This window comes from Dipodomys spectabilis, unplaced genomic scaffold, assembly GCF_019054845.1.
Source record: "Dipodomys spectabilis isolate Male_0828 unplaced genomic scaffold, ASM1905484v1 ptg000112l, whole genome shotgun sequence".
Taxonomy (NCBI): domain Eukaryota; kingdom Metazoa; phylum Chordata; class Mammalia; order Rodentia; family Heteromyidae; genus Dipodomys; species Dipodomys spectabilis.
The window spans coordinates 1,444,318-1,732,675 of NW_024870789.1; the positions used below are offsets into that span (position 1 = coordinate 1,444,318).

Below are 288,358 nucleotides of genomic sequence, written 5' to 3' on the forward strand. Positions count from 1 at the left end.
TTTGGCTGCACAAAAGGAGATTCTGATTGCTTTTATATATTTTCATTCTCTTTAGGTAATTGTACCAAGGAGTTACCATTCAGCAGAGCAGTTTATGAATACAGTGCCTCTTGATCAATGTCACTCCTTATAACATTCTCACCAACCACTTCAACCCCATCCCTTCCCTCACTTTTCTTACTTTTAAGGAATCCCTTTTTCTCTGCAGTCCTTTTAGCTGATTGTCTATATAGAAGTTGTAGTCTTTTAGCTGATTGCTCATTATGTGACTGTAGTCCAATTAAATGTCTATTCAATCACAATCACAAAACAATTTTCTTGCTTGTCTACATTTGTGGAGAGGTAAGTAATCAAGCTGGAAAGGGGATTTTTAACTATTTTGTAAGACTGGATGTAGCAAATCACCCCTTAACCCCACATTCAATGTGTCTCAGAAGAAAAAGACACCCATCAACTATCAGAGGAATTTTTGAGATCCTCTGAGAAAGTGTTTGGCACCCTGTCAAACATTGTTCATTAAAAACTCTCTGCATGGGGCTGGGAAGGCGGCTCAGTCGTAGAGTGCTTGCCTTGCATGCCTGAGGCCCTGGGTTTGATTCCTCAGCACCACATAAGCAAAAATAAAAAAGCCGGAAGTGGCCTTGTGGCTCACGTGGTAGAACGTGGTAGAACGCTAGCCTTGAGCTGAAGAGCTGAGGGACAGCCTCCAGGCCCAGAGTTCAGACCCCACGACCAGACCAAAAAAAAAAAAACAAAAAAACCCAAAACAAGAAAACTCTCTGCATAACCAAGAGAAAATTCAGGGGGAAAAAAAAACAGTCACAGTGACTCAGTTATAGAGAGTAATAGACAATAGACTTAATATTGTCTGGCTAATATATTCAAGAAAGAGAAAAACAAGAGGATGAAAGAGGATTTGTGTTTGTCTCTCTGTGTGTTGATTCTGAGGCTTGAAATGAGGGCCTGTGCTCTCTCCTTGAGCTTTTTTGTTCAAGGCTAGCATTCTACCTCTTGAGCCACAGCTTCAGTTGTACCTTTCTTCAGTGGTTAACTGTAGATAAGAGTTTCATGGAAGTTATTGCCCAACCACACTCAGCCTCCTAAGAAGTTATGATTACAGGCATAGCCACCAAAACCTGCTAAAAAAAGAGGATTTTTTCCTTTTATGATTCCTTATTATTATTATTATCTTTTATTGTTATTATAAAGATGATTATAGAGGTGTTATCTTTTCATAAGTTCAGTAACGAGTCCTTTTCCTTTCACAATATCTGCTCTTCCATCACTCAAATACAGGATTTTTATGAGAGAACTGGCATAAAATTCAGACAGATACCAGTGGCTCAATTGCAAACCTAGCTACTCAGAAGGATGAGATGGGAGGATTAATTCTTCAAAATGCAGAATCATACTTAGGTACTATATACACATGTACACATACACCATTGAATACTAGCATATAAACCTCAACTGTTGAACATACTTCCAAATGACCACAAATCCACTACACAATAGTGTACTAAAAATCTTACCATCCTTCCTAAAAGCTGTTAGACTCAAACTTGAGACCCCTGAGCAATTCCCAGAGACCACGTCCAATGAGAACAGCAAAAAAGTCGTTTCTTTGCAAGCTGGAGCCTGAACTTATAATCGACACCGACACAGTGGGTCAGTGTTGTGAGCCCCAACCACATGATCAGCACGTTTTTTTTTTTTTTAATTGTGAAAATGCTGTACAGAGGGGTTACTATAACATGGCCAAGATGAGTACATTTCTTTGTTTCCTCTTCCCATCCCTTCCCATCCTCACTCTCCCCACCACTAAATCCTCATTCTCCACTCTACCCCCCTCACCAAAGTTGTAAAGTTCATTTTTAGACCTAACGACTTGTACATCTCATTGTTGCAATGAGTCCCCCTCTATCCCTATTTAAACCACTTGTTTTTTCCCTTCTCCTCCACAAACTATAACAACATCAAATACGGTGAAAGCAGGGACTATACCATGGGGGAGGGACATACAAAGCATCATAGAAATCATCTTATAAATATATTAGAAACAATCACCTGAAAGAAAAAAACATTTGAATACATATCTTAGGGTTCATTTCCCTAACATCAACTTATCTGACCTTTTCTGCTTGATTCAGACATATATTAGTTATTGCAAATAAGGGAAACCATGGGACCTATGTTTCTTTGGGCCTGGATTACTTCACTTAATATAATTTTTTCCAAGTCTTTCCATTTTCTAACAAATGTGGCAATGTCATTCTTTCTGATGGAGGCATGGAATTTCTTGATCCATTCATCTACTGAGGCATCTGGATTGGTTCCATATCTTAGCTATGGTAAATAATGCTGCAATAAACATAGGATTTTTATAGGGTTTCTAGCAAGAGGAGGGGCTTCCATTCTAACAGTTACATGATTGGTTTAAGTTTCGCAGGTTTCTACATAATTGGATAGTATTTCACGGGCAAGTTTCAGGGTAGGCTCACTGGTTATGGGCATAATCATTTTCAGTAAGGGTAGGGGCTTTCCAACTTAGAGAATACAGGATTGGTTAAATCATACATAGCAAGAAGATCATTGGTTGGAATACATAAGGCTAACCATAGAAATGCAGGCCACTATATATTTTTTAACTGTTTATGATCTGACAGCTGCTTTTTCCAGGAACTTGACAAACCCGTCCATTTTTCAGTAACTGGGGTCGTGTTTCCTTTTGTCTAACTGGCAGTTACTAGGGGTATAATTGTACTTTCGATTGTGGGTTTTCTGAGAACTTTTCCAAAAATCTTTTTCTTATCAGAAATATTTATCTTATCAGATAAATATAAATCATAATCACAATGAGATACCAGTTCATAAGTATTAGGATAACCATTGAATGGAAAGAAAGAGAAAGAGGAGAAAAAGTGTGGGAGGAAGGAAAAGAGGAAATAAGAGAAAGGAGAGAGAGGGAATGAGAATAGGAAGGAAGGGAGGGAAGAAGGAAAAAATACTGAAGAGGTGATTAGAACTGGAAACCTGTACAATGCTGGTGTTAATGAAAATGGTACATCTACTGTGGAAATTGCAGAATAAATCAAGCATATAATTATATCTAGCAGTTCCAGTCCCAAATGAATCAAAAGTAGAAATATGAGTAGAGATTTGTACATTTAATATGCTAAGAATTTTATTAATAGTATAAAAATGTGCAAACAATCCAACACTCAAATAAACAAGGAATGGTTCTATGTATAATAAAAATATTACTCACCCTTGAAAGAAAGAATATTCTGGCAGATGCTACAACATGGATGAATCTAGTTATTATTATGCTAAATGAATTATAGCGAGAGACAAAAGACAAATACTATGTTGGTCTACTCATGTAGAACTTAGACTATTCTATTTAGCTCTAGCAGAATACAGCAGATTGTGTATGTGATTCTGTGTATGGGTATGAGAAGTATATTGCTTTGCAGATATGGAGACTGAGAAATTCAATATCAAGATGCCAGCATCTGGGAAGGGCCTTCCTTTGGGCTTCTACCATGAGAGAGGGTATCATATTGCAGAAGGGCTGAGGATGAATATGACAGACAAAGTGGAGCTGATCATGTCAGAGGGCTGAACAGGGCTGACTGTGGGTCTAGTCACAGTTCAAAAGGTAGAGAAGACCTCAGGCCACTTAGTAGACCTGAGAATTTAAAGCCTGATTTAGGTATCAGGAACAGGAGCTTTCAGGACCGTGGCCTTCAGAGAGGTACATGGCAGAGTGAACCTGCATAGCTTCAATCTCAGGTTGAGCATCCCAAACCCTCAGAGGCTTGGTGGGAAGATGTGATAGAATAGGGATCCTTTCAAGAAAAAGATCACAAGTAGACACAACCTGCAGGAACAAGAACTTCTGCCCTAATACTAACACTGGGGATGTCAGAGAAGGACGGCAGGTTGTGGAGGAATGAAACCCAGGGTGGCTATAAGATCCTCAGAAGATCTCCTGTTGTGCAGTTCACTCAGGCTCAGGGTCTGGCCTAGTTGGATAGGACAGGTGGATCCCTGAAAACTATATTGTGATGTTCATTCCTTCTTGTCTATTACAACCAAGTAACATCCCCCAATTCCCAAAAAAATGTGCAGAGGGTGAAACAGATGCCATATCCTTGGACAGGCACTACCCAGATTTCCACATGAACTGACCCAAATCTGAGCCCGGAGCTCCACAAGCTGCCTGCTCCTGACCAGGTGCTTGTACTGGGGTTCAGACGTACATTTGTTTGAGTACATGACCATGTATTCATGAATGGGACAGTAGTTTGTGACATTGGAGGCTGTTGTGGGAAGCTGTGGCAATGTGGGGTGCTGTCTTCCCAGTTTGTCTGGGAGGGCTATTCCAGAAGGTTTCACTCAAGAAGGAGAGATGCTAAGGCACAACTTATCTATTGCCTGATATGTATTGGTCAAGAAATTGTCAGGTGGTCTCTGAACTTTTGGGAATCTCATTGTCCATAGTGAGATCAGACATCTCATTTAGTGAGGTTTTTGCCTGAATGACACAGCTTGAGCCAAACATTACCCTTGCAGACTTTGCTTCAACACTTAGAGTTCTGGGCAGGACATCCTTCATGTTGATAGCTTGACCACATTCCTCCAGTTCTCTCTTTAAGTCAAGCCACATCCTTAAACCTTTACAATTCTTTGGATAAAGATTTGAAAAAATAGTTTGAATATTTCAATCATCAAGATGATCCTAATTTTCCAGACTAGACAAAGAAGGCTGCTAAAAGCATGTGTCCCATGAGATCCCAGCTTCCCTTCTCTTCTAGACTTTACAAAATGGATCCTTCTCTGTGGCTGGTCATCCTTTGCTAGGGATTGGCCTCAGCTTTTCCATTGCTTGCTCGTCCTTTGCATGGATAATGGATGGAGTGGGAGACAAAGCAGAGGAAAAGCTACAGCACAGTGGGGGTAACATCTATGTGTTCAGAGGGACCCAAAGACATAATTCTTGCTGATGGAACTGCATAGCCAAAGAGTAGCTTCTAGAAGCCAGATCTTATAAAGGCAGTAACCTAATGCTAATCATAGAGCACAATATGGGGCGACATCCTGCTCTTTTCTGACTGTAAAGAATAGCTTCCAAAAGTGCACCACATCCTGGCCAGAGTCTCTCTCCAGCTTTTTCAGCAGGACAATTTGGTGAACAGTGCTGGGTTTAAATAGAAAAAGCAATTATCACTTGTAGTCTTTCCTAAGATGAAGAGGACAGCACTATGGAGGAGAACATGAAAATGAATGAATTGCACAATGCAGAATACACCCAAGGGAAACTTGGCTTTACCTTGTCGATGAATGCCTTGGGAGTCATGGTAAATGTCGTGTGCATTGCTTGCTCTCTTCATTTCTACACAAAATGGTCTTACTTTTCAATATTTCCTTTTCTCCTCTTGGAGGACCACCAAAGAACTAAAACAGGTAAAGTAAGTCTTTCAGCACAATTGGAACAATGAGGGACAGATGTATCTGGAACTTCTATTTGGTGAGATGCTGGTATCTGTGGACTGGAGAGAGAAAGGCTTAGTGACAAGGTAATTTCTTTGTGGCTTTGTATGTCCCTCCACCACAGTATAAGCCCTGTTTTCACTGTATTTGATGTTGGTATAATTTGGGGAGGGGAAGGAACAAACCAATTGTTTAAGTAGGGATACAGGTGGACCCAATGTATCAATGATATGTACAAGACGTTATGTCGAAAAATGAACTTTACAACTTTGGCGCTGATGGGGGGGGGGCGAAGGGTTGGGGGGAGACAGGAACGTATGGTAAAGGGAAACAAATGAGGAGGCAATAAAGCTTGATAAGAAATGTACTCGTTACCTTGTTCATGTAATTGTAATCCCTCTGTATGGTATTTTCACAATAAAAATGTTAGCAACTATTAATCTATAGGAATTCCCTATTTGATGAATAGCAGTATGCTTCTTCTGCTAGCCCTTCAATGTTTATTTTCAATTATCTTTAGCAAAAGGTAACACAGAGGAGAGCATTGTTACCTTTTCGTCTTTTGCAGTGAATCTTAATGATGTGCTAAGCATCATTTGGATAACCAGGCAATGACCTCTTTGGAAAATAAAAACTTCTCTCTGGTTTGAAAAAGAAAAAAGAAACATGAGCAGATTTTCTGTTTCAGATCAAGTATTACCTTTGCATGGCTATAACACAGGGATCTCTACACACACACTTATTTCTATTGAGACACCCTTGTGTCTCATCTGTGTCCAGTTTATGTCTACATCACTTTGGCAGTTAAATACCTGTTCTGTTAAAAACCCTCCTGGGTTAATTCCTGCTTTTCCAAAAGGAAGATACAAGTTCAACATACTACAGCAAGAGGAACTAATTCAAACTGAATAAGAAAAGTGTGTTCAATGAATCAATATGGTCTATCTGTAGAATATTATAGGAAAAAATTCAGAGTCCAGAAGAGGGCAGAGCAGTTGTGTGCATGTGCACACATGTTTATCAGATAGTGTGTGGGTCATTTAAAAATCATGAGCAACGCCAGGATAGTACTTCTGTTAGCCTGCCCTCCCCCATTCTGTGTTGGTATCCTCCATTACAGTTCCACAGGCCCTGCCCAAAACCAGTTGATCAGGCCAGGCCTAAGCACAATTGGTTTCTCTGCCCTGGTTGTTCCTTTCACTTCACTTCCCAGAGTCACATGTTATCCCTATCCTGCAGCTGTCGCCATAAATTGTTGCCCCACCATAATGGCATGCCTTGCCTTCATGTACCTCACTACTCCACAACTCACACAAACCAGAACACAGACTATTCCCTGTCCACAGGCTCTGTTTCTATGAAGCGACCTTACACAAAGACAGGCTGCCATCCCTACCTGAGAGGGTCAGCTTGCCAGCTTGCTGACATTACACTTTGCTGTACATGATTTAGTATCCATGTGATCTTCCACGCTTAGGCACTCATTGGTGCCATTAGTCGGAACTAGGTTACCCTAGTGGTCCTTGCTCTTCCCCTCAGGAAATTTGAGCAGACGCAGGGTGGCCATCTCAGGCCCACCCACAGGACCACTGAGGTGATTGCGTCATGACTGAGTGCCTTTTCTACCTCTACAAGTCACCAATCTGACATTTTTTCTGGGTGAGTAAGCATTTAGTGTCAGGGTTGGGAGTTCACAAGGGTGAAAACCTGGTACCAAGTTCTGAGCCCTTCCAGTGAGTCTTAGGCCTCTAGCTGTTTTATATACCCTGGGGGATCCAACAATCCTGACCCTCCTGTTCCTTCCCTTTGTGTTTAGGACGAGCAATTGTGGGTGATGACTCCTCTTGCTGCCTGCTCCCTGTGATAGTTGACCAGACTCCCACTGGGGTTGCCCATGGATCTCTCCCATCAACTCTGCACACTCACTCTGGGAGGAGCCCAATCCCAAATTCCTCAGGATTCCCCTCTGGGCTGCCTTTACACAAACTAGAGGCCCTTAAGCTTTTGCCTGAGATTACACCTCATGAACTTAGACACATAATCGAATTGAGCCCCAATATTCACTGGGCAATGGGACAGTAGACACTTTATGGGACCTGTATAATTGATGTAAGCACTCAGAAATATGGAAAGAAATCATCCATGTACAAAGCTTTTCTTCTCTCTCTGCCACTGTGCTAGGGCCCTTGAGAGTTGCTACATGGGGAGGGTCACAAGGACACCAAATCTGGGTTCCCTCTCAATACTAGCCATCCTGCCTAAATGTTTTCTTAGCCAAAACGATTTCTCTCCATGCTCCCCCTCTTATGTTCTGGGCCTTTTTCCACTTTTTTTCCATTAACTTCATTTTCCCCCTTTGCATTCAGTAAACTGTTCTCTTTAAGCGTACTCCTCCTGTATCTACCTTCTTGTGTAGCTGGTCCAAGTTGGGGTGGTTGCAATCCTCAAAAGGTAAAGCAAGAGTGTCTTTAAATGTAGTCACTGCAACAAGCTAACCGCCCTGCTTGAACTCCATCACTGACAGTCCCTGGCCAGCAAACACATAGGGGCCAGGTTCTCCTTTTACTTCTCTCTCCTTTTCTCACCCAAAATCCATAAGGGGAGCAGTTATATGTCATACCTCAAATAAACCAGTCCTTTGTCTTTCCTGAATCTACTCACTTCAGAAGCTGGATGTCCAATACATCTCTTCAGACAAAACTCCTCTAAGAGTTTACTTTAGGCACTAGGAGGAACCCTCTCTCACCGCAGTTCTCTACAGACCCTGGAGATCCACACCCACCTAGGAAGAGACAAAGGCCCCATGGTGGGTTTTCACATGATCCCACTCTTCCACCAAGCTTATGCCTTCTTCATTCCTGTAGGTATTTAAAGGTCAGTTTATATGCTAATATGTCCTATTCCCAATTTTTTAAAAAAAGTTAGACTAGTATATAGATTTTGCTTGTTTTTTATACATTAACTATACGGTACTATCATGCAATTGGCAAAATGTATTTTGAAAACTGCAATTCCAGAAAACATAACCAATTCTCATTTTTCTAAAAAATTCAAGCATACTTTATTTTGTACCCAAATGTGTTTGTGTGTAAACATGTTCAAAGTAATCTTATAAAAATTGTCATTATGTTGTAAAATTGTTTTCTACTCACATTGCTTACATTTTCAACAGGTACTCCTTAAAATTTTATTTAAACTCTAAAATATCAATATGGCCTATGTTGAGGTGGGGGTCAAACAAGGGGATTGAACTCTGGGCTGTCCCTCAGCTCTGCAGCTCAAGGCTAGCACTCTACCACTTGAGCCACTATGCTACTTTCAGTTTTCTGAGTGGTTTATTGGAGATAACAATTTCACAGACTTTTCTGTCTGGGCTGGCTTTGAACCAGGATCCTAAGATCTCAGCTAGGATTACAGGTATGAGCCACTGGTACTCATCCAATATGACTTTTTAAAGATGTCCAACTGTCCCAATCACTCACTTTAGAAAGGTAAAACTAAAGTCTATGAGCTGTTCATGGTCAAGATTTGGAACTTAACTAGTACACTCACAAAGTTTTTTCAATTATTTGAGAAAACAAACTGAATTCAGAAACACATTTTCAAAAATGTATAAATTACATGAATTGATTATAAATGCATCTGCCTTCATTTTCAATGCAGCTGATCATAGACTATTCATAAGGAAGATTTTGCAATATACATTCCCTTCATGAAGGCAGAAGATGTTTGAAGCATTATTTTTTTTAATCGATAATGGTTCTTGAATTCTGGGCCTGCATGCTCTCCCTCAGCTCTTCAACTCAAGGCTAGCATGCTACCACTTGAGCTACCTCACCACTTCTGTTTTTCAGGTGTTGTATTGGATATAAGAACTTCATGGACTTTCCTGCCTGGTCTGGCTTTGAATCATGATCCTCAGATCTCAGCCTCCTGAGCAGCTAGGATTACAGGCATGAAGCACCAGCGCCAGGCTTGAAGCATTCTTCACAACACAACTGGTCTGGTCAGGAGGATCAGCTGTCAGGATGTGTCTCACTCATGGAATTGGCTGTTTCTCTTTCAGTATGTTTCTTTTTGGGCCAGGGATTCCATGGCCTGTAAATAATTTTGTGTCCTGGCAAATATCTAAGAGGAGGTACTGGACCAGAAGAGTTGAGAGGCGCAATTCTGGGTCATGAGCAGTGGGTAACCTGTTTTGAAAAGGCTATGCTGAAAACACAGATTACAAGGCTCTGAGAATGGGTGGGAACAGTCCTCAGGGGATTGTAGAAAACTTGACAAAAGTGAGCTTTCTGCATAGATTTGTCAAGTCTGTCTACAGCACAACTGTAATCTCTCAATAGATGGGGTCAGAGGCACAGGGATGCCCACGTAGAGGTGGCAAGTGGCAGGGCCTGCATGGGAAGGCATAAGGTAGCACAGCAAGCAGTACAGGGTGCCCAGGACGCACAGGGAGAGGTGATGGGCGCGGCAGTACCGGTGCGCAGCAGCAAGCAGAGAGGGGCGGCAGAGGGAAACAGGGGAGGGCAGCCGCTGGCAACTGGAAAAAACAAGGCAGGCGGCGCCATGCAGATAGCGGGGAAGGCAGGAGATGGCAGCCACCAGTGGTGCAGCCAGCTGCGGAGACGGTTGCTTGGCCGTTTGCTGACACTGGTGGCATGTGGTGGCCCGTGGCGGGTGGCGGGTGGTGACAGTTGAGTCCCGTGGCTGTGAGTCAGTCAGGGGAGGGAGAGGCAGGGTGAGCAGCAGGGGAGGTGGCTGGGCAGGAGGCAGAAGATGGAGGAGGACGGCAGTGGGCAGTCGCAGGGGCGGTGGAAATCAGCAGCCTGCATAACCGCAGCACGACAAGATGCTGGACACAGGCTCCGGAAGTGGGTGGCGAGCTGCGAGATCAGCGGCAACTGGTCACACCTATGGCACACAGCGGCAAGCCGCACGCGCTGGATAGAGAGCTGTGCGCGGTCTAAACGGCACGATCGTCGGTGGCAAGCTCTGCAGCAGGCGGCCTGTGAAGCGCTGCTTCACACAGCACGGCTGGCCACAAGCTACTGCAGGTGGCGGCCAGCTGTGGTAGGCGACAGCAAGTGGTCAGAGGCTGCAGGACGTGACAGGTGTCAGGTGGTGGCACACAGCAGCAATTGGAGTGCCGAGTTCAGCGGAGGTCAGTGACTGTGGGCATGAATGGGAGCAAGGACGCCCACTGCTGGTGGGGCCCTGCAATGGCTTGAGCTGCCAAATCAGGTCCCGGTTCTGGTGCCAACACACTCTTGTCTCTGCATGCTCAGAACTGTGAACCATCGAATCCTCTGGATCTGGGCACAACCTAGGCCCTGGCACTGGCCAATCCTCGACTTCTGGTCCTGCAGCTCTGGGAGACCTACCTAGCCAATCCTCAGCTACTCACCCAGAGCTTCCCTGAGACTTCAGCCAGCTCTTGGCTCCATGCTGCCCTGAGACACAGGTGGTTGCTCAACTACTCATCCTCTTGTGCCTGGAGACCTTTCTTGGCCCTCAGCTGCTCAGCCCAGCTATTCTAAGACCCATCCCCAGTTCTTTGCTCAGGTTTTCCCTGAGAGCCTTACTGACTATTATCCTTTCTTCCAGGGCTTCCTGGAGATTCCAGCAGGCACTTGTACCCTTGGTCTGGGCTTCCTTGTGACCAACTCAGCACTCAGTCCCTAGTCACAAGCTGCCTTGAGACCCTGATGTACTACTCTTAGCCCCTTGCCTCATGCTTCAACGAGAATCAAGCAGCCTACAACTTGAGTGACCTAAGACTTCCCTGGCCCCAGGCCATCTGAGACCTACCAGATCCTCAGTCCCTCACCTCGTGTTGCTGATGAGAGCATGCTGGGACCTTGTCCCCATACCCCAGGCTTCACCAAGACATGGGAAATCCCTAGGGACCTGGTCCTTGGCTTCTTTGAGACCCTGACTGATCCTTAGTTGCCCCAAGCTGCTCTGAGACCCTGCTGGCTAGTTCCTGGCCTGTCATGCCAGCTGCCCCCTCTCCTGCTAGGCTGGCCCATAGCCTCTTGACCTGTTATTTAGATGGAGTGAAATGCACTCCACCTGCCAGATGCCCCTCCATGACCTAGCGTCTGTGCTCACTGCACTCACAAAATATGCCTCCTTATCTACTTATCCATGCTCATGTCATCACCCAAATTCTACTAGCCCAAGGAAGAAAAACACAGGCAATAAAATCACTAAATGTGACTGGTGGCATTGCCTTCCCTACAGACCTTTAGCATCCAGTGGCTGAGACAGCTTCTGTGACAATCCTCAGAGAAGTATTAATGGCAGATGGAGGATAAAAATACTTTGTGCACATTGTGTAGCCAGTAAGTTATACAAAATTGCTCCAAAGAACAAGTTCTAACAGGTTAAAAAACATCTGAGTAAACTCTCTTGCCATGTTTTCTCACCGTGACAAATCATAAAGGCTTTCCGAAGTTCATATTGTAGTGACTGAATGGAGGCTCCTAAGGTGAGATGAGATGAGATATGTAGGCTGGGGTGAGTCTTCAGTGGCGTTAGCTCACGTGCCCCATCCTTCTCAAGAAAGAAGCTGCATTTTGGAAGCCCAAATCCTGACCATCCTTACTCTGAGTGGTGTCACAAAGAAAACACAAAATGTCTCATGAGGAAAAAGTTTGTATTAAAAAGCAAGACACAATTGAGGAGGGAGACTTCATCAGTAAGCTGAGAATGTTCTTATACACAAAGAGATTTGCTGTGCATGGACAGGAGTTTCTCCTGAGAAAATGCACTTTGCAAGGAACTATGTAAGAAGCATAGTATGTATGACTGCCCACTAATAGAATAAGAGGACAGTGTAATGGGAAGTGTGTATGCAGGCCTGAGACATGTTTCCCTATGCTGGCAGGCATGGCAGAGGAGATACACAGGCTTTTTGAAGGCAAATCTGTCCCAGGGTAGTTATTGTTTGAGACTCTCCTGTCATTATCAGAATGGCTATGTCCAGTGGGGCTGGTTGGCAAAAGGGACTCTGCTCTTCTTTACTTGGCTTCCTTCTAGGTAAAAGGTTCCATGGGGTAGTGAGAAAGGTGAGCCATATGATAGTGGGAATGTTGAGAGAGGGGAGGCTAAAATACTGCTTTCTGCAATGTTTTCTTGGAGACATAAGACTCATGTTGAAATCCCATTTTCTTCTGTATGATTCATCCAACAGTACTCGGGCATGTCTGTTCTTCAAGAACTCCACTGTCCTTGAACATTCTGCTTGTGGTTAAATTAAGTCTTGCTTCTGGGTACTGGCTGACTGGATCTTTGAATTTTCCAGTGACTTTACCTGATTTTAGTCTTTTGTAGGAAAAATTGACAAAAAATTATTTATCTGGTTCCTGAATGACTCTCTGGAGGATGCTGTCCTTTCTCCAGTACAGATAAGGAAGAGATCTTCCTTGTGGTATTTATCTTCCAGAACTGGACAGGAGGATTCAGTTCCTGGCCTTGTGAGGGCCTCATTCCTGTAAGCTTTTCCTTCTGGATTCTAGCTTTGGGTCTCTGATATCTCTCTTTTTCATCAGGTCCATTAACCATCTTGCTCTACCATGAGTCCTGGAAGCTGGATGTCTTGGCATCCTGTTGCTTCTTCATGCATCCTCTTCTTGGCTCTGCAGAGCTTAATTCATAGGAAGTGGGTGGAAGGCAGCATATATGCTGCAAGCAGCACCGTGGGGGCATACAGTCTCCACGGAATGTGTTAGCATCACATCCTGTATGATATGATAAAAAGCTGGACTCTCACTTTACTGCTTGACTATTCCTGTTCTTTTGGGCAGGATCCTTGGAAATAGAAATTATGGACGGGAATGGTGTTTGAGTGGTCTTCGGAAGTTCTAAGCTCCTAAGATACAAATTATTGGAGTTTCTGTGGACTGGCAAGATAATGGGCAGTATCTCTTCACCCTCTGCCATTTTCCTGAGATCTTTTGTCCTTTCAGATGTGGATTCAACAAAGATCATTCCTACTGACATACTGTGGCAGAGGCTATTTTTATGTCTCAGACATGCCCATTACTGGGTTTGTAGACGGTTCTAGACTACTTTCCTCTGAACATAGGACAATTTCATCATGTTGCTACTTTCTTCCTACAAGACTATTCAATGTGGACTAAGAAAACAGTCCACCTTCCCCTTTCCAGTTGGATAGAACTCTGAGGGAACACAGTTGTGAATATAGTGTTCATTCCTCTCAGGGTTTCATGTGATGAAGGTCGTTGAGAATGCAGTGTGCCATGACCTTCAGTTTTTCTGTCCCTTTATTTTATGGCATTTTGTGAAGAGTTTCTCCCTGGAACGGGACCCACATGACTGTGGGATTGGTCTTTAATTCACTACATGTCAGGTTCAGAGATGCTCCCTGTGACATTGGGGAACTTTTTACAGAGTAAGGTGATTTGAGACTCTAGGCACAAGCCCTATTAGTGCTTCAGCCAAAGGCTTTTAATATGAGCTTCCTGTAGCTGTCAAGGGGCAGCATCAAAGTGGGAAACTTCCGTGGAGGAGCTCTTGTAGATTTCTCTAGTCTCTAAGTGTGGATCTCTGACAGTTTCCAGGCTAGATTGGAGTGTTTTGCTGGGGCAGAGGGGGCCGGTCCCAAGGTCTGGTCTGTCATGTCTCTGAAATGGCTAATGTGCATAGGGACTTTGTCCCTACTGATCTGCTCCCATATTGTTATGAAACCTGATTGTATGTTATTTTTCTAAGCAGTTTTTGTTTTAATGATTCGGAGAAATGTATTCTGAACCCTTACTTGATGGTCCATTCAAATCACTTTCTAATTCTCTCTGTTTTGACATCTAGGAAATTCACCAAGGAGATTTCTGTCTCCTTATGCAGATCTCTCAATATCCTGCTCTTACAATTTAGCAGGTCTTTTTGGAGTTCTCTCATTCCTGAAATACTTCTGAGTACTGTGAAGTTGCATTCTGTATATTCTGGCAACTATCATCTGCAAATATGGAGTTCTATAAACTTCTATGCTTGTCGTCTGCCTAGTCTGTTAACGGGAATTTCCCATCAGGAGACAGCTGGATCTTGAATTGTGTTCTCTAGGTACTGCAGGAGCCTCACTTGGAGATGATTTTCTAATTTGTTCTTTAACTCAAAGCTGAGAAAATCACTGGGATTGTTGATAAATCCTCTCTTTTGCCAGGGGCCCTTATCATGAGTGAAAGCTTTGTGAAAATGTTAGAACATAGAGGGTAAAATCCTGTGACTTTTCCTGGTGCTTTGTTACAAGGTCATTTTCTATTTTCTACCTGTTCAACAGCAGGTAGACTAAGACATGTGTCCTTTCTCTGGACTGTAAGGCCACAAAATGTGCAGGTCCTCATTGGAGCTGAATAAAATGCTAGGAATGGTACACATGGGCAAGGGCCTCAGACTCAGCCAAAAAGGAGGAGGGGCTGGGGCAAAGTTGGCATGAAGTATTGAGATTGGACCGAGTGAGGCATCATGGCTGGGTGAAAGAACTGTACAGAAACTTTCATCTGAACGTGTATCCATGTATTTAGAGAATCTGTTGAACAAAATAGAGGATAAGTCTAATGGATGACCAGACATCTTGACAGGGACACATTGTTCAGAAAGGGAAGGACCCCAAGACTTTGGGGGAAAATACCTCCTAAGAATCAGGAAACTGCTGTGTTTCCCTTTGTGTTCCAGAAGGGCTGAGGGAAGGCAATGCCTTTTTCACTTCTCAATGACTGCATCCTGTTCCCCAGATCATCCAGAGGGATTTCTCTCTCTTGACCAGCTTTCAGCTTTGCTCTTTCACATCACTATTTCTGGCAGATCTAGGATATCTCAGTTGAGGCCTGGTATAGAGGAAGGCACCCCGGAGATGCTGGCAGGAGGGCTCAGTGGGGAGCTTTCTTGTGGGACTTCCCTGAAGTTCCATGGAAGTTTGAGTCAGGTTGAGTGCAGTGCAGGCCACAGGTTGAGGAGAATGAGAAGGGGGAGAAGAATGTGCAAGTGAGCACAATAAATGTGCTTTAGAGCAATCAAAGGTTCTAGAGGTTGAAACACATTCTGGGATGAGTGTGACCCAACAGAAACAGAGGAACACATCTACACTAGTGACAAGATAGAGGCCAGAGTCTGAGAAAACTCACGTGAAGGAGATGGAGGAGTCTTCAGGGACAAACTGCTAGACAAGATGTCCTCCTCAGAGTGCCTAGGTGACTCTTCGGCTGTAGCAGATTCTGAGTTGAGAACTTCATCCAGGGCATCTCCTTTTAAGAAGTGCTAAAAGCTGCTGGTGTCATTGAGCTTCTCTAGTGGGCTGTAGGAGACAGTAGATAAACTTCATTCCACACTTGGCAAGGTTGATTACCTGTTATCAATGACTCCCACTGAAGCACACCCTGGTTATTTATACAGCAAAGCACGACCTTTTATCCTTTGTTATTGGGCCCTCTAGATTCCCCCCTCCAAGTTCACCTGCTCAACCTGTCAGAGGCAGGTGGAAAAGACAGGAGCACACCCATTTTCTGTGCCTTCCTCCTTGAGCACCAATATTAGCTGTTCTTTGGAGATCACTATTTGAAGTCCATATTTTGCACAGTTTTTGAAAATGTAGACTTTGGAAACTGCTGTTTCACATAGCTTTGTCGTCTTAAGATGATCTCTATCTGCATCTCCCAACTTTCTCATGTTACTGTCAATTCACAGATAGTGATGACATTAGTATTTTAGGTAAAGGAAATAGAGTCTTACTAATTTTCAGGCTGGGTAGGATAGGACAGCTTTTATGGAAAGGCCCAGGAGCTTGGACTTCCTGATGGGTTTAAGTGTTGAGGCCTCATGTTTGGCCTAATAGTGGTCTTGGGCCTGCTCATTCTAAATGTGCTGACCATTAATCTCTGGAGATGTATTTGTTTTCCTGAATGTTCCTTCAGTACCTTGGAAAGCAAGATAAGTAGAGGAGTGTGGTAACTTTGCCTGGAGCTATACAAACCATCCTGAATATCTGCTCTTGGGGAATTGCAAGGGGTTGGATGGTGGGGGGACAACAGTGTGAGAAAGACAAGAAAAAGCTGGCTTGTAAAAACATATAACTGAAAGCATCCTGGTTCTTTCATGATCTAACACCTCATACGTGAATACATTTAGATATCGGTTCCCGTTACATTTGCTTACTCTCAAATTTACACACCAATTTCTTTGAAAAGGGGTATTATAGATGTCTTGCTGTTTCCTTTTGAAGTGAGTGATCCCTGGATATCTTAGTGTCTCACATCTGCAATCCTAGCTAAGCAGAAGACACAGGTAGAAGATTGAAATTCAAGCTGGCTTTCTGGAAAAAATTACAGAAAAATAACTAAAAAGCAAGAAAAAATGGAGCCCTAGGTCTGCCTAGTTCCAAATGACTGCCAAAAAAATTTTAAACAAAAGAAAAAGCATGGAATTAGGGTTTGATTTTTTTCTTCACATTTCCACCAACATCGATTTTCTGCTTTATTTTGTTTTGGGTATGCTTGTTGTGGGGCCTGAGCCGTGAGCCTAGGCATTGTCTCTGAGGTTTTTCTCAGGGCTAGCATTCTGCCACTTAAGCCATATAACAGTTATCCTAGTGAACATAAAGGAGTACTACCGTATGGTTTGTTTTATAACGACTGGTGATGTTTCATGAAGTTGTACAAATACACTGTAAAAATTCCAGTTGATGTGCTCTTCCATTTTCAAATTAGGTTTATTTTTTATTTTTTTAATGTATTTTGTTATTTTTATGCCTTTCCTGAAGCTTAAACTCTGTTTCTGAGCTTCTTTTTCTCAAGGCTAGTGTTTGAGCCACAGCTTCACTATGGATTGTGTGTGTGTGTATGTGTATATGTGTGTGTGTGTGTGTGAGAGAGAGAGAGAGAGAGAGAGACAGAGACAGAAAGAGAGAGACAGAAAGAGACAGAAAGAAAGAGAGAGATACTAATTGACATAAGCTCTCATGTGCTTTCCTGAACAGCTAGGTTCAATCTGTGATCCTCAGATCTTAGCCTTCTGAGTTGCTAAGATTACAGGCATGAGCCACCAGTTCCTAGCAGTTCATAAATTTCTGTTCATTTAGTGACTATTGCCCTCAAGTTTCCAAGCAGAAATAGGCAATATAAAACACTAACACTATTTTGTTCTAGGTCAGTATTTTCTTAAGCCACAATAGTTAATTCTGTCCTAACCTTTCACTTTCAACTAATTTCCTATTTACTAAAGTCAATGCTTGATATCATTGTGCTGTGCAAGACTAATGCACAGGCATCTCTCATCTCATAACTGACCTCCTTAGAGTGAAGTAGACTGAACTGTGGAGGAATTTATAGTGAGCGTCATTCTATGATCACAGCTATTTATAAGTTCTCCTTGCCAGTTTCCTAGCCTGGCAAGTGGTGAGGGATTTTGTGGTCTGGTATGCACATCTTCGTGGACACCACCAGGCCAATATCAGCACTGCAGCAGCCACCACCAAGAGCCACAGGCTCGCTTGACTCAGCATGTACAATGTAGTGTGCTGGCAAGTGGGGTGTGGTTATGGCTCGTCCTCTTTGGCGCATAACCTCTCCTAAACCACAGAAGAAAAGAGAGGAGCCAGGAGGCATTATTACCACGCAGAGGACTGAAGGACTGAAACCCAGTGAGAGGAGACCCCAACTATGGACATGGACCCTATGGCAGGAGCCTACCTAAGGATGCTTGTACTACTTTCTACGCAGCCCTGGAACCCCGGAGTGACTGAAACACTGGTGAGTGCAACATATCATTGCTTTCCTAATACTTTTGATGCACAGAATCTCTGGCTTGCTTCTGATAATGAAGCTAACAAGAGGTGGTTTATAGGAAATTTGCCTTGTCACTCTACCAGATAGAAAACATGTTTTGATTGTGGAAGTCCAAACCTAGGCTGCTGTTTTACAGTCACTGAGAAAACGGGTGTTTGGTTGTTGACAATGTTAAAAAAATAAAAGCAATTACTGGCCCTGGCCCAGGTGGCTTGGTCCTGCATTAGCATCATAGAAGTATAGAGTTGGCACACCACCCAGCAGGCAGACCAGAGAGGTGCAGGGCTGCACAGGCAAGCACAGCATCCTCAGGCACAGAGAACAGACAGGTTCAGGGAAGCACCTACTCCTGTCACCTTCTGAGGCTTGCTTAAAGGAGAAACAGCCCACCTGGATCCCAGCTCTTCTAACAGTGTCTAGGCTGTGTTTTCTGATTTGTTTGTACTGCTGATTCTGGAACTTTCTGTGTAGCAACGTATATTCCTCACTTCTACACTCCCAATACGAAATTTTCTTCAAGTGGAGTGGCAGGTATTAAACCCTTCAATTAAGAAAAAGTAAAAAAGTATCATTCAATCAGAATCTCCATCAGAGGATCTTTCTTTCCTGGAAGAACCCTTGTGACCTTTACTCTGCTAAAAAAAAAATTTTTAAGTAATTACAGGAAGGAGGGCAACCTGGTGTAAGAAAACACCTGATTATGAAAACAATGACTGCATTAACATTCTTTGAAGATCCTGTGATATAATGAATGACCCACACTTGTTGAGAGACAATGGAGTTGCATACTTCACATAGAGTCTCTGAGTGGAATACTCATTTCACAGCTGCATGGTCTGTAGTAACTCCAACCCACAGGAAATGTCTGCCTTTTGTAGTCAAATTTTTTTAAGTCTCTTAATATTGTTTAAGTCCCTTTAAATTGTTCTATGTCTCTTCTAGGAGAAAACATTTAGAAAACACATCCAAAGTACTTACTGCTAATAATCTTTGCCCATCTTCAAGTTAAGTCACAGTAATACCAATTGTGAGATTCACATACTCAAAGAAATTGTAAAGAAATACTAAATGGAATATCCTACAGATTCAGTAGAAAGGAAATAATCCTCTGAATTGAAAAAAAATGGAATTTTGGATATTTTGTGACCATTTAAACAACTTCACTTTGGACTCTGAGAATTTAGTAAGAGTCTCTGGAATAGGGAAACTTTTGGATTTAGGATAACATGACTTCTGGTTTTGAAATGGGGAGGTCACTGCCCTGATGTTGAGCAGGGCTGTGCGATACTGTCCCAGAACATCTAGCAGACAGGAGACTTCTTAAGAAAACTGCAGGTTTAGTCTGAGGACATCATTCAATGATCCGAGGCACCTCCTAGAATCCATCCACTGCACCCGTAGAGGCCAGTGCTTCTGATGTGGATCCATATATTCCCTCCTGCAGTTCATAAGCCTCTGCCTTGACTGCACATATACCCACCCTCTATATCCTCAACATTCTGGCTTGGTAGAGCCCATAGCAGATTACACTTTGCTCATGAGTGGAAGTATCTGTGTGTATGGAGAAGAGAATGTACACTTGTAAAATGCCCTGGATGTGTTGTACTGTTTTCGAAGTTACCTACATGGTCCTCTGATTAATGACAGGGTCTGACAGTACTGCCCAAGGGAGATGGGAGACCCAGACAAGTACAACCACAGGACTCAGTGCTTTGTGGCAGAGGTCTCTCAAAGTTTCCTTCAAGTCTTTGTATAAAGAAGGGTTCCTGGTAAGTATCTGAGAAACTGCTGCTCTAACTGTTTCTCTGTATTTTATTTCACAGAATAGTCTAATCTTGACAGACTATGCAGAAGTTATGGGTCATTTCAGAAAGTGGGGTGTGATCCGTTGTTGAATGTAGCTGGGACAGGAATGTCTCCTGATATGAATGCTGCGGGAGCCTGCCTGGCAGCAGAGGGAAGCCTTGTTCCTAGATGCTGATGCTATTGCCTAGCCTAATAGCCACCTGAACAGATGACTGAAAAGCCAATAATAGAAAAGGACAAGTAGAGTTGGTAGAAGTTAAAATTTTATGCCCCCTCTCAGTGGAAAAGTTTGAAATCAGAAGCCTTGCCTTATTTTTGACCAAACCCGTAACCAAGTAACGTAATTTTCTTTTCTTTATTTCAGGTCATTGGACCTGAACTCTGGGCCTGGGCACTCTCCCTCAGCTGTTCAGCTCAAGGCTAGTGCTCTACCACTTGACCCACAGCTCTACTTCCGGCTTTTCCTGCTTATGTGATACTGAAGAGTCAAACCCAGGGCCTCATGCATGCAAGGCAAGCACTCTAGTGAATTCCCAGGATTTTGAATAAAGGATATCCTGATTTAGAGACAGATTTTCCACCATAGTTTTATTAGTGCATGTTAATTGAACACTGAGAGAGGTTTACTGTTATTGCTTTGTGTGCATTTAGATGGATAGGCTTGGAGCATATTTGTCCCCGCTATTCCTTTTTCCCTGTTTCTCCACGTTATCTTTTGTATCTTGTTTACTTTAATTTATATTATCCTTAGTTTGTTATTCCAAGGTATTCCAACTTAACACGCCATTTGGGGAGTGCATCTTCACCACCCTCACCACTTTCTTCATTATTTTCCATCCCTCCCAACCCTGTTTTTCATGTTCTTGTAAATTTTAGAAGGGATTTCATCTAACCTCTCATACTGTGTACAATGTACTTCAGCCACATGCCCGAATTGCCTTTTGCTTTCCTTATTTGAAACAGTCTTTCTGGAAGTTCAAAACAGGATACTCCAAAGCAGGCCTTTTAGTGAAAAGTGCATGTTGAGATAAATGTTCTCTACCAGCTGGATTTTAGTAGTTGGAAGCTTTTATGTAGTTTAAATTTTTCTTAAAAATCTGTGAAATAAGTTACCAATGCTATTATCTATAAATGTACACATTACGAGTGTGATCTACAATATGAGACTTCAGCTTCCTTTAATTACAAAAGTATTTTATTGCTTTAAGTTTATTCCAAGGACATTTACCTGACTGGCAAGTAAAGGAGAAAACTTTTCACAAATACAACTGAATGACTATCTCGATGAAAAGTCTTATAAAACACTCCTAGTAAATTTGCTGAACTGCATATGTGAATGATGTTTTTTGCTTGTACTAGGATTTAAATTCAATGTATTACACTTGTTAGGATGGGGCCCCATCTCTTGAGGCATGTCATCCCAGGTTTTTGGGGGGTGTCCGGTCGTAGGGCCTGAACTCTACGCCTGAACGCTATCCCTCAGCTCTTCAGCTCAATGCTAGTGCTCTACCACTTGAGCCACAGCACCACTTCTGGCTTTTTTCTTTTTGCTTATGTGGTGCTGAGGAATCAAACCCAGGGCCTCAGGCATGTAAGGCAAGCGCTCTACCACTTCCTACCCCTCAGCCCAGCTTTTTGCAGGTTCTTTTTGAAGATAGGGGGGCTTGCAGACTTTTCTGATGGTGTTGGCTTCAAACAACAATCACCCACATCTTAGTCTCTAGCTAGACAGCTAGGATTACATACATGAGTCACAAGCCCACACACTACAGAAGACTCTCTTGAAATACAATTTGAGTCTTAGCTAATAGTATAAGTGTGCCCATGGGTTCTTCTTTTCCACATGCAAAATTTTAAGTGTTTTATTTGTTTGGAGGATGGAATCTTGCTATGTCACAGAGGCTGGCCTTTAAGTTGTAATCCTCCTGCTTTAGCCTCCTAGGTATGAAGACTACAGTCATGTACCACCACATCCTGCTAAGTGTTTTCTTCCCTTTCAGGCATGTACATGGAGAAGAAACTTTGAATGTTGCTGAGGAGGATTTTGTTCACAGTGCATGCACCATCCTCTGTACAATTAATTTTAAAATTTGCCTTCCATGCGAATCCAGGGAGTTAGAATAGGATAGCCATGGTTTTACTACTGCAGCACAAGGATGTATTCTCCCCAGTTTCCAATTCCAAAATCTCCTTCAGAAGCCATCTCAGAACCACCTGTAACACACTGCTGACAGAACTCCAGGGTTTTTCTAACCAGCTTCTCAAAATTCTTCCGCTCTGCCTATTATCCAGTTCCAAAGGTGCTTCTATAATTTTGGGTATAGATACAGCCATGAATGGAACCACCACTCTTGCTGTCAATTTACTTTAATGCTTCATTTGTTAATGCTATATTGAAATACTTGACACTTAACATGTCACAGAGAAAAGTGGTCCATGTACCTCTTAGTTTTGGAAGTTACATGTCCCAGATGAAGTGGCTTTGTCTGTTTGCCCTCTGCCGAGGGCCCCCTTGTCTAAGTCTCATCATAGCAGGTGGCATCATGGTAGGAGTGCTATCCATAGGAGAGATGATCATGTGCTGAGAAAGGAAGCCAGAGACCAGTGAGGGGTCATCTTTCTTTTTCAAACCCATCTCACAGGAACCAACTGAATTCAAGGACACCAGATTGCCTCCTTCTGAGGATGTTGTCCTAGAAAACCTGACCACCTTCTCCCTACCATCTGTTAATACCACCTTGCTGTGCAGCAAGCCTTCAGTACATGAATCCTTCAAGGAAACCACAGCAAGTGCCTAGCAGGGACTAATAACTGAAAACCGCAAGGTGCTATTTGGCTATGATATAATATTTTTAAAGGAGTTGGTCTATGCCTTGCTTAGGGAAACCTTCAGAAAATGGTCATTGGAACCATCCTTAAAGATATCCTTTATACATGCAGTAAATCATTAGCATATTCAGTATTTAGTTCCTAACCTGAAGCTACTAAATATCGATATGCCTGTGAATCATCTGGAAGATGTTTGAAACAGATCAGGGCACTATAGGACCATAGTAACTTCCAATTAATTAGGTCCAATGGTTTCCCAGTGGTTCTGCTGCTGCTGCAACAGCAGTAACTGTTCTGGGGAACCCTAGTTTGAGAACCACTAGCTGTAGTGAGTAGAAGTGCATGTTTGTTTGCTCTCTTCAGTACTGAGTGTTCTGTGAGTGCCTCACAACAGGGATGCCCTGGCAGCACAGATACAATGGAAGCTTGTCTTTGAGTTTCACTCTCTCACCTGTTTATCTGCAAATTCATCTTTATGCAAGTCAGGATCCCAACATGCAAAGGGCCAATTTGCATTCTAGAATTTCCTATGCTATACTTCAGCTGCTTAGTTAAAGTGGTCGCTCTGTGCTAGAGGCTATAGAAATGCCTTTAGATATGACAGAACAACTCTTTTCTGGGGGAAGAAGGTACTGGGGTTTGACGTCAGAACCACCTGCTTGCTAGGCAGGCATTCTACCACCTGAGCCACACCCTCTTACCACTGTGCTTGGTTTATGCCAAGGCTAGTGTATACTTGGCTTTTGCTTGGGTTGGCCTTGAGCTGTGATCCTCCTGATCATAACCTCCTGAGTAAGAAGGCTTAGAGTCCTGTGTCATAGAGTAACTCTGACTACTTGGTCCTTGATTTTGAAAAACTAAGACAGAATATTAGAAGGAAAGAAACTTCTACTTCTGAAATGTAGGAGCTGTAAAGAAGCCTCAGAGGATGGGATGCAGATGGCACTGCCCCAGTGGGACATGGCAATATGCAGGTGAAGTTGTTACACATCCAGTGGGTAGACAGTCATTGGGATGCCCAAGTTTCTGTAGGAAGTCCACGTCAGAATCTTGCCTCAGACTCTGGGGAGATCCTCTGTGCCCACTGATGCATGTTGGAAAGCAATGCCTCTCCTTCCACACAATAGTTGTGTGCTGTTTAATCCTTCCCATCTACTGAAATCCCTTTCATCACAATTTTTCTACCTCTTGCACATCCTGAGCCATCTGTCAGTTACACATCTCATCGTGTACAGAGAAGCTTGCTCACTTTTTTCCTGTTCCTGGGATTTAACTCAGGGCTGCCAGCACTCTTGCTCTTGAACTACATTCTCACTCCTCTTCTAGATAGTTTTAAACATGCATTCCTACCCTAGTCCACAACTGTAATGCTTCAACCTTAACCTTCCCAAGGAGCTGGGATTCTAGACATGTGCACTGATACTCAGGTGACAGACTTCTGACCAGCTAGACAAGATCCCTGGATCACCTGTGAAGAGCAAACTTAATCACTGTGTAACCAAAATTAATGTTAAATTTCATAGCGATATAATGATATATGTATCATTTTATATCTCATTTTATTCTAAATCTTTATACCTATTTAAGTCCATGAAATCTTTTCTCATATATTGTCTCATTGAATCCCCTTGTGAATTTGTGGATTCTTCCTTGTCATGAGAAAGCTCTGTAGACAAATGTGGAATGTGCCTATTAAGCCACTATGTGTCTAAGACTGTGCTGTGTTGGTGTGCTACTGCTCATGCTCCTGTGGAATCAGATGGGATCGACTATGTTCTTTCCCTGGGAGGATGGCTCCATTCTGTATACAAAAATGATACATGTAGAGTATATGATTTCCACCTATACAGCTTAGATATGTACACACTACAGTTTTCAGGATGTGTACCTCTTCAGGATATTTTGAGATTGCCTTTGCTATTAATATAGTAAAGGTAATGCACTGAAAGTTTTTAGAAAGAGTTATAAGGAGATTCAGAGAGAAGCAGAGAAACAGATATGGCTATGGCTGGCATAGTGAGGTAAGTATTGCTTTGGGTCTATGCATCATTAGCGGTGTACTCTTGAATGTACACGTGTATCTATACACATGAATGATGTTGTTATGAGTGTGTATATGTTCTCCTGTACAGATGCATGCCATACGAATACTGATCATACACAGAACAGTGTTAAGAACAATTGTGTTTGAAGTCAGTAGTGTTGTTTCAGGATAGCAATCTCTATTTTCTTTTCCATAGGAATTTGTGGTTTCAGTGTCTTGGAGTTCTCTGGAAATTCCTTGTACTCCTGTTGCTATGACAGTTTTGCTAAAAATGATCTCAAATAATCCACGTTGTTTTTTTGGAGTCTATATGAGCCCTACAAGATCCAGCTGAACCACTTGACTTTCTGGTTCAGTTTGCTGAGGATTCTGGTTTCAGTAGAAGAACCCATAGGTAAGCTGAGCCCAGGGCCACTTTCTGCCCTATGAGTCCTGGCTTCACATCAAACTATGGTCATACCCCTCTGCATCTTGAATTCCAACTGTGGTTTTTCCTTCTTTTCTCGTTTCCACTGTGTGTTGTTCTCTCTTGGTTCCATGCTCCTTTCTCAAAGGCCTCATTCTGGACCATTCCTTGAGCCATTTCTCACTTCCTTCTGCACTTAGAGCATTGGTCATTCTTCTGGGTCAAAGTGGAATCCCCTTTGTCTAGCTCTCACTCCTGTCACACAGGGGTCCAGGACCTCAGCAGCATGAGCTGCCTCCATTCAGGGCCATCCCCACTGGATAAAAGACACCAGGGGTCTTCACATGGCTCTGGTCTTTCTAAAGGGAATCATGACATGTAGTGGACTTCTTTTGTTTTCTATAACAGAAGAATCTGCCTTCTCTGGGAAGTGCCTTGTTCTGCAGCCAATCTCTTGTTCCAAAAAGACAGAGCAATAAACTAGATTTTGCTTGAGTCCTCCTCCAGTGCTGCAATAACTTTCTGCAGCTTTCTCTGTTGTGGAGTCTTCTTTTGAGACAGTCCCATTAGCAAGAAGCCTGCTGTGTGAGTTGTATTCAGTTTCTCCCTGAGACTCTAAATGGCTGCCTTAACAGGCTTCCTCTGTTCCTGTATAGAGCACCCCTTGTCAGAGATCCAGTCTTCCCCCAACACTCCGGAGGAGCTATTTGGAGGAATCTCTGAGCACTGCCTTTTGTACTGAGTACATAGTGGAGGCTCCTTGAGGCTCAGGAATGGCCATGTTAACCTGTACCCTCACTCAGCCTTTGGCAGTAAGCTGAAGACCCCACTCCGAGTTGTCTGGTGGCCACACACATTGACATCATGAATGTGCCCCATCCAGTTGGAGGAGAGTTTGGGAGCAGATTGCATAGCCTATTGTTCACATGACATAGGTGTCTGCAAAATTGTGTCCTGGGAAACTCCCTACCCAAATGCACAAAGTCCAAAATTGTACATAATCAGGGGATTGGGAGAGAAACAAGAGTTTCTACTATCCATGTGCTTACTCAGGTGAAGAAAATGAGGACTTTGGGTCAGGAAGGAGCCTGGATCACCATTTTCCTCTTCTATGTAGATCATTTCTCTTACAGACCCTAATGGACATGGAAAGGCTATGTGACTGGTCAGAGTCTAAAACTCCCCTTCTCTTGATCACCTGCAGCTCACTAGCTTTCTCTAAATCTTGGTTTCCTGATCTCCGCAATGGAGGTCTGTGGAACACTGGGGCTGAACTCCCTAGATTGATGAAGTTCAAGGGAATGTGGCAGAATTCTGAGGAGTCCTTGGTACCAGTTTCCACTCAAAACAGCACCAAAGTTTGGGGGAGACCAAGAGTCCTCCCAGACCCCATTAGGCATGTGCATTCTATTGCACACATTGTAAACACAGAAACAATCACAGGGAGGCCAGGTCACTCACTGGGGGGCCCACATCAGTGGACCAGGAGCATAGTGAACTAGAATTGACACGCAGATTGTTGCAAGTTTGCCATACTTAGCTGGTGATCTCTACACCCAAATTCTAAACATTAATTGATGAAAAGACAGAGCCTTTGCTAATAACCTCCTCCATGCTGTCAGGGAACATCCCAATTTGCCACTGGGGTAGATGTTCATGGGAGGTCAAAGACAGCTGAAAAACTGGGCAGTGACCTATACACAGCTGGTTGAAACTCACCTATTCTACTAGGTCTTCACTCAGTGTTGGAGTAGATCCTACCACCAATTTCTTTCTCTCTAAGGTCTTCCCTTCCCTTCCTGTGCTGATGTGATAGTTCTGATACCCTTGTATTGTAACTCACTGATTATGTGAACATTCACTGTATAATCTGTTTTGTGGAAATGTCTTCTGTGGCAACGCTGGTTTGTCTATTTAGCTCATAATGATGACACATACTATGAGTGAGCAGCATAAAATACTGCTTAGATCTCAGAATGGTAACTAGATCTGTATTTTAAAAAGAAAAGTACAAGTTCAATTCACAAACCCACAATGAAAAAATCACAAGTGATGTTAGTGAAAGGGGCAACCATGAAAGAATGGGGATGAAAATATTCGAGGTGAGGAAAGCTGGCCTGCTGTGCATACAGGAAGGCTGACTGGCTGAGAGCAGACAAGTGAATAGACCCTCCGGGTCATGCCCAAGGTGATCTCGGGCTTTGCCAGCCCTCGGTCATTCCTCCATTAAAATAATTACACTCTCCTAAGCCAAATGGCAAGGATCCTTTGTTTTTAAGAATACACACTGCATTTCAAAGAATGTTTCAGCTGTGTGTGTGTGTGTGTGTGTGTGTGTGTGTGTGTGTGTGTGTGTTACACCATTTCATCTTCTGAAGGCATCTCAAACTCCAGTCTCAGAAGTAGTTCCTATATTTAGCAACCAAAAACAATGTTCCTTCCTCCCCCTGAATATTTACATCAGAATGTTTTCTTGACATATGCTTTCTGTCTAGCCCTGGTTGTGTGACATTCGTACATAACTACTTATTTATGGCAGCACAGCCTGGAGTTGCCACCTGGCTCGTTTGTGGCTGACCCTGCCGTGACTTTCACATGAAAGCCAGCTGACGATAAGCAGACACCAGTTGATTCTCCCCATTCCTTTCCTCTTCACAGCCTCCCTCTGCAGTTCACAGCCATCAGACTTTTATAGAAAACATCAGTTCAAGGATGCTTGAACTCATTATTTTTATAACAACTCTTCTCTCTGTCTCTTGTCCTGCATTTAGACTTGGAACCCCTAAGGAAAATGTCAAGTTTGTTTTTCTGTTTTTATTTTTAACATAGTGGCAGTTTACAGTTTTGACCCAAATCCTGTAGATTGTTTAGAGTTGGGGCTGAGAAGAAAGCAAAGTGATGCTGTCTTTTCATTGGCCCTCACAATAGTTTTGGTTATTAAACACCCACAGAAACAGCACAAATGTTTTGTCATTACTTAATTGGTTTCTTTTACTTACAATTTGAAATAGATGGGGTTGGGGGATTTGCCTCTAAGGCCTTGTCCCTCGCTCCCCTCCACCCTGCCCCCATCTCTCACCAGGGTACCCTGGGTTCCCCAGTCTGCTCTTCTTCTAGCACTTTCTTCCATGTGTCCACAGACTAAAAAGCCAAAGCACCAGTGACTCTCTGCTCAACATCAATCAGCCAAGGAATGTGTGGCCTGGAAAAACCGACAGCCGCTCTGATCCTGAGTGTCCTCAGTGGGACCCTCACCAGTGGAAAAGGAATGCTCTGAAAGGGAGAGAAAGACCCCCAAATGCAGTGGGAATTCACACCACGAAAATGTGCCAGAACCTACAGACTTGTGAGTTGGACCAGATCTGTCTGAAGGGTACAAATGATGAACCACTTTAAGTTAGTTAGAGTTTGGAAGTCATTGGAAGGTACTTAAATCAGTGTATTGACACAATGGACTAAAAGGATAAGAATAACCCCCGTCCCATGCCTAGAAAAATTCCTATTGGAGCAGAGAGTTCCAGGCAAAATGAAAAGGGAGGAAAGAATCGGTCAGTTTTCAGCCCCTAAGCCGAATGCATGTTTTTTGTTTTCCATACATTACTTTGTTTTGCTGCCAGTCCTAGGACTTTGAACTTCAGGGTCTGGGTGCTGTCCCTGGGCTTTTGTGCATAGGACTAGCACATTACCACTTGAGCCACATCTCTGCATTTGGTTCCACACGTCCCTGCCATGGTGGCTAATTGGAGCTAAGAGTCTCATCTGCCCAAGGTGGCTTTGAATCACAATCCTTAGATTTGAGCCACAGGAGTAGCTAGGATTACAGGTCTGGCACCAGTGCCTGGCACATATTTTATACTATAGCATGAATCTATTCGTGGAGTCTCTGTTAAAATTATTATATTGACTACGTTAAAAAAAAAAACCCTAAACTGGCATCTACTTACTGAATAAAGAAAAAGAAGTGTCTTAATATTTGAGCACCTATTGTGTATAAGTATTACCCTATTAAATTCTTTATCTCATTTAATCTTCACAATTACTCTGTGTAATAGATCTTACAGCCCCTACTTCATAGATTAAGAAACTAAGTCTCAAAGATAGGAAGGATTTGCTTGCAATATCTAAGAACTAATTTGCAAAACCATGATTTGAACTAAATTTAATCGGATTCTAAAGCCTAGTGGTCTCCCTATGGCAGTGTACAGCAAAAACAATTTGAACACTCTTTGGCTGAGTTGCTCTCAGCTATGTGTGTCTTTTCTGAAATAGCGAGCATCCTGCTTCAGCCACCAGGATGCCCATTGGAGGACCACTGACCTTCCATTTGGATGTGTAGCCAAAACAGACTTTTAAAAGATTGGCCACTTTGACTGAAGAATTTATGCTTTTCTCTTTACACTCTGAGATACCACCCTGTTCATTACTTTTATCATCTGTGTGACCAAAATAACTAAGGACAGTTTGGAAGGAAGATATGTTTTCACACATAGCTTCAGAAGACTCAGCGCATGGCCACTTGGCCCTGCTGTTCCTCGGCTCATGGTGAGGTGGAACCTCATGGTGGGAGAAGCAGTGTGGAAGGGAGCTGCTCACCTCATGCCCACAGGCTAGCACTCAGGACCCTGCTCTCCAAGGATCCATCCCAGCGGTCTCTGCCCTCCAGCCAGGCCTTAGCATTCAATGGTCCTGGATCACCTGCAGTCACTACAAGCTGGAGACCAAGAATTCATCACATGAACTCTTGGGGAACACATCATATTCCAACCATAACACCATCTTTGACAAACAAATCTCACTTCTCTATATTTGCCATCCTTGAGCAATAAGTCATTTTTATCTTGGTCCCCAAATCATACAATCTCCTAGGAATAAAAGATAAGAATAATTCAGTTGTGGAGGTCTACAACAAAATCCGATTTAATAGGGAAAAAAACATAATTATATTAAGTGAAGTAAGCTAGGCCCAAAGAAACATAGGTCCCATGGTTTCCCTTATTTACAATAGCTAGTATATGTCTGAGTCAAGAAGAAAAGGTCAGATAAGGTGATGTTAGGGAAATGAACCCTAAGATATGTATTCAAATGTTTTTTTTTCTTTCATGTGATTGTTTCTAACACATTTATAAGATTATTTCTTTGTTGCTCTGTATGTCCCTCCCCCACAGTATAACCTCTGCTTTCACTGTATTTGATGTCGGTATAATTTGTGGAGGGGAAGGGGAAAAACATATCATTTAAATAGGGATACAGGTGGACCCATTGCAACAATGAGATGTACAAGTCGTTATGTCGAAAATGAACTTCATAATCTTGGTGAGGGGGTTGGGGGGAGGATTGGGTGGGGAGGGCGGGTGCAGGGTGTGAAGGGATGGGAAGGGGAAACAAAGGAGGCGGCCACAATGCTTGATAAGAAATGTACTCATTATCTTGCACATGTAATTGTTACCACTCTGTACAGTATTTTGACAATAAAAAAGAATAATTCAGTTGTTGAGGTCTACAACTATTATCCGATTTAATGAGGAAAACAAAACATAGAAGTCTGGTTTTCACCATCAAGGTGGACCCACAGCACCAAGTAGGTTAGAGTAGTGCAAAACCCAAATGCTCATCCCATTATGCAAGTCAGTGGTAAGTGATTGTTCCCGAATATGACAAATGCCAGGGGTACTCAAGCCACTACAAGCCACTACAAACAGACATTGTCCACAGACCCCTATTTCAGAATACACCATCTCAAACCTTTGTTACTCAGTAGTACTAAAAGCTGACATTCTGTGGACACTCAGCAAAGGCATGAACCATGCTCGTCACTTTCCTTCATCTAGCCGCCCTTCATCCTCAACTCCAGCCCTATTGGTTAAGTTTACTCATTAAATCTGTTCTCCATGTAAGATAACCAAGGCATATGGAGGTGCCTTCAGCTTACTTCACCAATTATTTTCCAACATCCTAGAGAACAGAATTCTCTAATTCTCTTTGTGGTGGACCCAGTTTTCCCTCAGTTTGTTATGGACAAATTATAAAAATAGAAAATACTCAAAAAAGAAAAGACATAAAATTTGTCCTTGAGATTCTGTAGAATTATTGTGTCATATTAAGATAAGTGCTTAGCCTCAATTTCCCAATGTCTATACATGTCACAAATGTTTGAGGATCTTGCGGGTTTGAGGACCATATTTTGAGTAGTCCTATACCTTAAAAAGCTAATATTATAAGCTGGGTATATTCAAAGGCAGATGGCTAATGCCAAGGCCTATGACATCACTCTTTCGATGTACTCTTACATAGAAAAATTGTCTAACCAGTTCCTTGCAGATTTCTAAGTATCAGCCATCAATAGTATCACCATTATTCTATTCTATGTAGTTCTCAAGTAATGCGTCCATTATTAAGGTCAGCAGTGAAGATCCTTACAGACAATTTGTACTATATGAAATTAATACCATGTGTTTTTTATTGCATGAAACATAAGTTTCCTTTAGATGATAAATCCATTGATCAGAGCATATACTCCTCTTTTGAGCTATCTGATCAAGTCTGATAATAATAATAATGCTAATAATTGGCATTTACACATCACATTTGATAAGGATAAGGAATAAAAGTTGTATTTTCACAGGGACAATTTCTCCAGGGTGTTTATATGATACATCAGAGGAATGTTTGTTGAATAAATACTGCAACCTCTTAAATTTTCTCCTCATCAGAGACTTGTGGATAATCTGTAAGCAATTGGTATCCCCTTTGCCACAGGACTAAACTTCAGATTTAATTTCTGCAGTTGTCCATCACTTTTCCTGTCCAAAGACCATTCTACAAGAATCATGTTCTGATGGTTTTCTCAGGTGTTTAAATTCAAGAATTGAAAGCGATGCTGGAGGAAGAGAGGATTTCTGTTAAGAGTGGGAGAGAGGATGAAAGGCAGGGAATCAAGTCTGCCTATAATAAGCACTTCTTTCAGTATAAACTAGAATTGGAAGTGCATGTCAGGTGGAGATTAGTTCTAAGACTCTTCATTTTTAAAATTACCCTTTTTTGCTATCCCATTTGGTTATACTTACAGAAGAGCAGATGTCAGTAAAGATCTATAATTCTCCTTCCCCATGATTGATGGAAAGGTAATGAAAAAAGTTATTTCCAAGACAAGTGTATCAGTTAGAATATTCTTTTAAGAAAATGAAAGTATATTACATAGTTACCTAATGTATCCTCAGTGTAGACTTGTAACTGGCATTATTTTTTTCCCAGGGCTGAGGACCGAACCCAGGGCCTTGCATGTGCTGGGCTGGCACCCTTCTGATGCACTAAACCCCCAGCCCCGTAACTGGCATTATTGTATCTAAATTCACTTGTGACTTCAGGCAGTTTCTCAGTACCTTTTATTTTAGAGGTGAGTCCATATAAACACGCCTCTCCTTTTTCAGTTAAATTCTTTCTACTGCTCACTAATATGCATTTCTTATAGTCAATAATGAAAGCTCAGATACTCTAAGTCATCCACAGTCCCTCACTTGAAGGCCCCCATAGTAATTACATTGACATTCCTGCCATCCAACTTTTTATACAATTTTACTCACCTAAGGCCTGGATTGTATACCTAACTTGAGTCCGGTTTCCCTTATTTCTATTACACTATGAGCAAGATATCCCTGTCGATGCCTGCTCATTTTGACCCTGGTTTATAGGAAGAACAGAGTAATAGGTTTCTGAGGTTAGGAAATGGATCCTCACAAGCCAGCCCTTAAAGGAGATCCTTGGCATGCTTTACAGCAGCGCAGGCTCTCCTTGGGCTCCGTTAGCCAGCTGCGCTGCAGTGTGGGAAAGAGGTACCTGGCCCTCTGGAACAAGCTGGGGCTTTCCCTGGCTGTTGGACAGTCTGCCTGGGCATCCTGCTCATAGAGCCAGGACTGAAGTTGGGTCATGAGGCAAGACTCCCACCACAAGGACAGCCTGGCAGTCAGCATGTTGACAGACCAGCCAGGAGCCATCTTTTGTTGTTGTTGTTTTTTAACGTGTTGTCTGGTTATACCTAGACTTCCAAGATTCATGACAGCCCTGACAAGGGGGTAAATGTTTAGCGTTGGCCAGAGGAAAGTCTCAAGGAAGGCCAGTCCTCATGCCAGAGAATTTGGATCTCCATTTCAGATCCAGGCAAGCTGAAAGGCTTAAGTTGATGGAGGGATGAGAAGGTATTTATCATAACCGCACAGGGAAGGGAGCACCCGGAGGGACACTCCCAGTACACTTAAGGCCGGCACATGTTTGCACACAGGCACGGGAGCTCACAGATCTAGACTTACAAAACAACACTCAGATTATAGACAGGAATACTTAAAATGACCAAGACCAACGTCACTCATGCCTAGTGTGAACCCACCCTCATTCATGCTCTCACCACTTATGGGGGGAGCCCGTGAACGAGGTAGTGCTCTGGGCAGTGCTCAGGACCAGCCAAGCCCTTTTCCTCGAAGTGCACGTTCTTCAATACATCAGGTGTATTGTTTATAACGGCTACTTCTTGTTGTAGTTTAAAACAGGTTAGAGATATGCCAACAAGATGCATTATTTGGCCCTCTCCTGAGTCCTATTCTTCAGAAGGAAACGACAGGGTATTATTGGGCAAACTGACTAAACAGGAATTCAGATGACAGATTTGCTTATTTCATTGTTTCAAATATACATTAGGTAACATCATCTTCCTACCACTAGGAAATATACACTGAAGGATGGTGATAGATATGCAGCTTACCCTATTGGAAGAAAAAGGTTTAAAAAACAACGACAAAAAGCGTGGCATATCAACAAAGATTGATCTAGATATAGAACGTGTATTTCAGTACTCTTTTAACACTGTACTATTTTTATTTCATAACATTTTGTAAATTTGAAATTATTTCCCAATGAAAAAAAATCCATTTTATAAACTTCACTAAGTCATATCTGATTTATGAATGTTTCATTCACCTGCTAATTCAAGAGTGTAAGATATACCAGAGATGGTACACTAAGGTAAACCTTCCAGCACGTCTCCCTCCCCTGACATGAGCCAGATACACTTACGTTTCCTCTGTATCTACAGGAGATATATTGAAGTATAATTGTACCATTCGCTGTCCAATTTTAAATCACTTTCTCTATTAAGTACCCTGAGATCCCAGCTAGGTGATAAAAATGGAAAATGCCAGAAAATTACCCTTTTAAATACAACCCTCTCTTTCCTCTGTGTGTGTGTGTTTGTGTGTATGTGTGTGTGTGTGTGTGTGTGTGTGTGTGTGTGTGTGTGTGTGTGTGTGTGTATGACTGGTTTTAAGGCCTGAAGTCAGGGCTTTGGTCCTGTTCCTTAGCTCTTTTGCTCAAGGCTGGTGCTCAACCACTTGAGACACAGCTCCACTTCCATCCCTCTCTTAATGCTTCATTAGAGTCTGGTTCCTGTCTACAGGCTTGCTGGCCTCCTTTCCTATCTGCTTTTGTGACTTCCTTTCTGCCTGCTTTGCTGATTTCTTCCCCTCCTTCCTGACTTCGGTTTACCGAGATCAGATAGTTTTTCCCATCTCCTCACTGTCTACACCTCTCCTTCTAGTTTCCCAATAAGTCTCTGGCATGTCAAATCTTGTCTTGGTATCTGTCTTCAGAGGATCTAGACTAACAGCCTCCTATTTTTAAAGTCATCCATAGAGAACTAAGGTATTACACTTAGTCACCTTTCCTAGCCTTCATCAGTAGTACATTAAAAGGCTTCTCCAATGCAGACAAGACTTTGAAGAAGATTGGAGTGGAAGAGGTAGCTGGATAATTTTAATAGGTGATGGAATCAAATCTCCACCACAGTGCTAGCTCTACTGCATAGTATAGAAACAGGCCTTGTCCCGGACTTGCAAGGATCCCACACAAACATGCTTTACTTCTGACTACAGACAGCAACGCAATAGAATGGCAACTTCCTTGATAGCTTTAACTCCCTATTTGCTTCCCCAACCGGTTGTAAATGTCGACCTAGAGGACCTGAATTCCATGTTAGCTATTCTTCCTCTCTAGGCTTACGTTTTTCGTTGCCCACAGCCCACTTGGATTTCTACAAGTCATGAGCTCACTTCTGTTTTCTCTTGAACTGTAACTCATTAATTCCTTCTGTTGTCCTTACTAAGGTCCCAGGCCATGAGTCCTCTGCTGCACCACACACATCCATCTCAAAGTTAGCTCCTTTGAAAGCTCCTTTCAGTCTGCTTACTTTCTTTTTTTGTTTGTTTTTTTTTTTTTTGTCGGTCGTGGGGCTTGAACTCTGGGCCTGGGCACTGTCCCTCAGCTCTTCAGCTCAAGGCGAGCGCCCTACCACGTGAGCTACAGCGCCACTTCCGGTTTTCTGGTGGTTTATTGGAGATAGGAGTCTCACGGTCTCTCCTGCCTGGGTTGGCTTTGAACCGTGATCCTCAGATCTCAGCCTCCTGAGTAGCTAGGATTACAGGCGTGAGCCACCAGCGCCGGGCTTGCTTACTTTCTTAAAAAATGGTTTCCCCCACGCCCTGGTTGTTGCCTTGCCAGCCAGCAGCTGTTTCTTCTCTGTCCCTGCAAGAATCCTACTGCTGCTGACTGGGTTTTTCCTTCTTTATCCCATTAGTCACCTAATGATATCCCTGCCGCTCAGCCTCTAAAGTCCTCCACAATGAAGCCATGGTGATTTTTCTAACAACACGGCCGTAAGTTGTTTTGTGATGTCCTTGCATATTTTTCAAGCTCTTTTTTTCTGTATGTTGTGATAAAGCCTACAGACATTCAACAACCACCCTCACCCCCTGCTATGATGGATCTCATTCATTTTAAATAAGATTAGAGAAAAATAAGGCACCATTCAGTTCTGTAACACTGACATAGGAGAGGCCATTTTTTAATTTTGAGATCATATTTTAGAAATACAGAGATAATATACCTCATATAAAGGTACAGGATTTGCCTGGCACCAGTGGCTCATGCCTCTAATCCTAACTACTCAGGAGGCTAAGATCTGAAGATCATAGTTTGAACAAAGTCAGTTCAGGCAGGGAAGTCCTGAGACTTTTTATTTCCAATTAATCACAGAAAAAGCTGGAAGTAGCACTGTGGCTCAAGTGGTAGAGCACTAACCTTGAGCAAAAGAAATCTCAGTGATGGCTCTCAGGCCCTGAGTTCAAGCCCCAGGACTGGCAAAAAAAGTTTAGATTTTAAATAAGTACTGTGGCAAGTTTTGACAAATACATAATATACCCTAACACATTATAGAACTCTTTCATCAGACCCCCCCCCAATTATACTTTAATTAGGAAATGACTTAAAAATAAATTGCAGGAGAGAATGATTTAAAAATATAAAATCATACAGCACCATTGTTTTAACCCTTTACAATTAGTTCAGTGAATTTACCTTATTTTTTGTTGTTTTTCCTGGGGATATACATTTTCATTTGTTGAAACATCCTTCCTCCTGATAAAAGTGATATTTAGAAACAGAGTAGATTTTAACAGAATTCCATTACCTTACCCCTAAGACATGCCAAAGCCTACCATCTATTAATCTCGTAGTGATTGTCATTTCATGTTTTGTTTATTTGTCTAGTGTGTATGCACAAAACTCATTTGCAGATCTTCCTTGGCATGTAGTCTCTGGCCAGGTCCAGAGAGTTCCAGAGATATTTGTTGAATAAATACACAATGTTAATGGCCTAGGTTAGTGACTTGTAAGTCATATGTGAAGTTCAGACTTTATGCCAAGGCAAGATGTCCATTATGTTGTGTGTATGTGTGTGTGTGTGTGTGTGTGTGTGTTTCCACAAATGCCATGATTAGATCTGTGCTTTAGAAAGGCAACTCAAAGCAGTGTAAAGACTATAAACAAGTGACAAAAATAGTTACAAGGATTGAGTTGGGCATACATGGTATGTGTGTGTATGTGTGTCTGTGTGTGTGTCTGTGTGTGTGTGTGTGTGTGTGTGTGTGTGTGTGTGTGTGCCTCTGTGCATGTATGTACATACTGGTCTGTCCTGCGGCTTAGACTTGGGGCCTGAGTGTTGTCCCTCAGATTTTACACTCAGGGCTCGTGTTCTACTGCTTGACCCACAATTGCACTTGTGAGGGGTGGTTGATTGAAGAGTCTCACAGACTTTTTTGCCTGGGCTGGCATTGAATCAGGATCCTCAGATATCAGCCTCCTCAGTAGCTAGGATTATAGGAATGAGACACTAATGCCCAGCTCTATGAGGTGGTTTTTGTTGTTTTTGTCAGTCATGGGGCCTGAACTCTGGGCCTGGGCGCTGTTCTCAGCTCCTCAGCTCAAGGCTAGCGCTCTAACACTGAGCCACCGTTCCAGCCCAAATATAGGGTAAAAGGAGTGGAGTTCAAACAGAGTGAAAAATTCAAAATAACCTTTTTGAATTTAAATATTTTATTGGCTTCAATGCATATACACTTGAACAATTCACAAGTGAAGAATGGAGACACTTACTATTCTCATTGTAGATGTTCTATAATCGTGTATTATGTTATTCTGAAATACATTTCTGTACTTTTTGGCTGTATGTTTTCCACTACAGGACACCTCCATTTGTTCTATTAGGATTATTTTTCCAAACGAGTTGAATGACCTTTTCTTTTTCTTCACAGTTTGCACAGTTTCTCACCCCTCAGTATCCTATCATCATAGTAGATTAAAATACAAATGAGAAAATTCAGTGTTGCTGGTGCAGAGCATGATTTAAAAAAAAAAAAAACATGCATGAATGCACCAACATATCATGTTCAATAATGGGATGACTCATTTGAGGAAATACAAACTTTTCCTGAAAAAAGTCTAAAGCATCAAATATATCAAAAATAATGTGAGTATGCTAATACGGGATTCATAAAAATACCATCTCTACTACAATAAGCTAAAACAAAACCCGTGTCATCGCTTCCCATCCTCCTTTACAGGGCCCCTTCTCTGCTGACCAGTGGACTAGGAGATGTCTCTCGCTTTTGGCGCCTCCCTCATCCTAACAAGCCCTGAGAGAGTGGCACCCAGCGGCCATGTCCTCAAGTATGTGAAGGAGGGCAGGAGCCTGCTCTGGGCGTTCGCCCCCAGGTCTCTGGATGGCAACTACCTCAAACCGATCATTTGCGTCAGTCTATAGATGAAAGGGAAGGAGGCCTGGTTGTCCGGGCCTGCATGTTCTTGGTGCTGCTGGATGCCAGGCTGCAGCAACACCACCTGCTCTGTGGTGGGGCTGTCTTGGGGGCATGACACCCCGGCTTCTCCTGGGGCAGGCTCCGTGTTGTCTTCAAGTTGCGCCTTAGACCCGTGCTCCTGCTCCTCCCCAACTTCCCCTTGCAAGGGCCCCAGCAGGTCTGCTGGGGCCTCTGCAGCAGGGGGAAGGTCAGCGGCCCGCCTCGAGTCCCAGCCCTCTCTGCCCTGCCCTGTCAGGCACAGTAGCAGTTCCTGCAGCTCCTTCTTCTTCTCCATCTTCTCCTGCATCAGCCGGCGGACACACTCTTCTTTCTCACGCTGCAGCTCATCCAGGACGCCCATCTGCTCTTCACAGGACGCCATCTCCTCCTCAATGACACCGATGCATTCTGACAGCAGGCTGCAGCGACGGGGGAGGTCGTCCGCTGGACTCTGCTGGTCCACCTGGCCAGACAGGTCGTAGATGAAGCAGATCTTCAGCCGCTTTGTGGGACTCTGGCTGTCCTGCTCTCCCTCCCCAGGTGCGCTGTGGTGCCAGGTCTTGGGGTAGAGGGCCTGGCGCTCCAGCTCTGTCTGGCACTGTGCTGCCAGGTGGGCCAGGCCCTCACAGCGGGCCTGCTGATCCTGCAGCTCACGGCTGAGCTGCGCCTTCTTAGATTCAGCGATGGATAGTGCTGCACAGTAAAAATCCCACATGGTATGTGGGTTGTCCACGTCCTCTGGGACGGTCACAGCAGGGGGAGCCGCCTCCTCCCCCTTGTCATCCCCTCTGCTCACTTCTTCGCCTTCTCTAGGGAGAGTCAGGAGCCTCAGCTGGGACCGCAGCTGCGCATTCTCCTGCCTCATGGCTTCCAGGCACGTCAGTGTGTCCTGGAACTTTGGAGGCACCATCCGGTCCTCCAATGTGCTCTGCACCTGCTTCTGCTGCAGCTGCTCCAGCAGCTGGGCCTGAATCCTTAGGTGCTGCTGCAGGGCCTCCTTCTCCGTGCTCAGCTGCTGATGGGTGGCCAGGTGCTGCTCACAGGTGGCTCTGAGCTCCTGCAGCTGGGCCAGGGACTGGTCCTGCAGCTCTTGGGCCTCTTGGTGCTTGGATTCAGCCATCTCCTTCCATTCTTTGAACGTCTCCTCCCGCTGCTCCAGCTTCTCCTGAAGATGTTTCTTCTCCTGCTGCTCGGCGTGCAGGAGGCAGGCGAGCGAGTCCTTCTCATTGCTCAGCCTCTGCCAGGCGTCCTGCAGCTGGGCCAGCTGCTCTTTCAGCTCGCGGTTGCACACTAGCATGCGTCTCTTGCTCTCCTGCTCCTTCTCCATCGTCTCCAGGATCTTGCACCGGTCCGAGGCATGCTGTTCCCATTCCTCCACCTTCTCCAGTAGCCATAGCCGCTGCTGCTGCTCCAGGCTCTGGAGATGGAGGCTCTGGTTCTCCTCCACCTGGAGGTGAAGGTGCTCCTCCAGGGTCTCGAGCTCCTTCTGCAACTGCAGGGCCTGAGCCTGCAGCCACTGCTCAGCCTGAGATGGCCCCGCAGGGCGCTGCAGCTCTGCCAGCTGCACTCTCAGCTCCACCAGCTCCCCCTCCAGTTCCAACACCTGCCTGGCCCCTTGCTCTTTCTCCTCTCTCAGCCTGCCCACCTCCTCTAAGAGCTGCCAGGCCTTCTCCTTCCCTGTACACCTCTCCACCATCAGTTCTTCCTCCAGAGAGTCTCTCTCCAGCTTGAAGGTGGTGGCCAGCTCTCTCATGCTCTGGAGTTGTCTTTCCAACTCTGCGTGCTCCACCAGCACCTGCTGACACATGTGCATTTGTATATCCATGTTGCCCTTCTGCGTCAGGAGCGCGCCCAGCCTGTCCCGCAGCTCAATGTTCTCATATTCCAGTTCTTCACAGCTTCTGCTCTTCTGCTGGAGCTGCAGTGTCACGCGGTTCAGGGCTTTCATGAGCTCGAGGTTGTGGAGCTCGGTGTCAGTCTCTGTGGTGGAGATCGCAGACAGCTTCATCTCCAGCTCCCTCATGCGCTGCGCTACAGCCTGCAGGCGGCTGATGAGGTGGTCCTGCTCCAGGGCTCTTCCATCGGCCACCTGCCACATGTGGGCCAGGGCAGATTGTAAACTGGATTTTTCTGAAGCCACCATCTGCACTGATAGATTGTACTGCTCCTGCTCTGCTCCCAGTGCCTCCTGCATACAGGCGGTCTCCTCCTGCCGCTCCTGCAGCTCCTTATTCTCCTGCTTCAGTAGGTCGATCTCTCTGCAGAGCTTCTCCTTTTGTATTCTGCTGGCATCGAGGGCAAGCACCAGGTGTTGGTAGCACATTTCGAGGTCCTCGGTGGTGGAGGGACCTGGGTCACTCTTGACCCCGGCAGCTCTGACTGTGCCCAGAAGCGGGGGAGGCTCAAGGCCTGCGTGGTCTTTGGCCACACCCTCAGCTGAATGACCATCCCCGGCGGCATTTGTCTTGGGGTTACCTCCTTTTTTAGTCTTCTTCTTTCTCTTGGGTTCTGCAGATCCGGCAGGACCATTCCTCCGCTGGTATTCTTCCAAGAGTCTCTTTCCTGCGGCTAACTTTTTCAGTCGTGTTTGTTCAGACATCGCAGCTCTGGGACGGGGAAGATGTGGGGGCCACATTCCCAGGCTCTTGGATGTCACGTCCGTTCTCCACTCACCACCAACTATATCTACCTCGATGCACCAACTATGTCACCTCGATTCACCTCGATTTGCTCCCTCACCACTCCGTACCTCTACCTCCCTCCACGCCTGGTAGTGGTGTGAGTCAGTTGAGGGAATACCAGTGCTACTAGGCAGCATGGAAGGTGGGCGTGGCCTCTATTCTTGGATCCCATTGGTCAGAAAAACAGGGGAAAAATGGGGGGGGTGGCCAGAATCTTGTGACCCAGGCAGAATGGGGTAGTCAAAATGACAGCTGCTCCTGTGGCCCCATCCCCACACATCCTGTCCAGTTTGGTTGGCGGCAGAGTGGGACCTCCCCTGGGAAGTGGTGCATGGTTTTACAAGTCACCCTTCCTGGTTCCCAGCACACAACTGTGGTCACCAGGGTTTCCACCAGACTTCCCACTGCCCTTCAGGTCTGCAGGTGTCAGACGTCTTCAGGTCTCCATGCCATGCAGTTAGTGTTGTTCGGATCATATCTGCTGACTCTGGCATTCTCATCAGGGAGGCGCAGGGGTTTGCAGTGGCTTTGGTACACCCTGCTCCTGCAGGCTCTCTGGGACTGGGCAGCACAGGGACTTCCTAGGCCCAGGGCTCCTCTCCATGAGTACTGGCCATGCTGCCTTCAGCTCAGTGAGGCCATGCATAGCAAATACTTCCTAGCCTAAAGGGAGCTTGAGGCTGTGGCAATCATCTTCTTCCTACATTTCAGTGAAATCTTACTGAGCAAATGTTCCCCACACTTTGGCTGTGATCACAGAGGGTTCAGAAACACAATCACTTGAGAACTACTCCTCCAGAGTAAAGTCAGTCAGTTAGCCACGCAGCAGTCTGACTAGTCCCACCCAAATGCTGTCCTGTCTGTCAAGAACGCAGCTTCTGGGGTCACCCTCAACCACTCCGGAGCCCTGGGCCATTGACCGCAGCACTGGCGAGGTGGGGTGGGGGCTGAAGGGATTGATGAGTTCATTTTGTGCAGCTGGCTTTTCCTTCCCATGAAAAGCTGTGCTGGCTGTGGTGGTCCACACCTGTGATCCCAGCAGGAGAATAAATCATGGGTTCAAAACAAGCTGGAGCTACATAGCCAGTTCAAGACTGGCCTGGGCTACAGGCCCTCAGGCTGGGGCTGTGATGGCAAGGCCCAGTCATCTTTGCTGCATTGTCATTTGCTGGCTAGCCTCCCCCCCTCCACTCCAGGACCCCTCCCCCAGCACAGCACATGTGACTCATGACACACACACACACCACGGTACAAAATATACTTCTAATAAGTGATTAATAATGAAGTAGAATATAAGATTCTGTGGTTTGGGATTGAGAGGAGATTCAGAGTTGCGTTGCTGAGAAAAATTCTATCAGAGAAACATAGATCAGGCAAATTAATTTAGGACATGAACGTGTCCAATAGGTAAATAAGCGATGAAGTGAGAATACAGATGTTGCTTCTGTGCAAATGTTTCTCCATTTGCCCATCTCTATACACTTCTCACCTTTCTTGGGGACCCAGAACCCTTACCATTTAGGCAGCAATATAAAGAAATGCACATTTCTTTTTCTCCACACAACTGTTTACCTCTTTGGGCAAAAATCTTATTCTAGGTACAATTAGACCTAGGTGAAAACCTAATGGCATTAATTGAAATGACCTCCAAGATAGGGAAAAAAGAGTGTTTTTAAAAAAATATATGAAGTCAACTCCAAATGGATCAAAGACCTCGGAGTCAAAGCAGACACTCTGAAAACATTACAGGATGGAATAGGAGAAACTCTAGGTCTCCTTGGCACAGGCCGAAAATTTCTTAATAGAGACCCAGAAACACAACAAATCAAAGAAAATTTGGAGAAATGGGATTGCATGAAGTTGCAGAGCTTCTGCATGGCAAAGGACATAGCTAGCAAGATCAATAGAAAGCCCACGGGTTGGGAGAATATCTTCACTAGCCATACAATGGACAAGGGTCTCATATCTAAAATATACTTGGAACTCAAAAAATTAAATCCCCCAACAACAAATCCTCAAAGAAACAACTGCCCAATAAATAAGTGGGCTAAAGACTTAGAGAAACTTCTCTGAAGAAAGAAGGATGGCCAATAGATACATGAAGAAATGCTCAACCTCCCTAGCCATAAAAGAAATGCAAATCAAAACAACATTGAGATACCACCTCACCCCAGTTAGAATGGAAAAAATCAAGAACTCTAAAAACAACAGATGCTGGAGGGGATGTGGACAGAAGGGAACCTTACTTCATTGTTGGTGGGAGTGTAAACTTGTTCAACCACTTTAGAAAGCAGTATGGAGGTTCCTCAAAAGACTTCACATAGAGCTCCCCTATGACCCAGCAATCCCACTCTTGGGCATTTACCCAAATGTTTACAAACAAGACCAAACTAAAGCTACCAGCACAACTATGTTTATTGCAGCATTATTTATTATAGCTAAGATATGGAACCAACCCAGATGCCCCTCAGTAGATGAATGGATCAAGAAAATGTGGTATATATACACAATGGAATGCTATGCCTCCCTCAGAAAGAATGACATTGCCCCATTTGTTAGGAAATGGAAAGGCTTGGAAAAAATTATATTAAGTGAAGTAAGCCAAGCCCAAAGAAACATATATCCAAGGTTTTCCTTATTTGCAATATCTAGTTTATGTATGAGTCAAGCGGAAAAGGTCAGATAATGTGATGTTAGGAAAATGAATCCTTAGATATGTATTTAAATTTTTTCATGCATTTGTTTCTAACGCATTTATAAGATTATTTCTTTGTTGATTTGTATGTCCCTCCTCCATAGTATAACCCCTGCTTTCACTATATTTGATATCTGTATAATTTGTGGAGGAGAAGGGGAAATACAAGTTGTTTAAGGATACAGGTGGACCCGTTGCAACAATGAGAAGTACAAGTTGTCATGTCGAAAATGAACTTTACAACTTTGGTGGGGGGGAGGATTGGGGGGGGGCAGGGGGAGGCAGGGAAGGGATGTGAAGGGTAAACAAAGGAAGAGGCTGCAATGCTTGATAAGGAATGTACTCATTATCTTGCCTGCCTGGATCCCAGCTCTTCTAACAGTGTCTAGGCTGTGTTTTCTGATTTGTTTGTACTGCTGATTCTGGAATTTTCTGTGTAGCAATGCACATTTCTCACTTCTACACTGACAGCATGAAATTCTCTTTAAGTGGAGTGGCAAGAATTTGACCCTACAATTAGGAAAAAGTCCAAAAAATTTCATTCAATCAGAATCTCCATCAGAGGATCTTTCTTTCCTGAAGGATTCCTTGTGTCCTTCGCTCTGCTAAAACTTTTTTAAAAAGGATTTACAAGAAGGAGGGCAACCTGGTGTAATAAAACTCCTGCTTATGAAAACAATGACTGCAATAACATTCTTTGAAGATACTCTGACATAATTAATGATCCACACTTGTTCAGAGATAATGGAGTGGCATACTTACAAATAGAGTCTCTGTGTTAGGAATTCTCATTCCACAGTTGCATGCCAGCTGTGTATTTCTCTGTATTGTATTTCACAGAACGATCTGATCTTAACAGACTATACAGAAGTTATGGGTCGTTTCAGAAAGTGGGGTGTGGTGGGTTGTTGAATGTAGATGGGATGGGAATGTGTCCTGATGTCAATTCTCTGGGAGCCTGCCTGGCAGGAGATGGAAGCCTTGTTCTTAGTCTCTGCAGTCCTGATTCCTGCTGTCACTCCTCTATCTCCCATCTGTCCTGGCAATTGAGGACTGCATAGCTGTCCTCTTGGGATGAATTTAGCCCTTTAAATCTGAATATTTAAGCTCAATGTGCCAAGGATAATATCCCACATAGATAATCGATTTTAGATAGTTGGACAAGGGCTCCCAGAGAGGTGGTCAGTCTAATTATGGAAATACTCATCAAAAGACAGCTATGTGCCAACCAGTGTAATGAAAGCTGAGGAAATAAAGATTAAATCTGCTTCCTTATGAAAATGTCCTGTCTTATTTAAGGTGCGCTGGCGGTGATTTTGATATCACCTCACTTGTTTGCAATCTGTTTCTTTTGGTGTATGCAGGGGCTAGTGGCCAGTGGCTAGGTGAGAATGAGAAATAAACTGGTTAAAATTGGCCTTTCCAACAAGTTGAAAACCTCTACTCTGCGGACACATGAGCAGGAAACTCAGCGAGGACATATCCCTTTCTCTACTTCTCTAGTTCTCCATTCACCAGAGGTTCAGTAGAGTCAAAAATGTTTGCACTATGTTAAAACCATGAAGCAATAGACTTGATGCTATTGCCTAGCCTAATAGTCACCTGAACAGATGACTGAAAAACCAACAATTGAAAAGGACAGGTACAGTTGGTAGAAGTTAAAATTTTATGCCACCTCTCAGTGTAAAGGTTTAAAATCACAGTTGTTTTCCCTTTGTGGTGCTTAATATTTAATCCCAAGCCTTGTCCTATTTTTTATCAAAACCCCTAACCAAGTAATGTCATTTTTTGTTGCTCTTGGGGCCTGGACTCTGGGCCTGAGCACTGTCCCTCAGCTCTTCAGTTCAAGGCTAGTGCTCTACAACTTGAGCCACGGCGCCACTTCCTGCTTTTTCTGCTTATTTGGTGCTGGAGAATCAAGCCCAGGGCCTCATGCATGCAAGGCAAGCACTCTAGTGAATTCACAGGTTTTGCACCACATTTTTATTAGGGCATGGTAATTGTACATTGAGAAGGGTTTGCTGTTATTTCTTTGTGCGCATATGATAGATAGGCTTTAAGCATATTTGTCTTCCCATTCCTCTTTTTTATTCCCTGTAGCTCTACTTTATTCTTTGAATCTTGATTATTTTAATTTATATTATCATTAATTAGATATACCAAGGTAATCCAATTCAACATGCCATTTGGAGAGTGCATATTGACTAACATCACCCATTTCATCAATATCTTTCATCTCTCTCAATCCAACATTTCCATCTTCTTGTAAGTTTTAGCAGAAATTTCATCATAACCTTCTCATACATGTGTGCAATGTACTTCAGTCCCACTCCCTACTTGCCTTTTGCTTTCCTTATTTATCACAGTCTTACTGGAAGTTCCAAACAGGATACAACACAGGAAGCCTTTTAATGAAAAGCTGATGTTGACCTAGATGTTCTCCATGAGTTGGATTTTAGTAGTTGGAAGCTTTTCTATACTTTAAATTTTTCTTAAAAATATAATCAAGAACTCTAATAACAACAGATGCTGGGGGGATGTGGACAGAAGAGAATGTTACTGCATTGTTGGTGAAAGTGTGAATTTGTTCAACCACTTTGGAAAGTAGTATGGAGGTTCCTCAAAAGACTCCACATAGAGCTCCCCTATGACCCAGCAATCCCACTCTTGGGCATTTACCCAAATGATCACAAACAAGACCACACTAAAGCTACCAGCACAACTATGTTTACTGCACCACTATTGACCATAGCTAAGATATAGAACCAACCCAGATGCCCCTCAGTAGATGAATGGATAAAAGAAAATGTGGTATATAGACACAATGGAATTCTATGCCTCCGTCAAAAAGAATGACATTGCACCATTTGTTTGGAAATGGAAAGACTTGGAAAAAATTATATTAAGTGAAGTAAGTCAAGCCCAAAGAAACATAGGTCCCATGGTTTCCCTTATTTGCAATAAATGGTGTATGTCTGAGACAAGCAGAAACAGTCAGATAAGTTGATGTTAGGTGAAATGAACCCCAAGATAAGGATTCAAATGGTTTTTCTTTCTTGCTATTGTTTCTAACATATTTATAAGATGATTTCTTTGTTGCTTTGTATGTCCCTCCCCCATGGTATAACCCCTGTTTTCACTGTATTTGATGTTGGTATAATTTGGGGAGGGGAAGGGAAAATACAAATTGTTTAAATAGGGATACAGGTGGACCCATTGCAACAGTGAGATGTACAAGACATTATGTCAAAAAACAAATTTTACAACTTTTGTGTGAGGGTGGGGGGGGGTGCAAGAAGTGGCCAGGGTTGTGGTAGATGGGAAGGGATGTAAGGAGAAATAAAGAAGGAGGCAACAATGCTTGATAAGAAATGTACTCATTACCTTACCCATGTAATTGTAACCCCTCTGTTTGGTATTTTCACAATAAAAAAAAAAGAGTCTATCTGAAGGTCCTCTGCCAATTAATGAGAATTAACTTTGAAACCACTAGAATCTTCAACAACAGAGACCTGGGTGACATCTTAGGACACATCCACATAGGAATTTTTTCCCAATTGGCCAAATTAACATTCTCCTCCTATGCAAGTCTCATAGCTATGATACATCAACTGTGCAGCAATCAGCAGTTGAAAAATGTAATTTTTGCTGTCTACCATCAGCTCAGCATCAGAAACACCTTATAAAACAATGGGCCTGATGGGTGCGGTGGCTCATGTCTCTAATCCTAGCTATTCACGAGGATGAGATCTGAGGATCGTAGTTCAAAGCCAGCGTGGGCAGGATAGTCTATAAGACTCTTATCTCCAATGAACTATCAGAAAACCAGAAGTGGAACACTGGTTCAAGTGGTAGAGCGCTAGCCTTGAGCTGAAAAGCTTAGGGACTGTGCCCAGGCCCAAAATTCAGGACTCATGACTGACAAAAACAAAAACAAAAAAAATTAAAGGCTGAATTAAGGTCACACTCACCATCTTCTACTGAAACTCAGATGAGATATTATTTTTTTCTGTATAAGAAACCCCTATTAGTGACCTGGCTGTCTAAAGCCTTTTAAGTCTGTAGCCGAAAGCTTTAAATTCAGAAACAAGTGTTTATCAAGTTTTTAAACAAGCGTTTGTTTATCACTTTTTACTATTTAACAAATTAATTCTATCATTAATTGTCAATTAGTGACAATTCTCCAAGATTTGAAATAAACATGAAGGGAAAAGGCTAACAAAAATACTGTCTCAAGATATGAAAAGGAAAAAAAGGATTTGAAAGAAAATGTGAATTACATTCATAACTTTTTCCTGGAACACTGTCCTGGAACTTGAACACAGGGTCTGGGTACTGTCCCTGAGTGTTAGCCCAATGAGCTCCCTTCACATAGTTTAGTACACTCATTCTGCTCTCCACAGCTTTGTATACCCCCTTCCTAAGCAACACAAGGTCCATTTAGTAAAGGCAGTGAATAATCAGCCTCCAAACTTGGGATGGAACTTCTCTGAGGCAGCTACCACCACATAAGGCAACAAGAGCCCCTTAGAGTGACCTTCAGGTGTGGGCAGCTGTAGGACCCCTTATCTACTATTTGCACAGCAGCCATAAATCCTAGTCTGCCATGATGAAGCCCTTGGCCCACAGGTCTACACCAGGGTCTCTGCCTCCTTGCCCCTTCTAGCCCCTCCTAAACCTTCTAGGTTATATAGTTCATCTCAGACAATAGCTGGTGCTTCTTCTCACTTCTTCCTTGTGAGAAAGGGTCTTTCCAGCCCCTTTCCTGGCAATAAACCTTTCTTTGTTCTCTGCCTGGATGTCTGCATGATTTTCTGGCAAAGTCCAAATAATCTAACATTGTGTATAAGGCTAGCTAGCACTTTACCACTTGGACCATGGTGTGACTTCTGGCTTTTTCTAAGTAGTTTATTGGAGATAAGAAACTCAGACTTTTCTACTAGGCTGGCTTCAAATCAGGATTCTCAGATCTCCATCTCCTGGGTAGGTAAGATTACAGGCATGAGCCACCAATGCCCACCTTTCTAAATATGTCTTTATTCTATGTTTAAATAAACATTCAACAAAAGTAAGGTATTTCTAACAGTTGCTCTCCAATACTAGCAAACAGATCATTAGTTTCTTCCTTTTGCCTTCCAGTAATTTCCAAATGCTTTAAAACTTCTTTTTATAATTTCTAGAAACATCACTTCTAGAAACATCACTTCAAAAGTGTAAACTAACAAACAAAAAGGAATTCTGATAGGTGATAGGAAAGTACAATGGCAGTATAGGCCAGCACATGATATCTTTTATTTTTGCCAGTCCTCACTTGAACTCAGGGCCTAAGCACGGTCCCTCAAGGCTAGCACTTTAGCACTTGAACCACAGTGCCACTTCCAGCTTTTTCTGTTTATATGGTACTGAGGAATAGAACCCAGGGTTTAATGCATGCTAGGCAAGCACTCTATCACTAAGCCACATTCTCAGCTCTCTAATTTTTTAAAGAAAAAACTAAGAACTCATGGCTTCAGCTGAAGTTCCGCCAAATTAAGCTAGGAATGGGTGGAAGGGCTCGCCCAGTACCTTTTGCCTGGTTAGAGGACATCAGAAGCCAGCTATATATTCATCTCCTCAGAGTCCATGGTTTGGGAAGAAAGTCTCAGGCATGGAAAGAAAGTCCCAGAGATGGATAAATCTTAGCTGTCAATCAGAAGACACCCTTCTGATTCTTACTGATGTGTTGTGGATGGTGAGCTCACTTAGTCAGAGAGATTTCAGCCTCAGCTCCAGCTTTTTCAATATCTGCTTTGTTCTTGGGGTACAGCCATCTTTGTTGATAAATGTGTACAGCTATTGCAGTAAGGCAAACCAAGATAAATACCACGGCTGCTGTCCCACCTGGTGAGAGAAAAGAACAGGCGATAATTATCAGAGATCAACTAGGAACTTGGACCAAACCAGAGGGTCTACGTGCCATCAGAGAACATTATTTCTAAATCTTGACAAACTGCAGCAGCTTTGTGATTTCTACATATATACAGTTAGACTGAATTGCATTTCAGCTAATGCCCTCACAGTTAAATGCAAAAATATGACATAAATCTTTAGTCATGTTCCACTTCACATCAATAACCAGTAATTTCAATTAGAAGTGTGTATTTCTGTCAGAGTAATTTAAGGTTGTTAGAATGGCAAAAATCAAGAACTCTAATAACAACAGATGCTGGAGGGGATTTGGACAGAAGGGAACCTTACTGCATTGTTCATGGGAGTGCAAACTTGTTCAACCACTTTGGAAAGTAGTATGGAGGTTCCTCAAAAGACTCCACAGAGAGCTCCCCTATGACCCAGCAATCCCACTCTTGGGCACTTACCCAAATGATCATAAATAAGACCATACTAAAGCTACCAGCACAACTATGTTTATTGCACCATTATTGACCATAGCTAAGATATGGAACCAACCCAGATGCCCCTCAGTAGATGAATGGATCAAGAAAATGTGGTATATAGACACAATGGAATTCTATGCCTCCGTCAAAAAGAATGACATTGCACCATTTGTTTGGAAATGGAAAGACTTGGAAAAAATTATATTAAGTGAAGTAAGCCATGCCCAAAGAAACATAAGTCCCATGGTTTCCCTTATTTGCAATAACTAGTGTATGTCTGAGACAAGCAGAAACAGTCAGATAAGTTGATGTTAGGTGAAATGAACCCCAAGATAAGGATTCAAATGGTTTTTCTTTCTTGCTATTGTTTCTAACATATTTATAAGATGATTTCTTTGTTGCTTTGTATGTCCCTCACCCATGGTATAACCCCTGTCTTCACTGTATTTGATGTTGGTATAATTTGTGGAAGGGAAGGGCAAAAACAAACCGTTTAAATAGGGATACACGTGGACCCATTGCAACAATGAGATGTACAAGACGTTATGTCAAAAAACGAACTTTATAACTTTGGCTGTGGGTGGGAGGGTGGGAGGTTAGGAAGGGAGGAGCAGGGGAAGGGGGGTGGGAGGGGAGATGGGAAGGGAGGGGAAGGGGAAACAAAGGAGGAGGCAACAATGCTTGATAAGAAATGTACTCATTATCTTGCCCGTGTAATTGTAACCCCTCTGTACGGTATTTTCACAATTAAAAAAAAGGTTGTTGTATAAACACTTGAATAAAATATTACTTTGATGCTGCTATTCTATTGAATTACAATTATTTGATATAGATGGCATTCACCCCTATGTGGCCCAATGTCTTCCTCCTAGGGTTCATGCCTTATTTCACCCTTTTGTTTATAGGACAGAGGTTAGTAGTTGTACTTAATGATATGCATAATATGCCACTGTGTGACAAAGTTGGTGGCAAGTGTCTTGCTAGTCAAAGCCAGCAGCCAGTCTACAGATTCTAGGTACTATCATCGAGGTACTAACTCAACATGAGCTAACAAAACACCAGGAAATCTCTACCAATGACCAGCACCTAAGGAGAAGTGGACAACACGTCCCTGAAGTAAACAACACATCCATGCATCCTTGGCTGACTCTTGCCTTGCAGCCTATAAGAGCTCAAGCACAGTATAGTAACCTATAGAAACTGTAAGAGAATGTGACTGGTGTTAGTCTAAGTGGGTAGTAATTTACCATGAAGCAATAAGTAGCTAATATGCCAAACTATAAAGAACATTTCCTGCTGGAAATGTTTATTTTTGTTGTTATTGTTTTTTTTTCTTTTTATGGTATGAGTTTGAGCTCAGGCTATGTACTTATTAGCAAGCACTGTAGCACTGGCTACAGTCAGGCTTCCAACCCTTGTAACTAGGATTATAAGCAGGAGCCACCACCACTGGCTTGCTTCAGCTACTTTTATAGAGAGTTCTAAGGGCTTTGCATTGGAATTATTATATTTAAGTTCAAAGACTGGTAAATATGCTAACAATAATCAAGCTATTTGATGACAATTGCTTTCAACATTACAGGAGCGCAGCAGTACATCCCCACATTCATATATGTGACTGGATGCTTTTAATTCTGGCTCACTTTATTGTTTTGTTTATTGGCTTTATGTGGTTTAATGAAGTCCGAAAATATTAATCTTCACTCACCATGTACAAAGTCTGAGATTATTTGAATGTGACTGTGTTTCTGAAAGATTTTCACTCCTGTCTTTCAGTCTGTCTGAATGACCTCTCTACCCATCCACTGTGCTCCCTAAGAGCTTGGGTTTGCCAGGTTTTACTTTTTCTAGTGTAGCTACTCCTTTAGCTATCTTTCCTTTTGCAAGAAACAAATGTCATATAAAATACAGCATCCAGGGAAATCGTCAGTTGAGATAATTCTTTTTATAGATTGAATATTTTACATGTAGATAGATTTGGTGAGTTAAAGAAAGGGCTGAAAATTCTACATGAGCACCACCCTGGAAGTCAATATACTCTACCCAGCCATGCCCTGATCAAAGGCAGATACAAGAGAACTGGAGAGACTGGTACACTCAGCTGGTTATGTCCTGAGAGGTTCTGAATTCTACTTGTCTATTCTATCTATGAGGAACCAAGTAAGGATCCTCAGGGGACTCACTAATGTGACTCCTTTCCTTTGAAATCTGGCTAATACTATTCACCAAGAACTCAAAATTCAAAGACCAGATCTTTTGTGCCACGATCAGTTTGACTATGAACTCTGATGTCTTCAATAAGAAATTAGCAACTATGCAATTTTATTTTCCAGAAAAAGCAGTGCTTTATTGTGGGTAGGAATTTGTTATTATTATTATCTTTACGTAATTGTACAAAGGAGTTATTTAACAAAGAAGTTTATGAATATATTGCATCTTGATGAGTGCCACCCCTTTCAGCATTCTTATCTATGAGATTTCATAACTATGACTTGCATTTTATTTTGAAAATACTGACCTCATTTATATTAAATTAGTTTTGCATTATAATGAACACTTCTGCTAAAAAAATAAAATGATTTGAGATCACTACCTAAAATTTGATGATGATGATGATGATGATGATGATGATGATTAGTCACTTTTAGAATTTGAACCCAAGACTTGATGCTGCCCCTGCTCAAAGCTAGCATCCGAACACTTTTAGCCACAGCTCCATTTCCAGTTTTCTGACGGTTAATTAGAGATAAAAGTCTCACAGACTTTCCTGCCAGGCTAGCTTGAACTGTGATCCTCAGATCTCAGCTTCCTGAGTAGCTAGGAGTATGAGCTTAAGCCACCAGGGCCAGCATTCACTTATCTTTTAGCTAACTCATGTTATATTTATGAGGTCTTTGTTATTCTTGGAATTGCAAAACAGAGGTCTCATTAAATATGTCCTGCATACTTAACTCATTGCAAAATTAAAAGTAGTTGAGAGAAAAGGTGAAAATATTTAACGATTTGTGCTGACACTGTAAAATGTCTGAATTCTCCCCATTCTCTCTGACATCCACGTGGATTCACATAAAAGTAATATTTATAGTGTGTGGATGAGGTATATAGCCCTGCATCTGAATGCTGGGGTTTCAGGAGGTGCCACCCAACTCTGAATTATCATCTCATTTGAGAAAGCAAATGGCTCACAGTCACCACTGTCTGCAATAATTAAAGCAAGAGACTGTAAAATGTTAGCTCTCTTGGGGAAAATGGTCCCTTCCCTTTGTTTTCTCTCTTTATGAAACAGCACATAGAAGCCTTCCCCTTTGTTCTCTCTTGGCACCTGACTGCACGTGGCCCTCCTTAGAAGTTCTTGCCCAGCACCTGTAACCCAAGTAAGTGGTGCACCCACCCCTGCGTTCACTTCCACATTCACTGTGGTCACACTCCTTCTCATCTTCCCCTGTATAATCTCTCTCTGCCATTAGTTCCCATTCTGCACGCCTACATCTACATCTGGTGCCGGCTAGAGGCTTGGTTCTCCAGTAGTCTCTCTGCCTGATCCAAGGGATGGTCTCCTTTCAGCAACCCTTATATAAACACCTTTGAATGAGAAGGGAGAATGTCATGTCATATTTGCTTTCTGAGTCAACCTGGGTAAATTCTGACTCAGGCACCATATTGTATACACAATCAGGATAGTATTTGATGTTCATACACTTTCTTCAATTTGAAAAAGTCCCTTCACCCCAAAACATTTTAATATGGTGTTAAAGTAAAATATGCTGAGAGAAGCAGGTAGACTAAATGTGTGTGTGTGTGTGTGTGTGTGCCCTTGTCCTGGGGCTTGAACTCAGAGCCTGGGTTCTGTCCCTGAGCTTTTGTGCTTGAGGCTAGCTCTCTACCACTTGAGCCGCAGCTCCACTTTCAGCTTTTGTAGTTCTTAACTGGAAATAAGAGTCTCAAGGACATTCCTGGCTGGCTGGCTTTGAAACATAACCTTCAATTTTATTCCTCCTAAATAGCCAGGATTACAGGTGTGAGCCACTGACATCAGTTGACTACATGTGTTTTAAAACATAAAAATCTGAATCCTGTTTCAGGCTGTGGAAAACTACTTGCCAACTCAGTATTATGTACAAAGCACCACAAAAACACTTTTTTTTTGGGGGGGGGGGTGTTAGCATGGTTCCATTTGTCTCCAAAAGCAAAAATACATCCAGCCAAGAACTAAAAGATTTGTTTTCTCTCCAAACAGGAGAGCTACAGATTTTAAGCATATGTAAGATCTCTTAAGGAACCACAAGGGACATTTTAAATGAAAAGCTTGTCAATATTCTTTAGTTTGGCTACTATTCTTTTGAGAGTGTGTTGGGGTAACATATCACTTCCATTTACTCAATTGTTGCTTAAGGAGTGGGACTCCTTAAATTAAGTTAAACATCAAGGAATTTGCGATGATTGACTTTGACCTTACTAATCTGCAATGACTCTTTATAGATATCTTTCATTTTATGCTAACACCATCCTTTACCTCCGATGGCAGAAGAATCCCTCTATTTGCATTAACTAAGGGTTCTCCCTCATTGCTTGAGCCAGAACCTACAGTAGGAAAAGGGAGAAAGAGGAGTGTACTGAAGTAATTTCCAAGGATTGGAAGAACCCAGAATGCAGTGTGAATTGAGTGTGAAAAGAGAACAAAGGAAGAGAGAGAGGAAGGAAAAGAGGAAGGAAGAAAGGAAGGCAGGGAGGGAGGGAAGGAAGATAGAAGGAAGTAAGAAATAAAAAGAAAATAAAGAGAATAAAGGAAAGAGAAAGAATGGAAAGGAACAGAAAAGAGGGAGCAAGAAATGAGAAAGAAAGGAACAAAGGAAAGAAGGAAGGAAGGAAGGAAGGAAGGAAGGAAAGGAAAGGAAGGAAGGAAGGAAGGAAGGAAGAAAGAAAGAAAGAAAGAAAGAAAGAAAGAAAGAAAGAAAGAAAGAAAGAAAGAAAGAAAGAAAGAAAGAAAGAAAGAAAGAAAGAAAGAGAAGGAAGGAAGGAAGGAAGGAAGCAAAGAAGGAAGAGACCAGATAATAAGCAGGCAAGGGCCACGCACCTGCACCCTCTGTGAAGCTGGGCATAAGTTCCCACGCTGAGGAGCCAGGTCTTGATCCCTCCATGCAGCTGGTGGCAGCAATGACTGAGCCAAGGATGGTGACTTGGGCAGCTCCTCCTGGGTGCAGAGCTGCCTTCAGTGGAGTAGCACCACCAAAGCTCACAGCTGAGAGGCAGCCAGTGAAGCCACGTGTTGCTGCCAGCTGTGTGTCTGTGTCCACTCCTGGGAGCTCTGCTGGCAAAAGGTGGGGGGGACAGCAATCAGGATCATGGAGGTGCTGTGGAGCTGAATAGACCTGATATCAAGTCCAAGCACCCTGAGTTCCTTGTCTCCTCATCCTTAAGGAAAGGCCCAGAGCCAGGGAGGCCTCAGTGACAGATTGGAAAGTAACTTTGGCCAAGGTACCAAACCCTTCCCAGATGCATCCAGGAGATGAAAACAAGGGAGTTCCTAGGACACTTTGATTTTCAAGTGATCATCATTTCAATGCGTTGTTTCAGGGGGTTAAAGCCAGTGATCTTGGCAAAACAAAATGCCTCTTTGAGGGCAGTAGCCCTCTTGGAAATTTCCTTTGTTCAATTCTATAGGTTTTAACCAGATGCTGGTGGCTCACTCATGTAATCCTAGTTATCCAGAAGGCTGAGATCTGAGGATCAGAGATGGAAGCCAGCCTGGGCAGGAAAGCCTGTAACACTCTTATCTCCAAGTAACTACCAAAAAGCCATTTATACATCTGTGATTCAAGTAGGAGAGTGCTAGCCTTGAGAAAATAAAAAAAAATCCTCAGGGACAGCACCCTATCTAAATTAACTTTATTTAATTATCATACAATCTATTTTATTGAATTGACTTTAACTTTATTGAAATTAATTAACAAATATTTTGATTAATTTAAAAATTAGATTAATTAATTGGACTATAATAATTTTAATTAAATTAATTGGTTTTAAATGAATGTTCCTGCAGATACCAGGGCTTTAAATCAAAACTTTGCGCTTGTGCTGAGTTTTCTTGCTCAACTGGTGCTCTACCAGTTGAACCACACCTCCAGCTTTTGCTGATGAAGTCTCCCAGACCTTTAAGCTAGATTGGCCTTGAACCAGGGTTGTCTAGGTCTCACCCTCCTGAATAGCTCCAGTTACAAGCATGAACCACTAGGTGCCCCACTCAATTCTGTTGGTTTTGCCAATCTGGCCGGCTGTTCATAACTCAGAAGTACGACCCAAACATTGGATCATCCTTTCCTCTTTACCTGGTGGCCTCTGTTTCCTTTTCCACATACTCTGAATTGTCCTGTCCCCACCCTAGGATCCTACCTTTACCCCCAAACAACAAAGTTAGTTAATTACTACAAGACTCAAGAGAAGAGACACTAGAGACCTAACACAAGAGACAAAGCATCCCTTTATTATTGATTTCAGTGATGATGATATTTGCCTTTCCTTGTGCTCAATGGGTATAAAATCTAAACAGAGAGTTGGAGTTAAACCTCAAGTGTTTAAATATCAGGTAGGAAAGCATCTTCTGCCCAGCAGAGAAATCTGTTCCAGCATGCCAGGTATCCTAATACCTGGGCTTTGCTGACATTCTCCTTCCTCATTCACTGTGAAAAACAATCCTTTTGGTATTTTTTTCCTAACAATCAGCAAATAGCTACCAAGAATTCACCAAATGTGCTAACTTTGTAAGTGCTCTCATGTTAATGATTGTAGCATAAAGAAATGAGTACTTTTATTCTTATTTTATAGTAGCCTATAGTTCAGAATTTAGTTACAAGCCTATAGGTCGCTGAGGCTGCTTAGGTAGAAGAACTGGAATCTAGGTCCCTTCTTTCTCAACAAGGTATTCTCCTTTTTGTTCTGTTACATCTTTCAGATATGTTCATAATTGATGACATTGAGAGAAGATAGGTAATTGGCATCATTGGGTTTTTTTTAACTTACCTGTTCTAGGGCTTAACCTCAGGGACTGGGAAGTGTCCTTGAGCTTTTTTGCTCAAGGCTAGTGCTCTACCAGTTGAGTCACAGCTCTACTTCTGTTTTTTGGAAGCTAATTGGAGATAAGAGTCTCATAGACATTTCCTGCCAGGCTTGCTTGGAACTGTGACCTTAGAGCCTCCTGAGTAGCTAGAATTGGAGGTGAGAGCCTCCAATACCCCACAGGATCATGCACTATTCTTCCCACTATAATAAGTGTATGTGCCTTTCCACAGTCCATATGTGTATTTTGGTTAGTTAATAACATTTTTTAAGTTCCAGTCGATACTCTCAAGTTATATCCATTCTGTCTTCATGTTATAGCTAAATTCTCAGCAGTCTTGATTTATTTGAAGATTTCAGTAACACTGCTGTTTTGACTCCATTTTCTGACAACATAACATGAATGAAAAAAGTCATTTAATTTAGTTCTATATTATGTGCAATAAGCTTTGAAAAAATTTAAAATGAGTGAGGACTCAGAGGACTTAGATTTCATGAGTGACATGCTTTTTCTGCCATTCATAAGCAGCTGGAACTGGCTTTTGAACAGAGGCAGTGAAACTCAGAGGGCACTGCATTTGACTCCACTTCACACCAACTTTACCCAATGCAATTGTTATAGAGGTCACCCTCCTTGGATTGCCCCCTGTCCTCACATAACAGGTAGTTGGTGCCTGGTGGGCAGCCTGTTCTAATGCTGCTGCACACCAGCATCTACTTTAGTGTGTGTTATACTGGACACATGCAACAGATACATAAAATACACAATCCTATTGTTATACAACGCACGTTGCTGTGAAGAATTTAGTGCTGAAGTCATTGTGAAAGTGTGACACTCTCAAAGTATGGTCTGATGAGAATTTTATTCACCTGAGCCGGAACTGGGCACTGTCCATTTAGCTTTTTCATTGAAGGCTGGTATTCTGCCATTTCAGCCACAACTCCACTTTTTGGTGGTTAGTGGAGATAAGAGTCTCACCAGTTTCCCTGCCTGTGTCACTTGTGCCCAGCTGATGAGAATCTTATGTAACATTTATTTCATCAACTCAAGCTAAAAATAAACTTCCATAGCTGATTCATGCTACTAATTTTTACTGTGTATGGTTTACAGAATATCAAGGTTTCTAGAGACATCTCCCTCATTGCCAGTAAACAAAAAAGTGTGACAGATGACAGGTTCAAAATGGAGTGGCTGTGTCAACCCTGACCAAAAGGGAGCACAAGCAAATAAAGCCAGCAGATTATGAGGGGTTCTCAGGCATGATCATCTGGTAGTAACTATCACAAAAACACTGCACCAGAGTCACACACTTGCCCACCACAACCTTTCTAAGCAAGAAGTTCTGAAAGGACATCTGTCTGTTCAACCTCAGATCCATATTGCACCTGTTATCCACTGGAGCTGAGCATCAGTGGCTCATATCTATAAACCCAGGTATTCCAGAGGCTGATAGTTGAGGACTGCACTTTGAAGCCAACCCAGACAGAAAAGTCTTTAATTTTTTATTTTCTTCATTTTTATTTTTATTTTTTGGTCTGGAACTCGAACTGGGTACCTGATATATTCACTCATTGGCTCATTGTATGAACTGAGCCACATCTGCACTCTCTCTCCACCAAACTCTTTTTTTTGGGGGGGGGGGGGGTCCGGTAGTGGGCCTGAACTCTAGGCCTGGGTGCTGTCCCTCAGCTCTTCAGCTCAAAGCTAGTGCTCTACCATTTGAGCCACAGTGCCACTTCCGGCTTTTTTTTTTTTTTGCTTATGTGGTGCTAAGGAATCGAACCCAGGGCCTCATGCATGCAAGGCAAGCACTCTACCACTGAGCCACCTTCCCAGCACCTCCACCAAACTCTTTATCTCCATTTGAACACTAAAAAGCCATAACTGACACTGTGGCGCAAGTGAAGAGTGCTAGCCTTGAGCAAAAAGGCAGAAAGCTCAGGGACAGTGCCTAAGCCTGAGTTCCAGCTCCAGGATCAGCTCACATGCATGTGTGTGTGTAGGGGGGGTGTGTGCACACGCACACACACACACACACACACACACACACACATCTTCCATTTGCCTCAAGCACTTTGAATATCACCATAGTTTACTATGGTATATATACTATCTATTTCCATTGCAATGCCTAGCAAATGAATATCCTTATTCGTTGTAGAATTTATTTGGGTAGTGGAATACTTTATATTGTCATTAGGTTAAGCAACATATTCTGATGCTTATACTCTTTGGAAGCATTTCTTGAATTTAATTCCAAGTCATTCTTTATTCTACTCATTTTGACTCCATTGTTTCAGTCTGTCATCCTTGGAGGACAAATATTTTGCAGCCTTAATCCTTCTGGCTAGAAGAGAATAGTCTCTTCTGAGAGGAAAACAAGTGTGGTTAAAACTACTGAGTTTACACACTTATTGACTTTAATCCCTACAAAAGGGTATTTGCTATATAAAGTACCACTGAAAGCAACTACAAGTGTGCCATGATGCTTATGCTATTATAAAGATTAATATCATTCCAGGTTGATTACCTGAGACGTTAGAGAACTTTTTGCATTATATATTCCTGGTAGACTTTAAGTATACTGATGTAAAATGAGCTTAGGCCCCTACAAAGATTATTGTAAATTTAGAATATTCTTTAAGAATAACTTTATATTTTTGAGCTCAGAAAATATACACTTTCAAAGAAAGGTTTTTAAAAGTCTTTGCTTAACATATTTTAGAGAATTCAAGAAGAAATAAAATGGGAAAATACTGCAAGAACAAGAAAGTTCTTGTAAAGATGAATGACTGAAAAAAAAATACCACAACATAATTAAAAGCCCTAGCTATTGAACAAAATAGTACAAAATAAAATAAAATACTTTCTTTGTCAATGTCTGAAATAAGGTCCACGAAGGTATGGGAATAGAGTACATGTAAGGCAGACATTAGACTAATTCATAAATTAAGACTAATTTTGTGAAATTTTATTTTTAAAGATAAGTGAGCCTCACCTCTGCAGTTAGTTCTATTACCGGAGAAAGAAACATTAGTAGTTCATTACATTTGTCTCTATTGAAGATCTACTAAATATACATATATACTAAATATACATATACTAAAATACATATACTAAAATACATATATAATATTTGGATTTATGTATGAGTGGATTTATATCTGCCCATCATTTAGCCGTAATGATGAGCATTATATACACATATGTACTTATGTGCACAGATGTAAAGTACACATGTAAATTTGCCATTTCTTGTCTTCATATTTTTTCTCTTTTAGATCATGATTTTGCCTCTTTTCTTTTTGGCAGTACTAGGGATTGAACTCAGGGCATTGTGCTTGCAAAGTTGGCACTGTCGTACTCAAGCCATACCTCCAGCATCTATTAAAAGAAGTTACATTGGAGGTAGGGTTTTGCTTCATGCCCAGGCTGGGCTGGACTGCTAGCCTCCTACTGTGTTTCCCTTGTCACAGAGATCATAGGAACTGCCATGTTCCCAGCTACTGTGCTTCCCTTGCACTTAGGAGAATAGGTGCCACTGGCCCCAGCCACTGAATGAGATGACATCTCTCAAACTTTTATGCCTGGGCTTCTCTCAAACCATGATCCCCAAATCTGTGTCCCTGAAGTAGAAAGGATTACAGGCATTATCCAGCATGCCCGGTTGTGACTCAGTTTCAGTTGAAGTAATTACCTAGTATTTCCCTTAGATAGGATGCATGGTTAATATTCAATCCTCAAATAACCTTTAACCTTGTCAGAGGGATTATTGCCTTTACTTCTAATTCTCTTTCTGGCTTACCAATTATTCAAGTTAGAATTCCTAGATATGATTCCCAAATACCTCTTACTTGTTCTCCTAGTTTTTCCTTCTTGGTCGTACTCTGTGGTTTGAGATATTTATCTACTCTATTCCAAGCTACTGCTTAAAAATAATTAGTGATGATTCTTTTCTTTACATCACTACTCAGGGAACTTCTTATAAATTATATTTAACTTCACTTAGATCTCTTTGATTCCAAATTTCATCTTAGTTACTTTTGTCTTTGTCAATAATGTTTTAGGGATAGGGGGATGGCTCAAGTGGCAGAACACTTTCCTAGCATGAGGAAAGTCCTCAATACCTCCCCTTGAAATAAAAGTTCTTTTCAGTGTTGAAAATTGTATTTGTTGTTTGCTTTCCCTCTTTCTCATCCACATCCTCATGTTTGGCTAGAACCTTTTTGGCAGAGAATTATTTATCTCCTTATCTTTTGACCTGCTCACTATACCTCCATGGGAGAGGATTTTTAAGTGTCACATGGGTCCTGATCATGTGGAATGTATAGCTACTATGCCACAGTCATCAACAAAAGACCTTCAGGCAAGCAGTTCATCCTCACTCCATGAGGGACAGTAAGAATGGATGCAGTCATGCGGAGTGCTGTCCAACTTCTCTTCGTATTACTGTTCTCTGGAAGCCACACTTTGCTTAGGATCCACAGGCTTCATGCTCCCCCTCCTTATATGTCTCTTTACCATATTGCTGTGATTCCTCCAGCCCAAGGTCACAGCTCTCTCATTTCTATCCTTCTTCTGTAGGCCAGGCCCAAGCAACCCTTATCCAGGAGCACAAGTGAGTTGAACCTAGACTGGAGACAACAACCTGAACTGCCATTGTTCCAAACTAAGCATACACAGGAATCAGCATCACAGTGAATGGAACTCTGCTTACAAAGATAAAGAGAATAAATGGAAAATTTCACCAAGATTGAAAAATATAAGAAGGGTTTTAGGAGAATATTTAGTAGATAATTAGTAAGTGGCACTGCAATGGGCCATTGTCTCCTATCTTGAGAGCCCTGAAAGACCAATGAGAAGTCAGAGGAGAGGTACAGTGAGACCCCAGGCAAGAAGGGGATTCAAAGACTGAGTGGATCTTGCAGCAATGCAAAGATCACAAAGTATGGACTGAGGGTGAGCATAGCACCCACTGCAATTGTGAATAGCACTGACTTTCAATACAAACAAATTTCACCCTCTTTTCCCTTTGAAAAACTTCTCTTGAGAAAGGTTCCGGGAAGATGGCAGAGGAGAAGCTGGAGGCTAAAGAAGCTCTCGCATAGAAAGCAGTTTTAGAGCTCCAGTGAACAGTCCTAAGCCAGAGAATCACACCAAGTGTGCCATCACAGGACAGAGAGTTAGGCCAGAGAGGGAAAAATACAGGCAAGGACACAGATCTGACCACTTGCCAGCAGATGCCGCTGCGGTGGCAGCAGTGGGAGCGGCGGCCGTAGCTGCCATACCTGCAACACAGAGAGTCCGGGATGAAGGAACCAGACGCTGCGGGCGAGCAGATTCTAGTCAACACTAGCAAGAACCGACAAGGAGCAGACATCTTCATCCTGCATTTTGAAGACCAGAGACGACCCAGGAACCAAGACTCGGCTTGAGTAGAAGCCTGACACCTCACTCTTTCTCAGGGAGCAGAGGAGGGAAGGTCATCCCTCTCCCCCCCCCCCTCCAGTTTCGGAGATCTCCATCTTGGATACTGACAAAGCTCGGCGGAGCTGCTAGCTCCAACTCAGGCCTTGGGAGAAAACTACAGTCATTTAGCAGGTCACAAGAACCTAACCCAACCTGTCAGAATCAGCTCCACCCAGAGAAAAGTCACCAGCTCGGGCGCCAGCCCCAGGAGTGGCTTTCTTCACTGAGTAATCAGAGCCAGAGGCTGCCCCTGCCTTTAGCAGCCTTGACAATCAATTGAAATTCAGTAAACATAAACCCTGAGAGTGGCTCCAGGCTGGACTCTGTGACTTTCTAACAAACTAGCTCCTGGGAAAAGCTACTGTTTGCTGAAAGGCCTCAACTCTACCCAGAACCTAGCCTCATCACAGCATCTCCAAACTTGAGGAAAAAGCCATCTTCCTCTTTTGTGATACTCAAAGCAGATCTCCCTCACATTGAACTAACCTGGGAGGAGGATCACAAAATCCTGGGTAAAGCAGAGCATTTTTCTGCCTATTCAAACAAACTGACTTAAGAAACCAACCAAGCCACAGGAAAATCAAACACCACAAGTAGACCAGAGACTCCAACAAGAGGGTGGTTACGGACACAAGGGAGATACAGGATTTTCCCCACCCCTCCCAAAAAAATCAAAGAATTTTTTTCTTTTTTTTCTTTTTGTACTTTTTATAAAAAAAAAATTTCTATGCAAATCAAAACAACATTGAGATATCACCTCACTCCAGTTAGAACAGCAAAAATCAAGAACTCTAACAACAGATGCTGGAGGGGATGTGGACAGAAAGGAACCTTACTTCATTGTTGGTGGGAATGTAAACTTGTTCAACCACTTTGGAAAGCAGTATGGAGGTTCCTCAAAAGACTTCACATAGAACTCCCCTATGACCCAGCAATCCCACTTTTGGGCATTTACCCTAATGTTTACAAACAAGACCACACTAAAGCTACCAGCACAACTATGTTTATTGCAGCATTATTTACCATAGCTAAGATATGGAACCAACCCAGATGCCCCTCAGTAGATGAATGGATCAAGAAAATGTGGTATATATACACAATGGAATTCTATGCCTCCATCAGAAAGAATGACATTGCCCCATTTGTTAGGAAATGGAAAAACTTGGAAAAAATTATATTAAGTGAAGTAAGCCAGGCCCAAAGAAACATAGGTCCCATGGTTTCCCTAATTTGCAATATCTAATAGATGTATGAGTCAAGCGGAAAAGGTCAGATAATGTGATGTCAGGAAAATGAACCCTTAGATGTGTATTTTAATGTTTTTTTCTTTCATGCATGTGTTTCTAATGCATTTATAAGATTATCTCTTTGTTGCTTTGTATGTCCCTCCCCCACAGTATAACCCCTGCTTTCTCTATATTTGATGTCAGTATAACTTGTGGAGGAGATGGGGAAAAACCAGGTGTTTAAGGATACAGGTGGACCTGTTGCAACAATGAGAAGTACAAGTTGTCATGTCCAAAACGAGCTTTACAATGTCGGTGCGGGGGGGGGGGGGGGTGGGGGGGGAAGGGGGAGGAAGGAGAAGGATTGGGATTGGGGGGGAGGGGGGAGGCTGGGAAGGGATGTGTAGGGTAAACAAAGGAGGAGGCTGCAATGCTTGGTATGAAATGTACGCATTATCCTGCCCATGTAAGTGTAACCCCTCTGTACAGTATGTTCACAAATAAAATTAAATTGAATTAAAAAAAATTTCTAAAACTTTTGTTTTTAATTTTTCATTTTTACCTTTTTTGAAAAAAATTGTTTTCTAGTCACTTTTTTCCTCTTATAATTTATATTTTAGGGATGTGTGTGTGCACTTTTCTTTCTTTTTTCTTTAAAAAAAATTTTTTTGTTATTGAACTTCTGATCTTCTTTCTTTTTCTTTTCACCTTTTCTTCTCTTTCATTCTTCTTTATGTGACTTAATTGTTGTTCTGCACATCCTCAGATATACCCGTAGCTGATTATTAGATCTTATCCCCATTGTGTACACACTTAATCCACAAATTTATTACTCAATTCAAAACCTCTTAGACTTAAATTCCTTAATAGCAGTACTACATCTTTATACCTATATAATATTTTAAGTATTTTTATTTTTAAGTTTTTCACATGTCCTTTATATCCCTCCCCTTCTCTCATTATATCCACGTTCTTCTCTGAATATTTTGTTTTCCATTGTGCATAATATTTTTAATTTTTATTTTTCTATTTTTTCTGGTCTCTTTTTTTCCCTTTCTCTTTCTTCTTTATTTCTCTCTCTCTACTTTCATCCTAACCAACATATTTTCTGCTTTGAGATTAGGACTTAGTTAACTCTCCCTGTGCCTACCCACATCTTTCTATTCCTATTTTTTACCCACATCTCTCCCTAAACCTAATGATTTCTGGTTTGCCAAATTCTTTTTTGCGGTTCATAGCCCATTAATATATAGTTGTTTGTGATGAATAGATATACCTGTTGAACTAGATTGTATCTGCAGACTATTCACTGTGCAAATACAGACTTTGGTTGATGCTTCCCTTAGGATACTGTTCTAGCACAAAACTGGTGTTATTTTCATCCCAAATGGGCAGAGTAAGCCAGAAAAACACAAGAAAAATGGCAAGTCCGGGTATCTCAACTCCCCCTAATGATAATCAGGGAACAGATAATGAATAACCCAGAGGAGAGTTCCCAAATAGCTCGACAAACATTGCTGGCAAACATGATAAATGAAAAGATTGAAACCATACAAAGGACTCTCTATGAGCATGATAGGGAGAGAGAGGAGGCAAACAAAAGGTCAATGGAGGCAAACAAAAGGTCAATACAGGAAAAGATTGAAAACCTACAAAGGACTCTGGATGAGCATGATAGGGAGATAGAGGAGTCAAACCAAAGGTTTATACAGGAATATCATGAGCATGAGGAAGCTACTCAAAAACTGATACAGGATTTGCATGAGTAGCTTGATAATACTCAAAGAGAAAGGCAGGAATGGCATGAGCAGGCTGAGAACACTCAAAGAGAACTACAGGAATGGCATGAATGGGAGAAAGCTAAGCAAAGAGTAATACAGGAATTGAAAGAGCAGGATGAGAATACACAAAGATCACTAAAGGCATTCATGGAATCCATTAACAAAGAGCTGAGGGAACTCAGGGAGACCACAAAGGAAATGATGAATGGAAACCAACAGAAGGAATGGGAGTACAAGGAAACCATAACCAATCAACTAAGTGATTTGAGAATAAACACTGAACACCAAATTAAGGAAGTAAAGAAGTTCATACAAGATCTAAAACAAAGCTGCAGCAAAGAATTTGAAGCCATCAAAGTTGACCAATTAGAAGGAAAAGAAATAAAAAACAAAGTAGAAAGTCTTGACAGAAGGTTAGACCATGCAGAAGATCGAATCTCTGGGATTGAAGACAGCCTAGATATTATAGAGAAAGAACATACAACCATCCAAGACAAGTCCTAGAAATATGATAGATCTATCCAATACTTAGAAGACACCATCAGAAGGCCTAATCTGAGGATAATAGGTGTAGAGGAGCAACTAGAAACAGAAGTTAATGGTCAAGGAAATTTGTTTAACAGGATCCTAGCAGAGAAATTCCCAAACATGCAAAAAGATAGGCCTATTCAGATACATGAAGCTTTTAGAACTCCAAATAGACCAGACCAGAATAGGACATCCCACCATGACATTATAATCCACACAGGATCAATTCAGACCAAGGAAAAGATCCTTAAAGGTGTCAAGGAGAAAAGATTAATCAACTACAAAGGAAAACAATTAGAATCACCTCAGATTTCTCAGCAGAGACAATCAAAGCAAGAAGAGCCTGGAATGATTTATGCCATGCCCTAAAGACAAACAACTATCAACCAAGAATACTGTACTCAGCTAAACTCTCCTTCATAACTGAAGACCAAATAAAACACATCCATAGCAAAGAAAAATTGAAACAATACATCTCCACCAAACCAGCCCTACAAAAGATTCTTAAAGATGTCCTACACATAGAAAACCAACAAGAAAACAATAAAGGCAAAGAAACTGCACCCAAACTGAGAATCCAAGAACCATAAGAAAAAACCTGTTTTCGCAGCCCCCAAGAAGGTGGATAACATGCCAGGAACTCCCAAATACCTCTCAGTCTTATCTCTCAACATTAACAGAATTAATTCTCCAATTAAGCGACATAGACTTTCTAGTTGGATTAGAAAGCAAGATCCTTCTATCTGCTGCCTTCAAGAGTCACATCTTGCCCATAAAAACAAACACATTTTCAAAGTTAAAGGCTGGAACAAAATCTACCAAGCAAACGGCCCCCATATACAGGCGGGAGTTGCAATCCTAATATCAGATAAAATACACTTCAAAGTAAATTCGTGAGAAGAGATAAAGAAGGTCGCTACATACTAATTAAGGGATCTCTCCTTCAGGAGGATATTATAATTCTAAATATCTATTCACCAAACAACAGAACACCCAAATTTATCCAAGAAACACTACTTTCCCTCAAATCTCACATAGATCCAAAGACATGTTGGCGATTTAAACACACGACTCTCCCCACTAGATAGATCAACTCGGCAAAAATTCAACAGAGAAACTGCAGATCTAAAAAACTGCATAGATCAACTAGATTTAACAGATATCTACCGAATATTTCACCCAGCAGCATCAGAATACACGTTTTTTTCCCAGCAGCACCTGGAATTTTCTAAAATAGACCACATTTTAGGCCACAAAGCAAACTTGTCTAAATTCAGAAACCTTGCATTCTCTCTGACCACAAGTGAATAAAATTAGAACTCAACACAAAAAGGCACCAAAGAAAGTCTGGTAACACATGGAGGCTGAACAACACACTGCTGAATCACGAGTGGGTCATGGAAGTGATTAGAAAGGAAATGCAAATGTTCATGATATTCAACAAAAATGGGCACACAAATTACCAGCTCCTCTGGGACACAGCAAAGGCAGTACTAAGAGGATGTTTATAGCTCTGAGTTCCTACATCAACAAATTGGAGAGATCTGAAACCAACAATTAAATGAGACATCTGAACCTCCTTGAAAAAGAGAAGCAAGATAAACCCCAATCAAATAGACAGAAAGAAATAATAAAAATTAAATCAGAATTAAATGTATTAGACTCCAAAAAAACTATAGAAAGAATCAACAAAACAAAGAGTTGGTTCTTCGAAAAAATTAACAAAATTGACAGACCCTTAGCAATCTTATCAGAAAAAGAAGAGAACATACCCAAATTAATAAACTCAGAGATGAGAATGGAAACATCACCACAGAAACAACTAAGATTCAGAATATTATAAGGGAATACTTCTCAAAACTTTATGCTAATTAGTTTGAGGACTTGACAGAAATGGACCTTTTCCTAGCAAATATTGACATGCCAAAACTAAACCAAGATGCTTTAAACCATCTTAACAGGCCCATATCAAGCATTGAAATAGAAACAGCAATAAGAGACCTTCCATCTAAGAAAAGTCCTGGACCCAAAGGTTTTACAGCAGAATTCTACAAGGCTTTCAAAGCAGAGCTCACACCAATACTCCTCCAACTCTTCAATGAAATTGAAAGAGAAAGTTCACTAACGAACACATTCAACGAAGCCAACATAACGCTCATCCAAAAACCAGGCAGGGACTCATCAAAGAAAGAGAACTATAGACCCATTTCTTTGATGAACATTGATGCAAAACTTCTCAACAAAATTTTGGCCAATCGACTTCAACAATTCATCCAAAAAATCATACACCACGATCAAACAGGATTCATTTCAGGGATTCAAAGCTGGTTCAATATACGCAAATCAACTAATATTATTCATCACATCAACAGGAGCAAGGATAAGAACCACATGGTTATCTCAATTGATGTAGAAAAAGCATTCGACAAGATCCAACACTCCTTTATGATGAAGTTTTTGGAAAAATTAGGAATCCATGGAACATTCCTCAATACAATAAAGGCTGTATACGACAAACCTACAGCCAGCATTATACTCAATGGTGAAAAACTAAAGCCATTTCCTCTTAACTCAGGAACAAGACAAGGATGCCCACTCTCTCCACTTCTCTTCAATCTAGTATTAGAATGCCTAGCTACAGCAATAAGACAAGATGCAGACATAAAGGGGATCCAAATAGGGAAAGAAGAAATAAAACTCTCCCTCTTTGCAGATGACATGATCTTGTATTTAAAGAATCCCATAGACTCCACTCCCAAATTACTCAAGCTGATTCAAAACTTTGGCAAAGTAGCAGGTTATAAAATTAACCCCCAAAAATCAATGGCTTTTCTGTATGCCAACAATGAGAAAAGTGTGGCTGAAATTAGGAAAGCAACTCCATTTGTAATAGCCCCACAAAAAATTAAATACCTAGGAATTAACTTAACTAAAGAAGTGAAGGACCTATATGATGAAAACTTTAAAATCTTGAAAAAGGAAATCAACACAGAACTTAAAAAATGGCAAAGCCTCCCAGGCTCCTGGATTGGAAAGATTAACATCGTGAAAATGGCAATACTTCCCAAGGCTATCTACAAATTCAACGCAATACCTATCCAAATTCCAACCTCATTCTTCAAGGAAATAGAAGAGGCAATCCAAAAATTCATATGGAACAATAAAAGACCCCGAATAGCAAAAATGCTCCTGAATGGAAAGAACACTGCTGGAGGAATATCAATACCAAATTTCAAACTCTACTATAAAGCCATAGTAATCAAAACAGCTTGGTATTGGCATAAGAACAGACGTTAGGACCAATGGAATAGAATTGAAAACCCAGAAATGAACCTACAGACCTATAGCCATCTAATCTTCGATAAGGGAGCTAAAACAATAGAATGGAAGAAAGACAACCTCTTCAGTAAATGGTGCTGGCAAAATTGGTTAACAACATGTAGAAAACTTAAGCTAGATCCGTATATATCACCCTGCACCAGAATCAACTCCAAATGGATCAAAGACCTTGAACTCAAAGCAGACACTCTGAAAACATTACAGGATGGAATAGGAGAAACCCTAGGTCTCCTTGGCTCAGGCCGAAATTTTCTGAATAGAGACTCGGAAACACAACAAATCAAAGAAAGGTTGGACAAATGGGATTGCATAAGGTTGCAGAGCTTCTGCAGGGCAAATGACATAGCTAGCAAGATCAATAGAAAACCCACGGATTGGGAGAAGATCTTTACTAGCCATACAACGGACAAGGGTCTCATATCTAAAATATACTTGGAACTCAAAAAATTAAACCCCCCAACAACAAATCCTCAAAGAAACAACTGCCCAATAAATAAGTGGGCGAAAGACTTAAAGAGAAACTTCTCTGAAGAAGAAAGAAGGATGGCCAATAGACACATGAAGAAATGTTCAACATCCCTAGCCATAAAAGAAATGCAAATCAAAACAACATTGAGATATCACCTCACTCCAGTTAGAATGGCAAAAATCAAGAACTCTAACAACAACAGATGCTGGAGGGGATGTGGACAGAAAGGAACCTTACTTCATTGTTGGTGGGAATGTAAACTTGTTCAACCACTTTGGAAAGCAGTATAGAGGTTCCTCAAAAGACTTCACATAGAGCTCCCCTATGACCCAGCAATCCCACTTTTGGGCATTTACCCTAATGTTTACAAACAAGACCACACTAAAGCTACCAGCACAACTATGTTTATTGCAGCATTATTTACCATAGCTAAGATATGGAACCAACCCAGATGCCCCTCAGTAGATGAATGGATCAAGAAAATGTGGTATATATACACAATGGAATTCTATGCCTCCATCAGAAAGAATGACATTGCCCCATTTGTTAGGAAATGGAAAAACTTGGAAAAAATTATATTAAGTGAAGTAAGCCAGGCCCAAAGAAACGTAGGTCCCATGGTTTCCCTTATTTGTAATATCTAGTATATGTATGAGTCAAGCGGAAAAGGTCAGATAATGTGATGTCAGGAAAATGAACCCTTAGATGTGTATTTTAATGTTTTTTTCTTTCATGCATGTGTTTCTAACACATTTATAAGATTATCTCTTTGTTGCTTTGTATGTCCCTCCCCCACAGTATAACCCCTGCTTTCACTATATTTGATGTCAGTATAACTTGTGGAGGAGATGGGGAAAAACCAGTTGTTTAAGCATACAGGTGGACCTGTTGCAACAATGAGAAGTACAAGTTGTCATGTCCAAAAGGAGCTTTACAACGTTGGTGTGGTGCGGGGGGGGGGGGGGGGGGGGGGAGGAGAAGGATTGGGATTAGGGGGGGAGGGGGGAGGCTGGGAAGGGATGTGAAGGGTAAACAAAGGAGGAGGCTGCAATGCTTGGTAAGAAATGTACGCTTATCCTGCCCATGTAACTGTAACTCCTCTGTACAGTATGTTCACAAATTAAATTAAATTAAATTAAAAAAAAATTTAATCCCCCATAACAAATCCTCAAAGAAACAACTGCCCAATAAATAAGTGGGCTAAAGGCTTAAAGAGAAACTTCTCTGAAGAAGAAAGAAGGATGGCCAATAGACACATGAAGAAATGCTCAACCTCCCTAGCCATAAAAGAAATGCAAATCAAAACAACATTGAGATACCACCTCACCCCAGTTAGAATTGCAAAAATCAAGAACTCTAACAACAACAGATGTTGGAGGGGTTGTGGACAGAAGCAAACCTTACTTCTTTGTTGGTGGGAGTGTAAACTTGTTCAACCACCTCAAAGGACTCCACATAGAGCTCCCCTATGACCCAAAAATCCCACTTTTGGGCATTTACCCAAATGTTTACAAACAAGACCACACTAAAACTACCAGCACAACTATGTTTATTGCAGCATTATTTGCTATAGCTAAGATATGGAACCAACCTACATGCCCCTCAGTAGATGAATGGATCAAGAAAATGTGGTATATATACACAATGGAATTCTATGCCTCCATCAGAAAGAATGACATTGCCCCATTTGTTAGGAAATGGAAAGACTTGGAAAAATTATATTAAGTGAAGTAAGCCAAGCCCAAAGAAACGTAGGTCCCATGGTTTTCCTTATGTGCAATATCTAGTATATGTCTGAGTCAAGCAGAAAAGGTCAGATAAGGTGATGTTAAGGAAATGTACCCTAAGATATGTATTCAAATATTTTTTTTCTTTCATGCGATTGTTTCTGACACATTTATAAGATTATTTCTTTGTTGCTTTGCATGTCCCTAACCCCACAATATAACCCCTGCTTTCACTGTATTTGATGTTGGTATAATTTGTGGAGGGGAAGGGGAAAAACAAGTTGTTTAAATAAGGATACTGTTAGACCCGTTGCAACAATGAGAAGTACAAATTGTTATGTCGAAAATGAACTTTACAACTTTGGTGGGGGGGGGGGAGGTTAGGGAGGGGTCAGGGAGAGGATTAGAAGGGATGGGAAGGGGAAACAAAGGAGGAGGCTACAATACTTGATAAGAAATGTACTCATTATCTTGCCCATGTAATTGTAACCCCTCTGTACAGTATTTTCACAATAAAAAATAAATAAAAATTTAAAAAAAAGAAAAACTTCTCTTGAAATCCCCAATGAACCAGGTTGGGATATTTACTCTAAAGTGTGAATGGTTTTATTCAAGAGCAAGATGGGATGTGAAAGAGAATTAGAAAGATTTAGCATTCAGAGGCTCTGACATGGAGCTGGGGAATCTCAAGGGGACTGAATAAGCAAGTCTCTGTCACAACACTGAGTACAGTTAATGAGTCAAATGCAACAAACATGAACAGTAATAAGGCTGCTGTCGTGGAAGAACTGACAAAGATTGCTCACATAAGATTTTAGGATTTTTTCATGTGGTTTAGTGACGATCGTTCTTCTAATAAATACTTATATAAGCTAATTAGTTTGATTTAGCCATTCTACAATGTGTATGAACTTTAAAACATTATAATTTAACCGAATTAGTACATTTTTTTGTCTATCACAAACTTAAGTAAGGAGGCTACGGTCTGAGGACCATGGTTCAAAGTCAGACTGAGCAGAATAGCTGAAAGTAGAACTGTGACTCAAGTGGTATAGCACTAGCTTTGAGCAAAAGAAATTCGGAGATAGTGCCCAGGCCGTGAGTTGAAACCCCAGTACCATCTCACACAGACACACACACACACACACACACACACTGAAAAACTTGGTCATAATTTAGGACAAAGCTCTTTTAAAAGGTAATAGCTCCCTCTTTACACTATTTGTTGGTCTATTTTAGTACATATTAGTGGAATGACTAGCAACCCATCTCTAAATGTGAACACGTGTCAAAGCTTGTTTAAACACATAATACCATCATTTTTATAATGATTTTTCCAACTCATTCTTTCACTAGAATTTTACATACATATATATTATTTATTTTGAAATTCAAAATGTAATGTTTTAAAACACATTTATGTTGTGTGTTGTTCAAATTTGGGTAAATATAAACAGCCGATCAAAAAATTTGAATGAAAAAATGGAATTGTTTTCTATAACTACAAAGAAATAACACAATCAGAACAGAAACAATCTGTGTGTGTGTGTGTGTGTGTGTGTGTGTGTGTGTGTGTGTGTGTGTGTGTGATGGTACTAGGATTTGAACTCAAGGCTGGTCCTGGGTTAATTGGAGATAAGAGTTTCATGGACTTGCTTGAACACTGATCCTCAGATCTCAGCCTCCCGAACAGCTGCAGAAGCAATCCTAAACCTATCAAAAACATGAAAATTTGTGCTAGCTTTTGATTTAAGATTTGTGTTCGTAGGTGAAGATGAAATAAATGCTTATTGTTTTAATTAACTGAATTGTTCTGGCCTATAAAGTTCTTCACTAAATTTCAAGTTTAATTCTTACAGCTCCTATGGCATGCTTTTGAATATAACATTCATGAATAACAACATTAACATCTTCAATTCTATGGTTTGTCCTCTACAATTAACTGGTATGAAATTTAAAGTTTATATGATAACACATATTATTCTACGTTATTACTTATATCCCCATCATATAATGTATGTTTCTATTATCTACTGTATCTTCTTTCAAAGACATTAAAATTTAAAGCCAAATTATCTCTAAACACAGTCTTTTGTCAACTTTATTTATGAAAGGAAACTTCCTACCTGGTGGTATGAAGGTTTATGAACATCGCTTATTCTCCTGTAAGACACTGGAAGTGACAGAGTGGAGAACTCTGTGTGTGTGTGTGTGTGTGTGTGTGTGTGTGTGTGTGTGTGTGTGTTTTCTATGTTTGTCCCCATGCCTGGAAAAAAGTTTGTGATTTTAAAAACAAACACATATTCACAAATATTAATTGTAAGTATATATGGAATTCAGGGTGGTAATATTTGTTTATTTATTTTTGAAGGTACTAGGCCTTGAACTCAGGGAGTTCACACTCTTGCTCAGCTTTTTCACTCATGGCTGGCACTATACTACTTAACCATATCTCCACTTCTGGCTTTTTGCTGATTTTTCAGATATAAGACTTGTAGATTTGTCTACTCAGAGGGTTTCTGAGCATGTATTCTTTTTTTAACTTTTTTTTTTACTGAGCCTGTATTCTTACATCTCAGCCTTCTTATTAGCTAGGATTACAGAAGTCACATCATATGTCAAAATGGTGAGGTTTTTTAAATATTGTATGAAATGACCAAATTAAGACAACCAACTGACCAACATTCAGTATCTACCCTTTCAGTGACTATAATCAAGATGGTATCTCAAAAGAACAGAGCCTAATTTTCCTGAGGCTGTATATAAGCATGTCTCATGTAGAAACATTCTTCCACTTACCTGAAATTGTCCCCAACGCAAGGCATCTGACAGCACTGAATTCTGTCCCTGATGACAGGATGGCTTGTTTCCTTGCATACTTGTCAACCTTTTAAATGGTCCACAGGAAGCAGACATCAAAATGTGAGCAATTTTGATGGGAAGAGTATTGAAATCCAAGAAAAATGAATAAAGATAAACTATATGTTAGTGCTATCAGAAAGAATTAAAAAACAGCTTCCAGAAAGAGATGATATTCTCCATAAATAATATCTTCAGTAATTCAGATTCTGTTTTTCCCCATTATCTATCTGTTTCCTCTATTTTTCTTCAAAGTTTATTTATGACTAGTATAATACACAAAGAAATACAACAAGTTACTTAAAATCAAATGGTATTTTTGAATAGTTAATGCATTTCTAAAAATATACTCTCAGTTAAAACAAGGTCTTGATTTTTTTTCTCTCATGTAGGCAATGCTATAGCCTTTGTTTTTTTTTAATCCAGGGGGAATGGACTCCCCATAGAAATAGTGCCATTAGTTACCACAGTAAACTAGACACTTCCCTGCATGTAAAGTAAAACCAGTGAGGAGAGGTTGGTATTTTAGGACAGAACTGGATATTGAACTTGGGGATGTGCTCACTAGGCATTGGCTCTATCTTTTGAGTCACCTACCCAATCCTGAGGTTGGTATTTTAAATGGTCAAATATTAGTAATAATTTTGACAGTCTGATTGTTACCAAAACACCTTGATTACAAGTTATGTCTCATCAAATGGAAAAACAGTGCTGACTATGTATCTCTATTATTAAGGTGTAGAATCTTAAATATGTTACTTTCAGTTAAAGCTGTCATCACTGAACTGCTGTCTCACCTCTACAAAGATCACAGATGCTGCTCTGTGAATCTTCAAGTGGTGAAGGTGCCCATCAGCCAGATTTTTAAAATCAAAGTCCAACACATCAGCCTCTTTGTGTCTATCCAGCTTGTACCTTACCTGCAAACTTCCTGAAAAAGAAGTCAATGGTCTTTTAAATAAAAACAGAACTTTATAAAAACTGTCAAAACCAGTGATTTTTTTGACCAACTGACAGATAAAAGGTAGGTATACTGAAGCATATTAAAACAAGTGAACACAGTTTGAGTTCCTTGAACATTTATTTGGGTATACTGTGAGGCTTGACTCCCTACGCTATTACCCCAGACACATACAGATGCCAGGAACAAACCCAGGTTTGCACAGATGTCCTAAACGCAGGCAGGCCAATCTGACATGAGCCTGGCTGTGACCACTCTATTGTGGGCCTAGGCTGCAAGTCTCTGAGGCCCAGCTGCAAGGCCAGGAAAGATTTAAGAGATTGGAAGACAGAACTGGACCCTGTTAAGGTCAAACCATCTAGGCAAGACAGATGTAGAGCTGTTGAGCATTTAAAATGCTTGAGATCTTGGATAAGGGTTCTTTGCCCTCACTTATAGTCAACCCCCTCACCCTTCATACTAAACAGATTCCATAAAAACCTTGACTCCTCCTGCCCCCAACACAGTCTCCAAGCCTGAGGGAAGGCTCTGCTCAATAAACAGTGTTCCTCAATAAATAGTCCTAGCCTGTAGAAAATGGAGTCTGGCCTGTTTCCTTCCTTTCTCCTCCATTTTCCTAACAAACTGACATTTACTTTTGCTGCAATGATCGTTTAGGAGCACTTCTAGGGAAAAGTTCTGAATCCATTTCAAAACTAACAACCAGCCAGGTGCTGGTGACTCATGCCTGTTATCCTAGTTACTCTAGAGGCTGAGATCTGAGGATCAAGGTTTGAAGCCAGCCCAGGCAGACAAGTCCTTGAGATTCTAATACTCCAATTAGCCACCAAAAACCTAGAAGCAGAGTTGTGGCTCACATATCCTTGAGGGAAGAAGCTAAGTGACAGTGACCAGGCATTAGTTCAAACCCCACTACTGGTGGAAGTGGTGGAGGGGGGAGCTAGGACCAAATCAGTTACAACAGGAACAAGCAGTCTCTTCTAAGTTCTCTGATTTTCTTTAACTGAATGCAAGAGATATCAACTGACCCCTGCCTCTAACCCTAGTTTCTATAATTTCTTTTAAACTGATTTATTTTAATGCATTATAAATGTACTGATAGAATTTATAAATGAATCATATGACTCATTCACTAGGATTTTTCCCCCAATTTTTTGTCAGAACTCCATAATGGGGAAAAGGAACATGTGGTTTGTCACCTTTACCTCTTTCAGTCCACACAGAGCACATCCCTTCAAGCTGCCTGAAGCAGGCCCAGTTTCCCCCAGAACCCTGAAACCAGGTCATGTATGCAAGCTTGGAAAGCCCTCTGTCCCTAAGATTTTTAGTCAATATACCACTTGAAACACAGCTCCCTTTCCAGGTTTGTCCTGGCTAATTGTATGGACTTTGCTACACTCCTGTGCTAGCTTCCAACCTTGATACTCAGATCTCAGCGTTCTGAGTAGCTACGATTACAAGGGTTAGCCACTGTCACTCAGCTGAATCATTGATTTTTTGTTTTTGTTAATCATGGGGCTTGAACTCAGGGTCTGGGAAATGTACCTGAGCTTTTCACTCAAGGCTAGTGCTCTACCACTTTGAACCATACCTCTGCTTCCAGTTTTCTAGTAGTTAATTGGAGGTAATAATCTCATGGACTTTCCTGCCTAGGCTGGCATCAAACTACAATCCTCAGATTTCAGCCTTCTGGATGGGGAGATGGGAAAGGGAAACAAAGGAGGAGGCAACAATGCTTGATAAGAAATGTACTCATTACCTTGCCCATTTAATTGTAACCCCTGTGCACAATATTTTCACAATAAAAAATTTAACATTTTTTTGAAAAAAAATAAAAATAAAAAAGATCTCAACCTCCTGAGTAGCTAGGGTTACAGGCATGAACCACTGGTGCCCAACTAATCACTGACTTTTTTAGCATTACTGGAAAATAGCCCAACCCCAGTAAAATGCACACTGTGGGCCCATTGCTAACTGTCCTGGCTGGTTTCCTGGCCACAGCACCATGGTCATAGTTTTCTGATTCAGCCTGTGGATGTAACGCTGAGGACACTCACCATCAGGAGTGAGGACAACTGTAAGGTGTTCCTCAAAGAAAGAGCTCACATAGAGCAGTAAACTGGGCGCCCCTGTGGTTCGGAAGCTCAGCGTGGCTATTTCTCTGGTCAGCTTGAGCTCTTCATGAGATGATTCTGCTAAGGATCTGGAGCTGTTACTGAAGGTGTTATTGTCATGTTCTTGAAAATTGTAGATCACTGATGAACTGGCTCCAAAGTATGCAGAAACCTCTGGACAACCCACATTTTTGTTAAGTTAGCATGGTCTAAGTGTAAGACATTTGTGTGATGCGTATTTGGAAAAAAATTCAAGTCTTTAATATTCTAAAAGAGAAAATACTAATGGCATTTTGGCTATTTTATGCTGCTTTACATTTTAAGACAAAAATGGAAATACTGGTTATTTGATATATCAAATAAATATTAGATATAGATAACTAGGTCCCTATAGTCCTAGAACTCAGAATTTCTAACAATGAGCATATTATTGTTAATGTCACAAAAATATTTCAGCTTTGATTCACATACAATTAATTTTCTAATTTAAATATGCAATTTGAGGCCACTGCTCTCCTCCAGGCAATGCCCTGGAGAAAGCAGATAAGACCTATCAGTGCTGCTAGAAGTAGCCACGGGCTTCTCAAAAATAGATTCATATGTCCTTCCAAATCTTTACATGATTTAGGACAGAAATAATTGGATTTCAAATCATCATGTAGAATTTTCTTTTCTTCATAGCATCAAATAAATGCCAGAATCATGTCTATGTAAGATGCAACCTAAAAGATGCTTTGGTTGGGCCCTGTGAATTAAGTTAAAGCTAAATATTCACCCTCCCCCATCCCTCTTTGCATTTGTGGCCTTCGATCTGAGCTATTTCCTGGGCAAGCAGCTAGTGACAAAAGGCAAACTATCCCTCAAACAAGCAATGCCTTATTATTATCTTAAAAGAAAACAGTCGTGGGCTGGGAAGGTGGCTCAGTGATAGAGTGCTTGCCTTGCATGTATGAGGCCCTGGGTTCAATTCCTCAGCACCACAAAAGCAGAAAAAGTCAGAAGTGGTGCTGTGGCTCAAGTGATAGAGTGCTAGCCTTGAGCTGAAGAGCTGAGGGACAGTGCCTAGGCCCAGAGTTCATGCTCTATGACTGACAAAAAAAAAAAACAAACAACAACAAAAAACAGCCCAAAGCGTTCCTGTTCTATTCCAGGAGTAAAGCAATAAGAACTTTTCCACAACTCCTCTACAAAGACTGAGCTAATGGTCAAGCAGGCCACAGCTGTTGAAGTGCACTGTTTTAACTATGCGTAACTTTCACTCTTGTCTCTGATTCTCCCTTTTAACCTGAATCCGAGGTCTGTATCATGGAAGACAGCTGAAGACGTACTGAAGTACAGTCTTCCCATTCCAGCATGCAAGAAACTCCTAAGCCCATGTCTCTTTATTTGGCACATAGGGAGAGTAGCCAGACCTGACTTGGGACTCCTGGACTTTGAGGCTGGGGTCTGAAATCCAGTTTCATCTACACTTCCTTTAGGAACTCTCTGCTATACTCACCTTGCGAGCAGAAGGGTCCTTCGAAGGCAGAGGAGGCACAGTCACACTGGATCCCTGCGTGTTTTTCTAGGCATCTTCCCCCATTATGGCACAGATAGCCATAGCTGCTGCAGTGACCTGCGCACCCCGGCTCCACTCCTGGCGTCACGGTGGCTCTTTCTTCCAGGTTCAGGGCCACCCCGTTCAGCCGCAGGCCCCGGATACAGCCCAGGAAACCCCTCTGCCTGCTGGCAGTTCCCCCTACAAGGGAAGCACTGCCAGTGGCTCATGTTCCCCAAGTGCTCTCGGGATTTCACTGCCCTGTCCACCTAAGACCTTGTAGATATCAGAACCTATGATACTTTCAAAAAGTACTCTGAAAAAGTGCACATTTGTCAATATAGGTTGTGACAAAATGTTGACAACTGTCAAATGGGCCAGACATGGTGGAACACACCAGTAATCCTAGTACTCAGGAGGAAAAGGCAGAGGAACACAAGTTAGGGGCCAGATAAGGCTACATAGTGAGATGCTATCACAATACATGCATACATACATACATACATACATACATACATACATACATACATACATACATACATACACACACACATACATACATACATACATACAGAATGTAACAGCACTAAATAAAATATTAACAAAAAATGTGTTCTTAAAGTTGAACTTAGTAAATATACTCAAAACATTTCTAGCTATATTTTAAATGTTTTTATACTTCTTTTCTTGTAAAGAACAAATTAAAAATCACTGATACCTTTGTGTTTTTATTTCTACCCATGTGAGCCTAAGACAACAGTTCTCAACCATGGGGACACTGCTGTATTTAGGAAAATGTGTTGAAAACCACAGATTTGGGCTCATCCAGGGATTCAAAGATTTGGAGTACAGACTCCAAAATCAGAATTTTCAACTAGTCTCTCAGGCTTTAGAAACTTTACCCAATAGGAATGCTAATACTAAGGCAGATTTTCATACCAACTTTGCTCCTAGAAACCCCACTCATTTATTCTCAGGATTATAAATAAGAAAATAAAACTATTTCAATTGAACAGAGGTTTGATGATCTAAACTGAAGTTTAGATCAGAGTAAGAGTTAGCTGCACTTGAAGCCATGGGCCATTCACCTATGCACACATGAATTCATTCCAGAGTTCTTTTACATTATGGCATCTTTAGGCTAAGCAGACCATGAGCTAATTTGTGATTTATATTTTATTTCTGACTTGGACATCCTTTAAATATGTCAGAATGACCTAGTGAGAGCTAATTTTATTGACCTGCCTAGTTGCCAAACTAGAACCACATTAGAATCAAATAACTTGAAAAGTAAGGCATCAAAACAAAACATTTTTTTCATCTGGGGACAAAAAACAGTACTAAAACAACAAATAATTTAAAAGGAAGACATCTATTACCAAGAATGGTGATATCTGTGTGTGTGTGTGTGTGTGTGTGTGTGAGAGAGAGAGAGAGAGAGAGAGAGAGAGAGAGAGAGAGAGAGAGAGAGAGAATGTTGGTCCTCAGGACTCTGGGCTCTGTCCCTGAATTTCTTTTTGCTCAAGGTTAGCACTCTACCACTTGAGCTACAGCTCTACTTCTGACTTTCTTAAGTAGTTTAGTGAAGGTAAGAGTCTCGTGGGATTTCTTGTCAGACTGACTTTGAACTGCAATCTTCAGCTCTAAACCTTCTAAGTAGCTACAATTACCGGCATGAGCCACTGGTGCCCAGCAGAATGGTGATTTTTAAAGAGTAGTTGGGAGAGCAAAGAAGCCAAATCCAGCTGTGAACACAACATATGTGAGCAGAGATGGCCAGAAGCTGGACAGTGGACATCCTGACAGAGCCAGGCATAGTAGGCTGCTTCTGCATGTGACCGGCTCTCCTCTTTCTGAGGGAGCACTGGAGGATTCTTCCCGCAATTTAAGGCAGATCTACCAACTTCAGTGAAGAGCATAACTGGAGAAATGCATACAAGAGGCTGTTAACATAAAACAGTTCCTGGTGAGTAGTAGCTGAAATTAATGTGAGTTGTCTTGGGTTGGGCATTAAGGGCAAATTTGAAAAAGACTCCACACAGGTATGGGTTTCTTTCCTCGCTGGCTTTCTTTTGACAAGGGAAGTGATCTTTCTAAGGCTGCATAACATTGTTTTTCACCAATAAATTGGGTACTGCAACGTCTGTGGAAAGAAGTAATAAATATTAAATATGGTGCCTCTTGTAAATGGTGCGGAGCAAGATAGACTAGGGAAAATGAAGCATGGTAAAGGGAAGGGATAGTAGGAGAAAAACAAAGATAGGAGCAACAACCCTCAACAATAAATGTGTTCATTACCTTACTCATGTAACTGTAACCCCTCTGTACAGCATCTTTACAATAAAATAAAATTTTTTAAAAGGCAACAAGGAATTCAGAAACCAACAGTGCATTTAGAAGCACTCTCTTCTTTGCTTCTAGATACACTGTTTCTGAATCTCAAGGATAAACATCTATTTTGAAGAACGCATTCTTTCTTGGAAGGGATACCCAAACATACCAGTCAAAAGTTAAAGAGATAGTCACTCATAAGGATCCAGAACTCAAATAATAAAAGTGTAACACCAAATGATTAGGAGTAAACATAAACACTTGCCTAGCATAACTTTAAGTCAGACCCTGACTTTGTCATATATGTATGACATATATTAATATATAACATATATCATATATTAATGTCATATATATGATATATATTCCTATGTCAAAATGCACAGTGTGTCTCCTTTTGCATACCCACACTCTATTTGCTAGTGTGTCTCTGCCTTTCTGCTTTCCTACTTGCTGACTCTATGAAGCACCACTACATTTTCTTGCCATTGTGGCTTATCCAAAAATTCTTATTCTGTTATCGAAGTCAAAGGCCCTGAGTGGAGTGACTCTACTTCTAGAAGGAAACTTCACAAACCTTCATCTGGAACCTGTGACAAAGCCACGGTGGCCATCATCTTTGCTTGCCATTGCTTCTGAGCTGCATTTTTTTCCCTCAAGATCCCTTTCTGCTCTCAGTACAGCTCAGTGATAAACCAACAGTGATAAACACTTACCCACGAAGAGCTGGCTGCTGAGCTGCAAGCGGACAGGTCCGTCTGCTGGGGCAGGCTGCATCTTCTGAGGGAGCTGGTCCACTCGGAGTGTGGCTTCTTTCACATTTCTCTCGGCCCTCACATGGTGCCATCGGTTGTCATTAAGGGGAGTGGGTGACTGCACGGTGAGTTCACAAGGTCCATTCCCCACATCAAAGGAAAAGACTACTTCCTCAGGAGCTGGAAATGGAGAGCTGCTCAGTTAACTTTAGAGGGGAGAACATTTCATGCTGAGTGAACTGGAATGTGGCATCAGAGCCTGCTCATTAGGAAGAAGAGCATTATAGGAGAATGCTACTGGGAGTTGGCTAGGAAGGCCAAATACATTTCTACGCTGGAGGTGAAAAATTAAAACTAAACTTAGCGACATCCATCTTTAGTATTTACTGTTTGCCTCGTGAAGCTCTGAGAGATATTTGGGCACACACAAAAACTGGTATGTTATCTGGCTTCATATGGGCAGTAGCTCCCCAGAGTGGAGCTACTGGGTGGTAGTGGAACCTTTGGGGAATATAGTAGAGGGTAAGATCTTTAAGTCACTTGGGGGATGCTCATGAAGGAGACTTTGTTCCTCTGTTTCCTGACTGGTGAACACACACAGCCACCACCATGGGCCACTCCCCAGGGGTCAAAATATAGGGAGTTTCCTATATCTTGCAGTGGAAACTCCAGAGCCATAAACCAAAATAAACTTAGAAGTGAATTGCCTCAGATATTTTGTTTTCATGATGTAAATTTAACTAACATACTATTGAAGGTGACAAAAATCACACAATTCTTGTATTAATAAAAGTAAGACTGATACGGAAGTACACAGTAAAATTATAAATAAGACTACTAAAGAGTTTATTGCTTATGACTGAATACCCCACAACTTTTCCCAGCATGGACAACTCACCATGCAGCTCCAGCCTGATGAAGTCTGTGATCCCCAGGTTCTCTACAAGCACCCCTGAGGAAGCTGTTGTCTTAAAAAAGAAGGACAGATCAGCACTGAGCTCCCCACGGAAGGTAGGAAAATGAAGATATGAAATCTCAGTATTGAAGGAGGCTGAATTCCAAAATGAATCTGTTTACAACCAAACAAAAAAAAAAAAAGAGACAAATGAGAAAAAATAAAACAAAGAGCAACTAGACTTCATATTTCTAGTATTTGTTTTCACTCGTAATGAACTACTTGTCTATGCAAGCCTTCTTTATGAGGTTCTTCTGAACATGTAGCCATGACATGAATGTCCAAATGATGACTCCTTTGATGATTAAGATTTTAGACATGTGTACAGCTAAGTAGAGGAGTAGTCACTGTGGAAATGATATGTATTTACAAAAAGTTGTTTAATTTTTAAGTTATAGAGTAAAAATGACTTCAGAAGTAAAGTTATGAATCTTGACATGCAATGATTTGTGTAAACATTACAAAATTGGGAGAAAGAGAAGCTCCATCACCCCAGACTCTCCTCCTTGCTATCTCCCTAACTCATCCTCTAGTCCCAGCAATTCTCCCATTGCTATAGTTGCCTTTCTCTAAGCATAAGGTAAGTGGTGTCATGCACCTTTTGAGGTTTGCACACATGGATGCATCTATGATATCCACTTCTCACTACTAACCTTGTCATCTGACACACTACATTGTCCACACTAGAAATCTTACAGCCTTGTTCCTGGCTCCAATAACTCTACACAGAGCTATCATAACCATTTCCATATAGGTTTTTACATGAACATAAATTTTCATTTGCTAAACAACAGATACCCTAGAGCACAATTTCTGAATCCTATAGTAGCTATGTTTAACTACACAAAACTGTCGATCAGTTTTCTAGAGTGACGAGGATTTTTCACTTCTACCCATGATATACAAGAGACTCACTTGTTTTATACTTCCTTCACCACTTACTCTTCCTCATGTGTGCTTTATTTCCTTCTCTCTCTTTTTCCTCCCTTCCTTCTTTCCACCCTCTATCCCTCCCTCCCTCCCTCTCTCCCTCCCCTTCTCCCTCCTTTCCTTCCTTCCTTCCTTCTTTCCTTCCTTCCTTCCTTCCTTCCTTCTTGCTTTGTAGTAGTATCACATAGCAGTTTTAATTTGCCTCATGTCACAATTAATGTCATAGAATATCTGTTTATGTACTTCTGGGCCATTCTTATTTCTCTTTGATTGTTTGCTCAGTTGGAAAGAACTGCCATTTTTCCAATGAGATTTCTATCCATGAAAACAGTGTGTCATTTATGTCATTTATGTTTTCTTGATTCTTTCCTTCAGCATTTTATAGATTTTATACTTACAGATATTACATCAGTTATGTTACAACTCAGTAGTTTGAATATATGTATGCATTTATACACATGTGTGTATGTGTGTGTGTGTGTGTGTGTGTTTGGACTCCTTCTGTATAGGCAGACATATATACACCTGTGAACAAAGGTTTCTCATTTTCCAATCCATATTCATTTGTTTCATTGGAAATAAAATTTGTGTGTGTGTCTGAGTGTGTGTGTGTGTGTGTGTGTGTGTGTGTGTGTGTGTGTGTGTGTGTGTGTGCAAGTCCTGGGGCATGAACTCAGGGCCTGGGCACTGTCCCTGAGCTTTTTTGCTCAAGGCTAGTACTCTGCCACTTGAACCATAGCTCAATTTCTGATCTTTGCAATTAATTGGAGATAAGATTCTCATGGACTTTTCTGCCCAGGGTGGCTTCAACAGCAATCCTCAAAACTCAGCTACAGGAGTAACTAGGATTAAAGGCATAAGCCACTAGTGCCAGCAAAACTACATTTTTTAATAGAGTCTTTTCATTGGATTAAAATTTTCCATTCTATTCCTAGTTTGCTAAGAATTTTATTACAAATTTTACGCTGAATTGGTTATCATAATCAAATTATGATATTTAAATCAATTTTATGTAGATAAGGCATTTGACATGTAATTTTCAAAACCTTTGCTGATTTTCTATGTTAGAGAGAAAAAAGTATTGAATTTTATCTTTATACATACTAGTCTGTTACTCCTTTCTTTTCTGCCAATATTATACACATATTTATCTATTCTGACATTGTTATAACCATACAAACAAGATTATTTTCTCTTCTTGGTGTATGGATATATGGTCATTATGTAGTGTTCTCTGTCTATATACATATATATATATATATATATATATATACATATTTTAGCTCCCTTTGCTCTGAAATAAAGATTTTAATACAGACTTATAATTCTTCCAATTGTATTTGAGTTATTCTATTTTTGCCATTTTCAATAAATTTTGCTATATCTACTTAATGTGAGTTGCTTATAAATAACACCTTGGTGATTTACCAAAAATCCCTGTTTGATCCATGCAGATTTTATTTTTCTGTGCCACCATTATGCCTACATCTAGATTAAATATTTCTGGTATTCTCTTTTAGTTTATGGTTATTTATCTGTTAACTTTCCATCATCACAACATATTTAATCACCTTTACAGTCTATGCTTAGAATCTGTCTTTTTGTTGTTGTTGTTGGTTGTGGGACCTGTACTCTGGGCCTGGGTGCTGTCCCTGAGCTCTTCAGGTCAAGGCTACCACTCTACCACTTGAGTCACAGCACCACTTCGGGCTCGTTCTGCTTATTTGTTGCTGAGGAATCAAACCCAGGGCCTCATGTAAGGCAAGCACTCTACCACTGAACTACCTTTCCAGCCCTAGAATCTGTCTTTTAAGTATTTCTGGTGGTATGTAAAAATCCCAGCAACATATGCTCCCCTTTATCTCTTTCCATAGATATGACTATGTATATTTCAGCTAAAAGCCTGTGAGATTTGTGCTTTGGTCCTGGATCAATACCCCTCTGCCTCCTGACCAGGTCTCACTGGGGCTGTCAGTGGGAGAGAGATAGGTACATGCATTCTGTTCATTTTCTTCAGGAGCAGAACTGTGGTCCTCATTGTTACATCAGAAGGAGAGTGTGCATGGCCATGTGCTAATCAGTCAAGGTAAGATCAGCTGTTCTGCAGTATTTTGACTAAACACATACTATGGTCAAAAGTGCCAGCATTTCCTACTGAAGTGAAATATGATTTAACACCCCCTGGAGGACTGTGGTTTCATAGTCCCCACTAGGCCTGACTCAGAGGTCAGCATGGCCACCAAGGTTTTGGTGAACATTACACTTTGATTGCTCTTCTCTGAAGTCCGTGCCAGTGTAGGGTTAGGGTCAGTGGACTAACATAGTAGAACTTCTATTGCCAAGTATGCTGAGTGGAATGGGCAACAGCATTGGCCCACAGTCTAGTTCTAGTTCAGCACAACAATTCAGACGAGATGGTAATGAAGCTGTGAGACACAGCCAGATTCTAGGTCTATTTTTGTTTTGTTTTCTGTTTCTTTGGTAGCACTCATGTTTTCACACTTGTTAACAAGTGCTCCACCACTTGAACCAAATCTCCAGAACCAGGTCTGTTTTTGGAGTTGAAGCCACAGCATTTGCTGACGAATTAAATATGAATTGTGAGATGACAAGTGTGATTAAGGAGGAAGGAAGGACAGAGTTGCCATGTACTGAATTGGAGAAGGTTGCTTTGTTTATTTCTTTCATGTTTTTATCGTTTGAGTTTGAAATGCCTAACAAAATATAAGTAGAAGTTTCTTATCCATTGGGCAATGAGCTTCCTCATTGATCTGGAAGTATAAATGTGGGGTCATTGGGCTTCAGGTGGTATTTGAAGCCGTAGCACTGATAAGGAGAGTGCCCAGGTGCCCATGCCATCCTGCTAGCAAGAAGATGATGGGAAGAAGTGTAATGGGATTTGTGAGATAACAGCTGCAGAGGACAGAAGCAAATCTTGGGAGGAGTCCAGGGTTCCTAACTAATCAACAAGGAGAAAAATTGAGAGTACTAACCTTTGGATTTAGCAGCATCACAAAATCACATTTGTGGCCAGAAGAGAGAAGCTAGAGGTTTTTTTACAGGCACCAGAAGAAGGAATGTTTTTATTTTATTTTACATAAGGGAGTAGAATCATTAAAATTTCCTATGTAAACACTTAGAATGTCTAGAAGGCATTTATGAATAGAAATACCTAATGGGTTATGCTCTCTCAATGTCCTCTGATTAGGGCATCTTAACACACAGCAACATGCTTTGTAATTAGTACATAGTAGATCTGTACAAATTGAATATTCCTTATTCAAATCTGAAATCTGAAGAGATCCAAAATTTGTAAACTTTCTGCATCTTGAAAGGATGCCATAAGTAGAAAATTCCATACCTGGCCTCATTTGGAATGTTTTGGTCAAAATTCAAACACATTAAATACATTGTATTAGACTATCTTCAGGCATATGTATACAGAATATGTGAACTATAAATGATTTGTAATACATATAAGGTCTTTTATAGTTTGTATAAATTCATATAAATCTATAGGAATGAATAAATATATTTATGGAAATGAGTATATAAAATATATTTATTTAACTGAACTTAACACTTGATTCCCGTATTTATGATTTTTCATAATTAATGTACAAATACTCTGAAGTCTGAAAACTATCTGAAGTTCAAAACATTCCTTCTTCAAATCACTAAAGATAAGGGTTACTTACCTATGCAAGCCAAAAGATATTTCAGATCAAGCCTCTAGTTATATACCTGTTGATATAGTTAACTACTACAGAAATGAGCTTTCACCCAGAGGTAATATGAATTAGCTCACTTTTTTCTCAGTTGTAATTAAACACATTTCTTCTTTTCTAAGTTAACATATACCTAATGAAATATGAATTCCTCAGATGGCAATTTTATGAACCTGTGCAATTAAATTTCTCATGAAACACTGACACACATTCATTGGAATCAAGGGTATTCTTCTTGCCATACTTACTGTCCCCTTGGCAGAGCAGAGGCCCCAAGGAATAAGCTGCTTCATAGTGTGGTCTGTCTGTGTCTGTCATCACAATCTGAGTGACCGGTAGGTGTTCCTTATGGGAAAGAACTACTGTGTCACTGGTCCTAGGAAACAAATATAGCTACCTTGACGTTATTCTGGATAGAACATGATAAAGAGCCTTTTATCAATGTTCAAGAAGAGGTTATCCAAATTTGTGAATTGCACACATTGTCACTGACTATATGTGCTCATCTGAGGACCCAAAGTCACTGCTTGTGCACCTGACCACTAAGAAGGAAGTGAACAGCTCCAGAAACATGCTCGCAAGTGCAGATGTGAGATTACATTTTCAATGCATCTAAGTAGTTTATACTTGTAATTTTCATGAAACACTGACACATTCAAGTCTTACTTGCACGTATGCAAGCCTTCATGCTTTGTACATGAAGGAGAAATTCGCCTCAAAACAAAATTAAAAACAAAACAGAAAGAAACAGGACTGACAAGATTTAGGGTTTTCAATTCTCAAAATTTTATCATAGTCATCCCCTTATTCTTGTTTTCACTTCTTGCATTTTTGTGCCTCATGGTAATCCCTGTCTAAATATATTATTAGACAAGGGCCATAGTCATATAACTTTGATTACAGAATAATTTGTTTTATTTTGTACTGAGTTATTATCCATCTTTTCCTGTGTTTAATTTATTAACTTGGTCATGATCTGTGTGTATTGGAAAAATACTACTAGTAGAGATTGTTATTCTCTGCTGAAGGTCTTGAAATTGATGTCTAAGGGATAGGGGGAATAGAAATGATTCTGTACAAAGGTTTTGGGAATTTCTGTTGTGGTTACTAGGCATTCACTTATATGTTGAGATCATAAATTTTAAAACAAATAACAAAGCACAGATTCAAAAACAAGAGGAAGACATGGTATAATGAACTTAAAATTAACAGGTGGGCAGTGCATTGGGCTTATTTTTCAATGACTATTACCACCTGCATTGCAGGGAAAAGTGGGGATCCTGGGATCCTGGGGCTTTAATTAAGGACTAGATGCTATTCTGAGCTTTTCCTCCCTCAAGAACAGAACTCTACTTGAGCCAAAACTCCACTTTTTGTGGGTAATTGGAGATAAGAATCTCACAGATTTTCCTGCCCAAGCTGACCTCAAACTGCAACCATCATACTTCACCCTCCTGAGTATCTGGGATTACAGGCATGAGCCACCAGTGCCCAGCAAAACTATTAAGTCTAAATTTCTAACAACTGCAAAGTCACCACTTAATCTAGTATATACAGGCTGAAGCATATGAAAATGGAGCTTTCATTGTCAAGCCTGGTGGTGTAAGCCTGTCACTCTCACTAGTTGGGAGACAAAGATAAGAGGATCACAGTCTAAGGCTGGCCTGGCCAAAAAAACCAAGCCCTCATCTGAAAAAAAAACAGTTAAAACTAAAAGGACTTAGAATGCAATTTTAAGTGGTAGAATACCTGCCTAGCAAGTAGGAGATCCTAAGCTCAAAAAACAGTACCACCAATAAATAGAAAGGAAGAAAAATTAGCTTTCACAAGGAAAAAGAAAAGAATTAACAATTTAATATGGCTCAACCTGAAACTTTAAAATGACAAATCAAAATAAGTAGTCAAAGCCAGGCACCGGTGGCTCACATCTATAATCCTAGCTACTCAGGAAGCTGAGATCTGAGGATCGTGATTCAAAGCCAGCCCAGGCAGGAAAGTCCGAGAGACTCTTATCTCCAATAAACCACTCGAAAACTGGAAGTGGCGCTGTGGCTCATGCGGTAGAGCACTCACCTTGAGCACAGGGACAGCGCCCAGGCCTAAAGGTCAAGCCCCACGACCAACAAAAAAAAAAGTAGTCATTCAATTCTCTTTAAGTGTCATAAAAATTAAAATTCCTAAGATCTTTATTCTGTTCAAAAGTTTCAATAAAGTAACTGGTAGAATATGTGGTAAACTATGAAAAGGATCAGATGAATGTGGGTTTCTTAAATGGATTAGTTTAACATATAAGGTTGAATAAAATAATGTAGCTTTGGTAAATCCCTGAGATTGCTGCTATCAGAAGAGCAAAAGCAGATTATCATAAATACATAAATATCAGACTTTGTTTGGAATAAGTGGGCAGCAACCTGCCCATTAGATGATAGAAAAGGTCAGTCTGGATTTGCATACATTTATTACATAGCAAATTAATTTCTAGTGTTAAGTAGCAAACTATTTGTAAATATTACCTATCTTAATTCTTGTGATTGTGATTTTGACTGAAAAAAAAAAGATTTTAGAGGAAGAATAAAAGTGTATTCATTGTCATTAGGGATCCTTGAATTCTAAGGAATTATTTAAGAGCTATACCTTGTTAGGTAAGAAAAATGACACTCTCATTCTGCCTTCAGCATTAATTATGGATTCAGAACCCTGAGATTAAATAAGCAAAATCATAATGAATGCACTATGTGCTAAAACATGTATGGCAATAGCCTTCAGGGTTGTACTGTTTGTACCACCTTTGCTAAATGTAAGGGGTTTGCTAAATGTGACCCTATTTTAGGGAGACTATTAATTGCCATGGTGACCAGACTCATTCAAATATTCAGCAACCAACTTTCCAAATCGCCTTTTAAGAGTCCTCAGTGCTCTAACATCAATTTCTATAATTCATTGTTTTTCAGTGAACTTCTTTTGGTAAAAGATGACTTTCCCCACTTTGGACTGTCGTGAAAGCTACAAAGGAAAACATACTGCATCAAGTTTACAATTTATAAATTTTCTTGCGACAGAGTGGCTGAAAACATGAACTATGTGTTTTGACAGCCAAAGTTCTTGGTTGAATTTCATTGTTCTGTTTGCTCATCCCTGGTTAAAGCCATAAAGCATTTATTACTATGGCAAAACACATTTTGATATCCAATGTCTCCTCTCCCTGCCTCACTGCCACCTTTAGAACTGTCTTTGCCACTTAGTCTCCATTGTTTTACCATGTGAATTTTGACACCAATTTAATAAGAAAAACACAAACAGCTGGGTACCAGTGGCTCACACCTGTAATCCTGGCTAGTTAGGCTGCTGAGATCTGAGGATCTCAGTTAAAAGACAGCCCAGGCAGGAAAGTCCATGAGACTTTATTTTCCAATTAATCACCAAAAAGCCTGAAGGGGACCTGAAGTTCAAGTGGTAGAGTTCTAGCCTTCTATGAAAAAGCTCAGGGGATTGTGCTCAGGTCATGAGCAGAAGCCTTAGCATTGGCACAAAAATAAAACAAAACAACAACAACAACAAAAACCTACAATCAAATGGTTGGCATATGTGTGGAATTACATGAAGTCAAGGAAAGCATTTGAGGTGTCTTAGCTGTCTTTGCAAAAGGAGATTTATGCCTAGGTCTTCTTAAATTCCCATAAACACATTTCACAATTTTTTTATTAAAGTGCTGGCATGGCAATGGGTTTTAGAATATTTCTCATAGTAACATGTTCTTCATAGAAAGCCACCAATCATTCAAAGTTTATTTTCAAGCATTTTCTAACAATTATTACATTCCCTGAAATTCTCTTCATTGAAAATTATATTACTGCATTGCACTTTTGTAAAGATTTTTGAGTTCTGCTTTGTTGAACAGTGGATGACAAGTTTGCAAAATTGTATTTTAAGGAAAGTATGTTTATCACCTTTCTGTGTCTCCACAAACCAGAAATAAACATGCAGGCAAGTATCTACAAAGAAACAGGAAAGTTAGTAAACCAGGTGAGGATACTAGGAAAAACGTGTAAGACAGTGAGTGACTGGAGAAAAGAAAGTTAAATATTGAATCTTAGATAACAAAGAGACAAGATACTCTACACCTGCCAGATTCCCAAGAACACTGTTCAACTCAGTGAGTACAAGTGAACAATACAGCTGCCTGCAATCCAGCTCCCAGCAGAGCAAGCTGACCAAAGGCCTGTACACTGAAACTAGCCCAGAATCATGGAGAAAAAAAAATCACTCATGGCAAGTTAAAGAGGGAAATGGCCAGATATCCCTGTGGCTGGCAAATGTGCCTGACTGCCTGACCCCAAAAGCCACTGCCTAGCACAGCGAGTACAAGGTAACACAACCGCTCCTGAGAAGATTTTTAGTAAAGCCAGCTGACCAAAGGCTTGCACACATGCGACTGTTTGGAATTAGGAAAACCATTCCTTCAAGGCTGTGGACTCAATTGTAATATAGAGTAAGAGGGAGCTTTGTACACTTCCCTGTGAATCACACACATCCCTGTGATGGCCAGAACCCAAAGAACACCACCTAGCCTACTAGGTACAAGCAAACACAATTCTCCATTAAGGACTCTTGGCAAGTGAGTGACCAAAGGCTCACACACCTGGAATAGGCCTAGGACTGAGTGGGTGAGGAGCATTATTTGTTGTGTCTCCAACGCTGTACAGGAGAGAAGAAACCCCAAACACATCCCTGTGACTGGTGCACATCCCTGTCACCACTGGACCCCCAGTTTAACACAGTGGAAAGGGGCCTGCTCCACCCTATCTCAGCAGCTATCCAGAGTCCAGGATGTAATCAGCCACAGAAGATGGCACTCAGGCCACCCTCAGGCAGTCTAGGTCCCAGAGTAGTGATGTGAATAAACACCACTGAACTTCAGATGCAAACCAGAAGCCCAGAGATGGGAGACATCTACTGGACTGATAAAGCTCAGAAGGTATGGAAGATATATTAAATAGGTAGGTTTCATTAGGTAGCCTACAAAGAGAACACCACATAGTATGCAGGCAGGAAAAAAAGTTTATTTACCAAACTGCTTCCCCCACAGTGCATGGCCAAAAGGAGTGACACTGCCTCCTCCCCATCCCCGCAGCCAGGACTTATCTAAGCCAGGGACAGGAAGAGGTATGGCTAGGTGGGGGAAAGGTGTGGCCACACTGGATCTGGAAGTGATCTCAGGGCCTAGGACCAGCCTAGGGTCAGATGGAAGGCCAGGGGCAGGCAAGTATGTGACCTAGCAGGAGGGGGAGGTGACTGCTTCTGGGTGTGCCAGTTACCTATGTAACACTGATGCTGGGTAGAAACAGCCGAGAGGTAGGGAGGCATCTGCACAGGGCTTGCATGGCCTGGGTCACACCTTATAAAGCATTCAATTTTCTGCTCAAAGAGGAAGGAGAATTGACTTTTACTCTTATCACTATTTCCTCTTTTGCCTATTACAATATTTTATATTAATTTTCACCCCCATTTTACAAATTTTTCTATGATGGTTGACACTTTGTGTTTAAGATTCATAATTCACCATTGCAAGCTGTGACTATGACATGCTTCCCTACAATAATTTAATTATATCCCCATATGCTATTATTTCATTTACTTCTAGTCAACATAATTTTCAGCCCTTTCTTCATCTTCTTTCTTCCGTATGTTTTCATCTTCATCCTCCCTTTATTTTCTTTACCCAATCTTAACTCAACTAAGAAGAAATATTGCCTTTCATTAGTTTTTCTGGACTTAAAAATTTTCCATTTCACTAGTTTTTTTTTACAAATTTTTCTATTGATTGCTTTTTTTTAGCCTCTGTTTTATTAGTAGTCATTCTTCCATATCACTGATCCCCAACTACAGTATCCTTCCCCCACAATAATGGAGCTATATGCCTGCAAACTAGTGGGAAAACTATACTATACTATATCCTACAATATAATAACATTAGTCTCTTTTATAAAAATCATGACTGATAGTATAGACAATATTGCCAATGTTGTTTTACTTTATGCAAATATCTAGTTTGTTTAACTCCATCCATATCAAGTGAGAAAAGGTACATTAATCCTACCACAACAGAGCCCTCCCAGAGCAAAGAAGGTTTTTCAATGGAAAAATATCATCTTACTAAAGTCACCTATCAATAGACTGACTCCAGATGGAAATCACAGTACAAAAACAAAGAAAATGAAAAAGAAAGCAACATGACACTTCATAAAATCAACAGCCACCAAGTGCTGGGTGGCTCTAGTATAGTAAACAACTACCCAACAAAGAATTAGAATGGCAGTTAAGTGAATGAAATTTCAAATATTAAACTTAGAATGATGGAAAGAATGATCAGTGAAAGAGGACATGTATAAACACCTAAAACATTAAAAAGAACACAGGCAAACAACTAAATGAAAAAAAGATATCTATATGAAACTAAATAAACTCAAATTAATGGCAAACAAATAGATAAATGAACTCAAACAATACAAATAAAGAGATAAATAAATTAAAAATATACAAATAAACAAAAAATGAAATAAGGAAGTTAATGCAAGATATGAAAAGGGAATTCAATGATTATATTAAAACATCAAAGAATTTTCATCCCAAGGGATGAAAAATTCTACAGGTGAAATAAAATATACAATTGATCCAAGAGCTGGTGGCTCACATCTGTAATCCTAATTAATCAAGAGGCTGAGATCTGAGGAGCACAGTTCAAGGCCAGCCTGGGCATGAAAGTCTGTGAGACTCTTATCTTCAATAAACTCCAGAAAAAATAAGCTAGAGTGGATCTGTGGCTCAAATGGTAGAGAGTTGGCCTTGAGGAAAAAAAGTCCAGGACAGCATCCAGACCCTGAATTTAACCCTAGAACTACCATAACTGTAACAACAAAACTTCTTAACTAGAGTAAATCAAGTGGAAAGCAAGGTACCAGGCTTGAAGATAAGTAGTCAATCAAAAAAAAGATAAAGAAAAATGAATTAAGACATAAAAGGAATATGCAGAAACCCAGGCCTCTATAAAAAGCCCAAATCTATGCACTTGGACATAGAAGAGGAGAGGTTAATTCACAGAGAGGAAACATTCACTAAAAAAAAAAAAAAGGCAGAAAACTTACCAAATCTTGATGAAGAGAAACTCACCAAGGTACAGCCAGAATAGAACCTGTCCACAAACATCATATCACACTAACAGAGAAAAAGGAAATAATACTGAAAGCTATTAGAGACCCATCCCAAGACACTCGCGATGAACAATTCATCAGAATAGCAGCAAATTCTCAAAAGAAACCTTAAAGCAAAGGAGGGATTGAAATAATGTATTTCAAGCATTAAAGGTTAACCACGTTCAACTAAGACTATTCTTCCCAATAAGGTTCTCATTCACATCTGAAGGATAAGTAAAAGCCTTCCATGATAAAGCAAATATTTATGACCACCAAATCCACATTGCAAAAGATACTCGAAGGAATCCTACACAAAGAAGAGGACACATGAAATGTTTCATGTAAACATAAAAATAGGAGAGACAAATCTCACCATATCAGCAGATAAGGGAATAAAGAGTAGCAAAGAATCTAACACCAAAACAAAAAGCATGAATTATACCTTTCAATATTGGCACTCAATGGTAATGGTCTCAGCTCCCTAATGAAAAGACACAGAATGGAAAATTGGCATAGAAAGCAAGACCTGACCATTTCTTGTCCACAAAAATTGTATCTTACTGATAAAAATCATGCAATATTTTAGGGAAAAGGATAGACAAGTAATTGGACTACAAAAGCAGGCCAGAGTAGCTATACTCATGTCTAAAAACCTAGACTTCACACTTATTACTCAGGAGAGACAAATAATTTCATATTATCAAATACTATGTTACTAATCAAAAAGAAATAATGATTGCTAATATATGTTTCAAATGTCAGCACAACCAAATCTGTGAAACTAACACTATTAGACTTAAATAGTAGGAGTAGTTGATACATCACTCTCACTGAAAGATAGGTCACCCAGACCTTCCCAACAAAAATCAAAAAAGAAACTTCAGAATTAAGTGACATAGGCCAAATGCACGTGACAGATATGGACAGAGCATTTTACCAGTAGCTACACAACACACACTCTTCTCACCAGTCCATGGAATTTTCTCAAAATTAGATCACATTTTATGACACAAAACAAGTTGTACAAAATGTAAGAAAATTAAAATAACTCTGTATTTTATCAGAACACAATGGAATAAAACTGGAACTTAACAGCAAATAAAACCATAAAATATATTCAAAGACTGAACAATACTTTGTTGAATTGAAGAAAAAAGGTGAAATCCAAAAGTTATACAGTATCTAGTGAAAATGAGAACAAAACCTACTAGAACCATTGTCACACAGCAAAGGTAGTGCTAAGAGGAAAATTTAGAGCTATGAATGCCTACATAAAAATTTAATTGTAAAAAAGCAGTATCTCAAATAAATAGCCTAGTGATACACTTCAAACCCCTAGAAAAAAGAGAACTAGCCAAATCCAAAACTAGCAGACAGAAAAGGAATAATAAAGATTAGGGCAGAAAGAGAAAAAATAAAAGGGATTCACCTAAGAATTAATAAGTGAAATTGTCCCTATTGCAAATGACACAATTCTATACTTAAAGACATTAAAGATTCCATCAAAAATGTCTGAGATCTAACAAATTTCTATGGCAATGCAGCAGCATATAAAAATCAGTATTCAAAAATCAGTAATGGGGGGAGGGTAGAGAGGGGACTGGGAATTTGGCTTAGTGCTGCAGTGCTTGCCTAGCATGCATGAAGCCCAAGGTTCAATACCTCAGTACCACATAAACAGAAAAACCCAGAAATGGTACTGTGGCTCAAGTGGCAGAGTGCTAGCCTTGAGCAGTTCTCAGGCCCTTAGTCCAAGACCCAGGACTGTCAAAAATTAATTAATTAGTTAGTTAATTTAAAAATCAGTAGTATTTTTTAATACACCAACAGACTGGGAAAGAAAAGCCTAAACATTAAATTCCAAAAATAAAAATAAAAAATAAATTCCAGAGGAAGTAAAAGACCTCTACAACAAAAACTTAAATCTTGAGAATACCATAAGATAGAAAGATATCCCATACTTCCAGATTGCAGAATTAATATAACAAAAAATGACTAAATCTACTGAATAAGCAATGTAGAGATTCAATGCAGTGCCCACAAAATATTTCAGTGTACTTCTTCACAGAAACAGAAAAATCAATCTTGAAATTCATATGGAAACATGAGAGATCGTAATGTTGTAGCTGTTAAAATACCTAACTGCAAAGTGTCAAGAAAATTACAGTTTGTACAGGAAAGTCATGTGGAAATCACCATTCATTCTGATCGGCATCACAGTTGCAGTGATACTGGGGGTCAATGCAGTTGCCCTCTAATCCACAAGTGCAGTTTTGAGCACTGAGCGTATGTGTCTCATTGGTTCCAACCCACCAAGTCACTGGGGATCCACCTGAAAGACAAAAGTGAGAAATGTGGGCCTGGGAATGTGGCTTAGTAGTAGAGTGCTTGCCTAGCATGCGTGAAGCCCTGGGTTTAATTCTTCTGTACCACATAAACAGAAAAAAACCAAAGTGGGGCTGTGGCTCAAGTAGTAGAGTGCTTGCCTTAAGCAAAAGAAGCTCAGGGACAGTGCCCAAGCCCTGAGTTCAACCCTAGGACTGGACCCCCAAAAAGGTGAGAAATGTGACAGCTAATGTATATATATATATATATATATATATATATATATATATATATATATATATGTATATATATATATACACATATAGTATAATAATATATTATTGTTATTATAGCAGTTATAGTTACATAAATCAGACAATGAGTACATTTCTTTTTGGACAATGCCATCCCTTCCCTAGTTCTTGCCCAGATTTTCCTCCCATTCCTATCCACAAGTGGTATAGTTCATTTTCAATATAGTGTCTAGTGAGTATCACTACTGTATTTGTTCTTCCTTGTGACACCTACTTTATCCCTGTCACCACCTGTCCTTACTCCATTCTACTTAAACACTATAGAAACTAATATTTAATTCTGTAACAGGATAACTTTTTAAGTGTTTAAAAATATTTAAGACTGTCAGGCACTGGTGGCTCACACATGTAAATCCCACCTACTCTAGAGGCTGAGATATCAAGACAATGGTTTGAAGACAGTGGAGCGGTAAAGTCCATAAGGTTCTTGTCTACAATAAACTACTCAAAAGGGAAAAAAACCAAAGGTAGGATTGTGACTCAAGTGATAGATCACAACTTTTTTTGTTTTTCTGTGCCAGTCCTAGGGCTTGAACTCAAAGCCTAGGCACTGTCTCTGAGCTTCTTTTGCTCAAGGCTTAGGACAGTGTGACCACTGCTTAACAAATCAAAACAAAAATACATCATCCCCCAAGAGGGAGGGGGCTAAGGGCAAACCATCTAGCAGGAAAAAAGCTTTGGGCTTTCCCTCACTGGGTAACAGGAATATTCCCTCCCTATTCCAGCAGTCTGTTAATTCTTCCGACTTTCTTCAATGTCTCTCTGTTCACATTTAAATAAACTTAACTCGGTTAAGTTTAAGTTCTTCCCTTTTATTCTTTAAAGGGCAGAGCTTTTTTTTGAAGGACCTGATCTATCCCTACACAGTTTCAAAGATACAAAGTGTCATTAGCTCTATTAAAGATTCTTTGTATCTCCTTGCAAAATAACTTACAGGATTTGTACAGCAAATAATCTAGAAAGACAGAAATTAGAAGCTGAAGAGTGTGAGAACTCATCACGGCTAGAATACACAGCTCTCAATTATTTTGGCTTTGGCGGATTTTCTTCAGCCACAATATGATCAATCCTCAGTGAGTTTAGCGTTCACAGATGATTTCCTCCTTAGTCAGTTGTAATTATACCCCCCCCCAATTATGAGAGGTTAAGGAAACCTGAAGAGGCTAAAAGTTTGAAAATGTTACCTTAATACCAGCAAGATTTTAGATCCAAGGGTTCTTCCCAGATTTCTTCACTTACAAAACCAAAACAACATAAAGGTTGTTAAACCTTGGTCCTGGTCTTGCTGGGCGAAATCTCCTCTTGTAATCTTGATCTACTGACTATCTGGGATGTTTGCACAATAAAACCTTTTTAAAAAAAAAACCTAACGTTAAGTGTCATTTCCATCTACTCTTTCTTTAAAACTTTCAGAGTTTTGTGCTCCCCAGGGAGAGGCCATCTTACACTGTTTTCCTATTACCACATTCTAATGAAAACTCAAACTAAAAGCTCTAGGTGGGATTACTTCTTCTACAAATGTAAATGCCCATATTCTGGTCACTCATTTGTATCTACTGGTAACACAAAGTAAATGAGTGCAACATTTTTTAAGGAATATCAGGCTACACTAGTTGCTTATCTGGTTTCTAATGAAAAGCTTGCAACCTCTATGTAATCTTAGCTACTTAGGAGATTGAGATCTAAGGATTGTGGTTCAAAGCCAGTCTGGGCAGACAAGTGACATATATCTCTAATTAACCAGCAAAATAGCTGGAAATGAAAATATGTGTAAAATGGTAGAATGCTAGCTTTGAGCAAGAGCATGAGGCCCTGAGTTCAAGCCCAAACACCACACACACACACACACACACACACACACACACACACACACACCCCAAATAAATAAACAAATGTTTCAGAAAAATTTTGGTGTGTAACATATTTATCTAAATTAAATATGTGCTGAAAAGTCTACAGGTGGCAGTACATAACAATGCTTGATAAGAAATGTAATCATTACCTTGCTCATGTAATTGTAACCCCTCTGTACAGTATTTTCACAATAAAAAAATAAGTAAAAATAAATAAATTCATATAACTTGTGCGTGCATAGATAATTAATTCTTCTTATTTTGTTCCTTTAAAAAGTGCTTAACACTCTGGGAAGTTGAATGGAGGTTCCTCAAAAGACTAAACAAAGCTCTCCTATGACCCAGCAATCCTATTCCTGAGCATTTACCCAAATGATCACAAACAAAGCCACACTAAAGCTATCAGCACAACTATATGCATTGCAGAATTATTTACCATAGCTAAGATATAGAATCAACCCAGATGTCCCTCAGTGTATGAATGGATCAAGAAAATGTGGTATATACACAATGGAATTCTATGCTTCCATCAGAGATAATGCACTGCCCCATTTATAAGGAAATGGAAAGACTTGGAAAAAAATCATATTAAGTGAAGTAAGCCAGATCCAAAGAAACATAGTTTCCATCCTTTATAATAATTAGTACATGCCTAGGATAGTCCTACCAGAGGTTCACAATAGTACAATAGCTATGTACATATGACCATACAATTCTTTGTTGCTTTGTATGTCCCTCCCCCACAGTATAACCCCTTTCACTGTATTTGATGTTAGTATAATTTGTGGAGGGGAAAGGAACAAACATCATTTAAATAGTGATACAGATGGACCCATTGCAACAATGCGATGTACAAGTCATTATGTTGAAAAACAAACTTTACAACTTTGGCTGGGTGCGGGGTGTGGGGGGGCCAGGGGGGCGCGCAAGGAAGAGGAGTGTTGGGGGGAGATGGGAAGGAATGGGAACTGGAAACAAAGGAGGAGGCTACAATGCTTGATAAGAAATGTACCCATTATCTTGCCCATGTAATTGTAACCCCTCTATACAGTATTTTCACAATAAAAAAAAGATAGTTACTATAGACTAACCAGAAAGAAAAAAAAGATACTAATTGAAATAATCTCCACAATAAGGAAAAATAGGGTTTTTTTGTGCTTGCTTTGTTTTTCCTTTCTTTTGTTTTTTTTTTAAGTGTACTGTTTGCAGTTTTTTTTTGTCTTTCATTTTTTTCTCCTCTGTTTTATTCCCTGTTGTCACTGTTGCTGATTTCAGCACCCTTTGTCTTGTACATTAGTTATCAGAAACGATGGGACCAAGGGTAAGCCAATGCCACTAGACACTATGTTGGAAATCAACTTTGCAACTTATGGGGGTGGGGGGGAGGGAAAGTGGGAGAAAATCAGGGAAGGCATAACTTATGTAACTGTAACTGCTTTGTACATCATCTTTACAATAAAATAAAAAGTTTTAAAAAGTATTTAGAAGCTTAAAAGTCCCTCTCCTCTCTTTCCCCTAATTCTTGACTTTGTAGCTACTGTTGTTGTTGTTTTGTGAAAATACCATATAGAAGGGTTACAATTACATGGGCAAGATAATGAGTACATTTCTTATCAAGCATTGTAGCCTCCTCCTTTCTTTCCCCTTCCCATCCCTTCCCATCTCCCACCCTCCCTACCCCCACCAAAGTAGTAAAGCTCATTTTTCGACATAACGTCTTGTACATCTCATTGTTGCAATGGGTCCACCTGTATATCCCTATTAAAACGATTTGTTTTTCCCTTCCCCTCCACAAATTATACCAACATCAAATACAGTGAGAGCAGGGGTTATACTGGGGTGAAGGGACATACAAAGCAACAAAGAAATCATCTTGTAAATATGTTAGAAACAATCACATGAAAGAAAAAACATTCGAATACTTATCTTGGGGTTCATTTCACCTAACACCAACTTATCTGACCTTTTCTGCTTGTTTCAGACATATACTAGTTATTGCAAATAAGGGAAACCATGGGACCTATGTTTCTTATGAATACAGAAAAAAAGTCAATCCAATAATCACTTATAAACCAATAGAAATATCAGGCCCTTTCTGGGAAATTCTTCACTGATGTGAGCAGAGGGCCCTGTTCTGTAGTAGACTAATGCATGAGTTTCATTCCAGGACTTGGAAATTTATTTTTTTCCCTGACTGCGTGGATAATTCTAGAACTGCTCTATCTGCCTTGTCTTCTGTAGTTAGATAACCACATCACACTGCTTCCCCAGCACGTATTTATTCTCGTGGGGCCAACTACATTTTTCTCATGTATTTGGTGGCAATCAGCTAAAAATACGTACCAACCCTTCTTGCACTAATTATAAATTTAATCCACCGGAGAGCTGTGAGCAAGCAGCACTTATTCTCACACGGTACAGACACTGTGCAATCAAGCCCTAGTAAGGCCAGTGTTAACTGTGAAGTCTCAGAAAAACTAAACAATCCCCCCAAAGCCACAGCTGCCAAATGACCGGTGTGCAACTTGACTTCAGAGGACAGTGCCCAGAATTTCTCTATTCCCACAGCCTGCCCGAGCACAGAAGGAAGGTTTACCAGAAGGACCAGTGGGATATAATGACTGGCAAAATGATTAATTTCAAAGAAAGAAAATATAAAACACCTAGTAATATTTTGCAACAGGAACTAAAAAAAAATCAACTGTCAGCAGAGTTACCTTATATTGAGTACTGAAATAACTGTATGGTACCAAATATGTTCCTTAATTAGCATGTACTAAGATACTAATTGCATTCAGTCTATGAAAAAGACTCATTGAATACCCACTTTCACATTACTAAGCCACAGGTTCAGCAATCTTTTCACTCAAGGCAGCCTGATAAGGAGATCATTATTGCTCAGATGAGACTGAGAGCAGACTTTGAGCAAAAAATAGCAACCTACTGGCCTTGCTCTTCACCCTATGGAAAAACATCTCTGTAACTGCCAGTTGTGACCTGGGATCTATGGAGACAGGAGTCTCAGGAACCTGTGCCTACACAGATTCTTCAGAGTACAAATGGCAGAGTCTACTAAGGCTCATTACTTACCATGGTGCTCTGAGAGCCTGGGCTTCTTGCAGTGGAAAGTCATCTCCTGGTGGCAGTGATCTGCATGGTTGACTATGGCCTGCAGCTGGTCCATGCTGGCCCTGTACTTGAACATCACTGGCTGTGGGTGATCTTCCTGCAAGCCTTTGACTCTGACCAGACGGGAACCATTGTGCTGTGCTGAGGTCCACACAGTATCTGGTGGGCAGAAATGGAGTTGAACTAAGAAAGGACATCAAAACTAGGTTGAAATTGCTAAGATAAATATACAAAAGAGAAACATCTCTCAGTTGAATTAGTTAAAAAAAAGTCTCAGCTGGGCACTGGTTGGCTCACGCCTATAATCCTAGCTACTCAGGAGGCTGAGATCTGAGGATTGTAGTTCTAAGTCTGCCCAGCCAAGAGAGTCTATGAGATTCTTATCCCAAACTAACCTCCAGAAAAATGGAAATGGCACTCTGGCTCCAAGTGGTAGAGCACTAGCCTTAAATGAGAAAGCTCAGGGACAGCGCCCAGGCCCTGAGTTCAAGTCCCACGACTGACCAAAACAAAACAAGCAAAAAAAGAGATATCCTTGAGAGTAGAATAAACATAAGTATAGTTTTTTGAATGTTAGTATTAGTGGTTCTTGACTGAAATTTACATGGCCATGTTTTTGTAGGAATTACTTTTAGTGAAATGTGTTTGATAACATAGCATTAGAAGAGGGCATTTTTTAAATGTGTTATGATTATATTTTAATAAGCATAATCCTCACCTGATTAACATTTGTCTTTGATAATCAAATAAATAGCAGATACATAGAAGGAATAAGAATCCAATATAAGCTTTCTCCAGCCACCCAAGATGCCCAAAGGAAAGAAGGCCAAGGGGATAAGGTGGCACCGGCCCAGCCCCTGCAGTCATGAAGACGCAGGAGGCCAAGAAGGTGGTAAATCCTCTGTTTGAAAAAAGGCCCAAGAGGGGCTGGGAAGGTGGCTCAGTGGTTAAAGCGCTTGCCTTGCATGCCTGACACCCTGGGTTCTATTCCTCAGCACCACATAAGCAAAAACAAAAAAGCCGGAAGTGGCGCTGTGGCTCAAGTGGTAGAGCGCTAGCCTTGAGCTGAAGAGCTGAGGGACAGCGCCCAGGCCCAGAGTTCAGGCCCCATGACTGGACCCAAAAAAAAAGAAAAAAAAAAAGAAAAAAGGCCCAAGAACTTTGGCATTGGACAGGACATCCAACCCAAAAGGGACCTCACTACATCCGGCTGCAGAGCCAAAGGGCAAGCCTCTGCAAGCGGTTGAAAGTGCCCCGTGCAATTAACCAGTTTACCCAGGCCTTGGACCGCCAGACAACTACACAGCTACTTAAGCCGACCCACAAGTACAGGCCAGAAACAAAACAAGAGAAGAAGCAGAGACTGTTGGCCCGAGCTGAGAAGAAAGCTGCTGGCAAAGGAGACGTCACCACTAAGAGACCGCCAGTCCTTCAAGCAGGGGTTATTACTTAGTAATAACTTAGTGGAGAACAAGAAGGCCCAGTTTGTGGTGATTGCACATGATGTGGACCTATCGAGCTGGTTGTATTCCTGCCTGCCCTGTGCCGCAAGATGGGTGTTCCCTACTGCATCATTAAGGGGAAGGCCAGGCTGGGGAATCTCCTCTACAGGAAAACAGGCACCACCGTTGCCTTCACTCAGGTTAACTCAGAAGACAAAGGATCTCTGGCGAAGCTGGTGGAGGATATCAGGACCAATTACAATGACAGATATGATGAGATCCGTCATCACTGTGGAGGCAATGTCCTGGGTCCAAAATCTGTAGCTCCAATTGCCAGGCTGGAAAAGGCAAAGGCTAAGGAGCTGGCCACTAAGCTGGGCTAAGTGTGCAATGTTGATTTCTCTGTACATGAAAATAATAAAACTGTCCTTCCTCCAGAAAAAAAAGAATCCAATATAGTTACAAAAAATTACATGCTGTATATTTTATGTAATAGATAATTATGGAAATATATCATCTATTTCTATATGTGTCATCCATATAGAAACATATCATAGAAATATAAGATGTATATTTCTATAATTATATATAATTATGTTGTTTACATAATATTTTATTATAAATATATTTATTACATTAATATAGTGATTATAATATATTAGTTTTATTTTACTGATTATAAAGTAACCATATGTAATGTAAAACTTTATGTATATATGTATATATAAATTTATATATATGTATATTATGTATTTGTGGTAGAAGGGACTCAAGATCAAACCAATACATATGTATATTATGTATTGGTGGTAGAGGGTACTCAAGATCAAACTCAAGATCAAACCAAGGCTTCATGCTAATTAAGCATTTCAGTAGTGAGTTAACATATATAGCCACCCTTTCAGAGGGAGCCCAAAGGAGGGCTTGAACTCAGGTTGTGAGCATGGTCCCTTAGCTTTTTTGCTCAAGAATGGTGCTCTACCATGGTGCCACAGCTTGCAGCTTTCTGCTGGTTAAATGGAGGTAAAACTCTCATAAAGTTTCCTGCCTGGGCTGGCTTTTAATCTTGATCCTCAGATCAAGATTAGCCTCCTAATTCACTAAGATTATGTTTGTGAGCCACTGGTACCAGTGCTAAAATAAATATTGAATAGTGTGGTGATAGTAACACATTAATAGTTGGACAGTGAAACAATGTGGACATTCATACATCTCATTAAGTATTTCTGGCAATAACCACCACTACTGAAAACTTGGAAATATCTGCTGACAGATTTTGATGTACTCCTGTTACATTGATCACCTATGGGGAGGTCTTTGGGTAAGATTTTTTAAAATTAAAACATACTTCAAAATGTTTATAAGAGAAGAAAACCATACTGACTTTTGTGATCCCTCACCCCACCCAGTACATTTCATACCATAATGGTATAAAAGGTTCATATTTGCCTGGTTCCTCTTCTGCACCATGTATCAAGGGTCACATCTAACAGCCCCACTGGTGCTTAGAGTCCTAATGTATCCCATGCAGCTACAGATCCAGGGAAGAAACCAAGAAGTGGTGGAAAAAATACCAACTGAATCCTATGAAGGGCAGTATCACCAAACTCATGAAAACTAACAAGAACAGGTGCAAACTGAGTCATCAAGGTTGGTGCCCATTTTATTGTCAGGGTGCTAGAAAACAGATGCTAAAGGGAGCTATCAGAATTTCTGTTTTTTAATATGTTTTTATTGTAAAAAAAAAAAAACACTGCACAGAGGGTTTACAGTTACATGAGCAAGGTAATGAGGACATCTCCTATCAAGCATTGTTACCTCCTCCTTTGTTGTTCTGCAGAAACTTTAAGTGCATAGGTTATTTTCTTTTAATCACATTTTTCCTGGGCAATTTATATAACAACAGTTTCATAGAACAACAAATAAATGAACCTGGCATTAGTGTTTATAATTATTTATTCTGTGCACCCTCTGGATTTCTTCTATCAAATAGAACCAAGATAACAGGGATAGATAGAAAACTTGCTAGCTTATGAGTGTACCAGTTCTAATATCACTTTGTCATTTATTTACAGAGATGATGATACTAAAAAACAATGATGTGGGAACATCATTAATTGTGAAAACAAACTCACACAGACTGGCGGTCAGTGTGACAGGTGTAATGTGTTTCATAGTTAAAATATTATCAGACTTTTAGTCATGTAGAGAGATGGAAAATGCTCAAGATAATTTTCAAACTAATCTTCAAAAAAGACAATTTGAAGGATGTATCCTTAAATTATTATTATTTAACAGACCTTCAGAAAGAGACATTATGTTTCTCTAATATTTTTCAACACATTATTTTCATGTATCTTAAAAATAACATCTTTAAGATAGCTTTGAAATCACATGAAATGACTGTTGTGTCATATTATGTCTACTATGTCTATTACTTCATAATATGCCATATGATGATACATTAGACTATTGTGTCCTATTATGTCATTCTTTAAATGTAGGGGAGAGGTATAGACACAAGAATAGCTGGCAACTTTGGGTGTATGTATAGCTAAGAATGTAAAATAAAGACATATTTCTTCTTTTACCCAACCATTTATTTTTGTGTAAATGCCTCTTATACTGTCCAGAGCTATTTTCTCATGTGGGAAGGCAGATATAATTTGACATAATAAACAGAAACCAGGGGATACTGCAATGTATGATGTTAGTGTTTTAATATCCCAATTAATCAGACCAAACCAAACTGCATGTTCATTTGCCTGACCTATTTTTTTCAGTCATGGGGCTTGAATTCAGGGCCGGGGCATTGTCCCAGATCTCTTTTTGCTCAAGGCCAGTGCTCTATCACTTTGAACCACAAGGCCATTTCCTGTTTTTGAGTGGTTAATTGAAGATAAGAGTCTCACAGGGCTTTTTTGCCTGGGCTGGCTTTGAACCATGATCCTCAGATCCCAGCCTCCTAAGTAGGTGGGATTATGTGAGCCACTTGCACCAACTTTCTTTGCCTAAACTTTTAAGGGGTATGCTACAGGCCACGATGACTGTTATGCTTGTGTGCAGATGGAAGAAGTCCCAAGAAGTCTGGGCAACAGATTTTGATTTGGTGTAATTTAAGATATTTAAAAATCATCCACTATTACAATTAATATTCTCAGATCTCATTGTGAGCCAAACTGTAAGGCAGTTATTTATTTTCCTTTTGTGATGGAAAGTATGTTTCCTCATTTTTGTTATAGTATGTCATAATGTGTAATACATATGTGTGTGCTTGTTTATATATACATATGTGTTTATCTGAAGTCATATGACATAATAATCTATATGTTTTGCTTTGTCCTGGGCTCCAGTCTGGAATACTGAAGCATGTTTTGTTCGATTACTACAACAACTTCCCAAAGAGGCAAAGCACAGTAGTTCAAAACAGGTGCCAGAGTATTGCTACACTTTTTCAACCTACTCTTACATTTGTGACTTTTAAGGAACACGGTTTGAATTCAGCCTGCTTGACTAAAGCCATCTTAAAATGATAACCACTATGACTGTCTGAGAGTAAGCCTAGTCAGTTTTCACTGCATAGCATTCTAGTATAGTATATAGATGGATACATTGCAGTAGTATGTGGAGCTCTGCCACCTGGCATTGAAACTAGAAACAGAAATATGCCTGATTCTGATCTCAGCTCAAGATAGCCTAGATACTATGCAGCCAATAGGAAGTCATTTGCTGCTGCACACAGCATACCTTACAGGAATTTAAGTATTATAGGATAGTTTATTAGCATACCTGTCATGTTGCAGTACACCAGAGCTGGTCCCAGTGGTCCACTTCCATCTGAATCGATGTAGTAGAGTCCTGAAGAGTCTTTGCCCTGGTACTTATGGGCTTCACAAGACTGCTCATATATAGCTGTAGAGAACACCAATTATCACAGAGGGGCCACTCTGGGATGGATGGCTCCGTTATTAATTATGTAATGCCCACCTCCACCCACCCAAATGCTATATTGTTCCATCCTGAGTCACAGCTTCCCCACATCAAATCAGGCAGCTGGAGTTCTGAAGCATAGTGAGATTTTAAGAGATATCAGTGTGAATACTATAAATTTGGATCCTAGCTACTTTAGAAACTGAAAATTGTTTTCTAAACTAGAAAAACTGAGTTATTCTTAGTTCTAAATTGTAATGGCTGAATGATCTCTGATTATCTAAACCATGTAATAATTCTTAATTTTAAAAATGTATTAGCAGGGGGCTGCCGGAGCCACAGAGACACAGGGGGCTGCTTGCAGATCACCAGGTACCGGATTGCAGAACAGCGGATCGCCAGGAACAGAGAAACCTACCAGCCGGGAGTCTCCAGGAGGATCCCACCCCACCCATCACTCTCCACCGGAGCGGAGAGGCTCCATCCCACCAAAGCCGCCCGGCACCAGCAGCGCCACAAAGGGACCTGTCGCGATCGCAACGACCCGGCGGGGGGCCGCCCAACCCAGCCCGCAACCACCCCAACTGAACTCGGACTGCAACAACAACTGACGGACTGCAACAACAACTGACGACCTACAGGGTGAGTACCCATCAGGGGACAGGGAATCCATCAAGGGAGACCAGAGCTGGAGGGAATCCCCAGACCCTGACCTAGACTCCCTACCCCAACACCCGGACCACAGGACCCACTAAAACTGGGAACTGTTCGAGAGCCCCACCAGCCGGTGGAGCACACTCTGCTGGCCAGGCCAGAGCAAGAGCGCCCCGGGAAGGGAGCTTAAATGCTCAAGCCAGGAACAGTGCCCCTGGGTCAAGACTACCAACAGTAGAAGAAATTTGAACTGTGTCCTCCAGGCTGCATAACCAAGGTGGTATACACATTAGCACAGGCCTAACGAGCGCGCTCCAGGCTGGGGCCGGAACCAGGCCAGGGGACCGGCGCCTGAACAAAGCAAAAAGGGTCAGAAGTGGGGCTGTGGCTCAAATGGTAGGGTGCCAGCCCTGAGCTGAAGAGCTGAGGGACAGCACCCAAACCTAGAGTTCAAGCCCACAACCAGCCCAAAACAAACAAAAACACATCAGGAGCCCATAGCAGACTCCAGTATTTGGGAGAGTGCATCCAGAGCATCTGATCTTCCCAAGAGCACCCGCAGGAGCAAACACAAGCAGTCTAGGCTGCTCAACCCTTCCAAAGGCGGGAATTGCTACAGCAGAGAGCTGAGAATCCTAAGTGAATAGCAGCTGGAAATAGGCTCCCAACAGAATCCAGATCAGACACAGACTCTCTCTACCAATAGAGAATCAGCAACCAAGCAAAGACAGACACACCAAAACAAGATTGAAGAGCAGTCTCCTGAACCCCCATGCGAAAATCACAGAGAAAAATCACAAGGTTTACCACTACCCAGGACAGCAAGCTCACCTCAAAAGCCAGCAGCCACGCAGGGGAGAGCCCCAGTGGGAGCAAAGCAGGAATGGAAGACAAAAACTACATCCAAGGGTTGCTGGAGGCAATGACTCAAGAAATAAAGCGAGAAATGGATCAGAAATTGAAAGAGCACAAGGATGAACTATCAAAAGATATACAGGATATCAAACAAAAATTGGATGCAAAAATAGAAGCTGCACAAACCTCAGTAAGAAGTGAGATAAACGCCAAATTAGAGGTAATGCATACTGATATCACCTCATTGAGAGGTGAGATCAGTACTCTGAGAACCAACATTGAATCCATAAAGGGATCCATTTCCATCATGCAAACCACAATAGAAGCCACGGTCAACAGAGTGAATGAAATGTAAGGTAGAGTGTCAGATACAGAAGACAGAATACACCAACTGGACCAAAAAGTGACAGATATGGAAAAATCACTCAAATTAAACCAAAGGGAAATTCAAGAGCAAGCAGATAATGCTAAAAAATTTAACCTTCGCATAATCGGAGTGGACGAAGGTGAGGAATTCCAGAGCAAGGGAATGCAACACCTATTTAACAAGATAGTCAATGAAAATTTTCCCCACCTCAAAAACGACCATCTTAACTACATCACAAAAGCTTATCGAACACCCAACAAGCAAGATCCCAGGAGAAACACTTCTAGGCACATAATAGTAACAATGATGGATCTGAATAATAAGGAAACAATCCTGCATGCAGCAAAAATGAAGAAGGAGCTATACTACAACGGGAAAAAAATTAGAATCACTGCAGATCTCTCCACACAAACAATGAATGCAAGAAAAGCCTGGGAAAGCACCATACGAGCCCTGAGAGCCAATAACTGCCAACCCAGACTGATATACCCGGCAAAGCTAGCATTCACATTCGATGGAGAACTGAAAACTTTTGATAGCAAAGAAAAACTAAATGAATACATAAACATTAAGCCAGCATTACAAAGAATTCTAAGAGGGGGGACACAACCTGAAGAAAGCAACCAGGAACTGGGACCTGCCCCAAACAGGCAGTACTCAAAGTCTAACTGAGCAAGCACAGGAGGAAAGGAAAGAAGAAAAACTTAGGAAAACGGAATGGCAGGGACAACAATGCATCTCTCTATACTTTCTCTTAATATAAATGGGCTGAATTCGCCAATTAAAAGAAAACGAACTGAGGACTGGATCAGAAAACAAGACCCATCCATCTGTTGCCTTCAGGAGACCCACCTCTCAGCCAAACATACAAACAAACTCAGAGTGAAGGGGTGGAAAAGGATCTACCAATCAAATTCCCCCAATAAGAAAGCAGGTGTAGCTATCCTGATATCTGACAAAATAAACTTTTCATTAAAATCAGTACAGAAAGACAAGGACGGACATTACATATTAATAAAGGGAACAATCCAAGAGGAGGATATAACCATCATCAACTTATATGCCCCAAATATCGGTGCACCCAGATATGTTAAACAAATGCTCTCAAACTTACAGAATAAAATAGATCCCAATACGATAATACTAGGAGACTTTAACACGCCACTCTCACCAAAGGACAGGTCTACCAACCAGAGGATTGGCAAAGAAGCTACCGAATTAAGTGAGGCCATACTTCAAGCGGAATTAACTGACATCTACCGAGTATTTCACCCTAAAACAACACAGTACACATTCTTCTCAGCAGCTCATGGAACTTTCTCCAAAATAGACCATATCATAGTTCATTCAAGGAACTTAAGCAAATACAAAGGGATCGACATAATCCCCTGTATCCTATCTGACCACAGTGGAATCAAGCTAGCTCTCAATAACAAAGCATACCGCAGAAATTTCTCTAATACATGGAAATTGAACAGCACACTCCTTAACAAGGCCTGGGTAACAGAAGAGATCAGAGAAGAAATAAAGCATTTCCTAGAACTCAATGAAAATGAAAACACCTCACAAAGAAACTTGTGGGACACAGCAAAAGCAGTCCTGAGGGGCAAATTTATTGCCCTCAGTGCCCACATCAAGAGAATGGAGACAGACCAAGTAAATAATCTCATGTTGCAACTAAAACAGCTAGAAAAACAAGAAAAAATGGGACCTAAAGCTACTAGACGAAGCCAGATAACCAAATTGAGAGCAGAGATTAACCAATTAGAAAATCAGAAAACCATAACCAAAATAAACCAAACAAAAAGCTGGTTCTTTGAAAAAATAAACAAAATTGATGGCCCGTTGGCAAGATTAATTAAAAAAAGAAGAGAGGAAACCCATATTAATAGGATTAGGGATGCCACGGGAAACATCACAACACGTACCCAAGATATCCAAACAATTCTAACAGACTACTTTCAAAAGCTATACTCTCTAAAGGAAGAAAATCTGGCGGAAATGGATGCATTTTTAGAGAAATACAAGTTACCCAAACTGAGCAAAGAAGAAGTTAACCAATTAAATAAGCCAATATCCTATAATGAGATACAGGAAGCTATCAAAAGTCTTCCAACAAAAAAAAGCCCAGGACCAGATGGATTCACAGCAGAATTCTATAAGACCTTTAAAGAAGAACTAATACCCATACTCCTCAAGCTCTTCAGAGAAACAGAGAAGGAGGGAGCTATCCCAAACTCATTCTACGAAGCCAATATCACACTCATCCCCAAACCAGGCAAAGACCCAACCAAAAAGTAGAATTACAGGCCAATCTCCTTGATGAACACAGATGCAAAGATCCTTAACAAGATTCTAGCTAACAGAATCCAGAAACACATTAAAAAAATAATACACTATGATCAGGTAGGCTTCATCCCAGAGACACAGGGATGGTTTAACATACGTAAGTCAATAAATGTAATCCAGCATATCAACAGAGCCAAGGTCAAGAATCACATGATTATCGCCACAGATGCAGAAAAGGCCTTTGATAAAATTCAACATTCATTCATGCTAAAAGCTCTGGAGAAAATAGGAATAGAAGGAACATTTCTAAAAACAATAAAAGCCATTTATGACAGACCAATAGCCAATATTATACTTAATGGGGAAAAGCTACAACCAATCCTCCTAAAAACAGGAACAAGGCAAGGATGTCCACTGTCTCCACTCCTCTTCAACATAGTCCTAGAACCCTTAGCCAGGGCAATAAGGCAAGAAAAAGACATTAAAGGGATCCGCATAGGGAAAGAAGAAGTGAAACTATCCCTTTTTGCAGACGACATGATACTATACCTCCACGATCCCAAAAACTCCATCCCCAAACTTTTAGAAATCATAAGTCACTTCGGCAAAATAGCAGGATACAAAATAAACCCACAAAAATCAGTTGCCTTCCTATACACTGATAACGCACAGGAAGAGAGGGAAATAAAGGGAGCAACCCCATTCACAATAACCTCCCAAAAAATAAAATATTTAGGAATTAACCTAACCAAAGATGTAAAAGAACTATTTAATGAGAACTATAAAAAGTTAAAGAAAGAAATTGCAGAAGACACTAGGAAATGGAAAGACCTCCCATGCTCCTGGATAGGCCGACTTAATATAGTAAAGATGGTGATACTTCCAAAATTAATATACAAATTCAATGCAATTCCTATTAAAATCCCAATGACATACACCACTGAAATACAGAAAACAGTCCAAAAATTTATATGGAACAACAAAAGACCTAGAATAGCCAAAACAATTCTAGGGGATAAAGACAATATGGGAGGGCTATCCATGCCGAACTTCAAACTCTACTACAGAGCTATAATCACAAAGACAGCATGGTACTGGCACAAAAACAGACCCGAAGACCAATGGAACAGAATAGAAGATCCAGATATAAATCCACAGGCCTACAGCCAGCTGATATTCGACAAAGGAGCCAAAGACATACAATGGAAGAAACACAGCCTCTTCAACCGCTGGTGCTGGGAAAACTGGGCAGCCACATGCAGAAAACTAAAAGTGGACCCCAGCCTATCACCATGCACCAACATCAACTCAAAATGGATTAAAGACCTTAACATTAAACCTGAATCTCTGAAACTACTGCAGGACAGAGTAGGAGAGACACTTGAACTAATAGGCACAGGAAGGAACTTCCTGAACAGAGTCCCAGGGTCACAACAAGTTGGAGAGAGACTCGACAAATGGGACTACCTTAAAATAAAAAGCTTCTGCACAGCTAAAACTATCGCAACTAAGCTAGAAAGACAACCAACTAATTGGGAAAAAATATTTACCAGCAATATATCAGACAAGGGGTTAACATCCTGTATATACAGGGAACTCAAGAAACTAATCCCTCCCAAACCTAACAAACCAATTACTAAATGGGCAAGGGAACTAAAGAGGGACTTCTCAAATGAAGAAATAAAAATGGCAAAGAAACACATGAGGAAATGTTCATCATCCCTGGTGGTGAAGGAAATGCAAATAAAGACAACCCTGAGATACCACCTTACCCCAGTCAGAATGTCCCACATCCACAAATCAGCCAACGACAAATGCTGGAGGGGATGTGGAGAAAGAGGAACCCTATTACACTGCTGGTGGGAATGTACACTTATACAACCACTTTGGAAAGCAGTCTGGAGGGTCCTTAGAAAGCTAAAGATTGACCTCCCTTACGACCCAGTCATACCACTTCTAGGCATCTACCCTGAACAACAGGAACCAATATACAAGGACACGTGCACCTCCATGTTTATTGCAGCACTGTTCGCAATAGCTAGGATATGGAAACAACCTAGGTGCCCCACCACAGATGAATGGATCCAAAAATTGTGGTATCTATACACAATGGAATATTATGCAGCCATTAGAAATGACAAAATAATGGCATTTGCAGGGAAATGGATGGAGCTAGAAGGAATCATGTTGAGCGAGGTAAGCCAAGAACGAAGAGACAAACGGTACATGGTCTCCCTCATAAGTGGATGCTAAATCCAAAAGGTTAGTGATACGACAAAACTAACAGGACTTAAGAAACAAAGAACTCCCGCTCATCTGGTTGAACCACTACTAAATATCCTCATGCTGCTGATCACAAATATGGTATATAACATGTGAACACTGTTATATATTACAGACTGTGGTAGACAATTTGCTCCAGGGAAGTTAGAATGAACTTGTGACTTTGAAATTATGTAATCATTTAATCACAATCAAAAAAAAAAAAAAAAAAAAAAAAAGAACCTGGGGAAGGGAGGGAGGGAGGGGATGGTAGGGGGAAAACAATGGAGGGGGTAACAATGTTCAAGAGGAAGTGTACTCATAACCTCACTCATGTAACTGTGACCCTCTGTATAGTAGCTTTACAATAAAAAAAAAAAAATGTATTAGCAGGGGCTGGGAAGGTGGCTCAGTGGTAGAGCACGTGCCTTGCATGCCTGAGGCCCTGGGTTCAATTCCTCAGCACCACATAAGCAAAAAGAAAAAAGCCGGAAGTGGCGCTGTGGCTCAAGTGGTAGAGCGCTCGCCTTGAGCTGAAGAGCTGAGGGACAGCGCCCAGGCCCAGAGTTCAGGCCCCACGACCGGACCCAAAAAAAAAAAAAAAAGAAAAAAAAAAAAAATGTATTAGCAACAAGATTATCAATGAAGCTTTCCCCCATCTTAAAAAAGAACATCTCACCTACATAACAGAAGCATGTAGAACACCTAACAAGAGGGATCCCAAGAGAAACACTTCTAGACACATTATAGTTAAAATGATAGATCTGAATAATAATGAAACAATCTTGCATGCAGTAAAAATGAAGAAGGAGCTATACTACAATGGGAAACAAATTAGAATCACTGCAGATCTCTCCACACAGACATTGAATGCAAGAAAGGCCTGGGAAAGTACCATCTAAGCCCTGAGAACCAATAACTGCCAGCCCAGACTGATATACCTGGCAAAGCTAACATTCACATTCGATGGAGAATTGAAAATTTTGAATAGTAAAGAAAAACTAAATGAATTAATAAACAATAAGCCAGCATTACAAAGAATACTAAGAGAGGGAACACAACCTCAAGAAAGCAACCAGGAACAGGGACCTGCACCAGACAGGTATTAATAGAAGTGTAACTTAGTAAGCACAGGAGGAAAGGAAAGAAGAAAAACTTAGGAAAACAGGGAATGACAGAGACCATAATGCATCTCTATATAATATCCTTAAATATTAACAGTCTTAATTCAGCAATCAAAAGAAAAAGAACTGCAGATTGGATCAGAAACATGACCCATCCATCTGTTGCCTTCAGGAGACCCACCTCTCAGCCAAACATACAAACAAACTCAGAGTGAAGGGCTGGAAAAGGATCTAACAATCAAATGTCCCCAGTAAGAAAGCAGGAGTAGCTATCCTGATATCTGACAAAATAAACTTTTCATTAAAATCAATACAAAAAGACAAGGAAGGACATTACATATTAACACAGGAACAATAAAAGAGGAGATATTACCATTATCAACTTATACTCCCCAAACATTGGAGCTCCCAAATATGTCAAGAAAATACTCTCAAACTTACAGAATAAAATAGATGCCAATATGATAATACTAGGAGACTTTAACACCCCACTCTCATCAAAGGACAAGTCTACTAACCAGAGGATTGGCAAGGAAAAAAATTAGAGAAGACACTAGGAAATGGAAAGACCTTCCATGCTCTTGAATAGTCAGACTTAATATAGTGAAAATGGCAATACTGCCAAAATTAATATAAAAATTGAATGCAATTCCTATTAAAATCCCAATGATGTATATTTCTGAAATACAGAAAACAGTCCAAAAATTCATATGGAACAACAAAAGACCTAGAATAGCCAAAACAATTCTAGGCAAAAAAAGACAACATGGGAGGGATCTCGATGCCAGACTTCAACCTCTACTATAGAGCCATAATAACAAAGACAGCATGGTACTGGAACAAAAATAGACCTGAAGACCAATGGAATAAAATAGAAGATCCAGAAATAAAACCACACACCTACAGGCAGCTGATATTTGACAAAGGAGCCAAAGACAAACGCCTGCTCACCCAGCTTGGTCACCTGCACAGCCTTGTGGAAAGCCATGAAGAAGGCCTCGGTCACTCAGCACTCATGGCAGTCCATGAAGGACCGCTACCTGAAGCCCCTGTGGGGCTGCAACATTGAGATACCACCTCACCCCAGTTAGAATGGCTAGAATCAAGAACTCTAATAACAACAGATGCTGGAGGGGATGTGGACAGAAGCGAACCTTACTTCATTGTTGGTGGGAGTGTAAACTTGTTCAACCACTTTGGAAAGTAGTATGGAGATTCTTGAAAAGAGTCCACATAGAGCTCCCCTATGACCCAGCAATCCCACTTTTGGGCATTTACCCAAATGTTTACAAACAAGACCACACTAAAGCTACCAGCACAACTATGTTTATTGCACCATTATTTACTATAGCTAAGATATGGAACCAACCCACATGCCCCTCAGTAGATGAATGGATCAAGAAAATGTGGTATATTTACACAATGGAATTCTATGCCTCCATCAGAAAGAATGACATTGCCCCATTTGTTAGGAAATGGAAAGACTTGGAAAAAATTATATTAAGTGAAGTAAGCCAGGCCCAAAGAAACATAGGTCCCATGGTTTCCCTTATTTGCAATATCTAGTATATGTCTGAGTCAAGCAGAAAAGGTCAGATAAGCTGATGTTAGGGAAATGAACCCTAAGAGATGTATTCAAATGTTTTTTTTCTTTCATGCGCTTGTTTCTAACATATTTATAAGATGATTTCTTTGTTGCTTTGTATGACCCTCCCCCACAGTATAACTCCTGCTTTCATTGTATTTGATGTTGTTATAATTTGTGGATGGGAAGGGAAAAATAAATCATTAAATAGATATACAGGTGGACTCATTGCAACAATGAGATGTACAAGTCATTATGTCGAAAAACGAACTTTACAGTTTTGGCTGGGGGTGGGCAATTGGAAGGAATGAGAAAGGGAAACAAAGGAGGAGGCAACAATGCTTGATAAGAAATGTACTCATTACCTTTCCCATGAAATTGTAACCCCTCTGTATGGTATTTTCACAATAAAGAAATTATCTTGAAAAAAAAGACTCATTCATTAATGGTTAATATTCAGAAGGTATCTTCCTTGACTAAAGCACTTTACTAGGTGTAATGGTAGCAGTACTAAGTACAAGAGACCACCACAACCTTATTTCTTGGAGTTCAGCCAAATCCTTGCCCTAAGGTTTCTGAGAAGTCTAGTGTCTTCCAAAGTAGGAGTTACATGGCAAATTCTGACTGGGAATAGAGGAGAGCTGCTCATGGTGTGTTTAGTGGACGAGTCACTCCCTCTTCTCTGCCAAGGGCTTCTCGTGGAACTCACACCACTGGAGACGCTGGGAAGTTTTCACAACACCCATTCTAGCATCTCTGGGATCCTTTCCAGAAAATATATATTTATGACAATCCATGCTCTGCTTTGTCTTCAGTTTATGTGTACTAGAATAATTTACATGGAAGACTTCTTGAAAGGGCAATAAGCTTCCCCAAGAGAAGAAACTAAAGAAAGCAGACACGAAAAGGCAAGTTCTTCCTCCAAAGATGAGGGGAGAGAAAAGGTGCTGGGAGCCAGGGGAGAGAAGGCACTCAGAAGCATCAGCAATTATGTACCAAAAAAAATAAAACCAAAACACTAAGGCTGATCATTAGGAAACCAGGATTTCCATGTCACATTGCTCGTATTTGCTAGTGTCTCATCCTGAACAAAGTCTGACCAGAAACCAGCATGATCCCTGACAGGCCTGGCCCTGGAGCCAGGGCCTTTGTGATCACAGCTGTGACACCCAGAGCGGCATCCTCAGCCTCCTGCCTCTCTTTCCTCAAGCTCAGTGTAGCTGGTAACTCTTCTCTCCACGAGTTTTAAGGAATTATGGAATTAAAACATGCAAAGGACTAGAATCTTGCAGACATGCTGAAAATTCTCAGTTTATGCTAATTCTTCTCATCACTAGCAACACCTAGGTTAAACAGGACCAGAAAGTTTATCTGGTTTTTTGCTATCTAGAACTGCTACCATGATAGCATCCCCATTTTGCTTCCTCTGAGATGATCAAGAATCTGGCTGCTCACACATCATTTTACTTTGGAAAACAAAAATTCAGAACTAAATGTGTCCCCAGTTGGGGAAACAGAAAAACAAAAGAGAATGAATCATCTTTGTCCTTTAGTAATTTTTTTTGGCCATAGTTTATTTCCCCTTCACCTGTTCCTTTTCTTTCTTTGGCATTCTATATTTGATATTATAATTATTGTGAGCTGCTTTAACATCATTTGGAAATAAAATTAGTTTAAAAGTATGCCAGGCAAAGATGAGTCTCTAGCTGGGCACTGGTGGCTCATGACCATAATTCTAGCTACTCAGGAGGCCGAGATATGAGAATCATAGTTCCAAGCCAGCTCTGGCAGACAAATCCTTAAGGCTTTTATTTCCAGCAAAATCCAGAAGTAGAAATGTGACTCAAGTGGCAGAATCCCAGCTGACTGAGTAAGAAATGGAGGCCCAGATTGCAATCCTTAGTTCCAGCACAAAAATAGATGGTGGGAGAAAAGAGTGAAAGAAAGGGGAGAAGGAAAGAAGGAGGGAGAGAAAAGAAAGAAATAAGTAAAGAAGGAAGGAAGGAAAGGAGGAACGAAGGAAGGTTAGTCTTTAAAATTCCATATTCTCTTGTTTCTTGCCACTGAGTTAAAAAGACAGACATGTGTACAAAATAATGACAGGGAACTGGAACTCCACAGGATCAGGACAGCAAGGAGAGCCAGCAACGTGTGCAGCTTACAGGAATGGCAGGTAGCTCCTGTGTAGCCAGTATCGGTGCAGTCACAGGAGAAGGCAGCCCACGTCTGGGAACATTTACCCCCATGTTCACAATAGCTGGGGAAACACCTAAAGGAAGACAGAGAAACATTGGTGTTTCCCAAATGCAGTCACTATAAAATGTGCTTGTCGTGCTGTTTTGTTACAGGAGAGATGAAGGACAACAGTGAATAGAAACACCCCAATAGGACAGGGGAAGTTGGCTCTGCCCTTTGGTCTATGAATGGAACACAAACAAGGTTAAAAAGCCTGGTTAAGTGCAACATTTGTGACAATACTTGTACTTATATTAGCTCTATACATTTTTCACAGGTTGACGGCATATATACGACTAGGAATATCAATAACTTGCAATGACCTCAGATAGACACACAATTGTTTCCCTCCTACCATATGTTCTTGTCATATGATAGTGCGAACCTCACAAGTCCAGCACCAGCACCTCCACAAGAACATGGGCTGTGACCAGCTTTGACCAATAGGGCATTGTAACAACAAGAACAACAACACAGTTTTTAGTAAAAGGACAAGGTTCTTTTCTAAAACACAAATATGCTTTTGGTACATATGATTAATGAAATTACTTTGCTTAGAAGCACTGTAATCTGTTATATATGTTTCCTCATTCCTCAGAACTTCCCAGACTACTGGCTTTCATTCTTATCATGTCTATCAGTATTTTAATTCACACAAATTCATTAAGATAAATTCAGCCTTGTCCACAAGTCTGAAACAATTTAAATGATTTGGATTGATCCTATTCCTTTTGTTCCAATTCATCTTCAAATGGCTTTCACAACAACTGTTAGTTTAAAAAAAAACAACTGAAATTCATCACATCACATATAATTAAACATTGAACAACCAAATTTACATTGATACAGGACAAAAAGGCTGCTCTATTGCTCACAAATACAATTGTGTGAGCGCCCACGTGATCCATAAGCAAGCACACAGTTAACAGAAAATTCATGTGATTCTAAAATTTTATTCAAAACAAGAGATTCACAGGAGCAAGCAAATGCTAGTGGAGGATGACTGCCATGGGGCAAAGCTATTTAGGAAGCTCCATTCTGTTCTGTGCTGCTGCTCAAGGACTAGTCAGTGGGTCACAGATACATCAAAACAAAAGAAAACAACAAATATCAGGGGAATGCAGGTATCATTGGGGAAAGGACCAGCTAGCCAGTTGTAACTTCTTCCCTCTAATATTGTACAGAGCAATATTGTACAAAGCAACTGTACCATTGAAATTGTTGTAGCATGTAATCAAAGCACTACCTATACTTTGTTCTTTGAAAATTATATATGTGTGTATGTATGTATATATGCATGTGTGCATATATATGTGTGTGTGTATACATGTGTACATGTAGATGTATATATGTGTATACATATATATGTATATAAACATGGAAAATCTCAGCTACCAATAATAACTAGAAATGGTGAACGTTTTACTTATTATGTATTAGATTTTGAAACCAGAAAATGCTTATTTTAAATTAGTTACTGGTTTTAGAAAGATTGTCAGTTTTAAAATGGCCAAGGTTGAAAGGATATTAAAAATCTTTATATGAGACTCAGCTTGGCCATAAGGTACATGATGAATCATGGCCAACTTAGCTAAAGAGTGAACACTAAGCACACAGCACTCATGCCTCCTTAGTCATTCTATTAGCATAGCTGTGAATGGAGCAGAAAAAATAAAACAAAACAAAATAGCACAGAGAAACAGAGAAAGCCTCTTAGCTCCAGTAATTTAATCATTTTTAGTTCTAGCCTAGCTTAGTTGTTCTCTGTAATTACTCTATCCCTTCTACACTGAAGACTCAGTGAACATCCATTTTTCTAACCTGTTCTGTGTAATGCAACTGTTAGATGCCTTAACTTGTCAGTATTGATTTGCATCAGTAAATACACAGAATGGCCAGCATTTTACAAAAACTAAGTTGCTTAAAGGCATAGTAAAGGAAAATTCATGACTTTGTCTTCCAAGAAAATATTGTAATTATGCAAGGCACAATATTAACCTAAAAGAAAACCAAGACATTATGTTTCTATTATCAATGTTTAGATCTTGAAGTCCCGCCAGGCTTCCAAGGCCTGATCCTAAGTCTATAACTCTACCAGGAGGTGGTGGAAGTTTTAAGATCTGGGCCTAGTCAGGGATTTTCAGGGAGTGTGACCTTCAGAGTGGTATGGGATCCAGTCTCTTGCTCTTCATGATTCTGAGCATGAGATATTCAAAGCATACTATGTTTTGCTGTCTCACCAAAGACCTCAAAGCAACTGTACCAACAGACTACAGTTTGAAACCTACAAAACTGTGAGCCAGAATAAATCTTTTGTCTTCATAAATGGATCTCTCAGTAATAATAATGCAGAGCTGACTAAGTGTATATATACTTCCTCCTTTGTCATGAATATCAGCAACAGAGGAAAGAAAAGATGCACTTGTCCAGCTGTTCGTGTGTTTATGAACTAATTAAGTAAATTAAAAACTGAAATCAGACATGACAGAGTGACTTGAATGGTTCTTACCTGTCTATAATGCCACAAGAATCAATCTGGAGGTCATTGAAACTCCCCAGCACTCCTTCCTGTACAGAGATGGGATCCACCACTTTTTCACCAATAGAGATGAGTCTTAGGCAGCCCTGGAACCCTTCCAGACAGCTCCCACATCCAGAGCCACAGATGTTTTCTGGACAGGCTAAATATTAAGACACAGGCAGAAGACAATCAACAAGTATGACCAAAACAAAAGCCCACTGCAAACTATTCACAATATTGAAAGGCAATGTTCTTAAAGCAATGATAAGCAAAGACATGACTTGGAAACTAAAATCAAAGCAGGACCAGTCCAGATAACATCCTGTAGCCCATAAGGAGCCAGTATGCACTTAATTATTCTCCCTTTCTCTGTTGAGTTATTGCACAAACAAGGACAAACTCTCAGATTTGCATGATATAAGACTTATGTGCAGTAAAGGGGGAAGTTATAGAAAGGAGATCATGGAATACTAGGAAAATGATTTTGGATAAAGCAACTCTTTGAGGAATAGACATAGCTGAACAGAACCTAGCTCCCCATCCTTGACTCCTTTTCAGAACTGAAGAAGGCTCTCTATGAATTTCCCTGACTGGCAGTAGCTGACTCTCATCCAGCAGTGAGAGGGCTGGCCAGTATCCACTGATGCAATGGGGAAATGCAATGCATTCACTGACTGCTTGGCTGGGACTCTATTAGTGGATATTTCTGCTGTCTCCTGTGGGATCTAGTTTGCATTCTGCTGTAAAGGCATCATCAAAGCTCTGCCTGACCATCTGTTTGTTACCAGCGTTTCTCTCAACCTTCCAGGACTGTTTACAATAATTAATCCCACTAAGACACCTACTTTCACATAGAGGCAACTTCCTGGAGAGCCCTACTCATAGCAATGCGTACAAAAATTACAATGCTGTTATCGAACACTTGCCTATCATATGCAAATATTAAAATGCTAGAGCACTTCAAATAAATACTGCAACTTTTATGCAAAGAATAAAATGATGGGAATCATTCTTTTATAAAATGATATTAAAATTTAATGATCATTTGTAAAATGATACTTTGTGTGTTTCAAAAAAGTATAATGTAGCAAATAGCTTCATCATTCTTTTTATGGTTTTGTGTTTCTAGTCATTAAAGAGGACTTATGTCAATATTTATAGTGTTACTTTATATTTTATAAGACTTTTACTTCTAAAACTGAAAATTCTTATGTGAGAAATATTTTGTCCATTGTACATTAAATTTTCTGGGTTTTTTTCTTTTTGTTTGTTTGTTTATGTCAGTCGTAGGGCTTGAACTTAAGGCCTGGGGCCTATCCCTGTGCTTTTCCTCTCAAGGCTAGCACTCTGAGCCACTTTGATCCACAGCACCATTTCTGGTTTTCTGGTGGCTGTTTGAAGATAAGAGACTCATGGATTTTCCTGCTTAGGCTGGCATCAAATCACAATTCTCAGATCTCAGCCTCCAGAGTAGGTAGGACTACAGCCCTGAGCCACCAGTGTGCAGCTTTGATGTCTCATCTTTATTTTTGGTCTTCAAATCACTGGTACATTTTCCAAAAAAAAGGAAACTAGAATCTAACCTCCTCTAATTTTTGCATAATGTATACTCACTTTCTACCTAAGAATTTTCATAAAATACACACTTTTCTTGCAGTGGCTTAAGCAGGCTTCAATGTTTGCACCCTAAGAAATCAAATTCAAAACAACTCAAGAGGGGCTGGCAATGTGGCTCAGTAGCAGAGTGCTTGCCTAGGATGCATGAAGCCCTGGGTTTGATTCTTCAGTACCACATAAACATAAAAAGCCAGAAGTGGCACTGTGGCTCAAGTGGTAGAGTGCTATTCTTGAGCAAAAGAAGCTCAGGGACAGTGCCTAGGTCCTGAGTTCAAGCTCCAGGACAGGTAAAAAAAAACATACAAAAAAAAAAAAACAAGACTTGCATCAGGATGAAAAGTCAATAGTAGGTATAATGAATCTGACCAATTAAAACTGAAGGCTTTGGTATTTCAAACCCAATGTTCCATCATAAAGAACTCTATAACATTCCTTATCATTTTCTAATTTCTGTAATAGTGAACAAATTTGATTTGTGAAGAATTTCTGGAATGTGGGATGTTTTTTGAAAAAAATGCCAGGATGTCTTCCTATAGATGACTTCTGCTTCCTGCACTTAGGACAAACTTTACAACAGGGAATGGGGACATTAAGTCAGTATTGTTTTTGTTGAGCCACTAGTTCTCCAATCACACACCTCAAGCAACTGTAAAAATGTCATATCTATTTTTGTTGAGAGCTAAATTAAACAATATCCAGTGGTCAAAATGAGAACATGCTTCATATACAACTTTGAAGAAGAAAAAGAAGATCAAATGCCAAAATGCTTTGCATCTCCAGTTAGGAAAGCGATCCAGAACAGAGAGATTCAACATGCAAGCAGGCTTTTATTTGTCCATGCAGAGGGCTGCCTGAAAAATCCAACTATAAAGTCGGGATTCATTTTTCTAGGTCCTCATTTGAGACGTAAAGTGGAAGAGTAAATGTTTATTGCTAAATTAATGCAATATATCCATTACTATTGAGGGAATTCAAGACTCAGTGTCTCTAAAAAAAAGACAGAGCAATTGTTATTCTATGTTAGAATCTCCAAACTCTGTAGTTCAAGCCTGTGTACTTACTGAAGAGTAAGTACACAGGTACCTTAACTTTCCACCCTTAGAAGGAGGCACCAAATATCCCACAATACACTAGAGTGAAAATGTCAGTGAAACTGCTTCTGGAACAACTCTTAAAATTAAATTAAAATAAATAAGAAGTCAAGCTGAGATAAAAGATACCTAAATCACAGAGTTCATACATTTCTATTTTGACATTAAACATTGTTAAAGTGCTGGTGGGTCTCTCTCATAAGAAGAAAACCACACTCTAGGACTATCAGGCCCAAATGCAATAAATAATGTATAGATGGTTCCTGTGACCAGATAGCATTGGCTTATGCCTGCTGTCCTGCCATCATTACTGATTATCATCCCTCTCAGTCTCAAAAATGTCTTGGTTTTAGACAATAAATTTACAGTCAAACTAAAAGAGACCCTCAGTAATGTCTGCATATAACAATAACCTGAACAATTTTACAAGCCTCGGGACTAGTTAAATAGGAATCCCTGAAGGTGGAGTCCAGGCATCAGTATTTTTGGACCTTTCAGGTGGTCACAATGTGGAGCTATAGGATTGAGAACAAGGGCTATGGAGGAGGTATGAAACCAATTTCGTTAGTAAGGCCAAACATATAGACAGTCATTTTAGGCAGTGATTGTCTATGCCCACTCACCATTGCCTATCAATTATAAATGAAGATAAAAATAATTCTTCAACATCAGTGTTCATTTTCAGTTAAAAGACTATTTGCCATAAAATTTGGGGACTGAAAAGATAAAGAGGGCTGATTAGCAATATTTCCTGTGCCTTTCACTTACCTCCAAAGTAATAAGAATCACTGGGGCCCATCCATCCAGAAAGGGTGTGAGCAGCAGAGGCTGCATTGCTGTCCACCTTCATGTTCACATGATTCCCTTTAGAGGATAAGGACACTGAATGCCACTGACCATCATTTAATCCATCACCTGGTAATAACCAAAATCAATTATTCAGAATTCCTATGACCTAAGCGTGTCCCCTAACGGCTGGTGATGCAGATAAGTGACAAACAGTGAATGCACATAAGTAGCAAACCTGCCTGCGAAGTCACATAACACACTTAAGGTCTAGCAGGTCAACTGGATAAGGACATAATGTGGGGGCACAGAGAGAGACTTAGGGAACATTGGGACGTGGAGGTAGGTGTCCTAATGAGGCAATTAAGTAAGTTGGCATACAGTATCTTTTATCCAAGAAGTTGTTCTCCATGTGAGTCAGGAGAGGGTTTAAGTTAGATGTGTAGATTTAGGGAGTCACTGTCTTTCATCCACAGCTCTGGACTGGCCTGTGTGGTCCTTATATGTGTTCAAATAAAAATTTTAGGACAGGTGCTAGTGGCTGTGCTCCTAGAGACTCAGCAAACTGAGATCTGAGGATCAAAGCCATCCCAGGCAGGGAAATGAGGCTGAAGGCCTATGAAGCTCTGATTATCTCCAATTAGTCACCAAAAGCTGGAAGTGGAAATATGGCTCAAAGTGTTAGAGAACTATCTTTGAACACAAAAACTCAAGGACAGTGCACAGGCCCTCAGTTCAAACCCTATGACTGGCACAAACACAAAAGAAAGTTATGTTCTGTTCAGAATATTATAGCCTATAAGACCAATGCTAAAGTTCTTTCTTTCCCTTTCTTTCTTCCTTCCTTTCTTTCTTCCTTTCTTCCTTCCTTTCTTTCTTTCTTTTTTCCCATTTTTCACTAAGTCAGAGAAGTAGTAAGGGATGGGGTAGAAGAGAAAACAGAAATAATGAGAAAACAGGAGTAGATAGTCCAAATGCTCTTCATCAAAATACAATGTTGTTTTCTTCCAATCCTATAGCCCATACAGAATGAATTCTTCACAACTCACTCTGAACATCCTGTGATAAAATATTTCTCATTACATGACAGCAAATATCTCAGTCTCTTTTTTTAGTTAATATTTTGAGCTGTAAGAAATAGATGCTTTTTCCCAGAATTCAAAGCATAATGATGTTTCCTTACGTTCATGTATTATCATTTATAAGAATATTTTTCTCAGTTGTGGGACTTGAACTCAGAGCCTAGCTACTGTCCCTGAGCCTCTCTGTGCTCAAGGCTAGTACTCTACCACCTTAGCCACAGCACCACTTCCAATTTTGAGTAGTTAATTGGAGATAAGAGTTTCACAGGGATTTCTGTCTTGGCTGGCTTCAAACTTCCATCCTCAGATCTCAGCCTCTTCAGTAGCTAGGATTATAGACAGGAGCCACTGGCACTGGCCCTAAAAGAAAATGATTTAGAAAAAAAATATGCTCAGGTATAGCATCAAAAACTAAGCATTTGCAAAAATACCAGCTTAGGAATTCATAAAATATAAAAATCCATAAAATGTAAAACTAAAGTATCACATTAAAATAAACATTTTTTGAAAGAGCCTGTTGTGTGGTCAATATACATCTCCAAGCTTTGTGGAAACATGCAGAAACTAGCATAAATATTAAATATTTGCAAATGTAGTGGGATTTTTATATCTTTTTACACATTTTCTGCCATTTCCACATTTGCTATTGTACTTTCAACTATTGCTACCTTATAATTTTTAATACTGTTAGTAGTTTCTGCTAAAGCATTCTCATGTTGAATCTAAGAAACAAATCTATTTAACGTGATGGACTAGAGAGTAGAGAATGGTCAAAAGAATTGAGCATTATATCTCATGCAAACTCATGCCTTACAGGAAACAAAATTCCAATCAAGTATCATAAAGAAGATAAATCAGTATCCCATACACTAACCAAGGCTTTTTTTTAAATTAAGTTTATTGACAAAGGAAGATTCAGGGGTTGGGAAGGTGGCTCAGTGGTAGAGCGCTTGCCTTGCATGCCTGAGGCCCTGGGTTCGATTCCTCAGTACCACATAAACAAAAAGCCAGAAGTGGCACTGTGGCTCAAGTGGTAGAGCGCTAGCCCTGAGCTGAAGAGCTGAGGGACAGCGCCCAGGCCCAGAGTTCAGGCCCCACAACTGGACCCCCCCAAAAACAAAAGTTTCCTCTCCATAGGGCTGGGAAGGTGGCTCAGTGGTAGAGCGCTTGCCTTGCATGCCTGAGGCCCTGGGTTCGATTCCGCAGCACCACATAAGCAAAAAGAAAAAAGCCGGAAGTGGCGCTATGGCTCAAGTGGTAGAGCGCTAGCCTTGAGCTGAAGAGCTGAGGGACAGTGCCCAGGCCCAGAGTTCAGGCCCCACAACCGGACCAGAAAAAAAAAAAAAAGGAAGATTCATTTGAGTCTCTGGTTCTGTTTCAGTGGATCCAAGTCTATTCTTCTTCTGTTGTTCTATTCATTCAGGACCTAGGCTATAGGCACTGCCTATATATATATCTCTTCTTCATGCCTCAGGATCTCACTATGGCTTTTGGAGATTCTACTTAGATATTTCACCCCTGCTTATATTCCACTGGCCAAAATGTGTCACTTGGCCAAGTCTGACACCAATGCCCAAGGCTTGAGGGAGGGGATCTTCCCATCAGGTGCCAATGCTTCATATCTCTCTAAAAAGAGAAGTGAGTAATTTATTTTTAGAAAACACCTTTGTTGCCAGGCGCTGGTGGCTCACACCTGTAATCCTAGCTACTCAGGAGGCTTAGATCTGAGGATCACAGTTCAAAGCCAGCCCGGAGAGGAAAGTCCGTGAGACTCTTATCTCCAATAAACCACTAAAAAACCAGAAGTGGTGCTGTGGCTCAAGTGGTAGAGCTCTCGCCTTGAGCTGAAGAGCACACGGACAGTGCCCAAGCCCAGAGTTCAAGCCCCACGACTGACAAAAAAGAAAAAAGAAAAAGAAAACATCTTTGTTCAACAGAGAAAAAAAGTCTTATTCACTTAAGGACAACAAAAGTGAATGCCTGAATTTTTATGACATATCTAAACATGCTTGTGAGCTGCCTAATTCTAATCTTACCATCTTAAATAGTATCTCAATATGGTTAACTAGTGTATCTTACAAGCCATAAAGCTATTGATAGTGGTATTTTGTCATGTTAAATAGCTTAAACAGATAACTCTAATTGCTGACAGGAATAAATATTTGACTACCAGCTGAGCTCATTTGCTGAAATCCGCAGGAAAAACTCAGCATAGGCACACACCTGTGGCTTACACTTGTAATTCTAGCTACTCAGGAGGTTAAGATCTAAGGATCACCATTCAAAGCCAGCTGGGAAGGAAAGTCCTTGAGATTCTTACTTCCAATTAACTACCAAAAAGCGAGAAGTAGGGCTATAGCTCAACACAAATGTATTGGGAAAGGAGTCCCAAGCCTTGAGTTCAAGCCCCAGGACAGGTACAAAAAAAATTGTCCCTATATTACATATTATAATTAGTCATATATGATTATAATTATATAACTAAAATGTAATTATAGTATAGTTATATAATTAACATATGATTAATATGTGCTTAATTATATGCAATTGTATTTCATATATGTATTTATATTATATATCAATAACCATAGTAAAAAAATATCCTGAGCAAAGGTAACCTACAAATCATTATAGTTCAACTTAAATATGTTCAAAGCACATATATTAGCCTAAACTTTTGTAAACTCACACAAAACACATTTAATAAAAACAATTGATTATCTTCTATAATTTACTGAATAATTGTATCCCAAGACAGCACTTGCCACACAGCAGGCTGTTGAGAGGTAGTTTCTCCAGTGGTCATGCAGTTGACTGGGAGCTATTACTTGCTGCTGTGCTTAGCATGAAGAAAGTATTGTGGACCATGAAACACTGGCACAGGGTAAGATTGAAATTCAAAGTGAGATTCCCACTGAATGTGTATAAATTTTGGACCACTGTAAAGTTGAAAGGAATCCTAAGTCAAACCATTCTAAGTCCCAGACTAACTGTAGTATGAAAACTAGTGAAGATATGCAGTTGAAAGACAGTTAAAAAAGTTTATGGGGGAAAAAGAGAAAAGGAAAAAAGACTATGCTCAAGAGCTCAAGAGTCCCTACAGTCAGGCCTGTATCTTCTAGTGTTTCACATTGATTAAACATGAGCCCACACACATTAAGAGTCTCATTTTGAACTCTTACACTCATGCTTACATATAGCTAAGCTTCTGCACTTGAGTCACCTACCTACATAGAAGGTAAAAGGAATTGAGTCACTTTGGGTGGGACTGTAAATACCTTACTGATGATGAATATCTTTTTGATTCAATGTTTTGGTTATCATAATGGTTACTAATCTTAGGTCCGTGGATGAGGATGATATGGCCATGCACAGTTCATGTGTTTTCTCACCTGCGATGATGGTTTTCACTGGATGTCCACGTGAGGAGAGGCTCAGCTTGAGTTTCCCATCACCAAGAAAGAGGACGAGATTCCCTGACCTATGAGATAGCTGACTTGTCAGCAACAGCCCTGCTCTGTTCCATGTCCGAAATTGGAAAGCTATGGCCACGATGTCCTCTCCGTTGGTGTGGGGCAGAGCCAGGTAACTTCTGGAGCTCAGAAAAGTCATAGGGACAGTTTGAGGTTGTGAACAGGAGAATGACACATTTCCCTAAGAACACAGTGAAAGAGGATGTTAGGAAGGGGGATGACTAATATTTCACTGTGAAAACTCTTCTCCAAGGCTGAAAACTGATCACTTTCTACCACAAGATTATTTCACAAGGTGAAAGACATTTCTCCTGATAAGCCCTTTAAACCAAAGCATTGTTAGATAATTACTCAAATCTGTTTCTGAATCTTAGATGTTTCCATATCCTTTATTTTTCTGCATTAGAAAAGGAATTTCCAGTCAATCATTTCACAGACCCAGTGCTGGTTTGGATATGATAGACCAACAGGGTTCTTCTCTTGAGGTTCTAACCATCCTTAAGCACAAGAAACAAATCAGAATCACCTATCAGGAACTGCTCCTTATCTGCACTGATGCCATGACTTTGTCATTCAAAAAACAGGTCTGTCTTCTTAGATAGGAGTGAGATTTGCTGTATCTCAAGACCAAGCTGGTGGCATGGCTGAAAGGGGATCATTCAGGCTAGGATCTGATCTGCTTTACCAGAAAGCTTTTATTCTCATACTATTGTGGTTTGGATTGTCTTTCTTGTTCCAGAAGCAAATTTATTTTCATGCAAACATAATTTCATGCATTGTTTCATGCATATTTTAAAAGGAAACAATTAATGGATTTCCAATAAAATCTTCTATAAGAATGTTTCTCCAGAATTGGGTAAATTTTTACATTTTTCAGATGAGAGTGAATGCCTCAGATTTCCCCTTCTTCTCCAAAATAATAATAGTAATACTAATGATGATGATTTTCCCAGTAGTCAGGTCAGTATGAAGTATTGATGAGTTATACCCCTTTACTCCACAGATGTGGCAAAGTCATTAGGCAATACCACACATGGTTGAATGGGACTTCATGAGTGGGTACGTCACACATTGCTGGTGAAATTACATTTGTATAGCATTTTGGAAAACAACCATTTTTGTGCCTACACCGGGACTTGAACTCCAGCCTAGACTCTAACACTTGAGCCACAGCTCCACTTCTTGCTTTTTGGTGGTTAGTTGAAGATAAGTCTCACAGACTCTCCTATACAGGTTAGCTTCAAACTGTGATCCTCAGATCTCAGCTTCCTAAATAGCTAGGATTATAGATGTGAGCCAGCATAAAACTATATGACATTTTTTGAAAAGTAATAATGCTTATAGAACTATGTGCCCTGTCAAATTATATCCCAAGTCTCTAAAAATACATGTGCTACACATTTCTTACAGTTTTTTTTTTTTAAAAAAGGAGAGATAAAGCAAACACCTGAGAAGGAGGAAGATGTCAGAGAAGTAACTGGGGGTTAAACAAGCTCTCCCATAGAAAGCAGTTTAAGTGGTCCAGTGAAAAGTCCTAGGCTAGAAAGTCACACCAAGTGTGCCATCATAGTACAGAGAGTTTGGCCAGAGAGGAAAAATCCAGGCAGCTTGGTTAAGGAGACAGATTTGAGCACTTGCTGGTGTCTGCAGCAGGTGGCTGCTGTTGCGGCCCCCATATCAGCAGAAAAGAGCCCAGGACAAAGGCACCAGAGGAAGTATGTGAGCGGATTCTACTCATCGCCAGTAAGGACTTACAAGGAGTGGGAATATTCATTATGATGACAGTTTCAGACCATGTATGGCCCAGAAATGAAGGGATAAGTGTGAGTAACCCAAGACATCCTCACTCCTTTTCACAGAGCAGAGAAGAGCTCCATCTTTGATACAAAGATCTGGCCAGAGCAGCTAGCACACAGCAACTCAGGCTTTGGAAGAAAATACGAGCCATTCAAGAGGTCTAGGAACCTGACCTGCCGGGCTCAGCTCCACCCAGGGAAAAGTGGCCCTACCCAGGCAGAGGTGGCTCAGCCCATGCATGAGTGGCTTTCTTCACTGGATAAACAGAGCCAGATGCTGCCACTCCCCATGCATCCCTGGCAGCAGACCCAGCCTAGGAAGGGTAAAAGGAAAACAATTAAAACTCAGCAAACATAAATCCTGAGAATGGCTCCAGGATGGGTTCTGTGAATATTTCAGGAGCTAGCCCCTCAGGGTAAAGCTACTGATTCCTGACAATCCGCAATCCTACCTAAAACCTAGCCCATCACAGCAACTACAAGCTAAAGGAAACAGTCATCTCCCTCTTTTGTGATGCTCAAAGTAGATCTCCCTCCCACTGAACCAGCCTGGAAGGTGGGTCATAAAGTTCTGGGTAAGGCAGAGCTCCTTTCTGCCAGCTCAAACAAACTGACTTAAGAAAGCAATCAAGCCACAGGAAAACCAAAAACCACAAGCAAATCAGAGACTCCATCAAGAGACTGGTTATGGACACAGGGGAGAAACAAGATCCACCCCACAAAAGAAAATCGAAGAACATTTTTTATTTCTTTAAATGTATTCTTTCAACTCCAAATGGATCAAAGACCTCAAAGTCAAAGCAAACAACCTGAAAACATTACAGGAAGGAATAGGAGAAACTCTAGGGCTCCTTAGCACAGGCCAAAAAATTCTTAATAGAGACCCAGAAACACAACACATCAAAAAAGGTTGGAAAAAAGGCATTGCATGAAACTGCAGAGTTTCTGCATGGTAAAGGACATAGCCAGCAAGATCAACAGAAAGCCAATAGATTGGAAGAAGAGCTTCACTGGCCATACAAAGGACAAGGGTCTCATATGTATTATATATTTAGAACTCAAAAAACTAAATCCCCCAACAACAAATCATCAAAGATATAACTACCCAGCAACAAGTGGGCTAAAGACTTAACGAGAACTTCTCTAAGGGGAAATAAGAATGGCCAATAGACACTTGAAGAAATGCTCAACTTCTCTAGCCATTACAGAATGCAAATCAAGACAACATTGAGATCCCACGTCACCAGAGTTTGAATGGCTATAATCAAGAAATCTAGTAACAACAGATGCTGGAGGGGATGTGGCCAGAAGGGAACCCTACTGCATTGTTGGTGGGAGTGTAAACTTGTTCAGCCACTTTAGAAAGCAGTATGGAGGTTCCTCTAAAGACTCCACATAGATCTCCCATGTGACCTAGCAATCCCACTTTGGGGCATTTATGCAAATGATCACAAACAAGGTCATAACAAAGCTACCAGCACAACTATGTTTATCGCAGCATTATTCACCATAGCTAAGATATAGAACCTACCCAGATGCCCCTCAGTAGATGAATGGATCAAGAAAACATGATATATACAATGGAATTCTATGCCTCCATCAGAAAGAATGACATTATCCCATTTGTTAGGAAATGGAAAGACTTGGCGCACATTATATTAAGTGAACTATGTCAGGCCCAAATAAACATAGGTCTCATGGTTTTCCTTGCTTGCAATGACTACTACATGTCTAAGATAAGCAGAGAAGGGCAAAGGCTATGTACATATGATCACATAAGATGATGTTAGAGACATCAAGACAGAGAAACAAGTGACTTTTACTTTCTTGCTATTGTGTTTAATGTACTTATAATGCACTATGTGATTCTTTTGTTTCTTTTGCATGTTCTTTCCCCACAATATAACCCATGTTTTCACTGTATTTGATTCCAGTATTCTGCATCTTGTATATACATTTTTGTCATTTGGGGAGGTAAAGGGATATAGCAGAATGCTTAAATGGGGATGCAAGTTGACCCATTGTAAGGATGAGATGTACAGGACACTATGTTGAAAATGAACTTCACAATGTCAGGGGGCAGGGTAGGAAGAGTTCAGGAGATGGGGAAGGAATGGATGGTAGGAGAAAAGCAAAGGAAGAAGTAACAATGCTCGATAGGAAATGTACTCATTACCCTCCCTACTCATGTTACTGTAAACCCTCAGTACACTATTTTTACAATATATATATATATATATAATTGTATTAATTTTTCATCATTTTTATTTTAGGTATACGTGTTTTTTTTAACTGTTTTTACTCTTTACCCTTTTGATCTTTTGGGGGATATTTTTGCATGACTTTATTGCTGTTTTGCTCATCCCCAGATATATAGCCATCTTCTATTATTAGACCTTATCCTTCTTTCTGTGAATACCTAATTCAGAAATTGATTACTCAGTTCAAAAACTCTCAGCCTTAACTCCTTTAATAGTAGTATTATTTCTTTATACTTATATAATTTTAAGTGGTCCAATTTTTATTTTTATTTTTTCCTTTTTTATTTATCTCTCTCCTGTCCTTCTATCCTTCTCCTCTCTCATTATTAGGTCTTTATACTCATATAATTTTTAAGTGTTTCATTTTTTAATTTTTAATTTTTTTTTGTTTTTCCTTGTTTATCTCTCTCCTCCTTTCTTCTAATTGTTTCCTCTCTGTGCATTTAGGTCTTGGTTAAATTCCCTACCTTCTTCTCCCTCCTCACATTCCTCTAATCTTATTTTCTCCCTACAATTCTCCCTGAACCTATTAATTTCTGGTCTGCTGACTCCTTCTTTGATGTTCTTAGTCCATTATTCCATAGTTGTTTGTTGCTGAACAACATTGTATCTGTTGAACTAGATTGTATCTGTACTCATTTTGACTGTATGAATCTGTGCAACTAAAGAGTTCTGGTTGATGCTTGCCTTAAAATAGTCTTCTAGAATGAAATTGGTTTGTTTCCATACCAAATGGGAAGAACGAACCAGAGGAACACAGGAAAAATGGCAAGACCAGGCATCTCAACTCCCACTCATGATGATCAGCTGACAGAGCAGTTAATGAATAATCCAGAGGAGAGTGCACAAAATGCTCTACAAACACTACTTGCAAACATGCTGAACGAAAAGATTTAAAGCCTTCAAAGGACTCTGTGGGAAACCCATGAGTGAGAGGCCAAAACCATGAGCATGATGAGGCTAACGAAATATTAATAAAGGAATCTCGTGACCATGATAAGCCTAACCAAATATTAATACAGGAAATGCATCAGTATGATGGGGCTCATCAGACATTAATACAGGAATTTCATGAGCATGACGAGGGTAACCAAAGATTAATACAGGGATTTTATGATCATGAGGAAGGTAATCAAAGATTAATACAGGAATAGCATAAACAGGATGAGAGAAGACAAAGATTAATACAAGAATTGTGTAAGCAGGATCAGAATAAACAAAGATTAATCGAGGCATTCATGGACTGCACAAACAGAGAGCTGAAGGAATCCAGGGAGGCCATAAACAGGAATGCTGAGTGGAGCCCATGAGAAGGAAAGAGATTCCAATGAAGCGACAACCAATCATCTAAGGGATTTGAGAATGAACACTTTAAACCAAATTAAGAAAGTAAAGAAGTCCATACAAGATCTAAAACAAAGCTCCAGCAAAGAATTTGAAGCCATCAAAGCCGACCCATTAGAAGGAAAGGAAACAAAAACAAAGTAGGTCTTGACAGTAGATTACACCATGCAAAAGATTGAATCTCTGGGATTGAAGACAGCCTAGATATTATAGAGAAACAGCCCCTAAACAGAGAACACAAGAATTGTAGGAAGAACCCAGTTGGCACAGCCCCCAAAAAATTGGATAACATGGCAGGAACTACCAAACACCTCTCAGTCCAAACTCTCAATATTAATGGACTTAACTCTCCAATTAAGCCATGTAGAGTATCTAGTTGGATGAAAACACAAGATCCTTTTATTTGCTGCCTTCAAGAAACACACCTTGCCCACAAAAACAAACACATTCTGAAATTAAAAGGCTAGAATAAAATCGTCCAAGCAAATGGCCCACATAAACAAGCAGGAGTTGCAATCCCAACATCAGATAAAATAGACTTCAAATTAAAATCAGTGAGAAGAAATAAAGAAGTTCATTAAATACTAATTAAGAGATCTCTCCTTCAGAAGGATATTACAATTCTAAATCTCTATTCACCAAGAAATGGAGTAACCAAATTTATCCAAGAAGCACTACTTTCCCTCACTACTGACATAGATCCAAAGACATTAATGATTGAGGACTTTAACACACCACTATCCCACCTAGATAGATAAATTGGCAAAAATTCAACAGAGAAAACTGAGATCAACTAGATTTAACAGACATCTACTGAATATTTCACCCAACAGCAACAGAATACAGGTACTTCTCAGCAGCATATGGAACATTCTTCAAAATAGACCACATTTTAGGTCACAAAGCAAACTTGTCGAGTTTCAGAAACATTGAATTTATGCCCTGCATTCTCTCAGAGCACAAGGGAATAAAATTAGAACTCAACAACAAAAGCCACCAAAGAAAGTCCTGTAACACATGGAGGCTGAACAACACAGTGCTGAATCATGAGTGGGTCATGGAAGAAACTAGAAAGAAAATTCAAATATTCATGATATTCAACAAAAATGAGCACACAAATTACCAGCTCCTCTGGGACACAGCAAAGGGAGTAATCACGGGCAAGTTTATAGCTCTGAGTTCCTACATCAACAAATTGGAGAGATCTGAAACCAACAATTTAATGACACATCTGAGCTTCCTTGAAAAAGAGCAGCAAGATAAACCTCAATCCAGTAGACACAAAGAAATAATTAAAATTAAGTCAGAATTAAATGAATTAGAATCCAAAAAAACTATAGAAAGAATCAACAAAACAAAGAGTTGGTTCTTCAAAAAAAATTAACAAAATTGACAGACCCTTAGCAAATCTTACCAGAAAAAGAAGAGAACACACCCAAATTAATAAACCCAGAGATGAGAATGGAAACATCACAACAGAAACAACCAAGATTCAGAACATTATAAGGGATACTTCTCAAAACTTTATGCTAATAAGTTTGAGAACTTGGCAGAAATGGACTTTTTCCTAGCAAATATTGACATGCCAAAACTAAACCAAGATGAGTTAAACCATCTTAACAGGCCATATCAAGCACTGAAATAGAAACAGCAATAAGAGACCTCCCATCTAAGAAAAGCCCAGGACCAGATGGTTTTACAGCAGAATTCTACAGGGCCTTCAAAGAAGCACTCACACCAATAATCCTCCAACCCTCCAATGAAATTGAAAGAGAAAGTTCACTACCGAACTCATTCTATGAAGCCATCATAACCCTCATCTCAAAATCAGGCAGGGACTCATCAAAGAAAGAGAACTATAGACCCATTTCTTTGATGAACATTGATGCAAAACTTCTAAACAAAATTTTGGCCAATCGACTTCAACAATTCATCCAAAAAATCGTACACCATGATCAAACAGGATTCATTTCAGGGATGCAAAGCTGGTTCAAAATACTCAAATCAGTTAATATAATTCATCACTTCAACAGTAGCAATGTTAAGAACCACATGGTAATCTCAATAGATGCAGAAAAATCATTTGACTAGATCCAACACCCCTTTCTGATGAAGGTTCTGGAAAAATTAGGAATCCAGGGAACATTCCTCAATACAATAAAGGCTGTATATGACAAACCTACAGCCAGCTTTGTACTTAATGGTGAAAAACGAAAGCCATTTCCTCTTAACTCAGGAACAAGACAAGGATGTCCACTCTCTCCATTTCTCTTCAATTTAGTATTAGAATGCCTAGCTACAGCAATAAGACAAGATGCAAACATAAAGGGGATCAAAATAGGGAAAGAAGAAATAAAACTCTCCCTCTTTGCAGATGACATGATCTTGTATTTAAAGAATCCCATAGACTCCACTCCCAAATTACTCAAGCTGATTCAAAACTTTGGCAAAGTAGCAGGGTATAAAATTAACCCTCACAAATCAATGGCTTTTCTGTATGCCAACAAAGAGAAAAGTGTGGCTGAAATTAGGAAAGCAACTCCATTCATATTAGCTCCACAAAAAATAAAATACCTAGGAATTAACCAAAGAAGTGAAGGACCTCTGTGATGAAAACTTTAAAAACTTGAAAAAGGAAATCAAAACAGAACTTAGAAAGTGGCAAAAAAAAAAAAAAAAAAAAAGCCAGGCGCTGGTGGCTCACGCCTGTAATCCTAGCTACTCAGGAGGCTGAGATCTGAAGATCACGGTTCAAAGCCAGCCCGGGCAGGAGAAACCGTGAGACTCCTATCTCCAATAAACCACCAGAAAACCGGAAGTGGCGCTGTAGCTCAAGTGGTAGAGCGCTAGCCTTGAGCTGAAGAGCTTAGGGACAGCACCCAGGCCCAGAGTTCAAGCCCCACGACCGACAAAAAAAAAAAAAAGTGGCAAAAAAAAAAAACTCCCACACTCCTGGCTTGGAAAGATCAACATCGAAAAAATGGCAAAACTTCCCAAGGCTATCTACAAATTCAATGTGATACGTATCAATATTCCAACCTCATTCTTCAAGGAAATAGAAGAGGCACTCCAAAAATTCATATGGAACAATAAAAGACCCCAAATAGCAAAAACGATCCTTAACGGAAAGAACACTGCTGGAGGAATATCAATACCAAATTTCAAACTCTACTACAAAGCCATAGAAATCAAAACAGCTTGGTACTGGCACAAGAACAGACCTAAGGACCAATGGAATAGAATTGAAAACCCAGAAATGAACCCACAGACCTATAGCCATCTAATCTTCGATAAGGGAGCTAAAAAAATAGAATGGAAGAAAGACAGCCTCTTCAGTAAATGGTGCTGGCAAAATTGGTTAATCATCTGTAGAAAACTAAAGCTAGATCCTTATATATCACCCTATACCAGAATCAACTCCAAATGGTTCAAAGACCTCAAAGTCAAAGCAGACACCCTGAAAACAACACAGGAAGGAATAGGAGAAACCCTAGGTCTCCTTGACACAGGCCAAAATTTTCTTCATAGAGACCCAGAAACACAACAAATCAAAGAAAGGTTGGACAAATGGGATTACATGAAATTGCAGAGCTTCTGCATGACAAAGGACATAGCTAGCAAGATCAATAGAAAGCCCACGGATTGGGAGAAGATCTTCACTAGCCATACAACAGACAAGGGTCTCATATCTAAAATATACCTGGAACTCAAAAAATTAAATCCCCCAACAACAAATCTTCAAAGAAACAACTCCCTGATAAATAAGTGGGCTAAGGACCTAAAGAGAAACTTCCCTGAAGAGGAAATAAGAATGGCCAATAGACATATGAAGAAATTCTCAACCTCCCTAACCATAAAAGAAATGAAAATTAAAACAACATTGAGATTCCACCTCACCCCAGTTGGAATGGCTAAAATCAAGAAATCTAATAACGACAGATGCTGGAGGGGATGTGGACAGAAGGGAACCTTACTGCATTGCTGGTGGGAGTGTAAACTTGTTCAACCACTTTTAAAGCAGTATGGAGGTTCCTCAAAAATCTCCCAGCAATCCCACTTCTGGGCATTTACTCAAACAATCACAAACAAGGCTATACTATAGCTACCAGCACAGCTATGTTTATCGCAGCATTATTTACCATAGCTAAGACATGGAACCCACCCAGATCCCCCCAGCAGATGAATGGATCAAGAAAATGGTACACACACACATAATATATATACATATATATACATATATATATATATATATATATATGAATTCTTGCCTCCATCAGAAAGAATGACATCGCCCCATTTGTTATTAAATGGAAAGACTTGGAAAAAATTATATTAAATGCAGTAAGCCAGACCCAAAGAAACATAGGTCCCATGGTTTCCCTTATTTGCAATATAAGTGTAGGACAAGTAGAAAAGGTCAAAAGCTATGTACATATGACCATATAAGATGACATTAAGTGAAATTAACCCCAAGGTAGGGACACAACTGGTTTTTTCTTGCTTGCTATTGTTTTTAATGTACCTATAATGCACCGTGTGATTGTTTTGTTTCTTTTGTATATTCTTTCCCCCTGGTATAACCCATGTTTTCACTGTATTTGATTCCAGTATTCTGCATCTTGTATATACAATTTTGTCATTTGGGGAGGAGAAGGGAAATAAAAATACTGGATAATAAGGATCCAGGTTTACCCATTGTAACAATGAGATGTACAAGACACTATGTTGAAAACAAACTTTACAACTTGGGGAGGGGAGGGAGGAGGTGGGCAGGAAATGGATGGTAGGGGAAAAACAAAGGAGGAGATAACAATGTTCAATAGGAAATGTACTCATTACCTTACTCATGTAACTGTAACCCCTCTGTACACTATTTTTACAAAAAATATATTTAAAAAAGCAAATACCTACATCAGGAACATGACAAATAAATAATGGTGCACTTTCATAATGAAATATTTTATTGTCATTAAAAATAGAACTGTATTTGGCATTTCAAATATTCATAGATGTAAAAAGGCATATGTGAAGATCTTATTTTCTTGTAAGGTTCTGGTGGTTCATAACCCTAATCATAGCTCCCTACTCAAGAGGCTGAGATCTGAAGGTTAAGGTTTGAAGCTAGCCTGGGTACAAAAGTTGTGAATGCTCAATCTCCATATCAAGCAATAAAAAAAAGAAGCTAAACTGTTTGCCGGTGGCTTACACCCGTAATCCCAACTACTCAGGAGGCTGAGATCTGAGGATCATGGCTCAAAGCCAGCTTGGGCAAGAAAGTCTGTGAGACTCTTATCTCCAATTGACCACAAGAAAACTGGAAGTGGGGCTATGGATCAAGTAGTGCAGTGCTTGCCTTGTGCCAAAGCATTGATGGACAGTGCCCAGGCCCAGAGTTCAAGCTCCAGGACCGACAAAAAATAAAAACCTAAGCCATATGGATCAAGTAGAAGAGTACCAGCTGAAGCTAAGACACTGAGTTTAAGCCACCATACTCATACCAAAACGTGTGTGTGTGTGTGTGTGTGTGTGTGTGTGTGTGTGTGTAAGATCTATCTCTATATCTCTATATAGATAGATATAGAGATAGATCGATCGATAGATAGATAGATAGATAGATAGATAGATAGATAGATAGATAGATAGATAGATAGATAGATAGATAGATAGATAGATAGAATATCCCATGTAGGCTGGGTGCCAAAGGCTCACACCAGGAATTCTAGCTATTCAGGTGGCTGAGATCTGAGGATTTCAGTTAGAAGGCAGCCAAGGCAGGAAAGTCTGTAAGACTCTTATCTCTAACTAACCACCAAGAAAAGTTAGAATTGGAAGTATGGCTCAAGAGGTAGATACTAGCCTCAAGTTCAGCTCAGGCCTTGAGTCCAAACCCCAGGTCCAGTACACACACACACACACACACACATACACACACACACACACACCACAAATGCCCAATTTGAGTGACTATTCATAAAGATATAAGTATGCATCCACAGATCTATGTAGGATTAACTATTATGGATGGATAAGGGAAGGGAAAACATTAGCTCAATAGCATTAGATGACCTGGGATTAAATCCAATGGTACAGAGAGAAAAGGACAGGAGAAAAGAAAACCCATGCGGAAGAGAGAGATGAATGTAACAGCAAGATGGCTGTCACATTAGTAATATAGGAAGTTCTGGCCTTCCTTTTCTGCTATAGACACAGATTCAATGATTTAAAAAACAGAGTTCTTTTGTGAGAGACAGAATCAGATGAGACATTTCTGACCCTAGAGAAATAGGAAAGTACCTACATGAAAGCTGGAAACAAAATCCAAGAAACCTCATAGCTTACTTCAAGAAAACCAAGCTCTCAACTTATTCCTGGGAAGGGAAGAAAAGGACTGCACTATACATCCAACATCTAACATTCTTTTCCAAGCACTTCTCACAGCACTCATTTGTCTTTCCTGAATCTAAGCACCAACAGGAAAGGGCTAAGGTTGGAATTCACTGAGAACAAAATTTGAACTACCTAAGTACTCCTAATTGTCCCTCTGCATAGCACAGCACAGAGTGTTCTGAAGAAACCCCAAAGCCCAGCTTCACAGTAGAGAAAGAGATAGGCTGGGTCCAACATTCCAGCTTTTGCAGCGACTGGCTTCTACATGAGGCATTGCTGTTTGTCTCACAACCTTTCATCACAGATGCGATCTCCCATGCTAGAGATACCTCCCAGCCAGGGAGAACAAAGATGACATTTTGGACTAACAAGCAAGTACCTGTAAAAGCCTTAAATTTGTGAACAACTGGAGGATGGCAATTTGAACTATCATGCAAGAGTTCATTGTGGCTTGTCCCCACCACTCAGTGTAGACCAAGTGGGTGAACACTTGGTCTGCACAAAGCAGTCTTTCTCTGATAGAAGGGAAGATCCAGATCATCTATCCAATATTCCACCCATCATTCTGGAAAGCCGACTAAGGAACTGGCTTTTTATCTTACCTGTCTTGGAGTGTTAATGTGACCCAGAATATTCTAGATGGATGAGGGCATCAGAAAACAAAGGCAAACATAAGGACTACTATTCAGTTATCTGCAAGGGCTCCTCCTCCTGGCTCAGCACAAGACTTGTACATCAGAATTGTCCCTAAGAAATGAAAGAGAGGGACTGGGAAGGTGGTTCAGTGATAGAACGCTTGCCTTGCATGCATGAGGCCCTGGGTTCGATTCCTCAGCACCACATAATCAAAAAGAAAAAAGCCGGAAGTGGCACTGTGGCTCAAGTGGTAGAGTGCTAGCCTTGAGCTGAAGAGCTGAGGGACAGCACCCAGGCCCAGAGTTCAGGTCCCATGACCGGACACCCCCCTCCAAAAAAAAAAAAGAAATGAAAGAGGATACAGAAACAAATAGCAACATTCAGAATTCTCAGATGACTTCTGAGTAACTGCCATCAGTTTCATGTGTATCTAAGCATAGATGGGAGCTGTTGTAAGCTATGGGCCTAGGTGTCTCTGAGAATCAAAGAAGAGTTCAAGTGTGATAGACAGAAATTGGGAGGAGCAAGAGAGGGAGGGAGAAGGAAGGAAGAAATGAAGGGAGGGAGGGAGAAAGGAAGGGAGGGAGGGAGGAAGGGAAGGAGGGAGGGAGGAAGGAAGGAAGCAAGGAAGCAAGGAAGCAAGGAAGCAAGGAATTAGGAAATTGGGAAAATACATAGAGATTTCTACTTAGGGTCATACGGTATGCAAAGCCTGCCAATGAAAACTAGAGAAGGTTGCTTGTTTTTGAAATATAGATGTGACCACCAAGAATTAAAGAAAATGAAGAAGTAACAAGCATGACCCCTCCCTGTCAAGAATTAAGATAAAACTTCAAGAATTAAAATTCGTGATCCAGAATATAAGAATCTCCTATCTGGGCACTCAAAATTACTTTCACATAAGGATGCACAATGAATTCAGGAGAAAATGCATGAGCAAATGCAAAGTTTAATAAAGATTTATATGTTAGGTTTTAACATTTAAGAAAACAACATCTGACAAATATTTAATAGAGAAACAGGCATTTCAGAACAGCAGATCACATCAGGCAAAAGAGAGAATCACTGAGCTTGAAGCTAAATCATCTGAAATTAGCTAATCAGAGGCATAAAAAGGAAAAACGGAAAAAAGCTTCTGGGTGACTTACAAGATGTTACCATGCAGACCAATACAGACATTATGTATGTCCAAGAAGACAGAGTAAAACAACAGAAAAATTAAATAAATGTTAACAAAATTCCTGAAATAGACTATAGATTTAGGAATCCCAAAGAATTCAAAATATGATGGCTCCAACTAATAGATCACACCAAGAAGCCTCCTAATGAAACAGTGAGAATTCCAGCACAAAGGGAACACTTTGAAAGCAGACAGCGAAAAATTATTTATCACAAACTTGGAAACTTCCGCACACAATCAATGCATTTCTCAATAGAAACATTGGAAGCTATAGCCAAAGTGCTGAAAATTGCCCATATCTGATCATTTTTGAAGGAAATTTGTTTTTCAAAACTGAAGAAGATGGGCTGGGAAGATGGCTCAGTGGCAGAGTGCTTGCCTTGCATGCCTGAGGCCCTGGGTTCGATTCCTCAGCACCACATAAGCAAAATGAAAAAAGCCAGAAGTGGCGCTGTGGCTCAAGTGGTAGAGCGTGCTAGCCTTGAGCTGAAGAGCTGAGGGACAGCGCCCAGGCCCAGAGTTCAGGCCCAATGACCGGACCAAAAAAACTGAAGAAGATTTAACAATTTTCCCCAAACAAACCTGAAGAAGTCATCATCTGTTAAAAGAGTTCATCAAGTTGAAACAAAGCAAAGCTAAATAGCACAGCAAAGTCTAGGAAAGTATAAAACTTGTTAAAGGTAAGCATATAAATAAAGGAAAATGCAACTCTGCAACAGTACTGTAAAAATCACTTTCAATTCTGGTGTAAAAGATAGACAAAGTTTTAAAAACAATTATACAAAATACTATCATGGATCCACAGTATAAAACATTACAAACTATGACATTCATGATCTAAAGTGCACAGGGTAGAGTGCTAGTGTAATTTTCATACATGATTGAAGTTGTTATAGCCTTCTAGCCCTCTCCCCACGTTAACTGTAGGAATGTGGCACACACATACGATGGACTGGGATTTAGCTTTGAAGGAGAGAATACCACCATAAGGGACAACCTGGAAGAAACTGGAAGACACCATGCTCAGGGAAATAAGCCATTTATAGGACAAAAAGGGCAGAATTCCACTTCTATGAAATGCAATCAAATTCAGAAAAAGCAGAGAGAAAAATGGTATTAAAGAAGCTGGAAGAAGTGGAAATGGGGAGTTGGTGTAGAACTAACAAAATGTTCCAGTTGTGTAAATTAAGTTCCAGAGATCTCTGGACAACCTTGAGTCTATGGCAATGTTATTGCACATATAAAAACTTGTTAAGAAAGTGGATCTCGTTATGTTCTTACAATTAAAAATACTGAATATAAGGTTTTATTTAGATGACTGGGCATGGTAGTACATATCTATACTCCCAGCTATTCATGATGTAGACTTTAGGCATATGGTGTTTGAAGAATATCCTGGGCAAAAACTTAGTAAGAACATCATTGTGACAAGCAAGCTAGGTGTGGGTTCACATCTGTAATCCCAGATATAGTAGGAGGGTGAGTAGGATGACTAACTATAGTCCAAGACTGGCTTCCCCATGCAAAAACAAGAGACCATATTCAAAAGGATAACTAAAACAAAAAATGAGCAGGAGACCTGGTTCAAGTGGTAGAGCACCAGCCTAGCAAGTGTGAGGCCATGAATTCAAGGCCAAGTGCTACATTTTCCAAAAGCTATGGACATACTTTGACATTTTTGTAAAATTAAGCAACCATTTTCCCACAGGTATAAAAATAAAGCATAAACTATGCATGATTTGTACCTTTAGGAAAAACATGAAAACCTGAATTACTGAATTAAATTACAGGTTTTCTATTAAATTCTTTTTTTTCAGGCTGTTGAAAGCTGAATTATTTATTTGCTTTAAAGTCTCAAACACCTTTTAATCTTTACAATGATAGTCATCATTATCTTAATCTACATTGCTTATGAACTCTATGACTTTTTTTATTGTGAAAATACCGTACAGAGGGGTTACAATTACATGAGCAAGGTAATGAGTACATTTCTTATCAAGCATTGCTGCCTCCTCCTTTGTTTCCCCTTCCCATCCCTTCCCATCTCCCCCACTCCCCGTATTCCCACTCAACCCACACCAAAGTTAGGCCTACTTACCATGAAGAGAATCTGTGATTTGTATTTCTTGGCCAGGTCAGTGATATCTACTCCATTATAGAAGAGATTTTCAAAACACCCATCAAAGTTTTTGTGTGGGAATGTGGACGATTTTCCATGTCCAGGAATCCCTCCAAAGCTGATCTTAGAAAGAAAAACAATGGCATAAAATCATATTGTTTAATTATTTTCTGATTATCAGGCTGAAATGTTTTATTTTTTTTTTTTTTTGCTACAACAATCCATGTTTATTTTTTATTGTGAAAATACTGTACAGAGAGGTTACAATTACATGAGCAAGGTAATGAGTACATTTCTTTTTTTTTTTTTTTTCAGGCTGAAATGTTTTATAAGTATAGTGATAAGAGTCTATAGGAAGATGGCGGAGGAGAAGCTGGAATCTGAACAAGCTCTCGCATAGAAAGCAGTTTTAGAGTTCCAGTGAACAGTCCTAAGCCAGAGAATCACACCAAGTGTGCCATCACAGGACAGAGAGTTAGACAAGAGAGGGGAAGCCAAGACAAGGAGACACATCTGACCGCCTGCCAGCAGCCGCGGCGGCGGCGGCAGGGTCGCAGCGGCTACCGCAGCCGCGGCCATACCTGAGCGCTCACACAGAGAGTCCGGGACGAAGGAGCCAGACGCAGAGGGCGAGAGGATTCTACTCAACACCAGCAAGAACCGACAAGGAGCGGACATCTTCATCCTGCACTTTGCAGACCAGAGACGACCCAGGATCCAAGACTCGGCGTGAGTAGCCCCACTTCCTCACTCCTTCTCAGGGAGCAGAGGAGGGAAGGCCACCCCTCCCCCCCCAGCACCGGTGATCTCCATCTTGGATACCGACAAAGCTCAGAGGAGCTGCTAGCTCCAACTCAGGCCTTGGAATAAAACGAGTCATTTAACAGGTCACAAGAACTTAACGGCGAAGTGACCTGCCAGACTCAGCTCCATCCAGGGAAAAGTCACCCAGCTCAGGCACCAGCCATTGGAGTGGCTTTCCTCACTGGGTAACCAGAGCCAGAGGCTGCCCCTCCCTCTAGCAGCCTCCACAATCAATTGAAAAACAGAAACCCTGAGAATGGCTCCAGGGTGGGCTCTGTGAATTTTTCACAAAATAGCCCCAGGGAAAAGCTACTGTTTGTTGAAAGGCCTCAACTCTACCAGAACCTAGCCTCATCACCCCTCTTTTGTGATTCTCAAAGCAGATCACCCTCCCATTAAACTAACCTGGGAGGGGGATCTCAAAATCTTGGGTAAAGCAGAGCATTTTTCTGCCTGTTCGAACAAACTGACTTAAGAAACCAATCAAGCCACAGGACCTCAAGCTGACCAGAGACTCCAACAAGAGGCTGGTAACAGACAAAAGGGAGATACAGGATTCTTCCCACCCCTCCCAAAAAAAAATCAAAAAAAAAAAAAAATCAAAGAACTTTTTTTTTCTTCTTTTCTTTTTTCTTTCTTTTTTTTTTTTTTTTTTTTTTTTTTTGGTACCTTATATATATAAAATTTTTTTTTCCTTTTCTAAAACTTTTATTAATCTTTAATTTTTGCCTTTTTTGAAAAAATAATTGTTTTCCAGTAACTTTTTTTTCCTCTTATAATTTTTATTTTAGGAATACGTGAATGTACGTTTTCCTTTCTTTTCTTGTCTTCTCTCTTTTTATTTCTTTCTTTCTCAATTATCTTTTTGTTTTTTTGTCTAGCTCTACTGAACTTCTGATCTTTTTTTTTCTCCCTTTCTTATCCTTTTCACCTTTTCCTTTCTTTTGTTCTTCTGCATGTGCCTTAACTCTTGTCCTGCACATCCTGATAAACCCATAGTTAACTAGTAGACCCTATCCCCCATTGTGTACACACTTAATCCACAAATTTATTACTCAATCCAAAACCTCTGAGACTTAAATTCCTTAATAGCAGTACTACCTCTTTATACCTATATAATATTTTAAGCATTTTTTAAGTTTTTCACATCTCCTCTATCTCCCTCCTGTTTTCTCATTATATTCACATTCCTCTCTAAATAGATGGTCTTTCAATCTCCATAACTATATTAATTTTTACGTTTCTAATTTTTTTTCTGGTCTCTTTTCATCTCCCTTTACCTTTCTTCTTTTTCTCTCCCTCTCTACTTGCATCCTACCCAACCTATTTCCTGCATTGAGATTAGGACATAGTTAACTCTCCCTGTGCCTCCCCACACCAATCTATTCCTAATTTTTACCCACATCTCTCCCTAACCCTAAAAATTTCTGGTTTTCCAAATTCTTCTCTGCGGTTTGAAGCCCATGAACATATAGTTGTTTGATGTTGAATAGATGTATCTGTTGAACTAGATTGTATCTGTAGACTATTGACTGTATAAATGCAAACGTTGGTTGATGGTTGCCTTAAGATAGTGTTCTAGCACAAAACTGGTGCTATTTTCATCTCAAATGGGCAGAGTAAGCCGAAAAAACACAAGAAAAATGGCAAATCCAGGTATCTCAATTCCCAATCTTGATAATCAGGGGTCAGATCAGCTAATGAACAATCCAGAGGAGAGTTCCCAAATAGCTCTACAAACACTGGTGGCAAATATGATAAATGAGAAGTTTGACAACTTACAAAGGACTCTGTATGAGCGTGATAGGGAGAGAGAGGAGGCATCCCAAAAGTTTATGCAGGAATATCATAAGCGTGAGGAAGCTAATCAAAAAATGATACAGGATTTGCGTGAACAACTTGAGAATACTCAAAGAGAAAGGGAGGAATGGCGTGAGCAGGCTGAGAACACTCAAAGAGAACTGCAGGAATCCCAGGAACGGGAGGAAAGAGAACTGCAGGAATCCCACAAACGGGAGGAAGCTAATCAAAGAGTAATTCAGGAATTGAGAGACCAGGTAGAGAACACACAAAGATCAGTAAAGGCATTCATGGAATCCATTAACAAAGAGCTGAAGGAAGTCAGGGAGACCACAAAGGGAATGCTGAATGGAACCCAACAGAAGGAATGGGAGTCCAAAGAAATCATAACCAATCAACTAAGTGATTTGAGAACAAACACTGAACACCAAATTAAGGAAGTAAAGAAATTCATACAAGACCTAAAACAGAGCTTCAACAAAGAACTTGAAGCCATCAAAGCTGACCAATTAGAAGGAAAAGAGATAAAAAACAAAGTAGAGAGTCTTGACAGCAGGTTAGACCATGCAGAAGATCGAATCTCAGGGATTGAAGACAGCCTAGATATTATAGAGAAAGAACATACAACCATCCAAGACAAGTCCAAGAAGTATGATAGATCTATTCAACACCTAGAAGACACCATCAGAAGGCCTAATCTAAGGATAATGGGTGTAGAGGAGCACCTAGAAACAGAAGTTAATGGTCTAGGAAATTTGTTTAACAGGATCCTAGCAGAGAACTTCCCAAACATACAAAAAGATAGGCCTATTCAGATACAAGAAGCTTTTAGAACCCCAAATAGACCAGACCAGAATAGGACATCCCACCGTCACATTATAATCCACACAGGATCAACTCAGACCAAGGAAAAGATCCTTAAAGCTGTCAAGGAGAAAAGGTTAATCACCTATAAAGGGAAACCAATTAGAATCACCTCAGATTTCTCAGCAGAGACAATCAAAGCAAGAAGAGCCTGGAATGATGTATGCCATGCCCTAAAAACAAACAACTATCAACCAAGAATACTGTACCCAGCTAAACTCTCCTTCATAACTGAAGGCCAAATAAAAACCTTCCATAGCAAAGAAAAATTGAAACAATACATCTCCACCAAACCAGCCCTACAAAAGATTCTTAAAGATGTCCTACACATAGAAAACCAACAAGACCGCAACAAAGGCCAAGAAACTGCACCCAAACTGAGAATCCAAGAACCATAGGAAGAACCTAGTTTTCGCAGCCCCCAAGAAGGTGGATAACATGGCAGGAACTCCCAAATACCTCTCAGTCCTATCTCTTAATGTTAACGGACTGAACTCTCCAATTAAGCGACATAGACTGTCTAGTTGGATTAAAAAACAAGACCCTTCTATCTGCTGCCTGCAGGAGTCACATCTTGCCAGTAAAAACAAACACATTTTCAATGTTAAAGGCTGGAACAAAATCTACCAAGCAAACGGCCCCCATAAACAGGCGGGAGTTGCAATCTTAATATCAGATAAAATAGACTTCAAATTAAAATTCGTGAGAAGAGATAAAGAAGGTCGCTACATACTAATTAAAGGATCTCTCCTTCAGGAGGATATTACAATTCTAAATATCTATTCGCCAAACAATGGAGCACCCAAATTTATCAAAGAAACACTACTTTCCCTCAAATCCCATATAGATCCAAAGACATTAATTGTTGGGGATTTTAACACACCACTCTCCCCACTAGATAGATCAACTCGGCAAAAACTCAACAGAGAAACCGCAGATCTAAACAGCTGCATAGATCAACTAGACTTAACAGACATCTACCGAACATTTCACCCAGCAGCATCAGAATACACGTTTTTCTCAGCAGCACATGGAACGTTTTCTAAAATAGACCACATTTTAGGCCACAAAGCAAACTTGTCTAAATTCAGAAACATTGAAGTTATACCTTGCATTCTCTCTGACCACAAGGGAATAAAATTAGAACTCAACACCAAAAGCCACCAAAGAAAGTCCAGTATCACATGGAGGCTGAACAACACACTGCTGAATCAAGAGTGGGTCATGGAAGAGATTAGAAAGGAAATTCAAATGTTCATGCTATTCAACAAAAATGAACACACAAATTACCAGCTCCTCTGGGACACAGCAAAGGCAATACTCAGAGGCAAGTTTATAGCTCTGAGCTCCCATATCAACAAATTGGAGAGATCTGAAACTAGCAATTTAATGACACATCTAAACCTCCTTGAAAAAGAGCAGCAAGATAAACCCCAATCCAGTAGACGGAAAGAAATAATCAAAATTAAATCAGAATTAAATGAATTAGAATCCAAAAAAACTATAGAAAGAATCAACAAAACAAAGAGTTGGTTCTTCGAAAAACTTAACAAAATTGACAGACCCTTAGCAAATCTTATCAGAAAAAGAAGAGAACACACCCAAATTAATAAACTCAGAGATGAAAATGGAAACATCACCACGGAAACAACCAAGATTCAGAACATTATAAGGGAATAGTTCTCAAAACTTTATGCTAATAAGTTTGAGAACTTGACAGAAATGGACCTTTTCCTAGCAAATATTTACATGCCAAAACTAAACCAAGATGAGTTAAACCAGCTTAACAGGCCCATATCAAGCATTGAAATAGAAACAGCAATAAGAGACCTCCCAGCTAAGAAAAGTCCAGGACCAGATGGTTTTACAGCGGAATTTTACAAGGCCTTCAAAGCAGAGCTCACACCAATACTCCTCCAACTCTTCAATGAAATTGAAAGAGAAAGCTCACTACCGAACACATTCTATGAAGCCATCATAACCCTCATCCCAAAACCAGGCAGGGACTCATCAAAGAAAGAGAACTATAGACCCATTTCTTTGATGAACATTGATGCAAAACTTCTCAACAAAATTTTGGCCAATCGACTTCAACAATTCATCCAAAAAATCATACACCACGATCAAACAGGATTCATTTCAGGGATGCAAAGCTGGTTCAATATACGCAAATCAATTAATATTATTCATCACATCAACAGGAGCAAGAATAAGAACCACATGGTTATCTCAATAGATGCAGAAAAAGCATTCGACAAGATCCAACACCCCTTTATGATGAAGGTTTTGGAAAAATTAGGAATCCATGGAACATTCCTCAATACGATAAAGGCTGTATATGACAAACCTACAGCCAGCATTATACTCAATGGTGAAAAACTAAAGCCATTTCCTCTTAACTCAGGAACAAGACAAGGATGCCCACTCTCTCCACTTCTCTTCAATCTAGTATTAGAATGCCTAGCTACAGCAATAAGACAAGATGCAGACATAAAGGGGATCCAAATAGGGAAAGAAGAAATAAAACTCTCCCTCTTTGCAGATGACATGATCTTGTATTTAAAGAATCCCATAGACTCCACTCCCAAATTACTCAAGCTGATTCAAAACTTCGGCAAAGTAGCAGGTTATAAAATTAACCCCCAAAAATCAATGGCTTTTCTGTATGCCAACAATGAGAAAAGTGTGGCTGAAATTAGGAAAGCAACTCCATTTGTAATAGCCCCACAAAAAATAAAATACCTAGGAATTAACTTAACTAAAGAAGTGAAGGACCTCTATGATGAAAACTTTAAAATCTTGAAAAAGGAAATCAACACAGAACTTAAAAAATGGCAAAACCTCCCATGCTCCTGGATTGGAAAGATTAACATCGTGAAAATGGCAATACTTCCCAAGGCTATCTACAAATTCAACGCAATACCTATCAAAATTCCACCCTCATTCTTCAAGGAAATAGAAGAGGCAATCCAAAAATTCATATGGAACAATAAAAGACCCCGAATAGCAAAAACGCTCCTGAATGGAAAGAACACTGCTGGAGGAATATCAATACCAAACTTCAAACTCTACTATAAAGCCATAGTAATCAAAACAGCTTGGTATTGGCATAAGAACAGACCTCAGGACCAATGGAATAGAATTGAAAACCCAGAAATGAACCCACAGACCTATAGCCATCTAATCTTCGATAAGGGAGCTAAAACAATAGAATGGAAGAAAGACAACCTCTTCAGTAAATGGTGCTGGCAAAATTGGTTAACTACATGTAGAAAACTTAAGCTAGATCCTTATATATCACCCTGCACCAGAATCAACTCCAAATGGATCAAAGACCTTGAACTCAAAGCAGACACTCTGAAAACATTACAGGATGGAATAGGAGAAACCCTAGGTCTCCTTGGCTCAGGCCGAAATTTTCTGAATAGAGACCTGGAAACACAACAAATCAAAGAAAGGTTGGACAAATGGGATTGCATAAAGTTGCAGAGCTTCTGCAGGGCAAATGACATAGCTAGCAAGATCAATAGAAAGCCCACGGATTGGGAGAAGATCTTTACTGGCCATACAACGGACAAGGGTCTCATATCTAAAATATACTTGGAACTCAAAAAATTAAACCCCCCAACAACAAATCCTCAAAGAAACAACTGCCCAATAAACAAGTGGGCGAAAGACTTAAAGAGAAACTTCTCTGAAGAAGAAAGAAGGATGGCCAATAGACACATGAAGAAATGTTCAACATCCCTAGCCATAAAAGAAATGCAAATCAAAACAACATTGAGATATCACCTCACTCCAGTGAGAACGGCAAAAATCAAGAACTCTAACAACAACAGATGCTGGAGGGGATGTGGACAGAAAGGAACCTTACTTCATTGTTGGTGGGAATGTAAACTTGTTCAACCACTTTGGAAAGCAGTATGGAGGTTCCTCAAAAGACTCCACATAGAGCTCCCCTATGACCCAGCAATCCCACTTTTGGGCATTTACCCTAATGTTTACAAACAAGACCACACTAAAGCTACCAGCACAACTATGTTTATTGCAGCATTATTTACCATAGCTAAGATATGGAACCAACCCAGATGCCCCTCAGTAGATGAATGGATCAAGAAAATGTGGTATATATACACAATGGAATTCTATGCCTCCATCAGAAAGAATGACATTGCCCCATTTGTTAGGAAATGGAAAAACTTGGAAAAAATTATATTAAGTGAAGTAAGCCAGGCCCAAAGAAACGTAGGTCCCATGGTTTCCCTTATTTGTAATATCTAGTATATGTATGAGTCAAGCGGAAAAGGTCAGATAATGTGATGTCAGGAAAATGAACCCTTAGATGTGTATTTTAATGTTTTTTTCTTTCATGCATGTGTTTCTAACACATTTATAAGATTATCTCTTTGTTGCTTTGTATGTCCCTCCCCCACAGTATAACCCTTGCTTTCACTATATTTGATGTCAGTATAACTTGTGGAGGAGATGGGGAAAAACCAGTTGTTTAAGGATACAGGTGGACCTGTTGCAACAATGAGAAGTACAAGTTGTCATGTCCAAAACGAACTTTACAATGTTGGTGGGGGGGGGGGGGGGGGGGGCTGGGGGGAGGAAGGAAGGAGAAGGATTGGGATTAGGGGGGGGAGGGGGGAGGCTGGGAAGGGATGTGAAGGATAAACAAAGGAGGAGGCTGCAATGCTTGGTAAGAAATGTACACATTATCCTGCCCATGTAACTGTAACTCCTCTGTACAGTATGTTCACAAATAAAATTAAATTAAATTAAAAAAAAAAAAAAAAAAAGAAATGTACTCATTACCTGACTTATGTAACTGTAACCCCTCTGTATATCACCTTCACAATAAAAAACTTTTTCTTTCTCTTAAAAAAAAAAAAAAAAAAAAGTATAGTGATAATTGGCCTTAATTTTTGTTTTGTATTGTTTTACACTGCTATGTTCATTGCAAATCAAGTTTTAAGATGCAACGTATTCTTTTCACCATATGTACAACAGTCATATGACTTGTTATTTTTGGATGGTGTTTCATCTTTATTTTTATGGTAAATCTATGGCTTTTGGCTTAACAAACTTTCTAGCAGCCAGGTTGGGGGTTTTGGCTTCTACCATAATGCTGTGAGCTCATCATAATCAATCCACTGATGCTGTTGTTCAAGAGCAAGCTCTGCTCTTGCTTGGTCTCCTATACCGATGCCAGTGAGCACTGCATGCAGTTCCCTGGTTTGCTTGATATGCCTGATGCAAAACTAAGCAGAGCCATCAGAACAAGTACCACAATTCAGGATAGGGTGGAGATTGGGGCTTCAGAATCACTAAAATAAAATGTATAGGTTTATGGATATTATCTCTCTTCATACTTAACAAATCATGTAAAATGCATGTTGATTAAGTCTGAGCTCTCCAAGTGTTGTAAGGTGAATTATCCCAGAAGCCACATTTAAGTAGATGGACTATTGGAGTCCTTATTACATAGCAGGCCACAGAGAGACAGTTGTTACAAAGGCCTAGAGCCCCCAAATACACATAGCACAGCTAGGAAACAGGCCAGAAATGAAAGAAAGAACAAAATACCAACAAACCAATTCAGCTCCAATGGAGAGCCTAATTGGGACGCTGTGACGACCGGAAACAAGCCAGGAAACAAGACACAGGACAGGATCAAGGAGACACACATGGCATTGCATCCCAAGCCTATGCTGTTCCATGCCTAAATAGAGTCTGGGCAGGGGGGGCAGGGTCACAGGACACTCCAAGTCCCAGACACTTGATTGACAGGTTCAGGCAACCGATCAGCCAAGTGCCCACCCCTGTCTCCAGGGATCCCGGAATGCCGATCACATGTGTGTGGCAGGGGGAATTATTACTCTCCCCCCTACCATGAGGACAAGATGCCAAGCCTTAAATGGACATACTCAAGGACCAGCAGAACTTTCCCATCGAGGGAAAATAGGCCTTAACCTTCCACATAGGGTATGCTTAGAGGTTACTCAGAGGCTAGTGATCCAAGCCACTTAAGGAGCTAATCAAAGCCCTCCTAAGGCTATGACATCTGCATTTCTCTGAAGCAGAACCCTCCTAGCTCACCCCACTGGCCAGGCATCTGCACTTCAAAGGATGACTTGTCTCACTTCTAGGCCTAAGCACCAGGATGTCTGCAAGAAATTATTTAGGCTCAGCCACCTTACTTCATAAGGTCACTTACTCTGCTTAGGATGATCTGAAGCAAGAAGGAATATCTATGGCTGACTATCACATTCCAAACTAAAAATGAATTATCCAACCAAACATGGGTGACTCATGAAGCTGAGATCAGAGGATTGTACTTCAAAGCCAGCCTGGGCAGGAAAGTCTGTGAGACTAATATTCCCAATTAACCACCAAAAAGCTGGAAATGGAGCTGTAGCTCAGGTGGTAGAGTACCAGCCTTGAGCAAAAAAAGCTAAGGGAACTAAGTATGCAGGTCCTGAGTTCAAACACTAGTACCAATACAGAGAGAGAAAGAGAGACAGAGACAGAGAGACAGAGACAGAGAAATAAAACCTAGAATTGTCCAAAATAACACATCTTAAAATGCTATTTGTTGTGTTGATTGCTTTTCATACATTAGCCTCTTAAGTAAGCACTTTTGGAGACAAGGAGATAGAGTCTTAATACATACTGACTGGCTAAACTATCTTCCTAAATATAAAGACTAACATCTGTGCATGGTAAAACAACTCAGTAGTGTGTCTGCAGAGTCATGAACCACATCATGATCATACAGGGTCTTAAGACAGGACAGACAGCTTAGACAAGGTGGTCCCTGTAAGGTGTCTCACCTAGTGATGCTGTGGCTTCATGAAGTTGCCCACATATGTATTATCTCCCACGGTGGGATGGTCACACAAGAAGTAGCCCACCAGAGTCTGAATTTCCAGGGAAGGGTGGACATTGCTCTATAAAATCCTATTTTCCCTAGAAGACTATATTAGATTTCTGTGATATAATCTGATACACTTGAAAAGGAATTTTGCCACCTTATAACCAGGATCCAGATAGCTGGATCCTGGCTGTGCCTCGAAGAGTTGAGTGTGCTTGTCCACAGTGAGGCTTCCATGTGTGCTGTGCAGCTCCAGGAGAATGGAATGCCAGTGCTGGTCATCCATCAGGCTGCCCAGGCTGAGGGCTGCTGGCACATCAAGGGAGGACATGTTAGCCTCACCTGAAAAGAGGAAAAGTGAACGTACTGTGAGTTCAGCTGGGTCAGAACTGTGGTTTCTAGTAAAGAAGTCTAACATGTTTCACAATTACAACTTCCTTACCACCTCCTATCTGAAGAACTAGTTAGCTAATTGTTTTATTTTCATCTTTTACTTTTTTGTCTTGGAAGAATTGGGGTTTGAACTCAGAGCTGCAAGCGCTCCTCCTGATAGCCTGAGCTATCCCCCAAGTCCTTTTGGCTTTAGTTAATTTCTGGAGAGGGTCTTGCATTTTTATCCACGGTAGACCTCAGACCATGATCCTCCTACATATGCCTCTTGTGAGGCTGGGATGACAGACATAAATCAACACACTCAGCTTTTTGTTGAGGTGGGGTTTCATTTTTCTCAAAGCTGCTCTCAAACTATGGTCCCCTATCTCCTTCTCGTACATAGCTGAGATTGCAGGTGTGTACCACATGCCTAGATTAACCTTAATCTTGAACACAATCTACTTTTAGCCTTGAACAATTTCTCTTTGCTTGTTTGTTTGTTTTGGAGGTGGAATCTTACCACATACTAGGCTGGCCTAAAATAGCTGATTCTCCACTCTTAGCCTTTTGAGTGCTAGAATTACAGGTGTGCCACTAGATCCGTTTCTTTGGAGGCAGAGTCTTACCATATACTAGGCTGGCCTAAAATATCTGATTCTCCTCTCTCAGCCTCTTGAGTGTTAGAATTACAGGTGTGTGCCACTAGATCTGTATCAATATCCATTGTATTTTCGTTTAAGTTGAAAATATTTTCTTATTATGACCTTATTAATATTAGTATCTCAAACTTTTACAGTGATCGATTTGTGTCTTTATGATATTATTAGCAGCTATGATCATTGAGCAGCTAATGAGGTTGCTAGACAATTGAACTATAAAGCTGTATATAGAGATTACAGTTCAGATACCCATATGTTGATTTTACTATTCCTAAACTGTAGGGCAACCTTGTTTCCTTGACCTGCAGATTCTATTTATACAAATTACTCCATGCAAGTATTTGTAAAGCCTCCTTTCATTATTCATGAATTTAGTTTCAGGGAAAAGTCACTATTTACTGAAAATTTAAGTATAAAATACTTTCATCTAAATAATTGTCTTTTCAAAAAAGCTTCCTTGATATTTTTACCTGAATTAAGGGACAGGACCAGTTTTCCTTGAGCTAGTTCCAAGGTAAAATTCTTGCCATTTCGTCCTTGCCTATGAAATAAAATCCCATCACTCTTCCTGGAGTTAAAATTCAGAGAAATGACTTCCTTTGTTGGATTTGTGGATTTCTGAATAAAGGTGTACAGCAAAGAACTTTTTCCATCAAAATGAACCATTTCTGAGCCTACAATGAAAGACATCAAAATGTGATTTTAATAGGATTACTTGTACTGGTGCACTGAAGTGTGCAAGTGGACACTGGAATGGACACACGAAGCGTGTTTCTGGCTGCCACCCACTTCCGGGTGAAAATGGTCAGTCCACTTTAACTGCACAGTGCCTTCTCTGCAACTTCCCTAAGGCATGTCATCAAGTGTCTGCATGGCTTCTGTGTCCACATGTGCCCCTTGTTCAGGGTTTTCCTATCTTGGGAAACACAGGCTCAACAAAAAGCTGTCATTAGTGTCCCTGCACACAATGTCCCTGTGGCCCAGCAGTTCAGCATCACTGCTTATCTGTAAGGTTACAGTAGTTTACACCTGCTGGCAAAAGGGGTCACTAAAAAAGAATCACTAAAAGAAACCAATCCCTACAGTAACACATAAGCAAAAGATTTTGTATCACTATGAAAAATCCCTCATATTTTTCCTATCTCATGGGTTAAAAAAACACAGCTGTCCTTAAAAGAATGTGTAATACATGAAGACAAAAGCAAAAGACCTGGGGCTGGGAAGGTGGCTCAGTGGTAGAGCGCTTGCCTTGCAGGCCTGAGGTCCTGGGTTCCATTCCTCAGCACCACATAAGCAAAAAGAAAAAAAGCCGGAAGTGGCACTGTGGCTCAAGTGGTAGAGCACTAACCTTGAGCTGAAGAGCTGAGGGACAGCGCCCAGGCCCAGAGTTCAGATCCCACGACCAGACCCAAAAAAAAAAAACAAAACAAAAGCAAAAGACCTCAAAACAACATTGAGATTCCACCTCACCCCAGTTAGAATGGCTAGAATCAAGAACTCTAATAACAACAGATGCTGGAGGGGATGCGGCCAAAAGGGAACCCTATTGCATTGTTGGTGGGAGTGTAAACTTGTTCAACCACTTTGGAAAGCAGTATGGAGGTTCCTCAAAAGATTCCACATAGAGCTCCCCTATGACCCAGCAATTCCACTTTTGGGCATTTATACAAATGATCACAAACAAGACCATACAAAAGCTACCAGCACAACTATGTTTATCACAGCATTATTTACCATAGCTAAGATATGGAATGAACCCAGATGCCCCTCAGTAGATGAATGGATCAAGAAAATAGTATATATATATATATGCACATCATACATACACACACACACACACACACACACAATGGAATTCTATGCCTCCATCAGAAAGAATGACATCACCCCGTTTGTTAGGAAATGGAAAAACTTGGAAAAAAATTACATTAAGTGAAGTAAGCCAGACCCAAAGAAACATAGGTCTCATGGTTTCCCTTATTTTCAATAATAGTACATGTGTAAAACAAGCAGAAAAGGTCAAAAGCTATGTACATATGACCATATAAGATGATGTTTAGCAAAATGTGCCCCAAGATAGGGACACAAATATTTTTTTTCTTTCTTGCTATTGTTTCTAATGTATTTATAATGCACCATGTGATTTTTTTTGTTTCTTTGTATGTTCCTCCCCCATGGTATAACCCCTATTTTCACTGTATTTGATGTCAGTGCCCTGCATCTTCTATATTCACTTCTCTGATTCAGGGAGGAGAAGGGAAAAAACAAAATGCTTAAATAGGGATACAGGTTAAGCCATTGTAACAATGAGATGTATAATACACTATGTTGAAAACAAACTTTACAACTTCGGCAGGTGGGGGATAGCTATGGAGGTGGGAGGGAAGGGATGCTAGGGGAAAAACAAAGGAGGAGGCAACAATGCTTGATAGGAAATGTACTCATTACCTTGCTCATGTAACTGTAACCCCTCTGTACAGTATTTTTACAACAAAAAATGTACAAAAAAGCAAAAGAGCAACAAAATATGAAGCTGATATCTAGTATATATTGCTTATTTGTGTTTATTATCTTTGTGGTATGGAGGCAGAAACAAGAGTCTTGGGCACACTAGGCAAACAATCTATCACTAAGCTCCACACAGAGGCTTAATGTTCTTAATTTCCTTTACACATACATTTCATTCAGACTAACTACAAATTTACAATAAACTTTTAAGGTTTACAATCAAAATAAATATTATATGTAGCTACCTGTTTATTTATGGCAATGCTGGTGTTTGAACTCACAACACTGCATTTGCTAGACAAGCACTCTACCATGTGAGGCACTTACCCTACCCTTTCACACCGCATTTTCTAGGTAGGCTCCTGGGTTGTTACTCAGGGTCAGCCTCAGACTCCAATCCTCCTGTATATGTCTCCAGCTAAGATTACTATAAGGAAGTGCTACCCAAACTGGCTTTGCCTTAATAAACACAATCCAACAGAACAATTTCTTTTGTTTCATTTGTTTTTCGGTTTCTTTTCTTTGTCTTACTGAAGTAAGGAGACTGAGCCTAAATAATTTCTTGCAGATATCCTAGTGCCTAGGCAGGAGATGAAGGGGCTGTCCACCCAGCTCAAGGCCTAGAGGTGACACAAACCATCCTCTGAAATGCAGGCGCCTAGCTCAAGGTGAGTTAGGGAGGCTCTCCTTCAGAGAAATGCATATGTTATCTTGCTTTCATGGTGGGGGAGGGTGATGCCCCCAACCCGCTCAGGTGATGGGCATTCCTGGAACCCTGAAGACTATCAGCACTTGGCTGATAGGATGTTGAACCTGTCAGTCCAGTGCCTGGGGCTGGGAGTATCTTGTGACCATGCCCCCTGTGATCCTGGCCTGTGTCCTGTCTCCTGGCTTGTCTCTGATCATCATGGCCTCCCAATTCTGCTCTTTATCAGACTTGAATTGGTTTGTTGGTATTGTTTCTGTCCTTTCTTTCCTCTCTGGCCTGTTTCCTAGCTATGTTATGTGCATTTGGGGGCTGCAGGCCTTTGTGAACAACAGACTGCTTGAAGACTGCTAACTGTGTAACAAAGACTCCAATATTCCATCTTCCAAACTGTGGCTTCCCTGTTAATTTACCTTACAATATTACTACATAGTCCAGGCTGGTCTTGAACATGGAATCTTCTTGTTTCAGTCTCTTGAGTGCTGGGGTTACAGACATGAACCAAGAAGCCTAGCTTATTAACTTAGATTGAGTCTCACCAACAGTTTTCGCTGGCCTGCCTTCAAACAGCAATCTTTCTGAACTCCACCTCTGGAGCATCTGGTTCTAACATATACCTATCACAGCTACTCTTTTTTAATTCAGGAGGTTGATTTCATCTATACAGTGTGGTATACAAATCCGACAGGGGAATTTGGTGTGAGAGTGACTCCTTCTGAAGAAACAAAAATGCATTTTGTCGAGGAGTTCCGGGAAGATGGCAGAGGAGAAGCTGGAGGCTAAACAAGATCTCACATAGAAAGCAGTTTTAGAGTTCCAGTGAACAGCCCTAAGCCAGAGAATCATACCAAGTTTGCCATCACAGGACAGAGAGTTAGGCCAGAGAGGGAAAATCCAGGCAAGGAGACAGATCTGAGCACTTGCCAACAGCCGAACTGTGGTGGCAGTAGTAGCGGCGGCAGCTGTACCCGCCATACCTGAAAAAGAGAAAGTCTGGGACGAAGGAGCCAGAAGCGGCAGGCGAGCAGATTCTACTCAACACCAGAAAGAAACGACAAGGAGCAGACATCTTCATCCTGCAGTTCGCAGACCAGAGACGACCCAGGAACCAAGAATTGGCGTGAGTAGAAGCCTAACATCCTCACTCCTTCTCAGGGAGCAGAGGAAGGAAGGCCACCCCTCCCCCCCACCAGTACTGGAGATCTCCATTTTGGATACTGACAAAGCTCAGCAGAGCTGCTAGCTCCAACTCAGGCCTTGGAAAAAAACTACTGTCATTTAGCAGGTCACAAGAACCTAACCTAACCTGCCAGACTCAGCTCCATCCAGGGAATAGTTACACAGCTCAGGCGCCCACCCCAGAAGTGGCTTTCTTCACTGGGTAATCAGAGCCAGAGGCTGCCCCTCCCTTTAGCAGCCTCGACAATCAACTGAAATTCAGTAAACAGAAACCCTGAGAGTGGCTCCAGGCTGGGCTCTGTGAGTTTCTCACAAACTAGCCCCCGGGAAAAGCTACTGTTTGCTGAAAGGCCTCAACTCTACCCAGAACCTAGCCTCATCACAGCATCTCCAAACTTGAGGAAAAAGCCATCTCCCTCTTTTGTGATACTCAAAGCAGATCTCCCTCCCATTGAACTAACCTGGGAGGAGGATCACAAAATCCTGGGTAAAGCAGAGCATTTTTCTGCCTGTTCAAACAAACTGACTTAAGAAACCAACCAAGACACAGGAAAATCAAACACCACAAGCAGACCAGAGACTCCAACAACAGGCTGGTTACAGAAACAAGGGAGATACAGGATTTTTCCCAACCCTCCCAAAAACCCAAAGAACTTTTTTTTCTTTTTTCTTTTTTCTTTTTTATATGTACCTTTTATTAAAAAAAAATTTTATAAAACTTTTTTTTAATTTTTAATTTTCTTTTTGATTTTTGTTTAGCTCTACTGAAATTCTGATCTTTTTATCTTTCTTTCTTATCCTTTTCACCTTTTCTTCTCTTTTGTTCTTCTTTTTGTGACTTAATTGTTGTTCTGCACATCCTCAGATAAACCCGTAGTTGATAATTAGACCCTATCCCCCATTGTGTACACACTTAATCCACAAATTTATTACTCAGTTGAAAATCACTGAGACTTAAATTCCTTAATAGCAGTACTATCTCTTTGTATCCATATAATATTTTAAGTATTTTTATTTTTAAGTTTTTCAAATCTCCTTTATATCACTCAACTTCTCTCATTATATCCACGTTCTTCTCTGAATAGTTTGTTTTTAATTCTGCATTATATTTTTAATTTTTACTTTTCTATTTTTTCTGGTCTCTTTTTTTTCCCCTTTCTCTTTCTTCTTGTTTTCTCTCTCTCTCTACTTTCATCCTATCCAACCTATTTCCTGCTTTGAGAGTAAGACATAGTTAAGTTAACTCTCCTTGTGCCTTCACACATCACTCTATTCCTGTTTTTTACCCACATCTCTCCCTAAACCTAATAATTTCTGGTTTACCAAATTCTTCTTTGTTTGTAGCTCATTAATATATAGTTGTTTGATGTTGAATAGATGTATCTGTTGAACTAGATTGTAACTGCAGACTATTGACTGTGCAAATACAGACTTTGGTTGATGCTTGCCTTAAGTTAGTGTTCTAGCACAAAACTGGTGTTATTTTCATCCCAAATGGGCAGAGTAAGCCTGAAAAACACAAGAAAAATGGCAAGTCCGGGTATCTCAACTCCCACTCATGATAATCAGGAGACAGAACAGATAATGAATAATCCAGAGGAGAGTTCCCAAATAGCTCTACAAACACTGCTGCCAAACATGATAAATGAAAAGATTGAAAACCTACAAAGGACTCTGTATGAGCGTGATAGGGAGAGAGAGGAGGCAATCCAAAGGTTTATACAGGAATATCATGAGCGTGAGGAAGCTACTCAAAAACTGATACAGGATTTGCATGAGCAGCTTGAGAATATTCAAAGAGAAAGACAGGAATGGTGTGAACTGGCTGAGAACACTCAAAGAGAAAGGCAGGAATGGCATGAATGGGAGGGAGCTAAGCAAAGAGTAATACAGGAATTGAGAGAGCAAGATGAGAATACACAAAGATCACTAAAGGCATTCATGGGATCCATTAACAAAGAAGTCAGGGAGACCACAAAGGGAATGCTGAATGGAACCCAACAGAAGGAATGGGAGTCCAAGGAAACCATAACCAATCAACTAAGTGATTTGAGAATAAACACTGAACACCAAATTAAGGAAGTAAAGAAGTTCATACAAGATCAAAAACAAAGCTGCAGCAAAGAATTTGAAGCCATCAAAGTTGACCAATTAGAAGGAAAAGAAACAAAAAACAAAGTAGAAAGTCTTGACAGCAGGTTAGACCATGCAGAAGAACGAATCTAGGGGATTGAAGACAGCCTAGATATTATAGAGAAAGAACATACAACCATCCAGGACAAGTCCAAAAAATATGATAGATCTATCCAACACTTGGAAGACACCATCAGAAGGCGTAATCTAAGGATAATGGGTGTAAAGGAGCAACTAGAAAGAGAAGTCAATGGTATAGGAAATTTGTTTAACAGGATCCTAGCAGAGAAATTCCCAAACATGCAAAAAGATAGGCCTATTCAGATACAAGAAGCTTTTAGAACTCCAAATAAACCAGACCAGAATAGGACATCCCACCATGACATTATAATCCACACAGGATCAATTCAGACCAAGGAAAAGATCCTTAAAGTTGTCAAGGAGAAAAGATTAATCACTTATAAAGGGAAACCAATTAGAATCACCTCAGATTTCTCAGCAGAGACAATCAAAGCAAGAAGAGCCTGAAATGATGTATGCCATGCCCTAAAGACAAACAACTATCAACCAAGAATACTGTACCCAGCTAAAATCTCCTTCATAAGTGAAGGTCAAATAAAAACCTCCATAGCAAAGAAAAATTGAAACAATACATCTCCACCAAACCAGCCCTACAAAAGATTCTTAAAGATGTCCTACACGTAGAAAACCAACAAGACCACAATAAAGGCAAAGAAACTGCACCCAAACTGAGAATCCAAGAACCATAGGAAGAAACTAGTTTTCACAGCCCTAAGAAGGTGAATACTATGGCAGGAACTCCCAAATACCTCTCAGTCCTATCTCTCAACATTAATGGACTTAACTCTCCAATTAAGTGACATATACTGTCTAGTTGAATTAAAAAACAAGATCATTCTATCTGCTGCATTCAGGAGTCACATCTTGCCCATAAAAACAAGCACATTTTCGATGTTAAAGGCTGGAACAAAATCTACCAAGGAAACGGCCCCCATAAAACAGGCAGGAGTTGCAATCCTAATATCAGAAAATTCGTGAGAAGAGATAAAGAAGGTCGCTACATACTAATTAAGGGATCTCTCCTTCAGGAGGATAGTACAATTCTAAATATCTACTCGCCAAACAATGGAGCACCCAAATTTATCCAAGAAACACTATTTTCCCTCAAATCCCACATAGATCCAAAGACATTAATTGTTGGGGATTTTAACACACCACTTTCCCCACTAGATAGATCAACTCGGCAAAAACTCAACAGAGAAACCGCAGACCTAAACAGCTGCATAGATCAACTACATTTAACAGACATCTACCAAGTTTTCACCCAGCAGCATCAGAATACACGTTTTTCTCAGCAGCACATGGAACATTTTCTAAAATAGACCACATTTTAGGCCACAAAGCAAACTTGTCCAAATTCAGAAACATTGAAGTTATACGTTGCATTCTCTCTGACCACAAAAGAATAAAATTAGAACTCAACAACAAAAGCCACCAAAGAAAGTCCTGTAACACATGGAGGCTGAAATACACTCTGCTGAATCACGAGTGGGTCATGGAAGAGACCTGAAAGAAAATTCAAATATTCATGATATTCAACAAAAATGAGCACACAAATTACCAGCTCCTCTGGGACACAGCAAAGGCAGTACTCAGAGGCAAGTTTATAGCTGTGGGTTCCTACATCAACAAATTGGAGAGATCTGAAACCAACAATTTAATAAGACAGCTGAACCTCCTTGAAAAAGAGCAGCAAGATAAACCCCAATCCAGTAGACGGAAAGAAATAATCAAAATTAAATCAGAATTAAATGAATTAGAATCCAAAAAAACTATAGAAAGAATCAACAAAACAAAGAGTTGGTTCTTCAAAAAAATCAACAAAATTGACAGACCCTTAGCAAATCTTATCAGAATAAGAAGACAACACACCCAAATAATTAAACTCAGAGATGAGAATGGAAAAATCACCACAGAAACAACCAAGATACAGAACATTATAAGTGAATATTTCTCACAACTTTATGCTAATAAGTTTGAGAACAAGGCAGAAATGGACCTTTTCCTAGCAAATATGGACATGCCAAGAGGAGTTAAACCATCTTAACAGGCCCATATCAAGCATTGAAATACAAACAGCAATAAGAGACCTCCCATCTAAGAAAAGTCCAGGACCAGATGGTTTTACAGCAGAATTCTACAAGGCCTTCAAAACAGAGCTCACACCAATACTCCTCCAACTCTTCAATGAAATTGAAAGAGAAAGTTCACTACCAAACACATTCTATGAAGCCATCATAACCCTCATCCCAAAACCAGGCAGGGACTCATCAAAGAAAGAGAACTATAGACCCACTTCTTTGATGAACATTGATGCAAAACTTCTCAACAAAATTTTGGTCAATCGACTTCAACAATTCATCCAAAACATTATACACCACGATCAAACAGGATTCATTTCAGGATGCAAAGCTGGTTCAATATACGCAAATCAATTAATATTATTCACCACATCAACAGGAGCAAGAATAAGAACCACATGGTTATCTCAATAGATGCAGAAAAAGCATTCGACAAGATCCAACACCCCTTTATGATGAAGGTTTTGGAAAAATTAGGAATCCAGGGAACATTCCTCAATACAATAAAGGCTGTATATGACAAACCTACAGCCAGCATTATACTTAATGGTGAAAAAACCTAAAGCCATTTCCTCTTAACTCAGGAACAAGACAAGGATGCCCACTCTCTCCACTTCTCTTCAATCTAGCATTAGCATGCCTAGCTACAGCAATAAGACAAGATGCAAACATAAAGGGGATCCAAATAGGGAAAGAAGAAGTAAAACTCTCCCTCTTTGCAGATGACACGATCTTGTATTTAAAGAATCCCATAGACTCCACTCCCAAATTACTCAAGCTGATTCAAAACTTTGGCAAAGTAGCAGGGCATAAAATTAACCCTCACAAATCAATGGCTTTTCTGAATGCCAACAATGAGAAAAGTGTGGCTGAAATTAGGAAAGTAATTCCATTTGTAATAACCCCACAAAAAATAAAATACCTAGGAATTAACTTAACCAAAGAAGTGAAGGACCTCTCTGATGAAAACTTTAAAAACTTGAAAAAGGAAATCAAAACAGAACTTAGAAAATGGCAAAAACTCTCATGCTCCTGGATTGGAAAGATTAACATCATGAAAATGGCAATACTTCCCAAGGCTATCTACAAATTCAGTGTGATACCTATCAAAATTTCAACCTCATTCTTCAAGGAAATAGAAGAGGCAATCCAAAAATTCAAATGGAACAATAAAAGACCCCGAATAGCAAAAATGCTCCTCAACGGAAAGAACGCTGCTGGAGGAATATCAATACCAAATTTCAAACTCTACTGTAAAGCCATAGAAATCAAAACAGCTTGGTACTGGCACAATGGAATAGAAGTTAAAACCCAGAAATGAACCTACAGACCTATAGCCATCTAATCTTCGATAAGGGAGCTAAAAAAAGTAGAATGGAAGAAAGACAGCCTCCTCAGTAATTGGTGCTGGCAAAATTGGTTAACTACTTGTAGAAAACTAAAGCTAGATCCTTATATATCACCCTGCACCAGAACCAACTCCAAATGGATCAAAGACCTCAGAGTCAAAGCAGACACTCTGAAAACTTTACAGGATGGAATAGGAGAAAGCCAAGGTCTCCTTGGCGCAGGCCGAAATTTTCTTAATAGAGACCCAGAAACACAACAAATCAAAGAAAGGTTGGACAAATGGGATTGCATGAAGTTGCAGAGCTTCTGCATGGCAAAGGACATAGCTAGCAAGATCAATAGAAAGCCTACAGATTGGGAGAAGATCTTCACTAGCCAAACAATGGACAAGGGTCTCATATCTAAAATATACTTGGAACTCAAAAAATTAAATCTGCCAACTACAGACTTAAAGAAAAACTTCTCTGAAGAAGAAAGAAGGATGGCCAATAGACACAAAAAGAAATGCTCAACCTCCCTAGCCATAAAAGAAATGCAAATCAAAACAACATTGACATACCACCTCACCTCAGTTAGAATGGCAAAAATCAAGAACTCTAATAACAACAGATGCTGGAGGGGATGTGGACAGAAGGGAACCTTACTGCATTGTTGGTGGGAGTGTAAACTTGTTCAACCACTTTGGAAAGTAGTATGGAGGCTCCTCAAAAGACTCCACATAGAGCTCCCCTATGACCCAGCAATCCCACTCTTGGGCATTTACCCAAATGTTTACAAACAAGACCACACTAAAGCTACCAGCACAACTATGTTTATTGCAGCATTATTTACTATTGCTAAGATATGGAACCAACCCAGATGCCCCTCAGTAGATGAATGGATCAAGAAAATGTGATATATATACACAATGGAATTCTATGCCTCCATCAGAAAGAATGACATTGCCTCATTTGTTAGGAAATGGAAAGACTTGGAAAAAATTATATTAAGTGAAGTAATCCAAGCCCAAAGAAACATAGGTCCCATGGTTTCCCTTATTTACAATATCTAGTATATGTATGAGTCAAGCAGAAAAGGTCAGATAAGGTGATGTTAGGAAAATGAACCTAAGATATAAGATATGTATTTAAATGTTTTTTCATTCATGCATTTGTTTCTACTGCATTTATAAGATTATTTCTTTGTTGCTTTGTATGTCCCTCCCCCACAGTATAACCCCTGCTTTCACTGTATTTGATGTTGTTATAATTTGTGGAGGGGAAGGGGAAAAACAAATCGTTTAAATTAGGATACAGGTGGACCCGCTGCAACAATGAGAATACAAGTTGTCATGTCGAAACGAACTTTACAAGTTTGTTGGGGGTAAGGTAGTATGGGGTGGGGCTGGAGATGATGGGAAAGGATGGGATGGGGAAACAAAGGAGGAGGCTACAATGCTTGATAAGAAATGTACTCATCAGGATGGAATAAGAGAAACCCTGGGTCTCCTTGGCTCAGGCCGAAATTTTCTGAATAGAGACCCGGAAACACAACAAATCAAAGAAAGGTTGGACAAATGGGATTGCATAAAGTTGCAGAGCTTCTGCAGGGCAAATGACATAGCTAGCAAGATCAATAGAAAGCCCACGGATTGGGAGAAGATCTTTACTAGCCATACAACGGACAAGGGTCTCATATCTAAAATATACTTGGAACTCAAAAAATTAAACCCCCCAACAACAAATCCTCAAAGAAACAACTGCCCAATAAATAAGTGGGCGAAAGACTTAAAGAGAAACTTCTCTGAAGAAGAAAGAAGGATGGCCAATAGACACATGAAGAAATGTTCAACATCCCTAGCCATAAAAGAAATGCAAATCAAAACAACATTGAGATATCACCTCACTCCAGTTAGGATGGCAAAAATCAAGAACTCTAACAACAACAGATGCTGGAGGGGATGTGGACAGAAAGGAACCTTACTTCATTGTTGGTGGGAATGTAAACTTGTTCAACCACTTTGGAAAGCAGTATGGAGGTTCCTCAAAAGACTCCACATAGAGCTCCCCTATGACCCAGCAATCCCACTTTTGGGCATTTACCCAAATGTTTACAAACAAGACCACACTAAAGCTACCAGCACAACTATGTTTATTGCAGCATTATTTACCATAGCTAAGATATGGAACCAACCCAGATGCCCCTCAGTAGATGAATGGATCAAGAAAATGTGGTATATATACACAATGGAATTCTATGCTTCCATCAGAAAGAATGACATTGCCCCATTTGTTAGGAAATGGAAAAACTTGGAAAAAATTATATTAAGTGAAGTAAGCCAGGCCCAAAGAAACGTAGGTCCCATGGTTTCCCTTATTTGTAATATCTAGTATATGCATGAGTCAAGCGGAAAAGGTCAGATAATGTGATGTCAGGAAAATGAACCCTTAGATGTGTATTTTAATGTTTTTTTCTTTCATGCATATGTTTCTAACACATTTATAAGATTATCTCTTTGTTGCTTTGTATGTCCCTCCCCCACAGTATAACTCTTGCTTTCACTATATTTGATGTCAGTATAACTTGTGGAGGAGATGGGGAAAAACCAGTTGTTTAAGGATACAGGTGGACCTGTTGCAACAATGAGAAGTACAAGTTGTCATGTCCAAAACGAACTTTACAACATTGGGGGGGGGGGGGGGCTGGGGGGGGGGAGGAAGGAGAAGGATTGGGATTAGGCGGGGAGGGGGGAGGCTGGGAAGGGATGTGAAGGGTAAACAAAGGAGGAGGCTGCAATGCTTGGTAAGAAATGTACACATTATCCTGCCCATGTAACTGTAACTCCTCTGTACAGTATGTTCACAAATAAAATTAAATTAAATTAAAAAAAAAAAAGAAAGAAATGTACTCATTATCTTTCCCATGTAATTGTAACCCCTCTGTACAGTATTTTCACAATAAAAAATAAAATTACAAAATTAAATAAATAAAATAAATCCATTTTGTCACAATATCTTGGAGAGTTATAATCTGGGGTTGTTTTGAGAGGAAACCTTTTGTTTGAGACTAGAAATCTAGAAACCAGAAAAAATAAGAAGTCAGAGATTTTGAGAGCACCCTGCTACAGTGTCTGGTTGGGACACAGATAAGAAAGGGAGACATAAAGAAAGAGGATGTCAGGCACAGGGAACCTGGGTTGGTGGTAGAGGCCCTGCCCTCTGTGGCTAGAGTAAGTCTCATTACCTGAGAATTACTGCACACCCACACTGAGGGCTGCATTCCAATGCACAGTGTCTCTTTCCTCTGGAGAAGCCTTCCTGCTGCTAGAACCAACACCTGAGCCCAAGTCAGGTGGATTGATTGACTTCCCCAGCCTCCTAACTCCCACAGGGAGGTTTATTATTATATAACACTTCCAAGTGCTGTGACTGGCAAGCACAATACTCAGTCCTTGATTCTCTCACTTCAGTCTAGATATCAGTTTGGTTTGCTCCCCTACTCTCTGATGCAATTACAGGGCACCCTTATGTTTAGACTTTTACCACCCCTGGGTGCACAAACTGAGAGGCCTATGGGACAGCTAGAAACTGGCCCAGCCCCAAGCTGCAAAGTTGATCAGGGCAAGCAACAACTCCCAATACATAAAGAAGAGAAATTTCTGAAGTGAATTCTCAAAGCACACTACATACATGTGTAAAAATGTCTCCATTTTTGTATTTTGTATGACTAATAAATGTCAATTTATAGAAGGCATAAAAATATGAAAAGTAAGAAAATAAAGTGAATGTAGCCCTAAAGCTTACAACAGACCCTTGACCAGTCAAGCCCTCAGCCTGTACACAGTACAATACCAGACCGAAACAGCAGGAACTGCAGGAGGCTTCAGTGACAACTCACGACTGTCCCCCACCTGGCAGATTCCAGTAGTAGAGGACCTAGAAAACGGATTCTTTCTCATTTCTAAACCTTTTACTTTTCGTATACATTTTCCTTTTTATCTTTATTAAGTTTAAGTAGTTATACAAAGAAGTTGCCATTTGACAAAGCAGTTTATGAGTACAATATACCTTGATCAATGTCACCTCTTTCAGCATTTTAACCCATCCCTTTTCTACCCATCCCTTTCCTTACTCTTCTTAATTCTGTAGAATATACACTGGATTCTTCACTATGTTCTCCCCCTCATCTCCTCTTCATTCCCCTACCTCTTTCCTTTTCCCCTTGATCTCACCCTTTTGAGTACCCGCTTTCTGGTGTTTTATTCTGCTGAACTTTGATTTTCCCTTCCTAAGGCAAAATTTCATTATTTAAGATCTCCTTTGAATGCATGGAATCAACCAAGATACCCCTCAATGGACAAATGGAGCAAGAAGACATGGTATATATACACAATAGAATTTTATTCATCCATTAAAAGAACTGTATTGTATCATTTGTAATGGAATGAAAGATGTGGAAAATTATGTTAAGTAAAATAAGTCAAGTCCCTAGAGACAAAGGATGCATGTTTTCCCTTATATATGGAAGCTAGATTTAGCTTATGAACTTGTAAGTAAATTCATTGAGTTGTAGGCAAGTGTGTATAAATGTGTTGGCTTTTTCTTTTATTTTTATGTTTTACTGTATTTTAGTATTATTTCCAAAAGTCATTCACATTTTCATTTATTTCTTTATGTTTATTTTCTTTATGTTTTGTATTTATTTGTAATCTTCTCCATACTTCTCTTGTCATTCTTTTCTTTTAGTTAATCATGCTTCTTCTTTTCTCCCTTTTCCCCAACCTTATTTCATCTATTTATAATTATCACTTTTTTCTTAATGTTTCATGCTAGATCTGGGACTTGAACTTAGGGCCTGGCACTGTCCTTGAGCCTTTTTTATTCCTTTTGTCTTTTTGTTTAAGTATACCACTTTACTGCTTGAAACATAGCTCCACTTTCAGCTCATAGACTTTCCTGTCAGGCTGGCTTTGGACTGCAGTCCTCAGGTAACAGTTTCATGAGTAGTTAGGATTACAGGCATGACCCACAGTTGTCTGGCTTTCATTTTTAACTTCATAATTGGTTCTACCTTTATTGCCATTTTCTTTTCTCTGATTACTGGTGGGACAAAAAAATCAAGTTTGATGAATTTTAGTTGTATTTCTATACCTGGATTTTTTTTTAAACCTGGATTGTTTTGATGTTGCTGTTAAAGTGATTTGTTTTCTCCACTTCAAGTAGTACTTAGAATTGAGCTGTTAAAACAAAACTTCTCATCAAGAAGACCCTCAACTAAACCAAAAATATGATAAAGCAATATGCCTCCTGAAAAAATTCATACATCTTTTATAACTCAATTCCATGATTTTTAAGTGTTTGAATTTCCAGATGAAGAATTCAAAAGCATTCAAAAGGATTCAAAATGACCAAAACCCTCTAAAATGACCCAAATAAACAGATGAATGGTACAAAGAAGCCAATTCAAGAATTGGGTAAGAAATTTAGCAACTTAGATTTGAAATTCAGCAATGAAACAGATTCTGAAAAAAAATTGCAATCTTGGAAATGAAAAGTTAAATAACTCAAAAGTTTAAAAATGAATAGGAAACACCACCAAACACTGGATTTAGTGAAAGAAAGAATATAAGTAGCTGGGTACACTATTGCATGCCTGTAATCTCATTAAGGACAGATTAAAAACACAGTAAGAATCTGCATTATACTCATAAACTGGTATGTTGATTTGAAACCCTCTGTACAACTACTTTAATAAAAAATAAAAATTAAAGAAAACTATACAAAATAAAGAATATCAAAGATTGAAGGCAAGATGGAAGAATTAGTGCATTCGGTAGGAGTAATGAAAAATAATCATGAGCATCCTTTGAAGCTATCTGGGACATAGATGAGGAGGGGATACATTGAAAGCTATAGAAAAAATATTCACTAAGATGATAGCAGAAAAACGCACAGATCCGGGGAAAGAGATGAACACTCAAGATCATGAAGCATTTAGACCCCCAAACAGTCATGACAATAAAAGATTCTCTTCACATTAGAAACAAAGAAACATGGTAAAAGCTACAAGAAAAAAAGTTCCCGGCTAACTAAAATGAGAAACCTGCCAGAATAAAAGTAGATCTCTCATATTAGAAATAATTACCAACCAACACTCATATACCCAGCAAATGTATCCTTCAAAACTGAGAGACAAATAAATGCTCTCCAGTAGAGCAAAGGTAAAGCAATTCATGAAACCCAACCTCCCATCACAGGCAGTACCTAATACTTAATACACAGTACTTAATACTACATGCAAAGCGGAAGAAAGACATGTACAACTAGAAAGCTTGGGAAAGAATAGACTTCACTGGAAGAATGAATACACAATGAGAAGTAGGAAAGAACACTAACAGACAACCAGCAAGGTGTTAACATGGAAGCAGAATTGTGTAGATACTTACCAATACTAATCATAAATCCTTAAACAATGAAAAGATGCAGACTGGAAGCAGTGCACTGGTGGTTCATATGTGTAATCCTACCTCCTCAGGAGGCTGAGATGTGAAGATCAAAGCCAACCCAAGCAGCATAGTCCATGACACTCTTATCTGCAAGCCACCACCAAAAAGCCTGAAATGAAGCTGTGGCTCAAGTGGTAGAGCACTAGCTTTGAGCAAAAAAAGCTCAAGGAAAGTGAGCTCAAGGACAGGCCCTGAGTTCATGCCCCAGGATCAGCAAAAAATAAAACATAAAAATTCAGGCTGGATCAAAAACCATAATCCAACTGTCTGGTGTCTATAAGTAATTTGATTCATTGGCAAAGGCACATATCCACACAGAAAGTTAAAGGATGGGAAATGGTACATTCCAAGCAAACAGAATCTGAGGGAAAGTAAGAGTAGCTATACCTCTGTTCTGGAGTTGAATTCAATTTCAAATTATTCTGAGAAATACATATGTAAATACATATGCTCTGAATGTTGCAGCATCCAAGTTTGTAAAATATACACTACTGAATCCAGATGAAATAACAGTATATGGATTCAATATTGACTCTCATCTACAGACTGATCATCCAGTCCATCAAAACAAAACAAAGACACTTCAGAAGTAACCAGTACTATGTATTTAACATACATTCCAGCCAATGACTGTACAATCCACATTCTTATAGATAAGTCTTAATAAATAAAAATTGAAATAATTTCTTTTATCTTATCATATAACAATGGAATAAAATTATAAATCAGTATCAAGAGAGACAGTATCAAGAAACTGCAAATCATGGAGTTTGAGCAATATACTTTTGAACAATCTGGGTCATTTGAGAAATCAGAGAGGAAATTTTAAAACTCTTAGAATTAAATGAAAATAAAAACACAACTTACTATATAATATTTGAGAGACAACAAAGGCATATTTAAGAGGAAGATTATAGTTATGAGGTCTACACTAAAAAAATCATAGAGCTGTGTTATGAATTACCAATGATGCAGCTCAAGGTTGTAGGAAAATAAAAACAAGCCAAACAAAATTAGTAGTTGGAAACAAATAGTAATGACCAATATAGAAATTAATGAAAATGAGACTGAAAGAATAGAGCAAAGAACTAAAGAGGAATTGGTTCTTCAACAACATAAACAATATTAACAACCCCATAGTAACGCTAATCAAAATAAAGATGAGAAGGACACAAATTAGTAAAATCATAAATAAAAATGATATAACTACTACCACTAAAACCCAGAGGATCAGTAGTAATATTTTTGAACAATTATATTCAAATAAGTTAGAAACACCAAGAGAAATAAATTTCTAGATACATGTGCCCAACAAAAATTGAACAAGAGAATATAAATGACCTCAACTGACATATGATGAGGCATGAGATTCCACCCTGGGAATCAAGCCTGTTCCTGTGTCTACCCTGGCTCTGAAGACTCTGCATCCATCACCAGGGCGCTTGGCCTGGAAGACAGGCACGGGCATCAGCCTCATGCATTTACCTAATTTTACAGAGTAAAGATTCCAAAAGTAGGTGGTGTACTGAATAGAGTCTGACTTTTTCTAATCTAGTCTGATTACTTTCTACTTTTCCACAAAGCAGATGGATTCTACAAAAGACTAAAGGTCAGAATTAGCCTCCCTGTTCTTGTTCGTGGGAGAAATCATTAATGCTTTCATCTGTTTTACTGTGCTCTTGATGGTACATTGACTAAACTCGAGTATTCTGAAAGCGGGAGCAGAACTGGAAAGAAGGAGTTCCTTCATGAAGCCTTTTCTCAGCACCTTCCTTCACCATCTCAAATATGTCCTCTTTTCATTTTTTTGTGCCAGCCCTGGGAATTGAGCTCAGGACCTAGATACTGTCTCTGAACTTTCCAGCTCAAAGCTAGTGCTCTACCACCAGAGCCATAGCTCCACTTCTGGCTTTTTGGTGATTAATAAGAGTCAAACAAACTTTCCTGCCTGGGTGGCTTTGAACCTCGATCCTCAGATTTTAGCCTCTTTGAGTAGCTAGAATTACAGACATGAGCCACTGGCACCCAGGCAAGCTTTCTTCATTTTTATAGAAAAAATATTAACATATTATTAAAAGGTTATGAATATTGACACTTATGGATTCTATTAAATCTAAAGATTTTACTGTAATAGTCAACATTTTTAAAAAATAAAAAGGAAGAAGAAAAAGAAAAGAAGAAGAAGAAGAAGAGGAGGAGGAGGAGGAGGAAGAGGAGGAGGAGGAGGAGGAGGAAGAGCAACAACAACAACAACAGGGATTCTGGTGGCTTGTTACCTATCATGGTTCAGAGCCAGCCCAGGCAGAAAAAGTCCATAAGGTTTTATTTCCAATAAATGCCAAACTGGAGGAAACTCAGGTGGTAAGACACTATTTATTTGAGAGAAAATAAACACAGGTTTGAGTTCCCTTGATGGTAACTAAAACAAATAAAGAAACATATGACAAGCAATTACAATTCATATTATTCTTTATCTCTTATTTGAAACAGGGCAGAGATGCCATCTCATGACTGGCTATCTAGTGGGCTACAAGAGGCTCGTTTCTGTACCTATGGGCTTCCTGCTTCTAAAAATTCATTCACTTCCTCCTTTCATTCCTTGCTTATTAATAAATACATTAATGAAGAAAAAGTACAATGTAATTATGATAGCTGATGGAAATAGAACTCGATGTTGTAGGATTGCTAGAGAATGATATTGAACACAAACCTTGCAAGTCAAAGAAGGCAGAAAAGAAGAGACAGAAGAGGCCTACAAGAGGAAAACCAACCTAAGGAAATGGAGACTGGGTTGGGAAAGGGTTTGGCATTTTAGAACGCCAGCTTCACTGAGAGAGTGACCTGGAGTTCATAAGACAAGAGGTGTTGTTGAATGACAAACCAATGAGAGAAAACTTTAGAGCGAAATACATGGCAAGTCCTTGGAACACCAACAAATACTGGGGGGCTTCCTAAAGGAAGAGTCTGAGAGAATAGTCCCCTAGCCTCTGCCTTAGTCTTGAAATGGTACACAAGCCTTGAAGAATAAAAATGCATAAGGCAAGGAAGGAAACCATGACCATATACTGTGCTAAAAATACATATTGACTGACATTGTAAATGGAAAGTAATGCAATGTAACTAAAAAAAGAATCAGTATTTGAAAGCCACTGTTTGCCAATATAAACAATTTGGATATTATCCTTCATATAAATAAGGAATATAAAATACAAACTAAGAAGAAAGACAATAACTGTTTATCAACCATATTGTCAAAATTAAGAAATTAAAGTGCTGTGCTAGAACAATTATTCCTACTACTGATAAAAACAAACGGTGTACAAAACCACTAAAACTCAACTATGTCCTGTGGTTGTTTTGTATTCATGATTATTATTTGTCTGCATTTTTATTCTAGGATCTCAAGAACAAAATTAATAAAGTCAGCATCACCAGGATTTCCCATAAAGAGTGGCTCTACTTGAATAGATGGACAGGCTGAAAGGCCGCAACAGTTACAGCTTGATTTTCACAATACATGTATGCTGAACGTCAGGTAGTGGCAACCCTACTTACGATATGCACATCCATACACTTCAACACGCATCCCAATCCTCCCCTTGGGGTTCCAGGCCAAAGGGAGGAAGCGCAGGAACCTGGTTTCAAAAGGCAGCTGGAGACTACAGTGCACCACACTGTCTGCATTGGTGTTTCCTGGGAATCCCTGGAAGGAAGGAAGAAAGGATCAATGAATCTGCTGGAAATTGCCTCTGCATCACAGCAATGCCTTGTTCTGTCACATAACTGACACAGGCTGGCTTCCTTCAGTAAACCACTACTGTTCATTCAGATGTGTTGACCTCTTCTTAGTCCTGGGACTGGTTACTATTGTCTAAGCTTTCCTTCTTCCCAATGTAGTTTAAACTCCTTCAGTACCTCCTTCAACATTCTTCTCTTAAAGGCTTGCTTTGAGACAGTTGTTCATTCCCTAAGCCCTTTCCCTCATCTCTAACCATGTTAGGAACCTAGAAACCCAAGAACTCATAATTCTGTTCCTAGGATGATCCTCAGCCTCGGGCCACTGAGGATAAAGGACACAGGGCCCTGACTGCAGCTGTCACTGATTAGCCTTCATGCCTTTGCCGTTTAAAGATCAAATGTAAGCATTGCATGTTGATGAAACACTTTTCTAAAGTACTGTGTTAAGTTATAGCTTTTACTATTTAGTGTTACCTCCTGGTAGAAATACTAAACCAAGAGAGAAGATAGATTTACTTTATTGTGGGGAAATTGACAGTCTAGGTTTCTCAAAACTATTTCCTTCCAATGAAGAGCAACATACTTTATAAGGCATTTGTAGGAAAGGGCGATTTTCACACTGAATACAAATCATATCCCTAATACACATGTTTGTCTCCTCCTTTCAAGCAGGGTCATCTTTACTTCAGAAGAATACAGTGGTTGGTCTGTTTTGTTTAAGTTTAGTTTTTGTTTTTGAGACACAGTCCTGCTATACAGACCAGCCTGGCCTCTGTAGCTCAGGTTGGCCTTCACTCATGATCCCTCTGTCTCTGCACCTCCAGTGCTGAGATCACAGGCTTGCATCATCATGCCCACTATGTGTGGTGTGTTCTGTTCCCCTCAACACAGGCTTTTTCGAAGTATGTTCACCTAAGATTCTGAGGGAATCTAGTCAGCTTATTATATCCAAATAACTTAAAAGATTGCATGGAAGCTCTAAGGTGAAAAAGACTGAAAAGGAAAAAAAGAAAACACATGCCAAAGACAAGGCTCATGTGCCAGTGCAGAACAACAGAAAGAATTTCAGGCTTGAGTTGGCCATGAAATGCTATGATAAGGTTGGCTCTTGGCTCATGTCTCGAAACTGACACTTACGGAGAGTTGTCATTCCCCTCAGAACTGATGAGAGTGACTTCGTACTGCCTAAGCTGTTTGAACAATGTGGTTTATGCCAAATACTTATTCTATGAGAATCCTATAGGAATCTTGATTTTGGGTATATTCTACAGATAAGATGCCCCCAAATCTTGTCTCTTCATAATAATCCTAGAGCCAGACACCAGCTGAGCAAGTATGATGTCCTAAATTTAAAAAACAAACTAAAACAGTGGGGCAAACCAAAGGTTGGTGCCTGTAATCCTAGCTACTTAGGAGGCTGAGATCTGAGAATCACAGCTTGAAGGCAGCCTGAGCAGGAAAGCATGTGAGACTCTGGAAGTGGAGCTATGGCTCAGTGGTAGAGTGTTATCCTTGATCCAGAAAAGCTCAAAGACAGTGCCCAGATGCCAAGTTCAAGACCCAGGAGTTGTGCATGCATTTTCACGAATTCATGCACGCACACACACACACACACACACACACACGTACAATATATCCTAGACTCACAGGCCCAGGCTTGAGCCCTGATGGTCATCATTTATGGGGGTTGTCACACTTATTGCTAGAGGAACTAACTGAGCATATTTGTGGGCATAGACAAGAGGGTAGGAGGGAGTAGGAGTCACCAGGGTTCCAGTCTGTTTTCCTTATTTCTTACATGAAGTGCCTTTTCTGGTTGCTGACTGGGCTTTGTACTTTTCAGTTGTAAAGACTATGCATTTAGTTCTGTGAATCATTTGCTGGATCACTGAAACCTTGGTGGTCTCATAAACATACATACGCAGGAGTCAATCTCCAGTGGTAGAAATCAAAGATGAATCCACTGGGACAAGCAATCCCTTTATGAAAAGCCACTCAATCTCACTCTTTGTAACGCAAGTTGGCTTTTCTTTCTTAGAGTAACCATAGCCACAGGACAGAAGAGGACTCTGGGCATGCTCACATCCCCCAGAATAAAACACAGCTCCATGTGCTGACTTTCTCAAGATAGAGCTCCAGAGGCTAGTACATTGTTTTTTTAAATGACACTATGAATTGTGCTTAAATTAAGAGATGTGAACATAAACATATTAGTACTTTCACTAACTGTGACATTTCAGTAGACAAACTTAGGTTAAGTAAAGTAAAAGTAATTCTACCCTATGCTGTGATTTTAAGGTTTTTAAAAACTAGTTATTTCTAAGTGGTAATCACAGTTTTGCATTCAAAGAAAATACTAATTTAAACCAGATTTATCCCAGTACATTTAAATTATATCAAGATCAAATTACTATTTTTCAACTACTGTGTATCTAAAGTTGTTCTGGTAGATTGTAGAGGCAAAATAGAGATTTCTTATTCTTGGCATTTTGAGTTGAGTTGGCATTTTGTTGTCCACAGGTTTATGCAGATAAAGAATTAGAGAAGATGAACTATGAGAGAGGAGCCTGGAGAAGAATGTCAAGAGAAAACCCGGGCAAAGAAAGATAAGTATGAAAAGATCTTACTCAGTACAATGAATGTAAAAAAGTTAGTCTCCTAACAGCTGGGAGTAAAATAATGGTTACCACAGCCTGCAGAGTCTGTGGAAAGTAGGCAGGGAGGGGAGGTAGATGAAAGCTGTTATTTATTAGGTACAAATCACAATCAATTATAATTAGCCAGGAGAAGTAAATTCTGGTGTTCTAAAGAGCAACAGGCTGGCTGCAGTAATGTATATTTCAAGATAGCTACACGAAAGGATTTTGAATGTTTTACTAGAGAGAAATTATATCAGAAATAACTGGAATGCTCATTACCTTGATTGGCCATTATGTAGTATATACATGTCTGAAAATATCACACTCTGTCCCATAATATGTACAATTATTATATGTTGATAAAATAACATTAAACTTATTTTTAAAAGAACTTTAAAAGTCATCATACCATTTCAAAAAATGGAAGGAAGGAAAGGAAGGAGAGAGAAAAGAAGGGATAAGAGAAGGGAGAGAGGAAGGAAAGGAGGGGAGAAAGAAGATATGAATGGGGAGAAGGAAGAAGACAGGGAGAAAAGGAAAGAGGGAGGCAGGAAGGCTATAAAGTGATCAGAACCAACTTTATAATTACTGAGGAAACCACAAGTACATTAGAACATAAAGTACACTAAAACTGTCTCTCCATCTCAAAATGTTTCAGTATTCTAGTGTCTGAGGGTCTGGAATCTTTTAAATCTTTTCAAGACCCTTACTGAAATGCTGCTGCCCTCTTATGGCATTTTTGTAGACTGTTTTGATAATGTTTACAGAGGGACAATTATGGCAGGGGCTGCGGGCCCTGCAGTGAGGGTGAGCCAGGCTGGTGTGGTTGCTATCCGAGGTGATCTTATGTGCTGTGCCTTGTATTCCCTCCTGAGACCAACTGACAGAGTCACACAAGTTGTTGTGTCCAGATAAGGATCCCCAAAGACTATCAAGGAGCCGATTCTAATGCAAGCACATGAGAGTCGTTTATTGCAAGCTCAAGCCTGTACTCAAAACCGTCACTGATGGAACAGGTCAGCAGGTCAGAGTTGAGAGCCCTGACTTCCAGTTTGGCAGGGTTTTTATTGTGGTTACAGCAAGGGTAGGGGGGTTTCCAACTTAGCGGTTACATGATTGGTTAATACTTAGTAAGTAAATCTTGTAACAATCTTATTGGCTAAAGTGTGCAGGCTAAACAGCTAAGCAGCAAAATACGTTAACTATGCTATCTTAAGAAACATCTGGAGCTTTGCTTTCCTACTAGTTACTGACTGACTGTTGCTAAGGAGTTACTGGTCAGAGCAGTTTCTGTCATGCAGTTATTCCAGGGACCTGAGCTCATATGTCAGTAAAGGTCTTTACAATGCTTACTTTCAGTAAAGGCCTTCATAAGGGATACTTCCGGTAAAGGTCTTCAAAATGGAGTCTAAGTACAGAATGGCTGTACTTCGGCTAAGGCCTGTCAAAGTTAAATGAAACTGGCAGACACCTTCTGTGGCCTATGTTTTGTTTTGCCAGGGCTCTTCTGCAGCTAGAAAAAGAGTGTGCTAAGTAACTGGTTCTACCCTAAATATTTCTAACATAGTGCTGTGGTCTTACCCTTTGGCACTTTATTATACAACTATCTCTTTTCAGGGTGCTTTTTGAAGAAGATTCTTTGTTTTACAACTTTTTTATGTTTTTATTGTAAAATTAGTGTACAGATAGGTTATAGTTACATGAGTAAGGTAATGAGTACATTTCCTATCGAGCATTGTTACCTCCTCCTTTGTTTTTCCCCTACCAGCCCTTCCCTACCCACCTTCCCAACTCCTCCCTCCCCGCCCCAAGTTGTAAAGTTTGTTTTTGACATAGTGTCTTGAACATATCATTGTTACAATGGGTAAACCTGTATCCTTAATTCAGCATTTTGCTACTTTCCTTCCCCTCCCCAAATTAGAAAAATGTATGTACAAGATGCAGGGCACTGACATCAAATGCAGTGAAAACAGGGGTTATACCATGGGGAAAGTTGTTTATTAACATTCTCAAGTATACGGACTGCACATAACTGTAATGCCAGATTCTATACAACTTGCAGAACAGGAGGTCTGTTTACACTCTCATCATCACAAATCTATTAGCAATACCTTCAGCTGCTATAGCTACATCAATAGAAAATAGGATTGTTCATCTCTATTGTAATCTTACAGGCCAATCACTGAGAGAAACCTCATATGGGATACTTTCAATAGTGAGTGAAAAGTCATCAATGCTCCTTAAATGTTCAGAGGAGTAATTGAATCACAATGCTCTTTAGAGCCACAAAATTTTGCTTGTTGCATATATTGACCATCTGCTATCTCATATACCATTTTTTAGTTTTTTTTGTGTGTGAATTTAAAATTATACTTAAGTCACAAACAAAATTCTACTTTCTTTAAAATGTCAATCTGAGCGGGGCACCGGTGGCACACCTGTAAACCTAGCTAATCAGGAGGTTGAGATCTGAGTACTGTGGTTCAAAGCCAGCCCGGCAGGAAAGTCTATGAGACTCTTTATCTCCATTTAACCACTAGAAAGCTGGAAGTGGTGATGTGGCTCATGTGGTAGAGCACTAGCCTTGAGCTGAAGAGCTCAGGGATAGCACCCAGGCCCAAAGTTCAACCCCACAGCCGGGGAAAAAAAAAAAGAGGTCAATCTGGTGATTTCATACTAGGACCAATATGAAAACAACCTATATCAGCAAGCCAGGACCACTGCCCAAGAAATAAACTGTAATATGTTTTGTATACATGGAACCATTTTGTTAAGAAGAAGAGGAAGAAGAAAAACAAGCAGGAGGAGAAGGTAAAGGAGGAAAAGGAGAAGGAGGCAAAGAAGAAAGAGGAAGAGGAGGAGGAGGAGGAGAAAAAGGAGGAGGAGGAAGAGGCAGAGGAGGAGGAGGAGGAGAAGGAGGAGGAGGTGGTGTAGAGGAGGAGAAAAAGAAAAGGAAGGAGGAGGAGGAGATGAAGAGGAAGAAAAGGGGGAAGAGGAAGAAGAAGTAGTGATGGTGGTGGCTGAGAAGAGGAAGAGGAGGAGGAGAGGAAGAAGAGGAAGCAAGCAAGCAAGGCAGGCTGCTTACAACTGAAAATGCAGGAAATATTTCACTCACAACACTGGCTCTGAAGAAGCACTTCAGGCAACTAAAAGCACTCCAGGAAAGTACTGAGGAATGGAACTTTGCTCCAAGGTGCCACAGCCTAGGGCCAGCTGCAGGTCACAGGACTAATGCAGCACAACACCAGAGATACATCCTGGTTTGCACTAAACGCACCTGGTCCCCTTGCAATTAAATCAGGCAACAGTCCATAGATGAGACCGAAGAAGTAGAACTTCAGTCATATATGGAATGTAAACAGTTCATAGAGAAAGGGCAGCATTTCAGTCATTGTGAATATCTACAAGGCCCTAAAAGGTAGAAGGATGTGGTATGTTCATGGGACACCAAAAACATTAGGTCAAATTAGTTTATAGTTTAGGAAAATGGATAGGGAAAGGAGAGCGTTAGGTCCACAGAGGTGGGTTAGGGTGACATTGTAGAGTCTCTGAACAGCAAAACAAGAAAAGAAACCTGCACAGGCAGTGCAGGATCAAGGGAGTCTTTCAGACAGGAGGAACAGAGGCAGATTTGTTCTGCTAAACAGATACATCAGGGCCAGGATCTCAGGAGAGGTTGGCAGGAAATTAAGCAAGGGGATTTGTTTCAGAGGCACAATAGGAATCCATTGTCACATACTGTGGGAAGCAGAGATCATTAACCAGCAAGAAGGAGTTAACAGAGACCATTCTATGTGGATTTCACCAACACTCTAAAGGGACTGCAGGTAGAGTTTTGTTTTCTCTGGGGTTATATTCAGGTTTTATCTTTGTGATCCCTTCTTTTCTAAGCAACTACAATAAAAGCAAAGGGTAGGTAATTTCCCAGTAACAAGAGATCATCTCTAATGAGCTGTTCATCAAACCAGCTCTCCATCTCCTGTGTGGACAGGGCTCATCTGAGAGACCTACAAAGTATGGTCTTGAGCCCCTGGGTCTTCGCTCAGTCTGAAGGCAGAGTAGTGAGTGTGGCTCCTTCCTCACAGTGAGCCTTCCCTCCCTTTCTAGGAATTTCCCCTGGGAAGAGAAGTGAGCATGGACCCCAGAGACTGGGTTTAGCTGTGTGGCTCTGCCTGCAGCTTGTTAGGGCTGCTGGTCTGTAAGGATATGACCCAGCAGAAATGGGTCATTTGGTGACAGAGAGGAAAGGAAAAGGCAAAGGTAGGAGTCAATAGGAAGATGAAAGGATAAGAACATTCTCTTTCATAGTTTTGCTCTTAGCTTTCTATCAAGATCACACCCTGGTTCACAGGTGTCTCCGAAGGGCTGAGGCTGCTGTAGAAATAGAATGCTTTTCCACTGCAACAGTATTCCTCCCTTCCCAGAATATGCTGGCCTGGGCATTGGTCACCAGTCAGTGAAGCATAGCCAATATCCTTTATGTCTCATGGATATGATGGAAGGGGTGACCAAGAGACACTGTACACACAGACATGTTAAATTGTAATAATCATTTTTTAAAAAAGGAAAAAAGAAATATTCAGCACCTGGACAAGTAACTTTATAGGGAGACTACATAAAACAAAGACCTGGGCTGGGAAGGTAGCTCAGTGGTAGAGTATTTGCTTCGAATGCATGAGGTCCTGGGATCAATTCCTCAGCATCACATAAGCAGTAAAAGCCAGAAGTGGAGCTTGGCTCAAGGGGTAGGGCACCAGCCTTGAGCTGAAGATCTGAGGGACAGAGCCCAGGTCCAGAGTTCAGGCCCTATGACCGACAAGAAAAAAGACCTATAAGTAGCCAAGATTTCAACAACAAAAGCATAAAATAATTGTCAGTCTAATTTGATACCATTTAGGTAAAAGGAAATGAAAACTACTGAAAGCAAAAAAAAAAAAAATCAAACACAAAGGAAAGTACTAACACAAAACAGAAATATGACAAAGATAACATTGCAAAATGCCACCATAAGTGCCTCAACTATCAGTCATCACTTTAGATAGATAGATAGATAGATAGATAGATAGATAGATAGATAGATAGATAGATAGATAGATAGATAAAGATAGATAGATAGATAGATAGATAGATAGATAGATAGATAGATAGATAGATATGGATAGATAGATTAAATTCATCCACCAACAGATACAAGTTAGCAAAACGGTTTTTAAAAAACAGATCTTTGTGCTGCCTATGGTGAAATCACCTTCAATTCAAATACAGGTTGTGCAAAAAACAGCTAAAAAGTTATGATCTGTATCAGACAAAAATGAGTTAAGGTAAAACTTATTTCAAGAAACAAAAAATACTTATATGAGATGGTCCATTTATCAAATCAGATTTGGTCATTAAGAGGAAAATATATGCACAAGATAGCAAAACTTCCAATTTAAGAGGCAAATATTGACATAGTTAAAGAGAATAATACAGCCCAAAGAATAGCAGGAGACTTCAGGAGACTTCAATATCACACCTTAAATAATGAACAGAACAATAATACAAAAGGCCAAAAGGAATTATAAGACTTCAACAACATTGTAAATCAGTTAGACCCAAGAGAGATAAACATTTCTCCTAACAAAATCACCACCCATACATTTTCCTCAAGACCACAGACCATGTCCAGATTAGAGAACAGGTTAGATCTAAGACACTTCTTTAAAACTGTGAAAGACTCAAATCATCCGAAGTATCTTTTTTCACAATAGAACAAGAAATCAATAAAAGAAGGAAAATTGGAATATTTGCAAACAAGTTAAATAATATATTCTTTTTGGTGTGGGGTGTGGTGTGTGTGTGTGTGTGTGTGTGTGTGTGTGTGTGTGTGTGTGTGTGTGTGTGTGTGTGTGTGTGTGTGTGTGTGTGTGTGTGTGTGTGTGTGTGTGTGTGTGTGCCAGTCCTAGGGCTTCAACACAGGCCCTAAATGCTGTCTCTGAGCTTTCGTGCTCAAGACTAGCACTGTACCACTTTAACCACAGTTCCACTTCTGGCCTCTTTGTAGTTAATTAGAGGTAAAAGTTTTGTTTGGCTTTCCTTCTCAGGCTGGCTTTGAATCAAAATCAGATCTCACCCTCCAAAGTAGCTAGGATTGCCACCTTGAGCCATCCATGCCAGGCACCAAACAACATAGCTTTAAGCACCCAACAGGTCAAAGCAGAAAAGCAAAAAGAAAATACAGCAAGAAAAATGTCATGAATACAAAACATGCCAAAACTTTATGCCTGAAGGGCCTAGAAAAACAAAAGCTAAACAAAGAGCTAGCCAAAGGAAGGAAATATTAGAGAAGAGATAAACAAAATAGAGAGTAAAAAATAGAGATTGTCAGTGAAGCCGAGTTATTTCTTTAAAAATTAATAAAATAAACACAGTCTTAGTTATATTGGCTCAAATGACTGTAGTCAGAAATGAAGGAGTAAATATTACTACTGATTTTACAGAAAATCCAAGAACTATGAGCACTATGAATATAATATCATATTGGGCAATCTAAGTAAATAGGCAAATTCCTAGAAAATCTCCCAAGACCAAATTGTGAAGAAACAGAAAATCTTAATATAAGTAGTAAGGACATTGACACAGTAGTGAATACTGTTCCACTAAGTAAAATCCCTGTACCTCAGCAATTCTAAATTCAGTGGATAGGGCAGGATCGTTTTGATAGCTCTCAAGTTTACTGGCAATACTTGTGAGGTGTTTCCTACATGTTAATTTTGCTTCAGTGGGGCTTTAACTAATAAAGTTTCTGCTAGAAAGTAGCAGGACAACTCCCTGAGGATCTCTGCAGCTCACCTAGCTCTCCTTTTCTCTTCTAAACAAGAGTGAAATTGAATGTGTAAATATACTATTTCTGAATTCCCAGCTGCTATTTACCATGCCTCATTTTCCCTAATGTCTCCTGCCTCAAATCCTTAAAACTGAAATATCTGAAAGGAAGATAAGCCACTCAATGCTGGATGATTGAAAACATTTAAAAATATTAAATAGAAGACAGGAGCTCAGATCTGAACAAGCTTCCATAAATAAGCACCATAAAATGTGACTTCCTTTATTTAAATTATATTATTTTTATCAAATATCAAAATGGCCAGAATGAGAAATTAAAACCAATAAGTAAGCTGAGAAAAAACAGCTAAGTTCCTCTTCCACCACACTTTCCTCCCACTGCTTGCTTGCCTGACTGCCTGCCTTCCTTTTTTCCTTCCTTCCTTCTTTCCTCCCTCCTTCTTTCTTTCTTTCTTTTCTTCCTTCCCTCTTTCCTTCCTTCTTTCTTCTCTCTTCTCCTTGTTTTTTTTTCCTTTCCTTCCCCTCCCCTTCCCACTCCCTGCCTCCCCCTCACTCTTTTTTTCTTTCTTTCTTTGCCAGTATTGGGCTTGAACTCAGGCCTTGAGCATTTTTTTTTTTAGATTTTCCACACAAGGCTGTCATTCTACCACATAAGCCACACTTCTACATCTGGCATTTTGCTGGTTAATTGGAGACAAATCTCTTGGATTTGTATCCTGTCTGACTTTGAACCCCAGTCCTCAGTCCCAGCCTCCTGAGTAGCTAAGATTACAGGCTTGAGCCACAAGTGTCTGACTATATCTCCTTGTAGATGCTAAGTTACAGGGACCTTAGCATGACTATCTAAATTGCCATTCTCCTTTGAAATGGCAAAAATCTTCAAACTCTTGTTGTCCCTGTTTTAAGTAAACACAGAATTATTTATTACAGAATGATAAACAGCACCTGTCTCCAACTAAATGATTGCATAAGAGTCTATTAGAAAACATACCCATGTTTATTCTCCCAGCTCAGAAAGTAGAAAAGCTATATATAAGAACTACCATTTTGTGCCTTTAGCTTCTATTTCCAGTATTTATTTCTCCCTATGTCTCTCTGTATTCTCTATTTCTCCCTACTTTATATACATATCCCTTTTTATATTAAATAACTTTGCTAAGGCTTTCAGTTTATTTCTACTCCTCTTGTTTTAACCAATTGCCTTAGCTATTTCTTCTTTGCCTTTGTTAATTGATATGAAAATGTAAAGAGTAGGGCACTGGTGGCTCACACCTATAATCCTAGCTACTGAGGAGGCTGAGATCTGAGGATCATGGTTCAAAGCCAGCCTGGGCAAGAAAGTCCATGAGACTCTTATTTCCAATTAAGCACCAAAGATAAAGTCACGAATAGAGCTGTGGCTCAAGTGATAGAGTACTGCTTCTGATGCACAAAAGCTCAGAGACAGTGCTCAGGCCTTGAGTTCAAGCCCTAGGACAGTACAGAAAAAAAATGTAAAGGGCTCATGGTATAAAAAAAATTGTAAAACAATGAGATCCTACCTTGCATAGCTTATGTATGATAATTTTAAAAATAGTTTATAAAAATAAAAATAAAAGCTATAAAGAAAAAGCTTTAAAAAAAAAAAAGGGTGTTTGGGCTGGGAAGATAGCTCAGTGGTAGAGCGCTTGCCTTGCATGCCTGAGGCCCTGGGTTCGATTCCTCAGCACCACATAAAGCAAAAAGCCGGAAGTGGCGCTCTAGCTCAAGTGGTAGAGTGCTAGCCTTGAGCTGAAGAGCTGAGGGACAGCACCCAGGCCCAGAGTTCAGGCCCCACGACCGGACCCAAAAAAAAAAATGGTGTTTTTTTTTCCCTCAAAGCAAGAGACCAAGTAATTAATGAAAGTAACTAGTGGTCTAGTATCTAATGCCAGAATAAAAAAATATATAGGGAAACAGTACTTACTAATAAAGCAATACAAGTCCTTTTGAAGTCAACTGCATGCTAATGACCCTCAAGAAGACTATCTCTAACAGGCAGGCAGATCTATTTCACATAAGCATTGATATTGATTTCCTGTTGAATGAGTATTCACTACTGTTCAACATGTGATACCAGAATAACTAGACAAGAGAACAAAATAAAGCTGAATTCCCACATTACAATTTTTTTTTTTTTTTTCTTATGTGGTGCTGAGGAATTGAACCCAGGGCCTCGTGCATGCAAGGCAAGTGCTCTACCACTGAGCCACCTTCCCAGCCCCCCACATTACAATTTAAATAAATAAATGGACCAGATCCAGGGAAAGCAATCTTGGGACCTTGATGCTGTAAAGAAACCAATCAAGGGGCTGTTGAATTCATAACTAAACATTTATTGGAACATGTCCCTACCTCCTCATTTAGGTAAAGCTTGTGGCAACTTTCACACTAACAGTAGAGCAGAGTAATCACAAAAGAAACAATGTGCTTCATAAAACCAAGAACTTCTATAATCTGCCCCTACACAGGAAGAGATTGCTGGTTCCAAGTTTAAATGACTTCTTTTCTCCTGTTTTTAAACAACTTCAAAGTATGCTTGAAAAATATCCTGGCTTTCATCATTCCAAACATTTTAGGCTTGCCAAACTGAGAAACCCTCATCATCTCTGTATGTTAAAATTGTCACTATGCTGGGGATATGGCTCAAGTAGTAGAACACCTGCTTTGTTAGTGCAAGGCCCTGAATTTAAACCTAGTATACCTGGTAAGAAAATATTGTCAGCTGGACACTGGTCTCTTCTACCTGTAATCCTAGCGACTCAGGAGTCTGAGATCTGGGGGTTGAGGTAGCAGACAAATCCAAGAGACTCAAATTCAATCAACCAGCAAAAGTCAGAACTCAGATGGTAGAGCACTAGCCTCAAGTGAAACAGCCAAGTGAGAACTCAAGGGTCTAAGTTCAAGGTCCATTACTGGCACACACAAAAATTAAAAAAAGAAAGAAGGAGGACAAAAGATTGCCACTGTGTTTTCAAAGTACTCCGTTACTGTTACAATCCTTTTGTATTTTTATCACTTATTTCATGGTACTTATGTCTATACAACTTCACAAGTATGGTTGGGAACAAAAATAGAACATTACTCCAATTGCAAGTGGGATGAGTTCTCTAGTCATATGCCAGAAGAAATATCAAGAGTCAGGAACCCCGTAGTGTCCAGAGCACCACTCCTCCACTGTGCACTACCTCCTCAAGACTCCAGTTAGTCTGGCACCAAGCCACTGAAGACCAAAAAATCTCACTTACCAAATATACTGCATTTATATCAAGCTATGGAATCTGTAGTGATAGACTGTATTTATTTACAAGCCTTGCTCTTTGAACAAGAGTGACACCTAGGTCTGTCTCGGGATACAGGTGGACCCATTGCAACAATGAGATGTACAAGTCGTTATGTCAAAAAACGAACTTTATAACGTTGGCCGGGTGGTGGGGGTGAGCGGGATGTGGGGGGATGGGAAAGGTTGGGAAGGGGAAACAAAGGAGGAGGCAATAATGCTTGATAAGAAATGTACTCATTACCTTGCCCATGTAATTGTAGCCCCTCTGTACGGTATTTTCACAATAAAAAAAAAAGAAGAAGAATCCAGCAAGAAAATAAAAAGAGTGACACCTACTGAAGACTGTTCACTAGCACTGCCTTCAGTGAGTGCTGCTAAGCACCTGTTGGTTAAGGTTTTGGCTCATGGCTCATGTTCCTTGCTTAAAATCTTAACCATTGAAAATGAGTAAGAGATGCATAGAGAAACTCAAAGAGAAATAGTGTAAGAACTGGAAATTAAAAGTCTTTGTTGTTAAAGGAAGAACCTAAGTGATTTTAGTGATGAGCAAAGACTGGTGGGCTGCGGAGGGACATGGTAGAGATGGGAGAATCACTAGTCCTGGCAGGATGAGGTTGCTGCAGAATCCATGACCTCTGGAAAGCCATCTAGTATTGTGTGGTTACAGCTCAGAGGGCCCATTTACCTCTCAGCATCCACATTCCAGCTGTTCTGATTTTTTAACCACACAGTTCAGCATTTCTCTCTATTGTCACTGAGAATTGAATTTAATTATAAATTGTTCAATAGGATTTCAACTATATCCTACTTTGTGAGAAAGAAATGAAATACTAAAGTTCTTCTTATGCTCAGACTTGGTATCAGCACCATCAGGATAGAAGTCTACTTGAGAATAACAACTCTTTCTTCATTCAATCCAGCAAATATTTTTAAAGTCAGTCATGGAGCTTGAAATCAGGGCCTGGGTGCTGTCCATGAGCTCTTTTGCTCAAAGCTAGTACAATACCACTTTGAGCCACAGCTCCATTACCAGTGTTTGAATGGTTAATTGGAGATAAGAACCTCACAGAGACTTTTCTGTCCAGGCTGGCTTCAAACTGTGATTCTCAGATCTCAGCCTCCTGACTAATGAGGATTGTAGGCATGAGCGACCAATGCCCGGGCTCCAGAAAATCTTTACTAAGAGACTATATTGGTTCTGGATCTCTCAGAAAATCAGCCCATGGCTTAATAGATCTCAGGGGCTAATGTTCAAACACATGTAGAAAATCTAGCTACTGTCCAGTGGTTAAGTGCAAGCAACAAGATTGTTAGGTCACAAAGCCACTGCCACGGTGATAAATGAGCTCTAATGGGATGCAGTAGAGGGTGAGAAGAGAGAACCAAGTTCCAAATGAGGCCAAGTACATGGAAGTGAGTGCAAAGGTTTGTGGAAGTGCTATTCCTGTTCTGAAAGAGACCAAACAGTCTTAGAGCTGTACTTGAAATTGGTAAATGGGGACTAGAGACAGGTGTCTGAGAGTCATGCCTGGTGCTAGTGACTCTGAAGATGCTTCTTTGCAATGAAACTGCATGGTGTGGAGCTTGGCTCTGCTTTAGTCATCAACTTATTAGCAGTAAAAAAAATAAAAGCAAGAGCCTCTTACAATAATTCACCAAGACCTGAAATACACAATGTATATTCAAATGACTAAAAAATAGACCTCTGTCAAGTGCATTTCTTCTTATCCTTCCTTCCAAGAATATTTAACCTCAATGTCATCTCCCTTACACACATATAGCTTTCTTTCCTTACCTCTGATTCAAGTTGTTCTTGTTATAAGATGTGACAAACTTAATCCCTTCTGACGTTGACTTATGTGGGTCATACAATCTTCCTACCTCCATATCTATATAAACAAGCACACATTTTTAAAATTCAAACCTACCCTTTATATTTTTTATAATTCTGCAAAATGTTTCAAACACACACCGAATGATGGATGCACAGGTAGCCACAATCTAGCTTTCACAAAGTGATCAATCCCTTCTGGCATAAAGAAAGCACTCTAGATGTAACTCAACCACTGGCCCTCACACTTGCACTATTTCACTCTCATTTTATCCTAGGGAAACATTTGGAGTCACCTTTGAGGTTTCTTATAATACCACAAGATTTTCTCATCTTTCACAACACAATATGGATTAACCCCATTAATTACATTTCCAACTTGTTTTCCTAACTTAGAAATTAACCAGAAGAATAATGTTTGAAGGGACTTGGTATTGCTATTTTGTTGCCAAAACTTATTTGATGCAGAGCTATCACAATTTCCAGTTTTTAAATCCACAAATCTGTTTTGGGGAGGATGAGGGAGAACAAAGGTGTGACAAAGGGTGAGCAAATACAGCAGTGGCACATACTAGACACTATGTTGAAAATGAATTATACAACTTGTAAGGGAATGGGATGGGGAGGGAAAAACTGAGATAAAATAAGGGAAGAAGACACTGTTCAAAGAGAAATATACTCAATATCTGATTTATAATAATAATCCCTCCATAAGTCACCTTTACAATAATAATAAAGTATATTTTTAAATAAAGTGCATTGTCTAATAGTTACCTAATTTCCAAAATTGTTTCGAGCAAAATTTCTCTATATACACAGATGTCTCTTTCTATTTTACTGTTCTGTTGTTGATAGTAGATTTGTGCTTTCATTTTTTTATTTATTTGCCAGCTTGAACTCAGGGCCTGGGTGCTTTCCCTAAACTTTCTACCACTTGAACCACAGCTCTACTTCTAGATTTTTGGTAGTTAATTGTAGATACGAATCTCATAGAGTTTCCTGCCTGGGCTGGCTTCAAACTGTGATTCTCAGATCAGCCTCCTGAGTGGCTAGGGTTACAGGAGTAATTATGGGTGCCTGCCTGTGTTCTCATGTTTTCAGGCTACCTAAGTGCTTCATCTCTAAGCTATCACTTCAAATATATTATCTCTTAATTAATGTTTACCTAATCCTGATATGGGCTTGGTTTTCTTTGAATTAGCTAAACATTAACACCTATTTCTGATCATCTGTGGCATCTGCTTCTTTGGGGACAGCTCTAAAAATTCTTTCAGATAAGTTCTCTTCCATTTTCTTCTTTCATCTACTGCTAGAGAATGCATTCTTGATTCAACTAACCATTTCTTGGCACACTGATAAAACATTCAGACATTAGCATAAGCTAGTGATGAGGCTGAAATGGTAGCAATTGATTATTCCATATATATTGCCATTCTGTCACCTTTTAACCTTCTGGTTAAGCTACCTTGCCAAGACAAGGAAAAAGAAACAGCCAACCACTAAGCTAAACAAAGGCAAATTGTACCATTTGTACCATTTTGCAGTGTATACATAATGTAAAGCATACCGTTGTAAACGTTTTATTTTACTTGTTGTGCCAGTCCTGGGAGTTGAACTCAGGGACTGGGTTCTGTCCCTGATCTTTTGTGCTCAAGACTAGTACTCTACCACTTGAGCCCAACTCCACTTCTGGGTTTTTTTTGCAATTGGAAGAAAACAGCCTCACAGACTTTCCTTCCTGGGCTGGCTTAGATTTAAGCCTCCTGAGTAGCTAGGATTACAAGCATGAGCTACAGGCACCTTGTATTAACCATTTTAAGTCTATAATTAAACACCATTAAGATACTCACAGTCCTGTGAAGTCATCACTACCATCCATTTCCAAAACTTCTATCATCTGTACATCCATTTTGCTCTAACTCCCCAGTATCCTGTCTCCACCCTCTAGCAAACACATAAACCACTAGGCACTGGTGGGTCATGCCTATAATCCTAGCTACTCAGAAGGCTGAGATCAATAAGGCTGTGGTTCAAAGTAAAGCTAGGAAGAAAAATTCATGAGACACTTATCTGCAGTTAATCAGCACAAAGCCCAAAGTGGCTAAAGTGATAGAGTGCCAGCCTTGAGCAAAACAGCCAAATGAGAGCATAAGGCCTTGTGTTCAAACCCCAGCAGTCAGCATGCACATGTGTACACATACACATACACACACACACACACACACACACACACACATACCTAACAACTAAATTTCTTCTTTTGCTGACAAATCTAACTCAGGCCTCACCTCCCACCACAAGCTCCACCAGCTTGTTAAAAATATTATGCAAATAGCTCCAACATCGTTTCTTACAGCCTCTCATTCAGAGCACATGACTTACAGACATTAAATACTGAATCTGTAAAGTAGTACATATTTTTGAATATTCAGAAAGCTAAGCCAATGAACATTTAAATCTTTTCAAAGAAGTTTAAACACATACAGGTAGAAAATATGCCATTGATAATTTAAAGTGGCTACAATGCCTAGGAATCCTAAAGTGAGCTATACACAGTACAGGAATGAAAAGGGCTCCAGGAATGAAAAGGTCAGTGTTGGTGTTAGGGCAGGACTTGTGTTCCTGAGCTCTTGTAAAGCTCACTGATTTATCAGAGAACACAGAAGGATGAGTTTGCTTGTTTAAACAATGCCAAAGCAATCCAAACTGCTATTTATCAGACCCCAAATACAGTAAGCTGTCTGTGACTAATTCATCACTTAGACATAACACTATGGAAAGGACTAATGAGAAGACACTCAGTATTCAGTACATTAGCAAATTGTTGTACTTAGACTTATCTCATAAATAGGCATGAGCAGAGTGTTTTAAAATTCCACTTATATTTTACATGCTTCTGGGCTCTGTTTCAACAGTTAGTCTGAGAAGCTGCAGGACACAGTCACTGAAATACTTGGCAATCTGACAGACCATGTTTCTCAACAGAGGAACATACCCAGATGCTTTCTTCTTGTCGATATTGCTTCCAGTTCCTCCCGCTGTCACTGGACATCAGGAGGTAGCTGGTCACCCAGTTGGAGCTCCCATATCCTCCCTGGGTGGCCACAGCTGTAACTTTCATTCTCTCTCCAAGATCAATCTGCAGCCACTGGTGTTGATCTGATACAAGGGGAGTCCAGCCACCAGCTCCTATTTGTGGAAATAGAAGTGAGAAAATAGTATATTTAAAATATAGCTCTTCCTTCATTTCATTCTTTATTTTTTTTTTCATTTTTTTCATTTTTTTTCATTTTTTTTTCATTTCACTCTTTAAAAGGATGAGTTACCAACAGCTTTATGGTGACAAAACTCATTGAGAGTTTTCACCATGCCTATTCAAGCTACAATGGACTGACTCAGAAACACAACGTATATATATATATAAAGTGCTGCAAAAGGAGTCAGACTATGAAATCTTACTTGAATGAATTATCCCTTCAGCAAAGAAAACATGCTAGCCCTTTCTATCTAAGTAATTTTGAAAAGCTCAACTTGTTTAATTAGATTATTAAGAATATGAACATAAATTTAGAAAGATCATAGCTTCAAATTATAGAATATATAACATCTCATAATTATAAATATATCACATGAAAGGGAAAATAGATGAAGACTACATTAATTTCTCTGATATGAAGGTTATAACCCTCCTCCTGACTTTTTGGTGTCCCTTCAGTGTCCCTCTAAGTAAAAATTCAGCAGACAGAAAACTGAACACCAAGTGAACACATCTATGTCTGAAGTGTTGCAGGTATTATCTCAGTCATAAGAAAACAGAGAAGCCACATTTGGAGAAGTTGAAGATATGGGAGTTTTTATTGAAGAGCTGGTGGCTGAGAGCCACCACCCTCCACCCAAAAAGGCACCAGGATGACTGTGAGAACACAATAACGTGATGGAGACACAGTCTCCTCACTTCACAATGATACATTGTTGATGCCCTTCATTCTTCTAGCTTAATAGGAAGTAAGTCATGTCTAGTCATCCCTCAGTATCCACAGGAAACTGCATTTTACTTAATGGCAAAAAGCTAAAGCCATTTCCTCTAAACTCAGAAACAACACAAGGATGTCCACTCTCTCCATTTCTCTTCAATTTAGTATTAGAATGCCTAGCTACAGCAATAAGACAAGATGCAAACATAAAGGAGATTCCAATATGGAAAAATGAAGTAAAACTCTCCCTCTTTGCAGATGACACGATCTTGTATTTAAAGAATCCCATGGATTCCACTCCCAAATTACTAAAGCTTATTTGAAACTTTGGCAAAGTAGCAAGGTAAAAAATTAACCCTCAAAAATCAATGGCTTTTCTGTATGCCAACAATGAGAAGAGTGCAACTGAAATCAAGAAAGCAGCTCCATTCGTAATAGTCCCACAAAAATTTAAAATATCTAGGAGTTAACTAAAGAAGCGAAAGATCTCTATGATGAAAACTTTAGAAACCTGAAAAAGGAAATTAAAGTAGAACTTAGGAAGTGGAAAAACCTCCCATGCTACTGGATTTGGAGGATTAACATCATGAAAATGGCTAATACTTACAAAGGCTAAATTCAGTATGATACCTGTCAATATCCTAACCTCATTCTTCTACGAAATAGAAAAGGAAACCCAAAAATTCATATGGAACAATAAAAGAACCTGAATAGAAAAAATATTCCTTAGCAGAAAGAACAGTGCTGCAGGAATATCAATACCAAATTTCAAACTCTACTACAAAACCATAGTAATCAAAACAGCTTGGTACTGGCACAAGAACAGACCTCAGGACCAGTGGAATAGAACTGAAAACCCAGAAATGAACCCACAGACCGATAGCCATCTAATATTCAATAAGGGAGCTAAAAAAATAGAATGGAAGAAAGACAGCCTCTTCAGTAAATGGTACTGACAAAATTGGTTAATAACTTGTAGAAAACTAAAACTAGATCCCTATATATCATCCTGCACCAGAATCAACTCCAAATGGATCAAACACCTTGAGCCAAAGCAGACACCTTGAAAACATTACAAGAAGTAATAGGAGAAACCCTAAGTCTCCTTGGCACAAGCCGAAATTTCCTTAATAATGACCTAGAAACACAAAGGAAGGTTGGACAAATGTGATTGCATGAAACTGCAGTGCTTCTGCATGGTAAAGGACATAGCTAACAAGATCAGTAGAAAGCCCACAAATTGGTAGAAGATCTTCACTAGCCATACAACAGACAAGGGCTTCATATCTAAAATATACTTAGAACTCAAAACATTAAATCCTCCAACAACAAATCATCAAAGAAATAACTGCCCCATTAATAAGTGGGCTAAAGACTTAAAGAGAAATTTCTCTGAAGAGGAAATAAGGATGGCCAAGAGACACATGAAGAAATGCTCACCTTCTCTAGCCATAAAAGGATTGCAAATCAAAACAACATTGAGAGTCCATCTCAGCCCAGTTAAAATAGATATAATCAAGAAATCTAATAAGAACAGATGATGGGGGGGATGTGGCCAAAATGGGACACTACTGCACTGTTGGTGGGAGTGTAAACTTGATAACATTCTAGAAAGCCATATGGAGGTTCCTCAAAAGACCACACCCCCTTATGACCCACCAATCCCACTTCTGGCCTATTACTCCAATGATCACAAACAAGGCCATACTAAAGCTACCAGCACAACTATACTTATTGCAGCATTATTCACCATAGCTAAGATATGGAACCAACCCAGATGCCCCTGCGTAGCTGAATGGATCAAGAAAATGTTTTATATATATATATATATAATGGAATTCTATGCTTCTATCAGAAAGAATGACACTGTCCATTTATTAGGAAATGGAAAGACTTGGAGAAAAATCATATGAAGTGAAGTAAACCAGACCCAAAGAAATTTAAGTCTCATGGTTTCCCTTTTGCAATAATTAGGATATGTCTAGGATAGTCTTATCAGATGAGCAGAAAAGCTCAAAAGCTATGGACATATGACCATATAAGATGATCTCAGCAAAATGAACACCAAGATATGAACACAAGAGGTTTTTCTTTGTTGTTGTTGTTTTAATGTACTATGTATTTTTTGTATGTTCTTCTTCCTATAGTATATCCCTGTTGTCATTGTATTTTATTTTGGTACTTTGCATCTTGTATGTACATTTATCTAATTTGGAGAGGGGAGGAGAATAACAAAATGCTAAAACCAGGACACAGGATGACCCATTGCAACAATGATACAAGATACTATGTTGGAAATGAACTTTACAACTTTGGTGGGGTGGGGTGGAAGGATTGAGAAGGTGGGGAGGGAAGGGATAGTAGGAGAGAAACAAGGAGGGAATAACAATGTTCAATAAGAAATGTACTCATTACCTTACTGATGCAACTGTAACCCCTCTGGAGAGCATCTATGCAAGCAAATAAAAACTTTTTTAAAAGTTAAAAAATTGAAAGCATAAAAACATAAAAAATTATGTTGTATTGTTAACCAATGACAACCAAAAATGCCTGTATATTTCAACAGATATAGTATTTTTATTTTTTAATTGTTATTATAAAGGTGATATAAAAAAGGGTTACAAGTACGTAAGTCAAGTAAAGCATGTATTTCTTTTTGGACAATGTCACCCCTTGCTTTCTTCCAGTTTTTCTCTCCCATCTCCACTCACAAGTTGTATAGTTTATTTTCAACACAGTGCCTAGAGAGTACCATTGCTACATTTGTTCACCCTTTGCCCTTCTATTTCTGTGCCCTCTTTTTCTTTTCAAAGATAGAGAAAGGAAGCTGGGCACTGGTGGTTCATGCCTATAATCCTAGCTACTCAGGAGGCTGAAATCTGAGGATCTTGGTTCCAAGTCAACCAGGGCAGGAAAGGCCTTCAGACTCTTATCTCCAATAAACAACTCAGAAAACCGGAAGTGGTGCTGTGGCAGTGGTAGGTTGCTAGCCTGGAGCTGAAGAGCTGAGGGACAGTGCCCAGAGTTCAAGCCCCATCACCACCAACAACAAAAAAAAGATAGATAGATAAATGAACAAAGAAGACAAAAAGAAAAGAACAACAACAAAGAAAAAAACTTATTTCAATTTCGTGGACAATTTTTTTCCAAATTATTTGCCAGTTGAAGCTTGGATAAATCTGGGTTGTGGAGCCTATGAACCCTTAGGATTGATTGTACCTCAATTTATATTTTTCATAATGAATTTTCTGATTTTTAAACAAAGCAATTTTAAACTAAGTAAACTAATTTTTTAGGTTACTTTGAAAGCCATTCTGATTTTTACTAGTAATTAATTTTGCTAGTAATTAATGCCTAGAAAAGAGCAGTGTTCTACAAACAATACTTTATATAGCAAAATCTGCATAAAAATACTGTTCCCCAGGGTTCTGATACCTAATTTGTGAGTCTGTACCCAGAACTAATTTGTTATTTAAGTAGGAAGGGAGAGCCTTTAATGAGCTGCTAGCATTGACATCCTGCCTTGATGTTTAAGTGAGGAGGACAAGTCAGATAGTTGACATGGTACCTGACAGGGAGGAGGGAAGTGCAAGAGCACCTACATCAGGACTTGTGGAGTTTTACTGGGGAGGTACAGACATCATTTCTCAGCTACATCCTCTATGCATAGCCCTGCACATAGGTATAGCTGTGTGCTTAGTAAAATAGAAAGCATCTGTAAGCTTTAGAGCCTAGATGCTAAGATCTACTCATTTGCTTCAACAAAAATCTGTGTTCAAATACTCAAAATTTTGCTAAGTGCAATGATGCGGCTTTTTTCTAATTTATTATTCCTTTTTGTTAAGAGTTTATCCAAACGGGTTTCAGTTCCACAAGTCAGATTACGAGCACAGTGCATCTTGATCAATGTCACTCTTTCCACCATTTTCTCTCATCTTTCCTCAGCCCATCCCTATCCTCAAGTTACAGAGTTCTATTTTTACATAACGTACATTAAATATAATGACTGCATTTGCTCATTTACCCTCCCTCCATTTGTGTGTCCCCCTGCTTGCCCTCCCCATGATCCAGTTCTTTGTTCCAGAACCTCAAATAAGGCCAGACATTGTGGCACCTGCCCATATCCCAACCACTAGAAGGCTGATAGAGGATAATAGAAAGCTATCTAAGCTTCCTCAAAACAAAACCCACCGTCCATTCTTTAGTGGATTGTGATGCTAGTTGTTTTTACGGACCTCTTTTTATTTATTTATTTTATTTGAAACCACTTTTGACTTACAGAAAAGTTAGATTGAGGGAAAAAATATCCGTAAAGATTGATTAATTTGCTGTATTTATGTGTGTGGGGGGGGGGGATAATGTGTGTGTGTGTGTGTGTGTGTGTGTGTGTGTGTGTGTGTGTGTTGGTCCTGGGGCTTGAACTCAAGGCCTGGGCACTGTCCCTGAGCTTTGTTGCTCAAGGCTAGTGCTCTATCAGTTGAGCCACAGCTCCACATCTAGCTTTTTTTTTTGATGGTTAATTGGAAATAAAACTCTCACAGATTTCCCTGCTTATTCTAGTTTCATGATACTACAATCTCAAGCTTCTGAGTACTTAGGTTTATAAGTGGTAACCACCAACACTAGGCTCTGTATAATTTCTAAATACTATCTTCTCCATGGTACTTTGAGAAAAACTGTGATGTTAATATGGATGTTAATATGATGTTAATATTATTCCTACCAGACAAGTAAAAATTGTATATACTTGTTATGTACAATTCAATGCTTTGATAGATAACATATGGAAAGGTTCAACCAAACAAATCAGTGTATGTGTTGTGAGAACACATACAGTCTACTCTCTGAGTAATTTCCAGGTGAACTGAATATTCTTAATAGCTATAGTTGCCATGAGGGCTAGTTTCCAGAGAGCTGTGGGGCAATATGATTAACAATATTATATTGTCTTTATTATTAACAATATTAATACTAATATTACTATTAACACCAGTCTTCCACATAAGACTCCACATTTTATTATCATTGTCCTTCTCACACTGCTTCAGGAATCAGGTTTCCTTGTGTTCTCCATTCTATGACAGTTTCATCTTTCATGACAAGGCTGGTATTTATCCAACACCTTCCTTCCCTGTTCTACTGTCTGTCTAAACACCCCTCATGTGGTAAGTGGAAGTCTGTTGGCTTCTGGCTGAGAGTAAATAGCCTTGACTAAAATTCCTAGACAATTTTGTAATTGTTATTTAAAGTTAAAAATGTGGGATGAAGGCTGAGAATGTGGCTTTGTGGTACAGTGCTTGCCTAGCATGCATCAAGGACTGGGTTTGATTCCTCAGTGCCACATAAACAGAAAAAGGCAGAAATGGTGCTGTGGCTCAAGTACTACAGTGCTGGCCTTGAGCAAAAGAAAACAAAAATAAAAAAACTCAGGAATAGTGCCCAAGCTCTGAATTCAAGCCCCCGGACTGGAGAGAATGAGGAATGAAAACATTACAATAGAGCTCTGGCCTCCCTCATTTCAATATTACCATGGGGGCAGACTAGCTAGAAATTAGGCTTGACAGTTCCTTGTACTTGGAAATTATACACTTGAAATGTTAGAAGACTCATCTTAAATCTCTGAGAAATGGCTAAATGCCCCAAATTCTCATGGTCCTACTGGTTAATATTACAGTCCTCAATAACTTATTGATAGTATTTTTTTGTACATGTCCATCTTTCTGTGGAACCTCTACAAATGAGTGCATAGAAATGAAAGATTCAGCATGCTCCCAGAGAATAGCCCTGGAAGCAGCCTCTTCCAAAGCGTAGCCACATCCCTACATCTCACATCTCTGCAGCTTTCAACAACTGCAATTAATCAACCTTGAACACTTCACCTCTAAACTATGGTGAGGAGAGGCTGTCAGCTTCCCAATTAAACTACTTGCCTGTATTCACTAATAAAGCAATAAACCAGTGAGTCCCCTCTCTGCTAGGGCCCATTTGTTGAAGCAGGAACCACAGCCACAGGTAAACCCAGGTCTCTGCAGGTGAGGAAGCTGCGGTACACTGGCTTAGAAATATTATCTACACATGCTTTCTCTAAAACTTAATAAAATATTAAAGAGAGAAAGGAAATATATAAGCATTGGCCTGATGAATATTGAGGAGCTCAAGGCAGTTTGGGAGCCAACTCTCACCTAACATCACATCAACATAACATAACATAACACAGCATAACATCAAACCAAACAAAGCACACTGATGGCATTATAAAGGGGCAAGCTGAAGGGCAGCCTGCTACTCATTAGCAGTGTAAATCGTAGTTCTCAAGCAGTTCTGCTAGTCTTATCAAATACTGCAGATATGTAAAGTCCATGTAAGATGTAGTGGTCCATACCTGTAATTCCAGCACTAAGGAGGCTGAGATAGAAAGATTGTAAGTTCAAGCCCAGGTTGAGGCTACATTGGGAGACCAGCTCAAAAAGAAAAAAGAAAAGTTCCATGTAGAAGCCAAAGGGAGTCCAGCATTTAGTAATTAATTGGTCACCTCACCCAAAAGACTAGTTCCACAACTTGTCTATTGTTAGTGTCCTAGGCTGCTTCTCCACTGTCCCCCACCTCCTCCCTTCTCAGCCATTCACAGAAGCCTTAGCTGAATAAAACACCATGATTCAAAACAAAAGTACTTCTAGAAGGTACCATTGCACAGAAAAAGGTTCTATAGCCCAGGGGGCCCCATACACAGACAGCCTTTCCACATGATAGCTCTAGGGCTGGGATGAGCATTCAGGAAGAAATCTAGTAAGTACTGCGTGATTTCCCTTCATGCTCCATCTTATGCTGGAAGACAATCAAGGATCCTACAATGGTGTTATTGCCTCATGCAATTCTAGAAAGAGGCAATAGCAAGTGATACAATTTTCATGGCTTGCTCATTGGTCACTTCACAATGGACAGAGCCACCAGGAAGAGTGCATTTTTACGTATATTTTGAAAAGCTAAGTAAGAAAACTAAGAAAAACACAACTCACTATCTTCCTCTGAGGTACCAAAGTCCCTTCCAGATGTCACAGTGACGAGAAACAGCTGGGCCTGCTCTGGGTTACTCTATAATGTGCAGAACAGCAGCTTTAAGACCTAGTCTGATCTATAACATTTTATGAAGCAATAGCATTAACCTAAGCTGAGGATAATTGCCAAATAGAATAATTTTACATCTTCTTTGCATACATCAACAGTGAATATCCACTGTCACCTCATGAGGCAAGAATTGATAATTTGTGCCTACAAATAATCACGTGAAAATATATAAAATCATACCACAAACACTAAGCCCATGAGCTTACCAAACACAACAGATCTTTTGTTTCGTGCAACTCCATCATGTAAACTATAAAAGGAGTAATACCTAGTACACGGACACAGCAGCACACACTGACCCAATATCAGACCATCCAGCCTATGTGTCAAGGATTTACAAGTGCCTAAGTCCCAACTCTATCCTGGAAGTTTCAGCTCAAGTCGATCCTAGCTTGATTTCACCCACTCACTTTTTCCTGAGGATAAAGTGTGCCTGAAAATCATCTCTAGACCCAGACTCAACTCTTCCTGAAATAAGTCATGTACCTTGAACCAGAATTTCACTGCAAACAACTCTGCTATTTGACACCACCTGGCCTCAACAGCTCAGTGACAGCTCTGTGACTTGGCAGTATCTTATCTGGCCATAAGCTCTTGCCTGAGGCAAGGCCCACCATTTTAACCCTTTCCTAGCCTACACCGCTAGTAAATTCAATTAATTTGAAGTATAAGGTGTGGTCTGAGAATTAGTATTAGTAATTAAGAACAATTAAGTACATTGTTAGTGCCCTAGGCTCTTAAGTATTTGGTGAATTAACACCAACCAAATCAACATATATTTCATATTTGTTGCTTTTCAATAAAATTTGATATTATATATGACATTGCTCACAACACAGGGGTTCTTCACCACAATCCCCACCTGAAACGACCTGTGGCTGTCTTAGCAGTGTGCTTTGCAGATGAGGAAAACACACCACCATTTTAGGATCCTGTGAGTCTTCTATTAAAGAGTAATTCCATTTTAGTGGTACCCATTCCTGGAATTAGACTGTTCTTATCAATGGCCTACCTGGATAATACTTTTAATGGGGGAAGACATACCACAAGTTCCTATCTTATTTCCATGTAACCGCTTGCTCACCTCTAGCAGAATCCTGACACACAGGAAGATGGCTTCCCAAGGGAGATGAAAGGCTGACAGAAATTCACAGGTGTGGGCTGGGCCCACCTTCCTCTGACCAGTGATTAATAAAAATGACCACTGGCCCTGCTGCCCCAGGGTAGACACCGCCCTAAAATATGCTATCATTTCACAGAAAGGAAACTCACTAAGGTGAAAACTGAAAATAAATTCATGTCTTCCTGAAGTTTTAATAAGGACAAGAGCAGAGATACACAAGGGACAAATTCTAAGTGGGCTAATGTGAAATAAAAGACAGTCCCATTCTTCAGGAGGTATAGAGGCTAAGCGAGAAATACTAATTGAAACTTATGCCAAACTAAGCTTCTCTCCAAGGTCACTGTAATATTGTTTCAAATGGGATTTCATCTAGCTACATGCTTTCCTCTCCCCATAATGACTCATTAGGGTTCCAGAACATGATATGGCAATTGGGGAGAGGGTGAGGGAAGCAGGGTCTTCCATCAAAGATCAAAGGTGTCTTCAGGAAAGGGACAATTAGCTCAGTGCCTGCCCAGGACACCTGCTCAGACCTCTGGGCTTAACCCTGAGGCTTCTTTACCACTCTGACTATTTCATGGAGAGTTAAAGCCTTTGCTTTAGCTCTTTTTTCTTAGGAAACAATTTCAGTTATTCGCATGCAACATGAATGGATGTACCCTGTTTTAGACTGGTCTAAGTGCTGGCTGACTGACTTCTCTGTGCCTCCAGCAGTTTTCCAGAGCACAAGCTGTGGAGAAAGACCTGCTGTCCCAAAGACTATATACAGCCAAAAAGCTATCTGTTTGACTCATCCTACAGGAACTAAAGCAAGTCCAGCCTGTTCTCATCACAGGAACTCTAGGAAAATCACAATAAAGGATTTCAAACATACTCTCAGAGTATATATTAAATGATACTAACCTGTTACCATCTCTACAATCACCAGCTGTTTCATTAGGGAGTTTCTTTGGTTGTTGTTTTTGGTTGTGGGGCCTGAACTCTTGGCTGGGGCACTGTCCATCAGCTCTTCAGCCCTCTACCACTTGAGTCATAATGCAACCTGAGGCATTTTCTGCTTATGTGGTGCTGAGGAATTGAACCCGGACCCAGGACCTCATACATGCAAGGCAAGCACTCTACCACTGAGCCACCTTCCCAGCCACATAAGAGAGTTCTTAATCTCCCTAATATTCAATTTAAACATATGAAGTAGCCCCAAAATAGGATGTAAATTTGCATGGTCATTAAATAGACATGTTATAATGATATGTCAAATGTGAGTTGTTTTCATTAAATATATTGGAAATAAGTTAAACTTCTACTTTGAATTTTTCTTCCTGGTGTTTATAGCCTCTACAGTAACCAGTGCTCAAACCAAGGGACCCAGACTCTTAAGTTTCTGTCTCTACAAGTCAGAAACATAATATACAAGCATTGAGTCTCTCTAAACCACGTTCAATGTTTACTCAAATATTATTTAATAATTTGGAAGCTATTAGGAAGTTCAGATGTTAGAAAAGAAATTATTATTTTGAAAATATAATTTTAGTTGGCATTTGGTTTCATCAAAATGCATTGTACTCAAAACCTGACAAGTGAGGAATTAAAATCTCTTTGTACATCTACTTAGTAGAAGGAAGGAAAGAAAACAAGAAAGAAGGAAAGAGTAACAGTACTTGTAAGTTCTCAATGCTTTCAATTGTTTAATCTACTAAAGTGTTATTTGCTCAATAGAAAAAGCAATGTACTTAGTAATATTAGATTGGCATGAATAGATTAATACATCTTCAAAGAGTGAGCCTGTACCTCCCTTCACAAGGTTTGGATGGACAGGAATACTTATTTTCAATGCTACATTTATGGCTTCCTCCCACTGAGGTACTAGGACTTAGACATCTCCCTATCACAAGCCATGGCTCCTACAAATCACAGAGGCATCATGTGCTACCTTGGTTACTTTACCCAGTAGCTCTGAAATTGCCTCGTGTCTTTTCTTTATTTATTTTAGCTTTGGTGATATTTTTCTTATGATCAGCTTACTTTACCAGACACATGGTATTTTAAAACTAAAAAAGATGAAATAATTGGAAATAATCTATGACCTCAAATATTTCTTTTCTGGCTGAGTTTTCCTCATCAGCACTTATTGTCATTTAGTACAGGGGAAAGATACCAAAACAAAATAAACACAAACTTATTAGCAAGAAGAAAGCTAACAAATGATAACATGATGGGTCCTTTTCTTAAATTTCAGTATAAGTAGTTTTACAGCTATATGGAAAATAGCTAAGAATATAAAATCTTTGGAAGACACCAGAGTGGATTGAAAATAGCAGACTCACCATCTCTCCTATGTAGACTAGCAAATCCAGGGCCGTGGCTGCTGGACAGAGCTGAGCTGCTGCTGAAGGATGCCCGGGGCAAGGCAGGAGTCAGTGGAGCATCGCACTTGCCTGAACAACAAAAACATCATCATCCCTCACAGGCTACAGACACACTGAGAAAAGTTTTCCTACCTCTACTTCCTCATCTCCCTTCATTTTGAGTTAACAGGGAGAAAAATGCTTGAATTTTAGCAAATGTCAATTTTCACTGAGATATGCTAGTAACTGCTAACTACAGGCTCTCATTGATTGTTAAAACCTGATTAGTAGCATTTGCTGTTTCCCATGGTGTAAGCATTTCAATTTGACCAGAATTGAACCTATACACGGGGTGTTACTAACCAACAGGCTGGAAAGAAATGCACAGTTTCACGCATCATACAACATGTAAATAGAAGATATGTAAATAGACATTGTGCATAAAGAATAGGTGTCATGAAATCAATAACTAGTGGACAGTGGTGAGAATTTACTTCCATTTTGCTTAACTGAAATATTATATAACTTTACTTTGAAAAATGAATGGTTTGTAAAAGTAATGAATGGCTTATACTAGTAACTAAAACTTAATACCAACGACTGGTTATTGAATAGAGAAAGAAGTATTTCTTTCAAGATCAGGAACCAAAACTTATGTTAAACATTGTACCAAAAAATCTTACTAGTATTTAGAAGAAAATAAGTAAGAGCAGGAAATAAACCGTCAACATTTCTAGATACTATGATTGTGTAAACAGAATATCTAAAAGGAATTGTTCAGCTATTACCTTAATATACAAGAACCCAGTATACTTCTAAACATTATCTGTTGACATGATCATGTATTTAAAGAATCCCACAGACTCCACTCCCAAATTACTCAAGCAGATTCAAAACTTTGACAAAGTAGGAGGGTATAAAATTAACCCTCAAAAATCAATGGTTGAGCTGGGAAGGTGGCTCAGTGGTAGAGCGCTTGCCTTGCATGCCTGAGACCCTGGATTCGATTCCTCAGCACCACATAAGCAAAAAAAAAAGCGGAAGTGGTGCTGTGGCTCAAGTGGTAGAGCACTAGACTTGAGCTGAAGAGCTGAGGGACAGTGCCCAGGCCTAGAATTCAGGCCCCACGACCAGACCCAAAAAAAAAAAAATCAATGGCTTTTCTGTATGCCAACAATGAGAAAAGCCTGGCTGAAATTAGGAAAGCAACTCCATTCATAATAGCCCCACAAAAAATAAAATACCTAGGAATTAACCAAAGAAATGAAGGACCTCTTTGATGAAAACTTTAAAAACCAGAAAAAGGAAATCAAAACAGAACTTAGAAAGTGGGAAAACCTCCCATGCTCTTGGATTGGAAGGATCAACACTGTAAAAATGGCAATATTTCCCAAGGCTATCTACAAATTCAACGCAATACCTATCAATATTCCAACCTCATTTTTCAAGGAAATAGAAGAGGCAATCCAAAAATTCATAAGGAACAATAAAAGACCCCGAATAGCAAAAATGATCCTCAACAGAAGGAACACTGCTGGAGGAATATCAATACCAAATTTCAAACTCTACAACAAAGCCATAGTAATCAAAACAGCTTTGTACTGGCACAAGAACAGACCTCAGGACCAATGGAATAGAATTGAAAACCCAGAAATGAACCTACAGACCTATAACCATCAAATCTTCAATAAGGGAGCTAAAAAAAGAGAATGGAAGAAAGACAGCCTCTTCAGTAATTGGTGCTGGCAAAATTGGTTAACTACTTGTAGAAAACTAAAGCTAGATCCTGATATATCACCCTGCACCAGAATCAACTCCAAATGGATCAAAGACCTCGGAGTCAAAGCAGACAACCTGAAAACATTACAGGATGGAAGAGGAGAAACCCTCAGTCTCCTTCACAGAGGTCAAAATTTTCTTAATAGAGACCCAGAAACACAACAAATCAAAGAAAGGTTGGACAAATGGGATTGCATGAAATTGCAGAGCTTCTCCATGGCAAAGGACATAGCTAAAGATCAATAGAAAGCCCACGATTTGGGAGAAGATATTCATTAGCCGTACAACAGACAAGAGTCTCATATCTAAAATATACCTGGAACTCAAAAAATTAAATCCCCAACAACAAATCCTCAAAGAAACAACTGCCCAATAAATAAGTGGGTTAAAGAATTAAAGAGAAACTTTTCTGAAGAGGAAAGAAGGATGGCCAATAGACACATGAAGAAATGCTCAACATCCCTAGCCATAAAAGAAATGCAAATCAAAACAATATTGAGATGCCACCTCACCCCAGTTAGAACGGCTAGAATCAAGAACTCTAATAACAACAGATGCTGGAGGGATGTGGACAGAAAAGAACCCTACTGCATTGTTGGTGGGAGTGTAAACTTATTCAACCACTTTGGAAAGTAGATTGGAGGGTCCTCAAAAGATTACACATAGAGCTTCCCTATGACCCAGCAATCCCACTTTTGGGCATTTACCCAAATTATCACAAAACAAGATAATACTAAAGTTACCAGCACAACTATGTTTACTGCACCATTATTTGCCATAGCTAAGATATGGAACCAACCCAGATGCCCCTCAGTAGATGAATGGATCAAGAAAATGTGGTATACCTACACAATGGAATTCCATGCCTCCATCAGAAAGAATGACATTGCCCCATTTGTTAGGAAATGGAAAGACTTGGAAAAAATTATATTAAGTGAAGTAAGCCAGGCCCAAAGAAACAAAAGTCCCATGGTTTCTCTTATTTGCAATAACTAGTATATGTCTGAGACAAGCAAAAACGGTCAGATAAGTTGATGTTAGGCAAAATGAACCCCAAGATAAAGACTAATTAGTTTTCTTTCTTGCTATTGTTCCTAACATATTTATAAGATGATTTCTTTGTTGCTTTGTATACCCCCATGGTATAATCCCTGTTTTCACTGTATTTCATGTTGGTATAATTTGTGGAGGGGAAGGGAAAAAAATTGTTTATATAGGGATACAGGTGGACCCATTGCACCAATGAGATGTACAAGACATTATATCGAAAAGATGAACTTCACAACTTTGGTGCTGGGTTGCGGGAGAGTGGAGGAGGAAACGGGGGGGGGGGGGGCAGGTGGAGGGGGTGGGGAAATGGGAAGTCATTGTAAGGGAAAAAAAGGGGGAGGCAACAATACTTGTTTTTTTTTTCTTTCATACAATTGTTTCTAACACTTTTATAAGATTATTCCTTTGTTGCTTTGTATGTCCCTCCCCCACAGTATAACCCCTGTTTTCACTGTATTTGATGTTGGTATAATTTGTGGAGGGGTTTGCCTAACAAATCATTTAACTAGGGATACAGGTGGACCATTGCAATAATGAGATGTACAAGTCATGTCGAAAAACGAACTTTACAACTTTGGGGGAGGGGGGATGGCCGGTTGGGGGGAGGAGGGGGAGTATGCGAAGGGATGGGAAGGAGAAACAAAGAGGAGGCAACAATGATTGATAAGAAATCCACTCCTTATCTTGCCCATGTAATTGTAACTCCTCTGTACGGTATTCTCACAATAAAAATAAATAAATATTTTTTAAAAAAGAAATGTACTCATTACCTTGCTCATGTAATTGTAACCCCTCTGTATGGTGTTTTCACAATTAAAAAAAATTTACAAAATGCTATAAGACATTTATACTGTTATAAAATTATATTAAATTTTTTTAGTTTCATAGCTGGGTGCCAGTGGATCATGCCTGTAATTCAAGCCTCTCAGGAGGCTGAGATCTGAGGATCAAAGTTCAAAGCCAGCCCACACAGAAAAAGTCCATGAAACTTAGCTCCAATTAATCAACCTTCAAAGAAACTGAAGGGCCTCTGTGGCTCAAAATGGTAGAGTGCTAACCTTGAGCAAAAAAGCTCAGCTACAGCATCCAGGCCCTGAGTTCAAACCCATGACTAACAAAAAAAAAATTTTTTTAAGCCTCATAAATGCAGACTTGAATAAAGCAGGTCATTTTCTTAAGGAAACAGATTTCATCTTTATTTCCTCAGTTTTCATTACACTGCTTGACACACAGTTGGCATTTGATGAGTATTTCCTGAATTACACCGACCACTGATCCAAGAACCCCTGTACAACTTTCTAAAAATCTGTTATCTACACTATATATCACCCTTAACACATATTGACCATAAATATGCGCCTTTAAAGGGCTGAAATAACCCTAAAAGGAGAGCTGTGCAGTCCTCATTTGCCAGGCCAGATGGGAGGTAGAGGAGTGACAGCACCAGTCAGGACAGCAGAGTCTAGGAACAAGGCTTACCTCTGCAGCCAGGCAGGCTCCCACAGCATTCACATCAGGACACATTCCTATCCCAGCTACATTCAACAACCCACCACACCCCACTTTCTGACAGGACCCATAACTTCTCCATAGTCTGTCAAGAGTGGACCATTTTGTGAAATAAAATACAGAGAATAGGCAAAGCAGCAGTTTCTGCTTTTAAACACAGACTTAAAGGAGACTTTGAGAGCTCACTGCCCCAAAGCACTGAGTCCTGTGACTGTACTTGCTTAGGCCTCCCAGGTCCCCTGGGTAGGACTATCAGACCCTGTCATTAATCAGAGAACCCTGTCAGGTAATTTCAAAAACAATATAAAACACCTAGGGTATGTTACAAACATACAGTCTCTTCCCTATATACACATATATTTCCAGTCCTGAAATTGTAATTTGCAAAATATAATCTGCTTTGGGCTCTACCAAGCCAGAATATTGAGGACACAGTAGGTGGGTATATGTATAGTCAAGGAAGAAAGCTGTGTACAGTGGGAGGAAATGTATGGATTCACATCAGAAGCACAGGGCTCTATCTGTGCAATGGATGGACTTCTAGGGAGGTAACTGGAGTCACTCAATGATGTCAGCAGGGGCAGACTTAACCTGCAGTTTTCTTAGGACATCTCCTGTCTGCAAGAGGTTCTGGGACAGAAGCACACAGCCCGATTCCACATCAGTGACAGTGACCTCACAGTTTCAAAACAGAAGTCATGTTATGCTAAACCCAAACATTTCCCAATTCCATAAGTTTCTATGAAATTCTCAGATTCCATGGTTAAATTGTTTAAATGGCCACAAAACAATATATTATTCAATTTCTTTAATCCAGAGGATTATTTCCTTTCTATAGAATCTGGAACGCCACTTCCCTTATTGTTGCTTTGCATTGAATTTCTGGTCAAAATAATAAACTACATGGATCTCGAGATAACTATTGCTATTTACTAATATTTTAGTTGAACAAAGATTATTATCAGTAACTGCTTTGCAGTGTTTTGCAAATATTTTCTCCTTGCAGGGCATTTTAAAAAATAATAAAAGAACATGACTACAAAAGGCAAACATGTGGTATGGGTCTTAGTCTCTGTGGAGTGCTGTGTTCCAGAACACCAGACATAGTTTTCATGAACAGAGAACCCGGGAGCTGGTTTGTGAAACACCCTCTCCTTACCAGGGCCAGACAGTGAACTATGCAAGAATCTTTTATGTTGGTATAATTTGGGGAGGGGAAGGGAAAAAATTGTTCAAACAAGGATACAGGTTGACCCATTGCAAAAATGAGATGTACAAGATGCTATGTCAAAAAACGAACTTTACAATTTAGGCAGGGGGGCGGGGGTAGTGTAGTTGTGGAGATGGGAGAGAAGGGATGGTAGGGGAAAAACAAAGGAGGAGACAACAATGCTTGCGTAATAAGAAATGTATTCATTACCTTGCTCATGTAACTGTAACCCCTCCTCTGTACAGTGTTCTCACAATAAAAAAAACTTATTTAAAAAAAAAAAGAATCTGCCTAAGGTGAGAAGTATGCTCAGACATCTGCTGTGGAAGCATAGCACATCTTGGGGGACAGGAGACACCCACTAGCCAGGACATGTGGCAGTTGCAGGTTCTGCAAAGTGTTGCACCCTCTCCCTCACAGATGCCTGAGCAGCCACTTCTGACCTTCACAGAGGCTGCAAAGAGCCAAAACCCCACAGGAGAACACACAGGGAGATATCAAGCATTTCAGGAAGGCACAATCCCAGGGGAAGAGCCAGATTTAAGAAGGGTTCAACAAGCTAGAGAGAAGTCTGGGGAAGAAATGAGGACAGGAGAAATCTCAAGGCATGGAGCTGCCAGGAGACCTTCAGATTCCAACAGCGCTGCCTTACATCACTGTCTATGCACATGCCGCTCCCACCCCAGTACAGCTGTGTGCTCCACATGGAGACTAGCATGGTTTAACAAATCAATAGTCGTGGACACGAGACAATGAACAGATGGCCAGTGGAGGTATGTCCTCAAAGAGAATAAGAAACACAGGTGTCCAGGCCACATTGATCTGACAAAGACAGCAGGATAATTCCAACCAATGGAAAATAAGTGACATTGAAAGAAGTTACGCTTTTACATATATTTTTAAGGGAGAGAGTTAATGTTGCTAATAACCAGTGGACCTTAATAGCTAAAAATCAGAGAAATTTTTATAGAGATATAACATTGTATAAAGCTGATACATGTCAATATACTGTAGGAAGATGTTTCTGTTTTGTTTTTTTGTTTTGGAGGGGCTTAAACTCAGAGCCTCATGCTCATGCCATTTCCACTCAAGTCTGGTGCTCAATTACTTAAGCCATACCTACACTTCGAGAATTTTTTTGCTGGTTAATTGGAGATAAGAGTCACAAGGACTTTCCTGCCTGGCCTGGCTTCCAACCATGATCTCACACTCCAGAGTAGCTAGGATTACAGGTGTAAGTCACTAGTGCCCAGCAGAAAGGGCTTCTGATTTCATACCAGTCTTCTGGCTCATATTTCTATTTTATAACAGTAGTATAAGCGGTAATATCCAGACAATAGCAATACCAACAGCAATGCATTTCCCAAAGGTATTGTTTAGCTTTCTGTCCAAGGTCAAGGACCATGGTCATTTTTCTATTTTAAACTTTAGGTCATTGTATCAGCCATTATTTCAGACAAATTACATTGATCCAGGTGTTATTTATACATATTAATTTACTCTTCATCAGAATTCTATATGGTAGGGTACTACATTGTTTTCTTTTTTGAGTACAAGCATTTGAGCTCAGGGCTTCATACTTGCTAGGCAAGTGGATCTATGGCTTACACCACATTTCCAAATCTTATCACATCTATGTGGGTAAAGATGAGGAAAGAGACACACAGAGTGAATGTAAATTACTAGAGAAGAGGGATATAAGTTACTGGAGACCTCACAAACTGGCATGCAGCTCTAGAACCAGAATCCCTAACACAGAGACTCTGCTTGTAAGTACACCACTCCATTAACTTTCAAAAAGTAGGGGTCATTGATTATGTTGGGGCATCATCAAAGAATATTACTATAGTCATGGTTTTCATAACCAGGTGTTTTTATAAACCTCTCTGGTCTGCTTACTGGGTAGAGAGCCAACTCCATACACCTATGATGCTAATGCAGGACCAAGCCACCTGGGCCAGGGCCAGTGATTTCTTTTAGTAACAAAGTTCCTGGAAGATTTATCCATACCAAAACACCAGTGAGGACACTGGCCTGATCTTCCTGTCCAGGAACCCCATCCTATTCTCTCCTCTCTCAACATGCTCCTGCTAACCTTACCACAACGAGAGCTTTCTTGGTGACTGAAAGACACCTGGGCTCCCAGAGTCAAAAGTACTTTCATGGGGCTGGGAAGGTGGCTTAGTGGTAGAGTGCTTGCCTTGCATGCTTGAGGCCCTGGGTTCGATTCCCCAGCACCACATAAGCAATAAGAAAAAAGCCGGAAGTGACGCTATGGCTCAAGTGGCAGAGCGCTAGCCTTGAGCTGAAGAGCTGAGGGACAGCGCCCAGGCCCAGAGTTCAGGCCCCATGACCGGACCCCCCCTCTCCCCCCCCAAAAAAAAGTACTTTCATCTTTTGGACTTAGAAGGGCAAATCAACTATAAACCACCTCGTGCTAGCTTCATTTTCCGAAGCAGGCCAGCCATTGTGTTCATAAAAGTTTATAGTAATACAATGGCAATTTCTCAGTTACTGATACATGTTTTAAAACCTTTTCTGCACTCACGAGTGTATCCCGCCACTCCTGGGTTCCAGGTCTGCATAGAAAGAATCACGAGCATCCTGAACAGGGCGGTAGGGCCATGTCCGCGTCTGAGTGCTCCTCCACTGTCCATCACTCCAGTCCTCCGCTTGGTGCTAACGCCTCCTTGCTGCTCTCTTCTCTTCTGTGTGTTTCAGGGAGGCAGAGAGCCAAAAATGAGCTCTAACCTGCAAACCACGCCCCATCCAGCCAGCACACTGCTCTGTACCCTGGAGCCTGCTGAGCCTCCAACCCCGATGCTCCTGGGGACTACTATCGCAGCTTGGTGCTGCGAGCGCCCCTTCTGGTGCACGCAAAGCAGTGCAGACCACACATACCCACCTCCTACCCCCCAACTCCCCACCTCTCACCCCCTGCTGCACATTTGCCAGGCTGACATGGCCAGGAGTCTTTAGATACTCAACTGTGCTCACACACTGGATCCAGGCTATGCCTCTTCATCAATAGTTCAGTATGCTTCGGGATAAGGAAGTGAGTTATGAGCTGAGTGATATTTGCACACAGTGCAAAATATTGAGCACACACTTTAGTAAACTTGCATATTAATTCAAAATGAGAGGTTAGGACAGTATAAACTACTGTGGCTTTAAGGAAATAGTTACATAGAACAAAAGCTTGTCTGGTGTTAGTACTTTACTATGTCTATTCCAGCTGGGAAATGAGACATACAACTAAATGACTAAAAAACTATGAATTGCCAGGCACCAGTGGCTCATGTCTGTAATCCTAGACACTCAAGAGCTGAGATCTGAGGATCACAGATTGAAGCCAGCCTAGGCAGCAAAGCATGTAAGACTTTTATCTCCAATTTATCACACACATAGTTCCACAACCACCCACCACCACCGCTGCCCCCCCCCCCCACACACACACAGCCAGGATTGGAGCTGTGTAGAGCACTCACCTTGAGCACAAAAGCACAAGGACAACACCCAGAACCTGAGTTCAAGCCCAAGGACTGGCACAAAATAATAAGATAAATTAAAAATAAACCTAATTTGAAAATGGCACAGGATAGCAACTGGAATTTTTCCACAGCAGATGTACATCCTCATGAAACATCACTAGTCACTAGGAAAAGGCAAAGGTCCTACCCCTTTACATCCACTAGGATAGCTGTTACAAAATCAGCAGAAGCAATTGGAGCTGTGGCTCAAGTGGCAGACAGCCTTGAGCAAAAAGCTCAAGAACAGGGCTTATGCCCTGAGTTCAAGCTCAAGATCAGCACTCATGAAACATCAAACAAAACAGAAAGCTGATGTTCATAGAAACTTGAAGAACATAGAACACTAGTTCCTTGCTACCTTTTTATTTAGGTTGTTTTGTTTGGCAGTCGTATGATTGGACCTCAGGACCTCACACTAGGCAGAGCTAGGGCTCCAACTTTTTCTTGTCTTATAGTAATTTTTCAGATATTTTTCAGTTATCTTTCTGGTATTTATCCTCAAAGCAGCTTTGGACTTCAGTCCTTTACTTCTGTCTCCTGCTTAGTTGGGATTACAGATGAAAGACATCAGGTCATCCTAGGACATTACTCCATTTCAACAAGAAGCAGTTAGAAACGAACAATAAGTCTTTTCAAAGAAATTGGTGGGCTATGTTGAAAATGAACTTTACAACTTTGGCGTGGGGGAAGGGATGGGAAGGGAAACAAAGGAGGAGATAACAATGTTTGATAAGAATTGCACTCATTATCTTGCCCATGTAATTGTAACCCTTCTGTACAGTATTTTTACAATACAAAAAAGAAATTAGTGGGTAAAATTGAGAGTGGGGAAAATGTCACAGGACTCAACATCTGAATATGCTCACATGTGAAGATTTAGCTCATGACTGATCAAGGATGCTTCCAGTTACTTGAGTTTTTTCAAAGGCAGCATTTTTCTCTTCTTTCTCACTCTCCTATCACCACACCCACCCACCCACTTGCCATTTCCTAGCAGAGGAAATTTTTATTGCCCGTGTCTAGCTGCTTCTTAATCATAACTGTGGTTCCTTGGAGATTTTTCCAACTGAAGAGGAAGGTAGACTGCTGTCTGAGACTTGATCTTGTAGCCTAGTAAGAAGAAACTGGCACCATAACATTGTGCCAGGATCAGAGGGAAGCAAACTAGAACCAACTAAAAGCCAAATAATCGGCATGTCTTTGATACAAGAGAAAGAAAACCTCTGCCACAGTGTGTTCATCCAAGAGGTCTTTGTTCCACCCAAATCTGAGCACACAGAAGATCTCAGGGAAATGGCATAGGATGAAGAGAAACACCCCACTAACTTGGAAGTCAACATGCATTTCAATAACTTGAACCTCAGAAATTCAGAACTTCTGAAGACCAAACAAACACCATTAGCCTCCAGAATTTCAATTTTCAACTACCCAGGAGATTCATGCCTGAAAGAACTGGCAGGGTCAAGCAGTACAAGCGAAAGCACCCCTTTTGATGATACCCTGCAGGACTGGGATGCTGACACATTCCTGCAAGGTGGTGCCCCCGAGATGCTGATTGCTGATGACATGTTGGCTTCCCAGAGTTCTCTGACTAGCTCACAGAACCTTTCCGGAAGCAGCACATCCACTTTCTATGAGCCACGCTCTCCCTTGAAAAGGAGAGGGCACATTATGAAACAACAAGAACCTAAGACATCTAAACTCCAGCAGCCATGGTACAGCAAAATGATTCATGGACATAATGAGACACAGAGCTGTGAGAGGCCCAAAGCTCCAACACAGAAGGCAAAGCCAGCAGGAATGAGGCCCTCACAAGGCTGGAAGCTGAACTCTCCTGCCCAGGTCAGGAAAACAAGAACTGTGAAGAACTCCAGCCTACCTGTGTCAGAGAAAGCACAGCATCCCCCGGAGAGTCAGTTCAGAAACTGAATAAAGAAGTTTTTATGTCCCTTTTTCCTACAAAAGACAACAGTCAGGCAGACTCACTGCCAAATTCAAAAATCCAGTCAGCCAATAGCAAGAACCAAGACTTAACAACAAGCAGAATCCAAGACAGTGGAGGGCCTGAAGCCCAGACACTTGAAAACACCATTGGGAGAATCCTAGAAGAAATTCACCTTGGGCCTTCTGCCTCCAAGCAAACTTTCCACAAAGAATTTCAAGCCCTCACAGATAGACATTCCCACTCCCACATGGCTCCTCCTTACCAAGATGGAGGCCAAGTGAGGACCAGCAAGGTCTCTTTTCCCCAAACTAGCCCCACTGGCCAATGGCAGGAGAGTCTCAAACCATAACAACCCTGGGACAGACTTGCCTCCCAGAAAGCCTGTGTCTCTACTCAGCTATGTCTGCTAGCATAGGCCAAGGGGGACAAATGTCTCAGGACAGCATATTCACTGCCCACGGCACTGTCCTTTTAATGGGTTAGGCAGTCATGCATATTATGCTTATTATGTACTTCCTTGAGAGGTTCATTTTTGTGAAGACAAACTCCAGTCTATGCACAGCAAATCTGGTTTTTGTGAATGAGTACAATCTGTCAGCTGCTGATGTCTCCCCCCTCAAATGTATATTGCTTAATACAGTCTTTGCATGTCATGAGAGGTAGTGGCTTCTCTTTGTGCCTTCAGCTGGGGTAGGGATTGACCGTCTGTGGTCTTCCTCAAAGCAGCTTCTACAAGGAATGGGCACATGACATAATGCCACTGAAGACTCACCCTCAGGGCTGGGAAGGTGGCTTAGTGGTAGAGCGCTTGCCTTGCATGCATGAGGCCCTGGGTTCGATTCCTCAGAACCACATAAGCAAAGAGAAAAAAGCCGGAAGTGGTGCTGTGGCTCAAATGGTAGAGCGTTAGCCCTGAGCTGAAGAGCTGAGGGACAGCGCCCAGGCCCAGAGTTCAGGCCCCACGACTGGACAAAAAAAAAAAAAAAAAAACTCACCCTCAATCCCTTATTTCACTTATCATGTCCATTTAATCACTACAAAAACAAACTTCACAAAGCCTTTTGGATTCGTCAGGATGAGAAAGCCTGGGAATACAGCTTACTAGGATGTTCCTCAACTGAATGAACTCTGTTCAGTTGGAACATCTTCTGTACTCCTTGCAGGCTATTCACCTAGGACAGAATGTTGACTAGCAAAGCTTATGTTTGTCTTATATCTGCCATTGACACTTCTCTAGGAATCTTCACAGAAGCTGTCTCAGCCACTGGACGCTACTGGTCTTCAGGGAAGGCAATATAGCCATTCATGTCTAGTGATCCTTGGCTCTGTTGGGTCACTAGTTTGAGTTGCATTGAATTCCAGAAAGCATAGAAGCAGATCAGCCTGTTCTTCAGAATGTTGACAGTTGACTAATGAGTTATTGAGGACTTTGGAGTTAGATGCTAAAGCCTTTCGTTGTTCCTTTTGCTGCAATGTAGAATAATCATCAGGGATGGAGAATAGTGAAGTTGGTTTGGGAGAAAGTATGGGATATGGGCCATGTCCTGACCTGAGCCACTTTGGCAGAGGGGGGCAAGATTTTGTCTAAATTCAGCTTAATTCATCATGATTAAAACCTGGATAGTCTCTTTGTTATTATTGGTGGTGGTAGATGTGGGGCTTGTACTCAGGGTCTGGGCACTGTCCCTGAGCTTTATTTGCTCAACACTAGCATTCTACCACTTTGAGCAAGAGCACCACTTTCAATTTTTTGAGTCTCACATACTTTCCTGCCTGGGCTGCCTTTGAACAGTGATCCTTAGATCTCAACCTCAGGAGTGAGTTGGTTTGCAGGCAGGAGCCCCAGGTGCCCAGCAATGTACCTGCATATTCTTGAAAGCTCTAACAGCCAGAAGCTGAACTGGGAATGTGTTACAGCAGAGTTTGAGTTGCTTGTTCTATGGATCAGGCAGTCTACACCATAAACTGCACAGAAAGACCCAGTACAGGTAGGTACATTTCTGCAACATGTGGTTTTCACATAAATCCACATACCCTTTTGAATTAAGCAGTGACAGTACAAATTCTGGTGATCCCTGCTGACCTACTCAAAAAGAGGATATTTTTAGCAGGGTCTAGATATAGGCATAAATTTATATTCCCAGGAAAAATGTGTAGCTGTTATTGAAAAAGTCAGACCTTTCCTTTCTGAGGGTTGGTGACAACACTGAGTTTGTGTAGTTTTTTTTTTAACATGGACCTTCTCTGATGCTGGGAAGGAATGTGAGAGGATCTGAGCAGAGGATGTTCCACTTCCATCACACGACTCCACATCAACATCTGTCCAAGCTTGTTCCGTTGTGTTGTATCTCCTTCCAAGAGCTACTATCATTTCAGACAAACTGTGATATTCAATAAGTTATATCAATATTGAAGAGCCCATGGGCAGTTGTAGAGGAATCTTGCTAACTTTGTCCTAGTAACATCCATAATACATCTAAAGGACCCATTGGTAAAATAGAAATAATACTGTCATACTGTATTAAATGTATGTTGAAAATAAACTATACAACTTGCAGATGAGGATGGGCAGGGAAAAAATTGTTTAAAAGAAAAGTACTATTTATCTGACATTTGTAACCAATCACCTTCTATACATCACCTTTATAATTAAATAAAATTAAATGACACAAAAAAAGAAAACAGACCATCACTTGCCCATTTTAGTCCTAAAACCTTTTTGGAAGGCAAAATAATTCAGAACGCGAGGCACACACCTATCGCGATTAATTATGATTCTAAGAAAAAATATAAGGAAATTTTTTGTCGTAAGATTTACATCAAACATGAGTGATGTAAGCCAGTAAATATCTAAATTAACATTTTAGATTTTCATTAACATTCAATTGCCCATGGCATTTCAACAAATACTATTAATGCATTTGGTCATACACACACACTCACACACACGCACACACACAACCACACACACACACAACACACATGCGCGTGCGCACACACACACACCACTCTGCTGTAATTCACCTTTTATATCTTTGACCATAGTGGTTTGATTTTGTTTCTCCTAGTTTCCACAAATGTGACAAAACATTGTGATACTTGTTTTGTGTGAATGGCCGATTTCACCCAACATGAATATCTCCAGGTCTGTGCATCTTTTAGCAAATTAGATCATTTCATTCTTAATGACTAAGTAGTGGATATTTTCAAACAAAGTAAAATGGCAAATACATGAACAACTGTTCAACATTCTTAGGCATAAAGGAGATACAAATCAAAACTGCACCAAAAATGGTTATCAAGAAAACAAATACGAGTTGGGCACAGGTATCTCAGGTTTGTAATCCTAGCAACTCAGAAGGCTGAGATCTGAGGGTCATGGTTAGAAGCCAGCTGGGGCAGAAAAGTCCATGAGAGATTTAAAAAGCTGGAAGTGGTGCTGTGGGTGGTGCTGTGGTTCAAGTGCCAGATGACTATCCTCTAGCAGTGAATCTCAGGGACAGTGCCCAAGCCCTGATTTCAAGCCCCAGGATCAACACACACACACACACACACACACACACACACACACACACACACACACACACACACTCTAACAAATGCTAGTGAGGATGCAGAGGGAATAGAACCATTATTTACTGCTGGTGGGAAGGTAAAGTAGTCTATTGAAATTAGTTTGGAAAGCCGGGTGCTGGTGGTTCACGCCTGTAATCCTAGCTACTCAGAACACTTAGATCTGAGGATCCTGGTTCAAAGCCAGCCGGGGCAGGAAAGTCTGTGAAACATATCTCCAATTAACCACCAGAAAACCAGAAGTGGTACTGTGACTCAAGTGGCAGAGTTCTAGCCTTGAGCTGAATACCTAAGGGACAGCACCCAGGCCCAGAGTTCAAGTCCCACAACCGACAAAAAAAAAAAAGAAAAGAAATTAGTTTGGAGTTTTCTCAAAAACCAAACGTATCATATAATCCTTCTATACCACTCTGGGAACATATCTCCCTCCTCAAAATAAATCAAAGTCAGTTTACTAGGAAGACATCTATATAACCATGTTTTGAGGTGCATGATGAACAATAGCCAATTCAAACCTCTCCCAAGTTTTACAAAGCAATTCCTCGATTTAGAAACACTGAATTTTATATCGTGTGCTATTTAGCAATGTGCACATTGAAAATAAAAGTCCTACTTAGTATCTTCAAAGCAAAGCTAAATACTCCTTTTTTATATCATCCCTTTCATTATTCTCCATCATCCCTCTGAACCCCATTTCTTATGTCAATTTTCTTAGTTTTCTAAGATGTGCATTGAATTTTATGACTGCTTTATCCCCTCTTTGCCTCTCTTCATTTGTTTACTTCCTTCATTTTTTCCTACCACCCCTACCTTTAGAGTACTTTTACCTGGTGTTTATTTTGTTTGTCCATGAATTTGTCCTTCTGAGGAATTGTACCCTTAGGGTTCTCCCCTGGATTTAGTAAATACTGGTTTTTAATTGTTTAATTTTTAAATTTACTTATCTTTCTAAAACCTAAACCATAAATTTATGCTAGGATCTGTAACAAAGTGAGAAATAAATATGATCCCTTTTCATAAGATAATTGCTAAAATACTCAGTTATTAATTGCATGGAAAACATCAGACCAATTCCTGATCCTCCAACAGATAGTAAGCCTATGATCTGAGAAAAAAATCAATTAGTAATATGATGGCTAAGAACTACAATGTAGAAACTAATGGTTCAATCATATCTGTTTGTATTAAATCACATCATTCTGAAATTTCACTCTTGGTAAATTGAAATCAAAGTTGAAATCACAGCAATGTGTCTCCTATCTCCAATGGTTACAGGGTGTATGGGACACTCATGACTTTACAACCCATGATTTCAGCATGTGAGATACAGAAAGAGTGGTCCTTCTGTGGAAATTAATACTTAGACAAGCACTTGTGAGGAAGAGCAAAGAGACACAAGTCATCTCTGTTACTTCCTAGTCAATTACATACCTCTGGCAAAATCATGTCCTTGTCACCACACCTGCACTCAGTGTTCATGACTGATGTCACCTACAGCTGGGAGGCAGTAGTACCTGAAACCCTTCACAGTTCCTTATGTTGCAAGACTGTGGAAACAAACAACCAAAAAAAAGCAAAATGTAGAATGAATTAGAATGAAACCCTCACAAAATGAACTGTGAGTAAATATTTCTGATGGTTTGGGAGATGGAGATCTCAATAAATTTAAAGTATGGTTTCATAAGGCCATTAAGAAGAACAAAATGAGTATCGCAGCCTGTTCTTATTTCATCAATTTTGTGGATTTTTATCAGTTATACTTTATATGAGAAATATGAACTTTTAATTTTTAGCAACTTGATGTTAATTTAATGTTGAAAATTGAAAACTTGTTCATGTTTCAAGATGTGAAAAAGTAAAATTATATTGAATTAGGATCCTCTTGCAAACAGTGTATCTGGAACCAATTCTCAGACATCAAACTAGACCTCTAAAAGAACCTCAGAGATCGATTTCAAAAATAAGCTCTAAGAGCATTTGATTCTGTGTAAAATAACACCAAGCCATTGTTATCTCTAAAATAACCAGATTTTTCATTAGGCAACTTCTGGAAAAACTGATCAAAATACAGTGACACGTCAGGAGTCACAATGTGCAACCCCTAGGATGGGGCCTCTCTCCTCCTGCTCCGGAGGAATGCCTGAGTCTCAGCACAGGTCTCTAATCCCTGCACTCAGGGCCCTTCAAAGACTCTTCTGTTACATGTATTGCTAGTGACTTTCTAAGAAATAATAATTCAACAATGCTACATGAAAATATGCACAAATTAAATGAAGGAATGGAACCACAAAAAATAGGCAAAAAATAGAAAATACAAAATGTGGGTTATTTAATTGGTCAATCATATATTCTGTGTGTTGAAATTATACTGGGGAGGCTAGAAGATAGTTAAGTTCATGTATCACCAGCCTAAACTCTGCCCAATAACTCTTTAATCCAGTTCAGGTACTAAGTATGAGTCAGTGATCAGCTGCTGAGTATAAACTTCTTAGAACAAGTTGTGATCTTGGAATAGTCTTAATTTTTAATAAAAACTCTGGAATCCCAATGATTTCTACATAAGTGAGAAGCTAACGGAATGAGAAGATGCCAACCTTTAAAAATCTACAAATCCCATAACGTAGAGGAAGGGCATTTTAACCATCATGCATTCCATTAGTGTTTTCCTCACTTATCAGTCTTGGAATATTCAAAACCCAAACAACATCCTGTATGAGTCACAATCATCATTATACTCATTCATATTTTATACAATATATTTTATATCAGAATCATTTACATTGCAGTCATTATTATGTTCACTTGTGATGGCTGAGGGATGCATTGAACTCAAATCCTAATTAACCTCTCAACTTCAAAATACTCTAAAGCAGGAATAAAATTCTCATTTCTGTAGTTATACGACCATGATTTACAACAATGAACTTACATGCAGCAGCATTAAATTTAAGTTGTACTTCCTAAACAACTTCATCTTTCACTGAAAAATAGTTTTACCCCTTAAAGAGTACAAGAAAACTTGAGTTTAACTATATTAGCATTTAATCAATTGATGTGGCTTTTTGATACTAGGAAAAGTAACATGTTCAGTAGTACTAGAATGAATAGATTAATATATCTCCAAAGAGTCAGCTCATATCTCCCTGTACAACATTAGCATGAAAGGGAATCCTTACTTTTTTATTTTTTAATTATCGTTAAGTAGATGTAGAAAGGAGTTGACATTTAACAGGGGTTTATAAAACAATGTATCTTGGTCAGTGTCACCCTTTCAAAATTTTCAATCACTCCATCCCCACCTCTTCCCTCACTCTTCCTAATTTTGTAGATTACACATCTGCATTTTCCTCCCCCTCTCTTCTTCATTCCTCTACCGCTTTTCCCTTGGCTCTGGCCCACTCCTTCTGAGTACAGACTTCCTGTGGAGTCCTTCTATTCAATGGTAGATTTCTAGCCTCCCACGAAGTCCTGGGACTTTGTCCATGGCACTAGCCATGGCACCTTCACAGCACAGAGGTGTCATATTGGGTCTTGGCTTTCTCCATGTAGCTCTGATATGGGCTCATATCTATTTCAAATTCATCAGTTTTAGTTTTTCATAAGTGCCTCATTTGTCTAGTCAGCTTTCTCTAACCTGTTCATAAACTAAAAAGGGATGACATACTTGGAAATAATGTATAAATTCCAATGATCCTTTTCTGACCTGAGTTTCCTTTAAGAGCACTTATTGTCATTCAGTATAAGGAAAAGTTAACAAAACCACAGACAATGTATAATAACAAGAAATCTATAAATTATAACAATTCATTAAATACATTGTAATTAAATTTATAGCTCTAAGAATGACAAATAGCAAAGAGCATAAAACTCTTTCTGAAGTAGTTCGGGGTAAATTCACAAGAGGATAATATGAAACTCACTACAAGGCTATGGCTGATGGACAGCTATAAAACTGCTACTTAAAGACACCTGAAGCAAGGGAGAGGCCAGTGAAACACCATCATAGCTAATGACAAAAATCATCATGCACAGATTAATAGACACACTGATAGATGCTCTCCTTTCTTTTCCTCTTTCCTTCTCTCCTTTTTAGTTAACAGGAAAATGACTGAACTTGTAGAAAACATCAATCTTGACCAAGGTGTGCTAATAAAGCTGTAATAACAGGCTCTCAAGGAGAATAAAAAACCTGACTTATACCATTTGTTATTTATTTGGGTTCACACCTTCACTAAAAATTGAATCTGATCTTTACTGACTTCAAGGTTGGAAAGTGATGCTCAGTTTCACATATTGTATGACTTTTCCTCCAACCAGTTGGAAGAGGGGTGAACATCTATAGAGCTTAAAGCACAGGCAGTTGTCATGAAATAAGGAAGCAGTGGTGTAGTTTGCGAATTTACATTATTTATACTATGATTTGATTTTATTTTAAATGATTGGATTGAAAAATTAATGAAAGGTAATGACTGGCTCATCCTAACTAATGAAAATTGGAATCAATTCCTGACTTATAAGTAAAAAATATTAAAATTAATTACTTTAAAATCAGGAAGAAGACTTCAGTAGGAATCATGCTTCTGTTAAACAGCACCCTAAAAACCTTATAAGTACACAGGGAGCATTAAAAAATTCAGAGCACAGAACTGAGGGAAAATATGCAGCCACCAACATTTCTAGATGTGATTATAAAGCTAGAAAATATTTGGTCAACTATTGGCTCAATATTTCTAGCTAGACCTAAAAGTCCAACTAATGTAGAACAATATATACAGACAAAAATATTTGTGTTGTGCAGAACCAGAATGTTAGATGATAAACAATATTGAAATGTATTACATTTTAAATAAAAATGCAATATATTAACATCTGTAAATAAGCATAGTAAAATCACACTCACCAAAAGCTATTGAAATAGGACATACGTAGGACATGGTCAGTCAATTTATAGTATATATGTTGTGAAACACGAATGTGAGACTCGCTTTGAACAATTAACATGAACTTTAGAAATAAATGACAGGATTGTAAAGCAAGTCCTTTGGTGCAGGGTAGGGTACTCGCAGAAATGGGAAAGTCGAACAAAAAGGATGAAAGATGGTGAATATGCTTGAAATACTTCATGTATATGTTTGAAAATGGGATAATGAGCTAGTACAAACTTTTGAGAAGGAGCACAGGGGAAACAGGAAGGTGACTGATTGGGTGAATTTGTTCAAGGTACATTGTATGTATATATGGACCTATAAAAATGAAAGTACCTTGTAATGATCAACAACTAATTGATGCTAATAAGCATGCAAATAAAAGTTGAGTAGATTTAAAAATATTATCCATACAGAAAACAGATGTGAGAATGTAAAATGACAACAAAAACATAAAAAGTATCTGAGAAAGCAATTTGTTGGCACAGGCCTGTTATCCTAGCTATTCAGGAGGCTGAGATCTGAAGATCATGTTCGAAGCCAGCCCAAGCAGAAAAGCCTCTCTGAGATTCCAATTAAATCAGTCCCCCTCCAAGTCCTGGATTTCAGCGTCATCGGCCTGGGCCTCTGCATGTCTCGCAGAAGTTCTCACCTGGCACCTCCCAGGATTCGCAGGCAGCGTGAGCCCTCAGGAGCCTCAGGCCAGGCACATCCCAAGAAGGGCCCAAGACCACCTGGCCTTCACATTGGAACCAAAGGTGACAGCCATCTGTGGATGTATCACACAGTTCTCCTCAAGGACCACAAGCTGCACTTTCCAGACCTCCTCCAGGCCTATTCCTCTCCCAACTGCCAGAATAAATGGTCCCCAGAAGTCCTAACTTGACGTGCAAACTGAGCGCCCTCACGTACAAATGTTAACCAATCACGGTGTAACATAGGGACATCATTCACTTGATTATAGAAAACATACCCAATACCAAGCTGTTTTGATTAATATGGCTTTATAGTAGAGTTTGAAATTTGGTATTGATATTCCTCCAGCAGTGTTCTTTCCGTTGAGGAGCGTTTTTGCTATTTGGGGTCGTTTATTGTTCCATATGAATTTTTGGATTACCTCTTCTATTTCCTTGAAGAATGAGGTTGGAATTTTGATAGGTATCGCATTGAATTTGTAGATAGCCTTGGGAAGTATTGCCATTTTCACGATGTTAATCTTTCCAATCCAGGAGCATGGAGGTTTTGCCATTTTCTAAGTTCTGTTTTGATTTCCTTTTTCAAGATTTTAAAGTTTTCATCATAGAGGTCCTTCACTTCTTTGGTTAATTCCTAGGTATTTTATTTTTTGTGGGGCTATTACAAATGGAGTTGCTTTCCTAATTTCAGCCACACTTTTCTCATTGTTGGCATACAGAAAAGCCATTGATTTTGGGGGGTTAATTTTATGCCCTGCTACTTTGCCAAAGTTTTGAATCAGCTTGAGTAATTTGGGAGTGGAGTCTATGGGATTCTTTAAATACAAGATCATGTCATCTGCAAAGAGGGAGAGTTTTACTTCTTCTTTCCCTATTTGGATCCCCTTTATGTTTGCATCTTGTCTTATTGCTGTAGCTAGGCATTCTAATACTAGATTGAAGAGAACTTTAGAGAATGGACATCCTTGTCTTGTTCCTGAGTTAAGAGGAAATGGCTTTAGTTTTTCACCATTAAGTATAATGCTGGCTGTAGGTTTGTCATATACAGCCTTTATTGTACTGAGGAATGTTCCATGGATTCCTAATTTTTCCAAAACCTTCATCATAAAGGGGTGTTGGATCTTGTCAAATGCTTTTTCTGCATCTATTGAGATAACCATGTGGTTCTTATCCTTGCTCCTGTTGATGTGATAAATAATATTAATTGATTTGTGTATATTGAACCAGCTTTGCATCCCTGAAATGAATCCTGTTTGATCATGATGTATGATTTTTTGGATGAATTGTTGAAGTCGATTGGCCAAAATTTTGTTGAGAAGTTTTGCATCAATGTTCATCAAAGAAATGGGTCTATAGTTCTCTTTCTTTGATGAGTCCCTGCCTGGTTTTGGAATGAGGGTTATGATGGCTTCTAGAATGTGTTCGGTAGTGAACTTTCTCTTTCAATTTCATTGAAGAATTGGAGGAGTATTGGTGTGAGCTCTGCTTTGAAGGCCTTGTAGAATTCCGCTGTAAAACCATCTGGTCCTGGACTTTTCTTAGCTGGGAGGTCTCTTATTGCTGTTTCTATTTCAATGCTTGATATGGGCCTGTTAAGATGGTTTAACTTATCTTGGTTTAGTTTTGGCATGTCAATACTTGCTAGGAAAAGGTCCATTCCTATACCATGAAAATTTGGAAAGCAGGGGTTTTCACTGTATTTGATGTTGGTATAATTTGTGGAGGAGAAGGGAAAAACAAATCGTTTAAATAGGGATACAGGGGGATCCATTGCAAAAATGAGACGTACAAGTCGTTATGTCGAAAACAAACTTTACAACTTTGGTGGAAGGGGAGGAGGATTGGGGGGGGCAGGGAAGGATGGGATAGGAAGGCGAAATAAAGGAGGCTACAATGCTTGATAAAAAATGTACTCATTATCTTGCCCATGTAATTGTAACCCCTCTGTACAGTATTTTCACAATAAAAAATGAAAAAAAAGAAAATTTGGAAAGCATTCAACGTTGCCACATTCCAGCTTGCATGGAATTCAGTATCTTTAAAGGGATACTTTAAAAGACCATAATTCTATCCCTGTGAATGTGTTTGTATCCTGCACTTGAAAAATCTGACTTTACTGCATTTCCAAAATGTTTGCATAAGATAACAAGCACCCTTTTAAAATATCCGTTCAGTTCTAAACAGCAAAATTTAAATGTTTAATAGTCAAATCCAAGTATCTTCTACATAGTATCGATTTTAGAATGTTCATCTCTATCTCAATAAAAGTATGTATAAAAATCTCATGATTTTTGTTGAAAACGAACATTACAACTTTGGTGGGGGGGAGGGTTGGGGGGGGCAAGGGGAGGCTGGGAAGAGATGTGAAGGGTAAACAAAGGAGGAGGCTAAAATGCTTGATAAGAAATGTACTCATTATCTTGCCCATGTAATTGTAACCCCTCTGTACACTATGTTCACAATAAAAAATAAAAATCTCATGATTTTTTTAAATAATTTCACATAGTGAAATTCCAACATGCTAGAAACAAATAACTCTAGTAAATTATGGCATGCTATACAAACTTGTCCCAAAGGAAACATAATTCATTTCCAGAAATGTGAACTAGAGATAGTTAAATGTGTAATAAATAGAATGTATACATATAGGAGCAAGACATTTATTTTTGTTTAAGCAGTGCCCCAGGCTGTCACCTTTCCAGCCTAGTATCTGATCCAGTACCTCTCAGGAGCTAAGCACAGGACTGTGTCTGCCTCTGGGTAGAAGACCAACAGAAATGGAAATGGCCTTCCCTGGAGTAAGTGAATTTTTAATGTGCTCTATAGTCATTAGGGTGTCAGTTCTTAGTCTCCCTCAGCACAGACCACTCCTTTAGGTGGGCAGCACATTCTGATTGCAGAGGCCAGGTGTTCCTGATCCCACCAGACCCGGGGTCTCACAGGGCTCTTGCCTGCACTGGGTTTTGGCTCCAGTTATTGTCCAGCAGTCAACCTGGGAAACCATAGACTAGAGGGGGCCTCTCAAAACAGGGTTGCCAGGTGAATGGCTGAAACATTGTCCTCCTTCCTTTTATTGGATGTGCTTTTGATTGGAAGCCAATGGGTCCTCTAAGCTCCAAACATACCCACACCCCAGAGGAGCCAAAGTCAGTAGTGGAAATGTTGAATGCACCCCAGCCCTGGCTATGTTCCCATACTTGGTGGTGAGGTCCAGCCCCCAGCTAAGGTCTGCAGTCTTCCCTGGTGCTGCCCTAAGAGCTCCCCAACTGTCAGACACTCTGCCAATCTCTAGCTCTGACAGCACAGGCCCTGTCCTTCTAGCTGCAGCTATTTTCACTGGGGCTCCACCCACTGCAGCACTGAGCTGTATGAGCTAAGGCTCCGCCCCTCTCTCCTGCTGGCAACTATTTGCTGCCACTTTCACCACCTAGCCTGGTCTGTGGGTACCTCCATTTTGACAGTCCCTACCTCTCAGGGACTGTCAAGCCAGCACCTGCCACATTCAATGAAGTTCCTCCTCACTCAAGCTATGAGAATGACAGCTGGGACATTTTGACTCAGCCCAGGCACTCTCTGGACCTGACCTGACAGGACCTGCCATATTCCATGAGTTCAGCCCTTCTATGCCTCTGCCCATGAAATCAAACCCAATTTCAACTAACATGTCTTCTGAATGGACACAGTTACATGAAACAGGTGCAGGTACCACAAACTTGCACGATACTTGTCCAGAGTTTTATTAATACAATACTGCTTGAAAGTCCGCTAAGTGCCCTTGTGGTAAAGATTGAGTTCCACTATGGTGCTATTAGAAGCTGATAGAATCTCTAACAGGTGGGCCTAGTCTTAGATCATTGGAGGCATATCATTGAAGGAGATAATGGAGATCTAGCCCATGCTTTTCTTTCTCCCTTGCCATGAGATGAGTGGTATTTTGCTATACCACATACTCCCTATATGATGTCCTGACTTGCCACAGGCCTAAAAGCAATGAGGCAAACCTATCATGGTCTGGAATCTCTGATTTGAGTCAACATCAAATTGCATCTAACAACTTTAGGTATTTGTTATAGTCATGGAAAACACACACACACAAATATTTATACAAATATGAGCTCATGTCAATGCTACCATGTATGGTATGTTATGAAAACACAGCACATCTTCAAATTATTTCCAATATACAAAATAAAACCATGCCCATGAAATCAGAGCAAATCTTGAAATTATTTTCAAGATATACAATATTAATTACATTGATTTATGCAATACATGAATCACTGCTAGGATTTGAATATGAACTATCTCCCATAGGTTCCTGTATTGAAGTCTAGGACTCCAGCTGGTAACACCACATTGGGAGCTGATGGATGGTAAACCTAACTGTAGTTTTGGTCACTGGGTCCATAACTTTGTAGCTGTACATTGTCCTGGCCTCTTACTGTGTATCTCTTTCTGCTTCCTGTGCATGAAGTGAGTAGTCTTTGGTACACAGTCCTGCCATCTTGGTATTTGGTCTCACTGTAGGCTCAGAATCAATACAACCAAGGACTGAGAACTGAAACCTCTGAAGAACAAAGAAAAAAGAACAAAAGGAAAATCCAAGCTATGGGCAATACTCCCTCCTTGATCCTCCAGGAGGAATAGTTAAAGCAATGTTGTGTGGAACATATCACTGTTTTATAGTTGAAGAAATGGTGTTTCTGTGATTTTAAGATGTTTAGTTAGTATTGTATTACCAGTCAAGAGTCCAGTGGTGGGATAATCCAGTTTATCAGATTCTAAACCCTGTGCTTTTTAGTATAAACATCTTGAGATAATTTCCTGAATGTCCATGAATCTTGTCTCCCTTTTAAAACATGTCTTGCCAGTATGAAGTCTTATTGCATTCCTTCAGTGTGTTTATTTTATTTTGGTCAGTCGTGGGGCCTGAACTCTGGGCCTGGGCCCTGTCCCCCAGCTCTTCAGCTCAAGGCTAGTGCTCTACTACTTAAGCTACTTCTGCCACTTCTGTTTTTTTCTGTTTATGTGGTGTTGAAGAATCAAACCCAGGGCCTCATGCATACAAGGCAAGCACTCTACCACTGAGCAACCTTCCCAGCCCTTCAGTGTGTTTATTACTTTAGACTGGAACATAAGGAGGCATAAATGATACACAAAATACCAGTGTTTCATTCCCTTCTGGCAATGCCCAAGGAGGGGGATTAAATAGGCTCCTTCTTGGGGAGCCAGAGGAAGTTTCAGAAGATGCCAGGGAAAGTGTAGAAAGATCCAGAACCATATGTTTGCCATGAGAAGCTTGTTCTCTCCACCAGTATCCTTTACAACAGTAACTGTAACTAATAGCTACAGCCCAAGGCCCACAAACGGACATATCATCTCACCCGAATTTTTAACTAAGCCTGTCTTTCTGTGCCTTGCTGCAACCAACTCATCTTCATGTGGAACAGATCTTGTTTGGATTTTCTTTTCCTTCATTAACCAAATTTGAACCAATGAATCCTCATTGTCAGAGAGTGCATAAAGCATCATCAGAGATCATTAATTTTATCATCTGTCTTGCCAGAATGTCCATCTGTCTTTCTAATCTTTTTTAGTTACTTGGCAATTTGACTAGGGCCCCAGAAGTTCTCCCAGATAAGCAGAAAGAGGCAACTTACGCTCATTACTTAGTGTGTTATTCTAAGCATTTTAGGATATCAGTAAGGAGTTTTCTAAAATGATTCAATGGAATGAGAGAGAAAGAGAGAACAGCTGAAACTAAGCAAAAGGAAAGAAATGTATATATCACTTGATCTGGAATAAATAGTTTTATTGTTAAAGTTCATAGAGTTTTTAAGCTTTATAGATTAAGATAATGATGATTATCCTTGTGAAGGTTAAAATGTGTTTCTGACTTTAGCTAAGTATAACAATGACACAAGGGCTGGGACGTTGGCTCAGTGGTAGAGCGCTTGCCTTGCATGCCGGAGGCCCTGAGTTTGATTCCTCAGCACCATATACCCAAAAAGAAAAAAGCCGGAAGTGGTGCTGTGACTCAAGTGATAGAGCACTAGCCTTGAGCTGAAGAGCTGAGGGTCAGTGCCCAGGCCCAGAGTTCAGGCCCCACAACCGGACCCCCCCCCCAAAAAAAAAGACACAATATTGTGATATGTAATAATGTAATCTCAATCATCTTATGTACTTCTACTATGCTACTGTAGTCTTTCCATTTTTAGGTCACCCTACTAGTCTGCCATACCTACCTTCTGGTGTTTTCTGGATGGTTTTTGATCCCACGGGAAACCACCCAGGCTAGTAACCACAGTCCCATTTCAAATGGCCTCTGCCAGTCTTTCAGGTTTTTTCTTCTCCATTTCTCCATGTCCTGTGGATTCTCACCCTCTATCTAGTTAGTGACAGTGTATTACATGCAAAGGCTTGTCTTGATTAGTCTCCTTTTCTGAGTGTCTCCATGTCTCACTGACTTTCAGACTTTGTGAGGATGTGTTTGGTCTTCTCTCCTGGCAGTTCAGCACTTTTATTGGTATCTTGTTAATTTTCTCTACCAAAGTAGGGACAAGATTAGTATCTCATTCATCAGGATTGCTAAGTTATAAAATGGTAAGTATTTTATAAGGAGCAATTTTTACCAACAGTAAAAGTCTAACACATAGAGTATTTGATCCTTGATACTCTGTTCAAGTTTATAAATCACTTGTTCTCCACAGCATCCTGAGTCCCCACGAGAAACTAGTGCCCTAGTGACTGATCAGTTCAGATTTATTCACCAGGGCAGCTGACACCAGGAAGCAGGCTTGATTACCCCTTTGTCTTGTGTACCTCAAAATGTGGTTTGTGAATTAAAAACCTTCCCAATAAATATGCAGAATCTCAGGCATCCTTCAAGGTCTCAGAACTACTGGATCAGAATTCCAACTTTCACAATATCCCATGATGTTTTCTGCACACAATAAAATTTCAGAAAAATACTTGTGAGTCATAGAACAAAGAGGGCAGGAGATGGTCTGAGAGAGAGAGAGAGAGCAAGAAGAGGACATTGTAGATGTGTAGATGTAGAACTCGTCCATTCGAAGTAGATTCTTGGAGTCCCTGCATCTGTTGTCTGAGTGGTTGAGGTTCACAGCTGAATAGGAGAGGTTGGGGACACTGCACCCAAACCAGGAGAATAAAGCAGTTCTCAGAGACTTCAGAAACCCCTGCGGGAGCTCATTTCCCCATCTCCAGGTTCTGGGTGCATTTCTCCTCATTTCCTTCTCCCTAGATTTTCAGCTGGAACCTAGTGTCTCCCTCCAGCCTCTCAGTCCACGCCCCTCCCTGCATGCCCGCTGCCCCTCTCCAGCCCAGTGCACATGGGGCTGGCGTGGACCTGGATCTCAGGCTCAGCACAGCTGGCACAGCCCCCGCCAGCCCCGACCAGGGCACAGCACCTGCCTGAAAGAAACGGACACTGTTTGTGCCAGCCGCTACTCTGGGCTTGTGGTATCCACCACGGGGAAGCCACAGGTAGGCTGCCGTGGGCTCTGGGGTCCAGACAGCCCTAAGGCCTACTGGTCTAGGATGCCAGGGTCAGGGTACACCGCGCCTGCCAGCAGGAAGATCAAGAGCATACCAGGAAGAAGGCAAGAAAAGCTCTTGGGGAAGCCTAAAGCTCGGCCCACCCCTGGTAAGTGGAGCTTCAGAGAGAGGTGTGTGGGCTCAGCCAGCACAGTTGGCCCTTGCAGGCCCGGGACTTTGGACAGGAGTTCTACCAGATGGGCAGGATGGCTGGCGCAGGTGATTGCGGTAGATCAGGGGCCAGCTAAGCCACAAAAGGCATCATCTGCCCCACCAGACCCTGGCCCGCCTCCCTGTGTGCCTGCGTGAGCAGGTGTGTGATTTCACACAAGCAATTTGAGGGTCCTGGGCTTTAGAGTGTGTCCAGCTTTTAGGCAGATTAGGAAGAATATATAAAACTCTAGAGAGACAACTAAGGACCGTGGAGTTAGAGCTGTTCTAGAACAATGCTTTGGTGAGTCCTTGAAGGGACTGTGATAGAGAAAATTACCTCTCAGCATTATGCCAGGGCAATTTGCCTGACCACTCTAGAGGACTAGAGTGTTCACCTTGATGAGGTCTCCTGAGACCCCTCACTGCAGATCAATGGTTCTGTACCTGAGAGTGTGATTCCTGACATCAAAGGTGTGCTGCAGGCATCGCAGGCCTCCTTACAGCCATCCGGAGATCTACATGAGAGCTCTCTTGCTTCAGCCAGCTTCTAATTAAAGCATGGGTCCTAACAGAATGTTGAATTTCTGCTAAGAGGATGTGACCAGTTGTTCTAAACATTCCTTTTTATTTCAAAGTATTTTCAAAACAATTACTACCCTTCTGTGATTTTGTTCTTTACCTGGTGCATCAAAAGTCCAATTATGAAAACTATTTTCAACTAGAGAAAACATTGTGTTTTATCGACAGTGACAACAGTTTAGACCATGTACTTCTACTTGTTTCTATTTGGAATTTAAATTTCTACAATATGTCTGTAGAAACAGACAGCAATCAGCCACACAATACTCCTTAACAGGCCTTTCAAACTAGAATGTGGTATTCAAGGTAAATGCTTCTATGAAGCTTTCTAGCCCATCGGGGCTGGGCCTCAACTCCACACACTTTGACTGTCCATTAGACCCCACTGTGCCCTTGAAAGTGTAATAACCCGTGGGGCCCAACAATCAGTGTGGCCCCTTGGCCTGGTCTGCGAAAGGGGGCAGGGCATAGCCTCACTGCTCCACAGGCTGGGCCACCTGACAGAGTAGGGCATTGAGAGGCTAAGGTAACCTCTCAGCGGGGTGTGCCATGCGGCGAAAGGGGCGTGGCACTCGGCCAAAAGGGGGTGGGGAGTGTTGCTGGAGGGAGTGGGGCATTGAGCTCCACATGCTGAGCTGCCTATTAGGATTGGACAGGAGGCAGCTTGGGGAAGGAGCGTGAATGGTGGTTTGAAACCATTAGTAAGGAGGAGCGCAGCCTACCTGGGTATATATAGGCTGGGTGCTCTGAGGCCTGAAGGTTAGGGGGAAAGCAGTCCTGAGGGAGGAGTCCTGAGGGGAGTCTGGAGGAGAATGGGAATCCTGAGGGAAAAGGAGTCCAGAGGAGACGGGAAGTCTTGAAGAGAGGAGAGTAAGGGAAAGACGGGGAGTCCTGAGGGAGGAAAGGAGAGCTACAAGAAGAGGAGTAGGAGTGGAGGGAGAGATTGTTGCCAGGGAAAGCCTGCTGGAGCAGGGCAGGCCTGGGGAGGGCAGGGCAAGCCTTGAGAGGTCATTCGGGGCCTCCTCGAGGGGCCATTTGGGACCTTTCTCTAGAGAGGCCTGTGGAGAGGCGCCTCCCAGAGCAGAGCAGGGCAGGCCCATGGAGAGTGGAGAGTCCTGCCGAGAAGGAGGAAGGGAAGAAAAGGGAAAGTCTTCCCCTTTGGAGGTTTGGAGGCTTAGAGTTTTGGAGGTCTGGGGTTGGAGGTTTGCAGACCAACCAATTGGTGGTTTGCAGACCAGCTAAGAAAGGTCGGGCCTGCCTATTGGAGGCTTGGAGGTTTGGTGGTCGAGGCTGCTCTTGGTTCTGGGTATCTAGCCCAGGACAAGGTAGTCAGAGGCCCCTTTCTGGTGGAAATAGTGTAAATAAACTTCTTTTGTCCACCTGTCACTGTACCTGGATGGACTATCTGGCTCTCCAGAGGTCATTAGTAAAGGAGGAATTACCACCACAGTTCTGTGTAAGGAGCTATGCCTGCAGGTTCACTACTGTCTCCATAACATGCAATCAGACATTCTCTATTGTTTGTGATCTTCTATGTATTCCCTTTATTACTACGCATCATTCATTGCCATTTTATTAGTGCATTCATAAAATTTATTCCAGATTTCTTTCTTCTTCATTGGTCTAGTAACCCTCAAGTGATAGTTGAAAAGCTGCAAAGTAAAATCTTTTCAGAGTATCTTTACTTTGGGAAAGTACTTTACTTTCCTGCACAATACATCCTGAAAAGTGTAGATTAAAAAACGTTATTGAGCTAAATACAACTTCTAGGACATGGGCCTCAGGCTGCGTTTCCTGAAGCCATCCAGATGACCTGAAAGGAGGAAGTTGTCCTTCCCTACTCAGTTCATATGCAGGAGAGTGCCATCAATGTCATTGAAACAAAACCACGTCGCATGAGGTGCAACACTTGAGAGAGCTTGAAAACATGAATGCCTCCATTTGAGTTCTGGACCCTATAAGCCTTTGGAATTTAGTTTGCTTATTTGTTTATTTATTTAGTTTTGTGATACTGTAATTTGAACTCTGGTCATTTCACTTGCTGGAAAGTGCTCCAGCACTGAAGCATCCCTCACCCTGGTTATTTGTGTCATCAGGTCTGTTTTTGCCTGGGCTGTGGCTGAACTGAATCCCATCCATCTACTTCATGCTTTCTGTCATAGCTTGAATGACAGGCATAACGAAGACACAAAAGATGCACAAGATGCCACTGGACTTCGCACTTGAGAGGTGCTTAGTGGTTTCTCTGCTAATATTCTTTTTTTTTTTTTTTTTTTTTGGCAGTCGTGGGTCTTGATCTCTGGGCCTGGGTGCTGTCCCTGCACTCTTCAGCTCAAGGCAAGCACTCTGCCCTTTGAGCCACAGTGCCACTTCCAGTTTTCTAGTGGTTTAATGTAGATAAGCATCTCACAGACTTTCCTGTCTGGGCTGGCTTTGAACCATGATCCTCAGATCTCAGCCTCCTGAGTAGCTAGGACAACAGGTGTGAGCCACCAACGCCTGGCTCTGCTAATGTTCTAAGGTTAGCCAGGACCAGACATGTATTTATGCCTAGTTAGTTACACAAGACAGCATTAGTTTCTGAACGCTGGCACACAAAAATGTATAATCACCTTTATTAAGAAACTATCATCTCCTTATAATCCCCTTTCTTTTTAAGCAACAGGCACTTTTTACTTCTGAACCTCAAAATGGTCAAATGAAATGGCACATGAATGTCTAACCATTGTGTGATTTTGACTGAAATTTCTACACTACTGAGCCTGATGTGGTGGTACAGACTGCAATCCCAGCTACTTGGGAGGTAAAAATAGATAATCACAGTCTGAAGCTGGCTTAGCATTTGCTATGCATTTGGCTTCTGTTGGCTAACAAATTTGAGACTGTGTTGACAAAAGATAGTAGAAAATGACAGGAGTAATAATGGGCATAACCAATGGAACCTTATTAAGTACGTTACAAATGCTTCAGCATTTAATTTCTTTAATTTCTTTTCATTATTATGTGTTCTCAGATATTTACAGTATTTAATTATAGGTATGAAGCAAACACTGTTGAGCTCATGTTATTTATTTGAGGTCAAAACTAGTAGTGTCTAGATATGGCGACATGCAGATGAGCATACTTTAAAACCACATAGAACATGGAGGTACATGGATGAGCACACACATGTTCTAAGCATATATCATCTCCTTACGTGCACATGTCTAAATATCAGTGCTTTCCTTGTCAAAAACCAGATATGTGTTATTTTGCATCATCTTGTCATTGTTTCCTTTCTATTTTTTTCTCATCTTACAATAAATTTGTAAATAAAATACCTTGTTACTTTGTGTGCTCTGAAAGCAACTCGCAGTTGCCAGTTTGGAGTGAGTAGCTTCCAGGGTGTCACATATTCTCAAGATTTTAGAAGAGTCTGGAGCAACCTTCATTACATTTATTCCTGAATGAGCATCAATTACTATTCATTCTATGTGGACATTTTCATCATTTCATTATTGATACATTAGTAAACCATGCTTTCATATTTTTCCCTGCAAAAGTGTGGTCTGAGCTTATGTATATCTTCAGTCACTATGCTGTTAGGGAATTCCATGTTATCAGAACTCTCAAACATCTTTCCATGTTTCTTTGTACTATTACCATTGCAACTCATGTGGAAATTATGTCTTTGCAAACTTTTCTGTTAGTTTCCAAATGTTCCTTACTTTCACTAAGTTTTAAACTGCATACTTAGCAATGGTGAGAGAAATGTGAAGATAATTACTTGAGACAGTGATTTTCTTCAATATTAATAGTCATTTTTCTCTTAGCTTCTCTTCACATCTCTCGCTTTATTTTAAAAGTAATTCAAGGCTGATATCAGTGGCTTAAATCTGTAATCCTAAGTATTCAGGAGGCTGAGATCATAGGAACAGAGGTGAAAGCCAATTGGAGCAGGAAAGTCTATGTGACTCTTATCTCCAATTAAGTAGCAAAAAGCCAGATGTGGAGCTGTGGATCAAGTAGTAGAGCACTAGCTATAGGGAAAAAAGTTCAGGAACTGTGCCCAGACACAGAGGTCAAGTGTCAGGACCAGCATATACATGAAAAATAGAGAAAAACAAATGCTTATCTAGCAAGTGAACTGAGAAGTCAGTTGAAATCTTTGCATTTAGCAAGATAAAAATACAGTTTTCTTGCAAATCAAAACAACATTGAGATACCACCTCACCCCAGTTAGAATGGCTAAAATCAAGAACTCTAATAACAACAGATGCTGGAGGGGATGTGGACAGAAGGGAACCTTACTGCATTGTTGGTGGGAGTGTAAACTTGTTCAACCACTTTGGAAAGTAGTATGGAGGTTCCTCAAAAGACTCCACATAGAGCTCCCCTATGACCCAAAAATCCCACTTTTGGGCATTTACCCAAATGTTTACAAACAAGACCACACTAAAGCTACCAGCACAACTATGTTTATTGCAGCACTATTTACTATAGCTAAGATATGGAACCAGCCCAGATACCCCTCAGTAGATGAATGGATCAAGAAAATGTGATGTATATACACAATGGAATTCTATGCCTCTATCAGAAAGAATGACATTGCCCCATTTGTTAGGAAATGGAAAGACTTGGAAAAAATTATATTAAGTGAAGTAAGCCAGGCCCAAATAAACATAGGTCCCATGGTTTCCCTTATTTGCAATATCTAGTATATGTCTGAGTCAAGCAGAAAAGGTCAGATATGATGTTAGGGAAATGAACCCTAAGTTACATATTCAAATTTTTTTTTCTTTCATGCGATTGTTTGTAACACATTTATAAGATTATTTCTTTGTCCTGCCCATGTAATTGTAACCCCTCTGTGCAGTATGTTCACAAATAAAATAAAATTAAATTTAAAAAAAAAGATTATTTCTTTGTTGCTTTGTATGTCCCTCCCCCACAGTATAACCCCTGCTTTCACTGTATTTGATGTCAATATAATTTGTGGAGGGGAAGGGGAAAAACAAATCATTTAAATAGGGATACAGGTGGACCCATTGCAACAATGAGATGTACAAATCGTTATGTCGAAAATGAACTTTACAGCCGGGCACTGGTGGCTCACGCCTGTAATCCTAGCTACTCAGGAGGCTGAGATCTGAGGATCGCGGTTCAAAGCCAGCCCAGGCAGGAGAGACCGTGAGACTCCTATCTCCAATAAACCACCAGAAAACAAGAAGTGGCGCTGTAGCTCAAGTGGTAGAGCGCTCGCCTTGAGCTGAAGAGCTGAGGGACAGCGCCCAGGCCCAGAGTTCAAGCCCCATGACCGACCAAAAAAAAAAAATGAACTTAACAACTTCGGTGAGGGGGGAGGGGGGAGGCGGGGGAGGGGGGGAGGGGGGGGTGATGGGGAATGGGGAGGATTGGGGAGGGCAGGGGGAGGATGGGAAGGGATGGGAAGGGGAAACAAAGGAGGAGGCTACAATACTTGATAAGAAATGTACTCATTATCTTGCCCATGTAACTGTAACCCCTCTGTATAGTATTTTCACAATAAAAAAAATACAGTTTTCTTTGTAAGTTACCAGGTTAACTTCTAATGATAGTTATTTGAATTTTTTCAGCAAAACCATGGTGGATATAAAAATAGGCTATTGTAGTTAAAATGAAAATAATTCAGAAACCGAGAAGTGTTTAACAGAGTTATTGCTGAGTAAGTCAGTTCCATACAGTTAAGTTATTTTGTGAATCTAATAATAAACAGGTTTTGAATGTTATAGAAATTTCAGTATTTTTTTAGGCATCACTTTAAATATGTTAGTTAAAGATGAACAGTATAGTTAAATCAAATTATAGAAAACCTATGGGAAGAAAGGAGATATATAAAAGAGAAAAATTAGGTGTTAAAAATTGGATAAAAAATAAACCTCTGTGATGGACTAAATGGCAGAATGGAGGTAACAGAAGAAAAAGTAAGTAAATCTGGGGATGGAACTATAGTACTTATGCAATATGAACAACATAAAAATTTGGAAAGGACTGAACAGCACATTAGAGACTTATGGGACAGTATCAATTTTTATATTTATGTAATAAAAACCAGAAGAAATGAGGTCAAATAAATATACAAAAGTAATGAAAGAAAACTCCATAAATATGGGAATAGCATATACCACTATATTATACCTGTATATCTATGCATTGAACAAATGCCAAACAAAATGGATCAAAAGAAATCTTTCCTATTCAAAGCTAAGAACAATAATAAGATGTTAAACAATCACTACAACAAAAAAAATCTGGAAAAGCAACTAGAGAACAAGACAATGACTTAAAATAGACTTTTGGGCAAAAATTATGGAGGTCAAAATAAATTGAGTATATTTAAAATATTAATGATTACCTAGAATTCTATGTTCAGCCCAAATACGATTTTTGGTTCAATGTAAAATGAAGACATTCTATGATAAAGAAAGTATCAGGTTTTGTTGGACTTATTAACTTGTGATCTAAATTCACAATCTTTAGTGTTAATTGTTTTCTTTTTTAACCTCTAATTCACTTTTAAAGTCTACAGTTTTTTAGTTGTAATCTATTCTTTGTGTTTCTCACTGCGTGTTCTCTCTCTCACACTCTCTCTCGTGGTGTGTGTGTGTGTGTGTGTGTGCGCGCGCGCACGCGCGCACGCGTGCACAAGGTCTTGAAGTCTTTTTTGTGCTACTCTAGTCATGGCTTGTACTCTACATCTTGAGACCTGCTCCCACTTCTAACATTTCTCTGATTCATTAGCATTTCAAGTTCTAAGGACTGTCTGCCTGGAAATTGCTTTATGCCAGAAATCAAAGATCACATCCTCCTGAATAGCTAGGATTACAGGATTGCCCAATGGTCAGTTCTTAACTCAACCTGTGGTAAAATGGTATAGGAAAGCCAAGCTTCAAAGAATCTCTGCTACAAACACAATGCACTGTGTTTTTGTACACACACACGTGTGTGAATATTTGAGTATCTACATACATAAATTTATTTAAAAGATTAAGGACAAAAAGAAATGTGCAGAAGCATAATAAGGTCAGTCTAACCACAAAGCAGAAACCAGACAGACATTCTAGGCCAAAAGTAAAGCCGATTCTGCAGGCTTCCTGAGATGTGGATCTGAATTAAAGAACTGGTCCTTCTGCATAATGATGCAGGAACTAAATATACTGAGTATAGACAGGCTAACTATCTAAAGCAAGACTTCTTCCCCAGAGTTTCCATTTATTCAAGATTGCTTTCAACATGTTTTGTACCTGCTATTGTGGTCTTGATTATGCATGTGTCAACACCAGTCTCTACTTTCAGGGAACTCATTTTACAGTGCAGAGATCTCATGGACTAGCTGGCAAGCAGGGGAGAAAACAGTAGTGGGGGAGAGGGGGCGGCAGGGACTTCCTGAGAAACAGCTCAGATATCAAACCAGGTTCTTTGTTATCATGGAAAACTGAGATTGAGAAAAGATTGCAAGACTTGAATTTCAATTAAGTCTCCCAGGGATGCACACTAGTTCAAAACTGCTACGCAGTTAGATATTAATGGCGGGGGCTTTGACAGAAATAACACAACAGAAAACAATCTTGCAGTTATAAATTCCAATCTGAGAATGTAATCGCCAGTTAAGCAGCTAGGAGTGGAGGAATAACTCCAGTGGTAGATTGCCAGCCTTGAGCAACAAAAGCTCAATAAGAATACAAGGCCTTAGGCTCACGCCCTACTAAAGGAAAGAAGGCAGGAGGGAAGGAAACTGCAAAACATTTGAGAAATTACACATCCAAGAGAAACAAAAAAAGTTGAGTGAACTCATTTCCCATACAATTAATTTTATGGAACTCTTCTGACAAAGGTTTAAAATGAATATGAAACTTTAAATTTTTTACTGCAAGTTTAATTTCTTTAGAAAATTTACAATGATAATATAAATTGAAAAGTGGTGAAAAAATGAGAAAAGAACATTTCCCATAATGTAGCAATGAACGAAGTAGGAAGTTGAAAGTTAGTTACAGTTATTGAACTAAAAATTTTAAAAAAAAACTGGAATATATTCAGTGTAAAGAAAAAACAGTGAATTTGCCACAGAGACAAACAAGGATAAAAATATACCAAAAAATGGCTAAGAGACACAGTATTATGCTCTGTAATCTCTGCATTTGGAATGGAGATAGTCTAATATGAGATGTGGTCCAAATAATTTAGAAAAGTCACTAGTGCTTGTTATGTTAATTACATATTGAAATAGTGCTGAATATTTGTGCTGAAATAGATATATGAAAAGTCACATTACTCATTTCTTTTTGCTTTTACATGAGACTACATAAATGATATGGCTGTTTTGTATTACCTTCATAGTTGACCATGTTGTTCTATATAGTACTTACTCTTCTGTAAGAGTTCCCATAAATTATATGAGAGGGAAAGCTGGAGAAGAAATATTTAAAAATATTAATGGAATTTTTGTTCAATTTCAAAGGTAGAGATGAGACATTACGATGGTGTTACCAATAATATTTAGTATCAGTAAAGTCATGCTTAAGAAATTTACAATGAGGGGCTGGGAAGGTGGCTCAGTGGTAGAGAGCTTGCCTTGCATGCATGAGGCCCTGGGTTCCATTCTTCAGCACCACATAAGCAAAAAAAGAAAAAAGCCAGAAGTGGCGCTGTGGTTCAAGTGGTAGAGCGTTAGCCTTGAGCTGAAGAGCTGAGGGGCAGCGCTCAGGCCCAGAGTTCAGGCCCCAGGACCGGACACACACACACACACACACACACAGAGAAAGAAATTTACAATGAAATTAAACAACCTTGGGTATAAAGAGAAATGTCAAAACTAGAGGTGTGTACTGACAGCTGGCCTATGACAGTGGACTTGAATTTATTTTTCTAGAGGACACAGAAAATGCAATGGAGAAATATTTAAATTGGTGTTAAAAAGTTAACAAAGTTAACAATCCAAATGTTCAGTTGTAACAAACCAAAAACATCATTCAAAGATAAAGAAAAGAGACTATACAAACACAATTTCCAATAACATCTCTAGTTAATTTTATCTAGTTAATTAACATAAATGAATCCCCATTCATTTATCCTCTCCAGAAGAGTTACGGAATGCTGTACATAAACAAGAACCCAGGACCAAGAAAGGCTTTATCTATGGAAAATAACAAAGGCAATTTTACAGTATGACTGAGTTTAATTAATGTTTCTTGATTACCTATACTTTTTCACTTCACTATAAAGTAAATCTGGGAAAAGGAAATAGAAAACAGTGAAAAAGATGGTTGATACATAGAGTGTGAAAATGTTAGAATACAGAAATGTTAAATCAGTTGATGATGTTTGAAACTGATTAACCCCAGGAGAACATAAAGTTCAAAGGAAAAAGCAATGTGACTAGCCAACAAGAAACATGAAATAAAATGTATTTCATGTCAAAATGGATCAGTCACCATAGTTTCCATCAGTAGATTAAAGCTCTGATTATCTGTTTCTTTCCTCTTTGCTGTCTAGCCACCATGAGGGACCAGAAAGCCGGTGTTAGAAGCAACAGTTTGTACTCTTCACATTATTCATGGGACCATTCTTCCCATAAAAGGGATGCTTCATTTTTCAGAGAGTCACCTGGAGGTCGAAAAGACTCTCCGCACAGCAGATCTGGCTCCAGTGTCAGCAGCAGGAGCTATTCTCCAGAACGGAACAAACATTATCTGTTCTACCAGTCACAGAACAGAAGAAGAGAGAGATCTGCTCAGTCTTTGAAAACATCACAAGACACTTCAACTTGGAGCTCTTCAGCACTTCCTTCCTCAAAGAGGGTACCTGACACACCATTAGTCATTGAGCAGCTTGAAGAAACTGTGTCTAACACAAACGATGCTCAACTAGACAGTCGCTCTAAAGCAATAGCATCCAAAATGAAAGAGATTGAACGGGTTTACCGGCAAGACTGTGAAACTTTCGGGGTGGTGGTGAAAATGTTGATTGCAAAAGATCCTTCATTAGAACAGACTATACAGTTTGCTCTGAGGCAGAATTTGCAAGATATAGGTAAGCGGTGTATTGAAGAGCTGAAGCATTTCATTGCAGAGTATGACAATTCTGCTCAAGTTTTTCGAGATCCTTTTTAAAACAGTTACTTGTTCAGGAAAAATAAATTAATTAATTAACAGGAAATGTTTCTAGATTTAATAAGCCCGCCTATGGACTGTGTAAATCTTTAAAACATGGAACTTTTGTGATGAAGAGAAATACTTTATATGACCACATTTCCAATTCAGTTAAACATCTACAGTAGTTTTGTAAAGATAGTTTAATTAGAACTTTTTTCTTAATGTAAAGCCAACTAATCTTTCTTCATAATCATATACATCCCTTCATTCCAAAAATGAGAGTTAATTTATTAATTTTTGCAAAAGCATTTTCTTGATAAAGCAGCTTTTGTACTTCCTACTTTTCTGTGTAGTGGTTTCTTTGGCCATGTGAGCATAATTTCTACTTAGAGATCATTCGACAAACATGAGTAGTCTTTTCACTCTTGTCGCAGAAAATGCCATGTGCAAAGCATTAGCATTTGAGTTGTGATTTTATACTGACTCTTGTTTTTGTGAGGCTTTGTAACATTGAGCAAGTTAATGGTACTGTCTTAATAAATTAGTTCTCTGCTATCTTAGTGAATTTTCATTCAGCAACAAACAAGTTTAAAACCTCTATAATACACCTTACAATCATTTTCCCAAAATAAATGAACTCTTTGTGCCTTCTCTATTAAGATATGCTTGAATCTTTTGAGTACTCTGACAAAATCTTAAACATCATCATGTAATAAGAATAAAGAGTAATTTGAGATGAAGATGACTATTTTAATCATGTGATTTCTCAAACACCTTTATGAGGAAAATTTCAGCATACACCAGAGGACTGGAGCTTTCTTTACATTTTCAAAATAAGCTCATACTTGCAAATGGGTGATTGATTAAAGCACTTATAGATTAGGCATGCATTAATCTCTGTAATCTGAGTGTTTTGTTCTGCTTATTTTAGATGTTCCTAAAGCATCAAAAGAAACAAGGACAATTAGCAGAAAGCTAGCAAGCAGTCCTGCATACCAGTCCTTCATGAGTGAGCCAGTCGATGTTCTAATGGTCCCAGTTAGTTTCTGAATCTTGGTTGCCTTTTTTTTTTTAAGATTTCCAAAAGCCTTACAATATCTGCTTTCCCTCTGCTGATCATCAAGGCTTTATGATTATTCAATGAAAGTTTTGTCACATCAGTTAGGAAATGAAAAAGCAATGGTTAACCTACAAACAATAAAACATTTTTATAAGCTTTCTAGAACACATCTGAAGGTATCTACCCTAAAAATAGATTTTAAAAGGCATTTAAAAAATGAAAACCCAAACAGGTTGAATTAACACTGATAATCCTAACAGAATGCTGAGAGGTGGCAAGCATTACACAGCTTTAAATGCTTGTACCTACACTGAAATATATCTGTTAGGAAAATGATTTTTATTTTAAACATTGAGCAAGACAGAATCAGAATCCCAGGAGCAAATCATGTTACCCCCTAAAAAGAGGTATGGAAGAGAAGCAGAGATTAATCAAAGCAGGGCAATGTGTTATAGCAGCCAATGGGCTTTGGAGCTAAGAAAGAAAACCAGAACCACCTCCCAGTCACACAACCTCTGAGTTTCCTTATCTCTGTCTACAAAACTCTGAAATGCTGAATATATAATACTCAATGAGTGTTAAAACATGGACTAACTAGCTCACTCCTCATAAGTGCGCCCTCTACCCAAACACCATCATGACTTTAGCCAAGGGAGATTGGGAATAATGGCTTGTTACTGTTTGAAGGACCATGAATGATTGAAACCTGTGTGGCATCACAGCCAGCGAGTGTAAGCAAAGACTGGGGTGCAGGCTCATGTTTCAGTGGTTGGGGGGGAATTCAAACAAGTGGAATGTTGATCCAGATTTGAAACTGGTAGAAAGTAGAGGTGAGTCCATGGTTGGTTTTCCAGTAATTATCTAAAAAGCAGGAAGAGTAGAATAAGATTTGATGTGGAAATGGTAAATAATAATAATAATAATAGGCACTTGGAAGTGGAGTTGTAGCTCAAAGTGGTAGAGTGCTAGCCTTGAGCAAAAGAGCTTAGGGAGAGCACCCAGGCCATGAGTTCAAGCCCCACAACTGACAAAAAACAAAGTTAGTTTTAAAAAAAATAAATTATACATGCTTTTTTATTCAGGAGAGAAGGGTGTTTGGTCATTTTAGTGTCGGGGGCATTTTTTTATGTTTGCCTGTGTTTGGACAGGATTATTGAGTAGTATTATTATTGTCCTGATTCATCTCAGTTGTCTGATTCATCTCAGAGAAGTCTGATGTGATGCTGCAGAAAGTTCTTCATGGTCAGCAGGCCAAGACCTACACTACCTTCTCAGTCCAGCTGATAGAGGTGGCCATCCCAGCTGGCACATGCTCCTTTCCTTTACATAACATGCTCCTTTCCTTTACTCATAACAATCTATTACATATTTAGTCATTATCTAGATATTTAACAGAAGAGTAGGTATTCATCATATACAACATTATGTTTTCAAATATGTATATATTATGGGAAAGCCAAATCAGACCACACAATATATAGATTACCTAGTGTTCATTTTTCTGATGATACAACTTAAAATGTTCCCTCAATCACTTCCAAAATATACTACATTGCTGCCAATAGTCACCATGGTGAAACACAAATACCTTGAACTAATAATTCTTCACAAAAATTTTCTAGCCATTGGCCAATATTTCTATAACTCCACCACTCCAATCTCTTATCTCACATCATGTCTACAGCATACAGAGAAAGAAGCCATGCCTACCCAGCCATTAAAAAGGAAGAATGGAATTTGAATCCAAGTGCATCTTTGGGGATCCTGACCAGTACCTATAACTTCTGTATAATTCAATCTCTTGATGACAGTCGGCACCACCTTAAATTCTGTACTTGAAGCATGGATACATCTGACTCGTGAAAAGCGTTTGACAAAGAAATATGGGATAGAGTTGCTATTGTTATAGGCTTATTTTTCATTTTTCAGGATGCCTGCCTTATGAGTTAAGCATGCAGTAAAGAACGGGAAACTTCCTTCTGGGCCAGACTTTATAACGAGCTGACTCAAAATGAGCTACAGAATTCCTTAAAAACCTTGCAAAGTCCTGTTGTCTAAGGAAGACTAAGCATGCTCAGTGAAACCAATTTGATTCTGTTTTGAAAAAGGACCTTCTCTAAATAGTCTTGTGTAGGAACACAAATCAAAAACAAAGATTCTTTCATTATTTATTCTTTTTTTTTGGGGGGGGGGTCAGGTCATGGGGCCTGAACTCTGGGCCTGGGCACTGTCCCTCAGCTCTTCAGTTCAAGGCTAGTGCTCTACCACTTGAGCCAGAGCGCCACTTCCGGCTTTTTTCTTTTTGCTTATGTGGTGCTGAGGAATCGAACCCAGGGCCTCAGGAATGCAAGGCAAGCACTCTACCACTGAGCCACCTTCCCAGCTCATCATTATTTATTCTTAAGAAATATAAATTTAACCAGAGGATTGACAATGAAGCTACCGAATTAAGTGAGGCCATATTTCAAGAAGAACTAACTGACATCTACCGAGTATTTCACCCTAAAACAACACAGTACACATTCTTCTCAGCAGCTCATGGAAATTTCTCCAAAATAGACTATATCATAGTTCATGCAAGCAACTTAAAGCAAGTACAAGGGGATTGACATAATCCCCTGTATCCTATCCGACCACAGTGGAATCAAGCTAGTTCTCAATTACAAAGCATACTGCAGAAATTACTTAAATACATGGAAATTGTACAGCACACTTCTAAGCAACCTGGGTAGCAGAAGAAATTTAAAAGTTCCTACAATTCAATGAAAATGAAGACCATCACAAAGAAATTTGTGGGACACAAAAGCAGTCTTGAGGCGCAAATATATCATCCTCAGTGCTCACATCAAGAAAATAGAGACCAACCAAGTAAATAATCTCATTACAATTAAAACAGCTAGAAAAAACATGAAAAAAATGGAACCTAAAGTTACTAGGTTGAACCAGAAAATCAAATTAAGAGCAGAAATTAATGAGGTAGAGAATACAAAAATTATAAATAAAATTAATTTTAAAAAGCTGGTTCTTTGAGAAAATAAATAAAATTGATAGACCTTTGGCAAGATTAATTAAGAAAAGAAGAGAGGAAACCCAAATTAACAAGATCAGGGATGCCATAGGAAAAATCACAACAAATACACAAGATATCCAAACAATGGTAAAGAACTATTTTCAAAAGTTATACTTTCTAAAGAAAGAAAACCTAGCAGAAATTGATGTGTTTTTAAAGAATAGCCAAAACAATTCTAGGGAATAAAGACAACATGGGAGAGATATCTATGCCGAACTTCAAACTCTACTATAGAGCCATAATAACAAAGGCAACATAGTACTGGCACAAAAACAGACCCGAAGACCAATGGAACAGAATAGAAGATCCAGAAATAAATCCACAGGCCTACAGTCAGCTGATATTTGACAAAGGAGCCAAAGACATACAATGGAAGAAACACAGCCTCTGCAACCACTGGTGCTGGGAAAACTGGGCAGCCACATGCAGAAAACTAAAAGTGGATCCCAGCCTAACACCATGCACCAACATCAACTCAAAATGGATTAAAGACCTTAACATTAAACCTGAATCTCTGAAACTACTACAGGACAGAGTAGGAGAGACACTTGAACTAATAGGCACAGGCAGGAACTTCCTGAACAGAGTGAATTAACATCAACCAAATCAACATATATTTCATATTCATTGCTATTCAATAAAATTTGATATTATATATGACATTACTCACAACACAGGGGTTCTTCACCACAATCCCCACCTGAAACCACACTGGCTGCTCTTGGCAGTGTGCTTTGCGAGTATGCTTTTAGGATCCTGTGAGGCTTCTATTAAAAGGTAATTCCATTTTAGTGGTACCCATTCCAGGAATTGGACTGTTCTTATCAATGGCCTACCTGCATAATACTTTTAATGGGGGAAGACATACTGCAAGTTCCTATCTTATTTTGATGTAACCGCTTGCTCACCTCTAGCAGAATCTTGGCACACAGGCAGATGCTTCCCAAGGGAAAGGCTGACAGAAATTCACAGGTGTGGGCTGGGCCCACCTTCCTCTGACAGTAATTAATAAAAATGACCACTGTTCCTGCTGCCCCAGGGTGGACACCGCCCTAAAATACTTTATCACTTCACAAAAAGCAGACTCGCTATGTGAAAAGTGAAAATAAGTTTGTGTCTTCCTGAAATTTTAATAAGGACAAGAGCAGAGATATACAGAGGGTACAAATCCTAAGTAGGCTAATGTGAATTGAAAGCTAGTCACATTCTTCAGGAGGTATAGAGGTCAAGCAAGAAATACTACATTGAAACTTGTGCCAAGCCAAGCTTCTCTCCATGGTCAATGTAATATTGTTTCAAATGGGATATCATCTAGCTACATGCCTTCCTCTCCCCATAATGACTCATTAGGGTTCCAGAACATGATAAGGCAAGTGTGGAGAGGGTGAGGGAAGCAGGGTCTTCCTTCAAAGATCGAAGGTGTCTACTTGCTCAGACCTCTGGGCTTAACCCTGAGGCTTCTTTACCACTCTGCTTATGTCATAGAGGGTTAAAGCCTTTGCTTTAGTTCCCTTTTTCTTAGGAAACAATGTCAGTTATTTGCATGCAACATTTCTGGATGTGAGGATGAAAACACTGGAGAACCCTGTTCTGGACTGGTCCAAGTGTTTGCTGACTTGACTTCTCTGTGTCTTTCAGCAATTTTCCAGAGCACAAGCTGTGGAGAAAAGGCTACTTTATCAAAGACTATATACAGCTGAAAAGATACCTGTTCAACTCATGCTACAGTAACTAAAGCAAGTCCAGCCTGTTCTCATCACAGAAACTCTAGGAAAAATCACAATATAGGATTTCAAATATAAACTCTTAGAGTATTTAATTCTACATTAAATGATACTAACCTGTTACCATCTCTACAATCACCAGCTGTTACATTAGGGAGTTTATTTTCTTTTTTGTTTTTTTGTTTTTTATTGGTTGTAAGGCCTGAAATCTGGGCCAAGGCACTGTTCCTCAGCTCTTCAGCTCAAGGTTATAGCCCTCTACCACTTGGACCACAGTGCAACTTCAGACTTTTTCTGCTTATGTGGTGCTGAGGAATCGAACCCAGACCCAGGCAAGCACTCTACCACTGACCACCTTCCCAGCCCCATTAGAGAGTTCTTAATCTCCCTAATGTTTAACTTAAACATATGAAGAAGCCCCAACATAGAAGATAAACTTTGGATGGTGATTAAATAGACATGTTATAATGATATGTCAAATGTGAGTTTTCATTAAATATATTGGAAATAAGTTAAACTTCTACTTTGAATTTTTCTTCCTAGTGTTTAGAGCCTCTACAGTACCCAGTGCTCAAAGCAAGGGACCCAGGCTCTTAAGTTTCTGACTCTAAAAGTCAGAAACACAACATACAAGCATTGAGTCTCTTTAAAACTTCAGTGTTTACTCACTTATTATAATAATTTGGAAGCCATTAGGAAGTTGAGATACTAGAAAAGAAATTATTATTTTAAAAATATAACTTTAGTTGGCATTTAGTTTCATCAAAATGCATTATACTCAAAACCTGACAACTAAGGAATTGAAATCTCTTAGGAGGAAAGAAAGAAAACAAGAAAGAAGGAAAGAAAGAAAGAAACAGAACTTGTGAGTTCTCAATGCTTTCAATTGTTTAATCTACTAAAGTGTTACTTGCTCAATAGGAAAAGCAATGTACTTAGTAATACTAGACTGGCATTAATACATCTTCATAGAGTTAGCCTGTACCGCCCTTCACATGGTTAGGATGGACAGGAATCCTTATTTTCAATGCTACATTTATGGCTTCCTCCCACTTAGGTACTAGGACTTGGGCATCTCCCTATCACAAGCCACGGCTCCTACAAATCACAGAGGCATAATGTGCTACTTTGGTTACTTTACCCAGTAGCTCTGAAAGTGCCTCGTGTCTTTTCTTTATTTTAGTTTTGGTGGTATTTTTCTTATGATCAGCTTACTTGACCAGACACAGGGTATTTTAAAACTAAAAAAGATGAAATAATTGGAAATAATCTATGACCTCAAATATTTCTTTTCTGGCTGAGTTTTCCTCATCAGCACTTATTGTCATTCAGTACAGGGGAAAGATACCAAAACAAAATAAACACAAACTTATTAGCAAGAAGAAAACTAACAAATGATAACATGAGGGTCCTTTCCTTAAATTTCAGTATAAGTAGTTTTACAGCTATATGGAAAATAGCTAAGAATATAAAATCTTTGGAAGACACCAGAGTGGATTGAAAATAGCAGACTCACCATCTCTCCTATGTAAACTAGCAAATCCAAGGCCGTGGCTGCTAGACAGCTCTGAGCTGCTGCTGAAGGATGCCCGGGGGCAAGGCAGAGGCTAGTGGAGCATCGCGCTTGTCTGAACAACAACAACAAAAGACATCATCATCCCTCACAGGCTACAGATACACTGAGAAAAGTGTTCCTACTCTCTACTTTCTCATCTCCCTTCTTTTTGAGTTAACAGGTAGAAAAATGCTTGAATTTGTAGCAAACATCAGTTTTCACTGAGATATGCTAGTAACTGCTAACTACAGGCTCTCATTGATTGTTAAAACCTGATTTATAGCATTTGCTGTTTCCCATGGTGTAAGTATTTCAATTTGACCAGAATTGAACCTATCCAGGGGGGTTACTGATCAACACACTAGAAAGAAATGCACAGTTTCACACATCATACAACATTTTCTCCATGCAAATAGAAGATATGTAAATAGACATTGTGCTTAAAGCATAGGTGTCATGAAATCAATACCTAGTGAACAGTTGTGAGAATTTACTTCCATTTTGCTTAACTGAAATATTATATAATTTTATTTTGACAAATGACTGGTTTGTAAAAGTAATGATTGGCTTATACTAGTAACTAAAACTTAATGCCAGCGACTGATTATTGAATAAAGAAAAAAGTATTTCTTTCAAGGTCAGGAACAAAAACTTATGTTAAACATTGAACCCAAAAATCTTACCAGTATATAGAAGAAAATAAGTAAGAACAGGAAATAAACTGTCAACATTTCTAGATATTTTGATTGTATAAATAGAAATGTAAAAATAATTGTTAGCTATTACGTTAATGTATAAAAACTCAGTATACTTCTAAACATTATCTGTTGACATGTTCTTGTATTTAAAGAATCCCACAGACTCCACTCCCAAATTATTCAAGCTGATTCAAAACGTTGGCAAAGTATCAGGGTATAAAATTAGTCCTCAAAAATCAACAATGAGAAAAGCATGGCTGAAATTAGGAAAACAACTCCATTTGTAATAGCCCCACAAAAATATAAAGTAACTAGGAATTAACTTAAGGACCTCTATGATGAAAACTTTAAAAACCTGAAAAAGGAAGTCAAAACAGAACTTAGAAAGTGGAAAAACCTCCCATGCTTCTGGATTGGAAGGATCAACATTGTGAAAATGGCAATACTTCCTAAGGCTATCTACAAATTCAGTGGGAAACCTATCAAAATTCCAACCACATTCTTCAAGGAAATAGAAGAGGCAATCCAAAATTTCATATGGACCAATAAAAGACCCCAAATAGCAAAAAAGTACTTAACAGAAAAACAGTGCTGAAAGAATATCAATACCAAATTTCAAACTCTACTACAAAGCCATTGTAATCAAAACAGCTTGGTACTGGCACAAGATGGAATAGAATTGAAAACTCAGAAATGAACCCACAGACCTATAGCCATCTAATCTTCGAAAAGGGAGCTAAAAAATAGAATGGAAGAAAGACAGTCTCTTCAGTAATTGGTGCTGGCAAAATTGGTTAATCATCTATAGAAAACTAAAGCTAGAATCATGTATATCACCCTGCACCAGAATCGACTCCAAATGGATCAAAGACATCTGAAAACATTAAAGGGTGGAATAGGAGAAACCCTAGATCTCTGAAAACATTACAGGGTGGAATAGGAGAAACCCTAGGTCTCCTTGGCACAGGCCAAAATTTTCTTAATAGAGACCCAGAAACACAACAAATCAAAGAAAGGTTGGACAAATGGGATTGCATAAAGCTGTAGGGCTTCTTCATGGCAAAGGTCATAGCTAGCAAGATCAATAGAAAGCCCACAGATTGGGAGAAGATCTTCACTAGCCATACAATGGACAAGGGTCTCATATCTAAAATATACCTGGAACTCAAAAAATTAATTCCCCAACAACAAATCCTCAAAGAACTGTCCAATAAATAAGTGGGCTAAAGCTTTAAAGAGAAACTTCTCTGAAGAAGAAAGAAGGGTGGCCAATAGACACATGAAGAAATTCTCAACCTCTCTAGCCATAAAAGAAATGCAAATCAAAACAACCTTGAGATACCACCTCACTCCAGTTAGAATGGCTAGAATCAAGAACTCTAATAACAACAGATGCTAGAGGGGATGTGGACAAATGGGAAAATTACTGCATTGTTGGTGGGAGTGTAAACTTGTTCAACCACTTTGGAAAGTAGTATGGAGGTTCCTCAAAAGACACCACATAGAGCTCCCCTACTACCCAGCAATCCCACTTTTGGGCATTTACCCAAATGATCACAAACAAGACCATACTAAAGCTACCAGCACAACTGTGGTTATTGCAGCATTATTTACCATAGCTAAGATATGGAACCAACCCTGATGCCCTTCGGTAGATGAATGGATCACGAAAATGTGGTACATATACACAATAGAATTCCATGCCTCAATCAGAAAGAATGACATTGCCCCATTTGTTAGGAAATGGAAAGACTTGGAAAAAAAATATATTAAGTGAAGCCAGGCTTAAAGAAACATAGGTCCCATGGTTTCCCTTATTGGCAATAACTAGTATATGCCTGAGACAAGCAGAAAATGTCAGATAAGGTGATGTTAGGCGAAATGAACCCTAAGATAAGGACTAAATGGTTTTCCTTTCTTGCTATTGTTCCTAACATATTTATAAGATGATTTCTTTGTTGCTTTGTATGTCCGTCCCCCCATGGTATAACCCCTGTTTTCACTGTATTTGATATTGTTATAATTTGTGAGGAGAAGGGAAAAAACAAATTGTTTAAATAGGGATACAGGTGGACCCATTGCAACAATGAGATATACAAGAGGTTATGTCAAAAAACGAACTTTAAACTTTGGTGCAGGGATGGGGAGTGGGGGGGGGGGAAGGGAAGTGATGGTCAGGGGAAACAAAGGAGGAGGCAACAGTGCTTGATAAGAAATGTATTCATTATCTTGTCCATGTAATTGTAACACCTCTGTACAGTATTTTCATAATAAAAAAATTTTAAAAATGTACTCATTACCTTGCTCATGTACTTGTAACCCCTCTGTACGGTGTTTTCACAATAAAAAAAATTTACAAAATGCTATGACATTTATATTGTTATAAAATTATATTAAATTTTTTTTAAGTTTCATAGCTGGGTGCCAGTGGATCATGCCTGTAATCCTAGCCTCTCAGGAGGCTGAGATCTAAGGATCACAGTTTAAAGCTAGCCTACACAGAAAAAGTCCATGAGACTCTTATCTCCAATTCATCATCCTCCAATAAACAGAAGTGGCTCTGTGGTTCAAAATGGTACAGTTCTAACCTTGGGCAAAAAAGCTCAGGACAGCATCCAGGCCCTGAGTTCAAGACCCATGATGAACAAAAAAAAATTTAAGCTACATAAATGCAGACTACAAGATCACAGATATACTCTATATTGAAGGGTTCTAGATTTCCCTAAAACTATCTAAAGATTCATTAGAAGCCCAGTCCAGAGCCAAAGAGGATTCTTTATACATGTTCAAACAGCCCTACATGGCTCAGGGCTTGGAAATAAGTGACACAGGTATGCCAATGACCTCTAAAGAGTGAGAAAATCCTTCGAGGCACGGTTCACATGACAAACAAATTTATTTACATTATTTACACCAGAAAGAGGTCCTGTGACTATGTTGTCCTGGGCAAGATACCCAGAACCAAGAGCAGCCTCAACCATCAAACCTCCAAGTCTCCAACAGGCAGCCCCGATCTTATTAGTTGGTCTGCAATCCACCAATTAGTCAGTCAGTCTGCAAACCTCCAACCCCAGACCTCCAAAGCTCCAAAGCTCCGAAGGGGAAGGCTTTCCCTTTCCTTCCCTCCCTCCTTCTCTGCAGGCCTCTCCACTCTCCAAAGGCCTGCCCGGCCCTGCTCCAGGAGGCGCCTCTCCACTCTAGAGAAAGGTCCCAAATGGCCTCTTAAGGTGGCCCCAAATGACCTCTGGACTAGGTTCCCCAAATACCTCTCCAGGCTTGCCCTGCTCTGCTCAGGCCTGCCCTGCTCTGCTCAGGCACTTTCCACTCCTGCTGTATCTGTCTCCACTCCAAGTCTCTCCTTTTCCTCCCTCTTTTTTTTTTTTAATTTTGTTTCTGGGTCTGGTCGTGGGGCTTGAACTCTGGGCCTGGGCGCTGTCCCTCAGCTCTTCAGCTCAAGGCTAGTGCTCTACCACTTGAGCCAAGTGCTACTTCCGGCTTTTTTCTTTTTGCTTATGTGGAATCAAACCCAGGGTCTCATGCATGCAAGGCAAGCGCTCTACCACTGAGCCACCTTCCCAGCCCTCCTCCCTCTACTTCTTTGTTGCTCTGTCTCCCCTACTTTCCTCAGGACTCCCCTCTGAACTCCCCAGCACACCCCTAAGGACTGTGAACATGCAACTTTCTGGAAATTTTTTTTGGGGGGTCCGGTCATGGGGCCTGAACTCTGGGCCTGGGCACTGTCCCTCAGCTCTTCAGCTCAAGGCTAGCGCTCTACCACTTGAGCCACAGCGCCACTTCCGGCTTTTATTCTTTTTGCTTATGTGGTGCTGAGGAATCGAACCCAGGGCCTCATGCATGCAAGTCAAGCGCTCTACCACTGAGCCACCTTCCCAGCCCTTTCTGGAACTTTTTAATTATAAGGTTACATGCCTGTTAATTTTCTTGCTCTGTTTAGCTACAATTTCATGGTGCCTGTGCAGAAGTGAGAAATGAACATTACCACACAGAAAACTCCAGAATCAGCAGCACAGCAAATCAGAACACACAGCACAGACACTGTTAGAAGAGCTGAGATCCAGGTAGGCTTTTTCTCGTTTAAGAAAGTCTCCAAACAACAAATGGGATTGCATAAGGTTGCAGAGCTTCTGCAGGGCAAGTGACATAGCTAGCAAGATCAATAGAAAGCCCACGGATTGGGAGAAGATCTTTACTAGCCATACAACGGACAAGGGTCTCATATCTAAAATATACTTGGAACTCAAAAAATTAAACCACCCAACAACAAATCCTCAAAGAAACAACTGCCCAATAAGTAAGTGGGAGAAAGACTTAAAGAGAAGCTTCTCTGAAGAAGAAAGAAGGATGGCCAATAGACACATGAAGAAATGTTCAACATCCCTAGCCATAAAAGAAATGCAAATCAAAACAACATTGAGATATCACCTCACTCCAGTTAGAACAGCAAAAATCAAGAACTCTAACAACAACAGCTGGAGGGGATGTGGACAGAAAGGAACCTTACTTCATTGTTGGTGGGAATGTAAACTTGTTCAACCACTTTGGAAAGCAACATGGAGGTTCCTCAAAAGACTCCACATAGAGCTCCCCAATGACCCAGCAATCCCACTTTTGGGCATTTACCCAAATGATCACAAACAAGGCCACACTAAAGCTACCAGCACAACTATGTTTATTGCAGCATTATTTACCATAGCTAAGATATGGAACCAACCCAGATGCCCCTCAGTAGATGAATGGATCAAGAAGATGTGGTATATATACACAATGGAATTCTATGCCTCCATCAGAAAGAATGACATTTCCCCATTTGTTAGGAAATGGAAAGGCTTGGAAAAAATTATATTAAGTGAAGTAAGCCAGGCCCAAAGAAACATAGGTCCCATGGTTTCCCTCATTTGCAATATCTAGTATAGGTATGAGTCAAGCGGAAAAAGTCAGAGAATGTGATGTTAGGAAAACGAACCCTCAAATATGTATTTTAATGTTTTTGTTTCTTTCATGCATGTGTTTCTAACGCATTTATAAGATTATTTCTTTGTTGCTTTGTATGTCCCTCCCCCACAGTGTAACCCCCGCTTTCACTATATTTGATGTCAGTATAACATGTGGAGGAGACGGGGACAAACAAGTCGTTTAAGGATTCAGGTGGACCTGTTGCAACAATGAGAAGTACAAAATGTCATGTCAAAACCAGCTTTACAATGTCAGTGGGGGGGGTATGATTGGGTGGGGGGGAGGGGAGAGGCTGGGAAGGGAGGTGAAGGGTAAACAAAGGAGGAGGCTGCAATGCTTGGTAAGAAATGTATGCATTATCCTGCCCATGTAATTGTAACCCCTCTGTACAGTATGTTCTCAAATAAAATAAAATTAAATTAAAAAAAAAAAAGAAATGCAAATCAAAACAACATTGAGATATCACCTCACTCCAGTTAGAACAACAAAAATCAAGAACTCTAACAACAACAGATGCTGGAGGGGATGTGGACAGAAAGGAACCTTACTTCATTGTTGGTGGGAATGTAAACTTGTTCAACCACTTTGGAAAGCAGTATGGAGGTTCCTCAAAAGACTTCACATAGAACTCCCCTATGACCCAGCAATCCCACTTTTGGGCATTTACCCTAATGTTTACAAACAAGACCACACTAAAGCTACCAGCACAACAATGTTTATTGCAGCATTATTTACCATAGCTAAGATATGGAACCAGCCCAGATGCCCCTCAGTAGATGAATGGATCAAGAAAATGTGGTATATATACACAATGGAATTCTATGCCTCCATCAGAAAGAATGACATTTCCCCATTTTTTAGGAAATGGAAAGGCTTGGAAAAAATTATATTAAGTGAAGTAAGCCAGGCCCAAAGAAACATAGGTCCCATGGTTTCCCTTATTTGCAATATCTAGTATAGGTATGAGTCAAGTGGAAAAAGTCAGATAATGTGATGTTAGGAAAACGAACCCTCAAATATGTATTTTAATGTTTTTGTTTCTTTCATGCATGTGTTTCTAACGCATTTATAAGATTATTTCTTTGTTGCTTTGTATGTCGCTTTCACTATATTTGATGTCAGTATAACATGTGGAGGAGATGGGGACAAACAAGTCATTTAAGGATTCAGGTGGACCTGTTGCAACAATGAGAAGTACAAAATGTCATGTCAAAACCAGCTTTACAATATCGGTGTGGGGGGGGTATGATTGGGTGGGGGGGAGGGGGGAGGCTGGGAAGGGAGGTGAAGGGTAAACAAAGGAGGAGGCTGCAATGCTTGGTAAGAAATGTATGCATTATCCTGCCCATGTAATTGTAACCCCTCTGTACAGTATGTTCTCAAATAAAATAAAATAAAATTTAAAAAAAAAAAAAGAAAGTCTCCAAACAGAGAAATGGAAGGCCAAAGGATGAACAAATGCTGCAAGGTACTCGCTGGACGCTATGTTGAAAATGAACTATAGAACTATGGGTGAGGATGGGAGGGGAAAACTAGGAGAGAGCGAGAGAAGGGATGACATTGACCAAAAAGAAATGTACTTTTTACCTGACTTGTGAAACTGTAAGCATTCTACATATCACCTTAACAATACAATAAACATTTTTAAATCAAATCATTGATCTTAATTTTAAAAAGAAAAAGAAAAAAGCCTCCTCATTTATAAGATGATTTCTTTGTTGCTTTGTATGTCCCTCCCCCACAGTATAACCCCTGCTTTCACTGTATTTCATGTCAGTATAATTTGTGGAGGGGAAGGGGAAAAACAAATCATTTAAATAGGGATACACGTGGACCCATGGCAACAATGAGATGTACAAGTCATTATGTCAAAAACGAACTTTACAACTTTGGTGGGGGGTATGGGGGGTGGGGCGGGGAGGATTGGGGGAGGGGGGGGAGGATGGGAAGGGACGGGAGGGGGAAAAAAAGGAGGAGGCTACAATGCTTGATAAGAAATGTACTCATAGCCGGGCGCTGGTGGCTCACGCCTGTAATCCTAGCTACTCAGGAGGCTGAGATCTGAGGATCGCGGTTCAAAGCCAGCCCGGGCAGGAGAGACCGTGAGACTCCTATCTCCAATAAACCACCAGAAAACAAGAAGTGGCGCTGTAGCTCAAGTGGTAGAGCGCTCGCCTTGAGCTGAAGAGCTGAGGGACAGCGCCCAGGCCCAGAGTTCAAGCCCCACGACCGACAAAAAAAAAAAAAAAAAGAAATGTACTCATTATCTTGCCCATGTAATTGTAACCCCTCTATACAGTATTTTCACAATAAAAAAAGGAAAAGAAAAAAGTCTCAGATGGTGGTGCTTCCCTTTACCTGTCTGCTCTCTGTGCCTGAGGAGGCTGTGCCCACCTGGTAGCCCTGCACCTCTCTGGTCTGCTTACTGGGTGGAGTGCCAACTCCATACACCTATGATGCTAATGCAGGACCAAGCCACCTAGGCCAGGGCCAGTGATTTCTTTTTGTAACTAAGTTCCTGGAAGATTTATCCACACCAAAACACCAGTGAGGACACTGGCCTGACCTTCCTGTCCAGCAATCCCATCCTATTCTCTCCTCAATCAACATGCTCCTGCTAACCTTACCACAACGAGAGCTTTCTTGGGGACTGCAAGACACCTGGGCTCCCAGAGTCAAAAGTACTTTCATCTTCCGGACTTAGGAGGGCTAATCAACTATAAACCACCTCGTGCTAGCTTCATTTTCCGAAGCAGGCCAGCCACGGTTTTCATAAAAGTTTATAGTAATGCAATGGCGTTTTCTCAGTTTCTGATACAGGTTTTAAAGGATTTTCTGCACTCACGAATGTATCCCGCCACTCCTGGGTTCCAGGTCTGCATAGAAAGAATCACGAGCATCCTGAACACGGCGGTAGGGCCGTGTCCGCGTCTGAGTGTCCTCCACTGTCCATCACTCCAGTCCTCCGCTTGGTGCTAATGCCTCCTTGCTGCTCTCTTCTCTTGTGTGTTTCAAGTAGCCAGAGCACACCAAAAATAAGCTTCAACCTGTAAACCCCACCCCAACCCTCCAGCACACTGCTCTGTGCCCTGGAGCCTGCTGAGCCTCCAACCCTGAAGCTCCTGGGGGCACTATCGCCACTTGGTGCCGCGAGAGCCCCTGCTGGTGTCCGCGGGGAAGTGCAGACCAGACATAAACCCCGCACATTTGCCAGGCTGAGCCTGGACAGGAGCCCTTAGAGACTCAACTGTGCTCACACTCTGGGTCCAGTCCATACCTCCTCTTCAACGGTTCAATATGCTTCGGACTAAGGAAGTGAGTTATGAGCTGAGTGATATTTTCACATAGTGCAGAATATTGAGCACTCACTTTAGTAAACTTGCATATTCATTCAAAATGAGAGATTAGACAGAATAAACTACTGTGGCTTTAAGGAAATAATTACATAGAACAAAAGCTTGTCTGGTGTTAGCACTTTACTAGGTCTATTCCAGCTTGGGAATGAGACATATCACTAAATGACTAAAAACCTTTGAACTGCTGGGCACCAGTGGCTCATGTCTATAATCCTGGCTATTCAAGATAAAAGATCTGAGGATCACAGATCGAAGCCAGCCGAGTCAGCAAAACATGTAAGAATTTTATCTCCAATTTATCACACACATAGCTAAAGAGAGAGAAAGAGAGAGAGAGAGAGAGCCAGGAGTGGAGCTGTGTAGAGCACTAACCTTGAGCACAAAAGCACAAGGACAGCACCCAGAACCTGAGTTCAAGCCCTAGAACTGGCACAAAATAATAAGATAAATTAAAAATAAACCTAATCAGAAAATGGCACAGGGCATCAATTGGAATTTTTCCACAGCAGATGTACAGCCTCATGAAACATCACTAGTCGTTGGGATAAGGCAAAACCACAGGGTCTCACCCCTTTACATCCACTGCGATAGCTGTTATAAAACAAGCAGAAGCAAGTGGAGCTGTGGCTCCATTTGCAGATGGCTAGCCTTCAACAGAAAACACAGGAACAGGGCTTACACCCTGGGTTCAAGCCCAAGAGTAGCACACATGACAAACCAAACAAAACAGAAAGCTGATATTGGTAGAAATGTGAAGAACATGGAACCATAGTTCCTTGCTAGCTTTAATAGGTTGTTTTGTTTGGCAGTAGTATGATTGGGACTCAGGACCTCACACTAGGCACAGCTAGGGCCCTTCCTTTTTCTAGCTTTTTAATTATTTTTCAAATATTTTCTGTTATCTTTCTGGTATTTTTCCTCAAAGTCAGCTTTGAATTTCAGACCTTTACTGCTGTCTCCTCCTTAGCTGGGATTACAGCTGAGAGACACCAAGTCATCCTAGGACATTACTCCATTTCAGCAGGAAGCAGCTAGACATGGACAATAAGTCTTTTCAAAGAAATTGGTGGGTAAAGTTGAAAGTGGGGAAAATGTAACAGGAACTGACATCTGAATATGTTCACATATGAAGATTTACCTCATGACAACCAGGATGCATCTAGTTACTTGAATTTTTCAAAGGCAGCATTTTTCTTATTTCTCACTCTCCTATCCCCCCACCCACTTACCATTCCCTAGGAGAGGAAACTCAGGATGATTTTCATACCTTCAGTCAAGGTCACCACACTCCTCTCCTTATCTTGCTTTCCAAAGTATTGAAGGAACATTTAGGACAAGGACTACATCTCTGGAGACTGCTAGTTAACACATTACAAAATAAACAGCCCATTAAGCTGACCATCATGCCTCAGCACTTAAATCCATCAGGAAGTCCATGCTCCTGGGCCTGTCCATAAAAGCCTCCTTCTTCCCCTACCCACAAGGACTGCTCTTCTTTCTCAGACAATAGCTCAAGTAGGTCTCATTTTGCCTGCAAATTAATAAACCTTTATTTCCTTTACTCTAAGACATTAATCTCACTAATATTGAATTGACATTGAATTCAGGGAACTGAATTTCCAGTAACACGGGAGAGTTGGGAATTGTAGACAGGGGTCATCTTGAGACTACAAAGCAAAGTGAACAACACAAATTCCAGAGTAAAGTCAAATTTTCAAAAACTGTTAACAATATGGACTGTAAGCAGTGATCTCCAAAGAAACAGTTTATGTCTCAGTTCAAGGGGAAAGGCACGGGAAATGGATGGAAGAATGCCTCTGACAGGCTGAGCAGGTGAATTTGGAGGTAGGAATCTAGAGGGCCCAAGAATGAAGGACTTGCTGAGCTAGTGGCAGTGGTAGGGCTTTGTGACACATCACTCCCCCCCCCCCTTGTGACTTAATAGAAAACCAAGTCTTTGTGATGTAGGCCTTCATTTACTATATATTGCCAAAGAAACTCCCAGAGCTCAGTTGCTCAAGAGCAATAGTGCGATTCAGATGATGGAGAATCTTCTCTTATCACTGAAAAGCGTTGCTATACCATGGCTGAGCCCTGAACTCGCCACCTTTGCAATGGATATGATCCTTGCCATTGTGGGTGGCGTGGGGCTCTACCTCCTGCTACTGCTACTCCCCTGCTTCAAGGAAAATCCATCCTCACCAACACCTGAGAGAAAGAACAAACTGACGAAGGTAAGATCCCTAAGGACATACCACCCAAAAATACATGTGAATTTATATATATATGTCTGTGTGTATGTATATATATATATATATATATATATATATATATATATAATTGAGTTTTACTTATCCATTAGAAAAAATGATATTGTAGCATCTGTAAAGAAATGAAAGACTTGGGAAAATTAAGTGAATTAAGTCAGTCCCAGAGAGACAAAGGATACATGTTTTCTTCTATATATGGAAGCTAGATTTAGCTTATATACTCACAAATACGGTGGGTATTATGTATGTGTACACAAATGTATTGACTGAGATATGGTAGAGTCAAAGTAGATCTCAAAGTGGAATTCATTAGAAAGCCAAAAATCCAAGTTCAGTAAAATAACAAAACAGGAAATGAGTAATTGACAGGGTGGGGAGGCTTCAAAGGGAAAGAGGGTAGTCAAGGGAGAAAAGGAGGAAATGTAGACAAGAATCCAATGTTATAATCTATCACAGTAAGAAGGGAAAGGGGTAAGTGGGAGAGGAAAGGGAGACACTGGAAAGAATTAACAGTGATCAAGATACATGATATTCACAAACTGCTTTGTGAAATGGCAACTCTTGTGTACAACTACTTAATGATAATTTTTTAAATGGTTCTTTTGTTTACTGATGTTTTCACATCAAAACAAGGTAGCAAGGCTTCTAGAAGGGAAATTCCAGAAAAGAGAGCCATCTTTTCCTAGGCACTATCAGCACAGGGCACAATGTCAGTAGCATAAGGTAGTATTCTGAGCTCTCAGAACAGCTGTGTGGTGTGCAGCAAGTTCCAGGGTTAATTCAAACCCTGAAACTCAGCATCCAAGGACTGAGGTCCTAAGAGCTGAGGACTTGAACACAGAGGCCTGAAAACCGCACTCTCCCCAGTGCTAGGCTGATTAGAGGGCTGTTCAAAGCCCATGTCAACCTCCCATCAGAGGCTAAGGTCACCTTTGGACTCAGGAAGGAAAAGCCAACCTGGAAGATAAGAGGCACCTGGAAATCAGGGTCTTGGTCCTGAGAACAGAAAAAGCACTGAGGTGATCTTGGTTGTCTATCTCATATAAGAAAAACAAATAATTAGCAGCCACACTAACTGTGAAGAAAGGAAATGCAGGGACACAGGTGAAGACATCATTTTATCCAGAAACACCAAATATCTCTAATTGTCTAGGGAAAGGAAAAGAGTAAAGAGGTCTAAGTCACGTTTTTCTCATCTCTCAGTATTCTGTGGAGAAAAGAGGCCAGATCAAGTGCAAGAAGAAACGAGCTGCTCTGAAAGGTAGGCTCCGCACTTTCTCCCAAGGGGATTTGATCTCGGTCTCTGTCAGCAAGAGCCAGGCCACCAAGTATTTCAGTGTGTAAAACCTTAGCAGGAGAGTCCTGGGAAAGAAACCAGAACTGGAGACACTTCTTAGGTTCTCTGCGTGGAATGAAGCTGCGACATGCATCATAACAAATGGGAGGGGCTGAGAGGCTGTGAGGTCACACTGATGATGTGGAGATGTGTCACACAGGGGGAGGGGCTAAGAGGCTGTGAGGTCACAGTGATGATGTGGAGGTGTGTCACACAGGGCAGGGCTGAGAGGCTGTGAGGTCACACTGATGATGTGGAGGTGTGTCACACAGGGGGAGGGGCTGAGAGGCTGTGAGGTCACACTGATGATGTGGAGGTGTGTCACACAGGTCAGGGCTGAGAGGCTGTGAGGTCACACTGATGATGTGGAGATGTGTCACACAGGGGGAGGGGCTAAGAGGCTGTGAGGTCACAGTGATGATGTGGAGGTGTGTCACACAGGGCAGGGCTGAGAGGCTGTGAGGTCACACTGATGATGTGGAGGTGTGTCACACAGGGGGAGGGGCTGAGAGGCTGTGAGGTCACACTGATGATGTGGAGGTGTGTCACACAGGGGGAGGGGCTGAGAGGCTGTGAGGTCACACTGATGATGTGGAGGTGTGTCACACAGGGGGAGGGGCTGAGAGGCTGTGGGGTCACACTGATGATGTGGAGGTGTGTCACACAGGGGGAGGGGCTGAGAGGCTGTAAGGTCACACTGATGATGTGGAGGTGTGTCACACAGGAGGAGGGGCTGAGAGGCTGAGAGGTAACACTGACTTGATGAGGAGCTGGGAACTTCAAGCCCACATGTGGCCCAATTCAATTCCCTAAAAACTGTATTAGCAATGAGATGTCCTTTTTCCGGGTGTCCCAAGAGGTTGTGCAGATTGTGGAGGTTTGCAGGGCCGATGGTCCCTTGTAAATAAAGAAGCACTACCCCTCTATATGCCCTCTTAGCACTGGTACACATCTGGCAGCCATTAATACAGATCTGGGATCCAATGTGATCTTCCATGTTCTTTAATAGAGAGATGTTTCCTTCAGCCTCCTGTAGGTTCCAGAGGCCCTCCCTTATCTGCCCTAACCACCTTCTGTTTCTAGCTTGCAGAGAGATTCGGGAAGAACTTGAGGAGATACATGACTTAGCTTCCTTTCTGAGTAGGTAAGGTTTCCACATGTCCCTGTGCCTGCATTTCTACCCCAGGGAATGGAACTGTATTGGGGTAGAGAGAAACTTCAGGTTGGCCTGGGATGTGGCTGAAGCCACAGGATGTAGAAAAGCAAGGGCTGTGTAAATGACAGGGTGTGGTACTGTGGGTGCCCTGGACAGCAGGTAAATACCCTTGTCCATACTGGGCCTGTCTGTTGCTGAATGAAGTTTGTCTCCTGTCTCCTACAGTGCCCTAGGGAAACTCGATGACACTGGAAGCTTTCAGCGTTTCTTAAAAGGAGATGCCTTAGGTGAAGTTTTCAACTCAGAATCTGCTACAGCCCACCCGTCAGCGAGGGACTCTGAGGAGGACACTTTCTCCAGCACAGTGTCCCTGAAGGCTTCCCCATCTCCTTCACCCCAGGGCTTGCAGCCTCTGGCCTCTACCTTGTCACCAGTCCACATGGGTTCCTCAGTTTCTGTTGAGTCACACTCATCCCAGAGTGTGTCTCAGCCTCCGGAGCCGTCGATTGCTCTAGGAGAAGGGTCTTTTCCCTGTTCTCATTTTCCTCCACCTGTGGCCTGCACTCCACCCAGGCACGACTCACACTCGGGTCTTCCCCCATGTGACATCAGGGAAGTCCCACCAGAAACCACCCCACAGAGCTCTCCAACCAACAGCTCTAGGGTGCCTTCTCCTATTCCAGCCCTCAACTCTGATCTCCTGGATTTTCCAGACAGAGTGAATAGTAAGAGAGAAAAGCTGAAATCAGCTTGTCAGGAAAAAGAACACCCTCTGGATTCTCGGGGGAACACGATGAAGTCACTAGGCAGTGCACAAGACACTGCCATCCCTCAGCCCCTCTGGAACAGCGAGGGAAAACCACAGCAGCTTCCTGAATCTCAGGAGCTGTTCTTCCCCATGGTCTTGCAGAAATGCTGCCAACTGTTCTGGGGCCTTCCCTTCCTGCACAGCGAGTCCCTGGTGGCTCCTGTCCAAATGTCTGGTCATCCACTAGACTTACCTTCTGTTTTATTCAATAGTTTCTCACACTTAGTGCCGGTACAAGTCCAAGCTAACGTACCTCCACCGTACTTTCTACAGCAGCCCTTACTGCATCATTTGGTCAAATCACAACCCTTCACTCCAACTTTACCCTGGCCTCAGCCTTCCGCAGTGGCTGAGATCCAGGCCTATGCCCATGACACGTTCTCTACACCAATCCAATCTTGTCCTTCACCTCCAGTGACGTCCTCTACTATCCCACCTATTGTTCAACAGCTAGAACATCATCTCGAGAAGAAACACCTAGAATGTCATAGAATTTTACCTTCTGTGGTCAAACAGTCTCACAAAACCTTTAGTCAAGATCAGGGCACCTGGAACCAGAGAGGCTCTAGCAACCATTCAGATGAGCTTGGCAGCCTTGAGATGAGGGAAAAGCTGGAACATCACCTCCAAGAGAGGCTCCTACAGCACCTCTGTAAAACAACCGGCAAGACCCAGCTGCCCCCTGAGAATTTCACAGGAGCAGATCAGACAGACCACAAACATAAGTCTTTACAGAACTCTACATCTATAGATAATTGCTACCAGACTACTCAGAAAGCAGCCTCCGAGTACCCAGTACCCCAGCAATGGGAGAACTCTAGAAAGGACCAGCAATACTCTGTGAGCACAGTGAGAGCTCTAGACAGGGATGCAGAAAGCTGCTCAGGGGATTTTCTAGAGGCTAAAATACAAAGCAAAGTAGAAAGTGACTTGATGAGTCCAGGTAGTGATTCAGGATATTTTCCCCCAACTCATTCAAATAACTATCTAGGAGAAACCCTAATAACCCATCTCGCCACTAAATGGGAGCAGATCAATAGGGACAGGGTCCCTATGTATGTTAGTCGTTCCCGGGGCATGATGGGTCATGCCTTGGCCCCCCTTGAAAACTCCAATTCTAGCAAGAACACTGGCGGAGAACCACCGTTGGAAACTAGGGAAACCTGCAAGAGCTCCTCCCAGGAGGTTTCCCACATTGATGCTGCCACTCGACAGCTGCTAGATGTGCATATCAAGAAGCTTTGGGCAAAGCACCAGTGGAGCTTGTGCCTAAAGGTTCTCAAACTGATAAATATCCTTACTATGAAAAATGTGCCCCCTGTGCCAACTTCACAGGGAGCTTCTCCCTACATGGCCAACCACACAGTGAAGGAAGGTGCATGCCAGAGAGAAGCCCTTCCCAAAGAACAAAAAGAGAGAGAGAAAACTGAAGGCCATACCATACAACCTTCTCAACCACCTTCACGACCTGAAATCCGGAGGGGAACACAGTATAATAACTGTGGTCCCTTGGAGGTCTCTCCAACTAGAAAGGAAGGTAGACTGCTTTCTAAGACTCAATCTTGTATCCTAGTAGGAAGAAATTGGCACGATGACATTGTGCCAAGATCAGAGGGAAGCAGTATAGAATCAACTAAAAGCCAAGCAATCAGCATGTCTTTGACACAAGAGAAAGAAAACCTCTGCCACAGTGTGTCCATCCAAGAGGTCTTTGCTCCACCCAAATCTGAGAGCACAGATCTCACAGAAATGGATGAGGATGAAGAGAAACAGCCCAGTAACATGGATTTCAATAACTTGAACCTCAGAAATTCAGAACTGAGGACCAAACAAACACCATGCTCCTCGAGAATTTCAATTTCTAATCACCCAAGAGAAGAACAGGCAGGGTCAAGTACAAGCGAAAGCACTGCTTTTGATGATATCCTGCAGGACTACAATGTTAACGCATTCCTGCAAGATGGTGGCCCTGAGGTACTGATTGCTGACGACATGTTAGCTTCCCAGAGTTCTCTGACTAGCTCACAGAACCTTTCTGGAAGCAGCACATCCACTTTCTATAAGCCACGCACTCCCTTATCAAGGAGAGGGCACATCACGAAGCAAGAACCTAAGACATCTAAACTCCAGCAGCCATGGTACAGCAAAATGTTTCAGGGTCCTGACGCAACACAGAGCAGTGAGAGGCCCAAAGCTACAACACAGAAGGCAAAGCCTGCAGGAATGAGGCCCTCACAAGGCTGGAAGCTGAACTCTCCTGCCCAGGTCAGGAAAACAAGAACTGTGAGGAAGAATTCCGTACCTGTGTCCGAGAAAGCACAGTATCCCCCAGAGTCTCAGTTCGGAAACCGGATAAAGAAGTTTTTTATGTCCATTTTTTCTATAAAAGAGAATAGTCAGGCAAACTCACTGCCAAATTCAAAAATCCAGTCAGCCAATAGCAAGAACCAAGACTTAACAACAAGCAGAATCCAAGACGGTGGAGGGCCTGAAGCCCAGACACTCGAGAACACCATTGGGCGAATCCTAGAAGAAGAAATTCACCTTAGGCCTTCTGCCTCCAACAAAACTTTCCACAAAGAATTTCAAGCCCTCACAGATAGACATTCCCACTCCCACATGGCTCCTCCTTACCAAGGAGGCGGCCAAATGAAGACCAGCAGGGTCTCTCTTCCCCAAACCGGCCCCACTGGCCATAGCCGTCCTCTCAATGACAGAAGTCTCTCAAATCATAACAACGCTGGGACAGACTTGCTTCCCAGAAAGCCTGTGTCTCTACTCAGCCATGCCTACCAGCATAGGCCAAGGGGGACAAATGTCTCAGGCCAGCACATCCATTGCCCACGGCACTGTCTTCTTGGTGGGTTAGTCAGTCATGCATCTTACATTTCATATCCTCAGGACAAACTCCAGTCCGTACATAGCAAATCTGGTTTTTGTGAATGAGTACAATCTCTGTCGACTGACGTCTCCCTCCTCAAATTGCTTAATACAGTCTTTGCATGTCATGAGATGTAGTGGCTTCTTTTTGTGCCTTCGACTGGGATAGGGATGGGCAGTCTGTGGTCTTCCTCAAAGCAGCTTCTAGAAGTGATGGGCACATGACATAATGCCATTGAAGACTCACCTCAATCCCTCATTTCACCTATCGTGTCCATTTAATCACTACAAAAACTTCACGAAGCCTTTTGGGTTTGTAAGAATAAGGAAGCCTGGGAAGACAGCTTACTAGGATGTTCAACCTAATGAACTTGGTTTGGTTGGAACATCATCTGTTGTGCTTGCTGGCTATTCAGCTAGGACAGAATGTTGACTAACAAAGCCTATGTTTGTCTTATATCTGCCATTGACACTTCTCTGGTAATCTTCACAGAAGCTGTCTCAGCCACTGGATGCTAGGGGTCTTCAAGGAAGGCCATGCTGCCATTCATGTCTAGTGATCCTTGGCTCTGTTGGGTCACTGGTTTGAGTTGCATTGAATTCCAGAAAGCATAGAAGCAGATCAGCCTGTTCTCTAGAATGTTGGCAGTTGACTCATGATTTATTGAGACTTTTGGAGTTAGATGCTAAAGCCTTTCATTGTTCCTTTTGCTGGAATGTAGAATAATCATCAGGGATGGAGAATAGTATAGTTGGTTTGGGAGAAAGTGTGGAATGTGGGCCTTATCCTGACTTGAGCCACTTTGGGGGGCAAGATTTTGTCTCAAATTCAGCTTAATTCATGATTAAAAGCTTTATCTAGATAGTCTCTGAGTTATTGGTGGTGATGGATGTGGGGTTTGTATTCAGGGTCTAGGCACTGTCCCTAAGCTTTATTTGCTCAAGGTTAGCATTCTACAAGAGTGTCACTTTCAATTATTTGAGGCTCATAAACTTTCCTGCCAGGGCTGCCTTTGAACAGTGGATCCTTAGATCTCAACCTCGGGATTGAGTTGGTTTGCAGGCAGGAGCCCCAGGCCTGCATAGTCTTTAAAGCTCTATCAGCCAGAAGCTGAACTGGAAATGTTATAAGAAACAAGTTTGAGTTGTGTCTTCTATGGACTCAGGCAGTCTACACCAGAAACCGCACAGAGAGCCTAGGCCCCGTACAGGTAGATACATTTCTGCAACACGAGTTTTTCACATAAATCCACATATTTTTAATCAGTGAGAGTACAAATTCTGATGACCCCTGCAGATCTACCCAAAAAGAGGATATGTTTAGTAGGATCTGGATATAGGTATAAACTTATAAACTCAGAATAAATGTATAGCTGGTATTGCAAAAGCCAGACCTTCTCTTTCTGAAGGTTGGTGACAACACTGAGATTGTGTGATTGTATGGTTTTTTTTAACATGGACCATCTGATGCTGGGAAGGAATGTGAGAGGATCTGAACAGAGGATGTTCCCCTTCCATCACATTGCGTCACATCAACATCTAAGCTTGTTCTGTTGTGTTGTGTCTCCTTCCAAGAGCTACTATCATTTCAGACAAGCTTTGATATTCGATAAGTTATATCAATATTGAAGCGCCCATGGGCACATTCTACAGGAATCTTGTTACCTTTGTCCTAGTAACATCCATAATATATCTGAAGGACCCTTTGGTTAAATAGAAACAATACTGGCTTAAAATAGATCACTGCATGTTGAAAATAAACTATACAACTTGTGGGTGAGTATGGGCAAGGAAAACAACTGTTTAAAAGAAATGTACTATTATCTGACATTTGTAACTAATAACCCTCTTACATATCTTTATAATTAAACAAAGTGAAATGACACCAAAAAACAGAAAACAGAATATCACTTGCCCCCTTTTAGTCCTAAAATCTTTTTGGAAGGCAAAATAATTCAGAACACGAGGCACACACTTATCATGATTAATTATGATTCTAAGAAAAAATATAAGGAAATTTTACTGACATAAGATTTGCATCATCTCGCCTGTTATCCTAGTTACTTAGGAGGCTGAGATCTGAGGATCTCGGTTCAAAGTCAGCCTGGGCAGGAAAGTCTGTGAGACTTATCTCCAATAAACCACTAGAAAACCGGAAGTAGTGTGTGGCTCAAGCAGTAAAGCACTCGCTTTGAGCTGAAGAGTGCAGGGACAGTGCCCAAGCTCAGAGTTCAAGCCTCACGACCAACAAAAAAAAAAAGAAAAAAGATTGCATCAGATATGAGTGATGTAAGCCACTAAATATCTAAATTAACATTTTAAGGTTTTCATTGACATTAAATTGCCCATGGCATTTCAATGAATGCTTTTAATGCATTTGGTCAGGTACAAACACATACAAACACCCCACTCTACAGTAATCCCCCTTTTATATCATTGGCCTTGGTGGTTTGATTTTGTTTCTCCTAGTTTACATAAATGAGTGAAAACAATGTGATACTTGTTTTGTGTGAATGGCCGATTTCACCCAACATGAACAACTCCAGGTCTATGCATTTTTTAAGCAAATTAGATCATTTCATTCTTAATGATCAAGTAGTGGATATTTTCATTATCTGTTTTTCAAACAAAGTAAAATGGCAAATACATGAACAACTGTTCAACATTCCTAGGCATAAAGAAGATACAAATCAAAACTACACCAAGAATGGTTATCAAGAAAACAAATACGAGCTGGGCACAGGTGTCTCAGGCCTGTAACCCTCGCTACTCAGAAGGCTGAGATCTGAGGGTCATGGTTTGAAGCCAACTGGGGCAGAAAAGTCCATGAGAGATTTAGAAAGTGGAAGTGGTGCTGTGGTTCAAGTGCCAGATGACTATCCTTTAGCAGTGAATCTCAGGGACAGTGCCCAAGCCCTGATTTCAAGCCCCAGGATCAGTGCACACACACACACACACACACACACACACACACACACTAACAAATGCTAGTGAGGATGCAGAGGGAACAGAACTGTTATTTACTGCTGGTAGGAATGTAAAGTAGTCTATTGATGGTGGGAATGTAAAGTAGTCTATTGAAATTAGTTTGGAAAGTCGATGCTGGTGGTTCACGCCTGTAATCCTAGCTACTCAGAATACTTAGATCTGAGGATCCTGGTTCAAAGCCAGCCCGGGCAGGAAAGTCCGTGAAACACTTATCTCCAAATTAACCACCAGAAAACCAGAAGTGGTGCTACCTCAAGTGGTAGAGTTCTAGCCTTGAGCTGAATACCTAAGGGACAGCACCCAGGCCCAGAGTTCAAGTCCCACAACCGACAAAAAGAAATTAGTTTGGAGTTTTCTCAAAAATCAAAATCAGACATCCCATATATCCTTCTATACCACTCTGGGAACATACCTCCCTCTTCAAAATAAATCAAAGTCAGCTTACAATGGAGATATCTGTATAACCACGTTTTTAGGTGCACGATGAGCAATAGCCAAATCATCAAACCTCTCCCAAGTTTTACAAAGAAATTCCTTGATTTAGAAACACTGAATTTTATGTTGTGTGCTATTTGGCAATGTGCACATTGAAAATAGAAGTTCTATTTAGTATCTTCAAAGCAAAGCTAAATATTTCTTTTTTATATCATCCCTTTCATTATTCTCCATCATCTCCTCTGAACCCATTTCTTATGTCAATTTTCTTAATTTTCTAAGATGTGCATTGAATTTTATGACTGACTTAACTCCTCTTTGCCTCTCTTCATTTGTTTACTTCCTTCATTTTATCCCACCACCCCTAAATTTAGAGTACTTTTTCCTTGTGTTTATTTTGTTGGTCCATGAATTTGCCCTTCTGAGGAATTGTACCCTTATACTGGTTTTTAATTGTATAATTTTTAAATTTACTTATCTTTCTAAAATCTAAACAATAAATTTATAGTAGGAACTGTAAAGAAGTGGGAAATAAATATGATCCCTTTTCATAAGATAATCCCTAAAATAGTTATTAATTGCATGGAAAACATTAGACACATTCCTGATCCACTGACAGATAGTAAATCCATGATTTGAGCAAAAACATCAATTACTCAGTATTAAGAAGATGGGAACTACAATGTAGAAACTAATGATTCAATCATATCTGTATTAAATCACATCATTCTGAAATTTCACTCTTGGTAACTTGAAATCATAGTTAAATCACAGTAGTGTGTCTAGTGCCTCCAATGTGTACAGAGTGTATGGGACACTCATGACTTTACAACCCATGATTTCAGGATGTGAGATACAGAGAGAGTCGTCCTTCTGTGGAAATTAATACTTAGACAAGCACTTGTGAGGAAGAGCAAAGAGACACAAGTCATCTCTGTTACTTCCTAGTCAATTACATACATCTGGCAAAATCATGTCCTTGTCACCATACCTGCACTCAGTGTTCATGACTGATGTCACCTACAGCTGGGAGGCAGTAGTATCTGAAATCCTTCACAGTTCCTTAAGTAGCAAGACTGTGGAAACAAAAAGATAACCAACAGAAGCAAAATGTAGAATAAATTAGAATGAAACCCTCACAAAATGAACTGTGGATAGATATTTCTGATTGTTTAGGGGATGGAGATCTCAATAAATTTAAAGTATGGTTTTGTAAGGACATTAAGAAGAAAAAAATGAAGGAGAGTATCACAGCCTGTTCTTATTTCATCAATTTAGTGGATTTTATCAGTTATACTTTATATGAGAAATATGAACATTTAATTTTTAGCAACTTAATGTTAATTGAATGTTGAAAATTGAAAACTTGTTCATGTTTCAAGGTGTGAAAAGGTAAAATTATATTGAATTAGGGTTCTCTTGCAACAGCATATCTGATACCAACTCTCAGACATCAAACTGGACCTCTAGAAGAACCTCAGAGATAGATTTCAAAAATAAACTCAAGGAGTATTTGATTCTATGTAAAACACCAAGGCATTGCTATCTCTAAAATAACCAGATTTTTCATTAGGCAACTGGAAAAGCTGACTAAAATACAGTGACAAGTCAGGGGTCACAATGTGCAGCCCCTAAGATGGGGCCTCTCTCCTCCTGCTCAGGAGGAATGCCTGGGTCTGAGCACACGTCTCTAATCAGTGCACTCAGTGCCCTTCAAAGACTCTTCTGTTACATGCATTGCTAGTGATTTTCTAAGAAAAAAATAATTTAACAATGCTACATGAAATTAAATGAAGGAATGGAATGACAAAATATAGGCAAAATCTGGAAGGTACAAAATGTGGGTTATTTAATTGGTCAATCATATTTCCTACGTGTTGAAATGATACTGGGGAGGCTAGAAGATGGTTAAGTTCATGTATCACCAGCTTAAATTATGCCCGATAACTCTCTAATCCAGTTCAGGTACCAAGTATGAGTCAGTGATCAGCTACTGTGTATAAACTTCTTAGAATAAGTTGTGATATTTGCAATAGTCTTGATTTCTAATAAAATTTCTGGAAGCCCAGAGATTTCTACATAAATGAGAAGCTAAGGGAATGAGATGTCGCCCTTTAAACATCTACAACTCCCATTATGTAGAGGAAGGGCATTTTAACCATCACACATTCCATTAGCATTTGCCTCACTAGATTAGGCTTAGAATTTTCAAAACCCAAAACAACAGCCTGTATGAGTCAAAAGCATTATGCTCATTCATATTTTATATAATATATTTGACCTCAGAATCATCTACATGGCAATAATTAACATGTTCACTTGTGATGGTTAAGGGATGCACTGAACTTAAGTCCTAATTAACCTCTCAACTTCAAAATAAAACAGGAATAAAATACTCATTTCTGTAGTTATACCACCATAATTTACAACAATGAACTTAGATGCAGCAGCATTAAGTTTAAGTTGTACTTCCTAAACAACTTCATCTTTCACTGAAAAAAATAGTTTTACCCCTTAAAGAGTACAAGATAATTTTAGTTTAACTATATTAGCATTTAATCACTTGATGTGGGTTTTTTGATAATAGCAAAAGTAACGTATTCAGTAGTACTAGCATGTATTACTCTTAATTAATCTTAATACATCTTCAAATGTCAGCCAACATCTCCCTTCACAACATTAGCATGAAAGGGAATCCTTACTTTCTTATTATTAAATTAATTTTTTAAATTACCTTTAAGTAGTCGTAGAAAGGAATTGCAATTTAACAGAAGGGTTTATAAATACAATGTATCTTGGTCAGTGTCACCCCTTTCAAAATTCTCAACCACTCTGTCCCTACCTCTTCCCGCACAATTCTTAATTTTTTAGATTATACTTCTGCATTTTTCTCCCCCTCTCTTCTTCATTCCTCTATCCCTTTTCCCTTGGCTCCAGCCCACCCCTTTTGAGTACAGACTTCCTCTAGAGTCCTTCTTTTCAATGGTAGATTTCTAACCTCCCACACAGGTCCTGGGATTTTGTCCATGGCACTAGCCAGGGCACCGGCACAGCATAGAGGTGTCATGTTGTGTCTTGGCTTTCTCCCTGTAGCTCTGCTATAGGCTCATATATATTTTAAATTCATCAGTTTCAGTTTTTCATAAGTACCTCTCTTGTCTAATCAACTTTGTCTAATCTGTTTATAAACTAAAAAGGGATGACATACTTGGAAATAATGTATAAATTCCAATGATCCTTTTCTGACCTGAGTTTCCTTTAGGAGCACTTATTGTCATTCAGTATAAGGAAAAGTTAGCAACATCACAGAAAAATACATACTAAGCAAGAAGAAAGCTGTAAATTATAACGTAACAATTGTCTTCAATTACATTAAATACATTGTAATTAAATTTATAGCTCTAAGAATGAAAAATAACTAAGAGTATAAAACTCTTTCTGAAGTAGTTCAGGGCAAATTTACAAGAGGACAATAGTAAACAAACCACAGGGCTGTGGTTGCTGGACAGCTATAAAGCTGCTACTTAAGGACACCTGAAGAAAGGGAGAAGCCAGTAAAGCACCTCCATAGCTAAAGACAAAAAAATCATCATGCAAAGATTAATAGACACACTGATAGATGCTCTCCTTTCTTTTCCTCCTTCCTTCTCTCCTTTTTAGTTAACAGGAAAATGACTGAACTTGTAGGAAACATCAACCTTGACCAAGGTGTGCTAGTAAATCTGGAATAACAGGCTCTCAAAGAGAATTAAAAGTCTGATTTATACCATTTGTTATTTGTATGAGTTCACACCTCCATCCAAAATTGAATCTGATCTTTACTGACCTCAAAGCTGGAAAGCCTTGCTCAGTTTCACATATTGTATGACTTTTCCTCCAAGCTGTTGGAAGACAGATGAACATCTATAGAGCTAAAAGCATAGTCAGTTGTCATGAAATAAGGAGCCAGTAGTGGTTTGCAAATTTACCTTACATCATTTCTACTATTATATTATTTTATTTTAAATAATAAGTGGATCAAAAAATTAATGAAAGGTAATGATTGGCCCATCCTCACTAATGAAAATTGCAATCAATACCACTATCTCCACTAGATGGATCAACTCGACCAAAACTCAACAGAGAAACTGCACATCTAAACAACTGAATAGATCAACTAGATTTAACAGGCATCTACTGAATATTTCACCCAGCAGCATCACAATACACATTTTTCTCAGCAGCACATGGAACATTTTCCAAAATAGACCACATTTTAGCAAAGCATACTTGTACAAATTCAGAAACATTGAAGTTATACTTGCATTCTCTCAGACCACAAGCGAATAAAATTAGAACAACACCAAAAGCCACCAAAGAAAGTCCTGTAACACATAGAGGCTGAACAACACATTGCTGAATCATGAGTGGGTCATGCAAGAGATTAGAAAGGAAATTCAAATGTTCATGATATTCAACAAAATGAACACAAAAATTAGAAGCTCCTCTGGGACACAGCAAAGGCAGTACTCAGAGGCAAGTTTATAGCTCTGAGTTCCTGCATCAATAAGCATAAAAGGGATCCAAATAGGGAAAAAGGAAGTAAAACTCTCCCTCTTTGCAGATGAAATGATCTTGTATTTAAAGAATCCCACGGACTCCACTCCCAAATTACTCAAGCTGATTCAAAACTTTGGCAAAGTAGAAGGGTATAAAATTAACCCTCAAAAATCAATAGCTTTTCTGTATGCCAACAATGAGAAAAGTGTTGCTGAAATCAGGAAAGCAATTCCATTTGTAATAGCCCCACAAAAAATAAAATACCTAGGAATTAACTTAACCAAAGAAGTGAAGGACTTCTATGATGAAAACTTTAAAAATCTGAAAAAGGAAACCAAAATAGAGCTTAGAAAGTGGAAAAACCTCCCATGCTCCTGGATTGGAAAGATCAACATCATGAAAATGGCAATACTTCCCAAGGCTATCTACAAATTCAATGCAATAGCTATCAATATTACAACCTCTTTCTTCAAGGAAATAGAAGAGGCAATCCAAAAATTCATATGGAACAATAAAAGACCCCGAATAGTAAAAACAATCTGTAACAGAAAGAACAGTGCTGGAGGAATATCAATACCAAATTTCAAACTCTACTACAAAGCCATAGTAATCAAAACAACTGGGTACTGACACAAGAACAGACCTCAGGACAAATGGAATAGAATTGAAAACCCAGAAATGAACCCACAGACATATAGCTATCTAATCTTTGAAAAGGGAACTAAAAAAATAGAATGGGGGCTGAGAAGGTGGCTCAGTGGTAGAGAGCTTGCCTTGCATGAGTGAGGCCCTGGTTTGATTCTTCAGCACCACATAAGCAAAAAGAAAAAAGCCAGAAGTGCTGCTGTGGCTCAAGTGGTAGATCGCTAGCCTTGAGCTGAAGAGCTGAGGGACAGTGCCCAGGCCCAGAGTTCAGGCCATACGACTGGACCCCTCCCCCAAAAGACAAACAAAAAAAATAGAATGGAAGAAAGACAGCCTCTTCAGTAAATGGTGCTGGCAAAGTGGTATAATCACTTGTAGAAAACTAAACCTAGATCCTTATATATCACCCTGCACCAGAATCAACTCCAAATGGATCAAAGAACTTGGAGTCAAAGAAGACACTCTGAAAACATTACAGGATGGAATAGGAGAAACTCTAGGTCTCCTTGACACAGACCGCAGACCGAAATTTTCTTAATAGAGACCCAGAAACACAACAAATCAAAGAAAGGTTGGACACATGGGATTGCATAAACCTGTAGGGCTTCTTCATGACAAAGGACATAGCTAGCAAGATCAATTGAAAGCCCACGGATTGGGAGAAGATCTTCACTAGCCATACAACGGACAAGGGTCTCATATCTAAAATTAAATCCCCCAACAAAAAATCCTCAAAGAACAACTGTCCAATAAATAAGTGGGCTAAAAAAGAGAAACTTCTTATGTGTATGAGTCAAGCGGAAAAGGTCATATAATGTGATGTTAGGAAAATGAACCCTTAGATATGTATTTTAATGTTTTTTTTCTTTCATGCATTTGTTTCTAACGCATTTATAAGATTATCTCTTTGTTGCTTTGTATGTCCCTCCCCCACAGTATAACCCCTGCTTTCACTATATTTGATGTCAGTATAACTTGTGGAGGAGATGGGGAAAAACAAGTCGTTTAAGGATACAGGTGGACCTGTTGCAACAATGAGAAGTACAAGTTGTCATGTTGAAAACGAGCTTTACAACGTTGGTGCGGTGGGAGGGGGAAGGGGGGAGGATTGGGTGGAGGGGTGGGGGGGGGAGGCTGGGAAGGGATGTGAAGGGTAAACAAAGGAGGAGGCTGCAATGCTTGATAAGAAATGTACGCATTATCCTGCCCAAGTAATTGTAACCCCTCTGTACAGTATGTGCACAAAAAATAAAATAAAATATAAGAAAAAGAGAAACTTCTCTGAAGAGGAAAGAAGGATGTGTCTATTGAGACACATGAAAAAATGCTCAACCTCCCAAGCCATAAAAGAAATGCAAATCAGACACATACTAGACAAGCAGAAATGGTCAGATAAATTGATGTTAGGTGAAATGAACCCCAGGATAAGGACTCAAATGGATTTTCTTTCTTGTGATTGTTTATAACATATTTATAAGATGATTTTTTGTTGCATTGTATGTCCCTCCCGCACGGTATAACCCCTGTTTTCACTGTAGTTGATGTTGGTATAATTTGTGGAGGGGAAGAAAAAAAACAAATTGTTTAAATAGGGATACAGGTGGACCCATTGCAACAATGAGATGTACAACACATTATGTCGAAAAACAAACTTTACAATTTTGTCGGGGGGGGGGGGGGAAGGGGAGGGGGGAGAGAGATGGGAAGGGATGCAAAATTCCCAGGAAACAAAGGAGGAGGCGACAATGCTTGATAAGAAATGTACTCATAAGACCTCCCATACTCTTGGATAGGCAGACTTAATATAGTGAAAATGGTAATACTGCCAAAATTAATATACAAATTCAATGCAATTCCTATTAAAATCCCAATGACGTACATCACTGAAATACAGAAAACAGTCCAAAAATTCATATGGAACAACAAAAGACCTAGAGTAGCAAAAATAATTCTAGGGAATAAAGACAACATGGGAGGGATATCCATGCTGAACTTCAAACTCTACTATAGAGCTATAATAACAAAGACAGCATGGTACTGGCACAAAAACAGACCCGAAGACGAATGGAATAGAATAGAAGATCCAGAAAGAAATCCACAGGCCTACAGCCAGCTGATATTCGACAAAGGAGCCAAAGACATTCAATGGAAGAAACACAGCCTCTTCAACCATTGGTGCTGGGAAAACTGGGCAGCCACATGCAGAAAACTAAAAGTGGACCCCAGCGTATCACCATGCACCAACATCAACTCAAAATGGATTAAAGACCTTAACATCAAACCTGAATCTCTGAAACTACTGCAGGACAGAGTAGGGGAGACACTAGAACTAATAGTCACAAAAAGGAGCTTCCTGAACAGAGTTCCCAGGGTCACAACAAATTGGAGAGAGACTGGACAAATGGGACTACCTTAAAATAAAAAGCTTCTGCACAACTAAAGCTATCGCAACCAAGCTAGAAAGACAACCAACTAATTGGGAAAAAATATTTACCAGCAATATATCCGACAAGGGGTTAATATCCAGTATATACAGGGAACTCAAGAAACCAATCCCTCCCAAACCTAACAAACCAATTACTAAATGGGCAAGGGAACTAAAGAGAGACTTCTTAGATGAAGAAATAAAAATGGCAAAGAAACACATGAGGAAATGTTCACCATCCCTGGTTGTGAAGGAAATGCAAATAAAGAAAACCCTGAGATACTACCTTACCCCAGTCAGAATGTTCCACATCCACACGTCAGCCAACAACAAATGCTGGAGGGGATGTGGAGAAAGAGGAACCCACTGCTGGTGGGAATGTACATTTATACAACCACTTTGGAAAGCAGTCTGGAGGGTCCTCAAAAAGCTAAATATTGACCTCCCTTATGACTCAGTCATACCACTTCTAGGCATCTACCCTGAACAACAGGAACCAATATACAAGGACACATGCACCTCCATGTTTATTGCAGCACTGTTCACAATAGCTAGGATATGGAAACAACCCAGATGCCCGACCACAGATGAATGGATTCAAAAATTGTGGTATCTATACACAATGGAATATTATGCGGCCATTAGAAATGACAAAATAATGGCATTTGCAGGGAAATAGATGGAGCTAGAAGAAATCATGTTGAGCTAGGTAAGCCAAGAGCAAAGAGACAAACGGTACATGGTCTCCCTGATAAGTGGATGTTAAATTCAAAATGTTAGGTGATACGACAAAATTAACAGGACTTAAGAATCAAAGAATTTCCACTTATCTGGTAGAACCACTACTAAATAACCCCATGCTGCTGATCACATGTATAGTGTATATGTGTACACTGTTATATGTTATAGACCGTGATAGATAATTTGCTCCAGGAAAGTTAGAATGAGTTTGTGACTTTAAATGAGCATCATTATCCCACAATACTGGGAAATTATGTAACCACTTAATCACAATAAAAAAAAAAAAAACCACCAGAAAACTAGAAGTGGCACTATGGCTCAAGTGGCAGAGCATAAGCCCTGAGCTGAATTGCTCAGGGACAGCTCAAACCTAGAGCTCAAGCCCCATGACTGACAAAAAAAAAGAGAGAGAGAGAGATCTTTCATGCAATTGTTTCTAACATATTTATAAGATTATGTCTTTGTTGCTTTGTATGTCCCTCCCCCATGGTATAACCCCTGCTTTCACTATATATGATGTTGGTATATGTGGAGGGGAAGGGAAAAAACAAATCGTTAAAACAGGGATACAGGAGGACCCATTGCAACAATGAGATGTACAAGTCGTTATGTCGAAAAATGAACTTTAAAACTTTGGTGGGGAGGATACGAAGGGTTGGGAAGGGGAGACAAAGGAAGAGGCTACAAAGCTAGATAAGAAATGTACTCAAAGCCAGGCCCAAAGAAACATAGGTCCCATGGTTTCCCTTATTTGCACTATCTAGTATAGGTATGAGTCAAGCGGAAAAGGTCAGATAATGTGATGTTAGGAAAACGAACCCTTAAATATGTATTTTAATGTTTTTGTTTCTTTCATGCATGTGTTTCTAACGCATTTATAAGATTATTTCTCTGTTGCTTTGTATGTCCCTCCCCCACAGTGTAACCCCCGCTTTCACTATATTTGATGTCAGTATAACATGTGGAGGAGATGGGGACAAACAAGTCGTTTAAGGATTCAGGTGGACCTGTTGCAACAATGAGAAGTACAAAATGTCATGTCAAAACCAGCTTTACAATGTCGGTGGGGGAGGGGGAGGGGGGTAGGACTGGGTGGGGGAGAGGGGGGAGGCTGGGAAGGGAGGTGAAGGGTAAACAAAGGAGGAGGCTGCAATGCTTGGTAAGAAATGTATGCATTATCCTGCCCATGTAATTGTAACCCCTCTGTACAGTATGTTTTCAAATAAAATTAAATTAAATTAAAAAAAAAAAAGAAATGTACTCATACATCTTGCCCGTAAAAACAAACACATTTTCTTTTTTTTTTTTTTTTGGTCGGTCATGGGGCTTGAACTCTGGGCCTGGGCACTGTCCCTCAGCTCTTCAGCTCAAGGTGAGCACTCTACCACTTGAGCTACAGTGCCACTTCCAACAAACACATTTTCAATGTTAAAGGCTGGAACAAAATTTACCAAGCAAACGGCCCACATAAACAGGCAGGAGTTGCAATCCTAATATCAGATAAAATAGACTTCAACTTAAAATTCGTGAGAAGAGATAAAGAAGGTCCCTACATACTAATTAAAGGATCTCTCCTTCAGGAGGATATTACAATTCTAAATATCTATTCGCCAAACAATGGAGCACCCAAATTTATCAAAGAAACACTACTTTCCCTCAAATCCCATATAGATCCAAAGACATTAATTGTTGGGGATTTTAACACACCACTCTCCCTACTAGATAGATCAACTCGGCAAAAACTCAACAGAGAAACCGCAGATCTAAACAGCTGCATAGATCAATTAGACTTAACAGACATCTACCGAACATTTCACCCAGCAGCATCAGAATATACATTTTTCTCAGCAGCACATGGAACGTTTTCTAAAATAGACCACATTTTAGGCCACAAAGCAAACTTGTCTAAATTCAGAAACATTGAAGTTATACCTTGCATCCTCTCTGACCACAAGGGAATAAAATTAGAACTCAACACCAAAAGCCACCAAAGAAAGTCCGGCATCACATGGAGGCTGAACAACACACTGCTGAATCATGAGTGGGTCATGGAAGAGATTAGAAAGGAAATTAAAATGTTCATGATATTCAACAAAAATGAACACACAAATTACCAGCTCCTCTGGGACACAGCAAAGGCAGTACTCAGAGGCAAGTTTTTAGCTCTGAGCTCTTACATCAACAAATTGGAGAGATCTGAAACTAACAATTTAATGACACATCTAAACCTCCTTGAAGAAGAGCAGCAAGATAAACCCCAATCCAGTAGATGGAAAGAAATAATCAGAATTAAATCAGAATTAAATGAATTAGAATCCAAAAAAACTATAGAAAGAATCAACAAAACAAAGAGTTGGTTCTTCGAAAAACTTAACAAAATTGACACACCCTTAGCAAATCTTATCAGAAAAAGAAAAGAAGACACCCAAATTAATAAACTCAGAGATGAGAATGGAAACATCACAACAGAAACAACCAAGATTCAGAACATTATAAGGGAATACTTCTCAAAACTTTATGCTAATAAGTTTGAGAACTTGACAGAAATGGACCTTTTCCTAGCAAATATTGACATGCCAAAACTAAACCAAGATGAGTTAAACTATCTTAACAGGCCCATATCAAGCACTGAAATAGAAACAGCAATAAGAGACCTCCCAGCTAAGAAAAGTCCAGGACCAGATGGTTTTATAGCGGAATTTTACAAGGCCTTCAAACCAGAGCTCACACCAATACTCCTCCAACTCTTCAATGAAATTGAAAGAGAAAGCTCACTACCGAACACATTCTATGAAGCCATCATAACCCTCATCCCAAAACCAGGCAGGGACTCATCAAAGAAAGAGAACTATAGACCCATTTCTTTGATGAATATTGATGCAAAACTTCTCAACAAAATTTTGGCCAATTGACTTCAACAATTCATCCAAAAAATCATACACCACGATCAAACAGGATTCATTTCAGGGATGCAAAGCTGGTTCAATATACACAAATCAATTAATATTATTCATCACATCAACGGGAGCAAGAATAAGAACCACATGGTTATCTCAATAGATGCAGAAAAGGCATTTGACAAGATCCAACACCCCTTCATGATGAAGGTTTTGGAAAAATTAGGAATCCATGGAACATTCCTCAATACAATAAAGGCTGTATATGACAAACCTACAGCCAGCATTATACTCAATGGTGAAAAACTAAAGCCATTTCCTCTTAACTCAGGAACAAGACAAGGATGCCCACTCTCTCCAATTCTCTTCAATCTAGTATTAGAATGCCTAGCTACAGCAATAAGACAAGATGCAGACATAAAGGGGATCCAAATAGGGAAAGAAGAAATAAAACTCTCCCTCTTTGCAGATGACATGATCTTGTATTTAAAGAATCCCATAGACTCCACTCCCAAATTACTCAAGCTGATTCAAAACTTTGGCAAAGTAGCAGGGCATAAAATTAACCCCCCAAAATCAATGGCTTTTCTGTATGCCAACAATGAGAAAAGTGTGGCTGAAATTAGGAAAGCAACCCCATTTGTAATAGCCCCACAAAAAATAAAATACCTAGGAATTAACTTAACTAAAGAAGTGAAGGACCTCTATGATGAAAACTTTAAAATCTTGAAAAAGGAAATCAACACAGAACTAAAAAAATGGCAAAGCCTCCCATGCTCCTGGATTGGAAAGATTAATATCGTGAAAATGGCAATACTTCCCAAGGCTATCTACAAATTCAACGCAATACCTATCAAAATTCCAACCTCATTCTTCAAGGAAATAGAAGAGGCAATCCAAAAATTCATAGGGAACAATAAAAGACCCCGAATAGCAAAAACGCTCCTCAACGGAAAGAACACTGCTGGAGGAATATCAATACCAAATTTCAAACTCTACTAGAAAGCCATAGTAATCAAAACAGCTTGGTATTGGCATAAGAAAGACCTCAGGACCAATGGAATAGAATTGAAAACCCAGAAATGAACCTACAGACCTATAGCCATCTAATCTTCGATAAGGGAGCTAAAGCAATAGAATGGAAGAAAGACAGCCTCTTCAGTAAGTGGTGCTGGCAAAATTGGTTAACTACATGTAGAAAACTAAAGCTAGATTCTTATATATCACCCTGCACCAGAATCAACTCCAAATGGATCAAAGACCTTGAAGTCAAAGCAGACACTCTGAAAACATTACAGGATCGAATAAGAGAAACCCTAGGTCTCCTTGGCTCAGGCCGAAATTTTTTGAATAGAGACCCGGAAACACAACAAATCAAAGACAGGTTGGACAAATGGGATTGCATAAAGTTGCAGAGCTTCTGCAGGGCAAATGACATAGCTAGCAAGATCAATAGAAAGCCCACGGATTGGGAGATCTTTACTAGCCATACAACGGACAAGGGTCTCATATCTAAAATATACTTGGAACTCAAAAAATTAAATCCCCCAACAACAAATCCTCAAAGAAACAACTGCCCAATAAATAAGTGGGCGAAAGACTTAAAGAGAAACTTCTCTGAAGAAGAAAGAAGGATGGCCAATAGACACATGAAGAAATGTTCAACATCCCTAGCCATAAAAGAAATGCAAATCAAAACAACATTGAGATATCACCTCACCCCAGTTAGAATGGCAAAAATCAAGAACTCTAACAACAACAGATGCTGGAGGGGATGTGGACAGAAAGGAACCTTACTTCATTGTTGGTGGGAATGTAAACTTGTTCAACCACTTTGGAAAGCAGTATGGAGGTTCCTCAAAAGACTTCACATAGAACTCCCCTATGACCCAGCAATCCCACTTTTGGGCATTTACCCTAATGTTTACAAACAAGACCACACTAAAGCTACCAGCACAACAATGTTTATTGCAGCATTATTTACCATAGCTAAGATATGGAACCAGCCCAGATGCCCCTCAGTAGATGAATGGATCAAGAAAATGTGGTATATATACACAATGGAATTCTATGCCTCCATCAGAAAGAATGACATTGCCCCATTTGTTAGGAAATGGAAAAACTTGGAAAAAATTATATTAAGTGAAGTAAGCCAGGCCCAAAGAAACATAGGTCCCATGGTTTCCCTTATTTGCAATATCTAGTATATGTATGAGTCAAGCAGAAAAGGTCAGATAATGTGATGTCAGGAAAATGAACCCTTAGATATGTATTTTAATGCTTTTTTCTTTCATGCATGTGTTTCTAACACATTTATAAGATTATCTCTTTGTTGCTTTGTATGTCCCTCCCCCACAGTATAACCCCTGCTTTCACTATATTTGATGTCAGTAAAACTTGTGGAGGAGATGGGGAAAAACCAGTTGTTTAAGGATACAGGTGGACCTGTTGCAACAATGAGAAGTACAAGTTGACATGTCCAGAGCGAGCTTTACAACGTCGGTGCGGGGGGGGGGGGGGGAGGGAAGGGGGGGAAGGAGAAGGATTGGGATTGGGGGGGAGGGGGGAGGCTGGGAAGGGATGTGAAGGGTAAACCAAAGGAGGAGGCTGCAATGCTTGGTAAGAAATGTACGCATTATCCTGCCCATGTAATTGTAACCCCTCTGTACAGTATGTTCACAAATAAAATTAAATTAAATTTAAAAAAAAAAGAAATAGCAAAAAAAAAAAAAAAGAAGAAATGTACTCATGGGCTGGGAAGGTGGCTCAGTGGTAGAGCGCTTGCCTTGCATGCATGAGGCCCTGGGTTGGATTCCTCAGCACCACATAAGCAGAAAAAAAAAGCTGGAAGTGGCACTGTGGCTCAAGTGGTAGAGCACTAGCCTTGAGCTGAAGAGCTGAGGGACAGCGCCCAGGCCCAGAGTTCAGGCCCCACTACCAGACCAAAAAAACAAACAAAGAAATGTACTCATTATCTTACCCATGTAATTGTAACCCCTCTCTACGGTATTTTCACAATTAAAAAAAGAAAGCTCATGTCACACAAGAGTCTTAAATATATTAATAGACTTATTTAAAAAAAGATTACTCAGATCTCACATTGTGCAGTTCATTCAGGCTCAGGGTCTAACCTGGTTGGATAGGCAGGTGGATTCCTGAAAGCTGCATTGTGATGCTCATTCCTTCTTGTTTCTTACCACCAAATAACATCCTCCAACTCAAGAAAATGTGCAGATGGTGAAACAGATGGTGTATCCTGCACAATCACTACCCAGAGTTCCACATGCACTGACCCAAATCTGAGCATGGAGCTCCACAGGCTGACTGCTCCTGAACAGCTGCCTGTACTGGGGGTTCATACTTGCATTTGCTTGAGTACATGACCATGTATTCATGAATGGCACAGCAGGTTGTGACATTGGAGGCTGTTGTATGAAACTGTGGCAATGTAGGATGCTGTCTTCCCAGT

General features: G+C 40.2%; 4 protein-coding genes and 1 pseudogene across 5 annotated transcripts; 3 read left to right on the forward strand and 2 right to left on the reverse strand.

Moving 5' to 3' along the window:
- Positions 1-38,491: 38,491 nt before the first annotated feature.
- On the reverse strand, positions 38,492-41,158 carry LOC122114867 (golgin subfamily A member 2-like). Its single transcript, XM_042688130.1, has 2 exons — positions 39,656-41,158; positions 38,492-39,574 (listed from the first exon to the last, which is right to left on the reverse strand). The coding sequence occupies exons 1-2, from the start codon at positions 41,156-41,158 to the stop codon at positions 38,492-38,494; spliced, it is 2,586 nt and encodes an 861-aa protein (XP_042544064.1).
- Positions 41,159-49,672: 8,514 nt separating this feature from the next.
- On the reverse strand, positions 49,673-214,869 carry LOC122114868 (contactin-associated protein-like 3). The gene is given in 25 exon segments (XM_042688131.1): positions 49,673-49,815; positions 54,823-54,843; positions 54,846-54,890; positions 55,384-55,614; positions 74,702-74,789; positions 75,559-75,692; positions 77,780-78,010; positions 79,335-79,574; positions 82,421-82,639; positions 83,358-83,528; positions 88,321-88,448; positions 97,459-97,594; positions 102,845-103,042; positions 108,115-108,237; positions 119,554-119,660; positions 122,136-122,307; positions 125,624-125,770; positions 130,116-130,377; positions 145,899-146,042; positions 156,422-156,606; positions 157,766-157,969; positions 177,373-177,520; positions 195,147-195,340; positions 206,698-206,808; positions 214,815-214,869. Coding segments are annotated over 25 exon segments (3,837 nt in total).
- Positions 103,685-104,765, forward strand: LOC122114830 (annotated as a pseudogene). The gene is made up of 2 exons (XR_006148654.1): positions 103,685-103,798; positions 104,034-104,765. The product of XR_006148654.1 is annotated as a 60S ribosomal protein L7a-like (transcript).
- Positions 214,870-244,738: 29,869 nt separating the features above from the next.
- On the forward strand, positions 244,739-245,350 carry LOC122114869 (periphilin-1-like). The gene has a single exon (XM_042688132.1). It carries the CDS (start codon positions 244,739-244,741, stop codon positions 245,348-245,350), a length of 612 nt encoding a protein of 203 aa, XP_042544066.1.
- Positions 245,351-263,883: 18,533 nt separating this feature from the next.
- LOC122114870 (spermatogenesis-associated protein 31E1-like) lies at positions 263,884-271,848 on the forward strand. The gene is made up of 4 exons (XM_042688133.1): positions 263,884-264,003; positions 265,243-265,367; positions 266,757-270,003; positions 271,795-271,848. Exons 1-4 carry the CDS (start codon positions 263,884-263,886, stop codon positions 271,846-271,848), a joined length of 3,546 nt encoding a protein of 1,181 aa, XP_042544067.1.
- The last annotated feature ends 16,510 nt before the right edge of the window (positions 271,849-288,358 follow it).

What these genes read in the sequence shown, in the direction of transcription:
- LOC122114867 (XM_042688130.1), bottom strand. Translation starts at nt 41,158, where the DNA reads ATGTCTGAACAAACACGACTGAAAAAGTTAGCCGCAGGAAAGAGACTC. An exon ending in CTGAATCCAAGCACCAAGAG is followed by an intron (nt 39,575 to 39,655) that starts GCCCAAGAGCTG and finishes GCCACCCATCAG; the next exon opens with CAGCTGAGCACGGAGAAGGA.
- LOC122114869 (XM_042688132.1), top strand. Translation starts at nt 244,739, where the DNA reads ATGAGGGACCAGAAAGCCGGTGTTAGAAGCAACAGTTTGTACTCTTCA.
- LOC122114870 (XM_042688133.1), top strand. Translation starts at nt 263,884, where the DNA reads ATGGATATGATCCTTGCCATTGTGGGTGGCGTGGGGCTCTACCTCCTG. An exon ending in GAAAGAACAAACTGACGAAG is followed by an intron (nt 264,004 to 265,242) that starts GTAAGATCCCTA and finishes CTCATCTCTCAG; the next exon opens with TATTCTGTGGAGAAAAGAGG. An exon ending in AGCAAGAGCCAGGCCACCAA is followed by an intron (nt 265,368 to 266,756) that starts GTATTTCAGTGT and finishes TGTCTCCTACAG; the next exon opens with TGCCCTAGGGAAACTCGATG.